Source organism: Jaculus jaculus, chromosome 4 (genome assembly GCF_020740685.1).
Source record: "Jaculus jaculus isolate mJacJac1 chromosome 4, mJacJac1.mat.Y.cur, whole genome shotgun sequence".
Lineage (NCBI taxonomy): Eukaryota > Metazoa > Chordata > Mammalia > Rodentia > Dipodidae > Jaculus > Jaculus jaculus.
In genome coordinates this window covers 176,172,225-176,416,017 of record NC_059105.1, presented here as the reverse complement: position 1 = coordinate 176,416,017, position 243,793 = coordinate 176,172,225, and the positions used below count along the sequence as shown (strand labels likewise).

Sequence of the window (243,793 nt, the reverse complement as noted above, 5' to 3'; positions counted from 1 at the left end):
TTCTGTGTCTTATAGCACATTTTTCACTGTTCCTATTCTTAATACTACTTTCTTTTCTTTGGCGGGGGCGCCTTTTCAAGGTAGGGTTTCCCTTTAGTCCATGCTGACCTGGAATTCATTATGTAGTCTCAAGGTGGCCTTGGACTCAACAGCGATGTCCAACAATACTATCCTTTTTATCTTGGGGAATTTCTTGTGTCTTTGTTTGGTTTTGCTTCTGATTCTGTGTACCTGAGATCTAAAAAGTAAAAATAAAATGTCTAAATTTTATTTTCTAAAATTTTTTAATTAAATTTGGAGTTACTAACATAGTCACGGTTATATAGAAATGATTTTCATATGTATGGATTCCTTGAGAAAAAGAATTATGAAGCAGATTAATCAAATCCACTTATATTTTTGTGGAAGAAGTAATCTATATCTTTACATGTACATAGTTCCTTTTGAGTTTGGTAAGTGGAGTCTTAAAGTTTAGTTGATTGAAGTTTTTACGAAGCAATTCATTGACTTAATATAAGTATACAAAAGTATAAAACATATGTTAGGAAGTTAATCAGAGAAATGCTTCATTGAATCCCAGTACTAAGCATGGAAAGAAATTCTGCTCTGTTAGTAATTTTAGCTTTATGACATAGGGTCTTTGTTTCAAATGTTTAATATTGGATTTGTAACATAAAAGTAGTTTTAGACAACATGTAAATAAATGACTCTAGCTATGTTCCAGTGAAATCTTATTAACAAAACATCAAATATCTCCTATTAAATGTTAAATCTACTTACTAATAAATGTGTCTGTTTATGTTTGGTAATCTTTTTCATGTCTGTTTTGTTTGCTACTATAGTTGCCACTTCTTTTTATATTACATGTCGGCTTACTAGGCTGTTTTGTATCTAATGTATGACTTGTAGACCACATGTAATTAAGCTCTGACTTAAGTCTGTTTTAACAGAAGTTCTTTTCTTTTACTCCACATCTAGTTAACATTGTAACACTTAATACGTAGTGTAGAAACTTTGCTACTATATTTATGTGATAGTTGACACATATGTGGCCTGTTTGTAAATAACTGATCCCTTGAACAGTATTGTAATGTAGTTACATGGAAGAACTATCAATATATATGCCTATCCGTATGTAATAATGCAAAGTACTTTTTATTATAGCGTGACTAGTTGGTTTACAAGTCATTAATAACTTGTGGTAGAATCAGCACATCTTGTATAGTTCTGTGGAGGAGCGATCCTCAATGTGTCTGTCCGTATGTAGTAATACAAAGTCCTTCAGTATAGCACAGCTACTTTCTGTTTCCAAGAATTGATAAGTGTGGGCAGAATCCACAAATCTTCTTTCTCTTCTAATTTTTGACCATTTAGGTTAAATATTTGCTGATAATTTTGGCCTTCTTTGGTTATTATTCTAGTTATTATCAAATAGTAGAAAATGGAACATTTTGGTAATGTCATGATACACTATGAATAACAGTTTAAATTGCATCATTAATAGTATTGAGAAAATTCAAAACAGCTTAGTTTTGTTTTGTTTTACAATTGCTATAGCATGTTGTTTTTTGAGTGTGTGTGTGTGAAGCCAGAATTTGCTGGGGTCACCACTTTTGTGCCTTTCATCACTGAGCCATCTTGCCAGCCCCCAATCACTTTTTAAGTAATAAATAGGCAGATTTTTTATGTAAATAGTAAACCTGATAAGTGTATATTTCTTTAGTGTGCAGAATAAAAGAAAAATGTCAAATTTTTTAAATCCCGAGTTCTTTTGAATATGCAAATCATTGAAATCTTATATAATCTTATTTTGTCTATTTTTTAAAAAATCTAATTGACTTTTTCTTTCTGTCATGCAAAGGCTGAGAGAGACCTACTTTGTTAATATTGTCTTTATATAAACACTTCTAAATAACACTGCAGAAATGTATTATGTCACCATGAATATGTAGTGTTCTTAATTCTCAACAACTGAGCTTTTTTTTTGTAACATTGAGCTGCTAATGTCTGTTCTTGCAAATCATTAAATACAAGAAGGAATAAACATCTTCTGTCAATAAAATGCACAGGTACAATTGTCTAACTTCCCAGTGATTCAGTTTATATATTCTTCATATTAAGCTCAAGCAGATAATCGTAGAGTGTATATATATATAAATATATGTAACAGGACTTTCATGTGAGTCTGACAAGAGAATGGCATTTTTGGAGTTAATAAAATTGGATTTTAGTTTCATTATGTTATTAAAAACTAATTTTGCAGTAAGTAGCTGAGCATTTGACAGTGATTTAGTATTGAACATGTGTCTACTTCCCCATTAAATTGTTTACACTGATATTTTAAGAGTTGCATTTCATCCTAATCTTAACAAGCCAAGAGATAGAGTGTATTAAATGTTATAGCTAGACTTTTTCTTTCCTCAAACACCAAATAAGACACTTAAGTCCTAGGGGGAAAAAATACCACACATAGCCAGGCATGGCACATGCCTTTAATCCCAGCACTCGGGAGGCAGAGGTAGGAGGATTGCTGTGACTTCATAGTGAATTCCAGGTCAGCCTGAGCTAGAATGAGACCCTACTGCAAAAAACAAAACAATTCTCTCATGTTCAAATAAGCAGGGTTTTCATTTACTCACAAAATCTAGTATGAACTACTGTGTAATAATTTTACATTTAACACCCACGGGTGGTCAGCATGTTAGAGCTGCAAGGAATCCAAGAATGATGAGTCCCAGCCCTTTTTGTTGGTAAAAGATATTTAGTTTCTTTCATAGGCTCAGGAATGATAAATCCAATTCTGATACAAACTGATGTTAACAAGGAAGTATGATGAATAGTTTTACTTCTAGGCATTTTTTTGGCTCCCTCTTCCACACACAAATAAATGAATTTTTTTTTTAAATGAACCATTTGGGGTTCCTTTACAATCAGTCTTCTGAGGACAGAGGGCAGCCATACTGCCCAGATAGAATGCCGTGGTGCTGACACCTGACTTCCACAGGGACTGTTAATGTGCGCATCTTAACCAACCAGCCGAGAAGTTTCACACATCTAACAAATAAAGCATACTGCCTTGCCCAGCACGCTGTTTTAAACTCACTAGCCCTTAGTGCTGGCATCACATCTAAGTACTGTCAGGAAAGGGCTTCAGCAGTGACAAGCTTGGTAGCTGTGTCTAGAAGGTGTGGTCCGCATTGGTAGTTTTGTGTGTTCAGGGAGATGAGACATTCAGAGTTCCCGAAGGCCAATGTGCAGTCAGTGAGTACCCTTATAAAAGCCCATCTTTCCAAGGAATCACATCTCCCCCAAAGTAAGGCACTTCTGAACTTTAATTGGCCAGAGTTGACAAGATCAGTAATGCTCATGGGATGTGTATAAGGAAAAATTCAGAGTCACCACTAAGGACTTCAAGGCATTTTCTGCTCTTGGCATGCTCTGTATTAATATGTAGTTTGTGAACATTAAAGCAAAAAGGACCAATTAAGCTTCAAAAACAGGATTAAAAAATTTAAACTGCCATTATTACTTTATTGGTTGTACCCACATTTGCCCTCTATATATACATACTTATTTCTGACTTTTCAGATACACCCATACTGAGTTGCATAATAGCTATAGTTGCACAGTGCTGGTTCAACGAATATAATTGCAATACATAAAAATCACATGATTGTCTGCAGAAGACAGTTGATGAAGTCTAACATGCCATGATGAAAAGTTTTGGGGAAAAGTAGCGATAGCAGGAACCATACCTCAATGATACAAGGTATATGGCAAGCCTGCAACCTGACCATTAAAAATCAGAGGCAAGAATGACTGCCATTCGCCAATTTAATATTGTGTTCAAGGTCCTAACTAAAGCAGTTAAGACTGGAAGACCTAAAAGAAAAATAAGAAGTGCAACTAACCTTATTTGCAGGTTTTATGATTCTATGCCAAAAAGACCCGTTCAAACCCACAATTAAAAAAATAATCACATTTTCTGAACACCAATATTCTCCCAGTGAATGAAATCAAGAAAAACATCCATAATGACTATAAGAGATAAGCAAGCCAAGGAATAAACCTAACCAAAAATGTAAGCGACATCTATAATGAAAACTTAAATGTTCCTGGGTTGGCAGAACTATTACTGTGAGAATGGGTATATTACCAAAAGTATTCTATTCCTGTCAAAATTGCATCCCCAGCGAGGAGGGCCCCTTCAGAAAAGGGGCAGTATTGAGGGAAAAGATGGTACCAACATGTAGTGTTTATAGACTAAGTATGTCCATAACTAATAAAAATCAATGTAGGGTCTGGAGAAATAGCTTAGCAGTTAAGCACTTGCCTGTGAAGCCTAGGGACCCTGCTTCCAGGCTCAATTCCCCAGGACCCATATTAGCCAGATGCACAAAGAGGCACACGTGTCTGGAGTTCGTTTGCAGTGGCTGGAGGTCCTGGCGTGCCCATTCTCTTCCTCCCTCCCTCCCCCCCCCCCTCTTGCTCTCAAATAATTTTTTTTAATTATGTTAAAAATAAATGTAAAAAATTCTATGACATTGCTAACTAAGCTGGAAAAGTAATCAACAATTCATATGGAATCATAAGAGGACACAAATAGCCAAAGAAATCTAAGGAATAAGCCTAAGCACAGTTGAAAGTATAACATCTCAAGTATAACATCTCAAAGTTCACTTCAGAGCAATACTGGAAAGTGCAGCGCTGGTACCAAAACACAGACTTCCAGATGATTGGATTGGGAGAGAAATCCACGATAAGGAGCCTAAAACAGTGGCAGATGATGCTGGCAAAATGATGTTCACCTGCTGCAGGAAAACTATCTGTCACCTGTCCAACTACCAATTCAAAGTGGATCAAAGACCTTAATCTAAACCTTGAAACTTCCATAGGAAAAAAATAGGGGATACAATGCAAGATATAGGCAAGAGCTTTCTGAGCAGGTCTTGCACAGCGCAGGGCATAGCCCTAAGAATGAACAAATGGGACAACATGAGACTACAAGGCTTCTTTCTGCACGGCGAAAACAGTGTCAGCAAGGTGAACAGCCTTCAGAGCAGCAAAATTGTTGCCAGCCACACCTCAGAAAGGACTAATAGCCAGAATTTACCAAGAGCTGTAAAAACGAACCAGCAAACACTGAGGCCTGTCAAATGGGCTAATAAAAGAAGAAACACAAATGGCTAATAAGTATTTTACAAAATATTCAACCTTCTAGCCATCACAGAAATGGAAACAAACCATTTTGAGATACCCAGTCAGAATGGCTATGATTTAAAAAAACTAACCAATGCTAGCAAGGATGTGGGAAAGAGGAATTCTTGCTGAATTCATTTTTTTAGGAAAAATCAAATACTAGAAAATCTTAGTTTTAGATATCATTGGCTTAATGAAGCTTTCATTAGGCATGCTTTTTAAGACAAACTTTTTAGGGCATCCCTGTAACATAATGATGTTTCAATTAACATTCACTGTACATGGATGACAATGGTCTATTAAGATTATAATGATGCCAAAATCGTGCTGTCACTCAAGGATGAAGCCACCACAAAATGGTAGTAAAATGGATTTTTCCATGTGTTTGTGTACTGCTGGGATACACAAACTCCAAATTACATATACTGCATGACACTTGATGGTAAATAACTATGTTAATTGCATTTGTTAAGACAAAGTTTGACTATGTAGCCCAGGCTGGCCTTGAGCTTCCTATCCTACCCAACTTCCAGAGTGTTGGCATTACCAGTTTGTGCCACCAAGTCCAACTTTGCCTCGTGCTTACTATACTTATTATCTTAGAAAGTACTTTAAAAAGGCATTTTTAAACTGTAAAAGAGTAAGCCTAGGATGCTCACACAATGACAAAATTGTTTAATGATGCATCTCTCATATCCTACCTTCATCAGTTAAATGATATGTGACTAACTAACATTCCGGAAAGAAAAAAAAAACATAGGGATATTAAAAAGATCAGTGGTTTTCAGAGTTTGGAGAAAAGAGAAGCAGGAACTGGTGCTGCACAGGTTTTGTTTTTTGTTTTTTTTTTTTTTTAAGGAAATGAAACAATCTTGTAAACTCATGAACTGTATAACAGAAGAACTCTATTATGAACTATGGACTTGAGGTAACAATGATGTGTCTGTAGAGGGTCACTTGTAGATAACAAATGTGACACTTTGTTGAGGATGTTGGTAATTGAGGTTATTTTGGCGGGGGGGGGGGCGGTATATGGAAAATCTCAGTGCTTTTTCTCAACTTTTCTGTGGACCTAAAACTTCTCTAATGTCTTTAAAATTGCTAGTCATTCACATAAATAGGAAAATACATCTTAAAATAAGAAAAATAAACAAAACATACTTAGAAATGACAAAGATGGTAGGGGGAGGTAAAACAAGACTGTACTTGCAAATATATCGTGTATATTGTAGAAACTATTAAGACATAGCTTGACAAGTTTTGGATAGCTGCTCTCAAGAGATGTTCAGTAGCATGAACAAAGCCATGTAATTCAGTGAGCAGGTGAGTTGTTGCTCTGGGGTATGTGAAATGATTGAAGGTGTCCAGCAGAATTTGACTTGAAAGCATTGATATTTTAGAAAGAATGAATGATAGATGATTGCAGGCATGTGAATTTTTTAACCTAGAAGAATATTTTTAAGAATTCAAGGAAACTTACTTTTAATTGAAGTTTTGTTATTAGGCGTTCCTATTAGTAACATGTTTTCATTAAGATATAAACCTTGACACTAAAGGAGTTAAGTAACTATCCCAAGAGAGCAATGCCAAAGTAAATACTAGAAGGGAGGAAACTGCTGTCAGAATCATAGAGCAATGCCATTCCCACAGCAATTTCGGGGAACCCCTCAACAAGAACAGAACACGTGGAAATAGAACACGTGAGCAGCTAAGATGGCTGGAGATGTAGCTCAGTGGCAAAGCACTTATTTGCTTAATATGCACAGGGCCCTGGTTTTGATCTCTGCCACTGGGAAAAAAATGAGGGAACTAAAGATTAAAATAGAATACTTTCTGTCTGAGAACTCTAGAGGTTGTCATTTGTGATGTTTAATATTTTTGCCTTGAGTCTGAGTGCCTAGATATTTGACTAAGCATTCTAAATGTCAGTATCTTTTTAAATATATACACCGGCTGCACATAATAACTTAAAGGATTTTGGAAGCTGAGAGATTGTTTTGGTTTTCATGCAACAGTGTCTTACTATGTAGTTGAGTCTAGCCTGGACTTTCAATCTTCCGGAGTGCTGAGACTGCACGTGTGTGTCATTGTGCCAAGCTCAATAACTAAAACTTTAAGTGGGATTTTTTTAACCATACCACTTAAATTTAAATAATTTAACTGATTATATAAAACTTTAGCATATTTGTAAAGTACCACATGCTATACAATTACCGGTGTACATTTTGGAATGTTTAAATGAGAATACATGTATGTCTCAGACATCTGTTCTTTAGGATAAAGGAATTCAAAATTCTTTTCTTGGCTTTTGGACCATACAATATATTAGTATTGTAATCAGCTTTCTATTAAGCAGGACAATAGAACTTACCTAAGTGTAATACAGTACTTAGCTGCTGCACGTTTCCTAATCTCAGACTCCCTCCAAGCCTTTGGTAGCCACCATTTTACTCTCAACTTCTGTGAGATCCACATGCGAGCAGGATCACGTGGTATTCATCTTTACATATCCAGCTTATTTATAATAATCTTTTGCTGTTGCAACTGCTATTTTAAGCAGCTGAATAATATTTGTGTGCACATATTCTTTGCTCATCAGCTGATCCTACTTTTATCATTTCATTTCTGATATTATTGGATAATATTCCACTTGCCTAGTTTTGCTTTTGTTTCATGTGATTTTAAGGTCTTATTAAAAAAAAATCCTTGCCCATTCTGGTGTTTTGGCAAATTTCATCTCTTTTACTAGATTTTTAGTTTCATGGCTTAAATTTAAGTCTTAAATATATTTTAAATTTGTTTTTGCAGCTGGTAGGAAATAAGAGTCCATCTTCAGTTTTCTTCATGAGGATATCCAATTTTCCTACCATCATTTATTGAAAAGACTATCCATTCTTACATGTGAGGAGGGAATAAAGAATATATTTCTTGAAAAACCACAATCAACTAGGTATTGGGGTTGTGTACAGGCAAAAAGAATGTATGCATCAAATCAAGATTCCATGTATTAGCACTTGATTTATGTAATTTAGAATTTAAAAATATACCTGCAGTGCAGTCTGTTGCTACAATTAGAATTTGGTCATCAGTGAGGACAGCAAGGTAAAAACCACCATGGTATCTTTCCTTGAGGATTTTTAACTGCCTCTTCAAAACCAAGACTTACCTAAGAATCTTGAGAGAGAATGAATCTATGGATTAAAAATAAATGTGCATTCCTTGGTTTAGAAGTGAAGAGAAATATCAGGTAGAGATGCAAGTAGTTTTTTAAGCATTTTCTAAAAATGATAGGCCTATAAATTTCAAGAACTTTTTGAAAGGCTCCTACTTTCAATTCATGGATCACTACTTGACATTTTCTGTCTGCAAAATATATTAACCTCCAGGTACTGTGAAAATCATCACACTGCCCACTAACAGATTACTAATGAGAAAACTATGTGGGGTTTTTTTTCAAAAAAAAACCATACTGTATAGTAGTATTCACGAAAGGTCACATCAAACAGTCTAGTTCATATGATAAAAAATGCCAGGCACACACCTCTAATCCCAGCAACCGGAGGTAGAGGTAGGACTATCGCCATGAGTTTGAGGCCACCCTGAGACTACATAGTGAATTCCAAGACAGCCCAAGCTAGAGTAAGACCCTACATGAGAAAGCCAAAATAATAATACTAGTTATGTCAGTTCATTTACCTTGAAAGTAGAAAATTAGATCAATCTATTAGACAGTATGCATTATGTATCATTTAATAAAGCTATGTTCTGTAATACAGTCTGAGAATCAAGTGATTAATGTCATTGTGTGAGTATCATACAATGTACTTATACAGTTCAGGGCATGCTCTACTACATACTTAGGGTGTTTGCTATGACTTGTTGCTCCCAGGCTATATACCTGTACAAAATGGTACTATACTGAATGTTGTAGACAACTATGATGAAATGGGAAGTGTTTGTGCATTTGAACATACATAAGGTACAATAACAGAAATGAGAAAAATAGACTCGTATAGGACATTTATTATCAATGGAGCTAGCAGAATGAGAATTTACTCTGGGTTTGTATAAGTGAGTGGGTAATATGTAGGCCTACTACATTATCATATCTACTTTTAGTATTGATAAACAGGATCTGCTATATTAATCTTTGTTTAGTACATTTAACCTAGAAACTTAATATTTTTAGCTTGTGTCTCATTTGTCATGGCATGTAGCTCAACCCACAAATAAACTGTGCAAAAATACTTTATTATCCTTTTACTAAGGATTTCCTATTTTAAGATAATTTTGTCAAAAACTAAATACACATAACGTACACACACACACACACACACACACACACACACACACACACGCTGGCCTAGGTCTCTGCAGGCTGAGTACCCTGTCTTTCATTTCCATATCTTGCCTCACTGAAAATCCTTCAGGGATGATAACAGCCATGAGTCTGTCATCTCTATGATAATTAGGTGACCTTCTGTAATCCTTCATGAGGGATCTTTCCCTGGCTATTCTGGAATTACTGTCACTCTTCAAAACTATGTCTACAGCTTTTGGCTCCATTTCTGCTTTTTAATTTTTATTGTAGATTGCTTATAATCAGAGAATACATTGTGAAACTCCTGTCTATTAATAAAATCTTACAGAGCTCTGGTCCATATTTTTGAGCTTCTTGTAGAGTTTGTTGAGGTCTAAAAAAGTCTTTGCTACAGGCACTACAAACAACAAGGGGAAAAAAAGATAGATGCAGATCCTAAGAAGAGAGCTGCCCCAACATACCTCAAAAGGGGCCCAACTGAAACTAAGGACAACTGGCGAAATTAGCAAGGGTGATGTTTTCCTGTGAACCGGATACCATCACAAAGGGGAAGGAGATCAACGCAGAGAAAAATCAACTCCTACCAAATCAGAGAGCCAAAGCCTCAGAGGCCCCCAACACCTCAGCACTGAAGCAGACCAAAAATGAACCCAACATGGCTCAGGGAAATCTTGCGGAAGAGGGGGCGGAAAGAATGTCAGAGTTACATGTTGGGTCATGATTTGCAGAGACATTTATCATACTAATAACTGGGGGCTAACTCCACAATGCACGACCCATTTTCATTAACAAGGAGGGTCTAATGGGAGGGGGTAGATCACAGATGAGCCTAAATAATGGTACCAAACTGCCTGTATTCACTGAAATGAAAACTAATAAATTAAATTTAAAAAAAAAAGTCTTTGCTACAATCAAATAAGATAAAACTAGGGTTCACTAGGGTTGTGCAAGAGGTTTACAGTAAGGTTTCAAAAAATTGTAGGCATATACCTTCTCAATAAGGTGTATTCCCTCTCAATAAGGTGTATTCCCTCTCAATAAGGTGTATACCCTCTCAATAAGGTGGAGAGGGATAGAGATAGACACTTTACCTCAACATCTGGCCTCCACATATGTGCATACCACATATATTACACATGAAACATGAAAGGGGAAAAATAGAATTATACTCGAAAATCACAGTAGAAAATGTAGAGTAGGGTTAGGCAGTCAGTCATTGGTATAGCCTTGGTTCTCATGTGCAAGTCCCTGGATTCATTCCCCAAGATCTGATGGGATGGGTACAGTAAGAGTATAGTAAATAAAGGAAACCTTAACATTGTCATTTTGTTATCAAATATACGCTGTATAAACGTTTGTGTATATTCATCTGTAAATACAGTTTATTATAGCAGGGCCACCACATACATGTAAGTAAGACTTGGTGCTATGATATCACTAGGAATGTTTTGGCTCCATTACCTTATGAGGTAACTTGTACGTGTATTCCTTTGGCAAAAAAAAAAAAAAAAAAAAATGCCGTGTCTTTGTGATTATAGCTGAAATCATACATATGTAGCCTTTGATTCCAGACATGGTAAATTTTTGAGTATTTTACCTTAAATATTAGTATTCCTATGGATACCTCTGAACTTTGCTCTTGAAAATAAGTCATGTGGAAATGGATTCAGTTGATTTAAACTTTTAAGTACCAGAGCACTGTTTCCTTGAGGACTGACTTTTCCCTACTCTTGATGCTCTGGTGCATGTTGGTCTCAATTCCCATGAAGTATGGAGTTTTCTACTCTGGCTTTGGGGAAATGGAACTGCTTTTGGTGAGCTCTAGTGAATTTTTTCTCTCTAACACTTTTGGGTAATCCCTTTGTCATGCTCATGCGAAGTTATTTATTCTACCAAGGATTGGAGGGAGTCCCCTGTGGGGACAGCTCTCCTCTTCAGTTCTCAGCTCTATCACCTCTGGCCATGTTTACTACTGAAGAACCCTGTTTCTGTCACCTTGATTCCAGGAGGTCCCTGGGCCCTGTTCTGGAAACTTCCAGCCAGAAGCTGGGCAACCACGCTGCATGCTTTGCCCTTCTTTCAGGGGTCATGTTTGCCTAGTAACCAGTTACTTGGTCATGTTCTCAAACTTGGTGCCTCCTAAAAAGTTTTTTATTTTTATTTTTTTTAGGGGTTAGCGGGGTAATTATCATTTCTCCATCTTTTTGAAAGAGACTTACATTGGAATTTGTTTTAACAATGTGTTTGGTACTAAAAGGATGCTTTCAAATCTAGAATAAAATATAAACTTAGCCCGTCTTCTGAAATATTCCCTTGGTCTGGACTTTTAAATTATTTTCCAGCTTCCATCTTCTACTACTTTCTTCACAGATTCCCCATGCTGCCGACACAGTGCTGCCTTTGCAGTTCCTGTTTTTTTATGTGATCCTCTACTTTAGCCACTCCCATTATATGCAAACATTTTATTGTGTTTATTTCATTTTACCATAGGATTATACAGTTTTATAGGATGGGAACCACAGTTATATTTAACAGAATTTCAATCATAACTTGATCTAGGGACTGGAAACCATTGCTATTAGATCATCAAGATAGAAGATACTTGATCCCTTCCACTGAACTATGAATAAGAGCCCTGGATTAAATTCTTTCAAACTTCATAAAAGAAATAAACTTCTATTTCTTTAAGTCATTGTTATTTTTGTTGTTAGTTCTTAACTTGTCCACTTGCAAAGAGCAATTCTGTTATTGTTGTCATTCCCCTTAGTAACTAATCCTGGGGCTACCAGGAAATAGTGACTAAATATAACCCTATATAATCCTCCAAAGCTAAACCGAAAAATCATGTTATAAAAAGATTAGTATATTTATGTCAAGGTATAAAACAAAACATAAATTTAGAAGGTAAATTACAGAGTTAGTAAGTTAAATTAATAGTAATGACAAGTATAGGATTAAAATACAAAATGCATACAAAAATTGCATATAAAAATGGGAAGCAAATACCCTAATAATAGAGTAAACAAGTGACTCAAACATCAGAAACAATAACCCATATGACATATGATAAGCATTTGAAGAAATCCTCTAATGTTTTAATAGGGAAATAAAATTAAAGTAATAAGATACTATTATTGGAATAAAAATATTTATAAACAATATCACCTCTCTGCCTTTTGTCTCAAATCAAGGGCAAAGGTTTTAAAAATGAGAATGCCTGTTACCATCAGTAACACAAGAAGGCTTTCATGCACAATGGGAGATGTTACCAACACTTCCTTTTTTGGAAAACAATCAACAATATTAAAATAATGACTGTATAATTTTTGACTTAACATTCTCCATGATCATATCCCCAAGTAAAAATCAGAAGGCACATACAAGGTTATTTATTACAAAAATGTGAGGGTGTGTGTATGTGTGCATGCACAAGCACATATGTTTGTGTGTGTGTATGAACTTAACTATATATATATATAGTTTATAATGATTCTTGTATAAGTACTGTATCTTTAATCCACTCTCAGAAGCATATGTTCTTCTGTTCTTAGAAAGATGAAACCATCATTCAATATTCACACATGAAGTATTTTCACAAATTTCCTCATGCTGGAATACAACTGGGTACTGACAAAGATGAAAAGTGTGAGACTTAAAAATCCTTTTTTTTTTTTCTCATTCTTTTAATTCACTGAAAAATCAATATGGAAGACATCTTTACTTCTGTGTAACTCCTAATATGTTCTAACATTTTTTATAATACTGACCCTTCAGTTTATGTCAGGAACAGGAGAGACTCACTACTGTTAGGAAATTTGTGTCAAAAGTACATATAATCTCTCTGGCCCTCAACAAATTGAGTGAATCTCTGCAGTCAATGCTAGACAAGACTACTTCTAGCAATTGTTATAGCACAACTTTAGATTTGATTTTTGGTTCTGTGTACTTCATTGATTTATTATGACCACATTTTAAGTTTTGTCATCATTAACATACTAGAGAATTTCTAAGAGATATCTATGTTGAAAATAGTTACTTCCATTTTACTCTCAATTTGGGGACTTGATTATCTGGATAGAGTAACTGTTGGCAGAATTTAGTTTTCACCTGATCTTTGAAGACTCTGCTTAATATTCATGCCCCTGTTTTCATTCCTACTCTCTGTTTAATCCAAGTAAGAAGTTACATACACCTCACCCTCCTGGAGTGGTAATGATGCCATAAACTAAATCCGAATCTCCAGTTACAATACCTGTTTACCTGTCCATCTGAGAACCACCCAATACCATCTAGGCCCATCAGCACCTCACTCACTCTGCCCTGTCTTGAGCTACGTTCTGTAGATTCCGCCTTCAACCCTTCAGTACAGATTCTTCCCCCTTCGTCTCCACCACCTGTCCCCAGAGTCTCTTCTCTGGTGTCTTGCCTGTTGACTAGTCACAAATGGAAACAGGCTTATAATTTTTAACAGTTGCCTCTCATTTATTCCAACCCTTCTGAAAACCTGCCTGGTTAGTTTTCACTGCATTTTGACTCCTCAGAGCTCATTGACAGGTAAGTCAAATTATTCTGTGTGCTCTATCAGGATTAGATATTTTTTAAATGTCCAAACATAACACACCCTTTTTTATTTTCAGCCCTAAGCACGTGAAAATGGCTTGTGGTCTCCCAAAGGCCAGACGGAGAGCTTTCATGTCTGCGTCAGTCAGGATGGTCTTTCACTTGCTTCATCTCATGTTGCCTGGGTGTCTGTGAGGTGATTGCTGCCAGTTCACCACTCTAATTAAATCATATTCCTGTAAGAAGCAACAAAGAGCACCCCAATTAGGATGCCATATCGGCTCTTTAGAATAACTGATTAGTCGTAATTATGTAGTACATTCAGCATTCATTATTAGCACATTTCTGTCCTCAGTACCACCATAATAAAAAGTCTTCAGTATAGTTATCTATCTTCTCTTTCTCCCCAGTAGAAAATGGTGACTTAATGGACTGGGGGAATATTGATGCAGAACCGGCCCATCAACAGTGAGAATGCATTAATTATCTGCCATTACTCAGAATTTCACTTTTTGGCATCACGTCTCCAAAGTTATTTTATTTATTTATCTATTTTTGGTTTTTCAAGGTAGGGTCTCAGGGTCTCTTTTTATTCAATTCACTATATAGTCTCAGGGTGGTCTTGAACTCACAGTGATCCTCCTACCTCTGCCTCCCAAGTGCTGGGATTAAAGGTGTGCGCCACCATGCCTGGCCTCTACAAAGTTATTTTAAGGATAGTTCAGAGAGCCATTTACTTCCAGAGAAACATTTCAGGTTTAATAAAAGGGTTTCAAGTCTTGGAAGAATAGCTAAAACTTTAAAGCCTTGACTACTTTGTTCTTTTTTCTATAGTAACCAGCTAGCTGTTTGCCTCATCTCGAGATTCAGGGAAAGAAAATTCTCTGGGTGCTGTAAGAGGCAAATTGCAAGGAATTTTTTTTTGACAAAGCCTTCTTAAAGTTGTAGTTTTTGGAGGGAAAATTAATGTTACCAGAACTCATATCATAATTGTAATGTCACAGTGCCTCTGACATTGAGTTTGCAGCACCCACAATATGAGCAAATTGAGGCTCAGGCAGGAAGACCATGAGTTTCAGGGCAGGCTCAGCAATTACATAATATTTTGTATCAAAATTTAATAATGAAAAACTGTGTGAGTATATAGCTCAGTGGTAGAGCATTTGCCTACCTTTATGAAGAAGCCTGGTTTAAGTCCCCAGTACTGCAAAAGTGGAATGAATAAATAATAATCATTTGCTTATTTGTAAAATAGGTATAAAAAAATCTATCTCTTTGCTATTAGGCTTAAATGAAGTCACATATACAACATAGAACAGTACTTGGAATGTAGTAGTAATAAATATTATAACCTAGTATTTCAAGAGTATGTAAGTAAATAGTAGGCCGCTGCTATTAACGATCATATCAGTGAAATGGAAAAGGCTAAGTCCGTGCTCAGAATCTCTGGAGAGAGTAACTCTAGGGCCCCAGACATGGTTGTTGCCTCTCTTATTAATAGTGGCTAAACCGATTATGCAGTAGCACTTGGAGAATGGGTCAAATTAGTCTGTGGATTACAGTTCTAGAAATGGAATTGTTTACTGGCGTCTCACACTCTTGCCTTTGAGACATTTTGGGTGCCAAATCCAGATCTATGGGTTCAACTGCTCAAAACCAGCAGACAAATTTAGAAACAATGGCTAACCTGAATGAGGCCACCACTGTTGACCTTGAAGAGTGTATAAATGCCTGAGTTAGCCCTGGTCTGCTCATTTCTCTTATTCTTTGCAAAGTAGGATTTCTTGTTCGTTTGATTTTGCTCTCTCCCTTCCTTTCTACAAACCTATAGCAGGTCTAAAAGTTGCTATTTTTACTGATATTTTAACCATGAAGTTATTCGTTATATTCAATAAGACATTTTAAGAAAACATGTTTACAGAATGGTGCACTTGATCTGAGGTAAGTTTTTTTGTGTTTTCTTTTTTTTTTTTTTTTTTTGAGGTAGGGTCTCGCTCTAGCCCAGGCTGACCTGGAATTCACCATGTAGTCCAGGGTGGCCTTGAACTCATAGTGATTCTCCCACCTCTGCCTCCCAAGTGCTGGGATTAAAGGCGTGCGCCACCACACCAGGTGCAGTAAGAATTTTAAGAGCACAATGTCTTTTCGTTCAATCTGATGCTATGGAAATGGGCCTCTGTTGTACTTCAAAGCTGAAGACATGTCTGTCTGAACATGGACTCGCCCAGACTTGAATCTGGAAAACAAAAGCCAAAACTTAATGATTCTGGTGGTAAAAGTATTTTGGCAACTCTTGGCATTTCCTGCCTAGTTTACTAAGTGTTTATTGAAGTTAATTGAACTTGAGTGCACAATAGGCCAGGCATACTACACTTGGGTGCACCTAAACATTTGTGAAAATATAATGTATTTGGTTAAAACTCCTGGGATAAGTTTATAAAATTCCGAATATATTTAAAAATGAAAATTATACAAGTAATAACATAAATTTATGTTTAAACTACCCTTTAAATACACTAAATATATTTAATGTATGTCTTTTGTGTTGAATCATAATACTAGCAGCTACAAAACAGGTGTTAACTATTAGGCAGATTAGGAATATCATGACATTAACAATCTATTCCAGCTAGTATTTGCTGTCTGCTGCTAGTATTTTGTGTCAGAGCATCTCCAGCATGAGTTCTGATGCACAGACACAAAAGCTCAGCCATCCTTGTCCTTAGTACTCCTTTCTAGATGTAGCATCATATCTTTTCTCAAACTTTTGCTCAAAAATGTCCATATTCTCATTGCTCAACTGTTGTCAGAAAGCGAATTTAAATATTTTTGTTGATCATTGTTATACTACCTTACAAATTATAGGTCACTGAACTAGCTGATATTAAGGAGCTTTCTATTCTAAAAATACCATAGATACAAATAAGCCTAGAATTACATTTCTGGTCTACACCACACTGGAGCATAAAAAAGGACACTGAGCTCCAGGGTTATGTGGACCATTTAGTGAGGTCCTTTCCCAAAAAGACAAAAAAGTAAAAAAAAAACCCATGGGATAGTACAATTAATATTTCTTGGGTTGAATACATTTATCTAAAAATTATGCTATATGAAGTATTTTTATTTTATTGTGTGCAAAGGACTTTAAATATAGCAAACCTATTCCCTGCATTGTATTATTTATATTTTGTCATGAATATGGACATTTATTTATTTGACAGAGAAAGAGGGAGCGAGAGAGAAAGAGAATGTGCGCGCCAGGGCTTCCAGCCACTGCAAACAAACTCTAGACGCCATGTGCCCCCTTGTGCATCTGGCTAACGTGGGTCCTGGGGAATCGAACCTGGATCCTTTGACTTTGCAGGCCAATGCTTAACGGCTAAGCCATCCCTCCAGCCCTGACAATTAAATAATACAGAATAAATATTACCATCGTACAAGTAGCAAGAGACCTAAGAATTCTCTAGTAGAGAGAGCCAACCTAGAAAACAACTTCCTGTAGGAAAGTTGACTAGTGGTACATACAGAATGACTGAAAATTAACCTGATGAAGGAAGGCAGTGCTGAGTACCACATCATAAGTGAACACCTCGATGTCAGAGAGGGCTTTGAGATCCTATTGGTGGTGTCCCCACTAGGCCCTGCCTGGAGGTGAGAGAGCAAAAGAGGCAGGAGAGAGAGATGAGGCAGGAAAGAAAGAAGAGTGACCTAGGCTCTGTTAACCTTTAGGGTATAATCTAAATTTGAAGAGGTATTAAGCACATAGTAATACAGCCATGTTTCTCTATTTTTAACTTCACTCTAGAATGGTGCTGTCAAGAGAACAATTAAAACAATGAGGCATTAAGCCACAAAAGAAAAGATGATGGTTTTGTCTGGGGTATATGGAGGGGAATGAAGACTTGTAGATGGATTTGCATGTTATTTAAAGAGTCAGAAGAGCTCAGCAGTTTATTGAATAGAAAAGAGAAGGGAAAAGCAAGGAGCAAATATGATTCATGATCTTGGATTCAAAATTAGGAGAACCAGTTGTTTGAAGCTCTATGTCTCTGTGTTTTATGTAAGATAATACATGTCCCTCTCAGAGCACCTGTGAGTTTAAAGCATTATGTATAAAACACTACCTAGTAGACTTATGTATAATATTCAGGTCCATTTAACATTCCACTAGGTTGTAAAATGTCCCTGTTAAAAGCACAAACAGAGGTAAGAGGGTTATGCTTCCTTTACTTCTATCATTCTGCATTTTGCTTTGTCCCAATATCAATTCTCACCATATTGTATTGTGCCAACTTGTTTCTGTGTCTTCAGTTAAGTGTCTACATATAGTGAGAATTTCTTGAGGTCTTACTACTCTTCAACCCACAGACCTGAGGAGAGCATATTTTAAAATTAATATATATGACAGAATTTAATCAGAGGTATTTCTCTGTATGAATAGTAAAACAGCTCAGTGAGGTACCCTGGATCTTGGTGAGAAACTGGGAGATAGGAAAACGCATAAACAGATGAAAGACCTAGCAGAAACTGGGAGAGATGAAGTGGAGGAAAGAGTTTAGAAATGTCAGATGCCCACAGTCTAAACTGGGGTGGGTCTTTACAGTGCTATATAGCTTTGGTCGCTGTGATGGGCCATCTGATTAAATGAAAATAACAACACAGGGAAGATGTTAGTTCATGGCACTCCATGCCAGCTGGCTAAGTTGTTTGTGGTACTGTAGCGAGGCAGTAGATCACAGCATGAAAGTTGTGGTGGAACAAAGCTTATCCCTGCATGGCAGCCTGGGAACAAGGGAGCAAAGGGCAGCAGAAACCAATGGACCTTTCCCACCAGGTACCACCTCTTCATGGCCACTTATCTAGGAATTCTTCAATGGATCAATCTATGGATGAAGCTAGCACCTTTATCCAGTCACTTTTAAATAGTGCCAACAGTTGGAAACAAACCCTCAACGAATGAGCATTTGGGGATCTTTTATACCCAAACCATAACAGTTAATTAGCTGATCACTGACTTGCTCAACATGCTTGATTTATTATTCAATTAAACATTTTCACATTCTTCCTCAAGAAGCTTAATCTGGCTGATGTCCCGGCTTTTATGGAGACCCAGACTGCATATAAAGAAATAGGTATGATTGCTGGGTAGAAGGTGGCAGATTTGTGTATAAAGACTCAGTACTTAGAAGTGTTCTTTTTGAGTGAAGGCATATAATAGGATAACCCAGCTTCATGAATGTTACAAGGCATCAGCACCATTGGTCTGCAGTCATGTTCATAATTAAGAGCATCTTGTGGCACTCTCCAGATTTATGGTGTTCACTGGGCCTTGTAATTCAAATGTGTTTCGTTTACTGCCTGGAGACATATATTCTAGCTCATTTGGAATTGTTAATGTGCTCGGTAATTCTTTTCCTCTGTAAAACAACTGGACAAATGTTTTCTCATTTTTAGTCATTTTTCCCCCCAATATGAACAATCAAAAAGACTTTGTCAAAAGATATAGTGTTTGTTTATTCAGAGGGAGATTGCTACTTCAGTGTTAGCATTTTTGCATCATGGTTTCCTGACAACAGGAAGCTTGGAAAGTAAACACACATAATAATCTACCTGATAAAGAACTCAAGGGAACCTGGTTATTTATAATGAGACCACCTTGGGAAATAACACTTGGACAATTTGTAATAGGCATCAAATGAGTCTCTGCTTATGGCTAAAGCACGAAAATGCCAACACTGTATAATGCTCCATCTACAGCCTTCTCTCAGAAGCTTACTACACAATCCTAATCAAAAGAGAAAAGCGGGCTGGAGAGATGGCTCATCAGTTAAGGCATTTGTCTGCAAAGCCAAAGGACCCTGGTTTGATTCCCCAAGACCCATATAAGCCAGATGCACAAGAAGGTGCATGCATCTGGAGTTCGTTTGTAGTGGCTGGAGGTCCTGGTGTGCCCATTCTCTCTCTTTGTTTCTCTCTCGCGCTCTCTCCCCATTTCGCTCTCTGTCTCTAAAATAAATAAATAAAATATTTTTTTTAAAAAAAAGAGAGAGAAAAGAAGGCTGGAGAGATGGCTCAGCAGTTAAGGCACTTTCCTACAAAACCTAATGACCCAGGTTCGATTCCCCAGTCCCCATGTAAAGCCAGGTGCACAGTGGCACATGCACCTGGAGTTAGTTCATTTGCAGTGACCACTCACTCTTTTTATCCTATACCTCTCTACTTTGCAAATAAGAGAGGAGTGAAGAATAGGTTCACTCTGGCAAGCAGAGGACTAGAGTCCTCCCAGGGATGATTGCCATCCAAGCACTAACTTTCTTCCTAACATGCTTAGTCAGGTTTTGCTCAGATGAGCTGAAAAACTTGTATCTCAATTTATCCTTTCCACAAAATAGCTTCCCACCCCCTGCTTTTTCTCTTGTTAACTTGGTACTGGATGATTCACTAGGTATCTCACTAAAATAAATGAACGCATGTTGATGCAAACGGAAGAGTGGTGTCTCATATGCAGCCCAGTCCCTGAAAGGATGGAAAGTAGGAGGGGACGATCTGTGTGACTGCCACGGGCTGACTAATTGCACGCACAAAGATACCTATCTAACGCCTCTTCAAACCCAGCTTGTGGATAGCCTTGTCGTCGTCAGAACACCCTGTGAGTCATGGACGCAGGAGAAGGTTCCCTCACTGTCAATGGAGATGGTTATTCCTGGTGAACTTCACCAGTGCTTCCACCTTCTCTACTCCCCTCCCTCTTCCTTTCCCCTCCCTATAGCTATACTCAGATGAGATCTGGGACTTTGGAAGTACCCACTGCTGTGGAAATTGAGTAAACTCCATATCACCTGCACTGAAAGAAGGGAATGTCACCTCCAGACAATCATATCCTGAAGGACACACACATTTTTATCACTAATAAATACTAATACTAATACTAATACTAATACTAATACTAATACTAATACTAATACTAATACTAATACTACTTGTTGGAATAACTTACCCCCTTTGTCACCTTATTCTGGGTCGATTCACTTATGCCTAGAAGCAGCTAGATACTTCAAAGTATCAATTCCCTCTGGTCCTATCGAGAGACCTAGTGTCTACACATTGATGTTCCTCAAGCTAGCCCATCATACTACTTGCCAAGGTCAGATGCGATAGGTCCCTGTATTAGTCAGGGTTCTCTAGAGGAACAGAACTGCTAGGATGAATTATTTTAAAAAAGGAAATTTATTGGATTAGCTTTCAGTAGTCCAGTAGCAGCTGCGGGCAGGAGAATCAAGGAACCCGGGAGCTGCTCAGTGCTCTTGGCCAAATGGCTCAGCAGTCTGGATCCAGCCCTGCAGGCCTGGAGGTTTCCCGAGGACCCACTGGCTTTCGATCTACTCAGGTCTGCAGTTGACATTGGTTTTCAGTCTATGCTGGAAGGCAGCTAGCAGCTCCGGCAACCAAGTGGAAGAAAGGAAGGGCTTTTTACATCCAGAGCTTCCTTATATAAAGTCCCCTCTGAGAGGGGCTGCTGCCTCTGGGGAAGGATTCCTCCTTCAGTGAGTCCTTCCTGGAAACAACCTCAGAGACCCACCTGAAAGTGATTTCTGTGGATTACTTAACAGATCAAGTTGACAACACCTTAACTATCACAAGTCCCATTTGACTTTTATTGGCCCCAAGCACTTTTGCCTTTTAGGGGCATTTTCTCTACAAAATTATTAAAAGTTATATATTAAATCTTATTGCTATGAGACAAATATAATCGGAAATTATTATTATATACCATCAGTATCTTATTTATATATTTTTCTTCTCATTTTCAGGGAATTAATACATTTTCAATGGCTCCTGGAGGCACTGTTGGTTCTAGGCGCTATGTCTAGCAGATAATTGGGCTCTGTTAAAGTCAGATATTCTTGAGTCCACATGTATCCGTCCTAAACTTGAAACAGCAAAGGCATAAACAGTGTACTCTTTGGTCTGTCTCTTCTGGATGATTTCTCATTTTAGACACAGATGCCTCAGTTCAACTCCTCCACCTTACCTGTCTTTTGCAAAATGAATCCTTTCAGGTCACCTTTATTCCTACCTTTCTCAGTGACTACTTTCAAGGGAGATGGATCTATCTGAGCTTGGAGAAGCTGCAGCTCTCCTCAGAAGAAATGAGTCTGACCACCTGCTACCAGCCCTGCCCTTTGCAGGTAAGACTCGGGGTAGTTTTTGGCTTGACTTCAAGTGCGGCAAGTTTTTGCTTTATTGAGATGAGTCATCTGCTTCCAGGGCCCAACTTACTTCCACAGGGAACAAGCAATCACTACAACTCTGGCTGTGAGCAGCTGAGGCGCTCAGTGTCCAGGCAAGGGATGGAAGTTTTCAAGGTAAAGGAGGATGGCTTGGGGCAGCCTAGACTCGGGAATTGTTTATGTGGGTGCTCAGATGAGGGTCCTCTTCCCGGAACCACTGTTGTAACACCTACAGTCTAAGGAGTTGTCACAAGAAAATCCCTTCTTAGAATTCACTTAGTTATCAGTGAATCAATACTTTAGCTAGGAGGGAACTGTGACTTTGATGGGAAGCAGTATGAGAAAGGAAGAGATGCTTGGAAGGCCGGAGAATGGTAAGTGGTCCTGGGCCTCATCGGGCTTCCCTACTCTTTGAACTTGACCATCTGATTGTTTTCTATATCACTAGGGTGTTTCAGGCAATACTAAAGGAAAGATTATTAAGATGTTCACCCTGTGATTTATAATTTCTTGATACTTCAAGTGTAGTCAAAGACCAAGATGAAAATCTCTAAGTAAATGTTACCCTCACTCTTTTTACATGTCTGGGTTGCCTGGCCATCCTTTGTATTGCAACTAATTGGAAGTTTGAAAGTCATATTCACAGTCATCTACATGCCTTAATTCCAAAATTATTCAAAAATACCCCATAAAAGTTGAATATTGTTCTGGTCCTCAGAATTAGTCAGCATTAGACTTTAATGTGACCAATTATAATTCACATCATTCATATAGGACATTGTGTTTCCATTATTGATCCTGGGTCAGTTTCCAGTTTCAGTCCTTGGATCTCTTTACTGTGATTGGATTACCAAGTAGCTAGTTGTAATCCATCAGATTGATACAATAACAGAGTAGTCTCTGGGGTCGGACTGGGTGGTGCAGAGGCCCATCACAGGTACTTAGGTAACCAAGACATGGTAGTCATAGTGCTGCTACGGAGAATATCAAAATTGGGTTAAAGCATTAATGATAATTGGATGATTTGTTTATTAGAATCATCACTATGAATGTTTCAGCAACCAATATATTCTTGATTAATTTTTGTCAGAAATATATCAGCAGCAAAGAGATAAAAGTCACCAAAGACTATTCATCTCCTTGGACCAGAAGACAATAGAGTTCCCTCCTCTAACCTCAGGCAATATGTAAACAATATGATAGTGAATATTGGGGCCATAGTTTTGGGTTTCAATTCCCTGTTCTTTTTTAAATTTTTTTTTTGTTTATTTTACTTATTTATTTGAGAGCTACAGACAGAGAAAGAAAGAGGCAGAGAGAGAGAGAGAGAGAGAGAGAGAGAGAGAGAGAGAGAGAGAGAGAGGGAGGGAGGGAATTGGCGCGCCAGGGCCTCCAGCCACTGCAAACAAACTCCAGACGTGTGCGCCCCTTGTGCATCTGGCTAACATGGGTACTGGGGAATCGAGCCTCGAACCAGGGTCCTTAGGCTTCACAGGCAAGCGCTTAACCACTAAGCCATCTCTCCAGCCTCCAATCCCTATTGCTAATGATCTCTTGCTGTATAATGAAAACAAGTAATTTCACTTTATTAAATAACCCTTTTATCTCAGCAATCAAAGTTAGATAAAGAATACTCATACTGTCTACCTTCCTCCATTGTGATGAGGACCAAATAATGCTACAGATGTGAAAACAAAGGACAATGCATTGTAATTACAACCAGAAAAGGAGACTAGAGTTGCTTGAGTAGATGTCCTAGTAGTATTAGTGATAAAGACAAAAGATCATGCCAAACAACTTTACTACATTAGAAGAGGTAAAGTATCTAAGTAACATACCTACAAAATTAAGTTCATTATAATCCCAGTTTTATTCCATTGCATAGGACAGGGACTCATAAGAAATGATTCAGAGAGAGAATACTGGTTACCTCTGCGTGTTTATGGGTGTTACTCTAACATTCAATTTTTTTTTTACACATTTCACATTTTTAATAATAAAGACATATTACCTTCATACCATAGTAGATACTAGTCATCTCAAAATAAGTGACTGTATGGATAAAATCTCCTTCTTTCATGGATACAAAACACGAGACACTATGAGATGAGGGGATTGTTTACAGCTCGTTCCCACAAGGCCTGTTCAGAAATCCAGGTTGCCCAACTCTGTGCAGAGTAGTCTGCATTCCTTTTTGGTCATAAGGAGTTAAAAGTTGACTTATTTAATTTACTTTCACTTTAAAGAAATCCCTGTCATGTACTGTGCCTCAAATAGTGAAAGGCTTCTGAAAATTCTGTTTCACGCCCTTCCCATGGGTGACGAAAGTAATTCACCATAGGGCAGGTGATGAATTTTCTTCTTGAAAGAGATACTAGAGAAAGGAAGGCTTAGTGACCACCAAGGAGAACCAAACATGTATGCAAAGGCAAGGAGCTTTATTTCGGGCTTAAGCTTGGACTCTTGACTTCACCAATACAGTGGATCCATACAAGAGCCCTGAGCAGCAGGGGGGGAAGGTTTTTTATAGGGATTTGAACAAGGAAGTAGGGGAATGGTTACATGATTGGTAGATTTAAGTAGTAGCTGCACTTGTATTTTTCTGATAGGCTTAGGATGCTTGGGGGCAGAGCTGGTGGGCAGGGGGCTAGGGGAATTTCAAGCAGATTAGGTTACCTTTATTGTGATTGGCTATGTGTGTTTGAGGAACTTAAGCAACTTGTCTTAACACTATAGAAATTTATGGCATAAGCAATTTGTGATCTTTTTTCAGTAACTGTTAAATTAGTATTTAAACATTGCTGGGAAACAGAAACTTAGGCCTACTGGTGACTCTGAAGCCTGTCATGGCGTCCCTCTGGGTCCTGAGTCCTTCAAGAGGAAGCACAGTGCAGGGAGGAATGCTGACGAGGAGGAGGTTGATCTGACTTGCAGAATCATCACTCCCGTGACTACCAGAAATTACTATATAAGGATGGAAAATTTATCTTGCTTCCCAGGTTCTTCTTTTCGGAGAGAGAAAGAGAGGCAGACAGACAGACAGAGGAGGGAGGAAGAGATACAGGTAGTGAAGAAGAGAAGGGGGAGGGAGAAAGAAGAAGAGAGAAGAGGAAGATTTTCATATTTCGTTCAGTGATGATATTGCTTTGAAATGCATAGCCTTTGCCTTAAACACAGATAAAAAGTATATGCTAATGGGCGCTTTACAAAATCAAGTATATTTTCATAGCCAAAGCAGGGTCTGTGTTTGCATAAAAGGGACCAAGATAGTAAGTACAATGCAAACGCGGTATTCAAAACCACAAATACAAAACCCAGTGAATTATGAGTTAGACGGGATTGTCATATCTTCCTGTGAGGCAGTTTCAGTGGTGAATTGCTTGTGATTAGGGAAAACAGAGAAGGCGGCACATTGTGAATTGTCCTAGCAGGAAAGCAGTGAGCAACAAAATTCATTGCAAAACTCAAGGGGGTAAATGGAAAATGGTGTCCAAATGCATAGCTTTCTTTGCGCACACTCTTTCCTTTGTCCCGTTGCCTGCCTTTGGGGACAGAATCTGTTGAGGGCCACTTTTCCTGCAGCAATGATGCCTCTCTAGCTTTTGTGACTTGTATATGAGGGACGGTGGTGGTGGTGGTGGTGGTGACAGAGTCTATGTTACTCATTAGTCTGGCATTCATGTCTTCCTTAGCCATGGGCGAGGATTTACCTTCTCCTGGCCCAGTACTCTTCCGTCATTCTTCTTCCTGTTTGGCTGAAGAGCTCTGCTCTGGGGGATCCTGCTACCAGCTAGGACTCATTTTTCTTGAGAGCCGATTTCTTATTCATGTTTATTGGCTTTGGCCTCTTGCGGAAAAGAATTGGAGAAATACTTGAATCTAAGGAAACTGCCTCACATATTCACAGGACTTCTGACTCATTGCAACTAAGGTCTTTTATGGGCTCATCACTTTGTGAAAATTTTGTTTGGTGGTTTGTTTAGGGATGGCGCATGAGGCTGAGGAGGCGGAAGAAAGAAAGAATAATGTATTTATGGGGAATATGAGTCAGTTTTATTACATGACAAGATATTTTTCAGTCTCTTCTCCATGTGTAGCACATCTTTGTCTCAGTAGAACTTCATTCAAAGATAAAATATCATCTAAAGATACCCTAGACAAGACAGGTCTACTAACAATTTTACATAGTTACTTGTACCAGATTTTTTTTTTTTTTTTTTTTTTTGAGGTAGGGTTTCACTCTAGTTCAGGCTGACCTGGAATTCACTACGTAGTCTCAATGTGGCCTTGAACTCACAGCCATGCTCATACCTCTGGCTCCCAAGTGCTGGGATTAAAGACGTGCTCCACCACGCCCGGCTTTGTACTGGATTTTTTGAGTCAAAAATTTGAGCCTGGTTTTTTTCTTTTTTTTTTTTGGGGGGGGGGGAATCTGTAAAAAAGTAGGAGGACCAAACAACACCAAGTAGCTTAGGGTTTAGCTGGAAGGATGGGCAAGTGAGTCAGCAGGAAGATGATTTTCTTATGCTAAAATGGCTCAAGGTGCTTCTAGCCCTGTGCTTGCTGAGAAATTTTTTGATCCTGTAGAATCACTATATGGCTGTATCTTTAGGTTACTCTAAGCATTTGTGTTTTCATACTATTTTGCCACAACTTATATCGTTAACTCCAAGCTAATAGGCAAACCTAGCAGGAGCAAGATTGTACCAGTGTAAATAAGTCCAATGTATAGTTCTGCAGTTACTATAGTAATAATCCATAATTCCTCTCTAGGGAAGAAGAAATGCTGGGTTCATGACAAGAAGAATGCTTATATTGAGGCTGAGATTAAAGGGAGTGAGGATGAAGGAAGAATCACAGTGGAGACTAGTGATGGAAAGGTAAAGAAACCTGTATTTCATCTGGGAATGTCTGTGTTCCCTGTTTCATCAAATCACTAAATGTATCCTTTCAGTAATATTTTCTTAAACCCATGGGCATCAGATCTCACTGATTCTTGGTTTATTATGTAGCACAAAATCGCTTCAAACTCTGTGTAGCTGAGGATGACCTTGGACTTTTTTTGTTTCTTGGTGTGTGTATGTGTGTCTGTGGTGTGTGTGGTATATGGTATGGAATATGCATGTGTATGTGCCCATGTGGCACCCATACACTTGCTTGCCATTGAGGTGCACTCACCTATGGTGGCAGGAGCAAAACATCAGATGTTCCCCTCCGTCACTCTTCCACTAAGTGGTGGTTTGAATCAGTCTCTAGTGATTCTGGTGTTACAGGCGTATGTGGCCATGCCCGGCTGTCCATATGGGAGCTGCAGATTTGAGTTCTGGGGTACTCAGGCCCCTCAGCCCCTCACACAGAAAGTGCACTTAACCATAGCCTCTCTATCCCAACCTTGAACTCGTGATCCTTTGCTGTTTCTTTGGCAACCAAACAGGTGATGGTTATATTGGAAGGGACAAGGATACATGCTACCATAACATAGCTGTTTTCCTTATTCTCATTGAACTGAGATGGAAAGAAGAAGGAACAAGGAGTTGAAGGAATCCACCTTTCCTTAAGCTTAGGTCATGTTGCAATTACTTTCTCATTGCTGGGCCAGAAACAGCTTGTAGAAGGAAAGGGTTTAATTCAGGCGTACAGATTCCAGGGGAAGCTTCATCATGGTGGAAGAAGCCGGCTCAGTTCATCCCACATCCACAGCAGAGAGAGAACCCACAGCCAGAGCTCAGGCTGGCTCAGGGCACACCTTCTGGCTATGTTCCACCTTGGTGTCTGGCCCTGGTGACACACATCCTCCAGCAGAGCTCCACTTCCCAAGCTGAGGACTAAGTAGGAAACTTAATCACAAATACCTGGGGCTATGGGGACATTTTCTGTTCAACCACCACAGGCCACCAGTTGAGCTATGCTCTGTGACATTCAGAGACACTACTTCCTACCTTCACTTAGTAATTTTAGAGGAATTTTGATGTCAACCTCAATAAGGAAAATTACTATTTCTTTGAAGACAAGGTCTCAATCTATAGCCCAGGATGGCTTCATCCTAGTTGTTCAACATCCCAAGTGCTATAATTAGAGGTGTGTACCACCCTGTCTGGCATTTTAAAAAAGAATTTTACATTTTGTTTTACATGCACTCATTATGTAGATCAGGCTGGCCTCAAAATCACAATCCTCCTGCCTCAACCTCCCACGTGCTGGAATCCCAGGTATATATGACCAACACTTTTTTAAATGTTTTTTCTGATTTATTTATTAGAGACAGAGAGAAGGAGAGAGAGAGAGAGAGAGAGAGAGAGAGAGAGAGAGAGAGAGAGAGAGAGAGAGAATGGGCACACCTCTACACAGTGCAAACAAACTCCAGATGCATGTGCCACCATTTGCATCTGGCTTATTTGGGACCTGGAGCATTGAATCTGGGTCCTTAGGGCTTCACAGGCAAGCACCTTAACCACTAAACAATCTATCCATCCCTAAAATTTATATTTTATTTGAGAGTTCTTAACCTAAGTAGCTCCTTTTAATGTTCTTTGCTTTGCTATTTTCTCCCACATATAATCAAAATATTGCTGAAATTGTTGAGATGGAATTGTCACTGACAAAAGAAGGGCTTGCGTTGCAGTTACCTTCTCATTGCTGGGACAAAACACCTGACTAAAAGCAAGTGATAGGAGGAAAGGTTATATGTGCTTCATGATGACAAGGAAAACATGCAAAGGGACTGGACAGCACCTCTGACACAGCAGGCGGAAGCGGCGGCAGGAGAGCAGAAAGGAGGAGCTGGGTATCACATCCCTAAGCCTGACTCCAACAACACACCTCCTTTCGCAAAGGTTCATCTCTCCCAAGTTACGATCAGCTAGGGGTCAGGCACTCAAAACACATGAGTTTATGGGGGAAGCCTTGTTCAAAACACCACAGCTTTGTTAGAACAGGCGTGATGCAGGCAGGGAGGAACCAACGCCGCCTCCTCCACCCCAACCCCTAAGGGTCCAGAAGAGGCTGGTTCCTCCAAAGATGTTAGAAAGCACACTTTTTGGGTGGATTTTGTTTCAGCTTCCTCTTCCCCAGGTTAGGATGTCTGGATGTGCTTTCTCATATTCCTGGTGCTTATCATCATGGGAACATTTTTCATTTGGAAACTTGCAACTTCTGGTCTCCTAGATCTGTCTTGCCTCCTGGCCTGAGGTCAATGCCCCACCCAGTGTGGGGTAAAGGAAGGGTTGCTCTGTCATCCAGAGGGACATGTCATAAGTATTCTGTTTCTTTCCTTTCCTTTCCTCTCCTCTCCTTTCCTTTCCTTCTTACTTCCCCACCTTCTTTGTTTCTTTTCTTTTGTTTACTTTCATTTATTTATTTGAGAATGACAGACAGAGAGAAAGAGGCAGAGAGAGAGAAAATGGGCACACCAGGGCTTCCAGCCACTGCAAACGAACTCCAGATGCATGCGCCCTCTTGTGCATCTGGCTAAGGTGGGTCTTGGGGAAATCGAGCCTCAAACCGGGGTCCTTAGGCTTCACAGGCAAGTGCTTAATCACTAAGCCATCTCTCCAGCCCTTTGTTTCTTAATATATAGTCTCAAGTTATGTTTCTTAGCATGGCTTTGCTGGCACAAAATACATAGCTCTCACTTCAAAGAGGCTAAGAGATAGTTTAATCTGGAGCCAAATATGAGTGACCATTGCCGGGAACACAGATGTAGATCATACCACATTTCATGTTACAAAACGCTAACAATTTCATGAAGGTTTTATAGATATAGAACAAAAAAAAGTCATAAACCAAGGCACTTCTTAAATAAATTGGTGGAAAACATCAGGAGCATAACAGCAAAGTGAGGCAGACTCTGCTCTAGGCTCCTGATGCTAACTGATGACTTTCTTAGTTTTAGGATTGGTAAAAGCCAGTAGTCTCTTTGCACATTCTAAAAGACTCTCACCTTATGACCTGATAGGCATGAGGATGCTAGGTCAGACACAGAGATGGGTAATAAATAGCTATGAAGGAGCTAAAAGTAGCCCAAGGTAATTAAGTTGGCTCCAATCCTGTGACATTCCATCCGTCTGTGGTCACTGGAGTTCTGTCAGTCCATTCTAGCCTTGTTTGAAGTGGATGCAGCACCGTTTAGGCAACTGTAGTTCACAATTTCCAGCTCAAGATCCTCCTGCTGTAGACTCCTGTGGTGGTTTGAATAGAATAGATGGCCCCCAATATAGTCACTTGTTTATTTGTTTGTAGTTTGCATCTTTAGCCACCTGGCTGGAGGCAATGTCACTGGGTGATCTTAAGGTGTGGTGGAGGGTTTCAGATTTCAATCTAAAGATATGCCTAGCTGGAGTACCTGAAGTGTGCTGTGGCTTTTGACCTTTAGGCTTGTACTTCTCTCTGTCTGCTTGGACCTGTGAAGGCAGGCCAGCTTCTTCTGCCATTATGGACCTTCCCCTGGATCTGTAAGCGTCAATAAATCCCTTCCTCCATCACTGTGCCTGGTCTGGAAGTTCATCTCAGTGAACCTGAAGCTGTCTGCTTCAACTCCCAAGTGCATTTTTTTTTAAACGCTGAATAGATTTTCAAATGAAATAAAAGCAAATAGAGAACTAAATCATAGCTTTGTCTGTTCTTTGCAGAGTCTGAGTATCAAGAAGGACAAAGTCCAGGAGATGAATCCTGAACAGTTTGATATGGTTGAGGATGTGGCAATGCTGACTCACCTCAATGAAGCATCTGTGCTGCACACACTAAGGAGACGCTACGCCCACTGGATGATCTATGTACGTAGGTGCTGACAGTCACGTGGATAATGTACATCCTCTCCTGCGGGAGAGTTTTGGAGACGCTATGCCAGCGGGATGATCCAGTACTACGAGACATTTACCTTTATGAGCTCAGGCTGACAGTCACGTTAATAATGTACATCCTCTCTGGGGCGATAGTTTACATTTAATCCAAATATCCTCACATATAGTACAGTCCTTGAAGAACACTTACCAGAAGCAATATACCTTAGCATTTTATTAATTTTTCTTTGTTAATATGCATTCCCCTTTCCACCGATTGTAATGCTACTTGTGTGCATGGAGCTTGGAACCTGCAAAACCAATGTCCCAAATGATAGCTCTGTTACTTATAAAAGTTCTTCTGTTTTCTTTGTTCCAAACGGAAATACATATTTAAAATGTTTCACATTGGAAATAGTTTTGTACACTGGGTGTGGTGGCACATGCCTTGAATCCCAGCACTCGGGAGGCAGAGGTAGGAGGATCGCTATGATTTCGAGGCCACCCTGAGACTACATAGTGAATTCCAGGTCATCCTGGGCTAGAGCAGGACCCTACCTTGAAAAGCAAAAGCAAAATAGTGAAAAGAAATAGTTTGTGCAGGTAAAAATGAGGCATGTGTGCATTAATGTATACAACATGTGCATACATGCAGTTGTAGTTACTTTCTCATTGCTAGGACAAAGCACTAGATCAAAAGCAGATGATGGGAATGCACACACACACACACACACATACACACACACACATATTCTGGAGCCAAATAGGATATGAGTGACCATTTCAATTCCAGGGAACACAGATGTAGATCACACCAAATTCCATGTTACAAAGTGTTTCATTCATATATATATATATATATATATATATATATATATATATATGTGCACACATATTTATATTCATACATATATGAATATATATATTCATACATATGAATATATATGTATGAATATATCTACCTATACTTCCAAATCCAGAATGAATCTAGACAGAAAGCTGGTAAACACGGACTACAACTAGTTTTCCCTGTGTGAGTACACCTACCTCCTTGTGCACAGAGGTCCCAGAGCAGCATGCAGACTTGACTGACACTGTGGAAAGCACTTTTGCTTGAAGGTACTGCAAGAGTCTTGGTGAAGATGGTACTGTGTGCTCTTAGGACTCCGAGTTCAATTTGTTGAGAAAACAGGGTTTAGTTCCCCAGTATCCATGTAAAGTCAGATGCACAAAGTGGCTCATGTGTCTGGAGTTCATTTGTAGAAGCTGGAGCCCCTGGCAGGCCCATTCTCTCTGCCCATCTCATCTCTCTCTCTGCTGGCAAGATGGCTTAGTGGTTAAGTGCTCACCTGTGAAGCCTAAGGACCCCAGTTCGAGGCTCGATTCCCCAGGACCCACGTTAGCCAGATGCACAAGGGGCGCATGCATCTGCAGTTCGTTTGCAGTGGCTGGAGGCCCTGGTGTGCCCATTCTCTCTCTCTCTCTCTTTCTCTCTCTCTCTCTCTCTCTTTCTCTCCCTCTCTCTCTCTCTGCCTCTTTCTCTATCACTCTCAAATAAATAAAAATGAACAAAAAAATTAAACAATTGTTTAAATAAAAATCACGGGGGTTGCGTTCTCTGTGGTGGCTCTAAAGGACAATCTATTCTTTTCTTTTTGAGCTTCCTCAGCTATTGGCATTTCTTATGTTGAATGATCTGAATCTCTGCTCCATGTTTGTTTGATTTTTTTTTGCTTTTGTTTTTTTTTTTTCCTTTTTTCTTTTTGAGTTAGTATCTTGTTATGTAGTTGAGGCTGGCCTCAAACTCACCACAATCTTCGTGACTCTGCTTCCATCTTTGTTATCACCTTCTATCTGTGTGTCTTGTAAGACCACCAGTCACTAAAATTAAGGCCCTGAAATATCAACTTTAAACTCTTAATTATCCTTATAAACACTCTTTTACCTCTAAATAATGTACTGTTCATTGACTCCGAGATAAGGGTATAATTTTTTGGGGGGGTGGTGCTACAAATCAGCCACCTTAGTAAGCAGTCTTGCTCACATTGAACTATTTATTTCTTTCAATGTGCTGAAAGTGAGGCTACTCATCTTTCTGTGGTGGAGAGTCCCTTCCAGCCTGGAATGACTGATAACTTGTCATGAAAACCCCTGTAGGCCAGCTCTTGTGTGCTGTCTGCCTATAACAGTTCTATGTGTCCGTATGTTGGCAGTTACCTCAATCAGCAATCCCAGGCCCTGATGTTGTTCTAGCCTGCTTCTGTTAGAAACCCCTTCTTCATAAGAATGCAAAATCTCTCTTTAGACATTGAAACGAGCACTTCTTGACAGTGCAATAGCTGTCAAACCTAGATGTACTGCCGATCTACTTGCTGAAATCCATTTCTAATCTTCCCTCAGACATATTCAGGTGTCTTCTGTGTGGCTATAAACCCATACAAGTTGCTTCCAGTGTATCAGAAAGAAGTTATGGTGGCCTACAAAGGGAAGAGGCGACCCGAAGCTCCCCCGCACATCTTCGCGGCTGCTGATAATGCCTTTCAGGATATGCTTCGCAGTAAGTAGTTGCCAACAAAGGGAAAGGTGGAAATATCTGACCTGCATTTTCTCGGTCTCTAGGAGGCACTTGTACATTGTGAACAGAGCGTGCCCTTTCCCGTCATCTTATCCCGGAAGCCTCCATTTCCTTCTGGATGAAATGTGGGCAAAGTGGCACATGCCTCCTAGGGGCAGTGGGGCACTGAGCTTGCACTTCAGAGTGAGATAATGCGCTCACAGGGGTAGCGCTGGAGGCTGGCCCAGATACAGCCCTGCGGAGGTCTGCTTTTGTCACCGAGGCATCTGCTGCACTGTCTGACACAGAAATTATTCTACAGCTCCTATTATCCAGTGATCCTCAACAGGCTCAAAATGATGAAAATGCCAACGGTTAGGCAGTTAACTTTTGTATTTAGAACAAGGAAGTAGGCATGTAATTCATATGTTCTAATGGCTGGAGTGAATAAGGAAGTCATTTTATCATGTACCTTTTAAATGATGTTTTCTAGCAGCTGTAAATGAAATAACTCTGTCCCTCATGTCCATGTTAAAACTGTAACCAAGAAAAATGCGAAAAAAATGATGCTAATACATAAACCTCTAGCATAAGAATAGTCTGGCATTTTCTTTTCTTTTATAGATGGAAAGAATCAGTCTATACTCTTCACGTAAGTGTTGGTTTTGTTTTTTGCCCTGCATGAAATTTTAATGGACACCTACCTACATTGCACTGAGAACTGAACAGAAATTTGATATAGTTGAATATTGTTTGCTCTTTATACGAACAATACATTCCAAGCAAGAATAAGATGCTCAGAAAATCGTCGTAACCCCTTAGTGATTGCTCAAACTACAGTATGAGAAAATCTGCCTCCATCACTTAAAGTGACCCTTTAGAAACAATAGGCAAGGGGCAAGGAACTTGTCAGTGGGGGGATGTCCACTTTCCCAAATACTTGCCTTCAAAAGTCTCTGCACTAGCTCATTCAGTAAGGGGCTGCAAGGCCTGAAAGAGTAGACCACATTGCAGATGGTGCACTCTTTTGGGCAGCCAGATTGTGGCCATGATATAATAAGTAGCAAAAGATAGTGTAGCTTTCAGGGATGACAGCAGAGGATGAAGAGGGAAGAGGAAGTGCCTCTCACTGACTTCTTATTATGTGTTGATTTTGGCCAAAGGAGCAGCAGCATGGCAGGGGGCGGGGCGGGGGCGGTCAGCAAGTGGTTAAAACCCAAGGAGTCATTAACCCTTCAGTCATTGACCTTCCTTTGCCATGGTGATGCTACGTGCCTGGCTTTCCATTGGCTTCTGCTATCTCAAGGAGGAGTCATCAGGTCTTAGAATCTTAGATTGAATTCGGCCCTTTGCACATCAGGCAGGCTGTGAAATCTCATGTAGACAGAGGCAGCCCTTTGGGCACTGATGCTTTGTGTGGACAAAGTCACTGCATATCGAAGGCAAAGGGAAACCAGAGGCACCACTGCCTGCTCAAATGATCAGCAGGCCGAGTTGGATTCTATCAGTGTTACTTAACTTGCATATTGATAATCAGAACCGGCTGACTGTACTGTTGAATTTCAAATCACAGAGGGGAATCTGGCTCTGGAAAGACTGTGAACACCAATCACGTTATCCGGTATTTTGCCATCACGGCCTCCTTAAGGGAGTCCTGGAGAAAAGAGGTAAGCATTCACACATCAGGGAAGGGCAAGTGAGGGGCCCTGTTCACTGAGTCACTGAGGCTCTGCCCTGACCTCTTTCAGGGAGAAAGGAGGTGGAAGGAACCACAGAATAACTAGTAAAATATTGAAAAGCCTTGTTTTACACCTTTCCTTTACTTCGCCAGTAGATCTTCTAGTTGCTCAAAACCAACACCTGAAAACATATATTATGTAATTTTAGATCTGCTTCAAAAAACATTTTGGGTCTAGTCTCTTTTGGTTAGCTTCTATGGTCATTATGACCCCATGATACAAATCTCTTTACTCAACTGAACAGTACCTTGAATATCCTGTTTTTGGTATTTTGAAATCTCTTTAGCTACCAGGCTCTGACAGATTTCTACAAACACATTCTAGGAATAGACTACTTCCTTTACCCTAATTCCTCTATCAAATCCCAAGTGTCCAATTGAAATGTGTAATCATTACATGTTATATAAAGCTTTGCCTTCTCGCTTTTTCACATTTTTTAATCCACAGTGAGATTTAATCCAACTTACTTTGTTTAGCTCTATGGGGGGGGGGGGGGTCATAATAATTTAGGGATAACTACACCAAAAAATAAGAAAATTTTGAAGACATTTCTGTCACACTCCCTAAGGCTCAGGGATCCTTGCGGAAGAGGTGGCAAAAAGAGCCAAAGGCTGGGAAGGAGTGCTTTAGCACACTGTCTTCCAGATACAACTGGGTTGTTGCATTCACAACCTCACTGTGGCTGTTGTCACCTACTCAAGATCCGCATAGTATTGGGCCCATCAACATGTTGTCACGGATGATAGGGGAAGGCCAGGGAAAAAAAGACATCAAAACAGAAAGGGAAATTGTTGCAAAGAAAAGGGTTTCAGTGAAAAGGGCTTGAGGAAGGGAGGCAAAGGAAGGTGTTAGGGGATTATGTATCTTTTTTCAGTTTTTTAAATTGAAAATTTTAAAATAAAATTTGACAACGTTGAGCAGAACTCAGAATCAGTGGAGTTGGGCCACTATACTACTAATTTTTCCGTCTGATGTTTTTACTTTGCATTTTCAATTCAATCCGGGAAGTTGCCTGCTGCTTTTGCTGTCACAAGTAGGAGTATAATGGAATATAGACCCACCTGCTATAAGGCCTAAACTATATATGGTTCCCTTTCCAACTACCAGCTTCCTAAACTTGACAATTCCCTAATAACTAGACATTAATTTGTCTACTCAATGAGTCTTCTGATGATATAGAACACAGTACATAATAAAATAAATAAATAATATAAAAATAAAATAACACAGCACATATAAAAATTTTTGTTTATGGGCTGGAGCAATGGCTCAGCAGTTAAGCAATTTGCTTGCAGAGCCTAATGATCTGAGTTCGAGTCTCCAGTACCCACGTAAATCCAGATGCACAAAGCAGCACAGTTATCTGAAATCAATTTGCAGCTGTGGCAGGCACTGTTTCTCTGCTATGTCTCTCTGGTTGCAAATGAATAAATAAAATTATTTTTAAAAATTCTTGTTCACATAGACCTTTTGCTTTTTTGAAACAAAATAGATACTTATTACTCACAGGGGAAGTAATATTTGTATACATTACATTTACAAGTAAAATATTAATAATAATGAGGTATTAATACTTTGGATTTTTTATTTATATTCTTAATTCACACATAGTAATTATACATATTTACAGAGTACAGGGTGATAATTTGACACAACTTTCAGTGATCAAATCAGTGTAAGTAGCATTTTTATCACCTTAAACAGTTAGCATTTCTTTGCATTGGGAATCTCTAAACATATCTCTTTTGAGAGACTGATTAAAAAGAAGGGGTTCACTGGGTGTTTGCAAAGGCGGACCTAAGAAAGTAATGCAAGGTGGTCACAACCAAGACATACCATGTTTGTATATGAAAATTCTTGCTTGTAAAGCTTAAGGATCCAGGTTTGAGTCCCCAGTACCCATGTACACATGGTGTGTCAGGAGTTCATTTGCAGTGGCTACAGGCTCTGGCATTCTGGCATGCCCCATTCTCTCTCTCTCTCTCTCTCTCTCTCTCTCTTTACCTCCCTCTCAAGTAAATAAATAAATTAATTAAAAAAAATAAAATGAAATAATGAGGAGTGGAGGTGCACACCTTTAATACTCTCACTTGGAAGGCTGAGGTAGGAGGAGTGCTGTGAGTTTGAGGCCACCCTGACACTACAGAGTTAATTCCAGAATTCCAGGTAAGGCTGGGCTAGAGTGAGACCTACCTAGAAAAATAACCAGAACAACATAAATAAATAAATAATTAAAAAATATTCTCATTCAATTTTTTCCTGTTTTAAGATTTCAGAATGTTTCCCTTTAAAGTGTAGTTCTGACCCAACATCCACTGCTATTCAGCCAGATTTTATATATACATACATATATATATATATATATACACACACACACACACACACGTATGTATGTATGTATGTATGTATGTATATATATATATATATATATATATATATATATATATATATGAAGTTGTGAATCTCGAGTTGAACATGGTTATTATATCAATGATAGGTATGGACTGGGAACGGAGGGTTTACTGTAGTATAGAACACTGGCAAAAGCTAATCACTTGTACTTCTCTTTTGTGCATCTCAGGAGACTTTAGAAGAACAAATTTTACAAGTGAATCCTATCTTGGAAACATTTGGAAATGCTAAAACCCTGAGAAATGACAATTCTTCTCGTTTTGTAAGTAACATGCTAGCATAATACCTTTATTTTTTAAATCTATATAGGGGAGAGAGAAACAGGGAGAGAATGGGCATGCCAGGGTCTTCAGCCTCTGCAAATGAACTCCAGATGTCTGCATCCCCTTGTGTGCATTTGCAGCATTGCGCCCTTGCATCATTGTATGTCTGGCTTGGGTGGGATCTGGAGATTCAAACATGAGTTCTTAGGCTTTGCAGGCAAGGGCCTTAACTACTAAGGCATCTCTCCAGCCCTATTCTATTTTTTATGTTTATTATTATTATGAATGATATTTTATATGGACACATCATGTGTTGGCACCCTCTTTTTCCTCGCTCTTGCCTCCATTCTATAATACCTTTAACTTTTAAAGCAATGACAAAATTCATGTCTGAGCACAAGTGTAAGAAAAACATCTAGGGCAAAGTTTCCAGGGAAATATATTTTTAGATTACTTAAATAAATACTAGCTATAGCTGAAACGTTTAAAGCTACTAATGAATATGCACCTAGGAAGCTTCTGCATTGTCAGTATCTTAACAGTTAAATTCTTTCCCCTACTAGTAGGGAAGCTCACATAACAAATTATAATAATGCATTATATTTTATTACATTTTACCTATTTGTAATGCTTTTTCCTTAATTTCCCATACTCCTGCATATGGGAAAGTAATGCAATTTAGTAGCCATTTTCTAATTGTATTACTATAATTATTCTTTCTTTTTATGGAGAAAATGTTTCTAAGAGATTTTTGATAACTAGAAGTTCCATGATAGAGGAAGAATATGGATTTTAAGATCTAGTTTTACAAATCCACTTTAGCTTGGAATGAGTGGCAGGAAACCGCTCTATAATTTATGAACAAGTCTATAGAAGACTTCTTGTTTGAGTTTCCAGCCATAATTAAATAACTGTCGCAGGCCAATTTTCCTGATTTCTTCCCTGGGCCTCAGTAATGTGCAGACCCCAATTTTTATTTGTCTGCATTGTTGACCTGGTCATAACAGGTGTGAGTGCTGATATAGTAAACAGTTGCCAAAGTCTGAAATTTGTTAAAATACATTTCTGATTAAATATGAAAGAGGCAGAAAAGAAGAAAAGAGAAAGGACAAGAGAGGGAAAAAGAAATATTTTTAAATATGTTTTTGTTTATTTAATTACAAGGCAGAATGAGAGAGAGAGAGAGAGAGGGAGGGAGAGAATGAGAATGGGGGTATCAAGGCTTCTTGTCACTGCAAACGATCTCCATTCTAAGACACCTCTTTGTGCATTTAGCTTTATGTGGGTACTAGGGACTTGAACCTCGGTTGTCTGGCTCTGCAAGCAAGTGCCTTTAACCACTGTGCTATCTTCCCTGCCCCAAGAAATATTTTTATTTTATTATTTTTTATTTTTTTCTGGACACAGCTCAACTTGCTTAGTGTGAGTGAAGAAACCTATGGTCAATTCCTAGCACAAAGAAAACAAATGAAAGAATAAAATAGCAAAGTGAGTAGAAGAAAGAACAATGTAGAGGAACGAGAGAAGGAAAGCCGAAGGCAAATAAGAATTAAATTGGAAAGGATGGAAAGAAATAAAGAAACCATTTACACCTAATGAGAATAGAATGAACGAGAGAGATAAGGACATCTGATAGACATCAAGAAAACTAAATTCTTTTAATTAATACACTCTAAGCATATGCACATAAGCATTTCCCACACACGCATGAGCTTATTTACATGTGGATGTTTGTATGCGTAGCTGCCATTGTCCCTTTCTATTTTAAACAATATTTATTTATGCATTTGTTCATTTGATAGAGATAAATTATCAGAGAAAGGGCATACTAGGGCCTGCTGCCATTGCAAACCAACTTGAGATCCATCTGGCTTGTTTTGGTTATTGAGGAACCAAATCATGGCTTTCTGGATCTGCAAGCCAGCACCTTTAGTCAGCGAGCCATGTCCCTAGCCATATTGTCCCTTATTTTCCAACTTTCTAACTAATCTCAACTCCTTTGGCAGAGCCGTGCTTGAGCCTTCCCCACATGGACAGACTTCAGCCAGGCTGTCTTATTTTATGCTTCAACATTCTCATGAACCCTACAAATTCTAGCTCACTTTCAACATTATCTGGTGCCGTCTCATCTCAGTTATGTGCTTTATTTTATTTTTCAATCCCTTGTTGATATACTCATTTTGAGAGAATCTTGTTCAGAAAGTGTGGGTAGGAGACGGTGTTCTTTGTCTGCTCAGGGAAAATTCCTCAGGTTGCACTTTGATGGGAGAGGCATGCTGTCATCTACAGACCTCCAGATCTGTGAGTAGCCACTGCATTATCTCATGGCTTTTCTTCTAAATTTTGGAGGAATGATCAAGTATGAATCAATTACCCACATTATATCTTCCCAGATTTCCTTGAGAAATCCCGAGTGACTTATCAGCAGCCTGGAGAGAGGAACTACCACATATTCTATCAAATTCTTTCTGGAAAACAAGAACTTCGAGGTAAGTTTTAAGATTCTGGAGCTGATAGTCATTCTAGAAAAATACAGAACAGATTTCAGGGGCTAAAAAGCAGTTTTACTGAGTCTCTTGGCATTGGTAGGCCTCAATTTGTTCATCTTCTGACAGAATATTAGAGTAATTATGTGTCCAGTGTTTTGAAAGTTAATGCAGATGAATGACAACATTTCTTTTCATTTGGTAGTAAAAGCAAGAAGCTAATTTGCAATGAATAAGATGCTTTGGCATTCTGTGTATATGTGTCTGTATGTTCTGTTAGATAATTTAAGGTTTCAAATACTTGCAGCCACATTGGTGGTATAAGTAAGTGGTCAGTGGAGGGAGACAGCACTGAGGTATGTGGTGGCCAATGGGCATTTTATAATGAAAGAGGAGATGCCTTGAGATATGAGGAACGGAAAGGAGCAGGAAGAACGTAGACTACTTCCTGAAGGAGGAACCACACGCACAGGGCCAGGATGGGGCAAATCCAGAGTGGGATAAGAGTCCACATTGATCGCAGCAGATTTTCATAGGAGAATATGGAGACTTTATCTTGACGCTTTCCACACTGAAGGAGTTGGGGGGATATGAGTGTGTTAGGTGCCGAAGAGGACAGGTTAGATAAGAGCAGGGACTTACGTCTTTGAAGGCAGTGTTTGTGATGATTATCTTGGTATGATAGACATGGTGGTGTGAGGCAGAGGGGATATTAGAAAGGGATTGAAAGAGTCATTGAGAAATGTGACAAGAAAGTTACTCAAGACTATCTATAGGTAGTATGGGAAAGGAGTGGATTCTCAAAAGGTCTTGACTGTTATAGACAGAATATAGGAATGAGGGAGAGTGGTGACTCAAAAACTCCTCAGGTTGTATGATTTGATTAGGATAGTTGAATATAAATATTAAATACAATTATGGGCTTATAAAGCAACTTTTATGTAGTCATTTGACAAATATTAGGTGACTGCTATACAACAAGCAGTCTTATTCCTGCATGAGAGTTACTTTACTTGAATGACATGTCTATTGTTTATACCTATACCCATACATCTTTTTGCTTATATCTTGCTTTCTGGCCTTTCCCTTCTCCTTATCTACTGTAGATACAAACACATCTTTTCCTTCTGAAATTCTTGACATTTTGTCCAGTAACCTAAATTCTACTTCTTTTTTTTTTTTTTTTTTTTTTTGAGGTAGGGTCTCACTCTAGCCCAGGCTGACCTGGAATTCACTATGTAGTCTCAGGGTGGCCTTGAACTCACAGCGATCCTCCTACCTCTGCCTCCCGAGTGCTGGGATTAAAGGCGTGCGCCACCACGCCCAGCCTGCATTTCTACTTTTCTTTTTCTCTTTTGGTTTTTTGAGGTAGGGTCTCACTCTAGCCCAGGCTGACCTGGAATTCACTATGTAGTCTCAGATTGGCTCAAACTCATGGCGATCCTCCTACCTCTGCCTCCTAAGTGCTGGGATTAAAGGCATGCGCCACCACACCCGGCTAAATTCTACTTCTTATAGCATGTGAAAATCACTCATAATAAATGAATAATGGGAGAAATATTTGAAACCATCCTTTTAAGAATGGATTAATGTTTAAAATATATAAAGAACTCAGTTCAGTTGCAGGAAAATAAACTTGTGAAAAGTGAGCAAAGAACTTGTAAAGACATTTTTCAAGAGAAAATATGCAAATATTTTATAATACTACAAATTATTTTAGCCATTATGGAAAACAATAGGGACTTTCCTTGAAACATTAAATATGGAACTACCATATGACCCAGCAACTCACTCAAGGGTATGTATCCAAAAGCAATGAAATGAGTAACTCGAAGAAACATCTATATATCCATGTTCATGACAACATTATTTGTGATAGCCAAGATTTAAATCAATCTAAGTTTCATTAGAGATGAATGTATAAAGAAAACCATATATATGTTTGTGTGTTTGTGTTTATAATATTTATTTTGGCACATGTTGAGTATTGGTTAAACAAGGAACTATCTATTTGAAAATTGCTAGAAGACTAGAAATGCTAAGTCCATTTAAAATATATATGCATAGTATTAGATAGATGAAGTCACTAGATTAAGGCATTTCAAAGTGTGTGTGTGTGTGTGTGTGTGTAAATGCATACATGCATATAATATATAGTAGGTAGATAATAGACAATAGTCATGTTGGATTTCAGGATCCAACGTGTTTTTTCTCCTGACTGTGATTCTCAGCCTTTCAATTCTTGTTCACTCAAACAAGGAATTGAGATGAGAAAGGTGATTCATAAAAAAAAAAAAGGTTAGATTATAAGGTTTATTTGGGAAAAATTGCTATCTAGGAAAAGTCTGGAAAGGAGAAAGGGATTTCCAGGGAAATAGTAAAAGAGCCAGAGTTTAAAGGAACACACACACACACACACACACACACACACACACACACACACACGGGAAGTGGTGCATAGGGTGTGGAGGTTTTCTCCTCCGCATTAGCAACCGGTAGCTAAGCCATCAGTCAGTAGCGGTTCCATAGCGTAGAAGAGAGTAACAATGAGAAGGAAGAAAATCCCTTCCCTACCGCGACCCAGAGGCTCAGGCAAGCAAAAGTCAAGACCCACAGCCTACCTGGCAAGCCCCTCTTAGAGCTCACTGGGGCAAGTTTTCCTTCCAGGCTCAGAAGACTATGGAAGAGAGCTGAATGGTGTGTTTGGACTCAAGGTGATGGCCCAGTATGGACCAGCATACCCAAGTATGTCAGACTGGGGAAGAAGAAGGGGTCACTGTTGCTGAGGGACGAGACTGGGTCCAGCTTTGCTAGGACAAGCTGCGGGTCATCTCGTTCTCCCCCTTTGTGCCTTCATCCCTGGAGGAGACCAAGTGTTGGCAATATTCTACCAAGTCAGCGGACACACGTACTTCTGACAGCTGTCTTGGCTCTCTCCTGCATTATGGTTCCTGATGGTGAATCATGTCAGGATTAAGCCTACCTGTGGGGTAGTATGTGGAGCACATGCCTTGAAGGATGGGCTTGGCCTCCACTGAGTCAGGGTTTGGTGTGACCGGGCTACACCACAAACGCTCCCTAGCATCACCACCACTTCCTAGGCTTCAACACTCAGATCTGTTCTGCTTACACATTTACAAAGCAGTCTTATGCACCGGCCCTCAGCTACGAATGTAGGCCAAGTGCCTGTTTTTGAACTTTTGCTGACATACTTTATTTCCCACACCTCAATTCAAACTGCTGGATTTGAAAGTGCTTCTGAATTTGGCCAGTCTGCCCTTCTCCTAGGAGGCATTAACATGTGATTGACAAGTTAATAGAGTCTCCAAGTTAATTGCAGAGTTTGGGACTGGAATATTTTCTTTTGGATCATTGGCAAGTATTCTGTAAGCTGTAAGTGTAAACTGAATCTTATCTTCTCAGACCTTGTGTATCTTTCTAAGCTGTTTAGTGGCTGGTTTTCCACTGCAGACAAGCTCCTGGTATCTGCAAATCCCTGTGACTTTCACATTTGCTCCTGTGGTGCAGTTGCTGTGGAGAACTTGGACGACGCTAAAGGACTCTTGGTCATGGAGGTAAGGCTCATTAGTTGTCAAAGCAAAGTCTGGTGAAGGCAATGAGATATGAACATAGGCATCAGAGTGCTTCATCTTTTTTTAAAAAAATATTTTTATTTATTTATTTATGAGAGAGAGAGAGAGAGAATGGGTGCACCAGGGCCTTCAGCCACTGCAAACGAACTCCAGTTGCTTGTACCCCCTTTGTGCATCTGCCTAAGGTGGGGCCTGGGGAATTGAACTTGGGTCCTTTGGCTTTGTAGGCCAATGCCTTAACCACTAAGCCATCTCTCCAGCCCGGAGCACTTCATCTTGATGTACCTGGAGAAATGGCTTTGCTCATTCTGAGGGTGGAGGCTGCATCTGACCAAAGCACACTTACTGTACAAGTGCACCTTGTCAGTAGAGTGGTTTTGGCACTGTGGAAAAGTAGAAGGAAATTTCAACTCCATGGGAAACTTTCTTTATTTGCTATCTATCCCGAAAGTCCTTCTTTTGTTGCTATTTGAAGTTGCTTTTGTACTGTCTTTTTTGTTTGTTTGTTTTTACAAAATTTTATGTTATAATTCTAAAGCTATTGCTTCATAGAGTTTGATTCTTCATTTTCATCTTATAAGTATTTTAAGTGTCATCAGCATTCTTCATACACACTTAGATGAGCATTCAAAACTTTATCAGGTGTTAGTGCTATTCCCACTTTCGTTTCTCTGGACCTCCATGCATATCTTAGTAGGCTAACACTTTTATTGTTCTATTAGAATCATTGTATCATTGATTCTTATATATTAAACTATTGGAAAAAATTTCAACATTTTGAAGTCTTTATACATATTCCAAATTAACCATTAGACTGGACCCACTTGGAATGTGAGGTAATGTATCCAAGAGTAGACATATGACCATGTGTGTCTCATTGTACAGCAAGCCATGGACGTCTTGGGCTTCCTTCCTGAGGAGAAGGATGGATGCTACAAACTTATTGGAGCCATCATGCACTTTGGAAACATGAAATTTAGACAGAAGCCCAGAGAAGAGCAACTGGACGTGGATGGCACAGAAAGTAAGAAGAGCTTGAAGACAGGGCCATAATTTTGCTCAAATCTCTGACTCCAGGCTTGCCTCGTCTTTCTAGTTCACATGACTTATTGGGTGTTAGAAACTTACTGAAAAAATTAATAACATCTTCCTTGATCATTTTTTATTTATTTTATTTTTCATCTTTTTTTGGTGTTAGAGATTATATCTATGGTTTTGCACATGAAGGCAAGCATTGCCTCGCTGATCTACACCCCACTCTCAATTACTGTTCCTAAAAGGTATTCTTTCAACTATTATTCTAATGTAGGAGCCTCCTGGCACAGAATAAGTGACAATCCCCAGCTAACGACTGACAATATCAGTGAATTTTCTGGACTTCGGTGAAAAAGAATTGACTATGGGGAAAGGGAATGGAACAAATTACCACAAAATGCATTTCATAACACAAAGGAGGTGTAAGCAAAAAACTTTGGCATTCCAAAGACAAAGCAACTCTTTATGTAAAAAACATAAGACTTCACTCTGTTGCTTTACATCTTAAAAAATATCTGTATTTTTAACTGCTTGCAAAGAATGAGAGACATTACCACCAATGATCTATGCAGAATGATCATTACAGTGGAAAGTGGCAGTTATAAGAAGAGGAAAGCATAGTTATTGCAATTCTTAAATTTAGCTTTTAAAATTTTCTTCAACTCTTTCAAAAATGATATTTTTATTTGTTCACTTACAGGGTTATATAAGGCCATTTTCAGGCAACTTATACTATACATCAGGTATATGTCTCCCCATACTCCGTCTCTCTTGCCTCACCTCCTGTTAGCTCTCTTTGGTCCCTGTAGACAGTTTTGCTCCTACTTCCTGTCACCTGCACATTCATGCTTTTATCTATGACATCTAGGCCCCCAAAATAAAAGAAAATGTGCTGTTGGTCTTTCTTTTTCAAAATAATTTTTAAGCTCATTTTTATTTAGTTATTAGAGACAGAGGGAGGGAGGGAGGAAGGGGAGAGAGAGAGAGACAGAGAATGGGTGCACCAGGGCCTCCAGCCACTGCAGATGAACTCCAGATGCATGGCATGAGTCACCTTTTTCAACTGGCTCACGTGGGTTCTGGGCAGTCGAACTTGAATCCTTTGGCTTTTCAGGCAAGTGCCTTAACCGTCAAGCCATCTCTCTAGTTCTGACATTTGTTCTTCTGAGACTGACTTTATTTACTTAACATGATCGTTTGTAGTTACTTCCCTTTCCATGTGAGTAACATAATTCCTTTTTTCTTTATGGCTGAAAAATACTAATTTCCTTTTTTAAAATAAGTTTTTATATGTTTATTTTTATTTATTTATTTGAGACACAGAGAGAGAAATAAGCAGATAGAAAGAGAGAGAGAGAGAGAATGGGTGCTCCAGGGCCTCCAGCCACTGCAAACGAACTCCTGATATGTACGCCTCCTTGTGCATCTGGCTAAAGTGGGTCCTGGGGAATCAAGCCTCGAACCGTGGTCTGTAGGCCTCACAGGCAAGTGCTTAACTGCCAAGCCATTTCTCCAGTCCCTCATTTCCTTTTTTTAAAAGGCTGAGTAGCATTCAATTGTCTGCATATACTACATTTCATGTATTCATTCATCAGTTGTATTGGTTGCTTCTACTTTTTGGCTACTATGAATGAATGTTGGTTATGCAAATGTCTATTTCATTTCTAGCTTTCAATCCCTTTGTGTATCTACCCAGAAGTGGAATTGCTAGGTTAAGCAGTAATTCATTCACCTTATACTTTTCAGAAGTGCCAGAATTTTTTCCACAGTGGCTGTACCATTTTATATTACTACTAGCAATACACAAGGCTCTTATTCATGTGTGTGCCAATACTTATCTTCCTTTTGTCTTTTTTAATAATTGCGATCTTAATGAAACACAGAGATGTCTCACTGTAGTGTCAATTTGCATTTCCCCACTGATTAGTATGTCAAGCATCATTTTGTGTGCATATTGTATACCTTCTGAGAAATGTGTAAAGGCCCTTGCTGATTTTATAATAGGGCTGGGTACTTTTTATAATGTTTAACAAATGAATTTTTAATTCAGTCAGTACCAGGGGCAATTTATTGGTTTGGGGGATACATCTGTGGATAAGATATCACACTCCTGACTTGTAATATAAGAGACATACAATAAACCAATGCATGCCAACTGATAGCAGTGAAAATAAAACATACTAAAAGATTAGGATATGGAGGCTTGTTTCTTAATATATTAATACATGAAGGTCATGTAATATTTATAAGTCATAACATATGTGCTTTTTTTGCAATTTTGGCTTTGTTGCTGTTCCTTTGTTTTGAAACAAAGGTTTTTGTTGTTGTTTTGTTACTTTTTGAGATGGGGGTTGTCCCAGTCAGGTTCGCATTACTGGTAGAAATCACCAACTAAGAGCAGTGTTTGGGAAAAAAGGGTTTATTATGGCTTACAAGCTTGAAGAGAAGCTCCATGATGGCAGTGGAAAACTATGGCATGAGCAGAGGGTGGACATCACCACCTGGGCAACATTAGGTGGACAACAGCAACAGGAGAGTGTTGCCAAACGCTATAACACCCATAAGCCTGCCCCCAACAATACATCACCTCCAGGAGGCTTTAATTCCCAAATCTCCATCAGCTGGGAACCTAGCGTTCAGAACACCTGAGTTTATGGGGGACACCTGAATCAAAGTACCACAGGGATCCATTTCATCATGTTGCTCTTGCTGAGTTAGAATTTCTAGGCTCAAGTGGTCCCCAGGCTTCCAAGTGACCAGATTACAAGTGTTTTGCCAATGTGACCAAGGAAGGAAAGATTTTTTTTTTTGCCTTTTCTTTCATTTGCTTTGTTACAATGTTTCTATTTATTAGCATATATTAACTGTATGAAGTAATGAATGGGTTTCATTCTGACATTTTCATATTTTTATATTCAAGCTTACCAGTTAGTACAGTGTCTTGAATGTTGTTTGTCAACACAAACATTGTGCATCACAAAGGATAGTGCTCACGTCACAGCAAAAGCAGTGACCACAGCCTCACCATGTCCACCCTGGTTTCTGGAGCTGTGGTCACGAGTCACGGGACACAACCAGATAGTACCTGCATGCAGTAGGAAGGAGAGGATCCCTGAATTTAGGGATCCCCATTATTTTCCCAAGTGGCTGGCATCTTTTTGTTTGGTAGATTGATTTCTGTTCTTTCACTCTCAGTTTTGGGGAGATTTTTGCTAGCAAAGTACATTTATTGAAGACAACAGATCTGTAGATCTTGTTCGCTAACCCACTCAGTTATCTGTGTCTTCCTGTGGGAGAGCTGATGCCATTTGCATGTAAGGCTATTTTGAGAAGTTCCTGGTTCTGTCCTCTTACTCTGTCAGCCTAGGTTCTGGTTGGTTGGATTATTAGTACCGTTTACCTTCCTCCTCCCATGTTAGTATGAGGGGTTTGGACGTAACTGATTCCTTCTCAGTTCTTCTTTGCTTTCTGTTTCTTGCATGCAAAGTTGTCTTCTGTGTTCTTGTGTATGAACTTGTCTTTCTCCTCCTCCATGTAGAGCATGCCTTTATGAACTTTCTCCAGTGCTGGTTTGGTGTCATGAATTGTTTTTGTGTGTGTGTCTGTCTTGAAATCTGCTTATTTCCCCATCAAGTTTTAGAGATTTTTTTTTTTCTGGACATATTAATCTTGATTGTCACTTAGTTTCTGGGCTTGAAGTATATATGTTCATGTATTCCTATCTTTCAGGGTTGTTAACAAAACATCTGCTGTTAATTTCCTCAAGATATTGTGAATGGACTCATGCCATAAGAAACTTTTCTTTTTATGGATAAATAATGTACCATTACATATATATATCACATTTTCAATTCCTCAGTTGATGGGCATTTTTATATATTTATGTGTGTGTTGTGAACATGTGTGTCTATGCACGTGGAGGCCAGGGGTTATTGATTTCTTTTTCAGCCACTCTCCAACTTATTCTTTGTGACTGTGTCTCTTGTTGAACCGAGAGGTCACTGATTTGGTTTGAGTGGCTGGTCAATGAACTCCATGGATCTCCTATCTCCATCTCCCCATGGCTGGGATTATAGGCACATGAGTTCTGGGGAACCAAACTCAGGTCCTTACATTTTCATAGCAAACACTTTACACACTGAGGTATTTTCCTCAGTCCTTTGTGTACTTTTTGACCAGTTATGTTTTTTGCTAGGGATATTGACATAATTGTCATAAATATATTTTCATTTTCTTGGATATAGAGTGAAATTTCTCGGTCATATAGTTACTCTGTGTACAACCTCTAAGTACTTAAAATTTTTTCTATAGTGTCCACACCTCATACAAGCATTACAGTCTCTCTGCATCCTCACTGGTACATGTTACTGTCTTAAATAGTCATTCTAAGTGATCATGAGGTGGTATTTTAATGTGGCTTTGATTTGCATAGTAAAATGTATATGATTTTAAACATTAACAAACAATACAAACAATTATTTCAAAGCTATAGTCTATCTTTTAACATTGACCTAAACATAGATTCCATCCATCTTTTGGGTAGTGTATTTAGCTACCATAGGGTGAATTTTCTTTTTCCTCCTCCCTTCCTCTTTCAGTTTCTAACTTTGTGACATTATTCCTTTCTTATGACCAGGTGCTGAAAAAGCTTCTGTCCTCATGGGTGTTAACTCCTCTGAGTTGGTGAAGGGCTTGATCTATCCTAAAATCAAAATTGGTAGTGAATACGTCAGCAGAAGTCAAAATGTAGAACAGGTAAGGTGGTATGTTGAGAGCATTGTAATTTTGTGATCTTGTACTAATTTTACACATGTCATGCCTGTTGTCTGTTCAACTGCTGACAATGTCACCAACAACAGCCTCTGTGAAAAAGTTAAAGTAGGGCTGGTGAGATGGCTTATTGGTTAGGCACTTGCCTGTGAAGCCCAAGAACCCAGATTTGATGCCCAATACCCATGTTAGCCAGATGCACAAGGTGGTGCATGTGTTTGGAGTTCGTTTGCAGTGGCTAGAGGCCCTGACATGCCCATTCTCTCTCTCTCTAATAAATAAATAAATAAATAAACAAATAAGTAAATAAATAAATAAATAAATAAAATAATATTTAAAATGTGGTGGGCTGGAGTGATGGCTTAGCGGTTAAGCGCTTGCCTGTGAAGCCTAAGGACCCAGTTCGAGGCTCGGTTCCCCAGGTCCCACCTTAGCCAGATGCACAAGGGGGCGCACGCGTCTAGAGTTCGTTTGCAGAGGCTGGAAGCCCTGGCGCGCCCATTCTCTCCCTTTCCCTCTATCTGTCTTTCTCTCTGTGTCTGTCACTCTCAAATAAATAAATAAAAAATGAACAAAAAAATTTTTAAATGTGGTGATTGTAATAAATGTTTTTTTCTGTTTACTTTTTATTTATTTGAAAGCAACAAAGAAAGAAAGAGGGAGGGAGTGAGGGAGGGAGAGAGATAGAGATAGAGAGAGAGAGGAAATAGAGAGAGAGAATGGTGGGAGCCCCAGGGCCTCCAGCCACTGCAAATGAACTCCAGATGCGTGCGCCACCTTGTGCATCTGGCTATGTGGGTCCTGGGGAATTGAGCCTCAAACCGAGGTCCTTAGGCTTCACAGGCAAGTGCTTAACTGCTAATGTATCTTTCCAGCCCTGATAAATGTTTTTATTTATCATGCATACCATAATAAAGGCTTTCAAACTAAGAGTCACTCTATCCTGAAACATACATTTTGACACTTTTCCCTTAAGTAACAAGTTTCTTTGCAGATATAAACAAGCCCTTCATTAGTTTTGTTCAATATCTCCTGACCAGCTAAGAAGATTTCAAAGCAGTTCATTACTGACATGAATTTAAGTTGGTAAACTGGTATCCCTTTATATCGTGCACATTGACTTCTCTGGCGCAACAGATTTAGGTGGAGAAGAGGTTTTGGTGCATAGTTCCAGGTAGTATTTGAAGAAAAAACATGGGAGATGAGAACAGACACGAGAGATGGAAGGTCATGAGAGTTTTGTTTGATACCCATGAGAATATTTCAGCGATAAATAAATGATACTCTAAGGACTTTGGACTTTGAGGCTTTCCTTTATGTAGTAACCATTGCCAAGGCTACTGGGTAGCGTGCCAATTTAAATACTTTTCCAAATAATAATTTGTATTTGCTATGTGTATTAATCAATATGATATAGACCATGCTGCAGTAACACACTGAAATATTTGTTATGTTATTCAAACAAAGTACATAATGTACAACCTTCTTTCATTTTGTGGAGGCAAATATACCCACCTCAACTTGGAATAATGATGCTATTACTTCCATTCATATTCCAGTAGTGAGAGTTAGTCAAAGGGACTCCTCACTATAACATGTATTATAATACATAACATAATTATTGTAACAATATAATACATACATATTATAATTCATGTAATACATACATATTATAATACATACATATTATAATACATATAATTCACAAGTGTTTATGTCCTATAGTTCTCAAAGATAAATGGAGCAGAAATAGATAAATTTTTCACTTGAGGAAACAGAGTGTAAAGAAATATAGATAATATTCTAAAGGACACAGAGCAAATATTTAGGTCACAAATTGTATTACTGCACACACATCTTGAGTCTAAAACAGAGATAGATAATTCTACATTCATTTTGACTCCTTAAACTGCTCCCTTTATTACATTGAGATATATGATGTGTCTATATCAGTCAAAACAACTTTGCACTTTAATTTACTCTACAAACCAATTATTTTCCCTCAGTATTAACCATAATACAATGAAATTATCTGCTTGCCTTTCATGTTCCCTGGAAACATAAGTATCAACTTAACATACTAGCACCTAGCATAGTCACTGGCGATCTCTGAGCATTTCACAAGTATTAAAATAAAATAGTGTAACTTGGCCAGAATTTGAATCAGAATAATAAATAAAACACCATAACATGCATGCTATGATCATACAATCTTTTCTCTTATAAAGCTGAGCCTATATGAAGACTATATTTACATATTCCCTCTGTAATACAAGTCCAGTCTTTAACGGAACTAGTGAATCAGGCTAGTTAATTATTCAACATAAAATAAAACTCAATCTGTCTCCCATCAACGACAGGAAGAAAGAACAGAAAATGAAGATTTTTTTTACAAATTCTACTGACATTGCACAGTAAACTTTCACTGCTAAGAATAGAGGAATGGATTCTCTGTTGGTGATCACTTAAAATACAGGGGTGGGGAAATTGCCGTCTTAGCAGTCTGTATAAAAGTTATTCTGGGGCTGGAGAAATGGCTTAGCAGTTAAGGCGCTTGTCTGCAAAGCCAAAGGATCCAGGTTCAATTCTTCAGGACCCATGTAAGCACAAGATGGTCCATGCATCTGGAGTTTATTTGCAGTGGCTGGAGGCACTGGAGTGCCCATTATCATTCTCTCTCTCTCTCAAATAAATCAATTAGTTCTAAAAGTTACTTTTAACTGTAAGGCTACTTCCCTCTAGTATCTTGTTTAAGTAGCTTCTTGTCTCTGAGTCCTGCAGTGCAGATGTTGAATGTGAGCTTCTCAATGGAGAGGCCTTTGACATCTAAAATGGTACAATTTTCCATGGAAGGAAATGTCCTGTGTTTTTTGGATGATGGATATTTCTGACCCTCTGACAGACACTACATTTCAGGAACGTTCACAGGAATGTTCATAACCATCATGACAGCCTTTCCACATGTACTCCATCTGATTCCCGAATCACCATTCCTGAACTTGAGCCAAGGCTCCTTAGGTCTGGTGTTCTATGGCTCCATGATTGCTATAGCTCTAGATGTATGGGGAATAATTCAAGTGACATTTTAAAAGAGCAATCATTATGATTAAACAATAAAAATTATCACTGTCTACTTAAAATTTATTATGGATGCTTTAGTAGGTGATTTGTATGGATTTACTTCAATAAAAATCTTGCAAGATAGATATTACTAATATTTTCATTTTATAGCTAAATGTGGTGGCTACTAGAAAGAGCCATTATTTGAGGTGACAGAGTTAGTAAGTACTGAGGTGAGAATGAGGAAGTGATAATAATTGAAATGGGGACATTTATCTTCTACCAATCCCAAGTGCTGTGCTATGGTAGCAAGATTACATTCTCTGTCTCACTAGATCTTTAAAAAAGAAAGAAAGAAAGAAAAATTTCTGATATACTGAGCTGAGAAAGAGGCTTAGTGTTTATAGGTGTTTGTTTGCAAAGTCTGCCACTTTGGGTTTAATTCCCAATCCACTCCCATAAGCCAAGTGCATAGAGTGGTGTAGGTAACTGGTGTTCTCTTGCTGTTGCAAGACACTGTGGTGTACACACACACACACACACACACACACACACACACACACTACATACATGTAAAAGTATTTAAAGAAACAAAAACTCTGATACACAAATTATTTCACAGAAAGTATCAAATGGTTAAAATTCTGATTTGACTTTTCTTTTTGGCTCTTCTATTATTTTTAGTCATGCACTATTACTCTGCAGTAATCAATATTCTTTGAGTGTACTTTTGGCATAGCTAAGAAATTGGAGTATAATAGGAATTTCACTTGATACTTAATTTTCTGTGGAAAGAACATGTATCCCAGAGTTTATCTTATATATGAAATGAGGGTGAGAAACATCATTAGATATCAAGGGTTAGGAGATTCCCCATAAAGTGACCTAGCAGAATGCTTGGTAAACCTGTGTTGGGCAGGCTGAATGTATATGTGGTAACGTGAGGCCTGGAGAGGGTGACTGAAGTTTATTCAGGGAGAGTTTGTTAGTGGGAAGAGATAGTGTTAAGAGTCTGGCTCAGTACATCTGGGACTGGGAGTTGGTATCTTAAAAATCCCTGGTGATGCTTCTGCTGCTGGTCTTTGTACCACATTGCAGACAAATGCTCCAGAGCACATCGTCATTCTCTGTTATGGGATATTCAGTCCATTACCGACAGAAATATGATCTCTCTCACCTACTCTTATGATAAGGTGGCATCATGCTAGCAGACTGTTTCATTTTACTCTTCTTCCTTCCCTTTCTTGTGTCCTTCTTTTCTGTCATTGTAAATCAGCAGAATACTAAAACCCCAGAAGGTTAATAAGTGTACACTGGTTTGACTTGAAGATGTTTAAAGAAAATAATGCCCAGGGTTAAAATGAATGCTGTTGTTTTTCCAAGAAAATGTTTCATATGATCTCTAGGTAATTTATGCTGTTGGTGCGCTGTCTGCGTCAATATATGAAAGGATGTTTAAGTGGCTGGTGGCACGTCTGAACCGGGTCTTGGACACCAAGCTGCCAAGGCACTTCTTTATTGGCATACTTGACATCACTGGTTTTGAAATCCTTGATGTAAGTATAAGTATATGCAATGAGTGAAGTCAATGAAAATTTCCAAGGAAATTAGAAAACGTTACTTGGGAAAAGTGCCCAGGGAAAATACAGTCAAACCACGATAAGCATCATTATGTCCAAACACTAAAGGCTATTTTGGTTGGAAAGGAGCTGCAGTTAATAATGACTACGAGTTTTAGTATTGTTAACTTTAGGAGTTGAATTTCTTAACTCAGCTTTAAGTCAAATGAAACAGAAGTCTGGAGATTCTTGAATGATAATTCCACTGAGCGTTCACTTTAGTTTGTGGAATGTCCTAAGGAGGCAACGTTTACTTGAGCATTTGTCATGGATTGTGTCGACTTCTTGTCATGTAGTGGTGATTAAGATTTTCCCTTTGATGTATGTTCTTACAAAGTGGATCTCTTATTTTTATTTCTTCTTCTCCACGTCTTTGAAGTATAATAGCCTTGAACAACTTTGGATTAATTTAACCAATGAAAAATTGCAACAGTTCTTCAATCAGCACATGTTTGTTCTGGAGCAAGAAGAGTACAGGAGAGAAGCCATTGACTGGGTGTCCATTGACTTTGGTCTGGATTTGCAAGCCTGTATAGATCTTATTGAGAAGGTAAGATATCTTTCCTCCCTGTCAGTTTTAATTTAAAAATTGGGGCTGGAGGGATGGCTTAGCGGTTACGGTATGTGCCTATAAAGCCAAAGGACCCAGGTTTGATTCCCCAGGGATCATGTTAACCAGATGCACACGGGGTGCATGCATCTGGAGTTCATTTGCAGTGGCTGGAGACCCTGGCATGCCCATTCTCTCTCTCGCTCTCTCTCTCCCTCTTTCTCTGTTAAATAAATAAATAAATAAATAAATAAATAAATAAATAAATAAATAAAATATTTTAAACTAATCTCTACTGACTACACTGACTCATGTCAGCAGATGGGAAATGGAGATCGAAGGCCCCGCTAGGTTTTTCATAATGATCATGGTGTGCAGTGCTGGTGGAAACCTAGCTAACCTCACCTGTCAGCGGCCCTGCTCCATCTCACATAACACAGACTGTGGCTGCCCATTTACAGCTTTTATGTGGCCTCCTCACTGAAAGTACAGGGGACTTGTTGAAATCGATATGACTGTGCTGAGGACAAAAACACAGAATTGAAAATAGGAGTGCAGAGAGCCTAGCTGATTGACGTAAAGTGATTAAGTAGACACAGAGGCTCTCAAGGAAATCCGGCAAATTAGCATGCAAACAGAAAGTTGCTATAAATCCTTAAGGCCAGTGCTTTGCAGTATATTGTTTATTCATTTAATTGGATAAGTGCCAGTTAGTTTAAATGATTTATGACAGTGTTTCATGGTTTATTAGTAAATTAGCTGTAGTGTTTGATTGTTTTGCTAATTAAGTGATGTCTTCCTACTTGCAAGTATTTCTCTGTGTTCTGGGCAAGATAAATGGGGTTCAGTGGAGGAGACTGTGTTGCCTTTTCCGTCCCTGTCCATGGAAGTGAACACAGTATGGCCACATCATAGTAGTCCCTTGCCTCTTGGTTTTATCAGAGTTGCAACATATTTTGGAGATAGGCCTAAGCAAGCCAAAGCCTTTCCAGCTTCTGAAAGTTCTCTAGATACTCTGTCACGTGAGATTCTCAGCAACCCTGCTAGGAAGTATCTAGAGTGACTGACCAGCCACGGTCATAAGCAAACCTTCAGATTTGGTTTTAAGAATTAGGGTTTTATTAATTTTGTTTATTTGATTGTAGAAGACTCTAAGTCCTTCTTTTTTTTTTTTAAACTTGTCTAGATCTGTTTACTTATTTATTTTTATTTATTTGAGAGCGACAGACACAGAGAGAAAGACAGATAGAGGGAGAGAGAGAATGGGCGCGCCAGGGCTTCCAGCCTCTGCAAACGAACTCCAGACGTGTGCGCCCCCTTGTGCATCTGGCTAACGTGGGACCTGGGGAACCGAGCCTCGAACCGGGATCCTTAGGCTTCACAGGCAAGCGCTTAACCGCTAAGCCATCTCTCCAGCCCCCTCTAAGTCCTTCTTGAAAACAGTTATTATTCCTAAAAGGAGAAAGCATCACTTTGATTTTATTTATTTTATAACCACTGAACTTCTGAGGTGGGGGAGGTTGAATAAAAAGAAAATAGAAAAAGAAATCATAATAGATCCACTGTAAGCTGATCAAAAATAATAGTAATAAGCTAATTGTGATCTGGTCAATGTTTCATGTATTATAAAATCAGTAGTTTTCTGATTAGAAATGGTTAAAAAAAAAAAAGAGCTGCTGATCTGTAAAGACACAGATTTAACTTCTGTCAATTGTCTCGTGTCATACCTGCTTCCCCTGGTTCTGATAAGATCCCATCTTCAAATAGAATGCAAGGCTACAGAGATTACCAGCTTGGGATACTGGTATTTTAGTTGCCCTGAAAGCTTTTGCCTCTGTTTTTCTTTTTTAAGTAACACACTGGGAACATGGATATAAATTCCTGTTGATTTTCTACTCATTTGGCAAAATGTGAAAAAAAAATGCTCACCAAGTGGTAGAAAACATAGATAAGTCTTTGAATGATTTTAAAGAATACAGTTCAGGTAAATTAATAGCAAAAACGGTCTTGGAAAAAATTAAGTATTTTTAAAAGATACATTATATTGATTTAGGCTCTGTGGAGAAAATCTGCAGTTAATATTAATGATCAAACAGGTCTTTAATAGAATGAATCATGAGATGTTCTCAAAATTCAAAATAATGAAATCATGTCGCTTTGTACAAAATACCTTGCTTATATATTCTAGTCTGTGTTTATATAAGAATTTATTTTTTTCTTTTTCCTTGTTGTATACCCCATACCACTGACCCTTTCTCTCGTCAAGCCTCAGTTTCCTTTTCTGTGAAACAGATAAGTTTCCTGTGAGGGTTAAACAAAACATCATGGGGAAGTGTTCAGACAGGACTTTTGTGTCTTTATCATTCAGGTTTTAGCTTAAATGTCAGCGAGGCCCTCTATGACCTGCTCACCATCTTTAGTGTTTCAGAGCTGTTGCAAAACCTTATGTCAATTCTGTGTATAACATGAATATTGCCTTATTGCTTTGTGAATATTATATATGCCTTTCCTAGAAGGAAAACTGAGAGATTTGCAGCCCCTAGGTTGGCCACCATGTCACAGCATCCAACCATGCTTTCTAGAAGGGATTTTGCTCAGTACTGGTTTACTAAATAAATGGATGAAAATTGACAGTTATTTTTTAAAAGGTATTTTTTTAAAGTATGAATTTATGTTCTACCCCTCTTTGAATTTTCCTTTCCTATTCAATAAGTTAGCAGGACTTGGAATGAGGCTTCCATGCATTGAATTTGTATGTCTTTAAGTTTATAGATTTTGATTTTATATGAAAATAAAAACATATTAATATCAATCTTAATTGATACTTTTTCTTTAAGTTTACAGTGACTTCCTTATATATTTATACTGTGAACAAATCAAAGTAAATGTGAAGAATAGCTCACACTTCATTACTTCAAATATTTACTTCAGAATTTAAGTTACTATTAACATATTAGCTTATGATTACATATTTATGGCTGAATCTGTCATTGGTAATGAGATTTTCCTTATGGTTTGTTAACAAATACATCCAAAGTTATGCATTTAAGTTTTTAATTTTACTTATTTATTTGACAGAGAAAGAGAGAGAGAAAGGGAGAGAGAGAGAATGGGCATGCCAGGTCCTCCAGCCACCACAAATGAACTCCAGATGTGCGTGCCCCCTTGTGCATCTGTCTAATGTGGGTCCTGGAAAATTGAACCGGGATCCTTTGGCTTTTCAGGCAAATACCTTAACTGCTAAGCAGTCCCTCAAGGCCCCCAAAGTTATGCATTTAAAATTCATCGCTCTTTTAAAATATTTATTTATTTATTGAGAGAGAGAGAATGGGCACAGTAGGGCCTCTTGCCACTGTAAACAAACTCCAGACACATGTTCATCTTGTGCATCTGGCTTATGTAGGTCCTGGGAACTTAACCTGGGTCCTTAGGCTTTGCAGGCAAATGCCTTAGCTGCTAAGCCATTTCTCCAGCCCTCATTGCTCTTTAATGTAACTGTGATAGTCTATATCCTTTCAATAATTCAGCTCTTTTGGGAAGTCTCTCATAGGATTTGGGATTAGAATAAGATTTCAGTATTATACTGAATGTTATACTGCATTGTATGTATATCTCTATATATAATTCAGCATAATATACAGTATTATGTATTATTCATTTTATTACCAATCTTACTAGATTTTGATTCTACACTGGCTGGATCACATTACCTGTGTGTCTGACAGTCTAAATAAATCCTATTTCTCTGAATAACTTCTAAATGTTTGTTTACAGTGAAACACCATCAGCATCAGGAATTTTCTGTGTTGGTAGTCAATTATATTAAACATTCCCAATGAAATTCTAAAACATCTTAAATCCTGGTAGCTCAGCATTAAATAAATGTTGTTCCTCCAAAAAGGAGCCCTATGGATATGCTAATTTTGTGATTTAAATGTTTAATAATGGTTCACATTAGTAGCTAGTTGTATATTATATACATGTGAATGTTTTCATTAAACACATAATTCCAAGCTTTTGAGTTGGCATCCCCTACCATTTGTTTGCAGCAAAGTAGTCCAGAACTCAAATGTTTATATGTCTTTACGTATCAGTGTTCACCAGAGGATTTACACTTTAATCATCCCTGCTATGCTAAAGGAAATAATGAATGCTAACCCCAGGAAGCATTAGCCTGTCCCTCAAGCAGCTTTTGTTACAAATGAGAAAGATAACCTAAAAGCCAAAACTTTTCAATTAAACAAGTGACCATGATCGTCCATAGGTTATGTTGACTTCTTCCTCTTTACCATTGGTGAGGCAAGGATTCCTGCCATAGGTTAGGATGATTGCTGAGCATACACCTTCTTATACTGGACCATGAGATCAGTGTCTTATTTGCCACAGTACCGACATTTCAGGGAGTTAGACTACCCATGCCACATGAGGCCATAAGGGGGATGTTTCTAGAATGAAGTGAATAAGTTGGGGCCATGGAAGGCAGACTTGGACATGATAGTTTAAGGTGATTCTATATTTCTACCAGATGGCTTTACCGGCTTATTTGAAGTGTTACATAGACTAACAGGGGAATGAAACCCGAGGCCCTCTGCCTGGTTATTGTTGGGAGGAGGAGTATTTTTCTGGAGGAACTAACCTTGGGTGTACAATGGGGATGGGGACATAGGATTAGGATATATTCCCATCCTGGTTCTCTCCAGAAGTCAATGCCCAGTGTGAGGCATAAATATCCTACTGTAATGTGCATGAGACACCAAACTAAATGCTGTAGAAATCCCAAACATCTGTCATAATAGCTCTTGCCTTAAGAAGCAAGCAACTAAATAAAGGAATTGCAGGTCTAATAAATGTAAAAGTATATTTAAAACTTATTACATGTAATATAGATGTAAAACACACAAGGCCAGGCACAGGAAGGTCAAAAGTAATCAGGACAGCAGAAGTCACCTCTGCCTGAAGGAATCTCTCTAGAAAGTCCTGCTGGGCAGAGGAGTAAAATTTAGGCTGAGTCTTAAGGGATGGATTCTATTTCAGCACATGAAGTTAGAAAGATAGTGGGAAGATGGGAGAGATGGGAATGTAAACACACAGACATATGAAATGTCTCCTCTGAAATGTCATGGAACATAGACTGTGCAGAGGGAAATGCCTAGGGGGAAATGAGGAGAAGACTATTAAGGGATTTTAATAATTATATGCCTTGTTTTAAGACAGTAAGAGTCAAAGGAGATTCTGAGCTGGGAAATGGAGGAGTTGGGGCTGCTGGTGTTTAATCTGCTGTAAATGAGGCAGGTAGGAAGATAATACGGAAGTGCAGCGAGAGAGGCACTGAACCAAGATACGCCAGACATAAGAGAGTGACATGAAAAGAAAAAACAAATGGTCATATTTAAGAGGAAAGGTCATAGGTTTTAAGTCAGAGAGACCAATTCAACCCATTTCCTGTGCAATATAAGGCAACTCATTTTATGAGGTAGGAGATCATTGGTTTTTTCTAACATATTTGGAACTTAACTTGCTGGAGGGTGCCATATTTGTTAGAAACTTTACATTTCCTGAAAACTTGAGAATTAGAGAAGACCTTGAAGGAGCTGCTTTTCCATTTTCGTGGTGTAAGTTTTTACGCTTTGAGTTTTGAGGAACTGAAGCTGCTTAGTTTCCATTCATCCCAGAGTTGACAATGACCTCACTGGGGACCGGGGACAATCAGCTGTAGAAGTGGCTCTGCTTAAGGGGGGCACTGCCTCTGCCCATGAGGATTTATCACAAGCCTGTTGTTAACAGGCTCCATCCTGGCATCGTTTCAGTTTTCAGCTTGTGTTGACTGTTGATACGCAGAAAAGTATCTGGTAAGATGGAGTTTAGGCTTCCAAGAGTTCTCTGTACTGTACCAGCTGTGTAAATCATGACATGCCACTGTCCCTTTCTCTCCTTCCTTGTTCCCTGCTCCTCTGCCTAATTTTTCACTTTGCCAAGGTCAGTGTTGCTATGAGGAACACAGGTGTGTGTTTCACATGGAATTCCTGCAGGCTCAAGTTCCATGTGGAAAACCACCAAAGATAGAAAACCATGGCATTTATATCAGAGTGCTCCATGTATCAAGGAGTAATCTTCAAATACCTGATGAGCTACTACGTGGAAGGATAGCCCCCCTTATATGGATCCAGTAGGATGATTTAGAGCAAGGAATTCTGAACTATAAAAAATTGCTTTGGGCTTTGAGAGATGGCTCAGCACTTAAGACGCTTGCCTACAAAGCCTAAATACCTGGGTTTGATTCCCCAATACCCATATAAGCCAGCTATGCAAATGGCACATGCATCTGGTGTTTGGTGTTTGTTTGCAGTGGCTATAGACCCTGATGTGTCCATACTTTGTCTCTTTCTCTCTTTGTCTGGGTCTCGTTGCTTGCAATTAAATAAAAAAAAATGTTTTAATACATTATGCACCCAGAGCACTAACTTAGGATTCATAATTCTCTCACAGTGAAAATATTCGACCACAGGCACTTTGTCTTTTAGAAGGCAGTTCTGAGGAGAATTGAATTAATCTTTAGGAAGGTTAGAACAGACCTTCAGTGTGTTCACCAAACCCGAGAGAACAAGAAACTAATAAAGAATTATAAAATCTATGTTATTGTGGCTGGTAGTCATGTTCTATCTTAACCATACGCTTGGAATTTTCACATGTCCTCCGCTCCTCCACGCTGTATCTTTTGCTGTGTATTACACAACCTCCTGAACTTTTTGCTAGAAGCTCTAACACCAGAGCCCATGTCTGAACTCATTCTGTTATAAGCGAGTAAGCCTATCTTGGAAGACACTTCAAAAGTATTTGTCGATTAGATAAATGAGTATCTCTCTATATAAATAAACATATAAATGAAAGAATTCTTGATTTCTCTTTGTCCCTCAAATGTGTTTTCTCCTGTGTGTGCATTTGTGTGTGTTTCATTGTTCATACTGATTTATGGAAGTATCCATTACCAGTTGCTCAGGCAAAAACCCTTTGTTCTTATACTCAAGATACCATCCATCAGGAGCTTGTAACCCGACTCTTTCAGAATACTGTTAATGACTTCTCACGAGCTCCAATGTGATGACTAGGTAGATCAAGGTTCAGCAAACAATGCTGCCATGGGCCAAATCCAGCCTACAGTCTCATTTTATAAACGGAGTATCATTTAAACAGAGTCCCTAAATTGTTTATACATGCCACAGCGACTGAGGGAATGGTAGAGGAATGAAAGACTCTGTGGCCATTGAGAAAACCATTTGCTTAAAGAGCCTATTGTCTGTTTGTTCTGCTTGAACACCGTAGCAAGGTCAGCCTCCCTGCTGCTCCTGATGTTACCCGTTACACTGCAGCTCTTAATAAACACCTGTTGGAGGTAGGACTGGCTAGTGTTACGTAGCAAAGATCTTTTCTTTGCCAGATGAGTAAATACTTTCTGAAACATCTCTCCTGACACACAACTGTAAGCTCTCTTTTTAAAGCTCTCTCATTCTTATGCCCCTTCCACAGCCCATGGGCATCCTTTCCATCCTTGAAGAAGAATGCATGTTTACTAAGGCTACAGACATGACTTTCAAGACAAAACTCTTCGATAACCATTTTGGAAAGTCAGTTCATTTTCAAAAACCAAAGACTGATAAGAAGGAGAAACATGAAGCTCACTTTGAACTTGTCCATTATGCAGGAGTGGTAAGTTAACACCATACCAACCTTCACTGTCTCTGTTTCAGATGAACTTATCTCAAATCCTCAGATGATATTTTATCAGGTTTGGATTCAATGATGAGATGAACAAATGTATCTCAGTGCTAGAGGAAAGGAAATACACCTTCTCAGTGCTCAGGAATGAAATTAAATACCCAGGTTACCATAGCATACCATGGGCACTGAGGTCACGAATCTCACAGTGGGACTAAAGAGATGACTCAGTGGTTATGAGCTCTTGCTACAAGCATGAGGGCCTGATTTGCCCTGAGTTTGATTCCCAGGACCTCCAGAAATGCTTAGCGTGGCCACACATGTCTGTAAGCTCAGTCCTGTGGGGAGCAGATATCAGATAGTCAATGGGACTCGTGATAACAGCAGTTCTCTCAAGGAACTCCAAGGGTGCGTGATGAAGGAAGGACACCTGGCGCTCTCACCTGGCTCTGTATACTATAAGTGCATGCATCTGCACACACATGTGTACACCACACACACACACCTCAAAACAGATTCTATCAGCCCAACTCAAAGCCAAGGACGGGAGACTGTCAAGCTCATGCCATTTCTCCCAGCTCCACCTTATTTGCACTCATGTTAGTTGGCACCGTGTGAATCAGGATTTTCAACTCATCTTTGAGTTGGAGAAACAGTGATTGTCAGTCCCCTATCTTTGCTTATAGCCAGTGGTTCTGAGTAGACTCAGTAAAAGCTAACATGAATCAATGTAGAAACGACTTCCCAGATGTCTGTATAGTTCTATTCTTAGATGCCCTGGAATCTTACTTATAATGATATTTATAGTGAAGTACCATGATATTTGCTAACTCTATTTCTAAAACAATTCTTTTTTAAATTAATTATTTATTTATTTACAAGCAGAGAGAGAGCAAGAGGGAGAGCTAGGCAGAGAGAGAGAGAGAGAGAGAGAGAGAGAGAGAGAGAGAGAGAGAGAGAAGACAGGCAGAAAGAGAATGGGTGCGCCAGGGCCTCCAGCCACTGCAAACGAACTCCAGATGCATGTGTCCCTTGTGCATCTGGCTTATATGGGTCCAGGGGAATTGAACCTCAGTCCTTTGGCTTTGCAGGCAAAAGCCTTAACTGCTAATCCGTTTCTCCAGCTCTGCTAACTTTCTTTTTTTTAATTAAATTAATTAATTTTTTAATTTATTTGACAGAGAAAAAAAGGGAAAGAGAGGGAGAGAGAGAAAACGGGCACGCCAGGGCTCTACCCACTGCAAACGAACTCCAGACACATTTGTGTTGTCCTTGTGCATCTGCTTTACATGGGTCCTGGGGAATCAAACCTGGGTCCTCTAACTTTCTTTGGACTGCATCAGGGAAAACAGAACATTTTTTTCCCTAGTGTTGCCAGGGAAAAATGCAGATTATTTCTAGTAAAGACAACATAGAAACTTTCCTCCCCTGTCCTTTTTCTCTTGTTCTTTTCTCCCCCTCTGTCCTCTCTCTCTCTCTCTCTCTCTCTCTCTCTCTCTCTCTCTCTCTCTTTTTGGCTTTTCAAGGTAGGGTCTCACTGTAGCTCAGACTGACCTGACCTGGATTTCACTATGTCGTCTCAGGGTGGCCTCAAACTCACGGCAATCCTCCTACCTCTGTCTCCCGAGTGCTGGGATTAAAGGCATTTGCCACCATGCCTGGCTCTTTTTCTTTTTTTATTTAGTGTGTGTGTGTGTGTGTGTGTGTGCATTCAGGCACACACAAGTGGAGGTCAGAGGGCAAATTCAACTCAGCTGCCTACGAGCTTGGGCTTCTTCCTGCTCTTTTCCCACTATTTCAGGTGCATCAGGATCACAGGCTAATGCATCGCTCTCCATCTAGCTCTAAGTGGGCCCATGGGAATTGAACCCGGGATGGCAGGCTCTGTAAGCAAGCAGCTTTTTAATTGCTGAGCAATCTCCCTAGCTCCTGCTTTCCTTCCTTTTGAAGTTGGTAAAATTTGAAAATCTCTTTGGGCTGTGAAATGGACTTCTTAGGCATTATTTGGAATTGTTACATCAGACTAATTTAAAACTATAAGGACCCAGATAATTTTATTTTATTTTTTCAAGTAGCGCACAATTTTCTTCATTAATTCATACGTTTTTCTCATCATGCTACCTGAAATTCATGTTCTTTTCAAAGGTTCCTTATAACATCTGTGGTTGGCTTGGAAAGAACAAAGACCTTCTTAATGAAACAGTGGTGGCGCTATTTCAGAGGTCTTCCAGTAGACTCTTGGCAAGTCTTTTTGAAAACTACACCAGTGCTGATAGTGGTGAGTGAATAGTCCTTAGGTTTTCAGCTTCGGAATGTAACTGGAAGGTGATTTTTTAAAAAAATATTTATTTGGGCTGGAGAGATGGCTTAGCGGTTAAGCACTCACCTGTGAAGCCTAAGGACCCCGGTTCGAGGCTCGGTTCCCCAGGACCCACGTTAGCCAGATGCACAAGGGACACATGCGTCTGGAGTTTGTTTGCAGAGGCTGGAAGCCCTGGGGCACCCATTCTCTCTCTCAATCCCTCTATCTGTCTTTCTCTGTGTCTCTGTCACTCTCAAATAAATAAATAAATAAAAATATTAAAAATATATATATATATTTATTTATTTGAGAGCAAGAGTGAGAGCGAAAGTGCGTGTGTGTGTGTGTGTGTGTGTGAGAGAGAGAGAGAGAGAGAGAGAGAGAGAGGGAAAGAATGGGCACACCAGGGCTTCCAGCTGCTGCAAACAAACTCCAGAAGCATGTGCCATCTTATGCATCTGGCTTCCGTGGGTTCTGGCGAATCGAACCTGGGTCCTTTGGCGTTACAGGCAAATGCCTTTATGACTAAGTCATCTCTCCAGCTTGGCAATTATGTTTTTACGAAAGTCTTTTCTTGTTTGCTGTGGCTTTAGTTTCTGCTTCTGTGGTCTGAATTGGCCCCTCGTCTTCTTGTGCTTAGGGTGAGGGTCTTCAGAGATGTGCACGACAGCGCACTGAGGGCTTCTATCTGGCCTACTCACGTCTGCTAGACCTACAGACAAATGAAATCTAACAAACATGTTTGTTTTGTTTTTACTATTTTATTTACTTATTTATTTGAGAGAGAGAGAGAGAGAGAGAGAGAGAGAGGGAGATCCAGATAGAGAAAGAGAGAGGATGGGTGCACCAGGGCCTCCAGGGCTGCAAATGAACTCCAGATGCATGCACCAGCTTGTGCAACTAGCTTATGTAGGTCCTGGGGAATTGAACCTGGGTCCTTTGGCTTTGCAGGCAAGCACCTTAGCCACTAAACCATCTTTCCAGCCCCTAACACACATATTTTGATGAATGATTTAGGGACAATGATAATCCTGAAATATTCAGGAACTAGAAAAGTTGGCCTGTCGTGGACTCTTCAGTGCATGCTAATGTAACCTAGGAGCATGCCTGAAATCCTCCGGGCCTGTCTCAAGACAAGACAGACAAAGGAAAGTGATGGCATTTGAGTTTTTGCTAATCTACAGGTGGTGTAGCAGCCTGGTACCATTTTTATTTTATTGCATTTTTATTAAAGACAGAGTCTTGCTATGGTACCAAGACTAGCCACAAGCTCCCCATCCTCATGCATTAGCCTCCCAAACAGCCGACCACAGCCAGACAGTACTGGGCCCATCATCTGCTGCATCTACTAAGATGTTTCTGAGGAGTCTGTGAGGTCATGGCCACACGAGCTTATAAATTCTAGTGGATTAACTATCTGATCACATATCAAAGGATCAAAGAGTGGTTTGATCAGAGAATTAGGTAGTAATTCGGCTGCTTTCTCTTCAGAGTGTATGTTTTGTTCTATGTACCTGTAAGGGAAAAATTATGTAGAATGTGTCTCTCTCTCTCTCTCTTTGTAATTCTAGTAGCCTTTCTTGTAAATACCGGTCTAAATTTCTAATTCACCCAGCTATCAAATTGCCCACAATAATCACACTTAATCCTGAGAAATGTAAGCACTTTGAGCCACAGCTTAAATTGCGAAAATAATTCAATGCAAATGAGTTTTACTCCTTATTCAAGGCTGGAGAAAATGTGCAGAGGTCAAGTGATCCAGGTAGAGGACCTGGGCCTCTCAAATGAACACTCGTGTTTTAATCTCATGACATCTGCCTCTACACGGTTACTGGTCAGACCCAGAAAATATTTCAGTTTTCTGTGCTCCAGATGGCCTGTAGATTTTGCTGTTGCTATTGTTGTACATCTTAGTGAATTTGAATTGCACAAATCTTTGCAAGAATTTGATTTTACATTGGTTCTTTTGCTTCAAAAATAGGAAAGTGAAGAATAGACTTACATTTTAACAAGCCATGAAATTACATGAATATTTCCAGAAACAGTCAATGTAGAGAAACTAAAAAGAGGAACATAATGGACTGGGGGATCACTTGGTTTGTAAAATACTTACTTTTCAGGCATGAGGACCTGAGTTTGAACTCTGGAACTTATGTAAAAAACAGTCAGACATGGTGATAGGTACTTTCAATCCCAGAACAGCAGACATGGAGATTGGAGGCCTCTAGGGCTTACTGGCCACTCAATCTAACATACTTGACAAACTACCAGCTAGGGAGAAACCCTGTCTCTTAAAATGATGAGTGGTGCCTGAGGAATGATATCTAAGGTTGTCTTCTGGCCTCAACAGGTACCCACACATATGTGCACATGTATGCACAAAACATGAACACATATACACACATGAAGAATGTGAAGTCACCAGTGTTATCATTGTTGTGTACATCTTCCAGGAGTTTTTATTTACAGTCCCTCTAATTTAACTGTGCCTGAAAACATGCATATACATTCAGGACCATAACACACAATATACAAAATACTGATTGTTAACCTACTTTCTCCTGTGAAGTAAATCTGTGAAAACTTTCCATAGTAGTTATCTGGATCTGCACAATCCATTTTAAAACTTAAACTTTTTATTGGATGAGTATTTCTTCATAGCGTAAATATCCAAATCCTCTTAATGGACATTTCTTAATATAATTTTTGCTTAAATTTTTCTCAATGACCAAATAATGCTTGACTGTATATCGTTAGTTTTCTAATTATATCTTTAAGGAGAAGTCCAATAGGCATTTTGTGTTAAAGGACATAAACCTTTTCAAGGCTTTTGGGAGATGTTGGCATTCTGTTTTAGAACTTTGGTGAGTTTATTTTTTTTTATCAACAAAGTCTAACAACATGGTTAAAAAGAGTTTTTAAGATGTTTTCTTCTTTTTTCTTTTTAAGCTATACAATTTGGGGACAAGAAACACAAGAAAGGTGCCTCGCTGCCGTCGATTACATCTCTGCATAAAGTAACTTTAGTTGTATCTACTGATTTCTTAACTGCTACAGTCTGCTCAGCCCATTGCTTGTTTGAAGTTTTTTATTTCTAATAACAGTAAAGTATCTGGGTAGCCAAATGCGAAATCTTTAGTATTTTGAAGAGCATTAGAAGACACTGTTGGCGCCTCAGCTAGGTTCCCATCTTCCCATTGAAGTGAATACTGGCTCATAATGCCTCCCCCTCACCAGAGTCACCCTGGCCAGAGGGGAAGCTGAGCTGCCTCCTCGTGCTCCTCTCCAGATGTGACCCTTGCTTGCCTTGCCTCAAAGGGAACCCAGTGTGTGGCTACCGGGGCATTTGTGCTCACAAATCCTATAGGGACCCTGGTAGAGCTGCATCACTGTCCTTGCCTTTTCCTTCCCCCTTCTACCCTGACACTCTCACTTTTAAACTAGATCTTTCTAACCAAAATCCCAGCTGAAGATTATGATTCTAAAGAATCTGACCTAAGATAATGGTTTTCTACCACTAGAAAAGTATTTATTTGTTAAGGCAGTTTACTGCTTAGACATAGCTATTGTGTACAAATTAAAAACAGGTAGAAGTGATTCATTACGAAGCTATGACCACCCAGTAACTTTGTCCTACTGTAGGAAATAAATGAGGATGTGTGTTTGGAGAGCAGGCAGCAATACGGATTTCATCATTTCACTGTTGATGTGCATGTTAGGTATCAGAATAAGTTGATAGACTAGAAACTTTTCTGCGGTTATTTTTTTTGACTAGGAAAGTGATTTTGTGTCCATTGTGGTCTTCTTTTAAGGAAAACCTAAATGCATTGATGGCTACTTTGAAATCAACAGCACCTCACTTTGTAAGATGTATAAATCCCAATGCGAACAAAATGCCAGGTAAGAACTAAATACCTTTGAGATTCCCACTGGGAAATATGTTTCCTTTCATCTGTGCTGGCTGTCTTCTAGAGAACTATTTACTAATTCCTCTGTACAAGATTTCACAAGGCAGACTCAACTGAAATATGTCCTAGTTCCCTGGGTAACTTTCCTGAGGCAATGGATTTGAAGATTTCCAGCCATATCTTTGGGTGACTTAACTGTTTTAGAGCTAATAGTTTGAGGCTGCTATCCTCAAAGAAATGCATGTGACAAGCACTTGGGTCTTCAGAGCATTAACCAACTTTGTAATATGTAGCCAGCCATATGGTCCTGGCTATGGTTTGTGTGCTCCTACAATATCCTGAGTTTTTACTAATATTCAATAATTAATATCTGAATCTGATGCCCTACTTAAGGGAAGTGTGATGCTCAAGCAATGATGCTTTAATTGAAAAATTTACCATGAAACATTTCATGTTAATTCATGTCCACATCTACAATATACATACACTACTTTTTTGCTTCATTGCTTCTCATTAGTTGGGTTTTGGGGGCTTTTTGTGGTCATAAGGATAGAACACAGGGAGTCACCATGTGCTAGGCAAGGGGGCTACTACTGAGCTACATTCCCAGTCACCAGCGTGGTTTCTGAACGCTGCTAAGGACACTGCTTCACTGTTGGGCGGAAGGTGGTTAGCTGCCTGTGTGTTCTGGAGTCATTCTGTTACCTGTCTGGTCTCTTTCATGGAGTTAGTGCCAGTTTCACCATCTTTTCTACAAAAGCTTCATGAAATAATCATAATAACTCTTCGTATTTTCTTACTGAGTGGCTTTGGTCTTAAGGTACCAGAGGATGCTTCTTTCCCCCTCTTGAGATCAATCATCAGTGTTTTTTTGTTTTGTTTTGTTTTGCCATGAGATGAATTGGCGTATGACTCAGCTTACCTTTGTGATCCAAGACACAGTCACAGTTGGGCTTTTGTGTGAGGAGTGCTACATGGCTTCTTCCAGAGGACTTGGAAAGTCAGGTGTATTGGCTCCTAGGGAGCGTTTTCAAAGTCTTCTAGAGATTGCAGCTGACAGTGATAGTGGGGCTGTTTTTGGTGATCAAAAGGAGACAGAAGATAAGTACACTACATGATAAAGCTTAGGAACTGGCAAACCAGCAAGGGAAGAAGTAAGACCAGGAGATAGCAAAGTCCTTTCTAAGCCCAATTTTTTGGTTGTGCTCATTTTCCCTTTTTTTTTTTTTAATACTCCCACTTTTTATAGTCCTGTCCTCTCCTACTTGGAAATGGAAATTTGCTTTTGCGTTCTGATCATCTACCCTAGCTGTTTTATGATTGACAAATACATATAATGCCAGCAACTTACAGTCTAACAAAACATGTGATCTTTTAATTTATATACCAGAAGTATTTGCCTATAAAGTCTTATCTGACTTCTGTAGGGATTGTTCTATGTTAAAATAACTCTAGATAAATCATATTTGTAGACTCCTTTCTCACAGAGTCAGTTCCATGAGTACTACCTGATCAGACATAAGTGAACTCTGTAAACTATCAGGTGAAGCACAGCAAATTCAAATGATGTATTTTATTTTATTTATCTATTTTCGCTTTCTGAGGTAGGGTCTCACTGTAGCCTAGGCTGGCCTGGTATTCATTATGTAGTCTTAGGCTGGCCTTGAACTCGCAGCAATCCTCCTACTTCTGCTTCCTTAGTGCTGGGATTCAAGGTGTTCTCGGTTCAAGTGCTTGACTTGTAAACCCTAGGTGCAGTAGCGAGGGTGCTGTCTGGGGTGATCATTGCTTGGGATAAGCTCGGGGTGAGTCTGTCCATGTCTTCCAGGTGTTATGGACCCTCTCCTGGTTCTGCAGCAGCTGCGCTGTAATGGTGTCTTAGAAGGGATTAGGATAAGCCGTGAAGGTTTCCCCAATCGAATGCTGTATGATGATTTTAAACAAAGGTAAATATGTATTTTAAGCACCACAAACGTTGAGGCAGTCCATTCTGCTCTCCTCTCTTCTGAGTAATTTAGCATGCATCTTTGTGTCCTCCAGTCTACAAACGAATGTTTTTGTAGGGGTGGGATAGATTATGACAGTTTTACTATTTTCTCTTGAATTCATTAGCTATGTAGGTGTAATAATGTTAAATCTCTGATAATGGATGACAGACTCATATCTAGAAGAAACATGTGTGGAGGAAAGATATAGAGTCTGAATCTAATCTCTGAAATGTTTATGCTTAGTGATAGCTTCCATAGAACCAGGACACTGCTTCCTAGCAAGTGTGTGAAAGAAAGAATTCTGGCATTGCATGATTATTAGGAGGCAAAAGAAATATCTTTTCTTTATATTTCTTGAACTATGAATGTGTAAATAATTGTTCATCAGCCAGTTTGAGCCAAGTATGGCAGAGCAGAAAGAATAGCTGTCTAGGAATTAAAAGATATGTTTCTAATACTCTATCAACTCAACATTAGGGGGAAAAATATTTGCAAAAGTCAATTACTGTCCCTGCTTTTCAGTTTCTTCGTCCACATGATAGAAATATGCTTTTCTAGCACTTTCCCTCCAACCCCGCCCCCTTCCTAGTCATTAGACAGTCAAATGAGGTTGACCTCTGACATACTTAAGAAAATACAAGCTAACCAATGGAACTGATCGTTGCCTGCATTCTCATTATTGTTAACAAGAGTTCTGTGAAAATTGAACAGATAGGTGATGTCTGCATCAGCTTTTGCCTCGCTTGCCCAGATTAATCTTCATTGAATCATGTGATACTCTGACCGTGTTTCAAATTAGGTACTGCGTTCTACACCCCAGGATCTTGTCAAAGTGCAGGTGTGTCAGCAGCAGAGCAGCTGTTGAGGAAGCGCTTGTCTTTCTGGAGGTAGACAATACCAAGTACCAGCTGGGGATGACTCAGGTGAGCTGGAGGTTTCCAAGAAGGCATGCGAAGTAGACTGGGGGAGGGATGAGGGGGACTTAAAATATTAACAAACACCTAATCACAAGAAATTCTTCGCTTTTGTGAGAGCTCAGTTCAGTGAATAAATATCAGTGCTTCTTGAGAAAGAAAAACATTTATATTGTTTCTTTCTTTCTTGATTTCACGGCTGAGTGTCAAGTGCACGTCTGTCATGTGTAAGGTCCTAGTTCCACACTCAGTAGTCAAGTGCATGTTGTACATGACAGACGTGCACTTGACTACTGAGTGCGTGACTTAGGACCTTACACATGGCAGACATGCACTTGACTACTGAGTGTGGAACTTAGAAAGAATGTCAGAGCCACATGTTGGGTCATGATATGCAGAGACATTTATCGTACCAATAACTGTGGGCTAACTCCACAATGCACGACCCATATATATCAACAAGGAGGGGCCATTGGGGAGGGGGTAGGTCATGGATGAGCCTAATAATGGTACCAAACTACCTGTACTTGCTGAATAGAAAACTAACTAAAAAAATTAAAAAAAAAAAAGAAAGAACCTGGAAATAAACTGGTTCCAAAGAATCCTTCAGTTGTTTAAATGGGTCATTCAAAAAACACTGTTGAATTCATTTGTTTAGTGAAACTCTTTATAATTTATTTTCTTTAGGTATTTTTTAAAGTTAACTTTCTGGCCCAGTTGGAAGAAAGAAGAGATGAGAGAGTATCTAAGGTCCTCATATTGTTCCAAGCCAGAGCACGAGGCAAGCTGATGCGTATTACATTCCAGAAGATTCTACAGAAAAGGTATCATATCACTACCCTCCTCTTCCACAGCTGGAGTGATTTATGTCTCAACCCATGTGGATTTATTTCATTTGTTACATGAGTTCTGCTGCAGAGCTGCCTTCTCTGTTTTGTCGGAGTCTAGAGCATGTTTTACCATGTTACACAGAAAAAGAGTGTGGTTATTAATGATATTTGTCATGTAAATGCTTTTTTATAGTCTGGGTTAACTTTTTTTTTTCACTCTCAATTTAGAGATGCACTTCTTTTGATCCAAGGGAACATAAGAGCTTTCATGGCTATAAAGAATTGGCCCTGGATGGGGCTCTTTCTCAAGATCAAGCCCTTTATTAAGTCTGGAGGGGACACAGGTGGACGGAAGGAAGAGTATGAGCAGCTGCAGAAAGCCTTGGAGAAGTCAGAGTCTCAGAGGGAGGAACTGCAAGCCGGGCAGGTATCCCTTCTCCAAGAAAAGAAAGACCTGCTTTTCCAGCTGCAGACTGTGAGTAGCTCACCACTGGTTCGTATATCCAGATGCTAACCATATCCACTTGTTTCACAAGCACTGATGAATTGAAAAAAGAAATTAAGTAGCAGAAACAGGAAGTAAGTTTTTGAGTACCATACATTTTCATTAAACACAAACAATGGAAGCACATGATAAGACATCCTGTTTCACATATTGGCAGGATGTTTTAGAAAAAGAGGTACATAATGGGTATTCAGTGTATAATCTCACCATCAACTGTCACGGGGCCAGGAAGCTGTGGGTCTTTTTGCTTTGTTTTGAGCCAGTCTCACTCTGTAACCCAGGCTGGCCTACAGCTCACAGCGGAGCACAGCCTGCCTTTGAGCCAACGGCAACCGCCCTGCCTTGGCTCCTCATTGCTGGGATTCCAGGCATCACACCACCGCTGGATGAAGCTCTGCATCTTAACCGAGAGTCACTCATTAGCTAGTCAGCAGACAGGGTTTTAATGGGTCCTGAGAAGGCTTTCCTGAGAGCCTCATGATATTTCAGTATGACCTTATGTGTATTTCCTGATTTTTGTCTTCCTATTTCTCCCTTAGTCCAAATAATTACTGATTGCTTGAGTTCTTTAAGGAGCATTTCTCAGTCTCTTTTTTTGTACCTAGCACACTTGCAAAACATTGAAAATGAAAGAAAAATATGCCCAAATCCCCATAATCCTGGCAGTGTCTGGGTTAAGAAGCATTGTTTCAATCTCACTGAAAACATAAAAGTTACCATTTTTAGAATGGGACAAATTATTGAGGTTTGGGCTGTGTTATTTGCCAATGTTCTCAGGTGGCCATATTTTATATAACATCCTATACATAAGCTTACATTCCTGAAACATATTTAGCAGAGCAGCTGTTCTGGCTAGAACTTTAGTGAATATAAGCCTCACCTGGGATTCTTATTAATATATCAATTTCTAGTTCCCATTCCAATCCCACTTCAAAATCCATACTGTAGAAACAACGTAACATATTTTTGCTTCAGAAAGAGGCCATTTCAGCTCTCAACATCCCTTTTAGAGTTGGATACTGGTCTCTAAAACCCAAAGTGATATGGGAGAAGAACCCAACTGGTACACTAAAAGGTTGGATTTAAAGGCCATCACAGATGACAGAAGAACTACATGGAAGAAAATTTTAGAGCAGCACTTAATGTCTGAATTGAATTCACAGTGTAATAGCTAATTAAATGTTGACACATCTATGAAACATTTTATAGTCATTCATTCCTAAAAGTCCATGACCTGCTCAAACTTTCAACAGCATTAATTTAATGAAGGGCTCAGAAATGGCCAGTTGGACCACCCTCCCTGCTCAGTGCTGGGTGGCGGGTCCCGGCACTGCATACATGCACGACGAGATGCAACAAAGCGCTGTCCTGTATGTGAACGTGGGATTGCAAGATCAAATGTTCCAAGTGGTCTCCAAATCACAGAAGCTTCTCAGATTTGCATGGATTCTTCCTGAATCCATTGACATTTCTTTTCAAGTCAGCCTTTCACTTCGGCTCTTCAGTTAAACTGCCATTTTGGCTAGGGTAGATATGATGTCTAGAGACAGAAGATGAGGACTATGCTGGTCATACACTTTTGCTTTAGCAAAATACCTGAGATAATTAACCTATGAGACAAAAGTTTAATATTATCCCACAGTTTTAGTGTTTCCATTTAACAATTAGGAGACCCCGTTGCATTTTAGCTTCTGCTCAGGAGTTTGGAGGACAGTGTCAGGGAACTCGTGGTACAACAAAATCCTCACTTTCTGGCAGTGAAGCAAAATACAAAGGTGAGGTGTGAGGCTCCAGTCACCTTCACTGGCGTGGCCCCGTTGGCCTAAAGGCCTTTCACAAATCCCTATGTACTAAAGGTTCTACTATCCCCAACATTACTACCCTGTGGATCAAATCTTTAACACAAGAGTCTCTGAGAGAAGTGCAAGATCCAAACTAAAGCAAAGATGTCTATGAAGTTATGTTGCAATGAGACCTGCATTACTAAGAACTTGTTTACAAAGAAAAGTAATTAGTTTATATTTAAGGAAGACATATTAGAGGGGTTCAGAATTATAAAATGTGATCTGTAGAAAAATGCCCCTTCATTTTGTACCTGATCTATAAGAAGAACAATGAGAAACTCAAGTGAGAAATGTAGGGGCAGAGCTTGTGAAAGGAGGACCCGTGGTCTGTGTGTATAACTTGTAGAATTTGCTACTGGAAGAACCCTTGAGGCCAAAAACATACTTAGAAATAATGAGGAAATTTTAGTAATTTATAAGTAACCTTATGAGTTCTAAACTTAGCTTATGTATAAAATACATAGCTCAGCTATTTATTAGAAATAAACTACTTCAGGGCATTTAAAATACTTTTACAAATGTTATATTGTCTGAGGAAATACTGTCTTAAATTATGGTAAATTATGATATTTTAAGTATTTCATAAAAACTATCTTTCCACATTAGTTTTTTGAGTTTTAGAAGCATGTTAACTCTCTTAGGTAGCCTAAGAGTATTCTATTAAAAGAGGCTATCTAATCTATAAAATGGACCTGGAAGATCAAAAGCACTTCCAGCCACACACATCTCTTCTGTTTCTCAAGCAGGATCAGGGAATATTATTTCAGCTGCCTGGGAAAGGTAGGGTGAAAGTCCTGGACAGAGGGCAGCAATTATCTCCTCTCTATGTGTTAAGCAGCGTCTTTTCTCAGTTGATAAATCATCTGCAGCTGTTGGCAACGATATTCTCCTTATCATGGCAGAAGGGAGAGGCCCTGGCCAATGCTGAAGCGCAGTGTGGGTCACTGAAGAAATCTAATGCCCAGCTGGAGGCCAGAGTGAAGGAGCTGTCTGGGCGGGTAGGGGAAGAAGAGGAGAGATGTTCTGAGCTGACCGCCAGGGGGCGGAAAGTGGAAGATGAATGTTCTGAGTTGAAGAAAGAAATTGATGACTTGGAAACAATATTGGCGAAGTCAGAAAAGGAAAAACATGTAGCACAGCACAAGGTATGTGTTTTTTTTTAAACAGTTTTATTTTCAAGGAGAGAAAGAGAGAGAGAGAGAGAGAGAGAGAGAGAGAGAGAGAGAGAGAGAGAGAGAGAGAGAGAATGGATATGCCAGGGCCTCTTGCCGCTGCAAAAAACAAAACAGAACAAAAACTCCTGGTGCATGTACCACTTTGTGCATCTGGCCTTATAATATGTACTTGAGAATCAAATCCAGGGCCATCGAGCTTTTCAAGATAGCACCTTTAGCTGCTGAGCTCAAGGTTGTTTCCTCTCTCAAATTAGGCTGTGGTATCAGAGGTGCGTTGTTCATTAACTAACACTGTGGTCTAAAACCTGCCAGTGATGTGAGCCAGAGTGAATATATAGTCAAGTGTCTGAGAAACTGTGTGCTCCTAATTCAAATTTGTTTGTATGTATGAAATGCTAGTCTATATATGATCCATTTTAATTGGCTTTATTTCCATAGTATCTGAAATGTAATAGATCAAAATGGTTTTGTTGGTCCTCTAAGCATCTGTTTTAGAAGGAGAATAGACATGATGTCCTTGGCTGAAAAGGGATTTGGGGTGTGTCTGATTCCCCAACTCTGCTGATGATGTAGAATTTGGCCTGAAAATCATCTCTCTAATTCTAGTGAAAGACTTTGGAATCTTGTGAGAGCTGTGGGTTTCAATTTATACATCGACACGTGTTGACATTAGTGAGGAGTCTGAATAGAACATTTGATAAATGGCTAATCTCCAAAATGAAACTGTAGTTTGACAGATGACTGAATAGGAGCTCAAGCATCCTTGCTTCTCTTCCATGAGAGGATTACGGGACTGACAGCCAGCCCCCTTCCACTTCTGCATGTGCTATCTGCCAGAATCCTGCTTTAACTGCTCTCCTCATATTAGGAATGCAGACACAGCACGATCAGTATATGCCCCTATCCTCAAAACTGAGTTAAATTACCTTTCTTGGCATTATTACTATAGAACAATGAGCCTTATTGTCCAGAATATTCCAATTCCTAAATATGGCAGATGATTGATGATGATGATGTGGATGATGATTATTTTGGTTCTTTGAGGTAGGGTCTTGCTTGAGCCCAGGCTGACCTGGAATTCAATGTGTAGTCTGAGGATGGCCTCAAACTCATGGCGATCCTCCTACCTCTGCTTCCACAGTGCTGGGTGTAAAGGAGTGTACCACCATGCCTGGCTTGATTGATTATTTTTAAGGAAGCTAAATGAACTGATAGTTTTGGCTAGCAGGTCAGGAGTTTGAATAACTGTCTGTTGGTGATGTTAGTTACCTCACAGGTATCTGATCTGTGAACGAGAACACATCTATGTCACTTAGTGTCATGTACAACTATAAGTGGTGGCTCTAATGAAATAGTCCTTGTCTTCCTGCTGCAGGTGAAGACCTTGGCTGAGGAGGTGGACTTTCTAAACAAGGACATTAGTAAACTTAATAGAGCAATGAAGGCTCTGCAGGAGACCCACCAGCAGACCCAGGAGAACTTGCATACAGAGGAGGATAAATTCAGCAACCTGAGCAAAGAAAATCAGAAACTGGGGCAGCAAGTTGACGCAGTATGTAGCAATGGCTTCAGCCAGTTGGAAGTCTATTGTCATGCATGCATACCTCTAGTTTTTATTTACTGAGTTCATCTTATGAAAATTTTAGGAAAACTCTGCAGTAGGATATGCCCCTCTTAGGATTCGGTGATAGAGAGGCTGTTTGTAACATACACATGAACAACACAGTGTCACTGAGGGTCAACACATGTCAGTGCGTGTCTCATACACTCCTGGGCAGAGAGAATGAAACTTGAGAGGCTGAGTACACAGCGCAGTCTGAGTGACTCACCTTCTGTACATAGTGGAGTCTGAGTGACTATCCTGTACACAGCAGAGTCTGAGTGACTAACCTTCTGTACACAGCGGAGTCTGAGTGACTAGCCTTTTGCTGTAGCTTCCACAGAACTTTCATCTTCCCCACACATATGCTGGTGATCTGCTTGACTGTGGTAGTGAGGGGTTGATTTGTTAAAGAGCACATTGTCTCCTCCACAATGCTGAGATATAGTTAAAGATAAATAAGGACTTGGAGAGAAGAGGGCAGATTAGAAGCCTCCCAATGAAAAGTAGTGAAAGAAGATAATCAAGATCATATACAGTCAGGTGTTTCCTGAAAAACACAAGATTAATAAGTGAATTTACTAAACCAAGTGTGATGTATCAGGGGAAGCATGTGAGAGCTGCTGTGAATTGATAGCAGCGTGTGTCTGGTAGAACCAAGTGGCTCCAATGAGCACAGTGCAAACTACTGAGGAATGTTGCTTCTCATACTTTCCAGGTTTACAGGATCATAATAAACCGAAGCAGTGCATGAGGATTGGTTGAGTTTTGCAAGAACCACTAGGCAGTGTCTCACAACCTCTCTCCTGCACACAGGAGCACTAGGAACTGTGTGTCTGGGACTGTATGTGAAGGCAAGGGCCCCCACTCATACCTCCCCAACACTGTGTTGAACTGAACCAAGCAAACAGTGCATGAAAGAGAACTGACTCAACTCAGCATCGCAATGACCTCTGATGAAAGTGAGTTAGATGAAACCCCAGACAAAGAACCCAACAGAATGATTATATGTTCAAAGAAACCAAATAGGAAAACAATAATAACAACATACACACAATTACTAGATATTATATAGCTTTCAATAAAGAGATAGAATAGTGGGAAAAAAACCTAAAATACTGAAAATTAAAAAAAAATAAGTAAAATAACAACAACAGCAACAAAAAACTTCATGAAAATTCTTACCAAAAGAGTAAGAAGAAAACAGAATACTCAAGTTAAATGATAAAGTGGAGGAACCTGAACATTCCAACAAAGCCAGAGAAAAGTTAGCAGGAAGGCATGCGTGGGACATTCAAGATGTATCAAACACTATGAAAAGACAAAATCTAATGATTCTAGCCATAGAAGAAGTAAAATTTCAGTCTAAAAGCATACAGATATTTTCAGCAAAATCATAGAAGGAAATCTCCCAAAATTAGGGAAAGCAATGTTAACCAGCTACAGGATGAGAACGCCAAACAGCCAAGACCAGGAAGGGATTTCCCCTTGTCACATTACAATTAAACTTCTATATGTACAGAACAAGGAAGGTATATTTATGGCAGCAAGGAAGAAGCACAGTTACTTACAAAGGCAGGCCCAGAGAAGAGCAGCTGATTTCTCAATAGACACTTCAAAAGCCATGGGAGTTTAGAATGATATTTTTCAAATTCTTAAGGAAGAAAACTGAAAACCAGAGCATTATACCCCCCAAAAACCTGTCTGTCTTAATAGGAGGGGGAAGAAAAAAAAAAAACTTTCCATGATAAAAACAGGCTGAAGGAATTCATGATCACTAAGCATGCTTTCCAGAAGATACTTGAAGCAATCCTTCAAAGTGAAGAAAAAGATAAACACGTCAATGAAGACAGTGGAAAGAAGAAACCATGCTCAAATAATAATTAAGCAAGAAAGGAGTAGAAAAACACCAACATCAACATTTGGAACATCAACAAAATGACCAGAATTAGCACACATCTTTCCATAACTGTGGATATAAATGGTCTCAATTCTCCAATCAAAAGACACGGACTAGCATTCTTCTCTTTGTGGCCTTCAAGAAGCATTCCTTATCATAAAAGACAGACACTATGTTAGGGCACAAGGACGTAAAACAGTGTTTCAAGACAATGGAACTATTTAGAAAAAAACAACAGATAAACTTACTTTACTCTGATTTTGAGAATAATCACTCAAGAGGATATTTTAATTCTAAACATCTATGAACCAAACATGAGTGCATCCCAAATACCCCTCATGTAAGGTCGCCCAATCCCTTTCATCGGGGCTCAATCCTCTTGACCTGTGTCAACAGGCCATACTTCCTACTCCTGTCATTTTGGGAGTTAAGATTTCAACACACAAAATTCTGGCAGACAGGAACACTCATTCTATAATACCTTGAGCTAATCTACTTTTAGCTTTTTACATATATACCTTCCAGAAAGATCCCCAAGCATAATTCGAATTTAATGTCTTTTTTCTTATTATAACAAATTTCTGAAAAGTAAACCTATCAATAAAAAATATTCTAACTGTCACTTAGCTTCCCCCTTAACCAATCTCTATCACTGTTACCAACATAAATCCAGAGACAACTGGAATGTTCTGATAATCTTGGTGGAATACCAGACTATGACCAAACGGTGTGGTCTTGAAGAAGCTGTAAAGTGTGGAAAGGGAGCATAGAATTGTGCCACGTTTGAAAAAGGAGTTGTCAAATATTCATGGTTTATTACATGGAGACAGATTGCTTTATGTAGCTTATAGAACACAGCTTGCTTGACCTTGCGTGTGGAATTTACAGAGAACATTTTTCCCATATATATATAAAACACTACTGAGTGAATGGATTTAACCACCCATGAAATGAGCTGCCATGTGAAGAAGTGAGCTCCCCCCACTGGAAAGTGATCAAACAGGTGCCAGATGGCCACTTACTATTGGTTGCCTCTCTGGGACAGATCTCAGAGTCTATAACCTCTAGAATTTCTATCCACTACTGATTTCTAAATTTTACTATTAAACTATTGAAGCATGCAATATTTATTTTAAAGTGTCTCTGGTTATCATTTAAAGAATCTGTTATTGTATTTTTGCTTTTCATGAAAGTGGTGAATATGGGCACTTGTAGTAAAGTAGAAACTCTACTTATTTGGTTAAGTAATTTTCCCTTTTGTCAGCTGGAAGGTGCCCTTGAACGGGAGAGGAAAGCCAGACTGAAGTGTGAGAGAGAAAAGCACAGACTGGAGGGCGATTTAAAGAAGAACCAGGAAAGTGCAGAGGACCTGGAGAGGAGCCAGCAGCAGCTAGCCGAGCAGCTGAGGAAGTGAGCTCCTTTCTGTTGTCAGGACGTTCGTGACGCTCCTAGTATTGGGATCTAATATTGGGAGCTCTCTGGTTTCATTTGTTTTCAGGTCTCCAGGCCAGATTCTAGAGACCTCAGGCAATGACAACAAATTTAGGAAACTGGATTTTTTTTTTCTTTGATAGATTTTATTATGAGGTTGCCAACACATAGTAAATATATAATGTAGAGTAACTGAGAAAGTCTCTGCCTAGCAGATGAGAAGAAAAGGTGTAAGGCATATCAGAAGCCATTATTTTGAATTGGAGGATATAAAAATGGTCCATTTATTTTATTATAACAAAGAAAACACAATCTTGATCTTGATATGAATTCCAAAGTATCCTGTGATCACTTAAATAGCATTTGTTAGATACACCTTCATTAGTATTATGTACAAGATATATATTTTTGGTTAAAAATTACTATATAAACATTATGTCTTAAAATTTAAACTCTTAAAATCTTGAAAATGGTAACAATTAGGGAAACTTTCAGTTCATTTGGATTCCTTACCACAAAACCCCGAGGGGAAAATAACTCTCTCTTTTTTTTAGTTTTATTAGCTAATATTTTCTCACTTCATCCCTTTTGTCTTCTCTTTACTAGGATTTTTGGTAGCACTTAAGAATTTAGATTATATCAAATAATAGGAGACAATGAGCATCTTTGAGTTTATTGTTTTTCATATGTTTATTGGTGTAATATATGTTCTTAGTAAGGCTTGGCTAATGGTCTATGGAGAAGTTACGGCACTTTGCACGTATTTGGAAAAGATGAAAGCGGTACCCTGTGAGGCACTAGAATGATCGATTGAGAAAATGATGACACAGTTCCCTGCGAATTCAGTGTTGAAAACTGCAAAGCGCCAGCAAAGTGAAGATGACTTCCTTGTCCTCGTAGACCGCAGTTCAGAGTTTCAACCTTTTAGAAATGTTTATTTTAAAAAAAGGACAACTTTATTGTAAAACCTTTACTCTAAATGGGCGTACTCATAACACATTATAAATTATTTTGTATCAGTGAATGACAGGATAAAGTAAAGAAACAGGGAAAAAATAGGAATTATGTCATAGCTAAGAAGACTTCCGAGGTAGATGTAAAGGCTGAATTTTTACAACAAGAATTCATGTGCTATTCTATAATTTAAAATATTTAAATAAAATTCTATTGTTCTGAACACTTCCCTTGTCACATTTTTCCTAATAGGAAAGAATTAGAAGTAAGTCAGATGAATTCAAAGGTGGAGACAGAGAAAAGCCTGGTGGGTCAGCTGCAGAAGATGGTTCAAGAGCTTCAGGTAACCAGTTACCTGGTCGCTATTGTACCCAGATGTAGATCCACAAGGAGAGAGTCTTGTCTCTGTAACAAAGCCTCTGACAACATATCCACGTTCTTCGTCAACTGTAGACGAGGGAGCAGAGAGAAACACTCCAGACGGTAAACTGCATTTCACAAATGCAGCCCTATGAAAATTACTTCTTCATGAAGATAGTAATAAGTAGCTAATTTAAATGTAGTTACATGCTTTCTGTGAATCAGGCATTGTGCTAAAGTCCTGAATATGTAAATACTTTTTAAAACTCATGAATCCTCATAACCTTCAAGCTGATATTATTAAGGGCAGCATACATTTAAGGTAGAAGCAAAGTACCAAAAGTACCAACAATGGCTTCCCTTATTGTTAGCATTTTAATTCTCTGTCATAAGAAGGTAATTGTGCTGAAAATCACTAGCATGTATAACTATTTCTAAACCCAAAACACGATTTGATAGTGGATAGCAATTTATCAGTTTTAGAATCAGTGGCTATTTTATACTATATATCACCATGCTCTAAGTAAGGTATAAAGCAATTCCATTCACAGATGTACGAAGACGTGTTTATGTGCGTCTGGATAGGTGTTGTCCCCTGGACCTAAATATCTCCACAATGTAGCCAGGATTTAAAATACTCTGGAACTTTTTTTTTTTTTTTTTTTTTGGTCAGGGTCTCTCTCTAAGCCAGCTGATCTAGAACTTACTCTTGTAGCTCAGGCTGGTCTCAAACTCATGGTGACACTACTACCTTAATGCTGGAATTAAAGGTGTGAGCCTCATGTCTAGTTTTGGACCCTGTTTTAGATATTTCTGTAATGTCTTAAGCCCCATAAGAAAACGAGTCCCATTGCTTCATAAATATGCTTTAGTTTTAGAATTAACGTTAGCCAAGTGTCATACTTACTAGGCTTATCTTACAGTGAACTAGGCTTTATCTAAAATAAAATAAAAATTTCAATTTGTCCAAAATATTTTTTACCTTAATGAGTTACAAATGTTATTTCAATTATTTCTCTAAAAAGCTATTATTTTAAATAAATAGATTGGAGCCACTGATTTTTAGGGGGATCACATTTACTTGTAGGCAGAAATTGAAATGTGCTACATTTCATCTAAAAAACTGGCAGAGCACTTAGTTGGTATGACCTAGATATTAGCTTTCTCACATCCAGGCACTAACCAGGTATCATGCTGCTTAGCTTCTGAGGTCAGGCATGTTCAAAGTAGAAGGGCCACAGCCCATATTAGTTTTATTTAATGGAAAGGGAAATGTTTTCTCAAGTAGAGTGTATAGTTTTTTTCTTCCATAGCCTAATCTGTGGGCCTAAGTAGTTACGATGATGTTAATGAACATCACTGACTTCCTTGGATTCTGATATGATGACAAGATTTGTAGAGCTCTTCCTTTCTGCACAGCAATGGCTGCAGCGACTACCATTTCTTATCACTTCCTTCCTGTTTGCTACTACGCCCGGCTGCAGTGGTATTAGATGACTGCTCTTTCTGGTGGCCCTCGCTGATCCATCTTTTCTATTTTGTTAGTGTAACTATACTACTTGGGAAGCTCCTGTATACTAAGAGAGCACGGTTTTTGGAAGTATGTGTACAGTTGAATTGATGCTCATTTTATTGTTCGGACTTGTGGGGAGCCCTCCATAGTTGACAGTGTCACTAAACAAACTCCACATGAGAAGGATTTTGTAGACCCAATTTATGATGCTATATTTTCATAAGTTCTCCTTAATTTTTTCTTGTGATATGAAAGAGGCTCCTATTATTTTGGGTAGTGATCCTTGCTAAGGGTCTTTCTCTATGTGTATGATTTAACAATGTTGTCTGTCATTAAGGGCTGGGAGATATGGAAAACCTCAAAGTTGTAATTATACTTCTTGGTTTGAGGAAAATAAGTTAATGTCTGGGTGTTCTCATTTCTTTAGTTATAAATTAGGAACTAAAAAGTCATGTGAGTTTTCTTGGTTCTGAGAAAAGAGTGAATCTAATAAACATCTTAAATGTAGAATGTGTTACAGATAATTATTACCAGTAACAATTCTCTACTGCTACAGACTCATATAAGACACTTGAAAGAGGAACTGGAAACCGAAAAGACCACTCGAGCCAAGGTGGAAAGAGAGAAAGCTGTCCTCACCCGAGACCTGGAAGACTTGAATGAGAGACTGGAGGAGGCGGGGGGGAGCAGCTTGGCTCAGCTGGAGATAACTAAAAACCAGGAGGAAAGATTTCAGAAGCTTCGGAGAGTCATGGAGGAGGCTACCCTGCACTTCGAGGCAACTTCTGCCTCTTCCATAAAGAGATACGCAGACAGCCTGGCTGAGCTTGAGGGCCAGGTAGAAAACCTGCGGCAGGTCAAGCAGACCCTGGAACAAGACAAGGGTGACTTGCAGCTACAAGTGAATGACCTGCAGATGCATGTTGAGCAGATGTCCAGAGCTAAGGTAGATGCCCCAAAGCCCCCTTGTACACTTCTCAACACGGAGTAGGAGAGGAGGGCAGAGAAAACGCAGATGCTTGCTGATGGCATCTCTAATTTTTTTCTTACACTATTGTAGAGATTGAACCTAGGTCCCCTCCCATGTGATGTAAGCATTCTGCCAATGAACTACGTTAAGTGCCTAGCTCTCTGGGTAGTTTTATAAAATTTTGAGACTGGGTATCACACTGAAATTGAACTCATTCTGCAGTGCAGGCAGGCCTCGAACTTGTGGTTTTCCTGCCTCTTCCTCCCGAGTTGTTGAGGTTATAGAATTGTGCCCACCAGGCCAGGCAGGAAGCTATGATTCCTATGGCAAAAACTAGGCTTAACTTCAGTGGTCATTGTTAAGGCCACAAGGTGTCTCTTGACTATGACCTGAAAGTGACTTCTGATTCTCTAAGGAGAGCACCCCTTACAGATGACCTAGTTAAGTGCCTTGCTGAGATGAGGTAACCCTTGTCTGCGTGTCCTCTGGCATCTCTTTAACCAGTCCACGCTAGAAGAAAGTTTTAGCACATGCTCCTTCTTAACAGAGCCTATTAACCTGTCCAGTGCAGGCCTTCCTGTCCACTGGTTACTGCAATAACATGGCTCATAGTAACCCAAACTTCAGGTCTAGGAGAGAGCTGATATTCAACAGAGGAAGTGGTTAGCTTCTCCAGCCTTGAGGGACAAATTTGTAGTCATCTGTAAAATACGTGACTCAAGTAAGGAAGGTTGATCTCCATTCACTTGGCAGAAAATATGTGAAATATCTTCATTCAAATACATAGCAACTGCTTTCAAAGTCTCCGTTGAATAGAAAGAAACCATCACCCTGTATCTTTCTTTCTAGGTGATTAAAGTCTCAGTGCATGAACTTTGAAGGGACACATGTGAGATAGCACTCTCTCATGTTCCTGATTGTCCTTCTCCCAAGCAAAATACTTTCATTTCATCCAAATAGCCCTAAAATATGAACTTGCATTCTAGCAGTGACTCAAATATCTGAAGTCCAGATTCTCATATACATCAGATGTAAGGGGAGACAAACTATAATTCATCCTGAGGTAGCCTCCCTTTCTAGTTGAGAGCTGAGAAAATCAACTAAATTTTGTACTTTCAAAATACTATGAGACAGGCATAGAATAAACATTTGCATTCTAGTTCAGTCCAGTTCCTTATGGTTCTTCCTTGTGATGGTGTAAATAAATGAGATAGAAAAAAATGAAGGCATTATCTATATTGCTCTTGAAGAATGGTGTGCTATGAACACTCCTTTTGATTCCAAAAGTGGGAAATAGGAGAGAAGAAAGATAAGACAGGTCCAAAGTCAGTCCAAAGAAGAATAAAGAAAATATTAAATCTTTAAAGTTGGAAATGTGTGTGGATATATGTACATATGTATATATTATATTATGTATATTACATATGTATAAAATACATATAAATGTATATATATAATCACCTATTCGTTATTTTAATTCCCACATCATGTCTTTGTGTTCCCAGATTTTATTGATGTTATTCTTTCAACAATCAGTAAGTCTTCCTTTTCACAACTATAGTGCATGTGAAATCAAGCCCATCACTTTCACCCCAGGCAAGGCTAGTGTTTCCTTCTGGTGTTTCCACAACCTGGCAGCTGGCTCTTCCCATCACTCAGGCTCTAGCCCAAGTTACTTGTCTCATTTCATATTCTTTGTTTGTCAGTCATTATGTGCAGCAGGCAAAATCTCCACTGTCTTCCCGCTTTCTTCTCTCCTTCCCGCATAGGGCCCTTGTTACTTTCAAGTTGAACTATTGTGGTTTCCCAACTTAGCACCACTATCTTTCAGCATTCGTTGTTCCAATCCATCTTATCTAATACCAGGTTACTTCTTCTAAAGCAGGGCCACATTAATTTATGTCCCTGGTTGCCAATGAATTCCAAACTCCTGCTTTCCAGTTAACCTAGAGACTGTGATCAGGTTCAACCTATCTTGGTTACCAGTTTTAGATCTCATTGTTTTGATTTGTGAAACTTCCTTTCAGCCAAATTAAAAATGTTGACTTTCATCAAATATCCATTTGTCCATCAATGCATCTTTTCCAATTCTTTTTTCTAGGATGTTCAGTTTCTACTTTTTAAAAAATATTTTTATTTATTTTTTCATTTGCAAGCAGAGAGAGAGAGAGAGAGAGAGAGAGAGAGAGAGAGAAGAAAAGCAGAGAGAGGGAATGGGTGCTGTAGAGCCTCCAGCTACTGCAAACAGTTCCAGATACATGTGCCGCTTTGTGTATCTGGTTTTATGTGAGAACTGGAGAACTGAACTCATATTGTTAGGCTTTGCAGGCAAGCACCTTAACTATTGAGACACCTCTCCAGCCCTATAATAATAATTTTACCTATTCTTGAATCTTTTTTCTTTAATTTTTTTACTTTAAAAAGTATTTTCTTCTTTTTCTTCTTCTTCCTTTTTTTTTTTTTTTTGAGAGAGAGAGAGAGAGAGAGAGAAAGGAGGGCAGATTGCAAGAAAGAGAATGCGTGTGCCAGACCCTCCTCCTGCTGCAAAGGAACTCCAGTCACATGTGCCACTCTGTGCAGCTTGCTTATGTTGGTACCAGGGAATTGGACCTGGGGCTTCAGGCTTCACAGGCAATTGCCTTAACCACTAAGCCACCTCTCTAGCCGTTTTCCTTTAATTTCTTTTCTTTTTGCAGTATCTCTGGGATCTTTCTTGCACTGTAAAGTTCTATGGGCTTTTAACTTGGCTTAAGTGAAATGTGGAAACTTGGTCTCATGGTGCTCATCTTCACAGTGCCTTATCCAATCTGCACAGTGGCTAGCATTAACATCCGCACATGCCTCTTGTCCAGTGCAACAAAATTAAGTGTATTCTCATGGCTGAACACATTCTTCTGCTACCTTAGGATATTTTTAGCAGATAAAATGGGTTGTGTTTATTCTCAGAGGCACATATGTCCTGCCGGACTTGTGTTTGCATTGTCGATTTCATCGTTTCCTAAGTCATATTGGTAAGAATGCCTCCTACGATGAGTGGCTGCTGCTCTCACAACGCATAACCCCAACCCCACAGTGAATATCAGCAACCCCCCACAAAGGAGGGTCCTCAGTGGAGTGGGGACAGGGAGGAGGGAAATGACGGTACCAACACATGACGTGTCCATACCAAGTATATGCTTAATAAAAAATAAAAAGTTCAACTTATGAAAATAATACCTGTTTCGATACGTTGGAAGCTAAGGCATTTTCAAGAGCATATTATTCTGATGGAGAAGCCCAAAGATATTTAGAAGTGATAGGAAATCTCATAATTATTTTGATTGTTGTAAATTCCCATACCCCCATTGACTATTTCTTCAGTTCTAAGATGTGGCTTCAGCAATCTGGGTATGATCTTCACTCCAGAAAACCGCATACAGGTCGGTGAGCCATGCGTCACCACCTTCTTTCTGCAGCTGCGTTAGCGTGGATTCTATCAGCCGCAGCTCACCCTTCTTTCGTAACTTCCAGGTGGGTGCTGAGAAGCTGTGTAGTCTGTATGAAAGGCGCTTGAGCGAAGCAAACACTAAGCTGGATGAGGTGACCCAGTTGGCAAACGACCTGACAGTGCAGCAGACAAAACTACAGAGAGAAGGTGGTAGGTAGATGTGCTGCGTCCCTTTTGAGTACCCCTCCGTCCCCAGAGCCTCCAGCAGCTCACCTGAGGCCACTACCCTTGAGCTGGGTGGGTATAAAAGACTCTGGGGGAGGAATGTACTCTGAGTTACCTGTGTTCAAAGAAATGCTTGCCTGTGAAAGCCAACTTCTCTGCTGCTTTGTGGGGTTCTTGCAAGAAGAAAAGCAGTATGCAGTTGGCAGAGAACTTCTGCAGATCCGAGATGATAAAGGCTGTGCACACCACCTACTAGGTATAATTCTTATTATGACTTCTGCATCACTGAATTGTTTTTAATAATTTGTAGACCTGAACCCATGCCATTTTTTTTTTTTGGATATAGAATCCTTTATTGATGAAGCTGCCTTTTGCTGAATGAAGAGAGCAGTTTTATGTTATAAACCTGACTTTGTGAGTGCAGAAGTAACACTTTTTAAATGAATATTCCTAAAACAGACTGTTTCTTAGCCATAATGGAATTATTTGGCTCCTCTGTACCCCATTCATGGGGACTTCACAATCATAGGACTCAGGCAGGTACAGAGCGGGGCAGACCACCACTCCCAAGGTCATGGTGACCTCAGTAGGTCTCTAGGCCAGTAGGTTTTTGTCAGAACAGCCTACATTTATTTAACTAGCTGGTTCTACAGCTAAGCTCACTGTTTTCTGACTCGGAAAGACATTAATACATTAGCAGGGCCACCAGAGAGAATCTGTATTTTTGCCATAGCAATTCTGGTCAGAGAGGAGCAAGGGGCATGAGAGGAGGAGTTTGCATCCCCACCCTCAAAACCTTCCAGCTCCTTCTGTACTAAGCTCCTGGGGGACATGCACCTCTCTGAAGCCTACACTGCAGAGCTGACAGCTTCTCTACCAGCCACACCTGCTCGAACGCAAACGCGAATTCTGTCTTCACTACAGCTAAAACATCTAGCAAGAACTCCGTGGGGGAGGGGCAGAGGTAGGAGGGTCACTGTGAGTTTGAGGCCGGCCTGGGACTAACAGAGTGAGTTTCAGGTCAGCCTGGCCATGCCATTTTTTATACTCAGTAAAAGGCATAATCAATCTAATGGCCCTATACGGCCTACATAATTATGCTTCCATTGTCCCTGTGCCCTGTTCTACCAGCTGCCTCTCTCATTATGCCTTAGCAAGACTAACTTCTCGGATGTGCTTCAGACACACCATGCGCACTCATACCCAAGGACTGGCCTAGATGTCACCTCTGTCCAGAACACACTACTTATTCTGGAGAGACGTGGAGATGAGGGTTCACCAAGTGGCAATCTGAGGCAAGCTGAGGTGCTCCATTAGAGAAGGTTGCATTTGAACCATCTTCTACGTGATTTCTTCACTGTGCCGCTCTGCTTCTCTTTCCATGGTGTTTGCTACCTTGACACACAAGTCCTGCTTGACATATATACTCGGTATTTGTCTCCATCTGTCGGATTCTGAGTTCCATGAGGGCAAGAGTCTCTGCTTGCTTTACTGACATCTGTCGATCATTTAGAAAACTGATTCACACTTATGGGAGCTCCATAAACATTTGAATAAAATTAAATATAGGAAAGCATCCTACAGTTATTACTATCAGTCACTACTGATTAAATTTTTAAACATTTTATATTATAGTGATCTACTTGTATTTTTAAATTTATCAATCTTTTTTATATCTTGCAAAGTCATTTATGATATCAACTCACAATCCATCAAACAGATGTGCTGTAGTTTCTTTAGCCATGTCTGATAATAGCTTGTTTCCCTACTGTGATTACCACGTGAATAGGTGGTAATTTCTAATTAGAATTATTTTTAGCAATATGTTTTCAGAGGTAGAATCCCAAGGTCAACAAAAATACATTCTTGCTACCCAAAAGATACAATTTTAAATAGTGAAGATCATTTAGGATTTATGGCATCATTTTGTAAGTATACATATTTTCTCTCCATCCTAAAACCAGAGTGATTAAAATTTTATAGTCCAAGAGCTCTCTGAAACTAACTAAAGGGTTTTGTTGAGTTTTTATAGATTGTAGCAAACAATAAGAGAACAGGGGTCCTGGGATAAATTCTTTCAGCTGGCAGTGCCCACTGTTGAGTATCTCCACTGGTGATTTCTGTCTCCCCCATTGAACTGCATGTAGTGTGGCTTTTTCCAACTTTCTGTCAGCTGGTCTACATGGAAGAGGTTTCCAGCTTAGCTTCAGCAGGGTTATTCAATGACCTTGCAGCCCAAGTATGTAGAGTCTTCAGCAATAGGGTCTTATCATCTATTTCTGGTGGGAAACCAAGGGCCTTAACAATGGCCTGTAAAGTGTTGGGATAATGATTGGTTTTTAATATCACTTTCAATGACCATGAAATTTCTGTCTAATAGTTGATGAAGTTAGTTAAAGCAGAAAGATAGAGTGTGGTAGAATTTCCCCTCCCATGGCCATATTTCCTATAAGGATTATTTCTAATATTTATTTAGCAATTTAGTTTTCAAAATATATTCACATTCATTTAATAACCATAGTTTATTGTATAGTCTTCAGTTTACAAATGAGATGAAATTGTAATTATCTAAGAAGTACACATTGGTAGAACCAAGTATTATCAGCAAGGGAGTATGATGACATAGGAGAAAGAATGTGATCTTTAGGGTAAGAACTTCATTCTGATTTGCCTTGACTAATTATTAGCTGTGTAGATCTCTTGTAGTCTTGGGCACACTCTTATAAGTTTCTTTGTTTCCTCCTCTGGAAAACGATAGCACAAGCCTCCCAGTACTAAGCTATGAGAGTTAAACTAGATAATACACCTTGGTGGCTAAAGCAATGGAGGTTTGAGTAACAGTGTCACCTGGAACTGACTCGTAGTGCTGAAGGTCAGTTCTTCTTTAGGGGATTCCTTCTGAGTCCTGCAAATGTTTCTTGCAATGGTTTTGTAGCTAATAACAGCTCTCAGGTCTTTCCTAAATATCACAAGTAAATATGGGCAGAAGTCCTGGCTGACCTTAAAATCACTGAATGGGAGAGGCAATCACTGAGAAGGATCATATTTATTTATTTTGTGAATTTTTTTTTTTCTGTAGGTGAGCTTTTAAATAGACTGGAAGAAAAGGAAGCTCTGATAAGCCAACTTTCCAGAGAAAAGAAGAACTTCACTCTTCAAATTGAGGAACTGAGGATGCAGCTGGAAGAGGAGACCAGGGTAATGCCTGTGTTCTTTCTTACTCATGATTAACTGTGTTTACAAACAAACAACAGCAAGACACAGAAGAGTGCTTTGTCAGCGAACCTCCATAGCTTCTAAAAACAGATAAGGGCAAGTTCCCCAGAGGTAATGGAGAGAAATCCCCGTGGAACCTTGTGTGAGCCCGAAAGGACTCAGTACCTAGAAGATCTTCCTAGCTGACCCAAGTCACTTCTGCAGGTTGTCAGACTTAGGGCAAGGGAGGCATGCGTTTCCACTGTGCATTGTGAACCTAACAGCAGGTCAGAAAGACTATGTATTTGAACCTTGACTATTTACTGGCAAGTGGAATTAATCAAAAGACAAGAATAAAATACACAGGGCTGAGTTTGCTTATTATTTCTAATTTGTCAATGAATTATAAACACTAGTCATTTTTGGAGTAAAGATATAGATGAATGACAGAACACACACTTAGCATATGAGACACCCTAGGTTCAATAAAAAAAATTAGTCATTTTTTCCTATCTCATGTTGCTGATAGCTGACTCAATTAAAATTGGCTATTTAAAGTTGAATGCATAGTGATCAACAGGTGAAGAATTCTTGATTCTTAGTATTTGAGAATCATTCTAAGTTCATGTTCAAGGAATTTTGCTAAAAGGCTCCCAAATATCATGTATGCACATACACACACACACACACACGTGAGCTCATTGTAAAGGCATATACTCTGAGGGTGGAGGCTGAAAAAATAACTTCACCTCTCTGCAGGGAAGTATACCTTTGCTTTAAAATCCCATGACATTTTAGTCCTGTTGCTCTCCTTATTTTCTATATTCACCATATTTGTGTGTATGCATGGGATACAGTATAGTAATTCAGCACGTGTATACAATATAGAATAATCAAGTCAAGGTAATTAGTATTTCTACCTACTCAAATTTATCATTATCATTTGCATGTTTGGAACCTTTATCTTTTCTCATTTTTTAAATTTATAATTATCTTTTGTTGACTATAGATGCCCTGTTGTGCCATGAGACATTTGAGCCAGTTCTCTTCTCTGTGCTTTGGTAACTGCTTTGCACATCTCTCCACCTTGACTCTTGTTTTTTTCTATCTGTTCTTCACTTGTATTCTCCTCTCATTTTCTATGAGATCAACTTTGTTTTTTTTTTTTTTTTTTTTGTTTGTTTTTTTCGAGGTAGGGTCTCACTCTAGTCCAGGCTGACCTGGAATTAACTCTGTCATCTCAGGGTGGCCTTGAACTCATGGCGATCCTCCTACCTCTGCCTCCCGAGTGCTGGTATTAAAGGCGTGCACCACCACTCCTGGCTGAGATCAACTTTTTTAACTTTCACAGGTGTGTGAGGGCATAATGTCCTCCAGCTTCATTGTTGCTACAAATGGCAGAATCTTTCATTATATTTTATGGCAAAATGATCTTTTATTTTAAATTTATGACCTAATTTTTATACATTTACTTAGCAACAATTTATTGTACTTATTTAGATTTTCAGTCTGTTGGTTTGTATTGCATTTATTTATTTGTGTTAGATTTTACTCAATCTTGGCATAATTTTTGTGATATACTGCTGCATTCAGTTTATTAGTATTTTGAGAGAATTTCCACATCAGTTCTCATCAAGGATATGTCTATAGCTTCTTTCTTCCTTTCTCCCTGATATTTCATTTTTTTTATGTGATTAATTTGGGCCTCATAAAATTAAGCTGGCAGTTTCCTTCTTGTCAGTTTTTTTTTGTATACTTGAATTAGATTGATATTAATTTTTCTTTAAATGTTTTGTAGAATTAATCAATAAAGAAATTAACTCCTAGGCTTCTCTTTGTTGACATATAATTTTTTTACACATTGAATCTCATAGCTCATAATTGGTCTCTTCAAATTTTGTGTGTCATTATTGCTTCAATTTTTATAGTGTATATATATATATATATATTTATCAATTTTCTAGGTCGCAATCTTGTTAGAATATGGTTCTATGTAATAGACTTTATGAATTTTTATTTGAGTTTTCTCTATTTTTCTTGGTTAGCCTGGGTAATGATTTCTCAATTTTATTTCAAAAATCATCTCTCTCTTTTTTTGTTCATTTTTATTTATTTATTTGAGAGCAACAGACAGAGAGAGAAAGAGGCAGAGAGAGAGAGAGAGATTGAGAGAGGGAAAGAGAGAATGGGTATGCCAGGGCTTCTAGCCATTGCAAATGAACTCCAGATACGTGTGACCCCCGTGCATCTGGCTAATGTGGGCCCTGGGGAACTGAGTCTCGAACCGGGGTCCTTAGGCTTCACAGGCAAGCACTTAACCTCTAAGCCATCTCTCCAGCCCCCATCTCTTTTTTAATTGATCATTTTAGCCTCTGTGCTCTTATGTTATTCTTATTATTTCCTTCTGCTAGTTTTATGCTTGGTGTATTTATGTATTTAATAAATTCCTCATTTTGGTATGTATGGCTATGCATCTTGTGTTGTAATGTGATGTTCATGTGTGTATATGCATATGTATTTGTAAATGCACATACCCTGGCTGCCCATTTGCAAAGGCAACATGAAAACATTGGGTATCCTGTATTGCTCATCTACATTTTCCCCTGAGACAACCTCTTACTTATTCTTGAACCTACTGTGTCCCAATGATTCTCTGGTCACTGCTCCTCACAGGACTGGACTTCATAGACTGAGCCATCTCTCCAGCTCACTTTTCTCTATATCATGTACATGTTTGCATTACCAGTGAGTTTTGGTTCTCCCTATTATATGAGGTTATCTCCTGAGAGTTATGCTGTTTGCATAGCTACATTATCATTTAATAGAAATGTTCATTAAACTCAGCTTTTCTGTCCAATAACTAGAAAAGGTACTGCTATGATATTATAGTTACCTTATTTAAATATAAACAATTTTATTTTTTAGATAAGTAAAATGAAAATTATAAATTTTATTGCCTAAAATGATAGTGAATATTATTTTCACTACATTTGTATTTTCTAGTTCTAGAATGCCAGGCCTATTACTAAAATCCACATGGTCATGCTGGCATTTCTCTAAATAGAAATTTCTTGTAATAGCAAGTTAGATACTCCTTTTTTTAAAAAAAAAAATCTTGTCCCAAATTATTTCATTGGTATTAACTGGATGGGTGTATGTTCAATACTGATTTTATCAGGTTCTCTTTCATTTTACGTGACAAGATGGGGAAGGGTAGTGTCTCGGTTGATAAAGTGCTTGCTGTGTACCAGTGTGAGTCCCAGAGTCTGCATCCCCAGTACCCACGTGAGTGCAGGCCTGGTAGCTCTCCTGTGATCCCAGCACATGGGAAGTGGAGACAGTGGGCCCCTGGGCAAGCTGGCTAGCCAGTATAGCCAAATCAATGAGCTCTGGGTTCAGGTGAGAGACCCTGCCTCAGTAAATGAAGAATGATCGAGGAAGACACCCAAAACTTGGCACAGTGGTACATGACTTTTTAATCCCAGCACTAGGAAGGCTGAGGTCGGAGGACCACTGTGAGTCCAAGTTCATCTTGGAAATACAGAGTGAGTTCCAGGTCAACCCTGGGGTAGAGCAAGATCCTACCTCGAAAACATCAACAAAAAAGACACCTGATGCCAACCTGTGGATTCCATATGCACATGCATTCCAGACATGTAAACATGCATACAACATGCATGACCCCATATGCACACAAACTCAAAGAAAAGAGAAAAAAAAGGAGTATACAACTTCCAGGAACTTAAATATTAATAAAGGTCCCTTTTCTACAGTCTCAGAGTGTCCTGGCCCATGCCCTGCGCTCAGCCAAGCATGACTACAGACTTCTTCACGAACAGTATGAAGAAGAGCAGGAGGTCAAGGCTCAGCTGCACCGGGCCCTGGCCAAAGGCAACAAGGAAACAGTCCAGTGGAGAATGAAGTATGAGCGTGACATGATCCAGAAAACTGAAGACCTGGAGGATTCCAAGTGAGTAAGGCAAAGGTCTCGTCAACCTGGAGTGGGTTACATGAAGGAGATGGACAATAATGACTTATCCTCACGAGGGGCACTGAATGAGGCCTTGCTGAGTGCCTGAATAAGAGCAAAAATAAAGCTTAAACAGACACTCCTGACAAGGATATACTCTGAGGGGCTGAATCATTATAATACAAGGTAAGAGAGACTATAAAGAAATCTTGGGGAGAGAAAGAAGGCTCTTTTTAGAGAGAGAAGCACAGTGATCAAAGAAGTAATTTTGAGCTGTGGCTTGAAAAGTGGGCTTTTCCTTAAAATCTTACATTGTATTTTCATCACATTCATTGAATCTCTGGCCTAGGATTTACTTACTACAAATATTTTGCAATGATGGACAAGGCTAACAAACATCTGTCATCATGGTTTATGAGGCAAAGGTTGCTTTGAAAAGAAATTACCCTTGGGTGACCCCCCCATACTCAAAATATCAGGTTTGTAACTGATGCCACTCAAAGGTTTTAAAGTTCTTCTCAAGAAGTTTAGGACTTCAGGGAACAGTATCTATGTCTCAGTTCAAAAATATAGTCATGGGCTACAGAAATGGCTCAGTGGTCAAGGTGCATGCCCATAATTTGATTCCCCAGTACCCACCTAAAACCAGTTGCACAAAGTGGTGAAAGTATCTAGAATTTGTTTGCAGTGGCTAGAGACCCTAGAGCTCCCATTTTCTCTCTCTATCTGCCGGGTGTGGTGGCGCACAACTTTAATGCCAGCACTCTGGGAGGCTTATTGTGAGTTCAAGGTCAGCCTGAGACTTATGACAAATTCTAGGATAGTCTGGGCTAGGGTAAGACACTACCTAGGGGAAAAAAATAGTCATAACCATGAGCTGATAAATTGTGTGATGTGTATCTTTGAGACCAGAACACTCAACTCCTACCAAACCAGATACCCAGAGATACAGAGGCTCCCAAGGCCTCATCACTTAAGTAGACCTAAAATGAACTCAACATGGCTCAGGGAAATTCATGGAAGAGGGGGTGGAAAATTGTTAGAGCTACATGTTGGGACATGATGCACAGAGACATTGCCTCCTCCCCATAAGTGATGGCTAACACCAAAATGCATGACCCACATTCCCCAATGAGGAGGGTCCCTTCAGAGGGAGGAGGCTAATGATGGTACCAACATGGCTGTATACACACTGTGTACATAACTAATAACAAAAGAACAGATCAATGTCTTTCTTTTTAGCTTCAACCAAAAATACTTTTATATTTTATTTATGAGAGAGAGAGAGAGAGAGAGAGAGAGAGAGAGAGAGAATAGGCACACCATGACCTCTAGCCATAGCAAAAGAATTCCAGATGCATGTGCCACCTTGTGCATCTGGCTTATGTGGGTCCTAGGGAATCAAACCTGGGTCCTTGGGCTTTGCAAGCAAGCACTTTAACTGCTAAGTCATTTCTGCAGTTCATAAATACTTTTTTTAAAAGTTGTTCACGTAAAGCTTTGAGTGGTATTGCTGTGTACATGCAGAATAGATGCTCTGTTTTTTTTTTCCTGGGAGGGGAACCAAGTGATCCATCTCTGTACCGCACAAACCTAAAGACAGGTTTAGAATAGCAGGTTCTGAAAAGACCTGCAGTGGGTGTTTTATAAAACTCAGAACCCACCCCCCAAAAGTGTGGCTATGAGCTAAAATGCTTCCTTATATCAAAATCTGTCATTCACTTCCAGACATGACCTTTTCTCTCCTAATTATTGAAGATTTGGAGTGAAAGGACCTACCTGTCATTCTGCTTGATGATTTACTTAAGGGTTGGGTAGAAAAGAAGGAGAGAATGTGGATTGCATTCTGATCACATTACTTGGGTAGTAGGTGGCAGTTAAGAAAAGAAAAACGACAACCATGGTAATTCTCTGTTGTGGACAGTTTCTCATTGCTGGGATGAGCATCCAAACCAGTTTATGGGAGGAAGGGGTTTATTTCAAGCTTACAGACCCAGGGGGAAATTACATCAGTGATGGGCGAAACTGCTTCTATCTATCCCTCGGACATAGAGAGAAAAACTGCAGCCCTCAAAACACCAGCACCAGCACCAGCTTGCAGAGCACAAAGCAGCAGGTAGCAGGGACCCAGGCAGAGCTCAAACCTCCCTTCATATCTTCCGGCTAGACGTCAGATCTGCCCCAAACACACCTTAGCATGCCTTCTGCCTGGACCCCAGGATCTGGCCCCCAGTGACACTTCCTCCAGCCAGGCAGGTGGAGACCCAAGTTAAAAGCTTTAGTAAAGGGCTGGAGAGATGGCTTAGCGGTTAAATGCTTGCCTGTGAAGCCTAAGGACCCCGGTTCGAGGCTCGGTTCCCCAGGTCCCTCGTTAGCCAGATGCACAAGGGGGCACACGCGTCTGGAGTTCGTTTGCAGAGGCTGGAAGCCCTGGCGTGCCCATTCTCTCTCTCTCCCTCTATCTGTCCTTCTCTCTGTGTCTGTCACTCTCAAATAAATAAATAAAAATTAAAAAAAAACCTTAAAAAAAAAAGCTTTAGTAAAACACCTGAGTCTATGGAGGACATACATTCAAACTACCACATACCTGAAAACAAGTTTTGTTTCAGTATTATTTGAAAATTATGTAAGTAAAGCTTTATTATGCAATGCCTTTTCTCAAAATCACCACAGGGAGATAGACTTAAAAGAAATAGTGGGCTGGAGAGATGGCTTAGCGGTTAAGCGCTTGCCTGTGAAGCCTAAGGACCCCAGTTCAAGGCTCAATTCCCCAGGACCCACGTTAGCCAGATGCACAAGGGGGCGCACGCGTCTGGAGTTCGTTTGCAGTGGCTGGAAGCCCTGGCGCGCCCATTCTCTCTCTCTCTTTCTCTCTCTCTCTGTCACTCTCAAATAAATAAATAAAAAAGAACCAAAAAAAATTTAAAAAAAAAAAGAAATAGAGACTCCTATTTTTTTTTCTATCTTAAAATCTGCCTTTAAATTCCATGTTTATCTGAAATAATATTACTCGTTCTGAGTTCCCAGATCTCTGAACATAAGATTTTTTTTTTCCAAACTTTGTTTTTCTTGACTTAAAAGCACTCATACTTGGACATAATGTAATTTGATCACAAGCTCTCCCAATACCTTTGCTTGCTCTTCATCCTTCTCCTCCCTTCAACTGAACTTCTAATTAGCTCTTCTCTTTTGGTGACGCTTTTGCCTGCCTCCATCAACAATGTCGAAATGTCGATTCGCTCACTATTGTGGAGTCTTGTGGCCATGAGGACACCTGCTGTGTGGTCATGAAGCGGCATATGTGAAGCTTGAACCCAGCGTCCCACAGCCTGCCTTCCTGTGCTCTGCTCTTACATTCTTTCTGCCTCCTTCAATATCCCCCAAGCCCTGGAGGGAAATATAAAAATGTCTAATTTACCACTGAACATTTAGTTGCCACTTATTGTCAGCATTTTGATGAGTTTTGGTTCTCCCTGTCGCCATTAGTAGCTTCTTTTCACCAAAGGTGAGATCAGCATTAATCTATGGGGATACACATAAGAATCAGAGAACAGGGCTGGAGAGATGGCTTAGCGGTTAAGCGCTTGCCTGTGAAGCCAAAGGACCCCGGTTCGAGGTTCGGTTCCCCAGGACCCACGTTAGCCAGATGCACAAGGGGGCGCACGCGTCTGGAGTTCGTTTGCAGGGCTGAAGCCCTGGCGTGCCCATTCTCTCTCTCTCTCTCTCTCTCTATCTGCCTCTTTCTCACTCTGTCTGTCACTCTCAAATAAATAAAAGTAACCAAAAAAAAGAGAACAATTTAAGTGAAACAACATAGCTTTTTAGTCCACCAACCACAGTGACGTTTCCTCATGTGTCCATGACCTTTCCAGTCAAAGATTTTGGATTAGGCACTCAGTACCAGGGATGAGCTCCCTCTTATGAAACGAGTCTCAAATCCAGTCTGAGAGCAGTTAGTTACACCCATAACAGTCACTGTTACATCCATAATGCTACTATTGTACGGGTGGGTATCTCTTGCCAGTCTGGTCAGTTGGGAGCACACAGGTGGATCCTTAGTTGGGTAGCGCTCTGCAGAGCCGTGAGAGCTAGTCAGGCAGAAAGCTTCTAGCTTTGTTCCAGCTTGATTTACCAGGTTCTGGTGACAGATACTTGTGGTGTCCTTGGCACCCAGTTTCTGGTGGACAATCAAGAGCCTTGGCAATAGCCTGTATTGCCTTGGCAATCCACAGAGTCCCTAGGACACATTATTCACTGGAAGATGTACCATCCCAGCAGTGCAGCTTCATTGTAACAACCTGCAGCTTCTGTGAGCAGCATTACCCGGGTACATAGGAAACTTCTGCCCAAACTACAGCTCTTCTTTGTTGTTATTAATTATCTTTTAATAAGTTAACCATGCAGTAGATTTTCTCTATGGCTTTTTCATAATGTCTTCAGTTTTGATTAGCTCTTCCCTACCTCCTCATCTCCATTTCTCTCGCCTGACCTGTGCTCTGCTTACATATCCACTGTCCCCTCCCCATAAGTCTTCCCACACCTCTCACATGGCCATGAAGAATTTGGTTTCTTAATATCACACATGTCTACATATTCTAAGCAGCTGGGTGTGTATTTATGGCTGACAAGTTAAAAAGAAGTAAAACAGTAGTAGTGGTTATTAAATTTAGGACAAACTTATCAATAAAATGAAAATGATCAATGTGTTTAGTTTGTCTTGGAATTTCCCAGGTTTAGTGTTAAGTCTAAGGTCTTAGTGAAGCCCTGTAGTCCTGGGTGATCTACCATGGGTAGTCGTCCAGGGAAAAATGGTGTTCTAGTACCAGTCAGCCTTTGTGAAGTAGTTAAAATACTTGTGACTGGTTTACAAGACTCCTGCTGTTTTAGCTGGGTTAAGGACCAGAATCTCCTCTAAAGAAGAAAGTAAAATCATTGCAAAGTCTGCGAACAAGGGGCTGTTATGGCTCAGAGCCATCCTAGGTGTGAAGTACAGATTGGCCTGTGAAGCATTACACTAAAACGCGGCCTTCCTATCACATTGCTTTTTGGGGCTAATTGTGAGGTGCTTGTTAATGACTTAAGTTCTTTCTCAGTAAGTTCAGAGCATAAAGTTTAGGTGCTTACAATTCTTTCCACCTAGGAAAGGTCTTTCCACTTAAGGGAGTAGTATGAATGGCACAACCATAAACTCAGCAGAGCATTTAAGCAAAAAGATACATTTCATCCATTAAGATTCATAAGAGTACCATACTGTGGTGCTGGGGCAAGAAGTATTTTAAAGACAGCATTCCATCATAGAGGATGCTGGAGGAATACAGACATTAAAACACATCAGTGAGGCCTGTGAAGAGGTATGGTGCGCCTAGGGGAAATGTTAATCTATGACAAGAAGACAGAAAATGGAAAGGATTGTGTCAGGATAAGAGTCCCCATGATAAAAGGGAGCGGAAGCTAACAGCAAAGCCAAGATGGCTCCTGGAAGGGACACTTTAGAGGCTGCGCATGCTCAAGGACTCTGGAGTAACTTTCTGTTGTTGGGATTTTCCTCCTCATTCTTAAGGAATTCTTAATTAATTAATTAATTCTTAAGGAATTGTCAGTAAGGTCTGTATTGCTTATTAAAGTCTGAGATAAGCAAATGTTTGTTTGTAGAAATTCAAAGAGGTCCTGAGCTCTTAAGCGCAGGTTGGCAAAGGGCGGGGAGTGACTTCCACATAGATACTGGAGCCAGCAGGGCGCTGCCTGTGCATTCCCGCAGAGGGCGAGCGCAGTGTCCTTGTCCTTCGGCTGTCCTCCTGCCAGGAAGAAGCTGGCCATCAGGCTGCAAGAGGCTGCCAGCAGCACGGGGGCGGCCCACGCGCGGAGCGCCGCGCTGGAGAGGGCCCGGCAGCGGCTGCGGCGCGAGCTCGGGGACGTGAACTCAGCCCTGGGGACGGCGCGCGCGGCGGCGGCGGCGCGGGAACAGGAGCGGCAGCGCGTGGATGACGCCAGGGCAGGCTGGCAGCGGAGGTGCCAGGAGAGCCAGGCCTTGCTGGACGCCTCCCAGGGGGAGGCCCGGGCTCTGGGCGCCCAGGTCCTCGCCCTCAAGCGCGCCTGTGAGGAGAGCAGCGAGGGCCAGGAGTCACTGCGGAGCCAGAACGCCGGCCTCCAAGGTACACCCACCTGGGAGCATTTTCATGTTCCCAGGCCTGGTTTCACTTGCCAGGCTGCAATACTCCATCCTGAAAACATCTTCATATGTATGTTTTTTGTATTAAAATCAGTTCATGGGCTGGAGAGATGGCTTAGCGGTTAAGCGCTTGCCTGTGAAGCCTAAGGACCCCAATTGGAGGCTCGATTCCCCAGGACCCACGTTAGCCAGATGCACAAGGGGGCGCACGCATCTGGAGTTCGTTTGCAGTGATTGGAGGCCCTGGCTACCCATTCTCTCTCTCTCTCTCTCTCTCTCTCTCTCTCTCTCTCTCTCTCTCTCTCTGCCTCTTTTTCTCTCTCAAAAAAAATTAATTCACAAAAGAAGACAAATTTCACTCCTTTGACTTTGCTCTACTATAAAGGAAGACACTGATGAATTTCTTGATACCCATGACCTTATTGAGGTTTTACATGCATATGTTTAGGAATATACCTTTTCCCCATAATTAGGTATTTTATATCTTTTTGTTTTCCTATTTATTGGTATGTTTTGAAATTTATCAAACATTTACATAACCCATGGTATGTACCACGCAGTGTTTTTTAGTCAACTGTTCATTGTGCAATCTGAATTGACTCTTAGTAAGAGTTCCCTCATCTTCAAAACATGAAGTGAAGTAACTTGTCGGAATTTACACTTGACAAGTCACGGATCTGAGGTGTGATCCCAGTCACCTGGTGTCCTGTGGGCACACCCTTCACTGAGTATGATGCCTTCCCTTGTACCACGTGGCTCTTAGTGTCCCTAACCATGGAGATAGATCTCCGCGTTCTTGTAAAAAGCACACCATGTTTCATAATAAGGATGACCAGCACTAACTTAAGTATGCCTTATTCATTTTAATCTAATTTACTCACCATTCTAAGTAATCCTATATTACACATTCAGAAAATATACTTAACCATATACAAAAAATATTTTAGTAGGGTAGATCCCTAGAAATGGAATTTCTGAGTTAAAGGAATGAATTTAAGCTTTTTGAGATGTTTCCACACAGCATTCAAAGAGGCTGTTCCATTATGCCCATGCCAGCGCTGATGTTCATGAAATCCACAAAGAGCCCTGCAACCAAGTTAATTGCTGTTCAAGGCACTCGTGTAAATTGACCCATGTTTTCCACGAGCAGGTCAGGGACTGGGCACATGACAAGCACTAGAATAGTAGCGACAGAACTTTCGAAGCCATCTGGAGGGGTTGTGGGGGGCTCTGGGGCTCACCCAAGAAATTGTTACTCCGTAGGTCTGGGATGGAGCTTGTGACATTGCATTTCTACTAAGTTTGAGGAGTGATGAAAGCCACAGATCTAGGTACTGGAAGGCTTATAATTCACATGAGAATTCTAACTTGATTTTCTTTTTGTAAGTCTTTAATATTCTGGACCTATCTCACCACAGCCCAGGATCTCAGAATAAGTGGATCAGGTGAGCACTGGAGCACTCTCCACTCAGCCGACCTACGAAATTCTCTGAGCTACTTGTTCCCACACCACATTACTTATGGTCCAGCACATCCCCGCACCCCCACGTCATGAAGAGTCAGAAGCAAGGACAATACAGTATCAGGTGACCAGGAGTTGTCACTTCTGGCTGCCTCACTCGGCCAAAGACTTCTGTTCAGGAGAAGCTGGCTAGCCAGAACTCCTAAGTGCTTAAGCTTGGAACTGCCATCTCCAGTGCCTGCTGCTCATCACCCGAGGTCATGGCCTGGCTGCGGGCAGACAGTGGCCTAGTTTTTATCTTGCGTTCCTGTCCCAGTGTTGAGTGGCCAACGCAATGGCAGCCACGGGTGTGGACAGCAAAGCCCACCCACTGCAGGGTCTGAGTGTAAGAGAATCACCAGGGTGAAGCTGGCATGTCCTGGACAAGCAGATCCACCATACACCGTATAAATCTAAGAAACCAGTCTTCACCCATTGTTGCCAGCTTTTGGGCAGGTGGCAGAAGAATATGTTGTAGAAATGATGCATTTTTCTAATTCTGAACAAGTCTCCTATGGGCAAGGGGTGGCCCTGAAATCAAGATATCAGAGATTACAGGGTCACAGCGGTCCTTTAAGAATCATTTGCTTGATCTCACGGGCCTGAGGTAGAGCCCTTCCATTGACACAGCTGTTCTTCCCTCTGTCTCCAGAACAGATCTCTAGTCTCACAAACCAGGTGGAAGAAGCAACAAGGAAATTAGCTGAAATGGAGAAGGCCAAGAAGTTGATTGAACAAGAGAAGGCTGAAGCCCAAGAGTCACTGGAAGAAAAAGAGGTAGATCACAGGGAGGGGACAAGGTTCTTCTTGGACAAAGCAACTCTGCCTTCTCATAGAATGACATCTGCCCGGTGGCACTAATGTGAGTGCTCCGTCCTGGGCACAAGTCCAGTGCTTGCTGGGCACTGTTGTAATCCTCAGCACACTGTCTCCTCTGTATGGAGGAAACTGAGGCTGGAGGGCAAGATAGTCACCAATGAGAGGAATGTCCTGTAGTGAAACTCAGCCATGCCAATCTTGCTCACTGGTTTACCCGAGTTCCTAGAGCCTCGCTACTCAAGATGTGTGCTGAGCAGGGGTGCACACATCACCACCGGGCACCCGGAGCGTGGCCCTTCCCCAGTTCTACTGAATCAGACTCTGCATGTTATCAAGGTCCCTTGAGGTTCACCACAATGTCAACACAGGTTTGCGCAGGCTGAGTTGAGGGGCTCGGTAAATATTTGTCAAAAGCTACAATAGACGTCCGCACATCTGTGTGTACAGATTATCTGACAGGAGCATTTCCAGCTTCGTGGGTTGGGAACTTTGAAAGGCTCTGCCTTACCCCTGGGTGTGGCTACACATCTGCAAGGAGCACAGCAGACAGTTGGTCAAAGAAGACCGTGAACTGGGAAGGAAGTGACCCCGTCAAGGCCACCAGGTGGTTGACAAGCTCTCCAGAGCCTCTCTGCTGCAGTTCTCTTTCGTCTTGATGTGGCCTCTGAATAAATATGTGCACACATTGGAATGCAGCCCCTCTCTGCAGCCCTCAGTAGACAACATGACTGTGGTGGCCAAGTTCAGACAGGGCTTTGCAGAAAATATGGGAGTGGAAAACTATAGCTGCTGGGCCTCAAGGAGTACTCTGAATAGGCACCATCTGTTAGAGTCACCTTGCCATGACAATTCTGTAAGAAACCAGTCACGCAGGTGCCCACGTCACTCTGCATGCATATTATTCAAGTGTATAGGTCCTGTTAAAACTATTGCTATTTCATATGAAAATGTTCCCTTTAGGTGAGAGTTCCTACAAACCCTTCAACTGGCAGAGTGGTATCCCCTAGGAAGACTGGTTCTTAGATGCTTGATGATGAATTTGTTTCATTTACTTGCTGCCTTTAGATTTTGGCCCACCCTGGCTGTGGACTTTATAAAGCCATATGTTAAATAATTAACTTTTTAAAGGTAGAGGGTAAAGAGGGTATTGGAACTTGTGATATTTAATTAAAAAGAAACACACTTGGGGTGGAAGAGCTTAAGTGGGGATGCAGGCAGGGCAGTAGGGAAGAGGATGGGGTAGGTTAGCATCAACCAAAATCAACTATTAGGAAAATGACCTAAGGAAAGCTGCTACTTTGTGTGCTAAAATAAAGTAATAAAAACAGAAAAGTTGAAAAAAAGAGGGAGAAAATGGGGTTCAAGTTTCAAGGAAAATGGGGAATAATAGCAAAAATCAGTCCTTTTGGCAAAAGATCCAGTCAATGCTATATGGATGTTGTGCTTTGAATCACATGTCACACATAGACTCAAGTGTTTGCAATGCTTGGTTCCTAGGTGGTAGCCATTTGTGAGGTAGAGCCTTGTTAAAGGAGACGCCTTGTGAGGAGGGCTTAGGGGATCTTAGAGGCAGCTTTCCCCCTTGCCAGTGATCAGCTCACTTTTGCTGCTTTCTGCCACCTGCTGTGGCAAGAAGTGGTGGCTATTCTCTGCTCTACCTTGCTCTCCTACCACAGTGAAACATCCCTTGAGACTGAAAATAAACCTTTATTCCCATCAGCTGCTTCTGGTTGGATGTTTCTCCTCAGAACTTGAGCACAGTTTGAATTAAAGGCAATGGGCTGCTGTGTTCACCAGGACATAAAGCAAAAAGGTATGAAAGATACAAATTGGCACAGAAAGAGATGACAGTTTGGGGCTAAAGACTGCAGCCCAGTTCAGCTGCTATTGTTTGAGAGATTACCACATTAAAACTGGGCCAGCTTTTCTGCACTGGGACATTAGGAGAAATGCTAATTCTTTTGAAAGGTGGGGACTTGAAGAAAAAAAAAAAAGGCCAAAGGAGTGTCTTGCTTTTCAAAGTAGGTTTTATATCCCCCAGATTGAAAAATTTGTAGCCCACTGGTTTTGGGAGTAAGACAAATGCAAGAAAGAGAGGGTCACTGGATTTGCAACACATTTTTTTCAGAGCTGGTCACCAGGTGATGTGACATAGGGTTGGTGAAGACCCTGTGTGGGTTGCAGTGGAGACCCCAGGATTTTGAAGATGCCAGGACTATGAGATGACTGTCAAGGAGAGCTGCTGGCTCAGGATAGAGTTTTTCTTCTGGAGTATTGAACTTCTCAAGCCTTCTGGAACATTTTATCATGATTCCTGAATGCTAGACATGGAGCTGCAGGAATTGGGATTTGCTTTTATTATTATTTTTTCTTGCATTGGTCCAATCTTTTCATGTTATGCCTTCTTTCCAATGGGAAATCTTACTTTGTACCAGTATATTTTGAAAGTTTTAACTTGAGGTTTGATTTTATAGGTTTATAATTGAGACTATGACGAGACACTTGGTCTTGGGCTTTTTAACAGTGTTGCGTATGACAAAACCTATGGGGAATTTTAAAGGTGTCCTGGACAAGTGCACTTTACATCATGAGAAGGTCATGAGTCTATGGAGGCCAGGGGTGGAATGGATGGTTGGAGTCAGATGTCCCTCGTGTATTTTGAATGTTTGGTGCCCTAGTGGTGGCAGCTTGTGAGGTGGAGTATTGCTGGAAGAGGTGTGTTCTTGGGATGGGCTCAGTGTTTAGCTCACTCTCGCTATGTTCTGTCATTTGCTGGGGCAAGGAGAGATGGCCAGCCTCTTCTCTACCTTTCTTTCCTACCACAAGACTATACATCAAAATAAACCCTTTGCTCCCATAAGCTACTTTGGGTTGGGTATTTTGTCCCAGAAACTAGAAGGTAGCTACAATAATCAGTGAGCCCACATTCTTTGGGGGACATAAACTGCATAGCAAATTGGTGAACATGTTATGGGACAGAAGCAATCGTCTAGCTATTGAAAAGAAGAATTCCACATGGCTTCCTTGACAGTCCATTCATAACAGAAAAAACTAAAGGCTATACAGGTTGCAGGGCTACTAATCTAGCTGTCATCAGTTTCTCTTAAAAAGTGTTAGAAAATGGAGGAATTAATTACTTTTCTATAAGGACTCCATAGGAAGAAGTTGTATAATTCTCTGCATGAGAAAGTTCCAATTAGATTCATTTGCCCAGTTCAAGTCTATCTGTACTATCAAAATAAGAATACTTTAGCCTAAGATATTAAGCCTGGATTGTTGTAGCTGAGTATTCATGGGTAAATTTACTTAAAGCCTGATTCAGAAAAACCCAAGCCACAGAACTGCTCTGAGGGATGTATCACAGAATAGAATGGCAGTAAATTCATCTGAACTTAAAAATATGGACAAAAGAAATATTAATTAACGAGCTTCTTATGTCCGCTGTGAGATTGCCATTGATATCACTTAAAGCCATAGTTTCCTCTTAGCTTTTAATTTGGAAAAAAAATGTTAGAAATGTTAATAAATTTGTTATGAAAGAAAAATAACATGTATTGTATATATTTAGGCATCGTTATAACTAAAGTATGGTTTATGGGAACAATTTTAGTTGTACACTAAATCAACCAGTAACCGCATCAAAGGTGAGCTAATGAAATAAAGCCGCCACACTCATACCGCTTTGCTACACTAGATGGCAGCATGCTTCATCCTTTCCTCAAGTATCCTTAATAGCATCGAGACTTCAGCTGGGACATATATTTGTTATTTTGGGTTATTTCTTTTCTGGGTGAACCTTTATGAAAAACTTTATCATGATTTGGAAGCCATTCTCAAATTACCCAAGGTCGCCTTCTCTAAAGATTCACAGTCTCAGTGCATATTTTGAGGCCTGGAGATGAGTTTCCTTGTGAAGAAATTATACCATTTCCTCTGAGGGAAATTGCTATCTGAGCACTTGATTTTAGTTTACGTTGAAGTCAGCATTAAGATAAGAGCAAAGGAAGCTCTAACATTCCAGGCACCTTAGTTTTGCTGGGAAATCACTACTCAGGTCCATGGTCTGTGGCAGGTGTTTGGCAGGTGTTAAGCACACCACAGAGCAAGTTATGAAGACGGTCCTCATGCTCAGAGCTGTCCAGAGTTAGTGGTCAGCTGACTGGCTTGCTTGACCATGCCACTATATTATCATTGTCCTCCAAATGGTTCACTGCTGTTTGCTTCGATTTCTCCTTCCACTTACCTTTTCTTTGGAAGGGGCTTTGAAAATTCACCAAATGCCTACTTATAAAATTGAATCGCCCTAGCACTAAGTCCCTGACCTTCAATTAAATATTCAGGCTCGGTAGACCTTCCTGCCTTTCAAAATGCCCTACTTGAAGTCACAGTACTAATTAAGATGAAGAGGCCAGCCCCGAGTGCTCTGTGTCATGTGCTTCCTGAAGTCTTTGGATACATCTGACTTTTCTTCTATTCCTCTGGGATGTCTAGAAAGATTCCAGGCAGGCCTTAACACCTCCCTGTTCTACCTTTGTTACTCTTATTCACTCGCCCCAAGGATGGAATACATTAGAAAACTTCAAGAGTAATAAATGTCAGCAATTAAATATACTGACCGACACCATTGGAAAATTCTATTTAAAAATGATTTAGAATTCTAGTTCTTAGACTATGATCTTCCCCCCGTGGTGCACCTGGGAATTGAACCCAGGGCTCACACATGCTAGGGAAACACTTCATCACTGAGTTTTACTCACAGTCTAATATTAAAAGGACTAAGAATGTCAAAGCTGTAATTAAAGTGATAAATGGAAGCAGCCATTCTTCTTTCGTCCCATTCCAATTTCAGGGACATGATTTGAAGCTAGATCTCTCCCAGAAACTCTAAAGTCTTAGTGACATGGATTTCAATAGGGGAAAATGAAACTTTTATCCAAATGGGGACTTCATTCAGCGCTTTTCATGTATTTATTTCAGGGAGCTCTGGAACGGAATGAAAGCAAGATTCTTCATTTGCAGACTGAACTCTCAGAAGCCAAAGCAGAACTTGAAAGAAAGCTTTCAGAGAAAGAAGAAGAAATAGAAAATTTAAGGTATTTAACAGCATTTTGATGAATCACTGTTATATATTTCAGGATCCTCGAACCAATACAACATTTGGCTACATTTATGGTTCCCATCAGAGCTTTAGTCCAACTGAACACTAGAAGCTCCTCTTACTTGCATCCCTATGTATAGAAAATAATTTTTACAGACATTTACTGTCAGTTTTTGTGGTTTTCTGTTCTTTAAGTAACACACTTAACTGGGGAATGGGAGTGTATTAAGACAGTGCGTAGTGTCTGGGTCTGCTTGTAACAAATCCCTTTCTTGGGCACTTAAAAAACAAACAAACTGAGCTGGGCGTGGTGGTGCACACCTTTAATCCCAGCATTCGGGAGGCAGAGGTAGGAGGATTGCCACGAGTTTGAGGTCACCCTGAGACTACAGAGTGATTTCCAGGTCAGCCTGAGCTACAGTGAGGCCCTATCTTGAAAAAAAACAAAAACAAAACTGAAAATACTGAACCATGGATGAAAAGAGTACAAATGGGATGCTCTGACTCAGAGCTGATGTCAGATCAGAGCAGGGTTTTCACTCACAGCTCCTGTCTGGTGGGAGAGAGGGCAAGGCTGCCTGCAGCATCACTGGTGGAAGAGCCGCATGTTCAGTCGGGTGACTGGAGGAGACAGGACTGGGCTTTCTCACAGCATGCCACGAGCTCGGGCATTCAATTTCTAGGGCTCTCAAGGGGGGGACAAACAATTGTCTCACGTGTCAGAGAGGGTGGGAAGATCAAGTGGCAGATGCTGGTGAAGCCCCGTTCTCCAGGTCATAGGCACAGCCTGAACACCTGGAGTTTCCTAGCACCGTGACACCTCTCTGAGCAGCTCCCTCAAGTCAAAGCCACAGGGCAGCAGAGAAAACTGCAAGGCTTCCCGGTTCAACTGGCAACTTGTACACTATTAGAACACCCCCCCCACACACAATAAAAGCTGTCCGTGTGTTCTGTTTAGTTGGCCGCTTTCCTCTGGCTTGTGTCCCTAGCCCAGACTCCTGGGTGGTCAGTGTTTACTGAGGACTCCAAGTCAAATGTGGGCCTCTGCGTGCTTTGAATTTTCCTAGTTCTCATTCACTGGCATTTTCATTGAACTGGCTGGGGAAGAAATCTGGTCTACTCGTGAGGTGTGACTTATTGTCTAAAGGAATCTTTCTTTTGGATAAAAGCTAAAAATAATGAGCCTTAATATTTGTACCATTTCCTTCCACCAGTCACACAAAATGAACAGCTCTTTTTGTAGTTGAAAGAACATGCACACGTGACTTCAGGTAATGCCAAACTTTGCTATTAATGAACCTAGGGGGGAAAATCAATAATCAGGGAATTTCTCCATGACATTTAGATGCACCTGATGAGACACAGACTGAGGACTCGTCTTCCTTACTACGTATATTTATAGCAGTAGGTTTGATATTATCTGAAGTCGGTTTTTTTCTTTTAAATTGCAGTTCCCCAGTTATAATCATCTTAGTGCAAAGGAAGTCAGCAATACAAAGAGCTCAGGTGGAGAGAGGAGACCGGAAGGGAGTATGGCTGTGATGAAGTGGGGAAAGAAAAAGAAAGGGTGGCCGGGGCTCGGGGCCTGAGCAGTGCAGTCCCTGTGCGTCTCAGCGAGTGACTCGGAGTGCGGCCATCTACCCATCCGGGAAGAATGGGCGCCCCAGGGGCACCCATGCCAGCCCAGACCGCTTCTGCTCCATGAAGGCGCAGGTAGAATCTAAGTGCCTGGGTTTCATGCGACTCCAGAGCTAGGAGAAAGCGGAGCAGCGCCAGAGGTCGGATGCACAAGTTCCCAGTTACAAGCGGTCGAGGACAACAGAGTAAATGATGGACCCGAAGGAACATATTACCTGAGAGCAAGACGGGGTTCCAGGTCCTCTGTTCGCAACAGCTGGCGGCTCCACACCTGTGGCACTCTGCGGAGAAGGGAGCCAGGGGGCGGGAGGGACGACAAAAGAGAAAAGAAAAGGGGCTCAGGGGAAGACCTGGCTGGATCGTGCAGCCAACACTGTACCCACCCCAAAGAAGCCCAGCTTGGGGGCCTGTTGCCAGTGAAAACCTCAGCCCGAGGCTTACGATTGACATGTTTATCTACTAATACTTGAGCCCTTCATGTGGGCTAGTATTCTAGTATTCTGGGATAGTATTCTAACCAGAGTTTCTGGATATCCGCTCATTATTTCAGTGATTTTATGTTTTTATTTCTACCAATGTTACTGGCATGGCTAGAGGCAGGAGGTGACAATGCAGTCCCTGAGAGTTGGAAGAGAAGAAGCCTGACCTTCATCTCTGCCAGAGACCCTAGAAAAGAGACCAGGTTAGCTGCCAGCACGGGCATGTAAATGATGCTCTAGCCACGACTGGGCTGAGGACAGAGCGAAAGGGGCATCTTGAGTCTGTAGGAGGCACCAGCTTCCATCCTCTCCCAACAGGTGCAGGAGATGCTGAAATGGGAAAGTCAGCACACTGGGCCGGACCCGAACCAGACACATATTCTGTTCTCCCTGGATGCCCCCCCGCCCAGGGGAGGTGCTTTTGGGAAGGAGGCACTAGACTTCAAAATACATCTGCTTGTGTTGGTTTGAATGTTCAGGGAAGGGCTAGGCCACCTTGCTCTGTAAAGCCTTAAGTAGTCAATCGTTTCTGGTTTCTCAGCCTTATGGTCTCTGCAGCTGCCTTCAACTCTGCAGTTGTGGCTTGTAGGTGCATGTGGTGGCATTTGTCCCGTAGCAATCATTTGCTGGCCCTCTCGTGATGTCCCCTCACTTTCAAGCAGACCACTCCTCTGAACCTAGTTATATCCATCACTGCTGCTACACGGTCTCACCTTATAGGAGCTGTCTGACGTACTAGCACTTCTGTTGTAGGAATGCTTAAATCTGACACAGGTGAGCAATATTGCAGGAGAAAATGGCCTACTGAACTGACTGTTCATTTGACATCATTTTGTTTTCAAAATTTTTTGTTTTTATCTCAATTTTTAATGGTTTCATTTCCTTCTGAATTTGTATTTTGTGTTTCAGAAGGCAAAAATAAATGGCTTCCAACTGCATGGCCCTAGGTGTTGGGCATTTCATTTTTCTTTTTTAGAAAAAAAAAAAAAAAAGCTTCAGGGAGTTTTGATTTTAAAGGTTTCTCTATCCTTCAAAAGTTGTATTGATTGTTTTACAGACATTTTCCAGGCCTGTGCTATTTTGTTGAGCCATAGCACTTTTTACTGGTCCATAAGCATTCATGAACTGTGAGAAAGTTAACACTTGAAACTTTCTGTGTGCTGCACGTAGAGTGTATTTCTGTAGAGGGATTTGATACCAGGCCACAGATACTGTGGTCTTCATGGCATAGAACCGACTGTGGTGAAAAAAGTTTCCCCAGGAGGAGGTGGAGAAGCCTCAGCAAAGCTGAGCATGAGAGGCCCTGGATTAGTTTGCATGGGCTGCCGTCTCAGAAAGGACGGACTGGATGGCTTCTGCAGCGCAAATTCATGTTCTCAGCCATGTCCGAGTCTATCGGAGGTCAAGGCGCTGGCAGGTCGGTTCTTCTCTGTGAGCCCTGTCCCTGCTGCCTTCTGCGTCTGAGGTTTCGGCTCTATCCTAACAGCCTCATTTTATACCAATCGCTTCTTAAGAGCACTTTCACGGGTCTTTGCTGATCCTGTCTCCAAACATCACTGTGATGGGCACTGGGGGTTGAGATCGTCAACATTTGGATTTGGAGACTCTGCACACTTCAAGTCACAACTGTCTCTAGAACTTTACATACTGGCAGGCATACGGGATTCTTATCCAGGAGCTGAATGAAAGCTCAGTACCTAAAGGTCAGCGTCAGCTTGTTGGGGCTGGGAGGCTGAGTTTGGTGAGGAGCGGGGCTCACGCTGGGTCTAGAGTAGGAAAGCTATTTCTCATATATGCCTATGACTACTTTGAAGGCTTGCCCCGTGAGAGGAAAGCGGCTATGATAAATGGAGCCCTCACCTCTGACCCATTTGCAAACTCCAGCCACACACCTACTCCTACGCTGTGTGCGTCTCGGAGCAGCACCAGAGGCAGGGTGCGCTCTTGGACACTTCTGCTGTGTGTCCTGAGACAGGTGGACTTCCCACTTCTCTATTATCTGTCCAGCACTAGGGCTCCATTTCCATGGGTGAGCTTACCAGAACACATGTCAATGAGTGGTAGCAACTAACCTGTCCTGAAGAATAAGCACTAACTCTTGGTGAATGAAAACAACAGAAGCCAATTTTTGACCAAGTCGGAGAGGCCAAAGTGGAATAGTATGGAAGGTGAAGTCGTTAAAAGGCATCTCGGCATTCAGTTTCTTTCTGGTGTTTCTGTGACAGTGCAGATGAGGACCAGAGGTTGCGGGGCTGCACAAATAAGCACTGGTGTTGGTGAGGCTTTTAATAGTACACTCGCCACAGTCCTGATTCATTAATTAAACTTCAGTGAAATGGTGCCCTACTGCTTCAAGTGTTGGAAATTGGAATCGTCCATGATTTCCTCCAATTCCTCATTGCCTTTTTGAGCACACAATGATTATCTGAGTTTCTAGCATTTTACAAATGTGTTTTTGCACAAGGTTTTAGGTTTTTATATGGGAATATTAAAAGCAACTTGCTGTTATATAGAGTTTAATTTTCTTAGCAGACCTTGTCCTATCAATCTCCAAAAGGGAGAAGGGGGGGGAGGGAAAATAGAGGAGATTTAGGTTACTAGAGCAGTATGTGGGTTGCTCAGGGCTTCAACCTCGCCCTCAGAAGCACTTTCTAGCTCTGTTCGGGCACGTTTTTAACCATTGGAAGTAATTTTATTCATGGGAGTATTATGATTATGTAGAAATACATTCATCCAGCATTGGTAGCTTATCTAAGTAAGTAGAGACGTTTCTGTGTATTGTCCTTTAGAGCGTCACAGATAAGACTAACGTTACCCTACAGGAATCTTAAAAGCATTTGGGTGCCTTTTTAATTCTTTGCAGAATTTGAGGTTGAAACTTTATTTAGTCTGTTAGGATGGGCTTACCTTAACCCCAGACTTTCTCTGTTTATAAAATAGAAGCTCATTTAGATTCATTTTGTTAATCATTGTGATTTTTTTTTTTATTATTTGAATGTGTTTTTCCCACTTCCTAAGCTGTTGTGAACACAATTTTTTTTTCTCAATTTGGGAATGTGATGTTTTGTTTTGGTCCTGAATGTTATTCTGAGATCAGGAGGAACCAGCAGTGTGCTATGGACGCCCTGCAGTCCAGCCTGGATTCTGAAACTAGGAGCAGAATTGAGGCCACCCGGCTCAAGAAGAAGATGGAAGGGGACCTCAAGGAGATGGAAATTCAGCTTTGCTCTGCAAACCGCCAGGTCTCACAAACAACCAAGTCCCTGGGCCAGCTTCAGAGCCAGATGAAGGTATTTTCAGGGTATGGTATGGGACAGAGATTAGAAATGCTTTTGCTTGCAGAAGTGAACTCAGCAGCAGAAGCTGTTGAGCAATCAAGGTGAAGACAACAAAACTCACCCCTAGGAGGGTGGAACATGCTTATGTTCCTCTAGGAGCAGGTGTGCATGGGGACACCCCGTGTTGTGAGAGAGGGCACTGCACAGGGGACGGGGACGGGTGTCCATCTTCTCCCAGACACCGCTAGGGTATGATACATCAGCATGTCAGACCAGAGTGTCTTTGGTGGCTTCCTGTGCTGAAGACAGCAGGGTGGGTGGTACTCTGATGCTGGACAGCGGGTACTAACCTTCGCAGTATCACAGACAATCCCTCCTGCATTAAAGGAAATTCTCTTTCACCACCAAAAGACCAGCTTAAGCTCACAGCTAGCAAAAAATTATTACCCAAGTTAGGACAAGGATAAGGAAATGGCCGAAGGACTCACTTAATGAGACATAGACTTATGTGTCTCAAGTTCCTGAGGACAGTTAGTTGTTCAGAGATACTGCTGCTCTTGTCTGTTTCCTGACTTCTCACTCACAAAAGTTAGCTTTTGGACTCCCTCCTCTTTCCACGTCCCTCCATCTAATAGTTGCTGAGAGCAACAACTTGCCTGCCTATGGCTCAAGGCCTTGTCTCTCTCCTTCAACACATTGCCTGTGAGCTACCTCTCTGTGCCTATTTCCTTTTTAATCTTTGAGCTCAAGAGCCTGAACTCTGGACTCAGTGCTCTGATGCTCCTACCTGACCCCTTCTCTACCACAGCAGTTGAACTCCGAGGGAGCCACGTCCCAGGCCCATGTCTTCTCTTGCAGGACCTTCAAGCACAGCTGGGTGACAGCACGTGCTGGAACCGTGACCTGAAGGAGCAGGTGTCTCTAGCTGAGCAGCGCAACTCTGTTCTTCAGTCTGAACTGGAGGAGCTGAGGTCCTTGCAAGAGCAGACTGAGTGTGGGCGCAGGCTGGCAGAAAAAGAGCTCCTGGAAGCCACAGAAAGAATCAATGTTTTCCATACCCAGGTGAGAACCACAAAATTTTCTCATTAGCTTTGTCAGTTGGTTGAAGGAAGCGGTTCTTTTTTTTTTTTTAAAAAAAAATTGTTTAAATTTATTTATTTGAGAATGACAGAGAGAGGGAAAGAGGCAGAGAGAGAGAGAGAGAGAGAGAGAGAGAGAGAGAGAGAGAGAGAGAGAGGGAGAGAAAGGGTGTGCCAGGGCCTCCACCTACTGCAAACTAATTCCAGATGCCTGTGCCACTTTGTGCATCTGGCTTACGTGGGTCCTGAGGTATTGAACCTGGGTTCTTAGTCTTCGCAGGCAAATGCCTTAGCTGCTAAGCCATCTCTCCAGCCCCAAGTTTCCCTTTTATAAAGACTGGTTGTATGGAATTAGAGCCACTTTAAGGACCAGTTTTTACTTTACTTCTTTAAAGCTTTAATCCAACTAAGATTACATTCTGAGAAACTAAGGGCTATGAGTTCAGCACGTTCCCCCTTTTTGAGATGGGGTGGGTTTATCTCAACCAATACCATTCAGTTTTCTGCCTAGAGGGCAGGCGGTCAGAGCGTCCGTAGCCAGGACGGTGGTGAAAGAGTGTCTGCTTCCAAACTCTTTCTTAGCAAATTTCTTCCTTGGTAATCAATGTATTTAACTTCTGGAAACAATTCTTCCTGTGTTTCCTCATAAATCTCTATTTTCCTAGGGATTATAATTTTAGGATGAAAGTTTAAAATCAGTGTATAAGTTACTTAAGTTTTCCACTCCATGCTGCTGCGTGAAGAGCCAAATCAGGCTAACAAAAGGCCAGTTTGGAGGCTGGTGGTCCCTGTTTACTACATTTATGAATGTAAATGATACTTCAAAAAATGTCTAGGGTCAGGATCTCTAACCATTCTGAGTGACTGCCAAGAGGTGAGATGCTCTCAGGGTTTTGGCTTCTTGTATACAGTCATGGAAGTGACATGAAGCAAAATCCCTAGATCTATGACAAGTCTCCTAGATTCAGGGAAGCTACTATGACCAAGAATATGTTCTGTAGTAAATGGGTCATGAGTGAGCATCTTTAGGGTACCAACTATGACCTTGATAGGCAAGCTGGATATGACACACAATGTCTCCATGTCTTTAAACAGTGCAAACCTATGCAAACAATTGTAGTGTGCTGCTCTGAGGGAAAAAAAAAAAAGAATATTAGGAGACTTTGGAGATGGGGAACTTGGGACTTGAAGGAAATTCATGTCCTAGAGAACAGGGGGGGTATGAGAGATGAGTTGAAATGCTGAGTGACAGGTAGGGCCCAAGTCACTTGTGACCCCAAGTATGATCGAGTTTGAATTTAATCTGCACATAATGTGGATTCACTGAAGAATTTTGAACAGCTGACAGTTACTTGCTCCACATTTTGGAAAGTTTACTTTGGTGACTGTTGGGAAGAAGAGGTTAAGGCAGCAAAGGATATTCTGAACCCCTGGGAGGGCTGAAGGCATCTGTCAGTCACTTTAGTTGCCACCGTTACTGGGAAGTGGAGCTGACATTTTGTGGACAGGGTCCAGAGATATTCCCACTCCTCTGAGGGGCCAGATGATCCCACATCACAAAGAATTATGCCTCCCAGAGTCATGTTGTACCTTCACTGCAAAATGTGTGTCCGAATTGTGCCTACAACCTGTTATAGTTACTCTGTGGCTATAACTTAACTTTGGGTCCATGTGCATGACACAATCTCATCAAGTGCCATGGGGTGAAAAACAAATATGCTGTAGGAAGTGTGTACTTGCCCGCAGGCTAGCTTACTTCAGCTGTCTTTCAGTCAGTGGCAGAGCATTTATTTTACAGGTATGAGGCCCTGGGCTCAAACTGGCCGCCATGGGAGAAAACATGGTTTTTCTCCATGAAGAAGGCTTATCTCACTTATCTTACTGCAATGTGTCATATGGGAGTTTTGTTTGTTTGTTTGTTTTTGTTTTTCAAGGTAGGGTCTCACTCTAACTCAGGCTGACCTGGAATTAAGCATGTAATCTCTTGGTGGCCTTGAACTCATGGCAGTCCTCCTACCTCTACCTCCCTAGTGCTGGGATTAAGGGCATGTGCCACCACACCTGGCTTTCATATTGGATTAAAAAAAGAAGTATATTATCCACTATCCACTAATTATTTGTCAGTAATCACTTGATATGCATGTCCTAACTAATAATGCAGGATGAGTCTCAATGTGAAAGAGCAAGAGTCAATAAAGAAGAAAGGAGGGAAGAGGGAGGGAGAGACACACAGATACAGATATACCTCGTGGAGAAAAAGCAAGAAGAAGAGAAGTAGGAGGAAGAGGATTTTGAGGAAAGAAAAAAAGAAAGCTGCTTCTGGTCCCTAGACATTCTGGCCAACATTGATCTAGGTGACCTAATATTACTGACAAGGACATAGTACTTAGAATCAGCTCTTAAGTACTCACCATTAGGTGACCTTCTACACAATACAACCTAGCCTGTTTCCTCATGAAAAATGCACCAATCAGGGAATTATGAAGCTTGCAGAGAATTTAAGCATTTCTCTCAGTCACAGTTTAAATGATTGTGTATGGAAACAAGTCAGTAAATGTACTTGTGCCCCCTTTACACAGAAAGTACAGTAGGGTTCCACTGACCCCCAGCCACTCGGGAGCAGGCTTGCTGACCCCTCTGTCTCCGGATTCTCAGCTCCTATGGACTTATGTGAGGAGACACCCAATCGAACACTCTAGAAAAACACAGGACTGACAGGGGCAGTGTCTCAGCTCAGGGGGAGGAATTAGGGAAGCACTGGCTACAAGACCACCACCGTGGTCCCTGTCATGGGGGTCCTACGGTCTGGGGGCGAGGCTCTGTGAGGACCATTCCCCACCTCCTCCTAACCGCAGAGTAAGACGGGAAGGAGGATAAAGGGAGGGACTGTCTTACGCCCTGGACTCACATGCTGGAGTGACGGCTTTTACTCTCCAGCCACGGTTCCCCTGATGCCTGTGGTGACTCTGGCTCCCACTCCACGTCACTGTGGCTACACTGAAGAGCAAAGGGCAGGAAACATCCCTCACCATGTTCAAACGCAAACCATGCATTTCAGCTGCAGGGTATCTGAGACCAGGTCTCCTTTTTGACTAAAGTTACTACTTCTTTTGTCCTGAACTGAATATGTCCTTTTGACATATGCCTGGCTCTTGTTGAACTGAATATGGCTGACCAGGATGAGACTTTCCGTCCAGCTGCCTTGGCTCCTGGTCGCGCTGCCTAACAGGACCGCTGCCTTTCCTAGAACACGAGCCTCCTTGGGCAGAGGAAGAGACTGCAGGCTGATGTCGCTCGAATGCAGAAGGAAGCTGAAGAGCTGCTGCGGGGACGTGACGAGGCAGAAGAGAAGGCCAAGAAGGCTGCCTCCGAGGTGGGTCTGGTGGCTGTCTTCAGAGTTCCGGGGAGCTGCCACCCCGAGGCAGAGCCCCTCAGGGTGCAGTGGGCTCCGCTGATGCCCGCCAGTCACCACGGCTGGCTGAGCCCTCGGTCCCATGCTCAGCCGGGACGTTAGGTCAATGGGCCGCTCCCTCTCCTACCCTGGCTACAAGGGCGGAGATTGCATTGCTAGAAGCGAAATCTTGGGAAGGCAAGATTTAAGATTTAAGTTTATCCACTTTCCACTTGTGAATCAAAGTATTTAACATTTGAAAACAACTCTACCTGTGTTTCCTTATAAATCTCTATTTTCCTAGGGCTTAAGATCATCTTATGATGAAAATTTGAACTCAGTGCATAAGTTACTTAAGTTTTCCACCCCACACTGCTCTGTGAGGAGCCAAGTCAGGCTGACGAAGACCGGCTTGGAGGCTGGTGGTCCCTGTTTGTTACATTTATGACTGTAAAATTTTCGATGCTGTCAACTGGGAATCTGAGTCACATATTATGGATGGGGTGATATGCCTTCTCCTCACCTTTCCTCCGAACCCAACTATGACAATTGCCTCATTTCTTGCTCTCCTGAGGAAGTTTCTCAATGGGGCACAAATAGACAAAGTATTCAAGGTTTAGTTCAGCATGTGAGAAAGCAAGTGACTAGGACCCCTTGCAGAGTAGATGGCAGACCAGGCCAAAGTCCACAGTAGAGGGCTGCTTCGGTATCTGGATGTAAAGGTCTTGGTCTTCACTTTCTCCTCTCCACGCCCATCTGTATGGGCTGGGGTTGTCCCTCTTCTGGAATCGGCAGAGCCTGTCTTGGAAGCCTGTTGTTTTTTTTAAATCCAGAATTCAGTCTTTTACAATTAGACACATTAGGTATAGAAATATGTATAAAGGTACAAGCACCAGCGTGTTGAGAAGTTTCTATTAGGGGAACGGGCACCTTGCACAAAGCACTCCTCAAGGATAGCCTCCCTGGGCATTGTCTAGAACCCGCTGAGACACACATGCTCTCTCTTTTTCTCCGAGCCCTCTCCTTCCTGTTTAGCTTGGCTATCATATACTCACCTACAAACCCCTAGTTTACCTCACTCAGGTTTTCCAAACTGTTTGTGTAACCTTGTTCTGTTAAAAATTTTTTATGTTTATTTATTTATTTGACAGAGAGAAGGGAGGGGGTAGAGAATGGGTGCAACAGGGACTCTAGCCACTGCAAACAAACTCCAGACACATGTGTGACCTTGTGCATCTGGCTAATGTGGGTTCTGGGGAATCGAACCTGGGTACTTTGGCTTTGTAGGCAAATGCCTTAAATGCTAAGCCAGCCCTTCAACCCTAACCTTCTTTGTTTCAACCACAACATTTCCTACTTCCGCTACACAATGGTAGGACATGCATAGTATGAGCCACCTTTTCCTATTGGGAGAAATAAGGACCTAGAAAAATACTGGGTACCTAGATGGTGGCACGGACTTGGGAGACTGGTACTTCGAGGGGGAAGGGTCCAGCTAGAGGAAGTAGGTCAATCCTAAGAAGATGAGCTTTGGGGATTATTGTTTGGTCCCACTTATGACCCCGTCTCCCTGATTCCTGACTCCCAATGTGACCAGTTCCATTATGCTTCTGCTGCTGCCAGAGCTGCAAACTGTTCCCGCCACCATGCCTTCCGGCCATATGGACCACATGAACCTGAGCCCTAAACCACAGTAAATCCTTTGCCCCTTAGGTTGTTTCTGTCACAGGAACAAAAAAGTAACTAGTACATATATCAAGTTTTCTTTTTAATAGTATTTTACTTTATTTGAGAGAGAGAGGAAAAGAGAGAGAAAGTGTGTGTGTGAGAGAGAGAGAAAGAGAGAGAAGTGGCACCCCAGGGCCCCCAGCCACTGCAACTAAACTCCCAACGCATGCACCACCATGTGCACCAGGATTGTGTGGGCTCTGGGAACTCAAACCTAGGTCCTTAAGCTTTGTAGGCCTTAACTCCTGAGCCATCTCTCCCACATACCAACTTTCTGTCTTAGTTATAAATTTTGTGATTCTAGGAAAGTAATGAAGATGGTAGACTTTATAAAGAAAGGAGATTAATTTAGCTTATAGTCCTGGCAATTTTCAAAGGCACAGTGCCAACCATGCTATGGTAAAGACTTTATGATAAATGGCATCACAATGGTAGGAACACATGTGAGAAGAAATCATATTGTCAGACAGCCAGAGACAATCCTTTCTGAGGACACACCACAAATTTACCTCCTATTAGGTGCCACTGCTTAAAAATCTTACCTCTCAATATCACCATATCCAAACCATGGCAGTTTATAACCAGACAGACAGAAAAGTTCCATCCTTAAATGAAACACACTGAAAGATGACACATTTCAGATCATTACATGGAGACACCAAAGCAGTGCACATATAGGACAGGCTTCGCAAGTACACTTCCTTGTATCAGACCACCAGTACTGATAACACGTGGCAGGGCCAACTTCCTGGGCCTTGAGCTTATTTACTTTAGTAAATAAGAAGGGTTGTGATGTCACAGGTACCTTTTCACGCCATTTGTGATAAATCACATGACACGATACTCACTAATAAATGTTTTCTGGTACTATATCCAGTTAAAAGCCATCACTTCAGCTGGCCATCTTTCTTTCAACATAGGTGGCATGTCACGTTTTGTGGAACTTCCTCTATCATTGCGCTCCCAAGTCTCTCCTATGGCTGTTGCTATTCCTATTGATTCATTGTTGAGCACTCAAGGGCAGCTGAGGTTAGAGAGAGCACCGTGGAAAGATAGTAAATATGTAGAAGGAAAGCTTGGCTTTTCCAGAAATTCAAGCTAATCAGCATAAATGCAAACAGCCAAGAACAACTGGACTGGCTCAGTCTCTTCCCCTCTTCTCTAGGCTGCAAACATGTCAGAAGAACTGAAGAAGCAACAAGACACCAGCGCCCACTTGGAGAAGATGAGAAAGAATATGGAGCAGACAATCAAGGATTTGCAAAAAAGGCTGGATGAAGAAGGACAGACTGCCTTGCTGGGAAGCAAAAAGCAAATCCAGAACCTGGAATCCAGGGTAGGAGTTGCCTGGGTAATCACGGGGGAGGGGGGAGAGGGGCCTTGACAATCTCCAATTCAAGACTCTATTGCCCTGGAATGTCACTCCAGATGATTGCCTGTCATCCAAATCACTTTGAATAATAGCACTTTCAGATCTCTGACAGGGCCAGGTCCCAGTACATCCATTCATTCTTGCTTGAGTTTGGGCCCACAAGTAGGACTTCCCCTCTTACTGATAAATGTCAAAGCCTCTCTTCTCACTCACTACACCAGCCCTTGGCTCTCCTCAGGGATGGAGGCCCACCCTATCCAAACACTTCTGTGTAGTCTTGATTATACACTCTGAAATTATCTCTGCAAAGAATTTCTATTTTCTAATATCCAAATCAAAGAAAAGAAAAAAAATAATCCATGACCCAGAAAGAAGGTATGGATACAACAAAGGCTGATATAAATGGTATAGAATCTGTCTTAAAGGAGCTTAAAATACACAGAAAGGCCTACCAAAAATAGCACTGTTAAAATTATTGAAAAATTTTAATGACTCTATGTAACAGGGCATATGTAAAGTTTTACAAAGGTAAAGTGAATATTCTAATGGGCTTTGATTATTCAAAAGGCCTCTGAAAAATCATGTAACTCTTGCATGTTTATGGTATATCACAGAAAGGAAGACCCCTGCAAATTTATGATGTATCTATACAATTGTGCTTATTCAAAAGAAATGAGAATATGTCAAGAATGTGTCCTGGAGATCATGCATAATAGTAAAATGATAATTAAAGTAATATAATAACAGGATAAATTTAACATTTGCAAAGGTGGTGAGCTTCAGGAGAACACAAAGAAATAAAATATAGGCCTTCCAAATAGTTGTTTTAATAACAAGATCACATGTCTCATATACATGTACATGTTTCATAAGTTATAAAACCAAGCTTAAATATCCAAGTTATACTTAAAATCTTAACACTAGTGGTAAGAGAAACAAAGATATGTACAAATGTGCACACAAAGTTAGGTAAATAAAACACACATCAAGAATTATTGTACTAGGGCTGGAAAGATTACTTAGCAGTTAAGGCACTTGCCTGCCAAGCTAGAGGACCTCAGTTCGATTCTTTAGGTCCCACAAAAGCCAGATGCACAAGGTGGCACATGCATCTGGAGTTCATTTGCAGTGGCTGGAAGCCCTGGTGTGCCCATTCTCTCTCTCTCTCTCTTTTTCTGCCTCTTTCCTTCTCTCAAATAAATAAATAAAAATAAAATATTTTTTTAAAAAAAGAATCACTGGGTTAGAGAAATGGCTTTGCCACTAAGGTGTTTGTTTGCTAAGCCTAAGGACCCAAGTTTGATTCCCCAGTACCCATGTAAACCAGATACACAAGGAAGTGCATGCGTCTGGAGTTTATTTGCAGTAGCTAGAGGCGCTAGCATGCCCATTCTCTCCCCACTCAAATAAATGAAACTTTAAAAGAAAAAGAATAAAAAGGATTATTGCCGGTGATCTTTTATGATACCGGTTTTTCTTACAACCTTCATGGAATGTCTTAAGGATAGACAAAACGAACATAAAACTGCAAAAAAATAAGCAAGCCACTTGTTTTGTTCCAAGATAGCAACTTGCTTTTATTCATTTTTTTTTTTTTAGGTATGGTCTCACTTTAGCTGAGGCTTACCTGGAATTCACTCTATATTCTCAGAGTGGCCTCAAAGTCACTGCGATTCCCCTTCCTCTGCCTCTTGAGTGCTAGGATTAAAGGCATGCACCACCACGCAGAGCAACTTGCTTTTAGTTGCAATGACATGAGTATAATTATTTATGCAATAGCAACATATAGGAACCAAGATTTTGGGTATAAAATTTAAAAAAACACATAGTATAAACTCAAAGGACTTATGATTTTCCCTTAAAATGCATAAATGATAGTTTTATTTCCAACACCAATTTAATATAGAAGGATTTTGTTTATCAATTAGCATTTGTCCACTGTTATGTGTAAGAAGCAATGACAGCTCCCTAGAAGTGAGCTGCTATCGTATAATACTAAGGAGTGATGGTTAATTTTCTTCAGAGTATAATTAGAATGCCACTGTGGTCCTTATTCCTGAGATCAGGTAGGATACAAACAACAGCACTTTCTCTGGTTTATGACATGAGAGGCTGAGAAGTCCAGCAGCATGGTGCTGGCATCTGGCGAGGACTTTCTTCAATAAGACAACATGCTGGAGGGCATCACCTGGCAAGATGGAGCAAGCCGGGGTTGCTCTGAATAAACCTCTAATGCCATCGTGAGGGCCTTACCTTATGATCTCATGTAATCTAAGTTACCTCAACAGCCCCTTGTGGGCATGCCAGGGCCTCTAGCCACTGAAACAAACTCCAGACATATGTGTCACCTTGTACATCTGGCTTTACGTGGGTCCTGGGGAATTGAACCCAGGTCCTTAGATCTTGCAGGTAAGTGTCTTAACTGCTGGGCCATCTCGCCAGCCCTAATATTTTATTTTTATTTGTTTATTTGAGAGAGAAAGGCAAATAGAGAGAGAGAGAGAGAGAGAGATGGGGGGTAAGAAAATGGATGTCTTAGGGCTTCTAGCCGTTGCAAATGAACTCCAAACACATGTGCCACCTTGTGCATCTGGCTTTGTGTGTGTGCTGGGGAATCAAACCCAGATCATTAGGCTCCGCAGGGAAGCACCTTAACAGCTGAGCCCAGACATGTGAACTTTTTTTTTTTTTCTTGATGTAGGGTTTTACTCTAGCTCAGGCTGACCTGGAATTCACTATGTAGTCTCAGGGTGGCCTCAAACTCACAGTGATCCTCCTACTTCTCCCTCTCGAGTGCTGGGCTTAAAGGTGTGCACCAGCATGCTTGGCTCAGGTGAACTTTTAATAGGCACATTCAAACCACAGCAACTATCAGTACTCATTAAGGTAACATTATACAAGTGTTTGCAGGTGAAATTATAGGACAACTAGAATTTTCTTTACTAAGCCAGTTTTCAGCTTGAGGAGTCCTAGTCACTTTAAAAGTCCTTTCAAGGGCTGGAGAGATGGCTTAGTGGTTAAGCGCTTGCCTGTGAAGCCTAAGGACCCCGGTTCGAGGCTCGGTTCCCCAGGACCCACGTTAGCCAGATGCACAAGGGGGTGCACACGTCTGGAGTTCGTTTGCAGAGGCTGGAGGCCCTGGCGCGCCCATTCTCTCTCTCTCCCTCTATCTGTCTTTCTCTCTGTGTCTGTCGCTCTCAAATAAATAAATAAATAAAATTTTTTTTTAAAAGTCCTTTCAAAAGCAGAGTGGGTTCTATTAGCTGATGTGCTGACAAAAGGAGTTGTGTGTTAAGGTCTTAGCAGGTAGGTGTTCAGATCCCCTTAGCAGAGGCAGAAACCCACAGCCTTCCCTGACCGAGGCAGCACCCTCTTCCTTGCCTGCTTCTCTCCCTGGCTCTTGACATTATTCAAAGGAGTTGAAATTCGATGAATGTTTGTGTGCTTCACCTCAGGAGAAAGCGTGCTTATTCAGTGAAAAAGAGTTGTATCAATTTTGCTCACTACTCTATCTCAAATACTGGGTGGTGTTGTGCATTGTAGGTGCCTTGTTAAGAGAATGTTATGTTATATATAGTACAATTCTAGGAGGCCACACAACGTTTCTGCTGCAGCTCTCCCAAACAGCTGGGCTGTGGGCCTGTGTGTGTTGTACGTATGACAGAGGCTCTGAATTTGATTTCTACTCTAAGCTGAACAGGGAGAAAGCAGCTTAGGGCCAGAGCCCGTGCAGGCTGAATCCTCTTACTGCTACGTGGATGCTGCTCTGTGCTCCTGCAGATGTCCAGGCGTGCGCACACGTGAGCAGGGGTATAATGATTCTATATATAAACGGGAGGCGTATATACTTTGATTGAATTAGCCTCCCACGTCCCTTAGAGTACTTCCCGTCCTTCACAAGTTAACCAGCTCGCTTTGGGGGAGTGAGTTCTCCCGGAGATAGCCCCGACCAGAGAGAAAAAGGACACGTCCTCCCTGAGTGTTTCACTCTGCATCCACGGCTCCTTGAGCTGGCCAGCGCAGGAGCGCACGTCCCAGCGTGGGGGCTGAAGTCACGGCTTGGTTGCAGGTGCGGGACCTGGAAAGTGAGCTGGACAGTGAGCTCAGGCGCAGCGCGGAGGCCCAGAGGGAAGCCCGCAGGCTGGAGCGAGGCATCAGAGAGCTGACCTATCAGGTACTCCAGGAAACCGTCGCGGTCGTGAGGCTGGGATCCACCTGTAGTGCAGCAATAAGCTCCTTCCATGGCTTCCTGGAACCCTGTGACTCTCTCCCAGCAGGGGACACTGACTCACCTTCTAAGGCTATCCTTGGTTTGTGTCTGTCCCTCTCCAGTCCTCTTCAGTGTGTGAGCCAGCAAGTAACAATAAGAAGTGCAAAGCAGACCTGGAGAGATGGCTTAGTGGTTAAGCACTTGCCTGTGAAGCCTAAGAACCCCAGTTTGAGGCTTGATTCCCCAGGACCCACATTAGCCAGATGCACAAGGGGGTGCACACATCTGGAGTTTGTTTGTAGTGGTTGGAGGCCCTAGTGCTCCCATTCTCTCTCTCTCTCTATCTGCCTCTTTCTCTCTGTCTGTTGCTCTAAAATAAAATAAAATTAAAAATAAAAGAAGTGTGAAGCAGCTGAACATGGTGGTGCACACTTTAAAAAATTTTTTTTGTTCATTTTTATTTATTTATTTGAGAGTGACAGAGAGAGAAAGAGGCAGATAGATAAAGAGAGAGAGAGAGAGAGAGAGAGAGAGAGAGAGAGAGAGAGAGAGAGAGAATGGGTGCGCCAGGGCTTCCAGCCACTGCAAACGAACTCCAGATGTGTGCGCCCCCTTGTGCATCTGGCTAACGTGGGTCCTGGAGAATCGAGCCTCAAACCGGGATCCTTAGGCTTCACAGGCAAGCGCTTAACCGCTAAGCCATCTCTCCAGATCTGGTGCACACTTTTAATCCCAGAACTTGGGAAGCAGAGGTAGGAGAGTCACTCTGAGTTTAAGGCCAGCCTAGGACTACATAGTGAATTCTAGGCCAGCCCAGGCAAGAGTGAGACCCTACCTAGAAAAAGGAAAAAAAAATTAAGAAGGGAAAAAAAGAGGTGCAGAGATATTTATGCTATCCTCATTTTTTCACGGGAGCATTTACAGCACTGTCAGAAGGGTGCTTTCCTGGGAGAGGCTGGGCGAGGACAATGTGTAAATCAAGTGGACAGCAGGGAGGCTCAGGGCAGATTGCCTGGAATGCTTAGTAATTGGATTAGGGACAGTTTCACTACAGTTTTCTGGTTGCGCACACCCTCAAGGCCACTGAGGAGCCTGTTCCTGGGGCCAGGTGAAAACATCAGTTACTAAATGATCTCACCTGTAAACTAGCATTAGTTTTAAGCAAACAATTGGAATCAGGTGGACAAGTTTTGTCCAAGTATACTTCTGTTAATGATATTCTTCAAGCACATGACATTTCCACTTGCTTTATTACCTATTCGTTTATTTGTTTGTTTACTTAACTTATTCTGAGATGGAAACCCCCTGTGTTGCCCAGGCTGAAGTACACTAAAACAATCGTCCTGCCTTAGCCTCCCAATTTTGGGCAACTCCAAGAAAGTACCACCTTGTTCAACTTTTCTGTCTTTTTTTTTTCTTTTCAGTGGGGTAGCTATAGTCCACGATAGGGCTAGCTTATTACTCTGTACTCCAGAATACAGCATCTCCTGCACACCACTGATGTGTATACACCCATTCCTTTCTTAAAGACAGGACTTCATTCTGAGAAATATGTCATCAGGCAGTTTTGTGGTGGTATGAATATATTGAGGCAAACTTCTTACTGCACACCAAGGCTCTGTGGTACAATCTGGTCCTCCTGGGCTCCAAGCTTATTCTGCACCTTACTGTATTAAATATTATAGGCAATTTTAAATGTTTTATTTATTTGTTTTCAAGGAAAATGAGAGAGAGAGAATGGGCATATCAGGACCTCTAACCACTTTAAAGAAAATCCAGATGCATGTGCCACTTTGTGTATCTGGCTTTGTGTGGGTACTGGGGAATTGAACCCAGGTCATTAGGCTTCACAAGCAAGTGCCTTTACCTCTGATTTGTCTCTCCAGTCCAAAACATTTTCATATATTTTATCTGAAAGCAAAAAGAGATAGAAACAAAACAGAGAATGGTCATGCCAGAGCCTCCAGCCACTGCAAATAAACATGGGATGCGTGTGCCATTTTGTACATCTGGCTTTACATGGGTACTTGGGAATCAAACCCAGGTCAATTAGGCTTTGCAGGCAAGCACCTTAATCATTGAGTACAGACAATTTTAAGGCACATAAACACATCTAAACCTAGAAAAGATACTAAAACGTGCTATGCATTCTATGTAGGACTTTACCATTACTGAAGCTTATAGGACTGGAAGTTTCTGTAGGCGTGAGTATGAAGTCCCATGAGATATTGGACGTTAGTCCGGAGTTTACAAGCACTGTGCAGACAAGCAGAAATAAGTGTATAAAATGCTTCTTAAAAATTTTTTTGGTGAGCTAACTTTCTTCTCTTTACTTTATAAACTTTTAAATATATTTTAACTTTCTTACTCTTTTGTAATAATGCTTAGATTAAAATGAGAAGCCAACAAATCTAAGAGGATAAAATGTGTGGGAAAATTACTGTTGCCTAAGTGAACAGCGCAGTGTGGAAGAAGCCCAAATGCAGTGCACACAAAGAGCGGCCAGCAGTAGCTCTGCAGACCCCCAAGCTCCTCAAAATGTTTGACAAAACAGGGGTTCTAAATGTCAACAGCTTGCATTGAAAGTGAAGAATGCTCATGGTGAATTACCAGCTTTAAGCAAATGTATAAGGAATAGAAGTAACCAAGTAGGTCTCCAAGGAGGGATTTCTGAACAGAGGCACATCAGGAACTGAGGGTTTGGGAGAGAATCTGAGAGGAAGGCATCGTTTTCCTGTCACATGAAGTGCCATGTATGATTTAGCCTCTGAAGACCTTGTAGTGGGGTAATATGTGCAAGAGGAAGGCGGAGATATTTAACAATCATGATCTTGTAAAGGTCTAGGCTAATGTGTGCATGTTCATTTTTAACAAAAAGATATGGAATAGCCGGGTGTGGTGGTGCACGCCTGTAATCCCAGCACTCAGGAGGCAGAGGTTGGAGGACTGCCGTGAGCTTGAGGCCACCCTGAGACTACATAGTGCATTCCAGGCTTGAGCTAGAGCGAGACCCTACCTCAAAAAACCCCCAAACAACAACAACAACAACAAGAACAACAATATGGAATAAACACCAGTGAAAAAGTTTACAGGCCTGGAGAAATGGCTTTATGGTTAAGGCACTTGCCTACAAAGCGTGAGGACCCAGGTTCAATTCTGCAGGACCCCGGAAACCAGGTGCACAAGATGGTTCATGCATCTGGAGTTTATTTGCAGTGGCTGGAGGCCCTACTGGGCCCATTCTCTCTCTCTCTGCCTCTTTTTCGTCCTCTCTTTCTCTCTATTAAATAAAGAATGAAAGAAAGAAAAAGGTTACAAGTAGAAGTTTTTGTAAAATAAAATAAGAATATCAAAAGGAAAATGTACAACTGGGCAATGAGTGTTTTAAACTAAGCACGTGCATGTCTATCACAGCTGCTTAGTGTCTCACACTCAGATGTGAACCAAAGACCAAAGGCTTTGCCTTCCACACGGGAGGAACGTCACCGCCACAACTAGCTTGTTCCACCTTGCTTTCCTGTGTGTGTCCTCCTTCACAACTCTCTCCTGAGTAGAGTAATTAAGCATGTGTTAATTTTAGAATTAATTGTGGTTGTGGATCTTCATAAGCCTGAGATTTAGAGGGAAAAGCAGATGAAAAGAGAGAAGGGATTTCATTTAAAACATAGGCTAGTCTCAGCCTCCCATCCAAGTCGAGCCTGTATGTTCATGATGTAGTCTTCTCATGTGCCCCCCGTAGACCGTCTTTAACATGACGCTAATGCTTTGGGGGAGGTAACACTTGCTAGAAAAGGTAAACTGAGGGCAGTAAAGAAATGAGCAAAACGAGTAGGTCTTGATTAAATCAGCCCCTCATTCTTCAACAGATTGAGTTTTTTTTTTTATTCCTTTGGAGTTCAAGAGCTATCAAGGGGAAGAGGCTTTTGTCTACCTGCTGCCCCTTTAGAACAATAAAGGCTCCTGGTAGACTGTTGAGAAAATGCACCTCCACGGATCTCCTTTCTCCAGCCCAAACCGACGCTGCAGATGAGGCATGGAGGATGGGCAAGCTGGGACCCACAGTGTGTGTAAAACTCTCCTCACCATCTTTGCGGAGGACAGAATTCCACATACTATTTCTGTAGTTCATTACTCAAAGGTAAAGGCCACTTCAAACATTAGAGGGATGAGTTGCTTTAATTGAAGGGTTTGGTTCTCTGTTTTGCAAATATGACTTTTTGAATAATTCACCTTACAGCTACTGAGCACTCTTAGGCAATTTTATCTTGTTTGAGATGAAAAAGCTGAAGAATACATTGAACCTAATAGTGAGATGCTGTAGTGAATCAGGCTTTGGCATTGTTCAGAGCTGCTTATATTTCTCAAAACATAGGGTGAGTAGAGCTGAACTCATTTCTAAAAACACATCCTGAAGATGATACTGACTTTAAGAGTTTCCAACCCTTGCTTCCTCACATGAGTCTACATGGAATGTAGACTGCCTGATCCTTCAAATGACCTTCGCATGCTATCTGTGTATTTCAGGCAGAGGAAGATAAGAAAGCGCTGAGCAGAATGCAAGCTCTGATAGATAAACTCCAGCTGAAAGGACAGAGTTACAAGCAGCAGGTAGAGGCCGCGGTAAGTTCCGATGCAACTGTATCCTCACGGACTTTGTAGCCACAGCTTTTGTTTATTGCCCTAAACTGGGAGAAGAGTGTGGCAGCAAAGAACAGCCAGGCGTCATGTCTGTGCATTCTCTGTTTTGTCTTAACTTAGGAATGTGATTTGTGGTGGGGTGGGTTCTGTTTTTCCTTACAGGAAGTCATAGTTCTCTCCCTTCACTTTGTGGTTCCACATAAACATGTACAGTTCAAGAAATGAGCTGATGGGCATGGTATCAAGCAGGGATGCAGAGTTTTGCAGGGTTTCACTATGGGGGTTCCCTCACCCACAAACTTGGGGGGGCGCATGATTGCAGATAAAAATCACCATCATGAGCATATGCTGGCCATCTATAGCTACATGTAATGCAATGGGTAAGTGTTATATATATTTCATGGTTTGTGATATTTTTGATGGGTTTTGAATTGATTAAATGATTGGGGTAAAAATACTACTGTGTCTAAGAATTACTTACTAACTCATAATATAAAAGGACAATATCCTAGGCTCAGAAGTAGAATAGGATGTTCAATGGATCCTGAAGCAAACAGCAGAGGTTGCCATAGCACACAGCAGTCTACAGAAGCTATGCTACATGCAGCTGGTACAAAGAACCCTGTCCCCATTCTGACTTTTTAAAAAATTTTATTTATTTATTTATTTATTTGAGAGCGACAGACAGAGATAGGCAGAGAGAGAGATAGAGAGAGAGAGAGGATGGGTGCACCAGGGCCTCCAGCCACTGCAAACGAACTCCAGACACATGTGCCCCCTTGTGCATCTGGCTAACGTGGGTCCTGGCGAATCAAGCCTTGAACCATGGTCCTTAGGCTTCACAGGCAAGTGCTTAACCACTAAGCCATCTCTCCAGCCCCCCCATTCTGATTTGGCAGGGAATCACTGCTATGGAAAAAGACCTTTGAACCAGATTGAAGTCTTCTCCCTGTGCCTTATGTAAAAATAACATATCCTATTCAATACTAAATGTTTACATTCCTCTCACATGCTTTTTCAAATTCCTTATGCCAGACTAGAGAGTACTATATAGGTATGGAAGTGTCTTTACCTTCTGCACATTTCATTTTTTAAAATTATTTGTTTATTTTACTTTATTTATTTGAAAGAGACTGACAGACAGAGAAAGAGAGAGAGATTGAGAGAGAGAGAGAATGGGTGCGCCAGGTCCTCCAGCCACTGCAAATGAACTCCAGATGCATGTGCCCCCTTTTGCATCAGGCTAACATGGGTCCTGGGGAATTGAGCCTTGAACCAGAGTCCTTAGGCTTCACAGGCAAGCGCTTAACCACTAAGCCATCTCTCTGGCCCTGCGTATTTTATTTTTCCAGGAGGCACAAGCTAATCAATACCTTTCGAAGTATAAGAAGCAGCAACATGAGCTGAATGAAGCCAAGGAAAGGGCAGAGGCAGCAGAATCTCAAGTCCATAAACTCAAGGCCAAAGTCAAAGAGCTTGAAAGAAAGGTACATTCAACTCTGCAGTTGTGCTGGCTTAGGGTTTGTGCCATTGCATGGATCGGCATAACAAGATTGCTTCTTGTTTTCCTCTAATCTTCTTAAAAGCAACAACAACAGAAACTAAGTACAAATATCATCTCCTCCTACTTACTAAGTGTTACTTGTCCAGGAATTACCAAGCATGTGAGCAGGAAGCAAGGCCTGCTTATGCTTTGCAAATGTGTCCTTCAAGGTTAATTGTCAACTTCTGAACTTGGGACCTTGTGTAGGGTGTCAAGATCATTAAAAAAAATATATCAGAATGACTTCAAAAAGCACCAGTGAGTCTTGAAATTCTAGGCAAACTCCCCCCTGGTAGTTAAGTGCATGACTTTGCACCGTGGCAAAATGGAGACATAGGGGGAGGTCTTTAACCTGAGGCAGCGAAGGAGAACAAGTGTCGTGGTCCTGTATCCGTGGGCGTCAGCCTTTGACTCCATTTTTTGCAGCAGAGCACAGAGCAAGGACCGTGCTTCGTCTCTGTGGTTCACTGAGTGGTTATTCTGGTGCAGATGTCGGCGTCCCAGTGTTACAGGAATGTGGAAGAATGAGTGACGGTGCACTCAGAAAGTTTGGTAGGATCAGGGGCCCTCCGTGCCTTACCGGGCTTTTTCCTGTAACAAAGTTTATAACTGTGATGTGGCTTTGGGAGAACCGAGTTAAGAGAGACTGGATGAGCTGCCCTTCATCTGATGTCCTTACCCAGTGATCTGCACACACAGAACCTCCTTTCATTTTTAAAATGTGGCGCATGCCTAGCCTTCTCACAATAAGCGAGTTACTAGTGTCTCTGCAAGCAAAGTTGATAGGATTGCCAATAATACATATTAGGTTAGGGGGACATCAGATAGATTTCTTGAAGGAGAAACTAAATGCTGGACATATGGAATGTACCTAGATCCAAATAGGAGAAGTACGAGTCACTGGCCGCTGAGGCAAAACGAGGGCTCTGGTAAGCGGGGTGAGGGCCGGCCTCGGCTGGGGAAGCGCTGTGGTGCAGTATGGGGGTCCCTGTGCAGGGCTGCCCGCAGTACCGTTTAATGGACTGGCTGGGGAGACGCCGCACGGGGCTCCAGCAGCGCTCGGTGCAGAGCCCTGGAGCTCATGAGCATATCTGGGCTTGCCACGGTGCTTCTCCAGAATGGAAAAGGTAGCTGGGCATGGTGGTGCACACACCTTTAATCCCAGCACTCGGGAGGCAGAGGTAGGAGGATGGCCATGAGTTCAAGGACACCCTGAGACTACAGAGTGAATTCCAGGTCAGCCTGGACCAGAATGAGACCCTACCTCGAAAAACCAAAATAAATAAATAAATAATAAATAATGGAAAGGGGGGGTGAAGCAGGAATTGCTTGTGACAGGCCAGAAAAGAACAATAACACCTGCCTCGGCCTTGTGGTCACTAAGTGCTCCCCGTTCACAGAGGAAAAGCCCGAGAACTCCCTGGCCGTCATCAATATGGAGAAGGATTTCTGCCACTAGTGTGTTTGTTCCTGGGCTGGGGAGCAAACAGCGTGCACGGCTCCATGGTGGGGGACAGGAACTGGAGGGTGGGCAGCGTGTCCTTGGGGTGCATTGCCAGGGTCTGCTCTGTGCAGCGTGGGCAGGTGGGCAGGTGCCTCAGTGCCCTGCTCCCCGCTGAGGCAGCCGCTTCCTCTAGAGAGGGTTTCCGGGGTCTGGCATGGCTGCACTGGCCAACGTCACATAGCGCCCTGGCGTTCTGTTTTTCAGGTTCGTGAGGAGTAAGCGATTTCTTCTTTCAAAAGGACAAGTGGAAGAGTAAAAGGAAGATGGTCTAAAACTTAAGGCTGAATTTGAAACAAGCCCTTAGAGGATTTACATATTTATGTGGTGTGAAGAGTAATTAAAAATATTAGAAAAAATGAAATGACTCAAGGGAATATTATTTCTAAAATTGTTAGATAATTTTTTTGATGATCAATGGCAAGACCACTGACTTCTAATATTTCACACAAAAGACTACATAGATGCGGGAATCTTTAAAATCCTGATGTTAATCCACCCATATGGCTTCTTAATACGCAGGGCTTCTGGATAATACCCTAAGGCTTATTAAGCTCCGTGGAGACTGGGGCCTGATGGTGAGTGATTATTGAAATTCGCTGACTTTGCATGCTTCATTGTTACATTCACCATGCTATACCAGAGCTTAATTTTTTTTTTTTTTTGCTTATTTATTTATTTGAGAGTGACAGAGAGCGATTGGGTGTGCCAGGACCTCCAGCCACTGCAATCGAGCCTTGAACTGGGGTTCTCAGGATCACAGGCAACTGTTTAACCACTAAGCCGTCTTTCCAGCCCACTGCCATAGCTTTTAACAGTGGGAAATGATAAAAAATTTCTCTTACCGCTGTGATACAGACGTTTAGACCTGTGAGCTCAGGTGAGACCTTCCTAATTCACACAATGTAGGCTGCACGCTCCACGGCTTTCAGTAATAGGGTTGTGCTCACTTTGTCCTGTGGCAGTGTGGCCAGGCGGAGGGACCTATCCCAGAACTTCTTTCTTTATGTGCTTCTACACTAAAGTTGGCATGAGCACAATTTGTTCCAGATATTCAGTAGGTGCCAATGGAAAACAGCATCTATTTCATGTGCATAAGGTCAGTAGATGGCCACAAGCACTGTGATGGCTCAAAAATAGTTCCCCAGAGCAGAATGGTGAGCTAACAGGGAGTCAGTTCCTTGAAATACCAGAGCCCTGGACTTGTAGCACTTACTGCTGCCGCCGGTCTCCATGGGCTCTCACAGTCTATTCAGCTGTGTGTGCAGCTCCAAGGCAACCAGCACCAGCTTCCACACAGGAGACTTGCCATGGAGACTGTGACCAAGGAGCAGGCTCTCCCTCTTACGCCTGACAGACAGACTGCCCTCCACCTCACTCCATGATGAGCTGTCTTCCCCAATCTTCAGCTGACCTACAGCTATGTCAGGCCTGGAACCCGCCACTGAATCTCAACGATAAATGAATGAATTTATTTGTAATGTGTAATGAATCCCAACAATAAATCCTATTCTCGGTCACGCTGTGGCTCTGTCTCTCTATCTCACCCACACAGGAGGTTCTACATTTACTTCAGGGTCAGCCATTCAGGACCCTGCAATTCTCAGCATTCACTCTTTGCACAAGGTCTTACATCTTTCAAAGATTAATACCCTCCCAGGATCCTCAGCAATACTCTTCCTCTTGTGCTGTTGACCAGATATTTCCATATGCCTGTGCCCAGTCTGTCTCACGGCAGGAGGCTGGAATGACACTGTCCAGGGTTGCCACAGATGGGTCAAGACACACTCCAAAGTGTGGGTCACCAAACTGGAGTTCTTAGATATGTGAGGCTGGGGAGATGGCTCCATAGGTAATGTGTTTGCCTCACAAGCATGAGGACCAATCTGTGGTACCCATGTGAATGCCAGGCGTGGTGATGTGTACCTGTAATCCCAGCACTGGGGAGACAGAGACGAGAAGACCCTCGTGGCTCACTGATGGCTCATTCTGGCTTCATTGGTAAGCTTCAGGCCACTGAAAGACCCTGTATCACAGATGGTAGTGGGGGCTGCAGAGATGCCTCAACGGATAGTGTCCATTGTGCAGGCAAGAGCACCTGAGTTTAGATCCCAGGACTCATATAAAAGCCAGGCTTTGTAGCAAATATCTCTAATCCCAACGTGCCTACATCCAGAAGGGAAGGTGGAGACAGTAAAACCCACAGGCAGCTCCCAGGCCAATTAGCCTTCCAAAGAGTGCTGGACAAGAGACTGTGCTTCAAATGCAGGCCAGTATCTGACGGGCTGATATCTGAAAGTTGTCCTCTGACCTGCACAGGTACACCCACAGCATGCACACGCCTGCACTCACACACATAAACATGTGCACGTGCACACACCACCACAACCACCACCACCACCAGCAACAAGACGTGGAGGGTGTTCCTGAGGATGGGACCACGAAGGCTGTCCTTTTGCCTCCACGTGCATGTGCACACATGTACCTAAACATCTGTACACTGTGCAGTTTGCATACACAACACACACACACACACACACACACATTACAAAAGAGAAAGAGAGATAGAAACAGGGACACAGAGAGAAAGAACTGGGGCTCAGGGCTCTGCTCAGCCTCTGAGTGACCTACCAGGAAGTCTGCCGTGCTAAATCTAAAGCCACTGAGGGGTTTTCACCATTGAATCCAACTCTGCTGGAAAATTCTCATTTTATGGAACGATAATGTTGAAAAGCTTCCCTAAAAATATGTTTGGAATTAGACCTTAATAATTTAAGATTTCCATTTAGGAAACATTTCTGTACCTTAAACAGATTGGTAGTTGATTCTTGTTTCCACAGTGCCATCCTGAGATCTCTTTTGTCTTCTTTTCTTTTTAAAATTTATTATTTATTTATTTGAGAAAGAGAGAGAGTGGGGGAGGGAGAGAGAAAGATAAAATGGGCACACAGGGACTTCTAGCCACTGCGAATAAACTCAAGATGCACGTGCCACCTTGTGCATCTGGCTTTATTTAGGAACTGGGGAACTGAACCTGTGTCCAACACTTTTCAGTTTAGACTATGAATCCACTATTATTTACTTATTTTTATATTTTATTTATTTGTGTGTGTGTGTGTGTGTGTGTGTGTGTGTGTGTGGTGTGCATAGGTATGCCAGCGCCTCTTGCTATTGCAAACACCAGCAGTTTGCACTACCTTTTGAATCTGGCTTATTGCGTTGGCTTGGGAATTGAACCCCAGGCTATCAGGCTTTATAAGCAAGTGCCCTTAAAGGCTGAACCATTGACCACTCCCCTAACTTCATCATTTAATATTAACTCACTATTAAAATGAAATCTTATGTCAGCACAAAATAACATGAACCATGAGTGGTAGGAGGGAGATATGTCAGGAGGTTAATATGAGATTATGAAACTGTAGTCAGCTGATAGAGAGATTGGACTAAGTGGCATCACACTTCAAGGTTTGTTTTTTGTCCTGTGAACCATGGGGCCAAGACCTTGATTGGCAAGGCCACAAAAAGCCTGATTATAGAGACCAGTTAACACACCTTCACATTAACATATGATCTTATATCAATTGATTATTGAAATTAAGGGGATCAAACATTAAGTCAGATGGGTTCTCTATTCTCTTCCTGCATAAAAAAGTAAGGAAACATAAATCTGTGGGCTGGAGAGATGGCTTAGCAGTTAAGGTGTTTGCCTGCAAAGCCAAAGGATCCTGGTGCGATTCTCCAGAACCCACATAAGCCAGATGCACAAGGGGGTGCATGCATCTGGAGTTCATGTGCAGTGGCTGGAGGCCCTGGTGTGCCCATTCTCTCTCTCTCTCTGCATTTTTCTCTCTCTTAAATAAATAACTACTAAATCTACAAGGAAGCTGACTAATAACACTCCCACTGAAACAGAAGAGTTCACCAGACTGTCTTCTGGCCACCATCCCTAGCTGTGCCAGTCTGCTGTTGCCACTTGTAACCAAACTCCTCACAGGTCAGTTTTTGAGGTGGCAAAACTTTGTCCTGCGCTGTTTTGGAGATACTGGCATTCACACTCTGGGGGACCCTAATACTCACCATCGTAAATCTAGTTGGCTATGATGAAATCACTATACACAGCTGGAGCACTGTGCCACATCTTATGCATTGTCTTGACTCCAGGCACTTGTTCTTTACCTTTTACCTTGCATAACATCAACCTGCTTTCGCGCATTGTAAGTTGACCAGAGATTGAATCAGCTCCTAGAGATATGCTGCTTCTGAGCTCAGCGTTAAACCTCAAGGTTATTTCTCAAAGAAGGTTTGCTAAAATGCAGCTCTCTTGTACCTATCCTAAACTAAAACCAGACAGCATAGATGTGAGCCAAAACTTAAAGCATATGAGCTACACACAGCACAGGAAGCTGTAGCTGACACGTCAGGTAGGCGAGGGTTAGTTGGTGTTCATGTAGTTGCTTCACAGGTACTTTGAGCACACCTAACAGCTGACATACAACACTGTTCTGTGCTTAACTGTGTCACACCCTCACGTTGTTTGGGTGTCTTGTCTTCTTGTGCAGCCTAGGATCAGAACCCATTTTACTCTCCGCCAGGGGAGGTTGATCAGTTGGGCTCCATCAGCAGTGTGCCAGCTTTCTTTGGCTGGAGATCAGAGAGAAGAGTTAATCAGAGGCTGCATTGGGGACAATCTAGACTTAATACATCTGCCATCATTTACTGGTCTTGGCCAGCTATGAGAGAGCAGTAACAAGAGTTCAACCTCCTTATTAGTACAAATTATCACAGGGTCAGAATTGGTGAAATTCAGTAACTTCCTTACTGTTACCATGAAAAATTTACTCTCAGTAATAGTTTCTTACATGTGTGTACTACATGCTGTAGATTCAGAAGTGCATGTGATGGGCTGGAGAGATGGCTCAGCAGTTAAGGCACTGGTCTGTAAAGCCAAAGAACCCAGGTTTGATTCCTCAGAACCCATGTAAGCCAGAGGGGTGGTGCATGCATCTGGAGTTCATTTACAGTGGTTTCCTCTCTCCCTCTCTGCCTCTCTCTCTCTCAAATAAAAATAAAATATGTTTTTAGATTAAGGAAAAAGGAGTGCAGGTGAATCCATGTTCTTAAGTTTGTAGTCAGGGTGATTCAAATCTTACTATATAATAGATTCTCAATAGCACAAAAAAGTCCTGAATTTAAGGAACTATTGGTGCTTCAGGATACGTAATTTTCAGTGAGCATGAAGAACTATTATTTTATATATAATTTAATATTACTATTTTGTAATTTATTTTTATTTATTTATTAGATAGAGAAAAGGAGAGAGAGAGAGAGAGAGAGAGAGAGAGAGAGAGAGAGAGAGAGAGAGAGAGAGAGAGAGAGAGAATGTACACCAGGGCCTCCAGCCACTGCAAACAAACTCCAGACACGTGCACCCCTTTATGCATCTGGCTAATGTGGGTTTTGGGGAATTAAACCTGGGTCCTTTGGCTTTGCAGGCAAATGCATTAACTGCTAACCATCCCTCCAGCTCCGTAATTTAATATTACTCTTGTCAGTTCTTTTCCACATCTGCCACACCTATGGTCTTGAGACAATTTTGTAAATACTGAATCCAAATGCTATTAACATGCAACACTTTACTTTTCCATCTCTGTATAAAAATTAGACAATCTGGTAAGATGAAGAAATTACTCCTATCAACTAATCAACTGAGTGATTATATGTATACATCTACAAACATAGCAAATACAGGCTTCCACAAAAGATAATCACAATAATACTTAAAAACAAAATTCATACCAACTTTTTACTTGAAGTTTCCCAGTTGTGATTTTTAAAATATGTTTATGGCTCTGTTATTTAATCAAACCCAGATTTATAAGTTGGACCCCCAAATTCCTATCCCTGAGTACACACCTTGTTTAATTCCTTCTCTGTGGGCATGAGTGAAACTGAAATATGTTGGATTTCATTCCCTTGATCAATCTTGTAACCAGAAAAGGGAGATAGTTGATTTATTTAAGATCCCAGTTATAGTTATTCTTGAAGGATAGGTTGTTCTCATCAAGTGATACCTTAAAAGAGCTGAGGCTCTCCCTGGACAAAAATAAATAAATCCATCACATGAAGGAATACAACAAGAGGAAGATTTTCCTTTGATAATTGTAAATACACAAGGGGTCATGCATCAAATAATGGGATAAATCCCTAGCTGCCACGAGAAGTCCCTGCAGACATCCAGCAAGTAGACAAGCACCTCAGTCTTGCAATGATAAGAAATTGAGTTATGCTGCAACTATGAAAGCTTGGGATTGGATCTCTAAGTCAACACGAGAACACAGCCTATTCATCATCCTGATCACCTTGTAGACATAGAGCAGATAATCTAGTCATGTCATGACCAGACATATGACCTTCAAGATAGTTAACAAATAATATGTATTGTTTGAAACTTCTGTTTGTAGACCAGTGAATCGTCACCATTATCTGCTTTCTGTTCAGTGGAATTCAAGTCTCTACTAAATAATTTTTGTTACTCATTTATCTTCACAAATGAAAAAAAATCACAACACAGGAAAAGTGATTTCTAATGCCAGAATCCCCAAGGGTGGGAGATGGATATGAGGGTAAGCATACAATAACAAAAATTTATGGCTCATAAAAGTGCCGCCCTATTTAACCTTCTGTATCTAGGAGTGTTTTATTGACTTTTACTATCAAAAGTGGTTACACAATAGTAGCACAGACCATGGAAAAGATGTGGAAAAATTAGGTCACTCTTAGGTGTTCAATAACAATGAAAATTGAATGGCTACCCAGGAAAACTGTTCAAAGTTTCTTTAGAAGAAAACTATGAGTTCACGATATAACTCACACTCATTATACTTATGGGAATTTAAATAAAAATACATTTATAGAATAATTAAGTACCCAAACGTTGATAGCTGCTTCATTTGTAGGAATATAACACTAATGCAGGAGTTCTCAGCACAGAAGCATCTCATACCCTCTAAGGCTCAGGGTCCATTGTGGAAAAAGTGGTGGAAAGAATGTAAGAGCCAAAGGAAGGGGACCACTCCTTACATACAACTGTCCAGACAGAATTTGGCCTCGATATAGAAGACCTCACAGTGCCTAGCAATACCTACCCAAGACCCTCATAGTAGGAGCAAAAGATTATGACATCAAATTAAAACAGAGGCTAATAGAGGGGGGAGGGGATGTGACAGAGAGCAGAGTTATGATGGGGAAGTGGGGGAGGGGAGGGAAATACCATGGTTTGCTGTCTGTAAGTATAGAAGTTGTCAATTATATATATATATCCTGAAAAAAATGTCTTGCAATAGGTGTATGGCCAAACAAGCTAAGATAAACCTGGAATACTATTCCATTAAAACACAACTAACTTGACACACGCAGACACTTAGATAGATCTCAACGGCACTGTGCTGTGTGGAAAATCCAATCTCAGAAGTTCATCTATGGGCTGGAGAGATGGCTTAGCGGTTAAGCGCTTGCCTGTGAAGCCTAAGGGCCCCGGTTCGAGGCTCGGTTCCCCAGGTCCCACGTTAGCCAGATGCACAAGGGGGCGCACGCGTCTGGGGTTCGTTTGCAGTGGCTGGAAGCCCTGGCGCGCCCATTCTCTCTCTCTCTCCCTCTACCTGTCTTTCTCTCTGTGTCTGTCGCTGCCAAATAAATAAATAAATAAAATTAAAAAAGAAAGTTCATCTATTGCATGACTCTGCAGATTCAACATTGTTGGAATCATAAAATTGGAGTTTCTTGAGGCCAGTTTACACTGTGGCATATTAGGGGCAGTAGAAAGCAGGGATGTGACCTTCAATGTTTCACGTAAGAGAGACATTTGTGCTATTGGAATAGTCCTATGTCCAATTACAGAGCTCACCACACAATGGCATGGAAGGACAGAGAACTGACACACCACAGCAGCTCGAGTCCCCACGGGAGCTAGAGTTTCCTTCACTAGGCAGAGAGAGAGGGAGAAAGTGCCCTTGGTAGGTGGCTGTATTCTCACGGAGCTGGGCAACAGGGGTGACCCCACATCCACCTCCTTCTTCCGGCATGGGTGAAGTTTCCTACCAGCAGCCGGGCAGGCTCAAGTGGGCTTTCTGGGCTCCGTGCAATACCGAATGCTTCCATGGACCAACCAGCACCTTCCCCTTCATTTAAGCTGATCGGTCACGCCCTGTGTGGCTGGACTTCCTCCACTCAATTACAGTCCAGTTCTCACCGTGACTCTGGATTTTCCAGCTCTGGAATCCCCTCTCCTTGAGGAAGAGTCTCCATGATCTATGCTTTCTTTACCTCTTACTTTGAAATAACCTTCTTTTTTTCTTTCAAACCCTTCCTGGCCCTTTAATTCTTTAACTAGCAGAGAAAATGAAGCAAACATTCCTAGGCGGAGTCAGAATCACTATCTATGGACCACTGTGAACTTCTGGGTCCTGATTCTGTGCAATGGCAATGGGGTATACAAGCCTTCCCCAGCGCTGGTGAAGAGCACGTTGCACGGCTGTCTTTACGTCTCCCTTTGCAACACTGATTATTTCACTAATAAATAAAATAACAGACAAAACAGGTAATAAGACACATACATGAAGCCTTGGGAATAATTGCCTACATTTTCTACCACAAAAGAACTATTTATTTAAGCTTCTTTCTTTCTTTCTTTTTTTTTTTTTTTTTTGAGGTAGGGTCTCACTCTAGCCCAGGCTGACCTGGAATTCACTATGGAGTCTCAGGGTGGCCTCATGGCGATCCTCCTACCTCTGTCTCCTGAGTGCTGGGATTAAAGGCATGTGCCACCACGCCTGGCTTTAAGCCTATTTCTTCTTCTTCTTCTTATTTTTTTTTGGTATGGCACTAAGCACAAAGGGAGAGAAGTAACAATCATATGAAATTGTAAACTTTGTCTTCAACTAAAATTCCTGCAATCTCTCTGACTCACCTCCAATCCACTTTCTCGTCTTTTCAGCCTCCTATCATAATATGTGTGAGTTTTCCTAGCAGTGATGAACATTACCTCCAAAGTTACTGTTCTCCACATCTTCTCCTTTTATTCCCACAAAACTGTCCTCTCAGAAAATTTTCAACAGCATAGTAGATTGCCGCCCTCTGATCATTCAGAGCCCACATTGACTAACTAGACTCTACTGAAGGCCCATACTGAAAAGCCTAGTGAGAAATCCCCTGCTTCTGGAGTGACATAGCTAAGAGACATAGAGACTGTACGGTTGGCTTGGAGTCTGACAAACGACATGGTTCGCTGGGCGTGGGGCGAGGCTCTAGGAGGCTCTGCTGTGGCCGGCTGCTTCTAGTGCCTCTCTGTGGTGACTGTAGGGCCAGCTCTCCTTGTTCTTCCCTGATTCAACAGCCCAATGCAAGAGATCTCCAGCTTGCTACTAAACTTTCAACAGACAGTCAAGTCCTCTAGGATACTCTCAATTATAGGTACGGACGGTTAAATGCCCCGAGTTCAGCCCTCAGTTGAGTTTCTCACTTTCGAGGGCTGCCACCCAGTACCTCCGACTGGGTATTCTTCTTGCCTGTGATTCAGTCTGCCTGATTGTTTCTGTCTTTGCTGTGATTTTGATTCCTATACACCAAGGATTGTTGCAGCCATCTGTTCCCTCTGTCCTAGAGGCTTTATTGATTGTCTCCACCTAACCTGGAGACAACAGTTCTTTGTCATTCTCTACGTAAGAATCCAGTTCAGCAAAACTAAAGATGCTCCTTCCTGCTCCAGTTTTGTAGGCCAGAGCAGAGCTGCTCCCCTACTGATTCAAGACAGCTCCTTAGCTCCCATTAATGGGAATGATAAAGTTGTGGAGTGAGATTTCTTAGGCCATAAGACTTCCAAACCCTCCTCACCCACTAAACCATCCGCCTCTTCCTTCCTACACACAATCCCTCCCTTCACACACCAGGAGGGTGTCAATAACTTGATACCTGATAAATAAACTTCCCAGGAAAACAGGAATGTTTTCACCACGTGTGAGTTGTGGAGAACTTCTGCACATGAGAGCTCAGTGAATGCCCATTAAAGTCTCTGGAGCACATACATGAAAGGATCTGCTTCCACCCTCCTTTTAGAGGTGAGGAAACTAGGATGCGTGAAGTAACTAAGATCACAAATGAATATTAAGTTATTTAGCACAATGTTTAAGATTTTCTGTTCCCTAATACTACATACTCCCTAACCCTGTTCATAAAACTAATCTTCCATTCTCAATCTGATTAACAGATATTTTATACCAGTGGATGCTGGGAGACTAGAAGGAAATTGTTTGATTCATTTAACTGCGCTGAACCCCATCTAAACCAGAGGATCTCAAAGAGTGATTAGCCCTGAGATAAGCAATGTGTCTGGAGATTCTAAATAGAGCTTAGTAATAATAATGATAAAAATAAGAATTCACTTGAATGTGATTACTCTCCTAACACAGAAAGAAATAGAAAAGACTGAACAGAACTCACCACCCACTGGTGAAGAATCTAGGTGCTACAGCTAAGGAAATTCCTACTTCCACCACATCAAGGCCAAGGAACAGGACCTTAGCGAGGCTGGAAGCCCTGAGGAATCCCCCATGGTTCACTGCTCTTCCCTCCCTCTTCCTTTAGAGAGGGACTTGTCAAACCATGGTCAAAGTGGAAGGTTAAGAAACAAGTAAAACAAAGTAGAAATCAGCTAGAAACTTGCAAAGTGGCACAGGAACTAATTAAAGTATATAAAAGAACGTATTTTGGTAGTCACAAGGAGAAATCTGCTATATGAACCCTGAACCCTTCAACCATACAGAAGAGTTGCAAACCAAAGATCTGAGAATATACTGATATACAAGTGAGCTATGAGTAAATGAACTTTAATGTGAAAAGTAGAAAAGCAACTCATATGGAGCCACTTTATTAAAGATAAAAATGTATTTCTGCTCTTGTTGCTCATTGACAGAAGCATTAAAGGGAGCAAAGATTTATTTTGATTGACAGTGACAGAGGACTGGACTTCATCACAGCAGACCAGACATGGTAGGGGGAGAGGCTGTCAGTGGGGGTACTCTGAGCACATGTGGGCACTGCTTGCCATGCAGCAGGCCAGAAGACGGAGTTCCAGGGACAAGAGTAACTCTGAAGATCCGTTCTTCATGACCTACATCTGCCAGGTGGGTCCCACTTCTCAGAGGTTCTATTACCTCACAAACCAGTGACACCAGCTAGGGACCAAGTTTTCAAGCACATGAGCCTTTGGAAGACATTTTACATTTAAACCAGAGCAAATATCATATTGATATTTATTATTATTAATAGGATGTCCTTTAATTTCAAAGTAGTTCCTAGTCCCACTCTTCACCCCTCTTTTTCAGTAGGACCAGTTGTAGTAGAATAAAACAAAACAATTAAAAATCTGGCATAATCAATCTTCTTTTGGTTGCTATAACAGAATGCCTGAGACTGGGTGATCACTAAAAACAAAGCACTATTTTGACTCAGGGTTCTCTAGTCAGAAGACCAAGAGCATGGTGCTGGCATTGGCTCAGCTTCTGAGGACAGGTCTCTGCTGCCTCATAACATGACAAAAAAAAATCAGAGGAAGTGGACAATTGTAGAGAAAAGGCACAGAGGTGGATTTGTGTCACAACACTCTACCCTGGTGATAACTAGTCCACTCCTGTGACATGTAACCCTCTCCCTCAAAAGATCATCGTCTTTCTTAGTGGCAAAATTGGCTCTTAAGGGTTCCATTTCCAAATATGACCACAACAGCAATCACAAGTCAATTGAGTTTCAAAGGGAACAGCCTATATTCAAGCTGTAGTACTTACCTTCACAATATTTTACTTCCACCGTTATTTTCCCTTCTCTGCTTAATTCTGTCACTTTGCATGTATAGTTTCCTTCCTTGGCATTGCTGTTGTCCAGTTTCAAAGAGGCATTTCCTACCAGTAATTCTTTGGTGTCAATTTCTGCACTCAGAAACTTGCTGTCTGTAATGGATCTGTTTTGAGCTCCATCATAGGTTAAAATTAACTTTTCCTCAAATTCCCACTCTACATACAATTCTGTAAGGCTTTCTGCCTCCACATTGAAAGAGTAGCATGGGATAAGAAGAGTTTTATTGCAAAAGTTGTATGTCACAGATCCAGTGTTGTTAAATAATAGTTGTGATGAACCTGGAAAAGAAAAAAAAAACAAATAAAATATTTTATGTGAATGAAGAATTACATAAGACAAAAAATTTCTAATTCATAAAGACTTAGCTTTAAAACCTCAGTTAAGAGAGCAATGTGGTCATAATGAACAGTAAGGTGAAAAAGTATGCCAAATCTTTTCAATTCTAACTTGTATAGCTGGTAAAGTACATTTTAAATTGTCTTTATAAATTCTTATCATTATAAATTATAAATTACCATTCAATTTGGGGATAAATTCAGCAACTGACTTTAAAGATGTTTGTATAGTTAGTATATGACTTTAAATTATTTGAAGTAATTATTTCTGTATAACATATGCAGAAATAAACCATCCTTCTGGTGGAAAAATTTTGCACAGAAAATCCATGCAAATAACATATTTAGTTTCAACTTTGACACACCTCAGTGTATATCTTGCTTAGCTGATACGAAATGTATTTTTGCCTTTAAGCTGCATTTACAAAGCAAGTAGCTGTTTCTTCTATAGTTTCAAATACAGTGAAATCCTCAAATTCTACCTTTCCAATAAGATAGAACATTCACAATGAGAACAAGGAAAAACATTTTTAAGTGGTATTTTCCCAGTGTGAAAGTATAGATAGTGACAGATATTTTATATGTAAACATTATAAATGATTACATAAAATCAGATGTTATATGTCTACCTTGATATTTTATTCAATGTATGAATCCAAGTTTCTGGTTCTCTGAGTTGGGTGGCACAGAGCTCTGTGAGAAAGTTATGGAGTGGGATTTTTCAGCAAGGCTACCAAGTGTCCGCACATGCATGCATGTTCCAGTGCACAAGGCTAGATTGGAGACCGTGAGGCCTACAATTTTATCTCCTGTTGGTGCCCTATGGAAAGATTTTTATACCAAGTATGATTTTTATTTGCTTATTAATTGTAAGCTTTTGAGAACCCTGTATTTAATTTTACTTGTTACAATTTTTCATATATCTGACATAATTGCCATTCGAGGCTAATCAAAACTATGAATGGCAGTTACAATATCTAGGGACAATAGGCAAGTGATAATTTGGCAATTAATAAGAAATTTTAAAGAGGATATAAATAACTCATATGTAATCCTACTTTTTGGACAATGGAACACTCAGGAGCCATAGATTGTTACTAGAAAATTTTCAGTGCCAGGGATGGGATAACTTCTAGTCAGTTGTTGGCCAGGGAGGTCCCTGATACCCCCAAAACATTATAGGCCATTGCTGAGGCTCTTGGTTTCCCACCAGGAATAGATGGTAAGATCCTCCACTGCTGAAGACTCCACCTACTTAGGCTAAAAGGCCACTGAGAAATCCTGCTGGAACTGAGCTGACAACCTCCTCCATGTAGACCAGCTGACAGAAAGCTGGAAGAAGCCATTCTGCATGCAGTTCAATGGGAGAAAGAGATATCACCACTGAAGATACTCAACAGTGGACATTGCAAGCCTTATATTTGGCCAGCCAGGCCAAATGAGCCAATGGGTGCAATAGTGGCACATCTGTCATGGTGGAAACCAAATGCCCTCTAATTGGACTGGAGGTCTGCTCCATGGGAGAGAATACATCCTCGATACTGAAAGTTAAAACCGGGGTAGTCATGAGCCCTAGGGGTGTAACTGGCTAAATGTATATGCTGTGATTATCAAACTGTCCAGTTATCACTTCTCTTAATGTTCATACCCTTATATTAATGCTACTCTCACTTTTGGTAGAGAATCTTCTCTTTTCAGAATGCAGTGACCTTGGGACGACTCAGAAGGTATCATGGTGCTGGAAAGAAGTGACTGTGTTGCTCAGTACTGTAATATCTCTATCACACCTTCCAAGGCTCAGGGTCTAATGTGAAAGAAGTGGCGGAAGGAATGTAAGAGCCAAAGGAAGGGTAGGACTCCTTACAACATGCTCCCCCCAGACACAAAATGGCCTGGATATCCATGACCTCACAGGTCCTGACACTACCTACATAAGACCATCATAAGAGGAGGAAAAGATCATGACATCAAAATAAAAGAGAGACTGATTGAGATGGGGAGGGTATATGATGGAGAATGGAGTTTCAAAGGGGAAAGTGGGAGAAGGGAGGGTATTATCATGGGATATTTTTTATAATCATGGAACTTGTTAATAAAAATTTGAATAAAAAGAAATTTTAGTAACTTTTTGTTGTGTACACCATTGAGATGATTAGAATCATGTCTAATATAATCAAACTATGGCCTTCAGATGCAAATTTTATACAATCTCTAGGATTTTTACACCAATAACATCCTTATATACATATACAACTTAAAGAAAATTTAGCACTATTATTTGTGAGCACTTTGCATATCAACTCTGTAAGATGAGAGATATATCTTTTAAGCATCTTTTAGAAGCCAACAGGGCAACATCAAAATTAATTCCAGGTCAAACATAAAACAAACAAATAAATAGAACTTGGATCCCATGGAGTCTGTCATAGACCAAAATGCTTAACATGTAAAGATACCAAAAACATGTTAGTGGAAGTTTAGAGTTCCTTATTTAATGAGAATGACAATCAAGTTACTTTTGTAAGCAAATATAGATGTTTACCAAAAAAACTCATTTCTTTTAAGTTTCAGTTTTTTTAAATAATCAAGCCTAACATAAAACAGAGAAATATTTTTACAGGACACAAAATGTCCCCCCCCCCAGGCCTGTTTCTAAAGGGTTATTGTAAACACAGGTATCTGATATAATTAGACACTGAAAGAGTGTGCGTCCAAGGTTATAACTATGTTGTATTACAGAAGAACACAAGTGAGAAAACCAGCCACTTCATCAGAGGAACGCCTGTCCACTAGAAACAGATAAAAGTATGTAGAAGTGGTTACACAGCCAAGTTAAATATATTAAGATAAACCAAGAATAAAGAATCAAGTCATACTTGGAAAAAGGATTGTCCCCTTAGGCTTAGACAACAAGTGGATTTAATATTGATTATAAGATTATAGGCAGAAAAAAATTATGGGAGCTAAGAATTTTTGAGAATTATCAACTTAATTGAACTGCAAACTAGGAAAGATGTACCTTTCATAGTAGGAAGTTTAAAGAATACATAATTCTCAAAATAAAGATATCTTCCAGTTAATGTTTACTTTTAGAAAGAAACTAGTTCTCTTAATTTTTGCCATCTTAATACATGGAAGTTCGCTTTTATAACCTGCATATATTAAGAATCTGTTGTCATGAGTTGGTTTAAGTTACTATGTTTAAGCCTTTAAGATTTTTCTATTTTGTATATTAGCACACACATATACATGCACATCTAATGGAAGACCAATCATTTCATTGTGACAAAATATTATTTTACCATGTAATTCATTTTCATTTAAAAAATTATGTAAAATAATCCTCATATTTATACCCTCTTAAAATATATCTCTTATTTTTTGCTTCTATTATTTTGTTTTGTCCTTTTTTTCTTTCTAAATTGATCATTTTTACTTTCTCTTTAATTTTTAGTTTGAAATTTTCATACATGTATATAATGTATTTTGATAATATCCACCTCCTAGTTAGTCTCTCTCATCACCTTCTCATCCCACTAAAACCCTTCTTCTTCCCATTTAATCCCCATCCCAATTCTATGCCTTTTTCTGCCCTCTGAGTTAAACTAAGGTTGCTTGCATGATAATTGATGTAATGTTATTTGCTGGAGTATGAGCAATTCACTTGTGGCCACACCATAGAAAAACCTGACAACCTTCACTCAGCAGCCATTAGCTTCCAGCAGCTATTCTGGGAGGGGTGGGGTCTTATCAATCCTTCCCCATCCATGATGCAATGCTGACAGGCTCAGCCTTGCACAGGAGACCACAGACACTGTGTGTTCATGACGACAGTGGCCTTGTCTTATCCAGAGGACAGCATTCCACAGCACCTCCCCATCCTCCTGTTCTTAGACTCTGACCAACCCCACTTTAATTCCACGGGCCTTGGAGTGGCAGGTTTACATGAGGTGTTTAGGGTTGATCACATAGTAGTCCCTTATTCATAGCAATTTTGCCATCTATTCATGTCTGTGTTAACTTCCACTCACTGCAGGTAGAAACTGTTTGTGGCTGAGGCTGAAAGCACAACTAATCTATAGGAATAAACATAAACATTTAGAAGGCACTTTGAACTCCTATCCATTTAGCATGGCAACAATATTATCCCCAATATGGCCTATGTCTCATAACCACAGGTTTTTGGAGAGGTTTACAGTACCAAGAATAAATTCCTTCCTGAGGAATAGGCCTCAAATCCAAGCACAGAGTGGTTGGTTACTGCCGTAACAGTTCTGACAGTATGGTGCCAATGTGTACTTCTTCCCTGAAATATTGGTTATGAGGCGTACAGTGTCCACGGGTAGGCAGGAATCTTCAGGACTGTTTCCCCAGCAGCTTGCATAGCGTGTTCTGGCATGAATGAAAGATAGCTTATAGTAAGAGCGCTTCCAATTCAGTTCCAACTTGGAACTGAAAGCATTTATCATCTCTAGAAGGTTTCTGGTGAAGTATTCCAGTTCTCTTACATATAAGATCATGTCATCATTCAAAGGTACTTTGAATTCACGCTTTCCTATTCATATCTCTTCTCTGCTTCTCTTTTACTATTGTTGTAGTTTAGACCCTAAGTACTGTATTGAAAAGGAGTGGAGAGATGGGCACTGTTGTCTTTTTCCTTACCTTAATGGGAATGTGTCCAATCTTTCTCCATTGAGCGGAATGTTGGCAATAGGTCTGTCATATGTACCTTTATTATACTGAGATAGGTTCCTTCTGTCCTTAGCATCTCTGAAACTTTATCATGAAGGGAGGTTGGATTTTGTCTGAGACATTTTTTTTGCATCAATTGAGATAACCATGTGTTTCTGAACTTGAATTAATTCCTGTGATGAATTCCATTAATGTATGTATAGTAAATCAATCCCACATCTGTGTGATGAACCCTACTTGATTGTGGTGTCTTAGCTTCAGTTTGGTTTGCAAGCATTTTTTGAGAATTTTTTGCATCTATGGGAAATTGAGCTATATGTTTCTTACTGGCCTCTGCTACTAAGTATTTTCATTCTCACACAGAAGCCCAGTCATCTGTAGCTATATGTTTCTTGTTTTGATGTGTCTTTATCTGGCTTCATAGAAGTATTCCTTACCTTTCTACTTTTGGGGAATTACTGGCTTTCATTATTTATGGTCTTGTTGAAAGCTATAGTGACACCATCTGGTGCTGGACTTTTGTTTTTACTTGGGAGCTATTTCTATGATTGCTTCAACCCCACTACTTGCTTTAGATCTATTAAATTCTTCTTGGTTTAATTTTGGTAGGTCAGGGGCATCCACAAGTTCACCTGTTTCTTTCAGATTATCCAATTTGGGGGAATATGTGTTTTTCAAGTATGTCCTTATAATTTTATAAATTTTGTTGGTATCTGTTGTAACCTCTTCCTTCATTCATATCTCTAATTTTATTAACATGGGTGTTCTCTCTCTTTTGGTTAATTTGGCTAAGGATTTATTAATCTTGTTTGTCACTTCAGGGGAACCACTTATTTGCTTCAGTGATTCTTTGAATTGTTTTTTGTGTCTATTGCTTTAATTTCTAGCCTGATCTTCATTATTTCTTACCATCTATTGTTTTGGGGGGATGTTTTATTCTTTGCTTTTCCAAAGCCTTGAGTTATATTATTAAGTTATTTGTTTCAGATTGCTCCTTTCCCCCCCCCCCCCCAATTAGCCACTTTAAGCTATAAATGTCCCACTTACAACTGCCTTCATTTTATCTTTATAGGTTTTGGTATGCTGTGTTCTCATTTTTCTTAAATTCTAGGAATTTTGGTTTTCCCTTACTGATCTCCTTTATGACACATTCATCGTTCAAAAGTGCGCGGTTCAGGGCTGGAGAGGTAGCTTACTGGTTAAGGTGCTTGCCTACCTAAGGAAACAGGTTCTATTCCCCAGGACTCACTTAAGCCAGATGTGCAAAGTGGCAAATGCCTCTGAAGTTCATTTTCAGTGGCTGGAGGCCCTGGTACACCCATTCTCATTCTCTCTCTCTCTCTCCCTCCCCTCTTTCTCAAATAAATAAATAAATAAATATTTTAAAGTATGCTGTTGCTGGCACTTGGGAGGCAGAGGTAGGTGGATTGCCATGAATTCAAGGCCACCCTGAGACTACATAGTGAATTCCAGGTCATCCTGAGCTAGAGTGACACCCTACCTAGAAAAAAAATAGCATGCTGTACAACCTCCATGAATTTTATATATTTCCTATAATTTCTCATACCGTTGATTTCTAGTTTTATTCCATGTGGTCAAAAAGAATGCACAGAGTTATTTCAATTGTCCTATATTTGTTGACATTTGCTCTATGTCCTAACATGTCCTCTATTTAGAGGAGTTTCTGAGGTCTGCTGACAAAAGTGCATACTCCAGTGCTTGGACTGGATGCTCTGTAGATGTTTGCTAGGCCCATTTGGTCTATGTTATCATTTCTCTGATCAGTTGTTTTTTTCGAAATGAGCTATTGGTGACAGTGCAATACTGAAGCCACCCACAGTTGTGGTTAGTCACTGACTATATATCTAGTTGTATTTGTTTGATGAAACAAAATACACCTGTGCTTGTTGTGTGTATGTTTAGAACTATAAAGTCCCCTGGGAATTTTCCCTCAGTCATTATGGAGTGGCCTTCTTTTGCCCTTCTGATCATTTTTTTTCTGAAGTCTATTCATCCAAAGGTAGTGTCTTTCTTTCATTTTTAAGTAGTTTGTTGGAGGCAGCAAACAGATTAGTTAGATATGATTTTCTCATCCCATCTGTTAGTCTGTGTCTTTGAAGAATAGAGGCCATTAATGTTTGGGGTATTATTGAATGGTGACTACTAATCCCAGTAATTTTGTTTATTTTGTAGTATTTGGTGTTTTCATAGTTCTCAACTGCCCTTGTATTGTCTATTTTTGTTTTTATGAAGTTTTTTTTTGGATGTTTATCTTCTCTTTACTCAAGTATCCTTTCAAGTGTACTTGTATACATGTAGTGTATGCTTGATGGTCATAAATTATTTAAGCTTGCTTTTATTATGGAAACCTTATTTTGCCTTCAATTATTACTGTCAACTTTGCCAGGAATGATGCTTTTGGCATTGACAGTTGTGGTTTCTTATGACCTGAAGTACATCATTTTAAGCCCTTCTGGCTTTTAAGTTTCCACTGAAAATTCACCTGTTATTCTGGTGGGCCTCTGTTGACATGTGAGTTGACATTTCTCTCTTGCAGTTCCCGATACTCCTTTCCCCCCATGTTGCACAGTTAATGTTCTAGCTATAATTATGACACAGGAAGTTTCTTTTGTGGTCCTGATTGGTGTTCTATATGCTTCTTGTACCTGGATGGCAAGTCTTCCCCTCGATTTGGATAAATTTCTTCTGTGGTTTTATTGAGCATATTTTCTATACTTTTTGCATGGTATTCTTCTAGGTTCACAATTCACATTGTTTTTCTTTTCTTGGTGTGCAAATGATCATACATTAAAAGCATTATGATTTTCCTAGATTGGATTGCCAGCTCCTTTTCTTTGTCTTCAGGCCCTGATCATGATCTGTTCTTCAGGTGAGGTTTTCCACTGAGCTTTCACTTTCTCGGGAGCAGGGTCCATGAATGTGCATAGTGGGAAGTTCAGCAAGTTCTCCCTGCCGCAGGGTTTTTCTGTTCCTGTCAGATCCATTCCTATGGTGCCTGGGAAGGGTGACTTCCTCCTCCATACTCTGGCAGGATGTGGGGTGGGGAACTGTGTGTACTGGAAGCCTCTTAAGTTCAAAGTTCCATACCCCTCACCTGAGCTTTGCATGGGGTCTGCTCAATGTCAGGTTTGCATTTTCAGTAGCACTGGGCAGTGCAGGCCCTAGAGTTTTTCTCTGTCCGAGGGCTCAGAGCTGTGCTCTGGGAACATGATTCGTCTGTGTGGCTGCAGGACACAGAGTCCCCATCTTTGTGGTCCTAGCACATTATTTATCATTTAGTTATGCCATTGCTGCTGCTTCTTCTTCTTCTTCTTCTTTTTTTTTTTTTGAGGTAGGGTCTCACTCTAGCTTAGGACCTGGAATTCACTCTATAAGCTCAGGATTATGTTATTACTTCTTTTTGTGGTTTTCTAAAGACCTTCTTCAGTTTATCTCTTTGGGATAGTCTATTTGTTCTTTTCTTTAAAAATATTTTTATTTTTATGTATTTATTTGAGATAGAGAGGCGGATTGATGGAGAGGGAGAATGGGCACACCAGGACCTTTGGCCACTGTAAAGAACTCTAGACACATGCACACCATGTGCATTTGGCTTATGTGGATATAGTGAACTGAACCTTGGTCCTTAGGCTTCACAGGCAAGTGCCTTAACCACTAAGTAATCCCTCCAACCCAGTCTATTTGTTTGTATTTTGATTTTCCTCCTTCACTGAAACTGTTTATAGTCTGCCATCTTATGATGAAGTCATCCTAAATTTACCTTTTGAAAAAAAATAACCTTCTTAGAACTTCTGAATTAAACATATTATTTTCTTCGAGAAAGAATTTTTTATTCCTTTATGTTCTCCTCAAAAATATGTCTTCTGGGGCTGGAGAGATGGCTTAGCAGTTAAGCGCTTACCTGTGAAGCCTAAGGACCCCGGTTCGAGGCTCGGTTCTCCAGGTCCCACGTTAGCCAGATGCACAAGGGGGCGCACGCGTCTGGAGTTCGTTTGCAGAGGCTGGAAGCCCTGGCGCGCCCATTATCTCTCTCTCTCTCTCTCTCCCCCTATCTGTCTTTCTCTCTGTGTCTGTCGCTCTCAAATAAATAAATAAAAAATTAAAATATATATATATATATATATATATATATATATATATATATATATGTCTTCTGGGCTGGAGAGATTGCTCAGTGGTTAGAGGCACTTGGTTGCAAAGCCCAATGATTCACATTGAATTCCCTAATACCCATGTAAAGCCAGATGCACAAAGCTTCTTGTATCTAGAGTTCATTTGCAATAGCAGGAGGACCTGATGTACCTAGTGCCCCCCCTTTTCTTTGTAAATAAATATTGTTTTAAGTTGTGCACTATTTTCCTATTCTCAAGTCATTGCCCTTTATTTAACCACTGTTACCTTTTTTTCAGTGGAGGCAAGATGCTTTCACGTGAGCGTGTTATTGTTAGCTTCAAGAAAAAGCACAGCCGTTTTCCAGTGTCTTCACTTAAGCATCAATATGTCAGAGAAGCACATCTTATCTTTTCCATTTCTCCCAGTTGGAACTTCCCTAGAATTTTTATATTAAAAGCTAACTTTGTGGCTGTGGGGAGAAGAGGTGAAAGTGGTTCTAATGAGAGACCAGGTCTCTTGAGGTAGAGTTTGAGGTGGTGTTGAGACAGTATTAGCAAGGAGATGATGATGATGATGATGTTTTATTGGGGAGGGCTTGAGAGCACATTTTAAATCCTTGTAATTCCATCTCAGAGAGAGGTCTCACTGAAGTAATTTCACTTGCAGGACCTTTAAATGTAGTGTAAATAACTTTGAGAAAGTTGGATGTTATGAACATTTCACCAGCTAGACAAGGAATCATCCAAGGAATTACTGAGAGCTCAGAACATAAGTGAATTTATTGCAGCAACTGCTTTAGATCTGAATATTCAAAAGTAGAAATTGAAAAATGATAAATAATAGTCTCACAAAACGAACAGCAAACTGAAGACTCACAGGAAGGATCGAAGCCCTCCTGAGCAGCGGGGAGACAGCCCATGTGCACCCGAGGGGAATGTCTGCTCGTGGCTCAGATCTCAAGCAAGAGTGTGGTCTGGGCTCAGAACAAGGAGCGGCAAGTTCTGCCTGAGACTCTCAGGTGAGAAAAGCCACCAGGAGGCTGCGAAGAGCTGGAGCGGCCAGATGCTGAGCTTCACAGTCAATGTGCAGGCGGCATTGGACCTCCTGACGCCATGCAACGCTGGAAACAATGGAAGCCTTACCTCTCTTCACGGAACTTTTATTTGGGTTAGACAAGGAATAGGACGTCAGTGCAGGTCACACTTGGCGTGGATGACCTCCCCATGTCTAAAGGACAATGGTTGGCTAGTGCTTTATCAGGGAACAACGAAGTTACGAGGGGCGATTTGAATGAAAGATAGGGGTTTTTCTAATGTTACGTGGGAGTTCTGTAAAACTAGTTTGGAGGTCTTAGTTGGCTGTTTTATCACTAGTTGCTAAATAAAATTACCCTTAATGTTATTTCAAGCTATTTTGTTGGATTGGTCTTAGGGGACAGATCCTAGAGCAGGAATTCATGATACGAGCAAAGTGTGTGTGTGTGTGTTACGGAATTTTTCCCCTTGTTTTAATTTTTTCTACCTGTCTTATTGACTATTTTAGTGGGGTACACACAGAATGACTTCATTGGAGATGTTATTTTCTCAGATGCCTAGAGGCTAATAAAATTAATTTAGCATTCTATGATGAACACAGTTGCAATTATTAATATCCAGACTGAATTCATAACCCTACTAAAGGACCACATAGGGATCTGTAGTTTTGCAGTGTGACAGACACTACAGAGCAGTGAAAACCCCATTCCTTTCCTTAGCTTGTACAGAACCACTTACACACGTTTTAAAAGGTGGATCCAAAAGTGTGTGTGTCGCATTATTTTGGTGCACCAGTTCATCTTATGATGTGACAAACTACTGTAGGTAGAAAGCTTCATTTCTTTTTTTTAAAAAAGTTGATTTACTCAATTTTAGAAACTGATAGCCCAAGACTCTGCATCCCCACTCTCACTTTGGTGAGCATCGGACAGCATTCTGGAAGTTAGGCCCAGCCTTTTGAAGTACATCACTTCAGAGGAACTAACCTGGGCCTAAGAAATAATCTTATTGGCCTATCCCAATGGCTCATTCTTGTCCGTCCAGATAACTTGAGTCCTGGAATGGGAGGAAACTTAAGACAACATAGCCAGACCATGGCTCATTTGCATATGTGTGAGACAGACAGAGAGAGAGGCGGGGGGGGGGGGGGGGGGGATATTAATGACAACAGGATGTTGGCATCACCTAATTGCTTCCCACAAAGTCTTACCTCTTAAAGGTTCCACTGTCTCTTAGTACCGGGAGAAGGGAAAAACTTCCTACATATCAAGGCTTGGAGGACAAACCACATTTTGTAAACCACAGCAGGAGAGGAATTTTTTTGGGGGGGGGGGTCAAAAGGTACCAGACTCCATTGTTTCACATGTGTTTTGACTCCAAGTTATTGTTTTCTTATTTCAGGGAAAATCTGCATTTGTGGAAAAAACTGTGGAAGAGGGAAAGGGAAGAATATAAGAGAGGGGAAGGGAAGAATATAAAAGCCACAGAGTGGGATGGATCCACAGGCATTGCTCCCCCATCCCACAATGACTGACTGCTCTCTCACAACTCATAACCCACAATCCATGGTGAATAAAGGCAACTCCAGTAAGGAGGGCCCTCAGTGGAAAGGGGGCAGGGAGGAGGGAAATGATGGTACCAACACATGATGTAGCCATACAAAATTTCTACTTAATAAGAAAGAAAATGGGGACTGAAGAGATGGCTTAGCAGCTAAGGCCCTTGTCTGTTAAGTATAAGGATTGATGTTCAATTCCCTACTACCCATGTAAAGCCAGATGCATAAGGGGCACATGCATCTGGAGTTCATTTGCAGCAGCTAGAGACCCTGAGGTGCCATATGGTCTCCCTTTCTCTCTCTCCCTTCTCCCCTCCCTCTTTTTTCTCATTCAAATAACGAAATAATGTAACAGATGTAGATAGGTAGATGATAGAGAATTGTAAAAGAACATAAATATGAATGTCACAGGAAGAAATTCAGGATAAAATCCACACGCATAAGAGAAAGAAGAAAGAAAGGTGTGTGGGGCAAAGTAAGGGGTCCTTGGTGGCTGTCAGTCCCTGGCCTCCACCAGCCCCTCACTTTCTCCACAGCTCTCAAGTTTCTAGGGAGATTCAGGGTTTCCAGTTTCTCCTGCATGTGTGCACAGGAGGGTGCAGACTGGGAAGATCCAGGGAGGACAAAAATGGGAGGTTGGGAGAAGGAAAGGAGGAAGGAAAGAAGGAAGGGAAGGAGGAAGGGAGGGAGGGAAGGAGGGAGGGAGGGAGGGAAGGAGGGAGGGAGGGGGAGAAGGCTGAGTTCACATCCTGAGCCTGGCAGGCCGCCCTCCACAGGACAGCAGCACCTAAGCCCCAGACCTGGGCCCAGGGGCAGAGGACACTCACCACAGGACCACGAGCCCAGCAGCAGCGCCACCACCCAGGACCACATCTCCAAGCCTCTGCTCTCCCAGGTGGTTACCAGGGAGACCACAGGGCTGATTCCAAGCTGCAACTGCCGCCCTCTCTCCCACTACAGGGTTCCACAGCGCGCGCCCGGGGACCCTCCACACACTCCCTCCTCCGGCTCTCCCAGACCCCCAGTCCTCCTCCTGCACCTGAGGCCCAGGTGTGACCCCGGGTCATGCCTGTCTTCCTTCCTCTGCACAGTCTGCTTCGGTTCCCTCTCCAAGCCATGAAGCAGCCGGGCACTGCTACACTCGACCTCCAGCCCCTTCTCTCTGGGTTCGATGTTTCTGCTGTCACGGGAGCCCCCTTCCTCCTAAACGTGGCTACTTTGCCCCACTCACACCCTCACGTGGCCTCACAGGACCTCACATCCTCACAGGACCACACACCCTCACAGGAACGCACACCCTCACAGGGCCTCACACCCTCACAGGAACGCACACCCTCACAGGACCTCACAGGACCACACACCCTTAGAGGGCCCCACACCCTCACAGGAACGCACACCCTCACCGGACCACACACCCTCACAGGAACGCACACCCTCACAGGGCCGCACACCCTCACAGGGCCGCACACCCTCACAGGACCGCACACCCTCACAGGACCGCACACCCTCACAGGACCTCACACCCTCACAGGGCCTCACACCCTCACAGAACCTCACACCCTCACAGGACCACACACCCTCACAGGGCTACACACCCTCACAGGACCGCACACCCTCACAGGGCTGCACACCCTCACAGGAACGCACACCCTCACAGGGCTGCACACCCTCACAGGACCGCACACCCTCACAGGACCGCACACCCTCACAGGGCCTCACACCCTCACAGGGCCTCACATCCTCACAGGACCTCACACCCTCACAGGACCGCACACCCTCACAGGACCGCACACCCTCAGAGGGCTGCACACCCTCACAGGACCTCACAGGACCACACACCCTCACAGGACCGCACACCCTCACAGGGCTGCACACCCTCACAGGACCTCACACCCTCACAGGGCTGCACAACCTCACAGGGCTGCACACCCTCACAGGACTGCACACCCTCACAGGGCTGCACACCCTCACAGGACTGCACACCCTCACAGGGCCGCACACCCTCACAGGGCAGCACACCCTCACAGGGCCGCACACCCTCACAGGGCCGCACACCCTCACAGGGCTGCACACCCTCACAGGACTGCACACCCTCACAGGACCACACACCCTCACAGGGCAGCACACCCTCACAGGGCCGCACACCCTCACAGGGCCGCACACCCTCACAGGACCGCACACCCTCACAGGACCGCACACCCTCACAGGACCACACACCCTCACAGAACCTCACACCCTCACAGGACCTCACACCCTCACAGGACCTCACACCCTCACAGGACCTCACAGGACCACACACCCTCACAGAACCTCACACCCTCACAGGACTGCACACCCTCACAGGACCTCACAGGACCACACACCCTCACAGGGCCGCACATCCTCACAGGGCCGCACACCCTCACAGGACCGCACACCCTCACAGGACCTCACAGGACCACACACCCTCACAGGGCCGCACACCCTCACAGGAACGCACACCCTCACAGGGCCGCACACCCTCACAGGAATGCACACCCTCACAGGAACGCACACCCTCACAGGACCGCACACCCTCACAGGAACGCACACCCTCACAGGACTGCACACCCTCACAGGACCTCACAGGACCACACACCCTCAGAGGACCGCACACCCTCACAGGGCCTCACACCCTCACAGGACTGCACACCCTTACAGGACCTCACAGGACCACACACCCTCAGAGGGCCTCACACCCTCACAGGACCACACACCCTCACAGGACCGCACACCCTCACAGGGCTGCACACCCTCACAGGGCCTCACACCCTCACAGGACTGCACACCCTCACAGGACCACACACCCTCACAGGACCACACACCCTCACAGGACCGCACACCCTCACAGGACCACACACCCTCACAGGACTACACACCCTCACAGGGCCGCACACCCTCACAGGGCTGCACACACTATGGCCACCAAGCCGAAGGCTGCCACTTGCAGGGAAGGGCCCGTGTCGGCCTTGTCTCTGGGGAGCGGCCCCACCGTGCCCCCCTGTGTTCTGCAATGCCGCCACCCTCTTGCGTGCTTGTTTCAGAAGCGGTTATCTTCCATCTTTCTTACATTGCCGGATAGTGTTTTAATGATCTCCACAGGGCTAGACTAACAAGTTCCATGCATGGCGGTGAATATTTTATAATGCACTGAAGGAGAATCAAGCCTTGGCCTTGGCAGCGAGTAGATAAATCCAGGAGGCTCTTGAGCCTGATTTGTAGCTGCACCTTGGGTAGACTTTTATGCTATTTCTGGGCTCAATGTGATTGAAAAATGGTTGGGAAATGTGGCTTTGGGCCAAACTATGGGCAAGGCCTTTTGCATAGAACTTACTCCCTGGAGCCTCATCCCTCATTCTGAAGTGCCTCTGACGTCTGCCCTGAGCAGTGGAAACTCCTGACAAAGTGTCAGGCTTTGAGGACGGCTTTAAGGGGTGCAGAGTCTAAGTCCTCTCCATAGTTCCTTTTTTTGGTTATCTGCTGCAAAAGAGAACAATTCCCTAAGCAAGTCTCCCATTCTCCTAGCCACCCCCTCCCCAGTACCCATTCCCACATTAACTAACTTGGAAATTAAGCCTGCCACTCTCCTGAGCTGTTGAGGTGTTTTGTGTATTATACTTTGTCAATATTTGCATTTTGTGTGTGTGGGTACCTCCTTTGCAGCATTGTGTTATTTTTTTTTTTTTAATTAGAAAGGTCAGCTACAAGTTTTTGGAACTTCTGCAAAGCCTTCCACTGAGCAGGGCAAACAAGTATCTTGATTTGACTTGAGGCACACCTGGCTCCCGTGAGATTTGATTGCTTCTAGTGGCCATCTCTCTAAAACAGTGGTTTAGCAGAACTGATGGATTATCCCCAACTGTTGCTGATGCCGTGGTACAGGGGACCCGTCCCCCAGACTGCATGTGTGTCTCACAGCTCCTTGTGGACTACATAAGGCTGTCAGCTGACCTTAAATGTGAGCAAACCCGGAAAAACTGCTGAGTGACTAGAAAGCTTCTCTAGCCAAAAATGACAACAGCCTTAACCAAAAGGCATAAAATAATATATTTAGAAGGGTTTTTGAGGGGAATAATGCTTCCACTAGCCAAGGAACAGTGGAATCTTTCCTTTAGGTCCATGTCTCGCCAAGACCTAGTCTTTTGAGTCCGTACATGGTATGAACTTCCTTCTGTTATGCAGGCCTTATATCCAATCAGAGAGCAGTTGATTACACACATAACTTTTGTGCCACTATTGCACCCTTGGGTGCATATTGCTTGACTGGCTGATTTTGTAGTTTGCAGGATTCACTGGTTGGTAACACTGTTGATCACTTTTTTCCCCCAGCCGTTTGCAACACACTTTTTATCTGTGCTGAAATCATCATTGAGTGCAGAAGTAACCTCTTTGTCAGCACTGAATCCATAATGCCCAGCGCAGTATCTATCACATAGTCTTCAATGCATCTTTGTTGTGGAAAAGGGATGCTACGTAGGACTCAAACATTATCGTGATGCAATAATAGTATATTCAGTTTACTGACAAAAAAGTGAAGGCTGTATTGAGTTTCTTACCCAACTTTCTATAAGCTAGAAAGTGGTTATAAACAAGAAAACTCGCTTTCTCCATGCAAGTCATCTGCTTTTTCCTGGGTACTATAGGAAGGACACCAGAGGCAAATAAAACCATGTCCTATCAATAGTATTTCTATGTAGCCTTTCTAGTGCTCCAGGGCAATGTATAGTCACATTACCTGCTTTCTATTGAGGAGCATTCAGGTCTCTGTTGAATAATTACCATTTCGTATTTATGCCTTTACTTTTCAGAAAAGGCACAGTGGAGTAAAAATGATTTCTAATGACAGAATATTGAAAGTCTGTAGGGTAGGTAAGTGGATAAGTATATTATCCCAAACATGTATGCCTCAGTCCTGCTCCATTTAGCCTTTGAATACAGTGGGGTATTTTATTATATTTTCTAATCAAAATTGGTTGCACAACTGAAGCACTTGATCATGGCCAAGATGCACAAAAATTAGATCAATGTTGGAAAAAAATGTAAAATGTAAGAGCTACTCTGAAAAACTATTCAGTTTCTTTAAAAACTACCTTAATTTACAATGGAATTCACTAATTACACACACAGTCACCCAGATAAATGAGAAGTACCTTTATATAATAATCAGTACACAATTAGCTTTATTTGTAACAATCTAAAACTGAATAACAAGATATTATTTTGGAGACAGTTGGTAAAAACCAGACTTTTTAAATTGTTATGTCATAAAGAGATATCAAAAGTAAAAGCAAAATTTATAGGGTAAGACTTAACACAACTACTTCAGAGTGTCAAAGGAAGTGAAAATGGAACTTGGCATTGGGCAGTATAGTATGAATTAATGAACATGGGCAGGGCAAGGAAAGTGTAGTTACAGAGGACTAGACTCCGTCACAGCAGACCAGACATGGTGGGGGGAGAGGCTGTCAGTGGGGGTACTCTGAGCACATGTGGGCACTGCTTGCCATGCAGCAGGCCAGAAGACAGAGTTCCAGGGACAAGAATAACTCTGAAGATCTGTTCTTCATGACCTACATCTGCTAGGTGGGTCCCACTTCTCAGAGGTTCTATTACCTCGCAAACCAGAGACACCAGCTAGGGGCCAAGTTTTCAAGGCCAAAAGTCTTTGGAGAACACTTCATATTTAAGCCAGAGAAAATATCATATTAATATTTATTACTATTAATAGGATGTCATTTAAATAGTTCCTAGTCCCACTCCCCATCACTCTCATTAGGATCAGCTGTAATAGGACAAGTAATTCAGAAGCTTTTACAAAAATATGGCCTACTCTGATTTTTGTTGCTGCAACAGAATACTGGGTGATCATTAAGAACAACATGTTGTTTTGGCTCAGGGTTCTGTAGTCAGAAAACTGGGAGCATGATGCTGGCATTGGCTCAGCTTCTGAGGACAGGTCTCTGCCGCCCCAAAACATGGCAGTAAGTCACAGGAAGCAAGCCCACGTGGAGAAAAGGCACAGAGGTGGATTTGTGTCACAACACTCTACCCTGGTGATAACTAGTCCACTCCTGTGATATGTAACCCACTCCCTCAAAAGACCATTGTCTTTCTTAGTGAAAAAAATCAGCTCTTAAGGGTTCCATCTCCAAATATGACCGCAATGGCAATCGTGAGTCAACTGAGTTTCAAAGGGGATATCCCATATTCAAGCTATAGCACTTACCTTCACAATATTTTACTTCCAACGTTATTTTCCCTCCTCTGTTTAATTCTATCTTTGTACATGTATAGTTTCCTGCTTTGGAATCTCTGTTGTCCAGCTTCAGAGGCTGATCTCCTGTCAGTAATTTTGAGGTATCTATTTCTGTACTCAAAGAGTTATCATCTGTAGTGGTAGGTTTTGAGCTCCATCACAGGTTAAAATTACTTTTTCTTTGAATTTCCACTTTACATACAATTCAATAAGGCCTTCTGTCTCCATATTTGAAACACAGCATGGTATGAGAATATTTTCACTGAAAGAGATGAATTCTACAGATTTTATTTTATTAAATAGTAACTACAATGAACTACAATGAAAAATACAATATTCTATGTAAGTATAAAATTTTATATTATAAGTCCTAGATTTTTACAAATCCTTAAAGACCAATGCTTCAATTTCTCACTTGAGCATGCAGTATAGTAATAAAGACCAGTAAGGTGAAAAATAATATTAAATCATCCACAGATGGTAGAATACAATATAAAATTGACTTTATATATTCTTGGCAATACAAATTATACATTACCATATATTTTGGGAAGAAATTCAGCAACTGTCTTTAAAGATATTCGTGTACTTCCTGGCTTTGGAAATTTTGAAGAAACTATTTCTATCTCCTAATATATGAAGAAATAAACTGGCCTTCTAATAGAAAAATCTTGGACAGAAAAATCAATGTAAATATCATATTCAGTCTCAACATCAACATACTTTAATACAGAACTCACTTATCTTTTATGAAATTTATCTTTATCCTTAAGCTGCATTTCCCAAGCTAGTGGCTGGCTCCATTATACTTCAGTACACAAAGAAGGTGTCACATCTCTTAAGGGGATGGTATTGTATATGTGTAAGCAGAAGAATGGATTACAGGCAGGGGAAAGGCCTAATTAAGGCAAACGGAAGGGATTATATAAAAGAAAGGTGAGGGGGTCAATCAAAATTCAAGAAATTCTGAATAAGGCATATAAAAATCTACTTTCTTAATGGTACATCCAGAAGCCATAGATTGTCACTAGAAAATGTTCAGTGCCAGGGATGGGATACCTTCCAGTGAGTTGTTGGCCAGGGAGGTCCCTGTTACCTGCAAAACATTACAGGCTATTGACAAGGCCCTTGGTTTGCCTTGAGAAAGAGATGGTGAGACCCTATTGCTGGAGACTCCACATGCGTGAGGTGCAAAGTCACTGAGAAATTAAGCTGGCACTGAGCAGAAAACCTTCTCCCTGTAGTCCAGCAAACTGAAAGCTGGACAAAGCTGCACTGTGTGCAGCCTTTTGGGAGACAGAAGTCATCAGCGGTGAAAACAGTGGACACTGGAAGCCAGGTCCCAAGTAAGATAGACCAGGGATGCAAACGTGCGAGGTAACACATGCACACAAGGGGGTGCACCCATCTGGAGTCTGTTTGCAGTGGCTGAAGGCCCTGGGGCCCGCTCGCTCGCCCTTCCTTCCTTCCTTCCTTCCTTCCTTCCTTCCTTCCTTCCTTCCTTCCTTCCTTCCTTCCTTCCTTCCGTCCCTCCCTCCCTCCCTCCCTCCTTTATCTCTCTCTCTCTCTCTCTCTCTCTCTCTCTTCCTCTCTCCCCCCTCTCTGCCTCTTTGTCTCTCCTCTCTCTCTCTCTCAAAAGTAATTAATAAGGGCTGGGAGATGGCGCATGCATCCTGAGTTCGTTTGCAGTGATCAGAGGCCCTGGCATGCCCATTCTCTCTGTGTGTCTCATAAATAAAGTTTAAAAATAAGTAAGAAGAAATGAGTACCTGAGTTTGGAGCCTCAGCTCCCATGTACAGATAGACAAAGAGGTGGGAGCCTGTGCTCCCCGCCTGCCTGTGGCAGTATCCGAGGCAGGGCCAGGAGAAACCCTGGCAGATCCCAGGCCAGCTGGCTTGAGGATGCAGCTGTGAACAAGGCAGACCGCGTAGTCTGTGAACGCAAATCACTTGCATCGCCCCCAGTTTTCGAGAACTTAACAGTATAGATGGCCCAGTAGAATCCCGTCATTCCAAAGGACCTGCTAGACGCAGTGGTCTGTGATTCCAGCAGCTTCCGGCGTGCCTTCGGACCGGACCTTCGCTCCAGCATCGGCCCCCTGGGTCTCCCCGGCGCGCCGGGGCTTCTCTTCTCTTCTAGCTTCTCTCTCCAAGGCTTTAAGGAGGAAGTGGGGCCTCGGGGTTCGCCGGGGGCCTCCTGGCATCTCTCCAGCCCGCAGGGACTCGCCCGGATCCAGTGGGCATTTCCCCAGCCCGAGGCGGCTAGAGTTCTGACCAGTGCCCCTGGTGACCTGTGTGCCCACGCAGCGCCCACGCAGACCCCCGAGACCCCGGCTTCCAGCACACCTGTGCAGCGCAGGTGGCTCTGATCCTGGCGCGGCAGTGAAACACGCCTGGGTCAGAAGTGTAGTACTTTAACCTTCATCTGCTGAGAATTAACCAAAGGACACAGTTGACAGGATTGGGGGGCGGGGAGGTACGAGATGAAAAGGGATAGAAACCATCTTCAGGTGTTTACACTTCCCAATGGGGATAAGTATATGTCAGAAAGTCATCAGTGCTGGCCTTTCCTTGTGAACCAAGGGCTGTGAACAGGCAGGAAATAATCTGAATAGTAGATTTCAAAGAAAATTACCCCCAGGCACAAGGCAAATGCGTAACACCTGTATTTTGTTTGCTCGGGTATTTAATAAGTATAATGAAACACTGACTCATGTGACTCTGAGGGACTGATGCGCATCAATCTTAAAAGTAAGTGAGTTTGGGTTAAATATTTCCCTCACCTTAACTAGCCAAGGCCACACAAAGTGCCTAGCCTTAAGAGTGATGCTGCAACAGTTCTTTGTAATCCACAGAACTTCTGTGTTAAAAATAGTTAAGAAGGGCTGGAGAGATGGCTTAGCGGTTAAGCGCTTGCCTGTGAAGCCTAAGGACCCCAGTTCGAGGTTCAGTTCCCCAGGTCCCACGTTAGCCAGATGCACAAGGGGGCGCATGTGTCTGGAGTTCATTTGCAGAGGCTGGAAGACCTGGCGCGCCCATTCTCTATCTCTCCCTCTATCTATCTTTCTCTCTGTGTCTGTCGCTCTCAAATAAATAAATAAAAATAAAAATTAAAATTAAAAAAATTAAAAAAATAGTTAAGAAGACTTTTAACTTTTGTGAAAAGCTTTGATCCAGGGGTCTGAATTGGCGATATTTTATATAAATATAAATATATCTAGACTTCCTGACCACACAACAACTATCATGAAGTATTTCACCCACAATGACAGCAAAGACAACACACATGCTAAAAATGATACCAGAAATGCTACTAAAATTACCTACTTAGAGAATGAAGATCTTGCTAATAAAGATCTCAACATCCTAGGATACTTTGGGAGGGAAGGGAGCAGTAAGTAGGAACATGAAGACATCTTGCAAATTGTGCCCAATCCTCAGCTGTTATGAATGGTACATGATAACCAGCCAATGTATGAAGACAAACCTTCAATAACAGAACTTTCATTTTGGAAGCTGAGGAGATAGCTGAGGAGATGAAGATCTGAGCTTAATCCCCACAAAATGCATACAACTATCTGGGCATAATGGCACGTGTTTGTGACCCCAGTGCTGGGGAGGTGGACAGAGCAGGCTCACTGGTCAGCCTCCTCCAGGCCAATAACACCGTGTCTCAAAAAAAAAAAAAAAATGTGGAGAAACATGATGGTCATCTGCTGGGACAGTGTCACCACAGCGGCACCTCGGTGCCCCTACGCCAGCCCCACTGTCCATGGGCGCAGGAAATCGAACAGCAGCCATGGCAGAAGATGAAGGACCAAGAGGGATGGGCTCCCTTTGTTGGTCTCACTGATACCTTGACTCTCTTGGATCGTGAAGTAAGTCATGCAGAGGTTAAATCCAGTGGAGCTAAAACTCCAAGAAGGAGGGATAAATGATTCCTTACAGACACTGGAGCTTTGTACGAAGGCAAAGAAAGTCAGTCCAGGATGGGAAGCGACTCACGCCATGCCCTGGGGTGCCTGTGCCAATGTGAGTGGTAGTTCAGCCGCCCGGCCGAGGATCTTTAAAATTTACCTGCAGGGTCATCCCACAGTTCCTCGGCTGTCTCTGATGTGCGTGATATTGTACTCAGCAGAGGAGAAGCCGTCATACTTCTGCAACAGCGGCACGTGGGACAGTGTGACGATGAGCAAACGCGTTTGGTGGAATGGACGCATTTGGAGGCTGGCTTTCTCTCCGCGGTGTCAGCAGGCTCAGAATCGTCAGCTGTTTCTCCGTCAGAAATTGAGATTTGTGTTTCCGTGTTACAAGCAGCCTGTGCCTGCCTCAGGGGCAATCACATGCGAGGCCTGTGGACTGGCTCCCGTCCTCCCGTGCTGCAAAGAATCTCCTGTGTGCAGGAGAGGAAGGCCTGGGAAACTTCACTGCCGCGAGGCTTTTGAGAATTCTGTCGCCACTCTCTAAAGTGTCAAGGACTGCAGAGATCTCCGTGTGGCCTCTGCACTCCACTGCCACGGGGGGATAAAGTCGAAAGATGCTGGTTTAATACTCAGATCTCTCTCTTTTTTTTTTTTAGAAATGGAACAGACCTCCCTCTTTGGTGTGCATCTTTAATTTTTATTTATTTGAGAGTGACAGACACAGAGAGAAAGACAGATAGAGGGAGAGAGAGAGAATGGGCGCGCCAGGGCTTCCAGCCTCTGCAAACGAACTCCAGACGCGTGCGCCCCCTTGTGCATCTGGCTAACGTGGGACCTGGGGAACCGAGCCTCGAACTGGGGTCCTTAGGCTTCACAGGCAAGCGCTTAACCGCTAAGCCATCTCTCCAGCCCTACTCAGATCTCTTGAAGTGGGCAATGAGTCCTTTCCACTCTGCCTTCCTGTGGGAGATGCCGCTGAGCACTGGGAGCCCCAAACCACGCATCCACCTTCAGTGTTTCCGCCTTTCGTGCCGACAGGCTCTTCAGCTGAAAGGCAGGTGGAGCTGCTCCCCACGGTTACGAATCGTGCTCTCGGAACTCGTGACAGAGAAACAGCCCACACAGCCGGGCCTGTTGACACCCGTGGGGAGAAAAATAGTCCCCCAATCCATTGTTTCCAACAAATTCATTTGTTTACTTTCACACTGGCCTTTTTTTTTTTTTTTTTTAATGAAACTTTTGGAAAATTTCTTATGTTTATCTACAAACCGCATCTGAACCACATCCTCTTCCCATTGCAAAGCATGTTATCACATTTTATGCAAAACATCCCTTTTCCTTCACCACAAAGACCAAGAATCCTTGTACAGTTGTTGGCCCATGATGCATTAATGTTATCACAGCCAGTTTCTGAACCTTTACCACTAGCTGGAGCCGAATAAAAAAATATATGTGGATGGTGCCTGAAGAACAACACAAGGTTGTCCCCTGGCCTCCACATGAACATGCACACACAAAGGAACTTTTATTCAGAAATAAGCTCAGTAGGCATCCCATCAATGACACACAGGCACAGGCCAGTGAGAGTGGCCTCTGGAGAGTCCAAGGAGCAAAGGAAAGGTTGGGGTTTCCTCAGGGAAGGAGAAAAATTCCATGAGGTAATTTGTAAGAAAGATCAGAGGCACTTACAGTCATCCACGAGAGCTGATAGGAACTCAATGGTGGGCAGTGAATGTACTAATAAATTCCAGGATTAAAGTCAAAGCTGGCTGTTAAACTGATTTTGTCTTAAGGTTGTGGTAAGCTGTTTTATTGGGCTGGTCTTTGAAGGTACTAGAGAAGGCGCCCTTATAGTCCTTTGACCACGTTTCTGACTGTTTCTTTCAAGCTGACAAACATGACCCAACAGAGAAAGCATCTAACTACTGAACACACACCTTTGGGTTTACACCTCTGGGTAAAGGGTCTGATTGGATGAGGCAAGTAAAGAGGAGCCAATCAGCATTTTGATTGGATGTAGTACTGGCCTGGCGTTTCCTTACTGAAAGCTTGTGCTACCTATCCGTGTGGCTGACTAATCAGAAACTGAAAATAAATAGTATCCAGGCTGGAGAAGATGGCTTAGCGGTTAAGGCATTTGCCTGCAAAGCAAAGGACCCCAGTTCGTTTCCCCAGGTCCCATGTTAGCCAGATGTACAAGGTGGCACGCACATTTGGAAGTTATTTGCAGTGGCTGGAGGACCTGACACACCCATTCTCTGTCTCTGAATTTCTTTCTGTGTTGTCTCTCTCAAATAAATAAATAAAATATATTTTAAATAAATAAAAAAATCATACCTCAGTAGAATGTAGTGGGTGATTGCATTCAGAAAGCCTTGTGTATTAACAGTAACCTCTAGTGACAGATCAGCCATAATTATCCAACATTTAATAATTGAACTGTTTTCACATCATTGTTGATAATCAACATATTGTGGATCAGGGCTGTAAATATTTTGCACCTTGTTAACGTTCATGTTCACAGTCTTAATTTAACTGTAGTCTATTTTAGATTGTTAGTACTGTTATAGTAGAAAGGGGAATATTGGGCTGGAGCGATGGCTCAGTGGTTAAGGTGCTTGCCTGAAAGTGTAACAATGCGGGTTCAATTCCGCAGTACCCACATAAAGCCAGATGCACAGTTGGCACCTGCCTCTTGAGTTTGTTTGCAACAGCTGGAGGCCCTGGCACACCCATTTTGTCTGTCTCTCTTCTCTGCATCTCTCTTTCTCTCTTTGCCTGCAAATAAATAAGTAAAATTAGTAAAAAAAAAAAAAAAGGGTAATCTCAATATATGGACCTCAAAAGTTGCCTGTATAAAGGACCAAGTCAGCGACTTGACAGTTACTGTGAGTCCCTAGCATTTGTGACAAGGTAAGCTATGGGTTACTTTCTCATGGACAGATCAGTTGGTGGTGACAGATACAGATCTTGGTAAAGTTCTTTCTTTGGCAATACATTCGGTTATTTAAATCAGGGAATTCTATTTCCATGAAAACAGAGTTGTAAAATCGGTTGATAATAAAAAGAGGCAGGGTTGGTCTTGATATCAGGGGACAGAAGTTGCCCTGTGCTTCACTTCTATAAATTACCTTTTGGGGTGTTGCTCTAATCTGGAGTTGGAAGTGTTTTTGTTGTTTGCTTGTAAGAAAGGTTCCTGACTCCCAGGGTCAATGTCTTTGAGTTTTGTGGCCCAGCAGAGATTAGTGAGAAAGGTGCCATACAAACTCTTCCAACAAGCCTGCCAAGGGGGTCCCCACATAGATATATTTTTCCAGTGCACAATGCCAGATTGTAGATCATAGTATTTTAAGGTCTTTATCTCACAGCAGTGCCATAGAGAAAGATGCTCTGCAAAGTAAAATTTTATTCATTAATTGTAAGCTTTTGGGAATCCTGTATTTTAAATACACTTGTTACAATGTTTTAATGTATCGGACTTTAAAGATCATTTGAGAATCATAGCTGTGGATAACAATCTTACAATATCTATGGTTAAAATTCAGATAAGAATTTGGCATTTGACAAGAAATTTTAGTTACTTGTTATTGCTTACAGCATTTTAGATAATCAGAATCATGTCTGTACAATTAAATTAGGACATTCAAATTCAAATTCTATACAATTTTTAGGACCTTTGAATCAATATTATCCTTATATAGATAAACAAATTAAAAGTATAACATAACTATTTGACAACACTTTTCATAACATCTCAGCTAGATGAGAGATATATCTTATGAGCATCTTTTGGAAGCCAGCTAGATAATATCACAGTTAACATTATGTTAAAAAAAAAAAAACAACACAACTGAGAACTCTGATCCCATGGGGTCTGTCTCAGAACGAAAAGCTTAACCATTAATGAAATAGGGACATGGGTCAGTGTAAATTAAGAGCAATTTCTGTAATGAGAATGATAATTAAATTTTTCTAAGCAAGTAGATAAGGTTGCCAAAACATCAATTTCTTTTAAGCTTCAGTTTTTCCAATTAATCAGAAACCCCATAAAGCCAACATAAAACAGATAATTACCTTTATAGGACATAAAAATCTTTTTACTTAGACCTTTCTCTAAAGAATACTGGAAGTAAGGTACTTGGAGATAATCAGACACTAGAAGAGTGTGTGTCCAGGGTTATAGCTGTACGTTATATTAGAGAAGAACGTGGGGAGCAAGTCAGCCACTCCATCGGGGACACCTGTCCACTGGAAACAGGTAAGGCGTGAGGAAGTGTTACAGAGCCCACGAGAGCACATGAAGAAAAGCCAAGAACACAGATTCGCCTTGTACTTGGAGAAAGTGTGGTTCTCTTAGGCTTAGAACACAAGGTGATCTAAATTGGGTAGAAGAGAAGGTGCAGGAAAAAATAATTACAGGAGCTGACTGAGAAGTTGTGTGAAATAATCATCATTTTGACTGAACTACACAGTGGGAAAGAGATACATTTTCACAAGATAAACTTTAAAGAAAACATACTTCACCATTAAAATCAAAATATCAGGGCTGGAGAGATGGCTTAGCAGTTACAGCACTTGCCTGCAAAGCTAAAAGACTCAGGTTTGATTCCCTAGGACCCACATAAGCCAGATGCACAAGGTGGTACATGCATAATGTAGTTTGTTTGCAGCGGCTTGAGGCCCTGGCATCATGCCCATTCTCTCTCTCTCCCTCTTTCTCTCTCCCCAATGAATAAATAAAAATACAAAAAAATTTAAAGAATAAAATTCTGTCACATTATAAATTTTTTTTATCTTTTAATGAATGTTTGCTTTTTGAAAGACATTTGTTTTCCTTATTTTCACATGGAAACTTTCTTTTGGATGCTTTATATTTTAGAAATCTGTTATTATGGCTTGTTTTAATTTCCTGTAGTACTTAAACTTTTCAATTTTTTTCTGCTTTGTGCATTAGTGTGTGTGCACCACACACACACACACACACACACACACACACGTCAAATTGCTGTAGTTGGCACATAAAAAGCAGCAGACACAGTTTTGCTCTAGCATCTCAGTGAACATTTAATTTTATGATCTCCAACAAACCTTTCTACATTTTATTTTATACTAATAAATTTTAAAATATGCTTTTTAAAATTGAACCAAAATATTATGTTGCCAATATTTTTATGAAAGTGGCATGAATGTAAAAAACATTTAGCTTAACTGCTATCACCCCTCATAAAGTACTTGACTTAAATGGCCCTTTATTTTTCTTTATATCAGTAGAACTTTCATATGTGTTTGTAGAAATATACCTTACACATATAAAATATGCACATGAAAATATACAGACAAATAACAGAACAGTTTTCATTTCAAACAGTAGTAATGAGGAAAACATAGTTATATAATATCAAGGATTTCAGACAATTATATCCAAATTATATGTCAAATGAAGTGAGACAAAGTTTTAAGACTTTGATTTTCCTGTTAGGGATTCATTTAAAGGTTAACTTTTAAATATAGCTCACAGAAAACCATAATTTTATGAATTTCCTCGTTTTTTAATTTGCTTAATATGTGTATGGAGAAAGTACCATAATTTAAAGAAAGCATATACATGTATGTTCAACATTTATTTGTTTATATACATGTAACTAGCTTTTGTGAGAATTTGTTTGAAAGTCCCTGAGCAGGTGCTCCTAGACTTTTGGGATCCTGACTAGAACACAGAATTAAGTTTGACATACATTAGTTAACAAGAAAAATAATAATAATGCGAATTTTATGTGACATTATAGTGCTCCTAAACAGAGAAAAGAACATACTCAAGTACTGGATGGAGAAGGAAGAATAAACTGTACATGTATGACTAGATCAGAGGGGAGTCACGACACGAGAGTTTTAATATGTTCCCCTGTGCTCACGCTGTTTGCCCTGTTTCATAGATAGTTGCCTTCTTTCCAGTAAAGGGAGATTGCCTTTCTCATGAGTGTTTTATTGTTAGCTTTAAGACAAAGCATGGCCATTTTCCAGTGTCTTCACTTAAACAGTGAATACGTTAGAGAAGCACATTTTAGCTTTTCCATTTCTCCTAGTTGGAACTTCCTGAGGACTTTTATATTAAAAGCTCACATCATGGCTGTGGGGAGAAGAACTGAGTTAATAGGTGAAAGGCCTTGGGAGGGAAGACTTGGTCTCTGGAGAGGACGAAGTCCCGTGAGGCCTGGAGACAGCATTTGCAGAGAGGTTATGTTTTTTGTTTTTTTTTTAATTTTACTTTACTGGGGGGATAAATGCATTTTAAATCCTTGCAATACTAACTCAGATAGATGACTCATTCTAATTGTTTTATTGTATACCTGGGACCTTTAAATGTAGTACTGAAAGAAATAACCTTAAGCAATGTTAATGATCCCCACATTATTGGAGCAGTTCACCAGCTAAGAAGCTGTCATCCCAGGGATTATCGATAGCCCAAATGTAGAGATAAATTCATCATATGAATTGGTTCAAATATGACTATACAAAAGCAGAAACTGAAAAAAAAAATAACAGACTCACAAAAGGGACAGCAAACTGAAGACTCACAGGAAGGACCGAAGCCCTCCTGAGCAGCGGGGAGACAGCCCATGCGCACCCGAGGGTAACGTCTGCTCGTGGCTCAGATCTCAAGCAAGAGTGTGGTCTGGGCTCAGAACAAGGAGCGGCAAGTTCTGCCTGAGACTCTCAGGTGAGAAAAGCCACCAGGAGGCTGCGAAGAGCTGGAGCGGCCAGATGCTGAGCTTCACAGAGTCAGTGTGCAGGTGGCGTTGGATCTCCTGACACCATGCAACGCTGGAACCGATGGAGACCATACCTCTCTTCACAGAACTTTTATTTGGGATAGACAAGGAACAGGACGTCAGTGTAGGACACACTCAGCATGGATGACCTCCCCATGTCTAAAGGACAAATAAAAAGTTGTCTGAGGTTTTAGTAGGAAACAAGAAAAATTACTTGGGTGATGTGAAAGAAAAGATTAGTGGCTTTCATGATTCTATGTGGGAGCTTGGTGAGTGGCTGCGGGGAGCAGGGAAGCTCGTTTGAATGTCTTAGTGAGCCATTCCGTCACCAGTTGCTAAGCAAAATTACCCTTAATGTTATTCCAAGCTAGTTTGCTGGATTGGTCTTAGGAGATAGAACCTAGAGCAGGCATCCATGAGATGAGCAAATAGTGAAGACATGTTTGTATATTTTGAGTTTCCCCCTTGTTCTGTTTTCACCATTTTTTCCTGGCTCCAATTTAGTGGGGTATGATCCGAATGACTTCGTTTGGTCTATTAATTCTCTCAGGTGCCTAGAGGCTAATAAAATTAATTTAGCATTCTATGATGAACAGAATGGCAGCTATTATTAAGACTCAGACTGCATTCAGAGTCTTACTAAAGGCTCACATAAGGATCTCTGGGTTCGAAGTGTGACAGACAGCATAGAGCAGTGCAAATCGCTGCTCCTGCCTTAGCTTTTACAGAACCATCCGCGCATGTCTTAAAAGGTGAAGTGGATTCAAACAGTGTGAGTGTGTGTGTGTGTGTGTGTGTGTGTGTGTGCACGCGTGCACGCACACATGCATGCGCACCTCTGTGTGCACACATGTATGTGTGTCTCACTTTAGGTGGCCTCGTCCATTCTGTCACAAAATGTGACAAAGTACTGCAGGTAACATCCTTCATTTCTAAAAGAGCTTACTTAATTTTGGAAACCGAAAGTCCAAAACCTTGTGCCTGCTTAAAGGTGCCTGTTTTCAAGCCTGGTGGCTCACGTTTTACCCTCCTCATGGCCAACAAAGAGCCAGGTGCACCACCACACGCGTGTTTCTGGTCCCCGTGCTCCCATGGCAACACTGGGTGAAGCTGACAGAATCCTGAAGCTAGAGGTCTAGCTCTTCTGACATATGCACTGGCCAAACAAGAGTGACTCTGTGTTAAAGAATGTGGAAGGAGTGCTGGAGAGATGGCTTAGCGGTTAAGCACTTGCCTGTGAAGCCTAAAGACCCCTGTTTGAGGTTCGTGTCCCCAGGACCCACGTTAGCCAGATACACAAGGGGGCACATGCATCTGGAGTTCGTTTGCAGTGGCTGGAGGCCCTGGCGCACCCATTCTCTCTCTCTATCTGCCTCTTTCTCTCTCTGTCGTTTGCTCTCAAATAAATAAATAAAAATAAGCAAAAAAAAAAATTAAAAGAATGTGGAAGGAGAGGATGAAAACCTTGACATGATTCTTTAACCACACACATGCATGAACATACACCCCAAGAAATTACCTCTTTAAATCACCTTGACAATTTAGTTAGTTCATGCGGAGCTCCATAGAGCAGTACCTGGTGCACAGTAAGAACCGAGAACATATTAGTCTTTACTATAATAATCTTTAGGCTGGAGAGGTGGCTTAGCAGTTAAGGCGCTAGCCTGTGAAGCCTAAGGACCCACGTTCTATCTCTCTCCAGATCCCACGTAAGCCAGACGCACAAAGGTGAGGCAAGCGCAAGGTGGCACAGGCCCACTAGGTGGCGCAAGTGTCTGGGGTTGGGTTGTAGTGGCTAAGGCCCTGGCGTGCCAATTCCCTCTCTCTCTCTCTCTCTCTCTCTCTCTCTCTCCATATATATATATATATATGTATGTATATACATACATATATCTTCTACAGTGAGACAGGACCTTTGGAAGGGCAGTGAAAATAGTCACCAAAAGAATCACTTAAGTTGACGCATGAGTTGGGATTGGGCAGCTTGCATTGAGGAAGTGTCAACAATGTTCATTTAGTGGCCCTTAATTTCCTTGTTGTTTTGCATACTTTATTGATGATTAAGTGCTCAGAGACCCTCATCTCTGACACTTGGCTCAGTGCCCAGTGTACTTACTGGCTGCTATTTCCACTTGACCCAACACTGTAGGTACCTTGGGAGTGAAATAATCCAGTATATCAGCAAAGACCTGCGTTGTCAGGACAAGGATTTTTCTGTATCGTTCACCTTCTTATTGCTGCAACAAAATACTTGAGACAAGTCATGTTCAGAGAGGAAAAGGTTTTGTTGCAGCGTGCGGCTGTAGGTTACAGTCTACCATGTCAGGGGAGGCACAGTGGCTGGACATGAGGCAGTGGTCCTGTGGTCACCTTCTGCCCTGTGAGGAGACCGGAGAACGGTGATGTCACTGTTAAGCCAGCTCTTTCCTTTCAATATAGACCAGGCCCCTAGACCACGGCATGGCATGGCTCATAGGAAAGATAGTTCTTCCCACTTCAATTAACCTGATTAAAAAACCCCTCACAGACACCCACAGAGGCCATCCTATATATAATAATATAATATCTATTATATATAATCCCTGCGATAGTTAACCCCTGGTTGTCCCTGTGCTGGCATTTAGAATCATCATGGATACAAATCTATCCTGCCTGAGGGATTTTCTGTATCACATTAGTGGAGGTGGGAAGTCACCCTGACTGTGGGTGGCACCGTCCCATAGGCTGCGCTCTTGGTTTGTGTAGAAAGGAGACTAGCTGAGCATTCAGCGTTTGCTTCTCTCTCTGCTTCCTCCCTAGAGATGCCGTGCTCCTGCCTCGCTTCCCCCACCACCGTGGACTCAGCGCTGTCGACCAAAAATAACCCTTTTTTTCTTAGCCCACTTCTGGTCAGGCATTTTGTGCCAGCCACAAGAAATTAACCCATGGGCGGTTCTCTCAAGTGGGTCATCAACAGAAACCGTGGTGGGCTGGATGTGGGTGGTTCAGTGGCTGGAAGGCAATTGACGTGGGCGTGGAGAATTGGACTTGGCTCTGAAGGCAGGTTCCCAGCAATGGGATAAGATCTTTGAGCCTTGCTTCAGTTACAGGCCAGTATTTAAAGCAGAAACTGCCTCAAGGTTAGAGGATGAAGGACTGAAGTTGTAGCAGGGTTTCTCTCCGCAGAGGTGGCAATTCGGTTGTCTTGGCCAGAAGTGTAGTGTTTGATGCTCCTCTTTTGCAAAGAAAATATAACAATAGAAATAAGTGTGTTGTCCTGACAGATGCTACATGCTGTTTTTTTTTTATATTTTTTGTTATTTTTATTTATTTATTTGCGAGCAACACATAGAGAGAGAAAGAGAGAGAGAGAGAGAGAGAGAGAGAGAGAGAGAGAGAGAGAGAGAGAATAGGCACGCCAGGGCCTCCAGCCACTGCCAAAGAACTCCAGACGCGTGCGCCCCCTTGTGCATCTGGCTAACGTGGGTCCTGGGGAGTTAAGCCTTGAACCAGGGTCCTTAGGCTTTACAGACAAGTACTTAACAGCTAAGCCATCTCTCCAGTCCCTTTATTTTTAAACCACAATTCTTTCTGAAGATATATTCCTAGTAGCCATGAGATCGCCTATTTCCTCTCACACACAAACATCCTTGAAAGGACAAAAACCACTCTTAAGGGGCTGGAGAGATGGCTTAGCCGTTAAGGCGTTTGCTTGCAAAGCCAAAATACCCAGGTTCAATTCTCCATGACCCCACGTTAGCCAGATGAACAAGGTGGCGCATGCACCTGGAGTTCCTTTGCAGTGCCTGGAGGCCCTGGATCACCCATTCTCTCTTTTCCTCTCTCTGCCTCTTTCTCTCTCTCTCCCAAATAAATAAATAAAATAAAGTTTAAAAACAAAACACTCTGAAGGGCAACTGGTCCTCTTAGTCCTGACCCCATTAACAACATTTCACTGCCTATGGCTCCTCTTAGGGCCAGGGCACAGGAAGAGTCAGATGTTTAAAAACTGCTGTTTGTATTCTTAGAGGGGAAGGTTTGCTAGAATACAGCATGGGTGTCCTTTGAAGCTGGCTGCATTGCTGCCATCTGCATTTCATACTGACAGTCAGTCTCCTCTTGGGGTGCAGCTGAGTTCCCCACCAGCAGCAGCCAGGAACTTCGGGGAGCTCCACGTGCTCTGTCTCTGGCACGGCTCTCTAGGTGTGTCCTTCCTGTCTGGCTGTGATCACCTGTGCAAACTCATGGAGAAACTGCCCTTCAAGAACATTGTTCACCCATGAGTTTTTCAAGTCTGTCTGCCAACTTCTCTTTGATCTGGCAGGGGGCTGTGTGCGCTGGCCATGGCAAACAAACTCTCCAGGCAGGCTGAGAAGGTGAAGTGAACGAGCTGGGACCACGCTGCCAGGTGAGACTCCTGAGTGCCCGGATCATGAGAAACACTGCCCAGTTCCATGTCCTTTCTCTCCCTCCTGTCTGTGCTGAGTGACAACCTGGACTTGATGCCCCCCCGTGATTCTGGAGAAATTATGACAATTGGCATTCCCCCTCCCTTAGCCATTCTGAGACAAGTGGAAGGAGCAGAGGAGCCAGTCAGATGGGTGATTCTGGAGGGAAGAACTTGGCTCAGCAGTAGCCATAACGTCTCTTAGAGATGACTGTTTTGGAGCCTTGAGTCCAACCTTCTGAGCCAGACACTGAGTCCCAGCAGTCTCTGTTTCAGGGAGTAGTCCAGAGCGCATCCTGACTTGACACAATTTCTACCCTGGGATCTGACCTTGGGAGACAGCCATTCTTACAAATAAGGGGGAGCTGATGTGGTGAAATTTCAGCTCCCCATCTCATTTGCTCCGGTATGAAAGAACCCACTAAACTACAGTGCAGAATTCCTTGGGCCCCGAGCTATGGCCTAGACTGCTGGGTGGATTATATGAGCTACCAGCCAGACAGTGGCAGCACCCAGGAGACAAGCAGTCAACCACAAGTGAGACCTCTCCTGGGGAACCTGTTATGTCACTCTGTCCTCCCAGAAACTAGCATGTTCCTCCACGTGGCTTGCAGACTCCTTCACCTTCTATGGAGAGAGTTTAGACACCATTGAGAAGCTGAGATAGAAGTTTGGGAAGATCACAAAGAAGGGCCATTTTGTGAGTCCATTAAGACGCTTTAGTGCCTGAAGCCTGTTAAAGCCTTGCGCATTTCCACCAGTCTGAGAAATGTGGAAAGCTTCCTTGCTGCTACACAGTGGTGCCTCTTTGTCCGGAGAATGAAGTCAATGAGACCAGGAAAGCCCCTAGGGGAAGAACAGATCAATACTGTGAAAGTTGTCAGAATCAAATGGAGTCACTGTGGCCAAGATCTGACCCAAAGAAATCAATAAGTAATGTCCACACATTATGAAGGAAGGGCCTTCATACTTGCTTAACAGAAAGACTGCTTACAAAACACTTTCAGAGTCATGATTTTTCCAGGGGCTGCCACAAACTGACACACACACACACTCCAAGGAGGCCCTCCAGCAACTATCTATTTAATCTTGGACTGCAGTCACCTTTATTGATCTTTAGCCTAGGCTTATTACTTAAAAATATCATATGCAATCCCATCCTGCCTTTCAAAACGTCCTCTTGAATATGCCCGTATGTTGTGGTAGCATGTGTGGTCAGTTCTAATGCTGTGCTACTTTCAAATAATCAATCACATTTTATCTTTAGAGAATATTACTCTAAGAATCTTTCTCTATATGCCATTGCATTCACTGATAATAAACATCTTACCGGGTGGCAAATTCAAAGGGACTTCATGGGATAATGTGATTGTGTGGAGAAATAAATCACTTTTTATTAGAACTTAAGAGAAAAAGATTTGCTCAATTTCAGTAGCTATTGGCTAGATGGCCCAGAGAAGTTTTGATAAGCATATTAGTTAGACATCTCTGGAGGAACAGAACCACTAGAATAAATTATATTAAAAAGGGAATTTATTGGATTATCTTACAGTAGCCCAATAGCAGTTGCTTGCTGGAGAATCAAGGAACCCAGGAGCTGCTCAGTGCACGTGGTCAGATGCCTCAGCAGCCCTGATCTGCGCTGCAGGCCTGGAGCTTCCTGAACAGCCGCTGGGTTTCCATCCACGTGGGTCTGCAGTTGACACTGGTCTTCAGTCCACACTGGTCTTCAGTCTGTGCTGGAAGGCAGCGAACAGCTCTGGCAGCCAAGTGGGAAGAAGGAAAGAAGAGACCCTTTTCACCCAGAGCTTCCTTATATATAGTCCCCTCTGAGAGGGGCTGCTCGTTCTGGGGAAGGATACCTCTGTGAATCCTTCCTGGAAGCAACCTCAGAGACCCACCCGAAAGGGATTTCTGTGGATTGCTAAAAAGATAAAGTTGACAACAACTTAACTATCACAAGTCCACTCCTTATCAACTTGACAGCATGCCATATCTCCTTACATCATGCTTACTTTCCAAACGAAAATAGTAACAAGCTCATAATTCCACCTAACGTGGTATAACTATCCCACATACAACCAGAAATGCAAAATCTGCCCCCCAACACAAAGCAAGGTTCCTTGAGGAATGCTTAGTCTCTAATATAATAGGTCTGATATAAATTCAACAGTTAGCTAGTGATATAATCTCTATATTGGTGTAGATATGTACAAACACTGTGTATCAAGGAAGGACAGAAACATGGCAATGACAGCTTTCATTTCTGTAACTGGTCATGTGGCCTTAGTATTTGTAAGTGCCTTCTGCTATTCTCATCCCGTATTTCCTCCACCTTCAGCAGGCAACTCAGCAGGTCTTGGTTCTTTACCTGGAGTGGTGACCCATACCTTTACTTCTTAAGGATCTGGGCTGTTCATCACACTACTGTTATTGGGTTGTTGCAGATGTCCATTGGCTTTGACAACAGGGCATGGTAACTACTAAGAGACGCCCTGGAGAATCTCCTGCACTCCAGACGTACTCTTCCTCACCTCCCCTGTGGAGGAGGCTGAGAACGTGTGCAGGGTTGCATTGCATAGAAATGGACTGGGGTGAGCAAAGGGATATGGCACAAAAATGAAATCTTTGGTCCAAAACTGCTTCCTGTTCAGCTGCAATTTGAGAGATTACAACCATTGAGATTGGGTCAGCTGACCTGCACTGGGACAACAGAAGAATGCAATGTCTTTTGAAGGAGCCTGAATGCTGAAGGAGTGTCCTGCCCCTCAAAGTCAGCTTTATTCCTTCAGCCCCCACCCCATGGATTCACAAATTGGCACCCTACCTGGTATTATGGGGTATAAGCAATGCAGGAAAGAGAGGGTCATTGAATTTGCAACACAGTCTTGTGTTTTGGAAATGGCCATGGGCACTGTGAAGCAGGTTTGCTGGATTGCCTGTATGGAGACCTGATGGAGCTGTGAGAATGGACTATAGCTTGTGGTGGAGACCCAATAAAGACGGTTGCTAAGGGGAGATGTTGGACCCAGATGAAGTTTTCCAGGTCTGCGAGTAGCCTAACTGGAGGGGTGGAATTGGAATTTCAGAGACTTATTGCTGGTTAGAATTATTGGACTTGGAGACTTGTCACTGGCTAGACTTGTTAGACTTGGTGCTACAGAGTTTATGTTTGCTTTAAATCTTGTATTGGTAGAATATTTCTTTGCTATCTTTTGCAGTGTGAATGCTTATTCTGTATATATATATATATATATATATATATATATATATATATATATATATATTGGTATTATGGCTCAGTTAGAAGACTTTGGAAAGTTTGAATATCATTGGGATTGATTAAAAACTATGGGAGCTTTTAAAGTTGGACTGAATACATTGCATTTTAATTACGGATAGTTATCAGTTTATGGGGGCCAGGGGCAGAATGTGGTGGTTTGATTTAGGTGTTCCCCATAAACTTGTTCCAAATGCTAGGTCCCCACCTGATGATAATTGGAAGTTAACACTTGGGGGCGGGTGTATGGGTGTTTAAACCAGTTTCCTCATGCCAGTGTTGGCATGCTCTCCTGTTACTGTTGTCCACCTGATGTTGGCCAGGAGGTGATTTCCACCCTCTGCTCATGCCATCATTTTCCCCTGCCATCATGGAGGTTCCCCTTGAGTCTTTCAGCCAAAATAAACCCTATTTTCCACAAGCTGTTCTTGGTCAGGTGTTTTCTGCTAGAAATGAGAACCTGACTGCAACAAAGCACTTGCCTGCAAAGCCTAAGGATCCCTGTTTGGTTTCCCAGAACCCACATAAAGCCAGGCACAAAGTGGCTGTAGCAGACGGCTTCAGGTCTGCTGAGATGAACCTTCAGACTAGGCACAGTTATGGTGGAAGGGATTTATTTAATCCAGATCCAGGGGAAGTTACATAATGGCAGAAGAAGCCAGCCTGCTTTCACAGGCCCAAACAGAGAGAGAGAGAGAGAGAGAGAGAGAGAGAGAGGAGCCACAAGCCACACAGCACACTTCAGGAGCTTCTGGTGGAACTAGTCACTTTGCATATCTTTAGATTGGAATTTCAAACCTATCACTACACCTTAAGCTGGCCCCTAAGATCCACCCAGTGCAGTGCCCCAGGTGGCTGCAGATACAAATGACAAACTAATAAATTACTGAATATTTTGGGGGCCATCTACTCAAACTACCACAGTGGTGCATGCATCTAGAGTTAGTTTGCAGTGTCTGGAGGCCATGGCATAACTATCCTCTCTGTCTGTTTCTCTTCACCCTATCTCTCTCTGCTTGCAAATAAAAAATTTGCAATAAATGAATAAAATATTTTAAAAGAAGAATTGCTGTGAGACAGTGGGACTGAACTAATCCTGAGCGTCTTAACTACGGGTCAGACCCCATGTGAAATCATGTGTTTGTGGAAGACATGAGAAATTTGGCAAAAGTGATAGGTTTCTGAACATCCATTGACCAAAACTTAATTAAAACTTAGATACATAATGAATCTGGGTGTTATGGACAGAAATCCCTTACATTTCAATGTGTTACATCACTCCCTGAAGCATTGGCTCTAAGCACACAAAATGTGTGCATTATACTGCGTGTGCCCCAGGCCGATGAACATGGAAACACCTCAGCCTGGATCCATGCGATACGCCTGTGTGTTATTAACCAGTGTTTTCACTGTACATCCAATGTTTTCTGCCCTGACAGAAACATAGTGGTTTAATTATAGGAAACAAAGACCCTTAATATTTTGCTATTGCCATTCCTTAGTGTCGGCCTGTGCATCGTACAGTGCTGGGATGTTGGGTATTTATAAAAATTGCTGTTTGGGTTACTTACTTAAGTTGCATGAAAAAAAATCATTAAGTGAGAGTTGCCTTGGGATTAAGACAATTACTGAAATAGTCCCAAATGTTTTTTTGGCCATTTTGTACTCTATATTTATATAAGCTAGTATTTTCTGCATTAATAATTATAAATCAAAATGTTGATCAAATCTTTAAAGAAAAAATTGAAGATGCTCAATGTCCTATAGTATCAAATAGTCAGCCAAGATTTAAACCTTTATATAAAACCTAACAAATGCATTCATGTCATTAGAATGCAATATTTTTTTACCTTTAATGATGGCAAAATTATATATGTACTAAAAATTGTTTTAAAATAAATTTATTATTTAGCATGTGTAAATGTTTGACTTGCAAACTACTTTACATACCTCTATACCTGGAGTCATGTAAAAAGTTTTTGGGCCAAAAGAAGTTTCATATAAGGCTGGAGAGATGGCTTAGTGGTTAAGCACTTGCCTGTGAAGCCTAAGGACCTTGGTTCGAGGCTCGGTTCCCCAGGACCCACGTTAGCCACATGCACAAGGGGGTGCATGCATCTGGAGTTCATTTGAAGTGGCTGGAAGCCCTGGCATGCCCATTCTCTCTCTGTGTGTGTCACTCCCAAATAAATAAGTAAAAAATGAACAAAAAAATAAAAAAAAGAAGTTTGATATGGAAAAGCATTAAGAAGCTCTGAGCTAAACAAAATGTTGTCATACACTAAGGGAAGAAACCAGCAGGAACACATGAAGGGCATAAATCTATCACATGTGGCAGGCTTGTTGCTGTCCTGGCTAAGATGCTATCTGATGTGATTGGCATGCTGCCTAGCTGAGGCACTCATGTTCTGAGGGGTGTGCATGGCTGGACACAGTCTGCCCAGAAACACTGCACAACTGCTTGTGGACTTTAGCGTTTCACTGACTCACTCACTCATTCGTTTTTGATTGACACATATTATTAATACATGCATGAATTGTGACGGAATGCTGTGTTTTGTTTCACGCATACACCGGGTACTGGTGAACTCAGGGGAATTAGCATAACTGTCACCTCAAACCTTAAACATTTATCGTGTCTTGGTAGTGACTACATTGAAAATTGGGCATTTTAGGGTGCTTTACTGTGGTCATTGCTGGGACGATTTTCCAAATGTGATACAGCTCTGGCATCGTGTAGGTGAGGGCCAGAAAAGCAGCACTTTGCCATGCTTGGCCTGGCGACAACCAAGCTACCATGATCTCAGCCTATTCTGCAGCTCAGGTCACAAACATCAAGTAGGCACTGTGCACTTCTCTTAAGCTAAATTTTCCGGAAGCAGGGCTCCTTGCCAATCGCAGGAATCTTCTTCTCCCTCTCTTTGGAATTTGTCCAGCAGTTCCTTGCCATCTTGAAAAGTTACCTCAGTGGCTCACTGATCAAAATACTTTTTCTCCATGACAGTACACCTGAGTCAATCTCAATTTGTATCTTCCAACCCCGTGTGATTCAAGAAACTGTTTCATTACTTAGGTTCTTGAGTATAATTTTGCCAAGTATTTATATACAGAAATATATACTTTGTTTCATATCTATTGCCTTTTTCATCATCCACATTATAAGACTTAAAATGGTATATGAAGAGAAGTTGTGCCTGGTATCCATAACATTTGTTTCAAGGAACTGAAGAGAAGGTTGCTTTTAGGTTAGGTAGAAACATAACCCAGGAAGGACCCTGAATCTACAGTGCTCAGCTCTCTTAGAGCTGAGATTGCAGGTGTGTGATTCCGTGCCTGGCCACTTCTCTTTTGTTAAAATGTGACATGGGGCATTTGGTCTATAACGCCAAGATTCAACAAGAAGACCACATGAGGAGGAAAGGGCATTTTAAGCAAGCTTTCAAAACTTTTTTTTTATGTGCCTAAGAATGATCTAATGATCTTATTAACATGTAATTTCTGATTCTAGGCTCTGGGTTGAGGTCAGAGAATCTGCATTTTCATCATGCAGTAGCTGATGCTACCAGTGTATGGACCACACTTTGCAGAGGGAAATTCAGGCACAAAGATGGGAGGGGGTGAAAGTGTTTTTTGAGAAGAACTGTAAGTTTGTGTACACTGAGCGCGATGCTCCCAGGGGTACGGTGGGAGGTGAGGCTGGAGAGGACGCGAGGCAGATATTGGAACATGCAGAACTGTGTCCACCATATTCGCCTCTTCTCGTGTGCCATTGATGCACACTCAAAGACTTTGAACGTTATGTGTTATTTCTCCCATCAAATGGCACCAATTAATCATATTCCCTCCAAGTTTGCCCCCCCCCAGCCAAACACTAGGTGAGAACCTGTGAAATTTGTCTTTCTGAGTCTGACATTTCATTTTACATAATGCCTTTTCATTTCACTGTGGAGAATGACATTTGATTCTGCTTTATGGCTATAAAAAATTTCATTGCAAATACATTTGATATTTTTATTATTGCTTTGTGATAGTTTGTACTGATTGTTAGCTTGACAACGACCTATGATAAGCTATCTTGATGATGTTAGCTGAGATAGGAAAACCCATACTTAAAATCTTTTTTTGTTGTTTATTTTTATTTATTTATTTGAGAGTGACAGAGAGAGAGAGAGAGAAAGAGGCAGAGAGAGGAGAGTGGGTGTGCCAGGGCTGCTTAGCCACTGCAGACGAACTCCAGACGCATGCGCCCCCTTGTGCATCTGCCTAACGTGGGTCCTGGGGAATTGAGCCTCAAACTGGGGTCCTTAGACTTCACAGGCAAGTGCTTAACTGCTAAGCCATCTCTCCAGCCCAGAAAACCCATTTTAACTGTGGACCAGGTCCTAGACTCTATAAAGAGGACTTTTCTGGTTGAGCATCCGCATTCATCTCTCTTCTCTACTTCCTCACTGTTGGACTAAATGTGACCCCCTCTGGCCACCATACCTTCTCTCTCATGTTGCTCTGTGACCTTGTACTGTAACCTTGAACTGTTAGCTGAAATAAACCAACCCTCCCTTAAGCTGATTTGTGTAAGGCATTTTCCCCCAGCAATAATAAATTTAATGATACAGAAACCGGCAGGGAGAAGTGGAATTCCTGCTATGATAAACCCGACTGTGTGGTTTGTAGGCCCTTGGAACTGGCTTTTAGAAGGGATGTGAAATAATTTGGATTTTTGTCTTAGAAAAGCTCTTGAATACTGTAAGATGAATGGACCATTTTGGTGGAAGTTTGGAAGACAAAAATTCATTAAAAAAAAGAACAAAAAAAAAACTCAGTCAATGGAGGCCCAGATCATGAGGTTTCAGAGAACCAAGGTTGGAATCAGGTTTGAGGCAGTTCTTGTTATATACTTGTCAAGGAAACTACCTGCATTCTGCCAGTGTCCTGAGAACCTGCATGACCCTGACCTCAAATTCAACGCACTAAGTCATTTGGTGAAGAAAAATTCAGGACGGAATAGCATCCAGGTTGGTGCTGAGGAAGCAGCTGTACTGTGTGGAGGTCAGCAGCGGGAGAGAAGCTCCGGCGCTGTGCTGGGACAGTAGGGAGGGGTCCTGAGGGCAAATCCCTTCTCAGGCTCCATGCTGTGAAATTCCAAATTCACTTGAAGCAAGAAAGCCTAAACTTTTTGCTCAGACACTGTTCTCAGAAATGTTTTGTAGGTGGGTGTGAGCCTGTCGCATGGTTTGCAGAACACTCGGTGGTCCTGTTGACAGTATGCTTTGAGAAGGAGGACCCCGGGAATGCTGGGAACAGAGTTTGAGGGGTCTACTCCCCAGCTGTTCGGGAGGTCTAACGTTCATCTATAGTTTCCAGCTAGCCAGAATGTCTCCTGCTTCTGAGATAGGAAAGTTGCTGTCCGCTCTGTTTTGTTGAAGTCATCTGCATGAACTGTGTGCACGGAGACAGCTGCTGCCTCGGCGCTCTTAGCCAGGACAGCTTTGACTCCTCTGGCTCACTGATCACCCTAGTCTCACCTTCAGTTCCTTAGCACTGGTCTTTCACTATCTGAATATAAATTCAGCTGGCACCAGTAGGCGACAATGCCAACAATATTTCCCAGAGATCAGCCTGGAAGGCATACACAGACCTCTACAGCTGAGCCCTAAGGGGGCCTGGCTTTATCCCAAGCTAGTGGCAGAATTTAGCAGTGCCATCCACATGGTGACAGTCTTGGAGGCATGGATGATGTAAGACAGAGGAGCATCAAGTACTCTACCATGCCTCTGCAGAGCCATTGAGGCCAGGCAGTGTCTGGAATAGTCAGGATACTTTGAAGAGGCCCCGAGAGGCCACTGAATGAAGCTATGAAGGATAACCAAAAGTTTCAATGGAGATTCAAGGATGTTGGAGGTGCCAGGACTGTAGGATGTCTGCTGAGAAAAGCTATAGGTCCAGCGTGCTGGTATTATGGAGTATAACAAACTCAGGAAAGAGAGGGTCATTGAATTTGCAAGATCTTCTTGTATTTTGGACATGGCCATGGGCAGTGTGAAGCAGGCGTGTTGGATTACCTGTGTGGAGACCCAATGGAGCTGTGAGATGGACCATGATGATGGGATGATGGGATGATGGGATGGCTGCCAAGGAAAGCTGCAGGCACCGGATAAAGTTTTCCAGGACTTTTAAAGTTGGATGAATGCATTGCATTTTAGATCATGTATGCTTATCAGTTTATGTGGGCCAGGGGCAGGAGGTGGTGGTTTGATTCAGGTGTCCCCCATAAACTTAGGTGTTTTGAATGCTAGCTTACCATCTGATGGTGATTTTGGAATTAACACCTCCTGGAGGCAGTGTATTGTTGTGGGGGGGCTTATGGGTGGTGTTACAGCCATGCTTCCTCTTGCCAGTGTTTGGCACACTCTCCTGTTGCTGTTGTCTACCTGATGTTGTCCAGGGGGTAATGTGCCCGTCTGCTCATGCCATCATTTCCCCTGCCATCATGGGGCTGGCTTCCCTACTAGACTGTAAGCCAAAATAAACCTTTTTTTTTTCCCCCACAAGCTGCTCTTGGTCAGGTGTTTTCTGCCAGGAATGTAAACCTGACTAAACGTCAGGTGATTGTTTTTCCACCTCTTTTCTTAAGAGGTTGACCTTGGTCAAGCTAAGCTCTTTGCCTAAAAATCTCCTTCCTACTGGCATAAATCCTTCATTCTAAGTTTTGGGGAATTAATTTGTCTCTTTGTTCCTTCTACTGTATATTTTTTCCTGAGTCAGGTGTGGTCAGGTCTGAGCTGGGGAGAGGGAGGAGGGAAGGATCACTAGATTATTATCCCCTGTGCTCGCTCGGTAGAGGGTTGAGTGTTCCTTGGGCTTTCGGTTGGGACCTGACATAAAGACTTTCCACATCGGAAACTCATTCTTGAGCAACGAGTAACAAAAATATCATTACAATTGACAAGAGGCTGAATTTGGGGAATATCTAGACCTTTGGAGACTTACCCTCTTTTACTTCCTCTGTCCAACTAAAAGACAGCAGTAACATCAGGGTCCAGCATCCTTATTAGTATAAACAACCACAGTATCTGAAGTGGTGAAACTGTTCATATTAAAGCCTTGTTCTCAGTAATGGTTTCTCTGTAAAATAACTTCAGTGTGTGGGGGCTGACAGGCAAATATCACTCTGTAACAGCCATGAAACAGACATGAAGTCTATGTGAACTCCCCCGGAAACGCAGAGGCTTCTCAGGTGTTGAAATAGGAGGAGCTTCCAGGAGCATATTTCTAGACACTGGTTGGAATGGACATAGTAGGCAGTGCACAAAATCCTGCTTCACATGCCTTCTGAGAGCTTCAATAATCCCTTTGTTTTCTGTTTTCTGGTTTGTAAAATGTGGAGATAATCTGGATTCAAGTTTTGCATACACTTTCAGCTCAAATTCTGGTCATAAAAAGCATAGTATTTTAAGTCATCCTATGACTGTAGCATCTTAAGTTATCATTTTATATGCTAGCATAAATTTGTTACATAAAATTTAGATTTTTTTTAACTGAGCGAGGATTGAAATAGCCCTAAGGGGCTGGAGAGATGGCTTAGCAGTTAAGGTGCTTACCTACAAAGCCTAAGGATCCAGGTTTGATTCTCCAGATCCCATTTAAGCCAGATGCACAAGATGGTGCATGGATCTGGAGTTCATTTACAATGGCTAGAAATCCTGGCATGCCCATTTTCTCTCTCTCTCTTTCTCTACCTATCTCTATTCTTTTTCCCTCTCTGTTTTAAATAAAAACAACAAAAAATAATCTATAAAGACTTGGCAATTTTAAACAATACCAGGTGTAGCTGAAGCTCAGAGAGAGACACATGCCAAATATATGGGAAAGTTTCTAAGTAAGGTGTGAGTATAAAGGAAGACTAGTGAGACAATTACTCCAAAGGTAGCATTGTAAAGGTTTGGATTCTTTCCAGTTCATTTTGTAGGATGATTGGAAAATCCTGTCAGTATACTTAATGCATAATAAATTTTTGGCAAAATGAAACCACAGGAGTCATTTTAAATTAATCAATTCTATTGTTCACTGAAAATAGGAATTTTGTATAATGGCAATGAGCCTCGGTAAATGTGTTTGTGCCTTTGATATATTACTAGTGATGAAAGTTTAGGAGTAGGTTAGATGGGGCTGGAGAGATGGCTTAATGGTTAAGACATTTGCCTGCAAAGCCAAAGGACTCAGGTTCAATTCCCAGTACTCAGGTAAGCCAGATGCACATGGTTGCACATCTGTCTAGAATTCATTTTCAGGGGCTATAGGCCCTGGTGTGCCCATTCTCCCTCTATCTGCCTCCTTTTCTCTCAAATAAATAAAAATAAAGTATTTTAAAAAGAAGTAGATGAAATGTAAGACACTTGAAAAGATACTGGCTGGGCGTGGCAGTGCATGCCTTTAATCTCAGCCCTTGGGAGGAAGAGGCAGAAGGATTGCCATGAGTTCAAGGCTACCCTGAGACTACGTAGTGAATTCCAGGTCAGCCTGGGTGCCGGAGACGGCAAGCATGCCATTTCAGGATCATGAGGAATTGAGTTCTGAAGAGCTGCTTGACACAGTTCCAGCCCAGCTGTCTCTTCCTTGAAGTCCAATGTGGCCCCTCTATAGAAAAATCTTTGGCTCTCTATGCTACAGAAATATGTGGTTTTCTGTATAATGTTTGTCTTTCTCTGTCTTTCACTTGGTGTCCCAATCTCTAAGTTTACTTTTCCAGTAAAAATTGGTGTTGGTGAAGTGTTGGTCAATGTATCTAAAAGACGCTCTAGCATAGAATTGGAAAAACAAGAAAATGGGTCAGAGATAATTGTTTTCCTTAAAGGCCTTAAAGAAAGTCAGGCATGGAGTACAGTACACTTAGGAGGAAACAATAAACCTCCTGGAACAAAGTATTGGATACTTATCCCTACCCTCATCCCTGTCCCCCCATCCAAAGGGACCCTTCTCATTGGGGATGCCAGTTATTCCCATGGGCATTGTGTGTTGTACATTGCATTGTGGGGTAGCCATCAGTTATGGGGAAGAGGCAATGTCTCTGTGCACAATGCCCCAACATGTGGCTCTAACAATCTTTCTGCCCAGTGTTCCATGAATTTCCCTGAGCCAGGTTGGGTTCATTTTAGGTCTATTTCAATGATGGGGGTCTTAAGAGCCTCTGTATCTCTGGATCTCTGGTGTGGTAGGCATTGACTGTCCTCTGTGTCTATCTCCTTCACCCTTGTGCTGATATCAGGTTCACTAAGAAAGTAGCACTCCTGCTCATTTCCCCAATTACTCTTGTTTTCAGCTGGGGCCCCTTTTAAGTGTGTTGAGCTGTTTCTCTCCTCAGATTCTCCAATGGAGAGTAAATTCAGTGCAGGTTAAATGGGATAACCATTTTTAGTTTAGAGAGAATTTAATAGGAATAGGCCCTCTTGATGGGAGCTTGATATTGGAGAGTGAACTTGTTGTCTGGATATGATTCTGGCTTGTTTCCCTGTTCTAGACATTGGCTCCTTTCCACTGAGAAGAGACCTGTTAGCCAATCCAAGAGCAGTTGGTTACCCACCATGGATGTGTGCCACTGTTGCACACCAGGTTGCTTGCTTCTGAGTAGCTTAGACATCAAGTTTCTGGATGGATGTTGGTTATTTTTTCCCCAGCAGCTCATGAAACACATTCTAACACTAGATGGGCTAACTGGGGACTGGCTGTCTTCCAGATGCCAGCCAGGTCTCTACATGTTCCACCAATAGCATACGATGTCTTCAGCACTTGGGTCTTACTATTAACCTCTGGTGGGTAATCAAGTGCTCTGACAGAAATCTGTTTTGTTTTGGGAAACTGTAGGTCTCTCTGATCAATAGCACATTGTGGGTGTTAACCACATCCTGGTACTGGGAGTTACAGGCAAGTACCAAGGGAAAAGAAATAATAAAAAGAAAATATAAAAAAGAAAGAATAAAGAAAAAAGAGAAACAGGAGAAAATTAAGGTTAGGCTTCATCTCACCCTCTCCAGGGCCCTTTGACTTGGGTGTTTCCTCTAAGGTCCTGATGAGGGTTCAACCTTTTAGTCTGTTTTCCAGGATATAGAATTTTATGGTACCAGTTCCATCTGGGTCCAGTTTTGGGTCATCCCCAGCCCTTGCCCTCCCATCAAGCCCCACCCTCCCTAGTGTCCAGTCCTTGAGATGCCTATTAGGTATGTCAATATCTTGGGCTGATCCATATTAGTAGCCACAGATGAGTGAGACCAGGTGATGATTGTCTTTCTGTGGTTGGGTAAGTTCAATGAGCATACTGTTCCAAGTTCGACCATTTTTCTACAAATTTCAAGACTTCCTTAACAAAACTCCAATAGCTCACAAACTTAAACAATCACTTAATATTGGGATACCATGAAGCTAATTTTTTTTTTTAACAGACAAACACCATAAGCATAGCTAATAGACTATCCACAGAATGGGAGAAAAGTTTTGCCGGCTACACAACTGACAGAGGCCTAATTTCTAGAATCTACAAAGAACTTAAAAATATAATCTATAAAATGTCAAACAACCCACTCACAAAGTGGGGCAGAGAACTGAATGGGGAGTTCTTAGAGGAAGAAATGCAAATGGAAAATACACACTTAAGAAAATGTTTGACATCCCTCACTATCAGGGAAATGCAAATTGAAACAACTATGTGATTCCACTTTACCCCAGTAAGGAGAGTAAGCATTAAAAAATACTAATGAAAACGAATGTTGGTGAGAATGTGGAGAAATAGGAACCTTCACTGTTGGTGGGAATGTAAGATGATACAAGTACTATGGAAAGCAATCGGGAGACTTCTAAAAAGGTTGACTATAGAGTTACCAACATACCCAGTTATTCCCTTACTGTGTGTTTACCCTAAAAGCTCCATGCCTCAGTTCAGAGATATTTGCTCAACCATGTTTATAGCTGCTCAATTTATAATAGCTAAGGACTAGAATCAACCCGGATGCTCATCATTGGATGGATGGATGACCAAGATGTGTTATATCTACATGATGGAATTCTACTCAGCAGTCAGAATAAATGACATATTTTATTTTTAATATTTTATTAATTATTTACTTATTTGTTTGAGAGAGAGAGAAAGGATGGGCATGCCAGGACTCCAGCCACTGCTAACAAACTCCAGACTCATGCACCACTTTGTGCATCTGGCTTATGTGGATAGTGAGGAATTGATTGGGTCCTTAGTCTTTGCAAGCAAGCACTGTAGCTGCTAAGCAATCTCTCCAGGCCTTACATTTTGTTTTTTATTTAAGGAATTTTTATTTATTTGCAAGCATAGCAAAGTTGGGGGGGGGTATGGGTACACCAGGACCTCTTGCAGCTGCAAACTCCAAATGTCGGACTACTTCGTAGAATCTGGCTTTATATGGGTACTGGGGCATGGATCCCAACTGTCAGATTTTTTGCAAGCAAGTGCCTTTAGCTGCTGAGCCATATCCCCAGCCCAAGAATTAGCATATTTTTATAAGGGAATAATTTACACTGCAAACAAACCTTGCCCAAGCATTCTGTGGCCATGAGGGAAGGGTGCGGTCCACACTCATATGGAGACAACAATGCCCTAGGACAGCAGTGAGAAGCTGTTCAGAATGAGGAGGGAACAACCTAGTGGGTAGCTCCTGGAACCACTCAGAAGTAAGTGGAGGAGGCCACGCTGGGATCCTGGGCTAGACAAGAATTATTAAATCTAGGACTACAGGAAATGTGGGCTCCTAAAGGCAGAAATTTGGAGAATTTAGGTTACTAATTTCAGAACTAGCTAATCTTCCCATCAGTGGTCTACCAAATACTAAGATGTGTTCATACACAGACACTAACTCTGGATGAAAAACAGCTTATGGACTGACTGCTCTTTAAAATGATTCTATCTGTTCCTATAAAAGACATGGATTTTTTTTATAGTACACTCATTACTTGATATAATATTTTACATTCAAAACATATATTTATATGAGTCCTTCTGAAATTTATATTCTTGTAAAGAAGGAATGATTTAGTGGAAGTGTTAGGCTATCCTCTGGCCCAATTCTCCTTGCAGCTTTCCTCACTGTAGCATGTGAATGGTGAGTCAAGAAAATCCACCTACGGGCATATTGCACTTAAATTTCACACTGTGTGAAGTACTCGGATCTGCCGTTCACAGAGAAGTCACTCTGATTTAACAGTTCTTTATTCCACGAATATCGGCTTTCATGGATGCTGGTATGTAGTCTATTGTAGGAGGAGGACATTCCACTTTCACTTTGGATCAGGTGACTTTGAAGCTTTGGTTCAGCAGAAAAAAAAAAAAAAACAAAAGAACCCAACTTCTGGCACCTTGACGTGGAAGAGAGATGTTTTGCTTTGCCTTTTCCTACAGACATCGGACAACAGGAGAGGAGGCCCAAGTGTGTTACGCATGAAGGCAGTGAGCACTGTGATAGTGGTGTCTTTGAAGGAGATTTTTGAAAAGAGATTAGGTATTTGTGTGCAGAGTTTCATGAAAGAACATCTTTCTATGCTCTTTCTGTTTCTTAGTTTCTTCCTGAGCTTACTTTAGGCCTTGGAGCCGCGCTGCGTTGGGCACCTGACAGAAACACACGAGAATGTTGTCTACTCTTATCGAACCCTTTGGTCGACATCAAACACCCTTCTCTTCGTCTGCCTGCCCTCTGGCGATATCTTCTCTCTACCTGGTTAAATTCACATTTCTCATACGTAAGTCGCATCGTTCTTCTAGGTCCAGGGAATCCCTGTGGCCTGGGGTGTTTTAGAAGAGGTACTCTAGAATATTCTCTGCGTGCCCCCAACCCCCTCCGCCCCAGCTCTACCTGTCTTCCCTGTTCTCCTACGGTTGCTGTCCTTGGCTCAGTGTCCTTAGGAAGGCGTACAAATCTATTTTTTGCCTTTCACCAAGTTCATCTCTTCTTCTAATAATACCCATAACTACCTTATAAAACGGGGAATTTTCCTCTCTGAGATGTTGAAAATATATGCTTCCTTTGTTATGTAGGAATTATTGGCCCCATACCTGGACTTTCCTATGTCGCAAAATTTTTCAGGTGCTGTAGTGGCCCAAACCAAAAGGATTTTATATATAACTTATATTATGTGACATATGATAACATGTATTCTATGTCTTAACATATACTACATACATGCTACATATAATGCTTAATGCAACATATGTGCTATGTGATTAGTGGTCATGCTTTACTATTTAAGAAATACTAACAAAATATCACTCTGCCTGTATTTAGTACAGACATCATTTTTTTTTGTCCTATACATTTTTGGTCTGTGATTGCTTGGACCTATAGATGTGGAACCCACCAATATAGAGGGTTGAACAAACTTGTGCACTTGGCCTGGAACACTGCCTTTGTTCCCCTGGAGCCCCAACCACTCTTTTACAATCCCGCCTTCACGCAACTTCCTTAATCACGTGTTCTGTAACAATCTCACCCACGTGCAACTACGTGAACAGAGTCAGTCATTTCTTTAGCATTCTGTATTCTCAGTTTAGTCTCATACTTTCGTGTGTGTCTTACATGCTGTGGATTCAGAAATGCACATGAGCCCACGTTCGCAAGTTCACAGTCTCAGTGTTTCAAGTCTTGAAGAAGACGTAAGACATTCTCAGTAGGGCAAAGCAGTAATGAATTTAAGTAACTTTTGGTGCTTCAGCATACTTAATTTTCAGTAAGAATGAGAAATTATTATTTTAACTAAAACTTAATATTACTCTTGTCAGTCCTTTTCCACATTTCTCATGCTGCTTGGTTAGCAGTAAATGGACTAGAATGAATTTGATGCTTGCTTGGGTTTTCATCACTGGATGTAAATGTGGTGACTCACTCACAATTTCAGAACTGTGTTTCTAAACACTTTGAAAATTTGAGTCCAGACAGAAGGGAAGACAGAGAATAGCTAGCCACTTCTTTCCCTATATACAGGAGAATCAGAAAGGTTTTATCACTAATAATATAAAACAGTAAAGTTTCCTAAAACTGGGTGAAGCATCAAATTAAATTTTCTTCTTATTTGTCAAGCCTCCTCCTTGCCTTATGAGCCTCATGTCTGAGCCCAAAGAGTGCTGGGATTATAGGTGTAAGCCACCATAACTAGTCTTCTTGAGTATTTTCTTAAATATTAGGAATAGGTTACAGACACGGATTGCTCAGCTTGTGTTTGTTCAAGTAGGAAAGGAAGATTAAAATGTGATCATGCTCTGGTGAACGTATTTCATAAAGTTCAATAATCCCATGTAAATAGAACAAGTACCATGGTAACATGCACCCCCTGCTATTGTGGAGCCAAAACAGGATCATGAGTGAGTTCAAGGCCAGCCTTGGTAGCCTTGTTAGACCGTAGCTTCAAACCAGACAATGACAACAACAATAATAAAAGATGAACACACACAGTAACACTAACTGGCTAATTGTGGTGATCTGAATCAGATGTCCCACATAAACTCTTGCTTTGAATGCAGGGTCCCCAGTGGGTGGCAGTTTGGGAGGTGGAGCCTTGCTGAAGGAGGTGTGTTGTCCAAGCTGACTTTGTGATATGCCAGCCAGCTTCCCCTGGGCAGCGTTCACCTCACTCTCCTGCTGCTGTCTTCCACCTGCTGTGGCAGAGTGCTGCCAGCCTCTGCCCATGCTATGCCTTTGTTCTGGTATCATGGAGCTTCCACTCAAGACTATAAGCCAAAATCAAGTTCCCTCCCATCAGCTGCTTTTATTTTTTACTTATTTATTTTTTTTTGTTTAAAAATTTTTTTTGTTTATTTTTATTTATTTGAAAGCAACAGACAGAGAGAGGGAAAGAGGCAGATATATAGAGAGAGACAGAATGGGCATGCCAGGGCCTCCGGCCACTGCAAACAAACTCCAGACGCGTGCGCCCCCTTGTGCATCTGGCTAACGTGGGTCCTGGAGAATCGAGCCTCGAACCGGGATCCTTAGGCTTCACAGGCAAGCACTTAACCACTAAGCCATCTCTCCAGCCCTGTAAAATATTTTTTAAAAGCAGCTGATGCAGGCTGGAGAGATGGCTTAGAGGTTAAGTGCTTGCCTGTGAAGCCTAAGGACCCCAGTTCAAGGCTCAACTCCCTAGGACCCATGTTAGCCAGATGCACAAGGGGGCGCATGCATCTGGAATTCATCTGCAGTGGCTGGAGGCTCTGGCGTGCCCATTCTCTCTCTCTCTCTCTCTCTCTCTCTCTCTCTCTCTCTGCCTCTTTGTCTGTCGCTCTCAAATAAATAAATAAAAATAACAAAAAAAATTAAAAAAATATTTTACAGAGAAAGGGAAAGAGAGAGAATGGGCACATCAGGGCCTCCAGCCACTGCAAATGAACTCCATATGCATGCGCCCCCTTGTGCATCTGGCTAACAAGGGTCCTGGGGAATTGAACCTGGGTCCTTTGACTTTGCAGGTAAACACCTTAACCACTAAGCTTTCTCTCCAGCCCCATCAGCTGCTTTTGATCAGGTGCTTTGTCCCAGCAACAAGAAGGGAACTGCCATACACATACTTGGGTGTAGCTGAGATATCAGGTGTTATGTCCTGCTAAAAGACAGGAATTTCTTCCTTCTCCTCTGGCCTTGTACTCTGAAGTGCAATGGAAGTGAAACATCACATTTGGAGGATGAACCAGAAAGAAACGCAACAATTCTCCTCTGCCTTCTATTTCGTAGATGCTTTACATTCAATGAGTCAACAACCCAACTAGTTACAAATTACTTCTGTTTTATTACAGAGAACCAATACACAAAATTTAAAATAATCGCTTAAAATAATGCAGCCAGTAAGTGCTGGCACTGCTGTGGATTTTCTTAATTTTCTCACTGTTGTAGATTTATCTCCAGTACCTCTCAAACTTGGATATAGCACTTAGTGACATACGGATCCCCGTGGAACCCACCTTCCCACATCCATTGTCCTCTCTCTGTGGACTTCAGTAATACGTGTTCAGTGTCACATTTGTGTGATGAATTTCACTTTGTAATATTCGGTGTACTGTACATACAAAAGGACACAAATACTCATTGTCTCTTACAGCTTTCAGAGACATATACATTGATGTACATATGTAAATATAGATTAATGAACAATGTATTGAATGCATTACATATTTATAATGTATACGATATCCTATGTTAATTATCAGCAGGCTAATCAGGAAACTACATCTCAAGAACCCTGGCGTACTGATGGTTAGAAATAGACCCTGAGGGCTGGAAAGATGTCTCAGGGGTTAGGTGTGCTTCCTGTACAAGCATGAAGGTCTGAGGGGGTCTGAGGTTCTGTTCAAACTCTCAGATCCCATTCGAACAGCATGGTGTCACCACATGCGCTGTAACTGCTATCATACATTCCTCACGACATCATTTATAATGTGAAGCACTGAAATATTTCTATACCTATCAAGAGAATAACTTTTAAAATTATAATATTTCTGTAATATTATATATGATGCATCAAAATTTAAAGGTGGATTATAAGTATTGATTTGGACAGAACTCAGAACATATTAAGAAAAAAGATGTTTGAGAATACCATCAAATGACACCTTTGTTTTACTTCATGAAACCTGACCTACTCACGTAGCTCTCAACTTCAGTACCATTTTCCTTGTCATCTGTTCACTTGCTGTTGCCTTCGCCTTTTCACTGCTGGGACAAATACCCAGCGAGAAGCAGTTGATGGGATCCAGGTTCCAGGGGGAGTTTCATCATGGTATAAGAAGCTGGTTCACTCCAGCTTCCATAGCAGTGAGAGAAAAAACTGACAACCAGCAAGCACCAACAGCCAGGGGCTTGAAGCTGGCTCTTCATACACCTAGAAGGGCTCACCTGGAAATGCGCCCCCACTCCCCATGACACTCTCCTCAGCAGTGCCCCACCTGCTGAAGAGGAGCTAGAAAGGTTAACCAAAAATACCCGAGTCTTTGGGGGACACACATTTACAAGCAAACCACCACACTGGCTGCTGCAGCATAGCAGCTACAAATTTCTTCATCTAAAAGCCTCGTTCTTCCAGATAGGCATGCCCACTGGAATTTCACTACAAAAGAGGGATTTCCTGCCTGTCTTTGTATGATGTTGTCTTTCTGAATGTTCCCTGCCTCTGCATTAACTGTGAACATTATAGTGACCGTGATTCTTTTGGTGGGTTACAACTTCAGGCCAGCTCTTATATGAGCAAGTGAGAGTTATATCTTCGTCACATCTAATGACCCATTACTCGCTGGTGTTGCTAAGGTGACTGAGGAAGACTAGGGCACATGGCTCTAAAATCAGGAGCAGAGGCGTATTGAAGAGCGTTCGTGAGAGGAGCTCACTGAGGTTTACTCAGGATGTCCTGGAAGAAGCTTCTAGCTGATCATTAAAGCTCTTCATCACTACGAATCCCTGGCTGGCTGATTATTAAACACAGGCCCCAAAGCTCTCTGTGTTGGAGTGTCTTCTACTTTAATTGAATAACTTATTGATTCAAGGCAAATGCGAGATTGGCAAGAGTCCAAAGCATACTAGCTTGCAATCTACTTGTTCCATAGCCTGTCTGTCCTCCAACCCTGGCCTGATCTCTGTGGCGTTTGGATTGCCTACTCATCCCACTCCTCACAGAGACTGAGTTTATTTGAAGAGATGTAGAGAGGTGAATTAGGCTGGCAGAAAGCTGTGGAGTGGGAGGAGAGAAAAGGAATGATTGCTGATTGCCTTAGTTGGGCTATCAGACCCCTCCAACAGTTCACTGGATAATGAAGCATGCCTTTCATCGAACCCAGGAAAGCTGATGTTACAGCTCCTGTCAAGTACTAGGCACCAAGCTATCACTTAATAAACCCAACCGACACTTCCAGTGCTTCTGTGTCTAGTGGCAGATAACATATTAGAAAGAGCCTTAGAGTGGACAAGAGAAAACATGACTCTTAATCTTCACGCAGGCTTCCAACCTGTTCCAGTTTTCATTTACTGATCATTTAGGAATTCCCACATTGCTATGGCTATAGAAGAAATACAGGTTGATGATCTAGCTGTTTTATTTTTTTCATATTTCAATGTTTGCAAATACAATATGAAACTCATTGGTTCTATAACAAGGTATGCACATTTGAAAGCAATTTTATTCAGTATTTTTAGTGGGCTTATATTTTGACTGTTAGTTGCCACATGAGGTCAGGAATGGAATTTTCTACTTTTGGCATCATGCTAGAGCTCAAAATGTTTTGGATTTTGGACCATTTTGGTTTTTGAATTTCAATTTCAGCTTTGTAGTTATGTTCATAACTTATGATACAAATAAGTAACACTTGTATTATAAAATGAAGTTGCTTGAGGTCCACGGAAGGATGACATGAGAGTGAGGAGTGAGGAGGCCCAGACCTTTGTGTCTTGAGGAGATCCTAGTAATCGAATTACCAAAGAGAAGGGGAAAAAAAAATGTATGCCAGAGAGTTTTTTTTTTAATTTTTTTTTTTTTTTATTTGAGAGCGACAGACACAGAGAGAAAGACAGATAGAGGGAGAGAGAGAGAATGGGCGTGCCAGGGCTTCCAGCCTCTGCAAACGAACTCCAGACACGTGCACCACCTTGTGCATCTGACTAACGTGGGACCTGGGGAACCGAGCCTCGAACCAGGGTCCTTAGGCTTCACAGGCAAGCGCTTAACCGCTAAGCCATCACTCCAGCCCCAGAGAGTTTAAATACATAAAGGAATCGGAAATGACAGTGCCCTATTGCAGGACATTTACAAAAACAATTTCTCTTACGATCATTAAATATGGTAATGTAAAAATACAATAACATGTTCTCACAGCATCCATGGTTACCTGCACTTGACGGGCACAAGAGTGTGACCATTCACATGTCACCATGGACGAGTGAGGGGCTTGCGGGGCTCCATGAGGGGTTACTGGCAGTGAGAAGTGCTCAGGGAGGGGAAGCCATGTGTTCAGTGGGGCAGCCTGTGCTATGTAATTACCTCCCGCCCACAATGTCCTACAAGCAATCCTAACTCAGTGTAGTGGGTTACAAACAAACAAAACATGAACGTAGGATGGAGACTAGTTGGGAAGAAGGAGAACTTCAGCTGGAGCGGGAGGGTGGTAAGACAGGGTATTGGGGTGAATCTTATCAAGTTATATTATTTTTATTAATAAAATAAAATTAATTAAAGTTCAATGGCAGAAAATTTCTTCAAATAGCATCAGAGGAGAAAGAAATGATTATAGCCTAACTTCTAGGCAGCACAGTGTCGTTTGTAAAGTGCACACATTTCTCTGCATAGGCCATCAACAAGATCCTTTGTCACAAATGCACCAGGATGCTAACTGAAGACAGGCGTCTCGGCCGGAGCCGAACAGCACCGCAGATGCCGAACAACAGCCCTTGATGGATACATATTTGACATTGATTACAAGGTAGTTTCAGAGTCGCGGCTTTCTTATTTACAAAGCACCTTGCAACTGACCCATATTGCTTTTATAGTGAAATTTTCTAAAACTAATTCAATTAAAGTGACAATGACATTAACTAAGGCTTTATTTATAATCATTACTCATAAAACAATGAAAACCTGGAAAAATAGTTTAAATGTCTGATAATAGTGCAGGTCTGGGGCAGACACTTAATATCATAGTTTACAATGAGCTTTGTTTTTATTTTTTAAACTTATTTTTATTTATTTACTAGAAAGAGAGAGAGAATGGGTGCACCGGGGCCTCCAGCCACTGCAAACAAACTCCATGTACATGCGCCACCATACGTCTCTGGCTAACATGGGACTTGGAGAACTGAACTTGGATCCTTAGGCTTCATAGGCAAGCCCCTTAACTGCTAAGCCATTTCTCCAGCCCTACAAGGAACTTTATGACAATTCAAGAATTTGAGAAATATACATGGAAAAAACATCGTACACGAACAATAGATTTTAAAGTAATTTTGTAAAAGATAAAAAGTGAATTTCACAGAAGCAGAAATGCAAATGTGGTTACCAGAGTCTGGGAAGGGAATTGTGAACAGGAGAGAAAATAGGTGAGTTAGAGTGAGACAAAGAAAATATTTTTGAAAATATTATCTAAATATGTGGAGAAACAGTAGCTGCCATTCATTGCTTGTGGGTACACACAACTGTGCTTCCAACTGAATGTGGACTGTTTTATTACAGAACTAAACATACAACCCAGTACCTTCACAAGTGGAACTGAATGTGTATATCCATATAAAAACATGCATGCACATGATTATAGAAATTATTCATAGTGAAGAAACTGAGGGCAACCAGGATGTGCTTGAACAGGTGTGCTTTACACGCGCTCACAATTATGCACTCGTCACCAGGAACAGTGAGATTTCTTTTCTGAATAATCACCTATTAATAAAAAATATTTAAAAAATATTTTCCCCATGTATTTATGCTCTTTGGAAAATTAATGTGATGAATATATTGTACTGACAACCTAAAGTATGGCTAATTTGAAGCATAAATTGGGTAAAATATTTTCCCTAGTTTACATTTTTTAGTTACTTCTGATGAAACAGACCAAACTGAAGCCTATATCTCAACATGAGTCTCAGCTTGTCAAATCTTTGAACCGAGTCTCCATACTAACTACCCGCATTCCAGGGGAGACACTTTATAATCATTTGGCACCTTCATGTGCTGTGTGCAAGATCTCCTGAAGACAAACCAGTTTCCCTTTCAAAGCTGCCTTCTGATTTCATCTCCTCCCCAGTTCCTCGCTAGCTGGGGACGCAGGCTAAACTGCCAATCTGTGTTCTTAAAGGTGATGTCTCATTATGCCACTTCAGTGGACTAACACAGTCTTCCTGAGATCCAGCCTTTGCTTTTCTTCCCACACATGCTAATATCTCCCAGCCGCAGACACTAACTACTTCAGATAGGGTTCCCATCCAGTTTCATTCCCATCTCCATGTCTTGGACGATGAAAGACATGATTAAGAATCGAGGGGCTGGAGAGATGGCTTAGTGGTTAAGGCATTTGCCTGAAAAGTCAAAGATCCCAGGTTTGACTCCCCAGGACCCACGTAAGCCAGATGCACAAGGGGGTGCACACATCTGGAGTTTGTTTGCAGTGGTTGGAAGCCGTGGTATGCCCATTTTCAATCCCCCCCTCTCTCTCTCTCCCTCTACTTGCCTATTTCTGTATCCCTCTCTCTCAAATAATAGTAAATAAAAACAAAATATTTTTAAAAAGAATCTAGACATGCCCCCCTGCAGCACAAATCTTGCAGACTCAATTTTAATAAAACTCCTGAGTCTGTGGATGTGCTTGAACACACCTGCACTGTCATATTCAAATTACCACCGAATTCTTGAGATAATTTCTGTTGTTTGAGGCCACATTATTTCCTGTTACTGTTAACAATAGCCCTAAAAAATCAGTACCCCCACCTTAGCTTGACTGTTTATGTCCACTGCGTGTCCCTTACGGTGCCTGGGCAGCTTCCCTGGGATGAAGAGAATGGTCACATTGATGACAACTATGTTGATCAGCAGTCCAGCACCAGATAAAATGATGGTTTTGTATTCATAGAATCAGTTTTGTATTTTTCAACTTAAAACAAAACTTGCATGAATTCAATCACAAATGAAGCCATGTCTTTCATATCCTTTCACAAGCTAATGCATACACAGGGTCAGGACAGCATAAACATGCATGCTGGTGCCCTGGTGACATTTTACTCCTCCACATGTTAAAGATGAGTTACAATACAGCAGCTTCCTCAGTGGGGGCATTATTATACCATTTTACTTCCTGTGCGGGTGCTTCTGTAAATTACAGATTATTGAGCTAAACACTTAGGTTCCATGCTCTAGATGCCAGTAATAGTTCCCCAGCTCTATGGCAATCAAAGCATCTTTAGGTAGTGTCAGTGTTTATTGAGGAGCACAAATCAGCCCAGATTAACAACATAGCACTGATGTACATAAGGCTAATGGAAAATAACTAGTTTTAGAGCTGATCTGAACTGAAATTCAGAGGAGCATGCATACTCAAGGCCATGGACACAGGAAGCCCAAGCCTGGTAAGATGAAAATGCAGGGGCTGGGGAGATGGTTTAGCAGTTAAGGCACTTGCCTGCAAAGTCAAAGGATCCCGGTTCGATTCCCCAGGACCCATGTTAGCCAAATGCACAAGATGGCACATGTGCCTGGAGCTTGCAGTGGCTGGAGGCCCTGGCACGCCCATTCTTTCTTTCTGTCACTCTCTCTCTCTCTCTTTCTGTCTGTGGCTCTCAAATAAATAAATAAAAATTAAGAAAAAAAATATATGTTTTCTGTGGCAGGGTCTCCCTCTAGCTCAGGCTGACCTGGAATTCACTAATGTAGTCTCAGGGTGGCCTAGAACTCAAGGTGATCCTCCTACCTCTGCATCCCAAGTGCTGGGATTAAAGGCGTGTGCCACCATGCCCAGCTCATAATATATATATATATATAGATAGATAGATAGATAGATAGATAGATAGATAGAGAGAGAGAGAGAGAGAGAGACAGTTGTTTTTCTTAAAAAAAAAAAAAAAAGCAAAAATGCCCAGCTGCAAAGCTATATAGAAAGCCAGGCATGGTTACATCCCCGCCGCAGACATTAAAATCTAGCCCATGCTGAAGACTGTCCAGGGGCAAAGCAAAGGGACTGAGCCCGGTGCGGAGCAGCGCGCTGGCGGACTCCTCGGTGACGGCTGACCCCGCTGACACCCAGGCAGAGATTCAAGCCCACAGACACCTCTTTAAACTCTGCTGAGCCGCTGCACACCATCCAATCCATCCAATCGGGTCAAACAAGTTGCAGCTGGAGACTTGGGTGGGTAGCTCTCACACAGTCAGTTTAACCTTTCACCCAACTCTGGAAAGGGAGTAGGGTGCTCACTGGTTATAAACAAGGAAGAGATATTGCCTGACGGTTAAATATTATTTTTATTTTACTTTTACTTCCCTTAAACCTTTTTTGTTTTGGTTTGGGTTGGTTTTCCAAGATAGGGTTCACTCTAGCCCAGGCTGACCTGGAATTCACTGTGCAGAGTATCAGGCTGGTCTTGATTGGATATTATGGCCATTCTGTTTCTGCACGTACTGCATTGCATCCTCTCAGTTTCTCTTCCTACAACCCATTTTTGTTCCCTTCATTGTTATTTTACTTCTCTTTCCATAACCATTTCTTTTTTATGTATGGCTTAATTATGCTTTTCTATAACTTTAATAATACATAAACTCATTTACTCTCACAGCATGTAATTCTGTCCCTCCTATTTACTTTTCTCTGTCTTCTCTGTTGTGTCTATGCTAATTTCCAGTCTTACTCAGCTTGCTTTGTTTCCATTCCTACACATAGTCAACTAATATCCTAATGCAGAGCACACTGTCATCGCTGTTTTATTCCTCCAATGTTATCGGGGTCAAAGGAGCAATTCTTTTTAATTGATTGTTACTGTGTTTTCAGCAAAGAACTTGCTATGCCACTGTGAGGACCTGACATAGGATGTCCCCAGCATCTGTGTGGACCTGGGGGTGTTGGCCAGCCCATATTTCCAGTAACTGGAAGGCAGACACAGGGTATCTCTGTGACAAGCTAGTGAAACTGAATCTGCAAGATCTGGGCTCCAGTAAAAGACCCTGTCTCTGAAATAAAGTGGAAAGCAAGTAAGGAAGACATATGACATCAAGCCCTGGCCTCCAAGTGCATGAGCAAACACATGCATGCACACTTATACATATGCATTCGTGCATAAACAAACATACATTCATGCGTGAAACATGCCCACCACACACATACATATAATATATACACACACACACAAAGAAACAAAAACAATAAAATATCTTCTGAGGAATTAAAAAACTGTAGCCATATATTAGAGACAATATATAATTCTAGAAGACTATCAGTATTCAAGCTACATATATCTTAATCTTTACCAGAATATCACTCATACTCATGCTTATAAAACTTAGTATCTTTCACTAGCATTATGCTCTAAAAACATTTTTATCACTACAATATAAATTAAAAGTAGAAGCAAAAACCTTAAACTGTGCCCAGAACAGATTTAAAGCCAGAATTGGTAAAATAATAATGAGAATGTATTTACCAAGAAGAAACCATAAAACTGAGGAGAAAGAAAACAAAATTCATATTTAATATTTATTGTAATTACTATAAATACTGCTAACAGCCTCATATATGTATATATATATATATATATATATATATATATGTGTGTGTGTGTGTGTGTGTGTGTGTGTGTGTGTGTGTATTATGCATGTGGAAAATTAAAATAATTAAAATTGTGGCCACAGTTTAGGCACACACATATATCAAGTAAGTAATACATATAATCTGTTCATCTAACAAATTTTGTTTAGGAAGCCCAAAGTTCTTGTTTGTGAGTGTCTCCCCACACAATTCTAGTATGTTCTGTGGAAGGGTCGTGCACACAGCAGTAGAGAACAGGCCCTGGGGTCACAGTGTCTCACAGTCCATGTGACCTTAGACAGCATCATCACTGTCATCACCTGCCACATAAGAACAGGCCAGGTTCCATCCTTTTAGGGGTGGTTGGGACTAATTAACCAAGATCATGTATGCAAAGGGCTTCTAGGAAAGGTCAGCACTGTCCAAGTTCTCAGTGACGACAGATATAATTGTCACCACGTGTGTGCACATGTGTGCTAGATGGTAAGGGGCACTGCAGCCGCTGTCAATGAGTCTCCATCAGACCCAGATTCCACTCATGCCAAGTAGGGGTGGCATAGATTCTCTCTGGGCCTCTGTTTCTAACTGAAACTGCCTAAAAGAAGCTAGATTTCTCCTGTGTCTCCTTCAGTTCATGCAAACATGAAAGGCTCTAGGTTGCTTAAAAAAAAAAAAATCTCAGGGCTGGAGAGTTGGCTTAGCGGTTAAGTGCTTGCCTGTGAAGCCTAAGGACCCTGGTTCAAGGCTCAGTTTCCCAGGTCCCACGTTAGCCAGATGCACAAGGGGGCGCACACGTCTGGAGTTCGTTTGCAGTGGCTGGAAGCCCTGGCGCGCCCATTCTCTCTCTCTCCCTCTATCTGTCTTTCTCTCTGTGTCTGTTGCTCTCAAATAAATAAATAAAAAGTGAACAACAAAAAAAAATCTCCCATGAACTCGGTGACATGTTGCATATGTTGTTACGCATAGATCGGTAATATATCCATGTATTCTATATAAAGAATTGAGATATTAAAACTTCAAATAAGATTTGTTGAGGACCTTTAAAATATTAAGTTTAATAACATCTTATAAACCCTGACAACCATTATTTTAGCTATGAAATTACTTCGGTAACAATATGCCCACAGGAATGCACTTAAAACCTTTCATTGTTTTCTTGGAGGAAACTGCAGAACATTCACAAAGACCACCCGAAGCAAGCACTGGCACTCCTATGAAATCAACATTATTCATCTGAATATGCCTCTGGTTAGAATCAGCAGGTGAGAATATTCAGGACTTTTCATTCCATAGCAATAACCTTTATTTCTTCTGTTAAGCTTATGCTGTTAAATCTTGGTAAAAGTCTTACATTGATCCATACAACATAATAGTGTTATGAATTCTATTGTGAAGTTATTAGCTGTTCAAAATCTAGTATGCTGCCCTCTCTCTACTAGATACTTAATGCATTGGCTGATGAAGGTTATAATACTCCTTACAGTTTACTTAGTAAAGGGAAGGCTATTTTTGTAGTTGTAGGTTAATTTAATCATATATCTAATTGACCTAAAATTATACATACTTGTGGGGTTTCATGTTCAATACATGTATGTATCATATAATATTTAAATCTGAGTAAACAGTATTTCCTCATTTATTTGCAGCGAAAACATTCTAGCTTTGTGACTAATGCAACATTGGGCTGGAGAGCTCACCCTATGTCCTTTACAAGACTTGCTTTCAGGTCACCCCATCCTTACTAGAGTGAATTACTATCTCATGAAGGATTTGACTTGTACTTCCTTGATGACTAGTGATGTTGAGAATTTTTCACATACCTGTAGACAATCCACGTATCATTCTTAGAAATGTCTGCATTTTGCTATACATTGTCTATTTTTTAACCGGTTCTCTTCTGATTTACATATTGTTGTTTTGTGCAATAAAACTGATGTTCTTATATATTCTGGATATTAAACTCTTTATCAGAAGTATAGTTTTCAAAGAATTTCTGCCATTCTTTCAGGCTTTCTTTTACATTATATCACTTGTTACAATTTGTGTAGTTCTGTTTTTGTTGCCTATGCTTTAGGAGTCACCAAAATCTCCTTGCTCATTCTAATGTCTTGAAACACTTCCTCCACATTTTCCTCCCATTGTTTCCTGTCTTAATCTAAGTCTTTAATCCATTTTTACTGTATTCCTATATATCTTGAGAGATGAAGTCTAACTACATTCATCTTCTAATTGTCCTACCATCATTTATGGAAAAGGCTGTTCTTTTCACAACATATGCTCTGTAATGAAACAAGGATGCCTACTCTTAGCACTTTTAAATATACATTTTATTTTTATTTATTTACTAGAGAGAGAGAGAGAAACAAAGCAAGAGGCAGATAGGACAGGCACACCAGGGCCTCCAGCCACTGAAATCGAAGTCCAGACACATGCATCACCTTATGCATCTGGCTTTATGTAGGTACTGGGGAATCAAACCTGGGTCTATTGGCTTTGCAGGCAAGTACATTAACCACTAAGCTATCTCTCCAGTCCACTTCTACCACTTTGTCCACACAGACATCAAGCAGTAGAAGGAAGCAAATCCAAACCACAAAGAAGGAAGTCAAATTGCCACTGTTTTCAGATGACATGTTGTCATGTAGGAATACCCCCAAAAAGAATTATTGAAATTAGGGCTGGAGGGATGGCTTAGAGGTTAAGGCCTTTTTCTGCAAAGCCAAAGGATGGAAGTTCGAATCCCCAGGACCCACGTTAGCCAAATGCACAAGGGAGCACATGTATCTGGACTTCATTTGCAGTGGCTGGAGGCCCTGGCACACCCCTTCTTCCTCTCTCTCTCTCTTTCCCTCTTTCTCTGTTAAATAAATAAATAAATAAATAAATAAATAAATAAATAACTAGAATTATTGAAATTAATAGGTAAATTCAGCAATAATCCAGGATACAAAATCAATGTGCAAAATGGAGCAGCAATTTTATAGTCCAATTAGGGATTATTTGAGGGAGAAATCAAAAAGGCAACCCTATTTACAATACCTTTAAAAATCTCCCCAAATGCCCACCTAAAAATAAATTTAGCCAAATATATGTATCTATTGTGAAAATCATAAAAATATTTTATGGAATGGTTTGAAAAAGATTTAAAAAAATAGAAAGACATCCATATTTGTGGGCTTAAATATCAACATTGTTAAAATGCCTTAAATTGTCTCATAGTTTCAGATCTATACCTTGGATATGAAACCTACTTAAAGAGATCTATATATCCAATGCAATTCTATCAAAATACCAAATGACATTTTTCATAGGACTAGAAAGGAAAAATCTAGCATTTGTTTAGGTCTCTCTGTCTCTCTTTCTGTATCCAAACAATCATAAGCAAAGCAGAAGCAAGGAATAGAAATTGCACTAGCTGCATTCAAACTAAACTGTAAGGCTGCAGCAATCGAAACAGTTATAAAAATGGATGTAATTTAAAAGATTAAAATATGTTTCTGAAAAGCTCAGGGTGTTTCTTGACTTTCTGGAGTACAAGAAACTCAACTTGAGAATGAGATGCTGAGATAGACCAGATGACTACTCCAGGATGTCAGATTCTAGAGGCAAATGATGATGGGTATAAATTGTCATTTAAATGACAGGACACACACACACACACACAAAGAGAGAGAGAGGGAGATAGAGATAGAGATAGAGAGAGAGATAGAGATAGAGATAGATAGAGAGAGAGAGAGAGAGAGAGAGAGAATATAAAACAAAAAAGGTTCCATCTCCAAACTACCACCACAGCAATTGAGCCTGCACACAAATTTCAAACTTTATCACTTACCAACATGGTATTTTAGTTCTACGGTGGTTGTTCCTTTTCTTCTTCCTTCTGTTGCTTCCACACACATACACATTCCGGCCTTAACTTCCCCTTCACCCAGCTTCAAAGAGGCACGTCCTGTCAGCAACTCAGAGAGGTCAATTTCTGCTCACAAAAAGTGGTTATTTGTAGAGGATCTGTTTACAGCTCCATCATAGACCAAAATGGGATTTTCTTTATATTTTCATTTCATATCCAACTGGTTAATGCTTTGTGCCTCCACATTAACGAGATAGCACGGGATGAGGCAGTCTCATTGCAAGTGTTGGATGCTGCAGACCTAGTCTTGTTAGATAGTGACAGTGTTGAACCTGGAAGACACACAAGTATTTCACCGAAGTAAAGTATTCTACAAGATATATGTTATAAATCTGCAAATAACAATGAATCAATTACTTGTTGTGGAAATCCCTTACTCATGATTGGGGGAAAAATAAAGCAAAGCATCTAGCGGGGAAGTAGTTATAGGAGGAAAGTGTTTACTTCCACTTACAGTTTTGAAGAAAAGTGACATCTTGTCGTGGAAAGGGGGAAGCAGGACATGGCAAACTGGCAGACATCACATCTTGTCACAGCAGTGGAGGAGTGCGCGGGCACGGGACACCCAGTGGCCTGGCTCTGTGAGCCCCCAGGTCCAGCCCCAGGGATACAACTCCTCCAGCAAGGCAAAAGCTCCCAGTGATCCCACGACTTTCCCAAATTGCCACCAGCTGGGGTCAAGTATTCCAAACCTACGAGGCTATGGGCCACATCTTACATTCAAACCACCACACTCACTTAAGCAAGCAGGCCAATCATGGGCCAGGAAGGCGATGGGGACGACCAGACCCTCCAATATTAGGTTGCCCCATAGCAGTGCTCTTCATTCTCAGCAATAGTCTTCACATTACCATTTACTTTGGGTATAAACTCAACAATTTTGTACATGTGGGTACAAAGCTTTGAAGTTATTATTTCTGGCTACTTACATATGCAGAAATAAACTGTCCTAACAGTGGAAAAATTCAGAACAGAAAGTCATCACAAATATCACATTCAATCTCAACTTCAATACACTTGTATATCAAGCTGGCTAAAGTGATATGAAATTTATCTCTTTTTTTAAGCTGCATTTCCAAAACAAGCGGTCAGTTCTGCTATACTTTAATATACAAAAAAGAAATAATAATGGATGCACTGAGTCTTATCTTTCCTCTTGAATGAAACACAATGCTAACAAGACAAAAATTTTTTTTCTTATGCTATTTGCCCACTGCAAAATATAGACAACAATAACAATTTTTACGCAAGTCTTAGAAAGGCTACATAAAACTGAATGGCATTTTCCCACCTCAACATTTCACTGAATAGAAAGAATAATTTCACAATGTAAATCACCAGTATTTCCTCTTCTGAAAAACTGCCAACCACTCAGTGAGCCAAGGAACATGTTGGCCAGGAGCTGATACTGCTTAAAGTATGGGATACCCAGTTCTGCATGGCGCACACTCCCACAGGCTGCCTGGCACCCGGGGGTGTATGAGGGCAAGAGCTCATGGTTCAACTCAAAGGGAAGAATGCCGAGCAGCTCCCATCGTCTTGATAGAACTTGACCATCTATCAAAACTTTGATCTTAATTTGATCAAAAAATCAAGTACCATGGGGCAGGAGAGATGGCTCAACCACTAAGGTGCTTGCCTACAAATCCTAATGGCATGGGTTCAATTCCCAGTACCCATGTAAAGCCAGATGCACAAAATGGCACGTGCATCTGGGGTTTGGTCGGCTGGAGGCCCTGGTGCACCCATGCTTTCCCTCTTTCTTTCTCTCTCAATCTCCCTCTCTCTGCCTGATTGAAAACAAAATATTTTTAGAGATATACTGGGAGATTGAAATCAAAGTACTGTCTGTCCAAGAAAACAGGCATGTGAGAAAAGACTCGTCATAAAAGACAAAAGGTATACCAGCTTACCTTGAATTGCAAGTAGAGCAGTGTGTTTCAGATACTCCACACACCAGTGCCTTCTGAGTGTTCTTCCAGCCAGGCCTAAAGACTATTTTTGTTGGTTATTTGCCTCTCTAAAAGAGGTGTATGAATCCAAGTGTCCACGTCTTTAAGTTTGGTGACACAGAGATTGGCGAGGATGAAAGTCCTCATGTGGCTGCATTTTTGTTATTCCTGCCTTATGAATAGAACAGCTAAAATGAATGCTAAGGTTAAAACAGTAAACTAAGGATCACCAGAGAAGAAAAGGAGGGCTTGCAGCTGGGTAGGAGATCACCAAGTTGACCAGACATGGAAAAGGCAAGGGCTCTGGGAAAACAAGAGACAGGTCTCCAGAAAGCTCCGCCTCCCCCTGATCCCCACCACACCTGATTTTTTCCTTGATTCTTTTCCTTCTGCCTTGCCAAGCTTTCATGTAAGAACCAAACCCTACCTATGGTAGCTTGAATAGCTGCCCCCAGTTGATTCTGGAGTTTTATGCAAGCTTGTAACCTGGTGTCACTGTGGGCAATCCTAGGGTCCAGCCCTAAAGATAAGTACAGACCCTGACTGCCTGCCTGGAGTTCCTAAAGTGTGCTTGTTTGCTTTTAGTGGTGGCCTTTTTGTCTGTCTACCTCTCTCTTCTTTCTTCTCTCTCTCTTCCTTCCTCCCTCCCTCCCTGCTTGGCCCTGTGCAAGGGGGCCACCTTTTTCTGCCATTATGGAACTTCCCCTGGAGCTCTAAGCTTCAATAAACTTCCTTCCTCCCCTAACTGTGCCTGGTCAGGAGGTTAATCCCAGCAACGGATGACCACTACTCTACCCAGCCCAGTCCCAGAGACAAAGGGATCGTGACCAATTTCCTGGTTCAGGAAGAGACACGTCCACGCCTTGTAGAGATCAGTAATTGGGCCATAGCATCATTTCTCTACATCTCAGTCCAGTCATTTTAAAGATCAACTTATTTCTCTATGGAAAATTATAAATCCCAAGACAAAGAAAGTCACTGGCAGCCTGTCTTTGAATCCCTTCTCCTCTGTCATCCCCTGGCAGGAGAGATCTTCTTTCTGCTTTTTCCCTACAATAAAGTTAGTTTCTTCTATGCGATGAGCTTTTCTTCTAAACTTTCTTTCTCTTTGTAATAAAGTTTCTCCTTTAACACTTATCATTTGTTGTTCATGAAATTCGTTCATCAAATTGCTATAGACAAAGAGCCGGGAGAACCCTGGACAGCGTTGGTGACCCTTGAGAGTCTGCCACCCAAGTTCCTGAGTTAAGCCCACCTGATATTAAGGTTATGTTGTTCTCAAAGAGACACAACTACTGAGTTTCAGATGTCCTGCTGGGTGCTGCTCACCCTGACCTCTGAACTTGGGCCCCTCATCAGGCCCAGACTTCTCTTATCTCCCTGGATCTGGAAACTTCTGCAGGTCTCACCTGCGTGTCTTTTTCCCAGCGCACACTCCAGCAGTGATCACATGCCAAGGACACTGAGCCCGAAGGCAGGGTGGTGGCCAGAGCCCTTCCTCAGGGAGTTCGCACTCACCGCTCCCTCCTGGGCTCAGGGCCCTGCCACCCTTGCTAGTCTGCATTGTTCCAGAGGTAGTTCTCTCCCATCTTTGTTATGGCTGCCACGTTGTTGTGGGGTGCTTTCATCTTCAGAACAGGGCTAGGCTAACAAGTTCCATGCATTGTGGTGAATATTTCTAAATTTATTTATTTACTTATTTGAGAGCGACAGACAGACAGAGAAAGAAAGAGGCAAAGAGAAAGAGAATGGGCGCGCCAGGGCCTCCAGCCACTGCAAACAAACTGCAGATGCATGCGTCCCCTTGTGCATATGGCTTATGTGGGTCCTGGGGAATTGAGCCTCGAACCGGGCTCCTTAGGCTTCACAGGCAAGTGCTTAATCACTAAGCCATTTCGCAAGCCCCAGTGAATAGTTTTAAATGTGATGAAGAAAAACACTCTGTAAGGAGAGTCGGGCATTCTGTCAGACTGACCTTTTCAATGAATAACCAGACACAGGACACCTCCAGCCAGCAGTGGTCTTGAGCCTGATCTGTGGCTGTGCCCTGGACAGACCTTGCTGTGCTTGGGTTCCACAGGCACTGAACTCTCTTGCGAAAAAGCCAGGCTTTCCTAGCTGACCCTGTTCATTCCCTGGGTGGTTTTCTCTCACCTGCTGTGGTGGCCTTCCCCTCCCCAGCACCCAAGCCCCTGAGGCCACAGTAATGAAATCCAGAAGATAGAACCACCATTGCTTGTGAGCTATCGAGGTATATTTTGTATTACATAACGTTGCCCTTTCTTGCTGCTGGGACAAAATACCTAGCTCGAAACAGCATAAGCAAGGAAGGGTTTATTTTGGTTTGCAGAGGTGACAGTCTGCACAGGAGGGGTGGGGTGGGGGAGGCATGCCGGCAGATGCTTGAGGCAGCTGGTCACATTCAGTCCACAGTGAGGAAGCAGAGAGCAATGAAGGCTGCTACTCAGCCCGATCTCTTCTCTTTGTGCAGTTCAGGACCCCAGCCTGGAGAGTGGTGTTACCCACGGTAAGGTGGTCTTGCCTCCTCAATTAACTTAATACATGCAATCCCTCATAGACATTTCCTAGGTGACTCTAGGACTTGTCAACTTGACAATCAACATAAACAAGCTGACCTTTTATCAACTTGACACCCAAACATAACCCTTTTGAAATATTTTATTTATTTGTTGAAAAGAGGGAGAAAGAGGCAGAGAGAGAGAGAGAGAGAGAGAAAGAGAGAGAGAGAGGGAGAATGGGTGCATCAGGGCCTCTAGCCTCTGTAAACAAACTCCAGATACATGCACCACCTTGTGCATCTGGCTTACGTGGGTACTGGGGAAGCAAACCCGGGTCCTTAGGCTTCGCAGACAAGTGCCTGAACCTGTAAGCTATTTCTCCAACCCATGTAACACTTTTTTTTTTTAAATTATTTATTTATTTATTTGAGAGTGACAGACACAGAGAGAAAGACAGATAGAGGGACAGAGAGAGAATGGGCGCGCCAGGGCTTCCAGCCTCTGCAAACAAACTCCAGATGCGTGCGCCCCCTTGTGCATCTGGCTAACGTGGGACCTGGGGAACCGAGCCTTGAACCGGGGTCCTTAGGCTTCACAGGCAAGCGCTTAACTGCTAAGCCATCTCTCCAGCCCCCATGTAACACTTTTAAAACCATATCGGTTCACCTCTTGTTCCCCCATGGTCATCTCATAATGTAAAATGGATTTAGTTCCAAGTTCAGCAATCCCCATAGTCTTTGCCAGTCCCAGCACTTGATATGTCCAAAGTCCCTTCTGATGCTCAAAGCAGTCTCTTCAGTGTGAGCTCCAGAAGACCAAAGCCCAGTGTGGCAAACTTCAACTCTTCCAGATTGATGTCTGTTATCTGGAGTCCCACAACCTTCAACCTTCCAGAACAGTACCACCATCTGGGAATTAAGTATTCAAAGACATGAACCAATAATGCTTTTTTTTTTTGGAGGGGGGGGGGGTTCGAGGCAGGGTTTCACTCTAGCTCAGGCTGACCTAGAATTCACTATGTAGTTTCAGGGTGGCCTCGAACACATGGCGATTCTTCTACCTCTGTCTCCCGAGTGCTGGCACTAAAGGTGTGCACCACCATGCCCGGCTGGGCTACACTTTTTAATACTGAATGTCTGCAGGCTGGAGAGTCTGTGGCCCCAGTAGCTTCTCAGCCCAAGAGCCTGGATTTCATATCTTGTTGTGAATAACACCTTTTTGTGAGGAACGCTGTAACGAAAGGGTGAACAGATTTCTTTCCCATGTACTGGTTTCATTTCCATTGGATATGTACCCAGTGCTGAGACTGCACTATCAGAAGGTAATTCTATTTCCAGTTTTCCTTCAGGAAGCTCCATACTCTTCTCCATAAAGACTGCTATTTTAAATTGCCACCAGCAGTGGATAAGTTCTTCTTTCTTTCTCTTTTACACCAGCGCTTATTCTTTTTTATCCATTTCATAATACTGTGGGCTGTAGTGTGAGTGGCCTCGGGGGTTTCTCTGCAGCTATCGGCTATCCCAAGCCTCTGGCAGGCTGAGGGTTCCCACGTTGCTTACCTCTTTGCATAGGCACCAAACGTTGTTTAAATACAAGTTATTTTCCGTGGCATAGAGACATTATTATTCCCTAGTATTTGGACAGTAATGAGTTTATCATCTTAGAAAGGAGTGTTTCCAAGTTTCAGGGTAGATTTGTGGTAATAATGGCAGGTGGGAGATGAGAGAGTAAGTTCTGAAGTAGCATAGAAACTTTAGCCATAGACTGAAGGCATGGCAAGAGACACCGGTGTGATGGTTAATTTCTGGTTTTCAGCTTGACATGACTTAGGATCACCATGGAAACAAGTCTCTGGTCATGTCTGTGAGGGATTTTCTATGTTAGATTAGTTGAGGGGAAAGGCATTCTAACTGTGGGTGACACCTTCACACAGCCTAGGTAGCTGGACTGTATGAAAATAAGAAAGGTGGCTGAGCATGAATCATTCCTTTGCACTTTCTCTACTTCTTTCCTGCTGATATAACAATATAACACTAGCTTCCTGCTTTGGTCCTGTTTTCCCCCATGATGGAACTCCCCCTGAAACTGTGAACCCAAGACAAACCCCTTTGCTCCTTAAATTGCCGCCAGTGTGGTATTTTGTACCAGCACTGACAAAGTGACTGGTTACAAAGTAGGAATAAGATAGAAGAAAGGAAGTGGGAAGGTGGGTAGTAAAATGCCTTCAGAAGTCCACAGGTCATTCCTGCCTAGCAGTCAGAACAGGACTCCAAAGAAATCTTTACTGGGTCACAGGGGAGTTGCACTGCTCTATGGCTTCCCTGTTGTAAGGCCTGGTTCATCTGAAACACCTGAGTCACACCATGCTCTGGGCATGTATTGAGAAAGCAAAATAGACAAAATGCAGCTTGAATGTTAGTGGAGACATGGGGAAAGACAACAGACATACCACAAAGGGCAAAGGGGCATGTTTCCCTTTTAGGAGACAGACTCTGTAGAGAAAAACAAGGAAATGTGGGGCTGCCATTTTAAACAAGGTGGTCAGAGAAGGCTCCCGAGAAGATGACATTTGAATAAATGAAATGTCAAGTGAGCAGGGCAGAAATGGAAGTCAGTGTGGAGGTCCTTCCAGACAAGAGCCATGGAAGAGGTGAGATCCTGCATGTGGGCTTATTAATAGTCCCTTGACAATAACATTTGGAGGAAAATACCTGCTTGCTACTGTTTTCAATAGGCTTCAAGAAAGTGTCATCAGTGAATAAATACTTTAAAAATATTGTATTTACACTTTAGTGCCAAAATATAAAAGTACATAATTATATATGGAAGATATATGACATGAATACTCTTGTTGGAAGAGTTCTCTGGTCTATGAATCAATTCTTCCCTGGATACCAATCATAGAGACACAATGACACATTTAAATATAGCCAGTGGTATGTGTAGTTGTTTCTCATGTTGTTTGGTGAATTTATCAGTGCCCAGCACATAATTGGCACCAAGTATGTGAAATGAAACAATGGACTACACAGAGATCCTTGAAGTTATAAAGACTCATTATTGAATGTCCATCTTTATCATATCTTTAGGGTGTGGTAGATATATAGATATCTTAGAAAAGATTCTCTTTCTGTGGATGATAATATATTCAACTACATGCCCTTGGATTTGTCCTCTTTATTTTTCAACAGCCTTGTGGAAGGGAAGATTGACTGGGAGACATCATATTCTCCAGGCAGCTTCTTTATTCCACGGGTCTTGGCCATGACAGCTCTGAGGAGCTCTAAGCACCATGGCGCAGAGGAGCCAGAGAGCAGCAGAGCACAGAACAGGGCTGTACAAGTTAAAAGTATGCTGACAGCTACTGAGTATCAGTCCATGCAGGGTTTCTCAGCAGGAAAGGGCCCCCGAGAGGAAGCTCTACATGTCAGGGAAGGCCTTCGTGTTATCATTGCAGAGGCCGTTTTCCAAGTGGAAATGCAGTTCTTGTATCTGAAGGGCCCAGATGTGATGCCCTGCTATGCCTGGCTTATTTCCATTTAAACAAAGAATTACCCAGTGTGTCAGTTACTTTTTCATTGCTGGGACAAAGTGCCGGGCCAGGAGAAGCTTAGGGAAGGCAATAATTTATTTTGGCTTGCAGTTCTAGAAGACGGATTCCACCATGGCTGGGAACGCTTGGCAGGAGCAGAAAGTCAGCCTCACATTATCACGTCAGTGTGTACAAAACAGTAAAGGCAAAACGCTAAGTGGGGCTGGACCATAAGACCCCAAGACCTATCCCCAGAAACATTTCCTTTTGCGAGGCTTCACCTTCCAGAGAAGCCCTACTATCTGGGGATTACGTATTCAAATCCATGAGTCTATGACCAGACATTTAAACGACCACACCTAGAATCCTACATAATGCGTGAATGTACCAGCAGACATGTGTCCATGTGGACCCCTGACTATAATTATCTCAGGTAGCAGATGAATGCCAATCACACACTGCCCATTTCCACTAAAACACATCTTCCAGAGAGAGGGCTCTCTTGGCAACCAAAGGAATTTTTTAGTGAATATTTTAATTTTTTACATGTAGTTATGATGTTTTAACCATATTCGCTCCTTATTATCTTCTATTATCCCCCTCTAACTAAAGCCTTTGATTTTTTAAAAAGATTATATTATTATATCCCCCTTTGCCCACTCAGATTCCACTGAGGCCTCTTCTCAGTGGGGGTGTTTGGTATTCACAGTGGGAACCATGAAGACCTGTCAGTCTGGGATGGAGCGGGAGAGGGCATGCCACGGGGACGTTCCTATCCGCTCTGTGGCTCTTATAGTCCTTCTGCCCGCCACAGCGTTTCCTGGGGCTTGGCAGACATGTCAGCAATCTGCTGTGGCGTTGAGCTCTCTGTTGCTTGTGGATTTCCGCACTGATAAGTTTTGACTGACCGTAGAACATGCCACTAAAGCCTTCTTCCTTCTAAGTCACCCCTCGCCACGTTCATGTCTTTCCTGGGGCCTGGGGCACCCCACTGAGTTAAGTGAGGGTTGCTTGTATGAACATGGGTTGGGGGTTATTTACTGAAGCATAGGCAATTTGCCAGGGGCTGCCCCACTGAAGATCATGCCTCCCCCACCTTTAGCAGCCAGTAACTGCCCATTGCCCCCCTGGGAAGAGACATATCCCGTGAGGCGCTCTCCTAGCCATGGTGGGATGTTTCCAGGGCCAGTCTTGTGCAGGAAACCTAGCTGCTGTGAACTCATGGGTGTGACGGCCTCACAGTACCCAGGAAGCAGTACTTCAGGGCACTCTTCTCCATGATCTGGCTCCTACATTCTTTCTACCCCTTCTTCTGTGTGCTCCCTAGCCTTGGAGGGACTGGTATAGATGTCTCGTTTAGGGCTGAGAGTACACAGTGGTCACTGATTCTCACCATTTCTGCCAGCTATTCATCTCTGCCCACTGTCAGAAGAAGCTTCTGTGATAACACTGAGCATAAATGTTTACAGGGCCATTGGACAATTCTCCCCTTAGTATTAAAACAGTAGTAGGTTTCTGCCTAGGGTCTATGAACTCCCTCATCTGTGTTTTTTTTTTCTTGTTGTTGTTTGTTTGTTTCGTTTTATTTTGTTTTTTGCTTTTTACCAAGCTTATAGTTCCACTCATGAATTCCCTCCTGCAAAGCCGGCTTCAACTCCCATCAAAAAGTAACTGGTTACCCCCTTAACGGTCATGCCACTTGTGCCAGTGAATGCATATGCCTGGCAGGTCAGCTGTGCAGCACTCAGGGCACACAGTGGTTGATGAGTTTTCGCCCCAGGAGCCTTCCGACACTGAAAACTAGCCAGAGGAAGAAAGCTTTGCTCTGAGTTCCAGCTTGAGTTTTCTAGATCCTACAACTGCCATGTGTGGTATCCTCAGCGAGAGGAATGAAACATCTAGGTTTGGTGTTCAACCAAGGACAATGGCAATAGCCTATATTGATTTAGGGACCACTATAGCCTCCTTAACCAATGGTTTATTGGGGGTACCCCAAATCTGACATTGTTCTGCCTTACTCTTTTTGAAACTTTTGTCATTCTTCATTTTTTTTTTTTCTCTGAGGTTGGGTCTCATTCTGGTCCAAGCTGACATAGAATTCATTATGTGGTCTCAGGGTGGCCTCGAACTCATGGCGATCCTCCTACCTCTGCCTCCCGAGTGCTGGGATTAAAGGCGTGCGCCTCCACGTCCAGCTGTCATTCGTCATTTTGGAAAGTCACGTCACTGTCATGAGGCTTGAAGCAGTTTTGTTTTGTTTTGTTTTTTAAATCAAGACAATGTGACCGAACCAGTCCTAATTTGGTCTTGTCAACCCCATGTATTCTAGACCATTATTTCATCTCTTATTTCTTTGAATATAGTTATGCTCAGGCATTTTCATACAGAAATACACATTTTTAACTTTATTGACAGCCTCTGTAATTCAATATACCATGAGCATAATCCCCTGCCCCAATCCTCCTTTTTCTTCCTTCTGAATCCTCCTCCACCAAATCCCTTCTTCTTTCCAGATGGTCTCTCTTCCATTTTGATGCCATCGTTTTCTGTCCTATTAGGCAGGTGTTGTATTGGTGCATCAGCTACTGTGGGGTCGTGAAGGCCACAGCCACTTTGTGTCTGGAACACAGTCTTGTAAGTACTGTCCCCTACCCTCTGGGTCTTACCTTTTGTCCTTCCCCTTCTTCTGTAATAGGCCTTGAGCCTTGGAAGGTGTGATAGACATGTCTCACTTAGTGCAGAACACTCCACTGCCACATCTTCTCAGCACTTTGATGAGTTTTTGAGTCACCCCAGAGATCATCATCATATGAACAGAGAAGTTTCTCTAACCAAAAGTAGGAGTGGCATTAATGTATGGGAGAAAAACATATTTTCTGTCATATTATTTGCCTTTTTAACATATGACCTATCACAAGGGACTTAAAAGTGTATGAGTGTATTAGAGACTATATATTATCCATAGCATTTATGTCAAAGTAGTAAAGAGAAGGTTTCATGCTTTTGACACAGTGTCTTGCAATGCTTGCAATGTGGTCCAGGTTGGCCTTGAACCCAAGATTCTCAAGTTTCGGTACCCCTAGAGCTGGGATGACAGATGCCTGGATACTCTTCTTTTGTTAATATACAAAATAGGGGCTTTGGTTCTGTGAGAGAAAGAACAAATTAGATGGATGCAGTAGGAAGAAAGTGCAGTTTAGACAGTACTAAACATTTTATGTTTATGAGAATGATCTTGTAAAACATTATTTCTGCCTCATTGGTTTGGGGTTGTGGTCATAATATCCCAGGTTTTATCAGGACTTTAGTTCATGCCAATGGGACTGATGCTTGGACGACTCTTTGCAGAGGGCAATGCAGGTACAAAGATGTGGAGGGTTGAACGTATTTTGCGAGAAACAACCTGTAACTGGGTATACTCTGAGCTCGGAGTCCCCGGGGCTATGGTGAAAGGTGGGGCTGGAGAGGAGGGTGTGTCCCAGATGACAGCATGCAGCGACTTTGCCCACTGTGTCTGGCCTTCACGTGGTAAGTGATGGTCTCAAAGATGTTACACAAAGCTGTGTCATGTTGGATCTCTCCCAGCTACCACACAGGATGCAGGATTTCTAATGATGATGTTTTTCAATGGTGCTGCCAAGAAGTCATGAGGCCCTGAATCAAAGAAACTGCAGTAAATGTTAAAGGAAGAAAGGGACCTTGATATCATAGAGTTTAGATCTCTGAGACGTGGGGACTGAATTTTGGTGGTGAGGAAGGGCTGAGGTAGACTTGTGCATTCCTGGCTTGTTTTCTGGGTGTAGAATAATACCATTTTTAAAATGCTTTATTTATTTATTTGCAAGCAGAGGTAGAACAGAGACAGACAGAGAGAATGGGTATGGCAGGGCCTTCAGCCACTGCAAATGGACTCCAGATGCATGGAGTACTTTGGGCTTCTGGCTTTACATGGGCACTGGGGAATTGAACTTGGGTCATCGGGATTGCCAGGCAAACACCTTAACTGCTGAGCTTTCTCTCCAGCCCAGAATAATATCATCAACATAAATTATTGACAGCAGGACATCATCTTGAGGACACAGTTCATGGACAGTGGCTTTTAGACATATGGATTCAAAGTGTGTATTCTATCAAAAAACTAGGAAGTCAGTTGAATTTCAGTTTCTGTGAGAATCTTTGTTATCAAGCATACATTGTGTTTTACTACAGCAAAAAAAAAATCAATCATCAAACTTTGTTCATTTTTAAGATCCTGTGAATTTTCTTTTTTTAATTTTTTGTTTGTTTATTTACTTATTTGAGAGTGACAGAGAGACGGAGGCAGAGAGAGAGAGAATGGGTGTGCCAGAGCTTTCAACCTCTGTAAAGGAACTCCAGATGCGTGCATGCCCTTGTGAATCTGGTTAACGTAGGTCCTGGGGAATTGAGCCTCGAACCGGGGTTCTTAGGCTTCACAAGCAAGTGCTTAACTGCTAAGCCATCTCTCCAGCCCATGTGAATTTTCGAGATTAGAGAAGGGTCTTGTGCAATCTCAAATCCATGTCTGCCTGTCTTCCTATCTGTCCACTTGCCTGTCTGCTTCCATTGTTTCTCTCTGTACCAATCTCATTCATACATCATGAATTCCCCCATCCCACCAACTTCTGCATATAATGTGACCATATTTTAAGGTAATGAACTTGAAGTGGAACTCTGAGATCACACGAGTAGAATCCTCATGTGCATGTTCATTTGTGCCAAACCCCGCCTGAGTAACCAGTCTCATTGTGAATTAGGGGCTTTGTCCTTATCCAGAATTTTGAGCATTTTATCCCATTCCATTTTCATGACAATTGCAGTAAGATGCCCCATATATGAAGGGACTTGTTTATTGAGGTCAGATAGTTTGTCTAACATCACACTGAGGGAAGAAGAGGTGCCTGTAGCCTTGCTCCCATTTCTTGCCCACTCCCCAACACATTTTGAAATCCTTCTTCTGGGGAGTCCACATCAAAATCCTGCCCAGCATTTTATCAAAACTGTGACTTCACGGCCTGAGCACAGCTCCCCTGCCGTGTGTAGCATGCTACACTGTGTTGAGTGTTTGCAGTTCCCTGCCTCTCTCCTCGCTATCGGGTCCTGAAGGGCACGACATAGGTGAGTCTTCTGTCACTCTGCCTGGTTCACATGACTGTCTAATAAAGGCCTTCTGCACTGGATGGTGTACGTAGTCGGTAGTGGGTCCAGTACAAATATCATTCCTTCTAATAGCACCTGGGAAGGGCAAACCAATTTTTAAAGAAAGTGGATGCTAAAAACAGACAAAAAGAGTCAACTTAGAAAATTATAATTCTGAACACATTATTGATAGAAGAAACGTCGTAAAAATGGATTTGTAATCTTTTTTCTAAATATGAACAAAATGGCAGTGTCTGTAACAGAGTTTTGAATCGTGACTTGATCTACAGAACAGAAACTATTAATAGTAGATCAGTATGTTAAAGGAAAGAGCTCGTCTTATATGCTAATATATTCATGCATACATACGTATGCATTTTTATGTTTAAGAGCCTGGAATTAACTGCTTCCAGGTTCAATGAGAGAAATAAACGTTACATCTTTGATTTGCTTTGAATTAAACTCCCCCCCCCCTTTTTAAAATACACTTTCATAGTTGGATGTGGTGGTTTATGTTTAATTTCAGCACTTGGGAGGCTGAGGTAGGAGGATCACCATGAGTTTGAGAACAGCCTAGGGTACAGAGTGAATTCCAGGTCAGCCTGGGCTAGAATGAGACCCTGTCTACAACAAAACAAAACAACAAGAGACACATTCCCTTTTAATTGAGACATAGTAAGTATAATATTTACAGGGTACAAAAGTACATTTCTTTTGGGTGTGTTTCTGGTGTGTGTGGGAACATGAGTCTATGGTATGTACACATGTGCAGAAGTGTGCACCCTGTACACGCGTGTGTGGCTTCCAGAAGAAAGCATCAGGTGTCCTCCCCGATTACTCGCCAACCTTACTTCACTGTCGCCCACTGAACCTGGAGCTCACCAGGTTGGGGTCAGACTGGTTGATCCATGAGCCCCAGTGATTTTCCACTATTCACCAAGCGATGGAGTTATAGGCGGTGTTTTACATGGTTGCTCACATTGGAGGACAGGTCCTCATTGCTGACCCATCTCCTCAGCCTTTAGTGTGACGTTTCTACACATTCGTACAATGGGAAATAGTGATTGGGACATCACTTCAAGTATGTTATTTTTTCACCTTTTTTTAAGCTTCAAATATCCAAAATCCTCTCTGCTAGCTATTTTGAAATAATAAGTTAAGTCCAGCTAACTATAGTTATCCTTCTAAGAGATTATCATGTTGTTTATCCTAGTAATTGGCAGACCAGTACCAACTAAACATATCCTCTCTAGCTTCCCCTTGGCTAAACACAATTCTACCCTCTACATATTTGAGACCCACTCTTGGGCTTCCACATATGAAAAAGTGTAGGATTTTTCTTTCTATACCTGACCTATATTATTTAACATGTCCAACTGATTCAATGCTGAAAATGGCATAGCGCTGTATTTGTGGCTATGGAATAGTCCATGGTTAATACCTGCCATTATCTGTCCATCCATGGTTGGGACCCGTATCTCAGCTACTCTGAGTAAGTAGTGCTTCAATAAACACAGGAGTACAGATGCTATTTCTGCATATTGATTTCCTGTCCTTTGTATATGTGTAAAGTATGGTGTTTGCTGGATCATATGGTAGGTCTACTCTTAATTGTTTGACCACATTCATTCTGGTTTCCATTTCGGATATAACAACTCACATTCCCAGTGGTGTATGATTGTTCTGAATCCTCACCAGCATTTGGTTTGCTTATCTATTCGTGATAGCCATCCAAAGGTTTCTGGTTCTTATCTGCACTTTGCTGGTCATTTTTGATGTTGGCCATTTGTATATTTTCTTCTAAGAAATGTTTATTCAGGGCATTTGTCCGTTTTTAAATTAGGTATTTACTTCTTAATTATTATGTTTTTTTGCTATTGAATTGAGTTCTGCTGTTCTAGAAATGAGTCCCTAGGCAGTGAATCGCTTGCAAATATTTTCTCCTATTCTGTTGTTTCCTCATTCTGTTGATTGTTTCCTTTCTGCAGACAACTTTTTTTTTTGTTACATGTGATATATTTGTCAACTGTTGTTTTTGTTCCTGTGATTTTAGGATAATATTCAAAATATTACCGAAACTCATGTCTTCATGATGAGAGACAGAGGCTTAATTTCTTCTGTATGTAGACGTCAAGATTGTGTTTCAACACTACTTAGTGAAGAGATTTTTTTTTTTTTGTCCATTGGATCAGTTGTTAGTAATTGTCTACAATTACTTATTTCATTTTTGTTGTTGTTGGTGGTGGTGGTGGTATTGTTGTTCCATTGGTCCATGTTTTTAATGCCAGAACTATGCTGTACTGGTTACTATCATTGCTTAGTATATTTTGAAGCCCTTAGCTTTGCTCTTTTTGACCAGGATTTCTTTGGCTATTTGGTGTCTTCCCTGGTTTTATATGATTCCTTACAAATTTTAGAAGCTTTTTTTTCTAATTCTGTGAAGAATTGGTATTTTGATAGATATTGCATTAAATCTGTGGAAAGAATAAATTCATGTATATTTTAACATACTAACTTTTAAAATCTATGACATGACAGGTCTTGCCATTTTGTGTCAATATCCTAAATTATTTAATAATTTTTAACTTAAAAAGTTTAAATTTCTTCAATTTTTAAAGTTTTGGGGATTCCTTTTTGTAATTAAAATTTTTTAATTGTAATTTTTTTAATTTTTGTAATTCTTTTTATACCTTCTAATTGTGTAAATTAAAATATATAATTATTTTTACTAGTTATTAAGCTTAATTCAACTGTTGTGCCCAATTCTGCCACACAATTTTCCTTTAAGATTGCACTGTGGCATTATGGCAAGCATTTTATTTTGATAGAGCTCTAGAAACATGTTGGCACCAAACTCATATAACTATCCTCAAGTAAGATCATAAAATTTAGACTATAAAAATCCAATGACAAATCACATAAATAATAACATTTATATTTTACATGACATTTTAGGTTCAGTGAACATATTTCATATATATCATTATGAAGGTCCTGGCATGCCCACTCGCTTTCTATCTGCTGCTTTCTCTCTCTCTGATAAATAAAATAAGATAAAAATTCAAGTAAAGGGGCTGGAGAGATGGCTTAGCGGTGAAGCGCTTGCCTGTGAAGCCTAAGGATCCCGGTTCGAGGCTCGATTCCCCAGGACCCACGTTAGCCAGATGCACAAGGGGGCGCACGCATCTGGAGTTCGTTTGCAGAGGCTGGAGGCCCTGGCAAGCCCATTCTGTCTCTCTATCTGCCTCTTTCTCTGTCTGTTGCTTGCAAATATATAAATAAAAATAAAAACAAAAAAAATTTTAAAAATCAAGTAAAAAGAATGCTTAGTTCTAAATAATTAAAACATCTTGAGATAATACAGTACAGATTTCTTGGTAAATTCTTTCATTAAAAATGAAACTACTCATATATATATATTTTTCTTCCTGACCAGTTCAGTTTTTTTTTTTTTTTTTTTTTTTCCTTTTTAGTTTTTCGAGGTAGGATCTCTCTCTAGTCTAGGTTGATCTGGAATTCACTCTGTAGTCTCAGGCTGGCCTCGAACTCCCCTTGAACTCACAGCGATCCTCCTACCTCTGCCTCCCCGGTGCTGGGATTAAAGGCGTGCGCCACCATGCCCGGCTCCGGCTGGGTTCAGTTTTCTTTTCCAAGTCAGGCAGGTGATTTTAATCCTTGCAGTTCATAGCCGTCCTTCTGAACCATAGATCTCGATGACCATTCCTCAGCCCATGTTGAGAATGCAGTGTGAATGCTTTGTGAACTAAGGATGTGCTTTCCGCAGAGACACCTCACCTCGCGTCACCCTGGTGACGGGATGAGCGAGAGAAGAGCATCAGGAAGCAGGCGGAGCCAGGCAGAGGCTGATGCAGGGCCAGGTGATGCTGCGGAGTCCCGCACAGGGGACATCTGTGGAGACGCAGACCACTCTGGGATGATGAGAAGAACCACACTACCACAGTGGGCCGGGGCGAGGGCAAGAGGCAGGAAGGGGGGCTGGAGTTTGAATATTGGGAGGAGACAGGAAACCCTAATGCCAGTCACGTTTTGAAATGCAGGCTTCAGATAACTAGTGATACGTGCAACCCTTGGTTTACGATTTAACTCAACATTTTAGTACCCCTCTTCAGAGGAGACAAACGCATCCAAAGCCCCCACCTTGACAGTGGTCCAAACAGCAAGGCAGGTCTTGCAGCTGGGTAGGATTCTGGGGGGGGGGCAGTAGATCTTTGCAAAAAGACCCCCTAAGTAGCAGAAAGTCCGCCTTTCTGGGTCCAGGCGTGTAGCAGGATTTTGCAGCAGCATGAGCGCTCGAAGGCCTTCGCATCGTTTGTAGTCACACTTGTGCGCCTAATGAAGAGCATCTTGTAGCGTTTTTCCAGACGTGTGGAATTTATATTGGACCTTTTAACTCAAAATGAATTGTGTTTACTGCCTTAAGTTACATATTCCAGCTGGTTTGAAATCACTTACATACTTAACAATTCTCTTCCTTTGTCAACGTCTGGATAAATCTAATGTCATTTTCAGGCACTTTGTCTCCAGTCTTGATCACAGAAGTCTGCTGAGAGATGCTTACCGTCTGCTGACCAAGAACAATATTAACAGACTTTCTTATCACTAGAGATGCTGACTGTCTGTTTACCGAGAACAATGTTTACATGTTTTTTTATCACTTGCATCAGGGTTTCCCAGCAATGGAAAGACTGAAAATAAACAAAGACATACTTACCTTGTGAAGAACTCAGGGCAACCTAATCAGTTATGAGAACATCTTGCAAAACCCATTGGAGTTGCTAGTATGAAAATAACTCTTCCACAATTTAGTTAATAGTCCACAGTTAAGCTTCTGCTTATAGTTAAGACACTGAAATGTCATGACTCTATGAAATTCAGCATGCTTTCTCCAAGAAATTTACTGCTTATCTCTGATCAGAGGGGACACATTTGTTCACTGATAGGTGTGTTCTGACCAAAAGGAAAAGGGCGAGCAAAGCTGCAACCTCTCAGGAGAGGTCACTATCAAACAATTGACACCCTTGTCTCAAATTCTTCTACCAAGGCACAGACATCAGTTGGCAGATCCCCCGTTTTCTTCTTGATATGATTTGAGTGTGTCCCTAAATGTCCATAATCCCCAAATTTGTAATGGTATTTGAGAGGGGCGTTTCCAGGGTGATTAGGTCATGAGATCACTGCCCTTGTAAGTGTGTTCATGGATTAATGAGTTATTGAATACATTGTGACTTTGTTATAAAAGCAACCTGGCCCTTGCACATTTACTGTCCTAGATGAGATCTCTGCTATTTTAGGAACCAGCAAGAAGGTTCTCACTTCATGCTAAAAGATGCTGGCACCCTGCTCTTAGAAATTCCTAATTAAACATTTCTACTGTATAAAAATTTCCTCCGTGCTTAAGTGTAACAATGGAAGCCAGATTAAAGCTTCCTACAATATTGTCCTGCATTTACAGTTGGCACCCCAGATTCACTAAACACTTCAAAACAAAACTATTCTCCATACATGTCTTGCAAAGCACCAAAGACTATGCAAATGCTTTCTGAATATGATAAGAGTATTTAAACTTGATTGAAATTTTACTTAGTATAAGGCAAAGTAATTACTTTTACATAAAATGTTCACAATCTTCTCAAGAGAGAATATAAGTACCTGTGTTAAGACAAAGACTGGTATGAATTGCCTTAATTTAAAGTATTTTTGATGGCAAATGACAGAAAAGCACTCAAGACTAAAACTGAGGAAGAAGATTGGGGATTTATCAGAGATTTTTCTAGAACTCAAAGGTAGGGCTTGCTTTGTCTTAGCAGGTACTGTCACTAGGAAAATTATTGAAGACATACACAGTCTTCCTTCTTCCCTTGATCTCGTACTGCTGTTCTGCTCAGTTTCATGATTCCATCCCTGCTTATTCTTTTGCAGATGTGAAGTGTCCTTTCCAAAATGCTGCTGCTGAGGTTTTGGACCTCAGCTAGTAGATCCAGTCATTGGGAGATGTGGGGATTCTCCTTTAATTGATGGATTCATCGTTGATGGGTGCATTATTTGCCTCAATGGGAAATGGTTAAGGATAGGGTCTGTTTGGAGGAAGTGAGTCATTGGGGGATACCTTTAAGATGTATGTCTGGCCTCCAGACTTTTTTCCTTCTCTCCATTTCCTTCATCTTCTTCCTTCTCTTCCTCCTCCTTTTTCCACACATCCCCTCTCTCCTCTCTGTCTCTTGACTTTTTCTGGTTTTAGCATTAAATGTTCCATGTCCTGTGGAACATCTCCACCCACAGAAAACACAGACAGACAAATTCTCACCAAGGCTGACATCATATCTCAGCTAGAAAGTACTAGTTTACTTCATAACAAAGCTACCTGGGTTTTGACCAAAGTAATTCTCTCCATGTTGAGCTCAAAATCTCATCTCTTCCATGTAAGAACTTAATAGTACCTGTCTTTTTCTTGTTACTAGTGTTGTGTGGAACTCTTTGGTTCTAGAACACTTGTCCATTCATCCTAGATAGGTTATTAGGTTTACTTCCAAAGCACAGATGAGGGGTTATGTACAGGAGCCTGGTTGAATCAGAGGAAGTCGCATCACGGCAGAGTCCTAACCCATCCAGGAAGGCAGCCTCATGGAAACTGTGGCACGGAGCCTCTCTTCCCAATAATCTCCCAATTCCTACACTCTACCTTCTCCCAACATCATTTGCAGCTGGCGGGGAGGGCAAGAAGCAGCAATACCTGGGATTCCAGGTGACCCAAGATAAGTTGCCATCAAGTGGCTTTGTCTAAAAAGTTGATAAATCCTTTACTGAGATAATTGAGTTGGGAGCCTGATTAAGTGTAAATGGAGGGTTTTTGTTGGTCAACCAGTGTGGATGGGTAGGGGTCTTTATTAGGTTGGAGGTCTTTTTTCCTCTCCTCTCATTTGGGCATCACACTAAATGGGAGGAAGTGGGTCAGCCTTGTTATTTGAAGTAATGTGTATTCTCAGGTCTTCTTCTTATTATTATTTTTTAATCTGGGGATGGCAATTGGTTCCCCTAAGGCTTCCTTATCAGGAGATTCCTGTTGTGTCACTGAGCCCATATCATGACTGTAGCGTGTCCCTACACAATGCTGTCCTGGAAAGTTACTAGTGTTTGTCAGGGCACGTTGATATTATTTTGTTTATTTGGAATTGTGACCCTGACTAACTTTAGATAAACTTGGGGCTGCTTTTTCCTAATTCTTATTGCCATGGTGCTCAATCCCAAAAAGATGAAGTTTAGGGTAGAATAAGATGATCTGTTTGACATACGCTGAATGACAGCACAGGGGAATCTCTAATGCCTCTCGAGGCCCAGTTTTCTGATGGCCATGCTACTCTCTACCTGCCCTTGGAGTCATGGGCACAGGAATATGGGCTTTGTAGTTATGGCAAAGCTTTCCCTCACTTTAAGTTTGTAAATAGTTATCCCCAGTCACCAAGGAACTTGTGAGTGAGATGTCCATCTCTTCCTGTTTACCTAAGAGAGCCCCAGGTTGTTTGTGGTCTTTGTTTAATCACTAGTAGTATATTTTTTTATGCTTACAATTGTCCCAATATGAAAACAAAATGGCCCTCAATTAGATGGTCAGTCATATGATCACCCACTTCAAAGCAGAGTCATGTGGTGCCCAGGACCTAATCCTTCCAGGATGCCTTGATAAAGGAAGTCCTGAAAAGTCGGAGGGAGCGTTCGGCACTAGAAGCGAGGCTCCCACAGTAGTAAGCAGGCAGCAGGCGTGTTCCCTCTGCCTCCCAAACAAGCAATAGTCGATAAAGGGCCATGATTGCCAAGTACACCAAAATACCAGCCTCAGGAATAATTTCCTCCCCAGATATGGAATAACTCTTCCTCTGCAAAGAACTGCTTTTAGTTCTAAATTAATTTATGCTTCTCTATCCTGAGTATAATCCCAACTGCCTGCAAAGCTGACTTCATTTGTTCACTTCATTCGGACATTTGGGCTCTCGCACGTTCTCTTTCAGATATGGAGATGGACGCACCATGACAAGGGTGCGGCTCTTTAACTCTCGAAAGCCATGTGTGCAACTCGAAACTATAGGGATGTAGTTCCCAACAGGCCCCTGGGGCTGAATTGAGTGTTCTGGAGGAGGCTGGGGGAAGGAGAATCATCGCCTTTCCTTGTAGGATGAGTCATTTACTTGGCCTCAGCTACCTACCTCTGCATGGTGGCCAGGCCCTTCCCGCTCCTGGAACGTGCCATTTCCTACCATCTAGTGCCTGCTCCTACACATTCTGCTCCTTGTATATTTTTAAATATGCCAAGTGCTCCATTCTTGGAAGGAGCTTTACCCAGCTATGCAATCTAGGATTTGATGTGGCCCTTTTAGATCTCTGCATGTTATAATAAGAACCAGTTCTTTAACATCTGTTAAGCATTAAAGTACAGGCATATGGCCTAAATAGAAACAGAGTAGAATTAGATGAAAAGCCATTCTCTCCTTCTCTCACCCATCTGGTGTTTCCACTCCCCAGGCCGATACTGTTTGGGGGATACACACACACACACACACACACACACACACACACACACACACACATTCCGGAACTCTACTTCCTAACTAGTGGCAGGCACCAGGAAGTTACACATAGGAAGTCGAGGATCACACAGTGGAATAATCCCACAAAGGCAGACGCACACCTCATCCTTCTTACTGTAGCTTATTCCTGTCCTATTCCACTGTGATACACTGCCAGAACCATTTTCCTAAAATACTTGTTTCTACCCACCCTGCCCAAAGAGCTTGTGGTGCTTCCTATCACGTAAGTTTAAAGTTTCTCTGTCTTCTACCTTACTCCATGCCATCCCTGCAAAAGTCCAGTACTGTTGTTCACATTAAAATCACTACTGGGGCTTTATCTAATGTCTACTTGCAGGTAGGTCAGTTTTATAAAAAATAATAAAAATTTTAGGGCTGGAGAGATGGCTTAGTGGTTCAGGCACCTACCTGCAAAGCCAAAGGACCTAGGTTTGATTCCCCATGTCCAATGCAAGCCAGATGCACAAGGGGACGCATACTTCTGGAGTTCGCTTGCAGTGGCTATGTGCCCTGCTGCACCCATTCTCTCTCCCTGTCTCTGCCTTTGTCTCTCTCAAATAAATAAAAGTGTATTTAAAAAATATTTAAAATTTAAAAATAAATATAAATATATAAGAGTAAAAATTTGGAAAATGTTTCTATTTATTTATTTACAGGCAGAGCGAAAGGGAGGGAGGGGGAGAGGGAGAGAGAGGGCATTCATGGGCATGCCAGGGCCTCTACTTTGTCATCTGGCTTTGCATGGGTACTGGAAAATTGAACCCAGGCCACCAGACTTTGCATGTAATTGCCTTTAACAGCTGAGCTATCTCCCCAGCCTCATTTTGTCTATTTTTGTTGTCATGAATCCTTCCAGCTCACTGTTAGTCCTTTTGCATTTTTTTTTTTTTCAGAAGGGTGGATCTTCAGAATTTGGAAAAGCTATAGCTTTCCACAGAAGGGAGACTTCCCTGCTGCTACCAGCAATGGCCTTTGATGGTAAGAACTGTCATAGCTGTTGGCTTCACTCCACTCCACTCCAGCAGAGGCAAATAACATATGGATTGATTGACTAGAACCATTAATTATGGAGCCTTGGCATACAAGCCACCACTATGAAGCTATCACCATGCAGTGGAAAAGCTCTGGGTGCCCAGGCTAAATGGAAGTTTTTTAAGAAAGAGGAGGTGTACTGGGAGGCAGCCCAGGGCCAGGCCCTCAGATGACTGTTGTTCTCTGTGAATCACTGTTACAATAGGTATAAGCAAGCAGTGGCCCCAGGTAAAGCTTTTCTCTAAAACCTTACTCATCGGTTGATAAACACCTTAGTACAAAGAGGAGAGGCTGTTGCATACTAGAGGTGAGGCCTGCACACTATAAGGAAGAAAGGAAAATATATGGGGAAGATAAGAAAATGAGAGTTTCTCTCTGGGCCACAGCAGATATCCTTAACGTCTGTCTGGGAACTTGGCCTTCTGGTAGTCAGTAGGTCAACAAGTGCTCTTAGCCAACACTAAACAAAAGAAAATCAGAAGAATTTCTCTCCATAATTCATAATTCGCTGGTACTTTCAGGCAAAGTCAAATGTTAACAAAAGTTTATCCTTAAGAAAAAGACCAAGTTTTGCATTTAAATCTTGAAATAAATATTACTCCATCTTCCCTTTGCATGTCTGGGCTACATGGCCATCCTCTGAATTTCAGCAAATTAGAGATTTAATTAGGAAGTTAGATTCACATTGTGATTAGCATCAAGTCGCTCACATGTCTTAATTCCAAAATTATTCAACAATGCCCCATAAAAACCTAATGCTTTTCTAGTACTCAGAATTAGTCAGCATTAGACCTATTGTGAACAATTATAATTTAAGCCAGTCATGTTGGACATTGTATTCCCATCACTGAATCACCAGACCTGGATAAGTTCCATCTTGGTCCTTGGATTTCATTACTGTGATTGGATTTCCTAGTAGCTAATTCTACTCCATCAAACGAAATACCATAACAGAGCAACTGGGGTCAGAACTGGTCATGCAGAGAACTATCACAGGTAGTTTGTTATCTAAAACAGGATGATGATGTTGCTGCCATGTAAAATATCAAAATCGGGCCAAAGAACTAGAGATAATTGAGTGGTTCATTTAGAAGAATCAGCTTTCCAAGTAATTGCTCAAAGTATAGCAATCCACATAATTTTTAATTGGTTTTTTGGCCACAATCTTTTCTCAGAGAAACCCACCAACTGCAAAACGATGAAGGTCATAAAAAGTTGGTCATTATCCTGGAATTGGGCTGTAGATTATGAAGTTCACTGCTTTTAATTCAGATGAAATGACAACAGTGTGACAATAAATGTTGATCCCATGATCCTGAGCTCACACTCCTTGTCATTGGCCTCTTTCTGTGGAATTGGTACAAACTGCTTCCCATTACTGAGCTTCAGTTTCTTCAGCTGTCAAGTGAGAATAATACTGTTTGTGCTATTTTCCTCAAATGGTGAGAACTCAACGAGGTAATATACATGAGGAATAAACTTAAAAGCAATGTAATTATGCCCATGAAAGATAAATAGAACTTCAGGTTTCAGAAAGGGAGCTACAGCAATTTAGATATAAGATGCATAACCACCTGAAAATGAAATGGAAATAATTTTTTACATAACACAAAGTAAACTGCCCACTTAACATAACCACAGATTTAATATAGTATTGTACTAGATATTTTCCTCTTCTTATAAAATTCCTAAGATAGGCAACTTAAAAGGAGGAAAGATCTATTTGATTTTGGTTTCAAGGACTCAATCCATGGTTGTTTGGCCTTATTTCCTCATGCCACAGTACCTAAAGACAAGATCAAGTCACAGAGATCTTCTCAGGAAACTAAAAAGAGAAGAGTGGAGGCCAAGATACAAATATTTCCTTCAGTGACCTTTCTCCTACCAGCTCCCACATCCTAACCTCTCACTATGTGTCACTTACTTTCTCATTGCTGGCGCACAACAGGGAAGTGTGACAGAAGTAGGAAGCTGGTGTCACATCATCAGGGAGTAAGCAGGGAGAACAGCAGGCTGGGCTTGGCTGTCTACTCAGAGACACACTTCCTCCAGCCAGGCTCCACCTCCTCAGCGTTCCACGCACTTCCCACACATCCAGGCACCCAGTGTTCAAAATACTAGACTAAAGAGGCCATTTTGCATCGAAACTACCTCCTTAGCATACCACAGGCTGACAACTAAATCTTTAACAAATGGGCTTTTGGAGGAAATTCCATGTCCAAATTATAGCATTGCACCTCTGCTTTGAAGACCCATGCCCATTTTGCATTAAAAAAAAAAAAAGTCACTTAGTGCGCCTACAAGAGTCCACAAAGTTTTAAGTGTAACAGCATTGCAAAAAATGTATGTCCAAATCTTCTCTGAGACTCGAGGTAAACGCGTAGCTGTAAGCCCCTGTAACTCAAAGCAAGATTCAGTGGCCCAGGGTCAATGTTCCCTGACAAAAGGAAGAGTGGAAGCAAAGGGAGGACCTCGCTGGCTGTCACCCACTGGTCGGCTTCCTCTATTCATTGACTATCACTTCTCTTGTCATTACATATTCTTCTTTAAAAAATATTTATTTGTTTATTTATGAAAGAGAGAGAGATCGAGAGAGAGAGAGAGAATGGGCACACCAGGGTCTCCATCCATTGAAAATGAACTCCAGATGCATGCACCTCCTTGTGCATCTGGCTTACGTGGATACTGGGGACTCAAACCAGGGTCCTTTAGCTTTGCAAGCAAACGCCTTAACCACTAAGACATCTCTCCAGCCCTGTCATTCCATATTCTTAACATCTCCTACTTTGAGGCATCGCCACTGCAACGTCAGCTTCACTCATAGCCTCACCATGTGCGCTCTCATCAGAAGATGCATGCAGACACTTTGACACTACCCCATGCCTTCCAAGCCAGGATATTCACTATAGCCTTAGTATTCTACATGCCCATGAAACTAGCATGGCATGGATGATTTTAAGATCTATTACTAATGTTTACCCAGGGATAGCTAATGCAATTGCCTCTGAATGTCCTGTGACTGCTTCATTAACTCTACAATTCACTTTCTTAATGTTTCAGAACTTTAGTTTAATGGTGATCCTTACAGTGAATAATGACCTATCGCCTTAAGAAGCAAGCTGTGTTTGTAGGATCAAGGGGGTAGTGGTGGGGGAAATATGTCTGATTTCACTAATGATAGAAGCCAAGAAATTGGGGCATGTCCAATTATGTCAACTACTAGATAAATCAATTAACAGTTCAGAATAAGGCTTGGGTTTTAGAATCAGGAGATTGCCATCTATAACCTTTGAAGGAGAAAATTAGATTTAGCATTGGGATATAAAAAGTGAGTGTGTAGTGACACCAAAGCAATATCCAATACCTTCAATTTGTGTATCATAGTAGCATTGTAATATTGAAAAGAAAGCCAGCTCCCAGAATCTCTTCCTCTATCACAGATATCTTGTTGCATACCAGTCCCTTGACATGAGCTGGCCTATATTTCCACCCTGACTTGGATGGGCACTTCCCTGTAAATGTTACAGATAATTCTCTGTCTACATTCATTTTTTCCAAACTCTTTCCAATTCTAATCCCTTCACAAGTCCCCAAAAGTCACATCCCATAACAAACAGGTAGAGTGGCTTTCAAGAAAGTGTCTTGTAGCTAGGGAGGTGGCTCAGGGGGTCAGAGTGCTTGCTGCTCAGAAATGGGACCCCAGCACACGCATAGAGAGTTGGGTATGGTCTCATATGCCTGTCATCCCAGAGCTGAGGGGTGAGGGCAGACACCAGAAGATCACTGCTCAACCAGTCTAACCAAAAAATGTTAAGCTTCAGGTTCAATGAGAGATTGTTTCAATGAAATAAGGTGGAAGAGTAAGAGATCAGAACACCACATACCATCCTCTGACTTTCTCATATGTGTGCATACATCGCCCAAACGTACACACACAAACACAGCCACCACCACCACCACCAGAAGAAGAAGAATAGGAAGAAGAAGAAGGGAAGAAGAGGAAGAAAAAGAAAAAAAAGTAAGTTTGGTTTGTCCTTTTTATGCTCTGCCTGGCATTCCTGGAATGTGCTTGCTTGTGGTGTATGTGTTGGAGAAGATGATTTGAATGTCTTGTCAAATTTCTATCACTTTTGGGTGACTGTTTTGAAAACAATTTGAGATAACGCTCACACACTATATAGCTTGTCTCTTTACAATATTTACATCATGCAAGCATGATGGCACACAGCAGTCATCCAAGACTGACCCAGAAGCATGAGCACTGGGGTCTGGATCCCCAGAACCCACATAAATGCTGGCTGGGAATAGCGGCTCACCATAACCCCAGTGCTTACGCAGGAATTACAGGGTATCACAATGTTCCTGGCACAACCTGGCCAGATGGAGTAGCCCAACATGCAAGCCCTGGGTTTAGGTGAGAGACCCTGCTACAGTAAATAAAATGGCCAGTGGTTTAGGAAGACATAAGACATAAACTGACCTTCATATGCACACACGTGCATGTATTCCCACATGCAAATGAACATGTATTCATACACGTACATAAATTAGTATCTAGTTCAGTGATTTTAGTAATTTAAAGAACTAGGAAATCATCAGTGTAACCTAATTTTAGACAGTCTAAAAAGTAAGTCTATAATACATTAATAATCACTTTGCTCCCCCCCCACACACACACACCCGACCCAGCCAATGGGCATACTTCCTATCTCTGTAGACCCATCTATTCTAGACATTGCAGAAAACTACCATTGTGTAATAGATATCCTTTGTGTCTGGATACTTTTATTTAGAATAATGATTTTTATGTTTATTCATGCTGCTGCACTTATAAATTCCTCATCCCTTTTGGGATTGAATGATATTCCACCAAAAGAACAGTCTTTGTTTTGTTTATACACCTGTGAGTCACTGCTCGCTGAGGTTGTTTGCGTGTTTGTTGCTTATATGACCATCCTGAATAATGGTGCTATTAATATTCATGTGCAAGTTTTTGTGTGAAAGCATGTTTTCTTTTCTGGGGGAGGGTACGTACGAGTAGAGTTGCCACATCATATGGTGGCTTCATGTTTAGCATTTCATGGAACTGCAAAAGTATTTTCTAAGTGGTTGCCTCCTTTCACATTCCCACCAGCAATGTACATACATTGCAACTTCTCCACATCCTCACCAACAAGTGAAATGATCTTACTATACCAAGTCTTGATGCCATGAAGTGATATCTTAATTTGATTTTGTTTGCATTGGTAACTAACGATGTTGATCGTATTTTCATGTATTCATTGGTCCTTTGCATGTTTTCTCTAAATCTAGAGAAGTCCCTTGCCCATTTTTAATTGGGTTATTTATTCCCTATTCATTGTTGAGTTGCAATACTTTATTCTACCTTTTAGATAGTTAGTTATCCATTATATTAATTACTTGCAAAGATTTCTTCCCAATCTGAGCATTTTCATTTTATTGATTTCCATAACACAATTTTATTAGGCTTCTGGACATAAGGTCTGCTTTTATAAGCATATTTTTCAAAACCCACTGTTTATTCTCCAAAACTACTACCTCTTCCACAGTATTTCAGGTGATTTATGAGTGTGGTGTGGATGCAACTATAGCTTTAAAGATAAATCATAGGACGACTCGCATGCCCAGCATTAATGTATAGGCTTTCCCTTCTCCGTGGAAGAAGTGACTACACTTGCAAACGCTAACAGGCAATACAGCCAGTGGGTGTAGCAGTACTTCTTTCAGAAGAAATATGGTAATGAAATAAAACAGATGGATGGGATCTTGGCTAAGGAAAGAGCTTTGGAGGCATAGAGATGGGTTTATGCTCTACTTATGTTTGAAGGCAGAAGAGGCACTTTGAAGCATGGAAATTGAAGGGACCCAATGCATTGAGGAAGGAACCTGTGAACAGGAATCAGAATAAGATGGTGAAGAGCATGGAAAGAAGTCTTCCCTACCTGGTGCTAAATGAGCTACTCAGTTGACACCAGTATTTATAAACTGAGGAGAAGGCTTGTGGAAAGAGTACTTGGAAAATTGGGAGCTTATAGCTCAGGAGCAGAGTGTTTATCTGACATGTGAAAGGCACTGGGTTCCGCTCCCCAAGCAGCCTCACAAACATTATTAGGAAACCTCTGAGAAGACCTATGAGAAACTATTTGATAGTACCAATATGCCCATATTATTCAAGTCATTCATATTTTCTGAGTAGCTAATATGTTCCCTGTCTTTTGGAAGCCACAGTTAAAGCAGACCTGGGAAGCACTGAGCTTTTTTTTTTATCCTTCTCAGTGCCCTAAAACTTAGGTTCCTAGTTCACTAAGGTAGACATTCCCCTACTGGCCTCAAATGCCTAGTAGCTAGTTAAGAAAGTCCCTGAAGTACTGTTCTTGTGTTTTTTCCTGTCTTCAAGGCTATATGTGTCAGACATGTTAGCAATTAGCCGATCTCCAAGGGCTTGAGAGAAAACCCCATGTCCTCATACGAGCCTAACCTGTCTGATTGATTCTGTTAGAAGTCCCTTCTTTATAAGAATCAAAAAATGCCGGGCATGGTGGTACATGCATTTAATCCCAGTACTCAGGAGGCAGAGGTAGGAGGATCACCGAGATTTCGAGGCCACCCTGAGACTACAGAGTGAATTCCAGGTCAGCCTGGGCTAGAGTGAGACCCTACCTCAAAAAACCAAAAATAAATAAATAAATAAATAAAAATAAAAATAAAAAAAGAAAGAAAGAAAAAATAAATTAAAAAAGCTCTCCTTTTATTGTGCTTCATTATATTTCTAAATAAATATTCAAGTAAACATTACCTGACAGGGAAAAGCTAACAAACCTTGAGACATAAGCAAGTCTTTTCTGTGTGGCTATAAACTCTTACAAGTGGTTTTCACTGCATCACACAGAGGTCATGGCAACCTACAAAGGGAAGAGGCAGTCCAAGCCCAGGCACCAACCCACATCTTCGCGGCTGCTGATAATGCCTTTCAGGATATGCTTCGCAGTAAGTAGTTGCCAACAAAGGGAAAGGTGGAAATATCTGACCTGCATTTTCTCAGTCACTAGGAGGCACTTGTACATTGTGAACAGAGCATGCCCTTTCCCGTCATCTTATCCCGGAAGCCTCCATTTCCTTCTGGATGAAATGTGGGCAAAGTGGCACATGCCTCCTAGGGGCAGTGGGGCACTGAGCTTGCACTTCAGAGTGAGATAATGCGCTCACAAGGGTAGCGCTGGAGGCTGGCCCAGATACAGCCCTGCGGAGGTCTGCTTTTGTCGCTGAGGCATCTGCTGCACTGTCTGACACAGAAATTATCTACAGCTCCTATTATCCAGTGATCCTCAACAGGCTCAAAATGATGAAAATGCCAACGGTTAGGCAGTTAACTTTTGTATTTAGAATAAGGAAGTAGGCCTAGAACTTATATGTTCTTATGACTAAGTAGGAAAATCTACTGTATCCTGTGAATTTTAAATCATGTTTTAGTCATAGTAGGTACAAAAGATTATTTACATTGAGTCTAACCTCAAATTGCAGACAATAAAATGGTGAAAAACATTTGTATCATATCAATGCATAATCCTCTAATATCAGAATATTCTGGAATTTTCCTTTCTTTTATGGATATACTCTTCATGGTAGACTTTTGTCTGCCCTACAAAATGTTTCAATTAAAAAAAAATCTATATTTCACTGAGATTAAAAGTTAAATTTGACATCTTTGAATTGTTTGCTTTTTGGTCCAGAATACATGCTAGGCAAGAGTAAGAAAATCACCAAATTGTCCTAATGCTGTTCTCAGTGGTTACTACAAATCTTCTTCCATCATTTAATGAAGTCTTTTACAAACCACTGTGCACACACCAGGCTCATGCTCCTTCTCAGTAGCAGGGGCTCCACAGTTTTAGATGGTGCTGTAGTTTGAATGGATGTCCCCACCCCAATAGATTCAGGAATTTTATTAAAGCATCATGAGCTACCTGGCTAAAGGAGGTGTTGACATGGGAATGAATCAGAAATTCCAGTCTAAAGATATACAAAGTGATTGAGCTTTTCTGGGAGTTCCTAAGATGTGCTTCCCTGTGCTGATGGTGGTTTTCCTCTAGGCTTGGGTCTGTGAAAGAGGGGACAACTTCTTCCATTACGGAATATCCCCAGGATCTGTGAACTTCAAATAAATCTCTTCTTCCTTCCACAAACAATGTTTTGTCTGAAGGATCATGCCAGAATTCTGAGGCTGTTTACTACACAATTGGTACCAGGAGTGGGGTAGAGTTCTTGAATGATGAATCTTATCATATGGGTTTGGGGCTTTTGGAACTTGTGTGCTGGAGGAATGGGAAATTGAGTGCTGCAACTGAAGACATTCTGGAGCAGTCAGCCAAGTTTCACGGACTAATCTGATGAGAGCTTGAAAATGCTAAGGGCAGAAAGAGCTGTGTTTAGAGGCTTGACTTACAAACTTCCTAAGGGGAAGGAAAGACAACAGAAAACTTAGTTGGAACTGGGTTACTACCCTAAGGGCTAGCTGAATTCTGCTGCCCATGCCCAGAGAGTTTGATCAAGGTTAAATCTGTAATGAACTGATGGAAAGAGCACCAGCAGGGAACGTGATTATCAGCAGGTGGCTGAGACCCACGGGGCTGTGAAAACCTCAAGTTCTTGGTCTTCCTTTACAACATTGAGGCTATCTTGTATGTTTGAATCTCTATTAGCTTCTGCTATCCCAAGATGGATTACAAGTTCTCAGAACCTTAGAGATAGGCAGCTTATTAAGTGTTTGGCCCTTTGTAGATCAGGTAGGCTGATTTCTAAAGTCTCATGTAGATGGAGGCACTTATGATTTGTGTGAACAAAGTAGCTGGGTACTGAAGGCAAAGGGAAACCAAAGGTGCCACTGTCTGCTGAAATGGTTGGCAGGCCCTCTTCTGAAAAGAGAGTTGGATTTGACCAAAATTAATTAATTCGTATATTAATTATCAGAGCCAGTTTTTACTGGGCTTTAAATCAGAGATCCTGGTGCTGGAAAGACTGTATACACCAATCATATTATCCAGTATGTTGTAGTAATAGCAGTCATGTGAGTCCAGGGAAAAGAGGTAAGAATTCACATATCAAAACAGGAAGGCTGAAGTGGCTCTGTTCACTGGGTCAGGGAAGGTCTGCCCTGATTGCATGTAGGAAGTAAGGAGTTGTAAAGAATTATAAAACAAAGCAAAATAAAGTCTGTCTTACATCTGTACTTTACTCGGTGAGAAGATCATCAGAGGGTGCCAATACAATAACCTGAAAACATAAATGAGCAAATTTGTTTCATATTTTCTCCAAGGCACACTCCAATTTTTATGCCTGAAAGATCTGAACCTTCTTATTTCTAGCCATCAAACCTTGCATGGCCACTTTAAAAACTTTTATTTATGAGAGAGAGAGAGAGAGAGAGAGAGAGAGAGAGAGAGAGAGAGAGAGAGAGAGGGAGAGGGAGGGAGGGAGGGAGGGAATGGTCATGCTAGGGCCTCTTGCCACTGTACATGGACTTCAAATGCATGCACCTCCATGTACATCTGGCTTACCTGGGTACTAGGGAATCAAACATGGGTCCTTAGGCTTTGCAGGCATGTACCTTAAGTGCTAAGCCATATCTAAGCCCTGGAATGGCCACTTCTGATTTCTGAATCATATTAACTATAGTGCAATATTAGGTCCTTAAAAATATGCACAAAAGGAAGTCTGCCTCTTTCAGTCTTAATTCCTAGATGCCCAATGGACACATGCTCATTTTTTAATTGCATCCCATGTGCTGAAAACTTGGTGTTCTCTCTATTTAATTGTTTTTAATCTTTTATTTTTCATTATGGATAGCAAATCCATGACCTTACATATGCTAGACAAGAACTGTTACATTGAATTATACCCCTAACCTACTGGTAATTTTTAAATTAGCTTACTTTGTTTAGCTCTACTGACAGGCTATCAAAATTGGTGAACAATATAAAACTGAGTACCATTGAACAAATTTCAACATCACTGACCAGTTAGACTTCATCTTTCTAAGTGTCACATTGTTATTTTGCTTTTTCAGTTTGATCTTTATATTGTCTGCTACTTTTATAAAGTAAGAAGTATATGAAAATAGCCAGTGATTCAGTTTTTAAAGTACAGA

The 243,793-nt window shown here is 41.4% G+C and overlaps 1 protein-coding gene across 1 annotated transcript; it reads left to right on the top strand.

The window, feature by feature from the left end:
• Positions 1–22,184: 22,184 nt before the first annotated feature.
• Positions 22,185–134,663, top strand: Myh15 (myosin heavy chain 15). The gene is made up of 41 exons (XM_045148051.1): positions 22,185–22,269; positions 27,085–27,191; positions 30,939–31,082; positions 33,489–33,645; positions 34,267–34,294; positions 35,216–35,309; positions 37,963–38,055; positions 40,294–40,357; positions 40,450–40,545; positions 44,014–44,117; positions 45,021–45,159; positions 49,807–49,925; positions 54,407–54,556; positions 54,999–55,169; positions 62,694–62,873; positions 65,028–65,160; positions 68,134–68,201; positions 68,997–69,084; positions 70,921–71,038; positions 71,880–72,003; positions 72,682–72,818; positions 73,053–73,299; positions 76,076–76,318; positions 77,724–77,900; positions 81,113–81,258; positions 82,486–82,576; positions 84,663–85,052; positions 88,587–88,713; positions 91,808–91,926; positions 95,697–95,893; positions 101,696–102,045; positions 104,216–104,340; positions 109,360–109,475; positions 114,695–114,887; positions 115,734–115,937; positions 119,202–119,327; positions 122,239–122,409; positions 126,515–126,619; positions 131,180–131,275; positions 132,646–132,780; positions 134,545–134,663. Exons 1-41 carry the CDS (start codon positions 22,185–22,187, stop codon positions 134,557–134,559), a joined length of 5,772 nt encoding a protein of 1,923 aa, XP_045003986.1. The 3' UTR covers positions 134,560–134,663.
• Positions 134,664–243,793: the final 109,130 nt, after the last annotated feature.

Excerpts from the sequence above, each read along its gene's own strand:
- Myh15 (XM_045148051.1), top strand. The coding sequence starts at position 22,185 with ATGGATCTATCTGAGCTTGGAGAAGCTGCAGCTCTCCTCAGAAGAAAT. Across the intron at positions 40,358-40,449 it reads ATCTACAGACCTCCAGATCT|ATTTCCTTGAGAAATCCCGA; the intron begins GTGAGTAGCCAC and ends ATATCTTCCCAG. Across the intron at positions 85,053-88,586 it reads AGCAGATGTCCAGAGCTAAG|GTGGGTGCTGAGAAGCTGTG; the intron begins GTAGATGCCCCA and ends CGTAACTTCCAG.